Raw genomic sequence first — 254654 nt, 5'->3', positions numbered from 1 at the left:
CGGGAGATCGCAACTGAGCGGAGCAGCTCTGAAAGGGATTCATTTAGAGCACTCAGTGCAGCCCTCCGTAGGAGACAACAGTCCTCTGGAAACCAGACATTTATTTCTGAAAATTCTCTATTGTTCAAACGACTCAAAACTCACGTCAAAATAATTGCCTTCCCTGTTTTCAAATCAAGCCCTTGCCCATTTAATTTCCAGTACTTGCATCTTTAAGCCTTAATGCTTTCCTTTGTGTTCTCTTTTAAGTGTGTTTTTATTATCTCCTTCTAGACATTTTAAAGAGCACTTCAACTTCCTCTGTTTTCACCCTAAACCCCTTTATTTTTCTATTCTGCTACTTTAACAGAAACTAGCAGAGTTTAAAGCTCTTCTATTTGCTGGTGGGGAGGTAGGTTGTAACTTTAAGCTTTTGGGTGCTTGTTATTTTCTGCAAGTGTTGGATTGTATCTGCGGCACTTTCTCTTTTTTTAAGGACTGAAGGCTCTTTTTTAGTGGTAGTGTTAGTCACAAGCTTGTGAGTTAAACTCTTAGAAGTTCAAATAGATGCTGGCACAATTTAATAATGCTATTTAACCATGCTGTGTGAATGTATTAATTGTACAAGTTCAGATATCATAAGTTAGATGGCCGTTAATGAAAAACATCCTTATCTCTACACTACCCAAACATTACACTGTACATATTTTATAAATTTCTGTTATATGAGGAAGTTTAGTCCTGAGTTAACTGTTATAAACTGGAAACAGATACAGGAAAGGAGGTATTTTTCAAAACTAATAATTTGGGTTGTTCAGCGTGGAAGAATCATGGGGCAATTTCCTGAAATTATGAATATTCACAATAAGCACAGACTTTAATTAGGTACCAAATCCGCAACTATTCTGCACACTCTGTTCTACAAGGCTGCAGTTGAGGAAGCACAATTAGGGAGTCACAATTCAGAGGAAGAACATGAACATTCATTACTGCTTTTATGTAAGGTATTTAAAAACTTGGATTTAAATGTATTTAGGAAATAACAATTTAAATGTATTTAGGAAATAACAGAGAATTATTTAGGAATTCCAGAGAATTACCACCTGAAAACACAGAACGGGGTATTGCAGGAGTCAGATGAGCAAGCTGAGAGCATTACTCTGTGTGTTGCTAAGGTTATCTCTTAGTGCTGCCTGTGCTTCCAAAAGAACAAAGGTTCTCATACAGTCTATTAAGAAATAATGATAATGTATCTGCCAAGAGCAAGACTAAAACTTGTGTGTATGCACCGATGCTTTATGTGAGTGGATACATGATTTATGAATCAGTGAGTTCAGTTCAGTGCTAGCTCTGTGGTGGGGCTGTTCCTACCTGCTGAAGCCCAGATGTTGGTAATCTGAATTAACCTGCTGTGCAGATGTGCCCCAAACAGCCAGCAATGAAAGTTGCCATTTGGCAAAGCATGACCAAGTAACAGTGGCACCCTCAGCTACCTCAGTCATGTCTTGATGCATTTCTTGATGACAGCAGATGTACAGACTACTCTATTATCCTGTTTGACCAAGGCTTAGTGTTGTCTTTCAGCAGTTGTAGATAGAAAAGACACAGATAGGGGAGAGATGGAAATTCTGGAAGTTTTTGCAGGATAGTCCTATGGAGAAGTCAACTTCTTCCCAGTAAATTCTTACCAGTTCTTTATATATTGTTGATAACAGTAGTGAGTGACATAGGTTATTTTCTACTACATGCATATGCCATCTTACATCTTTGCCACCAAATATAAAATTTATGTTTATTTGATTACATCTGCTATCAAGTCTGCTCTCTGTCCTAACCAGCATTGCAGTATGTCCTGAGTTCCCCTGTTGTTTATATGCATTTGTTTTCTCTTATCTGATACTTCTGCATCTCTGTCTGTTTGCATTAACTTGTTTTCTTTTTTCTTATGTAATTATTTCCTTTGGAAGGAGCTCTCAATTTTGTTTATGTTGATGCTACATCTAACACTGTATTATTCTGGTACAGAACTAGGAATCCCACAGTCCTATGGTAATACAAACAGTGTATTAAATGTGCCACTATACCACCTACTGCTTTATTTAAAAGCTGGTTTAGACTGCAGTCTGAACTGATACTGAGTATCCACATTCCCCACCACCACCATGTCATTTTCAAATGTCTTTCATGTTACTATCTGCTCTTCTTGTCTTTGATTTAAAATCCTATTTTTAGAGTAACATATTCATTAGCCTTTTTCAAGTAGAAAATGAGAATATTGACTGGATTATTTATGTTGTATTCATGTTCAATTTTTACTAGATGAGTTAGTCTGCATTATTGATGCAGATAATAATACAAAATTTTTTAAAAATAATATTTTCCTTCTGAAAACAAGATAAATGAAAGCAAGAATGGACCTTTATTTCATTATAGCTATTTTTAATCTAGGCTTTTATTGTGGATATTTGTTTTTCATGCGGTAACGTACAAAATAGATGTATAAATGGAACAAATATTTTGTGATTATAAAAATATGCAGTAATTAAGTATTATTCTTGTATATTTTTTAAAGTTTATGAAGAATTTAAAATGAATGATTATTTAATCTGCTTTAACTCCTGTAATTTTCATTAAGAAGCAGACGCTCGCTGCCACAAGATGGCAGCACGGAATAGATACAAAATAGCAGTTCGAGAGTTTGAACTTGCTCAACCTACAACAAAACTAACAAAACCCACACCTTTTTGTCCATGAAATAGGAAAATTAACAAAAGTTGAACTCTCCCAAAGAAAATTTATTAGTTAGCCATCAAGTGTTTAGTTCAACTCCCAGATTTATTCTATCCTTCCCCAGGATTGCTTGGAAAAAATTTGCAATTGTAATTTTTTTCCATCTATTATTAAAAAGGGGCCCCAATTAATTTTCATGTCATTGTACCTAAGAAGTTAAATTATCTGTCGGAGAAAATCTAGTTAGGTTTTTTTTTCTTTTTTTTTTTCCAAAAAAAATTGCTGAAAAAATATTCTGCAACATTATTGACAAGCAAAATTGTGTATTTAGAACTTGCATTTAGAGATCAATGAGCTGCCAAGACTTTATGATTCAGTTACTGGGCCTAAATGATTCTACTTAGGGGAATTTTCAGACACTAAACTGCTTTAAATATGAGGTATCAAAATACTAAAAGATTTTGGAGCTTTTGTGTGTTCAGTTACAAGGTTGTAAATCCTTTCTGTTCAGTAAGTGCATCAGATGCCAATGGCTCAGGTACTTGCTATGGGCTGGGTGAACCAGATACAACAATTTCCCAACAAACAAGCAACCTGGCATATAAGAGGTTTCAGTGTTCCTATTTATCATATTGTTTATCTAAGCATTTGGGGAAAGAATGCAAAAAGCTTCTAAAGAAGCTGTTAGGTGGCTTTATTTTCTGAATTGTTAAAAATGGAGTCCTGGCTGAGACATCATCTGACTGGGTTTGAGTTAATTACTGGGATTGTGCTTTCAGGTTTAATTTGAATATGAAACTACCCCTGAAATCTACTCTAGTAAATAAGCTGCTTTGTAGTTTTCATGCTTTAGGTTATATGCACAAAATTCCAAAGCTAGCACAAGTTAGGGAAACGTGGTGACACAGCTGAGGACATGGAACTGTTCAAACATCATCACTTACCCCTGCTGGTGGAAATGAGAGAGAGAGGGAGAGAGCCATGAGAGGATGCTGCACACAAGGGAAGGGAAGCTGCAGGTTCCAAGGAAGTTCTGTTACATCTACCAGGTCATGAGCTGGGAATATATTTGCTTATAGTACCGGCAGTGAACCAAACAATCTTATTCTAAAAGTCTCTCCTTCCCTTTTGATTCAGAAATTATGCAATTGTTTTCAGAAAGTTGTTCAAGTCCCTTTTTAGCAGTGCCTTGTTATAAAAGGCTCATAGACCATGTGCACCACTGTACAATCATTTTTTAAAATCATAGTGAAATAATTCTTTCATGGAGATGCCACAACACAGTGAAAAGACACTGCTCAATACCTCGAGTCCTTTGTCCAGTTCTGGGCCTGCCACTTCAAGAAAGACATTGAGGTGCTGGAGCGTGTCTGGAGAAGGGGAATGAAGCTGGTGAAGTGTACAGAAAATGTCATATGAGGATGCAGCTGGGGCAGCTGGGGTGTTTGACTTTGAGGAGTCTTAGGGGAGACCTTATTTCTCTCTACAACTCCTTGAAAGGAGATTGTAGCCAGGTGGGGGTCAACCTCTTTTCCCAGGCAACCAGACAGGAGGAGAGGAAGTGGCCTCGAGCTGTGATTGGAGATGTTCAGGCTGGACATTTGGAAGAATTTCTTCACTGGAAGGGTTGTCAGCCATTGGAATGGGCTGCCCAGGGAGGTGGTGCAATCAAGAAACAACTGGATGTGGCCCTTAGTGCTGCGGTTTATTTGACAAGGGGGTGTTCAGCCACAGGTTGGACTCCATCACCTTGGAGGACTTTTCCAACCTCAATGATTTTATAATCCTATGATTTAATGAGCAGATACTGTGAAAGGAAGGCAGCTGCTAGGCACAATGTTTTGAAGAAAATAGTCATATAAATCTTGAGTGGTTCTACCACCATACTAAAAATGGTAGCATACAGCTCTATGGCATCTGTGTGCAGTACATATATATATATATACACACAGATGGAAGAAAAACACCTGAACTTGGTGACTGCAGAACCCCTAGTGATGATGACTCTTAGGCAACATAACTTAATGTTGAGACAAGGTTGAATTTGCAGAGCTGTTATTTCCAGAAAAAGAAAAAAAGGAAAAAGAACAAATGTATCTGTCTCTACTAAAATGTGATAAATGGGACATGTCTAGTGTCCATTTCTAACATGTCATTTTCCAAATTAAACTTGGCATCATTCCATTTCCTTGGGTTTTCTTGAGAAATTATTTTATAAAAGTATTTCTATTTGTCTTTCAAATGATCCAGTAAAAAGCATATTTCATACTTAATGGAGATGGAAACCTCCTGTAATGTGCAAAAGTACTAGACAGATAGAATGACAAAAAAAAGCTCATAAATAAACCAGCTGGCAAAATAGCATCATCAAAGAGATAAATTAGTTGAGCTAGCATTGATGAAAGATATATCCTTTTCAGAAAAATATGGTTTTTTAGCCATTTATCTGCATCACTGGTAGATTAAGAACTAACAATTCTTGACATGAAAGAAATACAGAAGCTCTCTCACATAAACACATTGCAAATAGCCTGACAATCTTCTGTTATACAGAATACTCTTCCATTTAGTTATTTTTCACTTGTACCTCTTCCCTTTATAGCTCCCAGACACCTTTACCTTGCTCCATTTATTCAGCAGCTTTTGCTTTTTATTTTATATTCTTCATTCTTGCTCTTCACTGTCATTTACAACCATTTACCACCACCAAAACAATCTGCTCCCCCATCAAAAACAACCTACAGTTGCTAGAAAATCTAGTCTACAGCCATTGTGTTAACTAAATGCAAATGCTTTTTTAATATATATTTTCATTGAATATATTTAATTAATATGAACTCTTTGTATGTGTTTAGCTTTTACTGCATTATCTGAATGTTTGATGTCATTCACCTTTGTGTGAGGTAGTTCCTCAATGTCCTATTAGTGCTGGCCACATTCCTGCACTGCCTTACTGTGCCTTTCAGGATACATCTTTTCCAAGGTACAAGTGTATGCCAACTGTTTGGGATATCCACATTCCTGTGGCACAATGTATTCACATTCAACTGCAAACTGTGCTTCTTTGAACACAGCCTGTTCAGAAAACTTTTAATAGTAAAGTTTTATGTATTGCAGCTATGTAAGCAGTTATTTGGAAATTTAATATGCTATAAGTACAAAATAATGCTTTATACAAATCTGGTACTTTTCACCTGAAAAGTCAAAGATCTCTACAAACAGCAATAAATTGTAAATGGTTATGAATACTGTGAACTACATGTTATATTCATGTTATGAGGAAGGTGTTGTATAAGTAAAGTTCATTGTTCAGCACAGGAAATGAAAATTTCATGTAGTAGATCTAAGTTACCTTTTTTTTTTTTTCTGCTGCAACAGAAATATTGTTATGTGTATGTCTTGAAGTCACCAGTCAATTCTTTTAACATTTCAGATGCCTTACATTGTTTCCTAGTCAGAATATTATTTTCCCATTATAATAATTTCTCTCATGAAATGAATGTACAACAAATCAGTATGCAGAAATTTATACAATGCCAAGTTATTTGTCAGCCTATAGGTTTCTCCATTGTTTTGTTTGTTCTGGCTCTAGCACTGGGGAGACAACAGTGCTGGAGACCTGACCTAGGACCAGTAGATTAGGAAACAGTCTGAATCCTGTCAGTTCTCCTCATGACTTACAAACACCATGCCAGGTATCTAACTACACATTCACAAATCATTTTAGCCATTTGTGTGGTTGTTCAAGCAGTGATTAATAAAGTGATCACAGTTTAGCTGCTAGTGTACTCTGATTTGCTTTGCTATGTTTTGGTGCTTCAGTAAGGAACTCCTTTCAAACTGCAGTTCATACCAGACAGTAGCATATGACTTGGGATACCTGTTTTGTATTTATAAATTTCAATTTCTTATTACAAATCCTAAAAAAGTAAAAAAAAAAAAAAATCAAACAAAATGAACCAAACAAACCACATTACAACATTGTATTTCATCTTTGGAGTGTAAAATATTGTAACATTACTGCAACTTATTATCCAAAATCAAATCATTACAAACCCAAGAAAATGAAAGTAATAATAATTTTAAAAATGGACCTAGAATAGAACTTGATACCCCCTTCACCAACAATAACATCCAACCCTTCCAAATAAAGAAAGCCTATTGTTTACATGACACAAGGCCAAGTAGAGCTAGCTGAGGTACTGCAAAGCCTCACAGCTGTTAGGCCAGGCTTCTCACTAAGCCAGACCTGGGACTCCTCAAGGCTATTCCTTCCTGTGCTTCTGGCTTATGCAACCCACAAAAGTCAAGGTGGTGCCGTAGCACAGCACTAATTTAGACAGTATTGATTTTCAGATGTTTCAGTGATGGCAGTAGAAAATAATAAGAATAAAAAGGATCATCAATTTGCTCCTGTACTACTCATACTACTCAGTTTTATTTCCAACTTGACACAGTTTAGAGAAGGAGAGATCACAAAATATTAATAATATTTCAAATGTGTAACTATTAAAAAAAAACTATCTACATTAAAAAATATTTACAAAGATTTTACCTTTTACAATATTCTTCAATGTTTGCCTTTCTAAGGGTGTGCCATTTCTGTTTCTATTTGTGAGCCAATGGAAATTCATATTTTTCTTGCATTGCTAGGAATTTAGAAAAGAATAGGTAAAAAAAATATTAGTCTTATATTTTATATTCATTAAAGTGTACCTCTTGCCTAATCTGTTCTCTGTTTCAGACTGATCAGGATTCTGTTGCAGCATGCAGATATTGGCTACTTCTGACTTTCATCAAATTCACAAAAGAAATTGTGAAAACAGTGGCTGTGTGTTGACTGCACGTTCCTGTGACCACACTCTAAGTTCTGCACTTGTCCCTCTATTTCCTTGCAGGCAATGAAAGAGCAGAGGTAGGGTTATTCAACAATCAGCTGAAATTGGAGTGGTCCATGAGGAGGCCTATAGTGAAATTATTAATCAGTAAGTATCACTATTATTTCCAATAGGATACCAGTCTATTTTTCTGTCAGTTATACCTGTATTATCTTCAGATGTCTGGATTCTAATTAAAGAGAAATTGACAACTAAGCTAGGTAGCATATCCATTTTGCTGTCATTGCTTATGCCAAGACAAACCATGAATTTTTACAAGAAAACTAAATAGGTGTTTCATAAGACTAGAACTGAAATGCTCAAAATTCTTTCAATCCCCTTAAAAAGTTGATTTAAAAGATAGCTGTGAGATCCATATGTAGAATCAGTTGTCTGAAAATTGCACAGATAGCACTCCTACTGATGTAATGTGCATTGGTGAAATATTTAAGTTCTCTGCAAAGAGCACCGTGTTTCTTTTTGGTGCCAAATCAAGTTTCTCCAACTCCCTTTTCATCTATTACCCTCCCTGGTTAAGGTTGTACTTCTCTCTGTGTGATGGTGCAGTGGATCAGACTTAAGAATTGATCCAGGTTGAAAGAAACTTAAAAAAAAAAATGGACATTTTGAGATAGAAAGAAAAGGTGACTCAGGCAGTCATTCTGACAGCAGCAAAGAGCCTGGATTTCAAGTTTACGTTCTTCCATAAATGATGAAAATCACAACAAATCCTGGCTTGTGTGGCTTTCTTATGGATTGCTTTTGGTCTCAGCATTTGAAATTAAATGGGTTCACATCAGGCATTGATCCCAATTTAAAGAGAACTGTTTTTAGCCAAAGTGAGCACTGTTGTGGCACAGGTTGGTCTGGCCTTAGGTACCCCAGCCCTGCTGCAGTAAGAACAAAACACAAGGCCCTTGTCATTCCCTTCCCCTTCTAGCCCCCCAGCTTCAGACAGCTGCATCAAGAGCCAAATTTGGTTAGTCATCTTTGTATCACCAAGGTCTAAGGCCCTCTGGCTCTTATGCCTCTGATACACTTCATTACAAGAGAAGTGGTATAAATACTAATAAATTCTTAGTTAAACATTTCAAAGCATTTATGGCTTACTTGAAAACTAATAAAAAATAACTGTTTGTCCAAATCCAGGCCCTAAGAGTTCATGGAAATTGTCAGTTTGTTTACAGGTAACTCACTCCAGTGGTTTCCATTATTTAACACTCTCATTTGAAATTTCTTCCTGTTTGTACTAAGACTTCTACCTTCAAAAATATTTTTGAGGTGCTGCTAATATCCTAAGAACCATTTTTGTCTTTTTGAGTATACAAGGCAAAACTGGAATTTCTTCCAAAGGTTTCAGCAGAGTAATTCTCAGTAGTTTAACACTTGCCTGTTCATTTGATTATGTCACTATTCTAACAAATATTTTTAATTGACAAGAGAAACATATCTTTAATGAATGAGCATAACAACAGTGTACGTAATGGGTGAGATCTTAAAGCAGAATTAATTAAGGGAAGAGAAACTCCTATTTAAAAATCCAGAACAGACACATTATATATATGCAACAAACAAAGGGAGGGAAACAGAACTCAAAACAGGAAGTGAGTGTTCGATATTTCAACAAATGAAATGTAGAATGAAAACAGAAAACTTGCACAAGCAATAGTGATAATTGAAGATTCTGTATTTTTTCCACTAGATTGCAATTTAGATAGCTGTGTGAAGTAAGTCTTGTGAAGCAAATTAAAGAACTAAACGCTTAAAGGCAAAACCTTTGCAAATAAATATGAGTCATCTCTTATGAAGTCAGAGATAAGAGTTATTTGTTTTTTTAAAAAACACAGGAAATCAATACGCAGGTTTTCTCCATGCCATGAATAAGACTGAGTGTTTGACCTGTGTGGACCTATCACCAATCCTGACACACACATCCTCCAATTCTTCAATCACAATGAGTTATGTGAAATTAACTTAGGTTTTTCATGTTTATATAGCACACTGAGTAGATTCTCACAAGAAGAAGAAAAAAATCCTAAACCATAAAAATGGGTAAATACATTACGTAACTTGAGAATGTATGTGTAGTGATGTATACACATCCATTTTAAAATTTACTGCAGTATAATCCCTTATAACATTACTTTGTAAAATACTGAGCAGCAATAAGACACACGATGTTCAAACACCCATAGTAACAAAGTTTATGGCTTAGGCGTTTATTGCATTTTAACATTATTAACCCTGAGCCGACGGGCCCTGCGCTTCCGGCAAAGGACGCGCTCACACCTAGAGCACAAACCCAGCATGACTCAGGATATCTGCACGTAATCCCGTGGAAGCCAGCGGGGAAACAAGCACGTCGCTCCCGCTTGTCACCTCCTAGCAATTTCTGATTTACTTAGCCGAATAAATGTAAAATACTATGTCATACCATGAGTGACTGATGTAAGGAACGTGCTTTTACTAAGCAGAATTACACAACAACCTGCGGGCAGCACCACGGCAGGGCGGCCTCTGGGCAGGTTTCCGCGTCCCTCAGGGCTCCGGCACCGCCCAGGGGACAACCAGGGGTTGTGCCGCGTCCCTTCCCTAGGTCAGTGCGGAGACAGCCGGGGCTGGACCCTGCGGGAGAGCCCAGCCAACCGCCCTTATCGGCGGGGCCCGGCCGGCGCGGCGAGCGGCCGGCACCGCCCCGCTATCGCACGCCCGGAGCGCGGCGTAGGGAGCGCGGCGGCCCCGCGGCCGCCCCGGCTGTTACCGGCCGCGCCCGCCCCCGGCAGCGCGGGGCCGCCCCGCCCGCACCGCGGCGCGTCCCGCCCCGGCCAATGGGCGGCGCCGGCGGGGGCCCGCGGCGGCGGTTGGTCAGCGCCGCGGCCGTTGCGCCCCGCGGCCGCCCGGTACCGCCGCCCGCGCGCGGCTCCGCCTCCCGCCGCGGCCGCTGGCGCTGGGAGGCCCCACAGACGCCATTTCCTCGGCGCCCCCGCGGCGGCGCGGCTGCATCAGCGCTGACGTGAGGACGACGTGCGGCTCCGCCCGACCCGGTCCCCCCCACCCCCTGTGACGGGGGCAGCACGTACAGGGCGGCGGGTGAGTGCGGGAGGGGGCGGGGACACGTGTGCGCGCAGCCCGACCCCCCGCGGGCCGGGAGCGGGGCAGCGCGGAGGGCAGCGGGCGGCGCGGCGGGCACGGCAGGCACGGGCAGGGCAGGCGGGGGGCGCTGTGCTGCGCTTGGCTCAGCCGCGCCGCGGGAGCGCGCGGGAGGCGGCGGGGGCGCGTCCCCGCCGGCGGCCGGGAGCGCGCCGCGCTCAGGGACGGCCGCGCAGAGCCCGCACGGTGCTGTGGGGCGGCCCCGAGGCGGCTGCGCATCCCGGGAATTCCGGAGGGGCTGCGCGGAGCGCCGGCTCCGCTGCCGCCCGGGAGCCACGGCGTTCGCCGGGCTCCGGCAGGCGGTGGCTTCAGCGCTTGCTCGGGCCACCGGCTCGGCTCGCCCGGCGTTGCGGCTCGGAGCGGGGCAGCGCCTGCCCGCTGCGGCAGAGCGCCCCGGACGGCCCGTCCTGGGGTCTCCGCAGGGCTGCCCCGGCCAAGGGGAGCGGGGGTGCCCGGTGGCGTTTGGCCCTCAGTCCGTTACTCCCGGTTATAACCTTGCCCACAGGGCTTTCGGAGCTGGGTCAGAACAAGTGGGGAGGGATCACAGTGCGCTTCGTGGGGCCGAAGTCTTGCTTGAAACTTTTGTCTGCCTCCCCCGCTGGTGTGATAGCATCATTTTTGGTGCTGAGTGCCACCGCGTGTAAATGATTCCGCGGGGACTGATGCTGGACTGATCTCTGGCCTGCCCGGGGCTGGTTCGGCCCCTCTGGAGGGGGCCGTGTGTTCGTCCGCTCACAGCCGGCTCTGCGCTGCACTGTCAGCATGGCTGGGCTGGCGGGTGCCGAGTGGCCTGGTGGCATTGCCTGTGCTCAGAGCAATGGCACGTTGGGGTTTCGGGTTTAGCTGAGGTGTTCGGGGAAGAAAATAGGGAAATAAGAGCGTAGGAGACACGAGAACCTTAGTGATGAAACTTCTGGTGATAATGAAAACTGAAAGTTTACACTTCACAATTGAGTCTGTTTTACTGTTGCACATTTTACTTTACTTCTGTGATCACCTTATCAGCTGGTGTCCTTCATGCCACCAGGGTGGTAAAACAGTTATTACAGAGCTGATACAAAACACGGTGTCTGAAACAAGTGTATTCTGAGAGTTTCCACATTCACTGTGGGGGTCACATCAATAAATGCAAAACAGTGTTTGTAAATTCACATTCTTGCTTTCTAGTAACTCCCCTGTGAATAAAGGCCTTCAAAGAGATTTGGAGCAAGGGCTGAAACATAATTTTAGCTCCTTACGATTTATTTCCTTTGTATCAAACCACATTTGTAAGCGGTCCCTAATGCATAAAGGATGGTTGAAATAAAATGTTGTTTTTAAAAATGCCTCTGGGTATTTATTTGGACAGTCACACACTTCCAGTTATGCAAAATACTGTAGCAGTCTGCTTTTGCAGTATAATTTCACCAATAGATATTAAATATTATGTTGATATGCAGACAAACAGCAGTACTGGAGGAGTTAAAGGATTTCTTGTGCTCTTTATTGCAAAAGAATGTGTCTTCCAGGGATGCTATCCTTCATCTCTTATCTATGAGCAAAAATATAAAGAATTCACACCTTTAGCTGTAAATTGCTTCAAATTTTCTAGGAAAAACTTTCTGTTTTCCTCTACCTGCTTCCATCTGTCAGATTTCTCCTGTCAGGGGTTATTAATCTGATCGCAGTTGAAGAAGCTTTTGATGTACACTGTATCCATCATCCTAATCAGTGTTTATCTGATTAGTAATCAGTATTCTTAATCAGTATCTATCAGTACTACTGACCACTCACCTGCTGTCCATTAGTCTCAGTGACTACAGTAAACATGTACTTATATATATTGAAATGTTGCTAGTTTGGTAAGAGTTAAACTTCCTGCCAGATCCTGAAGATGTCTTTGTAATGTTGTAGAAAGAAGCAGGTATCTTTGCTTCATTATGGAAAACCATTTTTGTCCCGTTTTTATGTATGTGCAGAGGTGTAACTTGTTTATTAATTTAAAAATCCAGACTAGTATTTAAAATTATTGTTCAGTCTTTGTAAGTAACTAAGATAAAAATATAAGAAAAAGATGTATTAATAATGAGTATAAGAGTAAAACTTGCATATAGTCATACAATGAAGAAAAACATAATGTAATTTTAAACAGGACCCAAGACCACTTACTTTGAACTATTTGCTTACTTCTCCTTTAAAAACAGAAGGAAGGTTATGTAAACTTTTAAGTGTGATGTGTACTCCTACTGATAGACTTTTATAAAGTATTTTAAGGGCTTGGCGGAAAATTCTGTTTTTCTTTCTTGGAAACGTAATAACAATGAATATGTTGGAATTTGCTTGCAATGCAGACTGATTGAGTGTGATATGTGTGGAAACTGTTTTCTGAATTGGATTAGTAACAGTTTGCCACAGTCTGCATTGCTGATGTTTTAGAAAAGCATAATTTATCGTATTGCCCAGTATTTTTTCTTTGTATGTATTAAAAAGTTTGATGTATTCATGTAGTACAGGAAATAAAAACCCATTACAATTCAGGTTATAAGAGTGCTCTGAAGACTGTGACATCCTGAAATCCAGGAGTTCCTTGGCGTGCCGGGTCTCGAGCTGTGTACAAGCGCACGTGAAGTGGCAGAGCTCAGTGTGACTGTGCCACCGCTGACCCTGTGGGCTCAAATGACTGCAGCTGACCTGCTCCTGCCAGCTCAGTGACCCCATGGTTGTGTCTCTCACTCCTCATCTTGTAACATGTCTGAATTGTGATACTAATGTGCTAGTTTGTCTTAAGTCATTGTTCTCACTGAAGTTTTATGCCGAGATAGCTCGTGTATCTTTTAAAATTACTCATATACTTCATTCTTTTTGTTTTGTTTTGTTTTGTTTTTTTTTTTAGGCTGTGAGTGGATCTTTATATTTGGAGGTTGTTTTAAATCAAGTCACTATTTGGTCACAGAGATTGTCAAAAGCAGGTTTGAGCTTATCTAGGAAAAGTATTTTACTGTGTTTCAGAGTAGTGATTGCATTTTATGGCAGTCAAATTTTCAGACTTTACTTCACCCTACTAAATATTTCAATTAAGCAATCATTTATATTGAGAGTCAGAATATACACAATTATAGATGGAAAATCTATATAAATTCTAGAGTTTTCCAAGTAAATAAAAATAGTAAATAAATCTTAATTATGTTTGTCACTCCACTGACACGTATCTTTTTTGCTGTTGTTTTTCTAATTAAAGATAAATAATCAAAAAATACACCCATTTCTCTGTACTGCATTTTGCAAAATATAAGGAATAACTTTGTTAGATTTCCTGCTGCACTGATGCTCTTTTTGCTAACATAGTGCAGCACTGCAAATGAAAGGTCCTGGGGAGAAAAATCCTGATAAAGTAGTAGAAGTAAATACATTTTTATACTGTTCTGCAATCAGTGAGAAATTAAGCTAAAAATCAGGAAGTAAATTTTTTCCAAGATGAAAAATTACACTTTCTGGGTAAAATTTCTATGAAATGCATTCAGTGGGAATAAAACTACTTGGATTTTTTGTTGTTTGGTTTTGGTTTTTTGTGGTTTTTTTCAACAGTAGTTTTTCTGTGACAGATGGCTCTGGATACAAAAATACTTCAGGGCCTTCATAAAGTGAATTAATTCTGACTATATTCCCATCTTTAGGAAGGGATTACAATGAGTATGTTGCCAGTACCTCGGCATTATCTATTCTTCCTTGGTGTGTGAGCTATTCTGAAGCTTATTCTTACATGAACCACGTAAACCTTTAATATTTGAGACTTTATGGGTGGCCCTAGTTTACAAAGGAAGAACTTCTTTCCCTGCTTTATTATTATTATTATATTGCACATATATAAAACCAGAATATTTTAATTCGGTAACATCTTCTTATAGAAAATTATGGTGACAAGTTTGGTGAAAATATTTTCCCCAGAGTTGTTAGACTTTGGTAAATTTCAGTAGGTATTTAATTAGATTGTATCTAAACAAAAAGATAATTAGTTGTAACTAGCAAGAGAAAAATGTAGAAATATTTTAGTTGTAAAATAGCTTCCTATGATTCTAATCTGAATTGATACTGGCATAGGATATGTAACTTCTCTGAGCAAAAATACTCATATTAACCCATAAAATGTTAAATTGTTTTGCAGCTTCACTACCATTAGCTGTAGTACTGTTAAATCTGGTCAGTAGAGTACCATTTGAGGCATATGAGCAAGAAATATGCTTCTCTGCGTCATTTGACTGGGTATCTTTTCATATTTTCATGCCTTTATTTTGGGCAAAATTTTGATTTTTAAAAAGCTAATAAAAATTATTCTCTTCAAAGATGATGGAATGTTCTGTAAAATAGTGCCACAAAAGGAGTTTGGTTTACATTTAATTTGATTTAATGTAACAGGGACTAAATTCCAGAGTCTCAGAGTCAGGTGGGTAGCAGTCCTTGCCTGCCTCTTGCATCTCTCAGTCTAAGTCCTGAGAAGAAACCAAAGTAACTATCAGAAATAATTGAACTTTGGCCTCAGGCTTGTCATCCCCTAGTCAGAGAAACTGAACCTGGGGAACCGAGATTTGCTGCCTCTTAAATCTCTCACCTAATATCATGTCTTCCTTTTGAGGCTGTCCGTGGTTGTGTAAGTAGGCTGTAGGTGGGAGCGTGCCTGCAGGGCGCCCTGCCTGCCTCTGCCTGACCCTATCCTGTCTCTGTTCTGTTTGTAAACTGACCTGTTGCCATGGCAATGTTTGACATCACCTGTTCAATGTTGCACCTTCAGTGCAGGGTTTGGTAGGAGAGAAAGGGAGCCGAAGAGATCCAAGCTCTTGTTTTAAAACTCACACCTTCCGTTATGACTAAGTGTGCCAAGAAATATCGAAAAGGAGCTGTCAGGTAATTGCATTTTTATATAGCAGATATGTAGCAGACTTGGAGGTTTTCTCTACAAAGGTTAAACTTAGTTTAAATTGAGGGTCAGCAAGTTCTTAGTTTTCAATAAAATCTATCCTACTTTTAAGTCTGAAAAGTGAGAAGAATTGTTGTGGCTTCTGAGCCATGAGTAGTTTACAGACAATTCAAGTGTAGATGCCAGCAGGGAATAGGTTCAAGAGGGCTGTAGCAGCCCATGAGGCTGAAGGGACCTTCTGTGGGCAGCACTGCCAGCCCTGCATGGGACCCTGGCACTCTGCTTGTCCCTCCATCTCCAGAACTGCCTCTCCCTGCAACTTTCCAAAACACTTGTTTTAGAGCTCCTGGCTATATTAGTGAATATTTTAATATGGGGGAATGAAGAAAGGATTTCATTTTGACAGAAATATATTTATTTTCTGTCTGCTCCACATATAAAATAGTTTGGAATTATTCTCCCTAGCTGCCTGATATACCTCCCTGTATTGAGTTATTTAAATATGTATGTACTTACTTTTAGACTGATGACCATGGAAATGGTTGAACAGGATGACAATGCAGTGGATTCTCTGACAGAGAGAAGTGCTGGTCACCTTCAGAATCAGCCAGGCCAGAATCAGATTTCCTCAGGATCTGAGGTAAGCTGAAGTGTGGAAAGATGAGAAGAATCAATGAGGTGATATTCAGAGCTGCTACGATTTTTAAACAATCAATTTTTATGGTATTCTCATGTTTTATGTGTCTTGGTATTAGATAGGAAAAATATAGCAAAGATATACTGGAAAATATGCCTTCAGTAGTTAACAAAGGATTAATATAACATCAGGTCTGTTAAAAGGTGGCATTTTTGGAAGCCCTTTCAGACAAGAGTGATCAGTAGACAAAGAAGTTTTTTTCTTTCACTTTCACAAGGTGATTGTCATAGAGATGGGATACAGTCTTAAGGAATTGAGGTGGCTACAAGATCAAACATATCTAGACCATTGGTGTATCTTGAAGATGTGTTGTATAACAAAAATGGAAACATGAATAAAAATAGCCATGGTTCTCTCCTAGTTCCAGTTTTTGTACAGAATGTATTTAATCTAATTACAAGTACATTTTTAATGTGTGCTTGTTTTGTTTCATCCCTGTCTATCCAATGACAGTGTCTGGACTTTTAAAGCATACATTACATGTTTTCTATGGATTATTGTTTGGTTGTTAATGGATAGAAGATTATATAGTAACAATTCTCAAACATTAAAAATCTGTACTGTAATATTCAATACTTGAGAGAAATAGTGTTCCTGACAATACTAAGATTTATAGCTTCAGAAAAGTGTATAGATCACTTAAAAGGATTTTAAAAAGCCCTTTGTTAAATAAAAGAACTGATTTTTAAAAAAGTCTTACCGAATTTTTTCATCATTGGAAGTTTGAAGTTATTTGCTAAGATTTGATGCCACGTGTTTGTCATGTTAGATACTTGATTTATATTATAGATACATTTTTAAAACTGAAAGCAGCTGCTTTTTTTGTCAGATCTCCAGGCACAAACTAGACTGCAAAATATTTATCAACCTTTTTTTGTTGGTTTTGATGCATGTAGCATTGGGAATATTGCTTGTTCAGTTTTTTCTTTTTTTTCTTTAAGAATTTTATTTGGTTTGCTCTGTTGATGTCATCCCCTCATTTCTTCTTTAGTAGTTCTGTTCAAATTTTCATAGGATGGTTGATATGTAAAATTAATTGGCTGGTGCAGTAGTCTCTGGAGAAGACAGCTGTGAATTCTGTCACTTGGGATTTTTAGTGTTGATCCAAAGGTATCACTAATGCTGTAGGAGAGAGGAGAATCTTTGCACTCCTATATTGTGCAACATATAACACTTTTTATATTTGTCTGCACTTAATGCTTGAGGACTGTATGTGAAGGTTCACCTGTATGGGGTACATGTCTCATACCTTCCAGTTAAAATGAGTAACTCTGAAATATTGATGAATCTCCTTCAATTAACACTGAACCAAAATTTATACCTCAGTTTGAAGGCTGGGTGTAACAGTCTGGAGTGGAGTCCCTGGTTTTGGTCGGATGGCTCAGAGGGCTGTCCTGGAGCTGGCAGAGCTGCTTGGCACAGGTGGCTGGTGCTGCTGTCCCTCTGCTGGGTTTGGGCTCCCAGACAAGCAGGGCTGGTGCTGCTGCTGTCCCTCTCGGGCTCCCAGACAAGCAGGGTTGGTGCTGCTGTCCCTGTCAGGCTCCCAGACAGGCAGGGTTGGTGCTGCTGCTGTCCTCTCAGGCTCCCAGACAAGCAGGGTTGGTGCTGCTGTCCCTCTCAGGCTCTCAGACAGGCAGGGTTGGTGCTGCTGCTGTCCCTCTCGGGCTCCCAGACAAGCAGGGTTGGTGCTGCTGTCCCTGTCAGGCTCCCAGACAAGCAGGGTTGGTGCTGCTGTCCCTCTTGGGCTCCCAGACAGGCAGGGTTGGTGCTGCTGTCCCTCTCAGGCTCTCAGACAGGCAGGGTTGGTGCTGCTGCTGTCCCTCTCGGGCTCCCAGACAAGCAGGGTTGCTGCTGCTGTCCCTCTCAGGCTCCCAGACAAGCGGGGTTGGTGCTGCTGTCCCTCTTGGGCTCCCAGACAGGCAGGGTTGGTGCTGCTGTCCCTCTCAGGCTCCCAGACAGGCAGGGTTGGTGCTGCTGTCCCTCTCGGGCTCCCAGACAAGCAGGGTTGGTGCTGCTGTCCCTGTCAGGCTCCCAGACAGGCAGGGTTGGTGCTGCTGTCCCTCTCGGGCTCCCAGACAAGCAGGGTTGGTGCTGCTGTCCCTGTCAGGCTCCCAGACAGGCAGGGTTGGTGCTGCTGTCCCTCTCGGGCTCCCAGACAAGCAGGGTTGGTGCTGCTGTCCCTGTCAGGCTCCCAGACAGGCAGGGTTGGTGCTGCTGTCCCTCTCAGGCTCCCAGACAGGCAGGGCTGGTGCTGCTGTCCCTCTTGGGCTCCCAGACAGGCAGGGTTGGTGCTGCTGCTGTCCCTCTCGGGCTCCCAGACAAGCAGGGTTGCTGCTGCTGTCCCTCTCGGGCTCCCAGACAAGCAGGGTTGGTGCTGCTGTCCCTGTCAGGCTCCCAGACAGGCAGGGTTGGTGCTGCTGTCCCTCTCGGGCTCCCAGACAAGCAGGGCTGGTGCTGCTGCTGTCCCTCTCGGGCTCCCAGACAAGCAGGGTTGGTGCTGCTGTCCCTCTTGGGCTCCCAGACAGGCAGGGTTGGTGCTGCCATCCCTCTCCGAGGGCCCTGGGCCTGTGCCCATCTCCTCAGCCGCTGGCTCCTGGGGCCTGCAGCCCTCACATGCCCTCAGTGCCTTCAGGCTGCTGTGCCCCAGCATTTGTTGTGGTGAAGCTGCCCAGACAGAGCACTTATTGCTGCCAGGCCTTTTGAGGCGCTCCTTTGGCTTAAGATGAGTAGGATTTTCTTAGCCTGTGTTCCTACCTGGCTGGCTTGGAAGGTGAGGCGCTTTGCCATGGAGAGCTGGGCCTGGGTGTTGAGGGGTAAAAGCCCACTGGAGGCCCCTGTATGAGACTGGTTTTGTGCTGGTCCAGATGGGAAATTTGTGTGTTTCTGAGGAATTCATAGCTGTGCCTGTGTATTTTGACTATTACAGAGGAGCACAGACCTCTTCTCCCTCTTTGGCCTGTGTAGGAATGTTGTTAAGAGATGTCAGCTACTGCAGGTGACTGAAGCATCTTGTGGCCAACTTCAGTCATCCCTCCTACTAATTTTTGTTGCAAATATGCAGAAATAGTAGAAAAGAATGACTTGATTTTTGCTGAGAGTGAAAATGCCTGGTCACTGAAACTGAGGGCTCCTTTTCAAATATCTCGAAGAGAGTAAGGAGATGGCAGCTTTGTTTGTGTTTTTTTTTACAAAATATTTCTTCAACCTTGGTTTTGGTCAGTCAGAAGTAAAACATTTTAATACACTGTCTTTTAATTTGTGGTTTTCTGTGTATTATCAAAGAATTAATTGTAGAAGGGTCAAGCTTGGGAGGAACCTTTTAAGATTATCTAGTCTGACCTGCCTGTGCAAGTAGTGTCAGCTAGAACTGTGTCTGCCTGGGATGTAAATGTCTCCAAGGATGGAGTCTCTAGAACCCCTCTGGGCAGCTGTCCCAGTAGGTGACTGCCCTTCCAGTAAAACAGGTGGAGTTTTTATGTACAGATGGAATGTAATGGTTTTTAATGTGCTTGATATTTAATTGAATTATGGCTTTGGCCAGGGAGTGACTTGTAAAGTGCTGAGGGATACAACTACATAGGAGGTGAACACCTTTTTTTTTCTTCTTCTTGGGGGGGCAGCTGACTTATTTTCCCCTCCTCTATAGGCTTTTTAAAGAAATACCTGCCATTTAGTTTTAAAAGGATGGACCAGGTACTTCAGAAGATGATAATCTTTAGAGGACAGAGATTGTTTTGTGCTGAAGCATTTTTAATGTCTCCCCTGTTGGGAGAGAGAGGAGACATTAAGAATGTGGGGGCTGGAGCACTATGGTGTGATGGGATGGCCTCCAATGCTACAAAGGACCTACTATACATTATTTGTAGAGGAAAAAATAGTGTTTGCATTTTTTTTTCACTTGTGTCATAGTTACTGCTGTATTCTCCTGCGATTTTTTGCTGCTGAAAGTAAAGTTACTTTTTCTACTAAAGCAAAAATGAATAAATTTGAAACTAACAAAGATGAGATACACTTTTTGTCCATTAAATGATTGTTTTCAAAATAAAATGTTGTACTGTAGAATCAGTTTATAGTTGCATTTTTTGCATCTGTCACTTTTAGCCAGTTGATTAATTGACATGGTAATATTTTTCTGATCCAGCTACCAGAATTAATAGGTAAGAAAGTAAAATTATTGGTGGCTGTCTTTAGAAGCTGTTGACGATGTGCCGCACACCTGTACAAAAGCTTGATGTCTTTGAGGGAAGAGCAGAGGTGTGAGATGGAAAATTTCTCAACCTGTTTTGAGATGAGCTCCATGGGTGTCTCACATGCACAGATCATCTGTTGCTATATATAGAGCTGTACTTACAAGGAAGTAAACTTGTATTGGAATATTCTGATAGTGTTGATGGTAGTCAAAATTACATCTTGGAAGATTTAAATCTGCAATGGTGTTCAAAGAGAAATTAGATGTTCCCTTTGCAGGATTTCTAGAAGCCATTCTGTGTTGCTATGTGCTCAGCTACACTAAATATAACTATAACAATGTAAGGTCAATGTACTTTAGCCCTTTTCAGGTTTGATAAAAACACTTTCAGTTGTGGGGTTTTTTTTTCTTTAATCCTACATATTGATGGGTTCCTCTTTGATTCACTTTTTGTTAACCTTGTCATGTTGTCTATCAGTAGAGCTGTCTTCTGACCTTGTCTGAGATACCATCTGTTGACCTCTTGGTGCTGGCCCTGAATTAGACATATGTCAGGATTTACAATGTGAGAGCTGCTGTCAGTGAGCATAGGGAGAGTTTCAGGGAGGTTTTCAGAGCCTGGAGTGAGTAACTATTGCAGGCTGGGACCGTTCAAGTTCAGCGCTTTGGGGGGTTGTCCTCGTGGGCTCTTTACACATCAAACAGTGTTAAATTTTACTCCCTAGAGATTGAGACCTATGGGAGTTTGCTAGGCTGTTGTAAGTAAGGCTATGAAACCAGCCTGCCAAATGCAAATGCGGGCCATTTAGCAAAGCTGATGTTAGAGGATTATAAACATGCAGCTATTTCACCATTTTGTGCTTCCTTGAAGCATATGGTGACCAAATGTCTGGAGTCACCCTAACCTTATTTTCCTTAAAAGTAGGTGCTGCTGTTTTGGCAGTAGTTTTGGAATTGATCAAAACATCTGTCTCCAGCTTTTCCTCATAGACGGTACTTGGTGCCCAAATGTGGCAGGTCCTTTGTTCTTTTGTTAAATCCAGTGTGGATTTGCCTTGGCTTTTCCTTTTCCAGAATTGCTTTTCACTTTACTTCTAAAGTCCTTGTAGTACTTGGAGTCTGCAGCAGGGGCAGAAATCAGATGGGCCTGTGTCCTGAGTTCTACATTTGGCAGTGTTGAAGGTATGAGGGGTTGAATGTGAAGGTAACCTCTCCAATACTTAGCAGGGAAAGGATATCTGACATTCACAGGATATCCAGGATAACTGTTCAGATGGACCATGTATCTTGAAGTGAGATAAATGATGGGCAGCCTCTTTGTCTGCAAGAGTGTGTGCCTCAGTAGGAAGGTAGTACCTGGTCATTCTTGCTGGCTACTTTTCTCTCCTCACGTAGAAGAGGGAGCACTTACATTTCCAAATACATGAAATATGGGACCATACTGCTATTATGGGTTGCATGGTTGATGTTTATTGAAGCTATTGGACATGAGTATTTCATGCCTGGGAGCACAGAACCCATAGAATGTGTTAAGCTGCCCCTCAGCCTCTGTGTCCCTGACTTGCCTCTGTGGATTGTTTTCAGTTGCTGTGCCAGACAGTCCTTGAAGTAATGATGTTAAAGGTAGCATTGCTCATCACTGATGTCAGAAAGAAATTTCTTTGCCAAGTCTGTTTCAGTCAGGATTTACACATGACAGCATGAAAATGTTCTAGTATGTCAGTGGACGCAGGAATATTCAGCTTGAAAAACTGTAAAGGGAAATCTGAATCAAAATTCTAATAATAATTTCCAATATCTATAAAAGAGATGCAGAATATGAACCTTGAAAATTTTATAATACTACCATCTCCTCTTCCCTTAGCACTTAAACACTTTCATTTAATCTCTTATCTGAATTAATGGAAACAAAACAATTTCTCCTTTAAACTTTAGTCCAAAAGAGTATTAGCTGAATGAAGTTGTCTTTTTTTTTTCCCCTGTGGGGTTATACTGAATAAGGAGCTTTAAAATGAATGTAGTTTCTTAATCTCAAGTACTGGATTATTTCCTGATTATGTGTGACAGACCCATTGTGTACCAAAAAGAAACTTTTAAACTGTTCACCTTTTACTGTTTTATGGCTGTACTCAGAAAGTTCTTTCTGATCCACTGAGCATTGTATCAAATGACAATTCTCACAAAGAGAACAGTAAATGGAAAGGTTTGGTGAAATAGCTTTTATAATGGTTTGAAAAGTTAGCATGCTGTGTAAACATTCAGACTACTCTGTGATGGCTGCTTGAAGCTTGGCTTTAGGATGTAAGCTTTGCCACAAAATAGATCATAGTTTTCAGATCTTTGAGACTTTCTGGAGCTTATTCTCAGATATCTATTTCTGATAAATTTCTCGTAATATTAATATTCGTTGAATAGGTTGGGAAGACGGTTTGTATGTCCTATTTCCCTGTTACTATTTCATGCCATTTAAGGAATGATTTAAGGAACCCATTTCAGGGTTAAAAATGCCCTCAATTGTTCTGTTTTCTGAAAAGTGCTTCAGTTTCCTACAACATTGAACAATTGCATAGTGAATGTTGACAAAATCCTGTCTTTGTTTCCTAGAAACATTATTTCTTCAAAGTAATTTGAACCAACATCAGGACTTTTTGATAGCAGTGCATCTTAATAGCAGTTAAATTTTTTTACTTTATTCAAGAAGGGGATTATTTCCTAGACAAGCAGTATCTTATGGATCAGAAATGAAAACTGCTTTTATATTTGGATTAAAAAAACACCTCAGTGTAAATATGTAAAAATTACAAAAGTTTCTTTAACTGTTTTTTTTTAATATTCAGAATTCTTCATATTTTTCTTCTTACTCTCATCTCATTTTATGTTTACTGCTCATAGCAGATACCTTTGGAGCTGTGAACAAAGCTAGGAAGGGAATAATAACAGTTTTATATTTGAGTCTGATTTTATTGTTGAATATACAGAATATAGAAATAAGACTTTTCAGTGCAGTTTAATTGAAAAACACAGCATTTCTTTTTCTTATATAGTTTATGTTTGGCATTGTTTTCCTTTTCCGAGTTTAGAGATGTTTCATCACATAAAATAGAGATCAATCACAGTATTTTCCCTTTGCATCACTGCTTGTTTCTTTAATAGATTTAACAGTAACAGCACAAATATTGAACTATTTCTTAGTCCATAGGTGTTAAGCTGTTTCTCAGCCCATTAGTCCTCAGCACTGAGGGCTGAGAGTCACAGGCTGGGGAAAGCTGTTCTATGGCTCTGCTAGGCCTAGAGAAGATTCAGCTGTTCTTTATTTTTGCTGTTGTTTGAAGCACTGATGCACTCCAGCTCTCTTTTTCTTGATACATAAAATTATATATATAACAGGAGTCTGTTAAACTAAATGAGTTTACAAATCCTTGTATGGCTTTATTTAACAGGGTGGTTTTTCACTATCTGAAGAATTCTCATGTCTCCTGAGACATCCATCCAAAAGGCACAACTTCTTACCTAATAAGCAAAGCAAAACTAAAGCAGTTCTAAATAGTTTTTTTCCTAAGTCTGCCCTTTATGTTATTGCAGTGACATTCCACTCCAGTGAATATGCGTGGGTTTTGTTACATTTCTGGAGGTTCTTCCTAACCTTCATGCTGGCAACAGCAGATCTGGTGTGTGATGGCTGAGGATTGGGGTTTTTTGATTGAAAGGAAAATACAAAGTCTCTGGAGAAAAAAACCCAAATAATTGCAGTTTCTTAGAGTACAGTTTTAAGCTTTCCAGACCATTTGGAAAGATACATGCCTTTGGTACTTTTACTAGTAAAATAATTTATTTTTGTGTGTGATAATTATATACATCTGAGATTTTTTAGATGTGGCAACAAAATCAGTCTGTTTTAGCTATCACTGCTAAAAGCATTTACTGAAGTCTTAAGGCATCTTACTTAAACATGATGATTGTAATTTTTGCAGGTTTCTGTAGCTGCTTCCAGTGCTGGAAGAGGATCTCCAGCTGTAACTCTAGTGCAGTTGCCTTCTGGTCAAACTGTTCATGTCCAGGGTGTCATTCAAGCCACACAGCCCTCAGTCATTCAGTCACCACACATGCAAGCTGTTCAGGTTAGCTTTTTTATTGTTACATTTTCATGAATATTTGGTACCTCATAATTCTTTTCCCAGCCCATCTTCAGTTTCTCTTCATTCCAACCAGTGCTGCAAGATTTACTCAGATGGCACAGGAAACAGCAGGGGAAAAGGTGGCAAACATCCAACCAGGAGCAGCTCTACAAGCATTGTGTAGCAATTCCTTAATGCTTCCTGTTTATCTTATAAGAAATTGTCTTGGAACTTGGGTCTGAACTTACGCAATAGCAAATTTGTGTCATAACACGGCCTTACTTCAGCGTACCCTGCAGTTTTTAATTTCTGTTAAATTCTATGAACATAGTGTTTCTAATGAGACTATGAACTCATAAATATTGAAGTATCTCCTATTTTATTATTGGAAAGGGTCTGGGCATATTGTATCAAGTGGTTCCTTGTTTGGAGCCCCTATCAGACCCTCATAGAGCATCTTGTATTGCTTTTTGTGGATGTGGATACCAAAAATACCAGCAGCCTCAAAACACACATTTATGTGGCAAATGTTCATGTGTTGAAAGTTGCAGGAACTAGAAAACAGGAATTGGTGCAAAACGTGTAAGACTTTTCAGAGTTTTTAAAAAGTAGAAAAGGCAAGAGTGAATGAATTTGCAGTGTTTTGAAAGTTTCTTGGCCTCCCATTGGTGGTTTTTTTGTAGCTGGGAAGGCTTCTGCTCTAGTTTTATTAAAATCTGTTCGAGAAATGTCAGCTGAATTGCTTTTTGCAGATACAGTTGCTATTTCTGGTAAGAAAGGTGATACACCTCTCCCTATTAGGAGGGAAGGGTTTTGCCTGTGGCCATAGCAACTTTTTTTAAGGAAAAGCCATGTGTTGTCGATCTTGAGAAGCCATCTTTAATTTTAAAGGCTTCTTAATAAATTTCCAGTATAATAAACAAAAAGACATGTATAAGTAGGATTTATATTTGAGAAAAATAATAAAACTGTGATCAGATAATGAATATTTTATTGTTTAGCAGTAGGTGTAGATGATGGGACCTCAAGGTTTTGAAATCCTAGATCACTATGGAAAGAGGTGTGGTAGGTGCCAATATTTGATCAAACTTGAAGTCAGAACAGAGTATTCAAAGTAAATACTTTTTTTCCATTGGAATTCTTTCTAACCGTAATTTTACTGAGTAACCTTTATTCAATAAGTAATTCCCAGTTTCTGTTCCTTTAGTCAGTGTAGTCAGGACATGCATGCAAAGATAGAGGACTTTTTTCAAAGCTCAGAAGGAGAAATTTCTCAGGAATCTCTTCCAGCTGCTGCTGTGTCATTTTAGGGGAGTGGAAGTCAACTATTTGTTGTAGTGAACTCTGGCTGTCTGCTCTTTCCCAAAGGAGTAGAAACAAGAAAGTTTTGTCCCAATTAATGCTGACTAGTTAGTTCCAGGATTTTGCTTTGGTTTCATCTGGATAAGAAAGGGCCTTGAAGATGCTGTAGAAGAATCCATTATAGAGGGTGTTCAGCCCTTCTGTGATCCTTTCCAGTACACTATCCTGCCACCTGGAATTTCCTCCAGATCATTTGGCTTTAACTTCTACCTTGTCTCTGCCAGACAGTGGGGAACTTGGGAAATTATATCAGTTTAAAAAAGAAAGAAGTATGCTGAAGGTTGGTGTTGAAGCTTGCATGACCTCTCCCTCAAACATCTGCCTTTTCAACTGAAAGTGCTCAGAAGTTTTTCTCATAATGCTGTTGTTTTTTAGATGAAAAAAATATGTTTATAGCATTCCTTATTGTTTTGTTAAATGTTGTTTTATTTATAGGAAGATTTAAATTGTTATTTGACTTATTGCTTGCTCCCCCTTGTAGTGTATCAGGTCTTGGAAAGACTTAACATGAGTTTGAAGTTAAATTTGTTCAAATGCAGATGAAGCTGAAGTAGGTGAAGTCGAAATCTGAACAATGTCCAGGAAAAAATTACAATGGTTTGTTTATTAACAGTATGCACATGGTTGTTTGCCGTTAGAGTGATTCTGAAGTGTTCATTTCTCTCTTTGTCATGATGAAAATTAAAGCTTTTGAAATTTCTTCTAGAAAATGTCCTCTTCTACATTGTGGTGGTTTGACACTGGCCAAAATTCCAGGCCCTCATTAAAGTTGTTCACTCACCTCCCCTGCTACAGCTGGGCAGAGGAGAGAAAATTTAACAAAGGGTTTCATGAGTTGAGATAAGGACCAGGAGAGAACATTCCAATGGCAAAACAGGCTCAACCTAAAGATACAAAGTGAAGTTATAACTAACAAAATCAGAGCAGGATAATGCGAAGTAAAAGAAGCGCTTTTTCCTTCCTTCCTAAAATAAGACACCTTTTTTCTTCCAGCCCCTGCCTCCTTCCCACTGACAGTGCAGGGAGACAAAGTGTGGGGGTTTTGGCCAGTTTGTCACCCAAGGTTTTCCTCTGCTACACAGGGAGAGAAGTTGTTCCCCAGTGAAACAGTCTGGTCTCTCCCATGGGAGACAATTCTCCATTCACTTCTCCAGCATGGCTCCAATCTCTTGAGCAGCAGTCCTCCCAAAACTGCTGCAATGTGAGTCCCTCCCACGGGCAAACCATGCTCCCAGAACTACTGTGGCATGGGTCTCTCTTCCATGGGGTGCAGTCCTCCAAGGACAGGCTGGTCCAACTTGGGAGCAAGACCTGTCTCTCCATGGGTTTACTGCTGGACCACAACCTCCTCCAGGCATCCACCTGCTCTGGTGTGGGCACCTCCCCCACGGGCTTTGGGGGATCTCTGCATCCCCCATGGATCCCCGTGGGCTGTGGAGGGATCTCTGCATCTCCCATGGATCCCCGTGGGCTGTGGAGGGATCTCTGCATCTCCCATGGATCCCCATGGGCTGTGGAGGGATCTCTGCATCTCCCATGGATCCCCATGGGCTGTGGAGGGATCTCTGCATCTCCCATGGATCCCCATAGGCTGTGGAGGGAATCTCTGCATCTCCCATGGATCCCCATGGGCTGTGGGTGAAGAACAGCTGCTTCACCATGGTCTCACCACAGCCTGCAGAGGAATCCCAGCTCCAGCATCTAGAGGACCTCCTCCTCCACTGACCTTGGTGTCTCCATGTTGTTTCCCTCACATATTCTTACCTCCTCCTCTTTTCTGGCTAGAATTGAAACTGTGCCCCCAACCTTTGTTTTCATTTCTTCCTAGATGTGTTAACACAGAGGTGTTATCACCATCCCTAACTGGCCCGGGCTTGGCCAGTGGTACATCCATCTGCAGAGCCGTCAGGGATTGGCTCTGCTGGACATCATGGAAGCTTCTAGCAGCTTCTCACAGAAGCCACCTGTGCATCCCCTCTGCTACCAAAAACTATGCTCTGCAAAACCAATACACACATGACTGCTCCCAACTTCTTCAGCCATCTTCACAAACTAGGGGGCCTAGTTGGTAGCTGTTAGGGCAATGTGGCAATTTAAAGACAATTGAGGTCTTGTTTTGACCTATTTGTCCTGGGACAAATAGATAATTTATTAACCCCCAGGCCCCAGCAGAATGAAAATTCTGTTTTGAGTTAGGATGCCCAGGCTCTTTCTTGGCTGAGCAATACAATCTTACTTCTGAAAGATTATGCCAGAGGCTTGAAGGTTGATCCTTGAGGAGATTGCTGAAGGCACATTGGGAGAGAAGTGTCTTTCAGGATCTCTCTCTGCTGCTCAGCATTGGTCTCTCCTGCAGAAGGAGGAATACAGATTTCTTGAAGCACCTGTATCTCTGCAGTCAGCTCTGATGTCTGGTTTGGAGCTGTGCATCTGTACACATGCAGAAGTAACTCGCACTGCCTAGGTGGCTGACATAGAGTTCTAATGATGTTTGTTACATATTACCCAGCCAAATGAGGCTACATTAAATATTTTTACACGGAAATGTAATGTAATAAAATTAACAAGCGAAGAGATAATTTTGTTCTGCAATTACCTGCAGTTCCTTCAAGGGGGAGTTCTAAAGGTTTGAGTTGAGGTGACCTAGGCCTATAAATTTCCAGAACCTTCCAGACAGTCGTTTTCTATTGAGGTCAGGCTTTGTTTCAAGTGCCAAACATTGAGGACTGGCAGATGCATTAATTCCAGAGCTCTTCCTTGTATTCCCTGAGCTTCCACTGCAGCTGGTTCAAACACTTGACGTCTTCTAGTCCCTTACATCATGTTTGTTCAGTGTTAGTTTAACAAAGTGCTTAATCTGAAACTGCAGTCTGGTCTGTCTTCATGTGAAAAGATTTTCACACTACTTTAATTTGGAGATCTCAGCACAGCAATAGTTCTGAGTAGTTAAAAGAATCCAAGAAAATAAAGCCTTTTCCTTGTTCAATAATGACTTTCCGTTCTGTGAGGTAAGATAGATGCTGGTCAAGAGTGTGATTCAGCCCAAGGCCTTAATGTTGTCTAGAGTAATTTTAAGAGAAAAAGAATATATGAAAATATTAAAGGTCTGAGAAAGTGAGATATTGTGAATTTCTCAGGCACTTCCAAAACTCATACAGCATTGCTAAACAATGCCTTTGCATTTATGAATATGTTAGTAAGTCTAATAAATGCATATATTTAAATAAAGTTATTTTTAAAATAGCTTTGGTGTGGCATGAAGACACTCTTAATATTCTGTACTATTATTTAAGGCACATTAGTGCAGGATTCTGTATTTTAGATGTTTGACTTCACTTTAAGAGCTAATGAAATTGTATAATATTTTTATATTTAAAGAAATCTGTTTCCAGTACTTTTTCTAAGTGTCATTCACAAAAAAGTAACCTGGACTTTATTGACTTTTTCCTTTTTCAAATGGAAAATGTTATCTGAGTGGCTGTGTCTGGGTAACTTCAGAATTTGCAATTTGCATTGGAAAAAGTAGTCCAAAATCACATGATTAGTGATAAATAAGTCAACAAACTTCCCATATGTAAACATGGAAGGAATTTAAAAAAAATTACTCTGCTGCTAATTTTTTTAATGAAGTTATGAATTTCAGGAACTTTGCTATTACAGGTAGCATCGATTGCAGATGAAGCTGCACAATCAGAAGTGATAATTGATTCTCAAAAACGTAGGGAAATACTTTCAAGAAGGCCTTCATACCGGTAAGGACTTTTAATTTTGGTTTTGCTGGTTTTAAAGGCAGCTTATTCATTACAGCAAAACTGTCTGATAAAAGTCAGTTCTTTGATTTTCTTATGGGTATGGTTCTTCAAGTACATAAAATGACTTACATTCTCTTTTTAGAAAAATTTTGAATGAGCTCTCCTCAGATGCACCTGCAATAGCGAAGATTGAAGAAGAAGAGAAGTCAGAAGATGAAGGAACGCCTTCTGGTATTTCTGCAGTGGCCATGCCAACCAGCCTGTATCATACTAACACAGGGCAATACCGTATGTGTGCAATGTACTATGTGATGATGCAGAGCATAGCATAGCTTTGTCTCTAGGAGTTAACTAATGCAGTAGGCATGTTTGATTTTCATGAAGAAGAATAAGAGATTCTGTATTTTTAAGTAATTATTATTAATTTTTTCTAACATGGGGATTATAGACTTTTAGTCTTGTAGTATTTGTTGGCTGCTAAATTTAATCATTCTAGAGCTTCTGTGCATTAAAATGTGGAAGTGAGGCTCAGCTGAAAGGAAAAACTTGACACTTTTATGTGAATGTTTAATGATACAAATCATTGCAGTTTCAAATTCTTGTGATTTGTTATGTATTAGTGCTATTCATTGTATGAAATGGCAAGTAGAGTTTTTTGAAATGTAAGTTTGGACTATGAAATTACTTGATAAGTTCCAATTTCCTTTCTTAAAAGAATTATGTCTTTTTGTCACCAGTTTTTAAGTATCTACACTTTCACCACAGAACTAATGTAAATCATGGTTTCCAGCATTTGATACATCATCCAAATGCAAGTTAAAAGTTATGTTCACAGTTCTGTTCTATAGATTTGCTTTTGGATATTTTTATTCCTGTATTTATCGTAGCAGTGTTGCATAACTTGCACTCTGTGGCTTCTTTGGACATAATCAGTTATCAGTTTGGATAACTTTGTAATAACAACTCTTTTTAAAATCATGTATTTTATAAAGCTACACTCCTACAGTTTGTAGGGGTTTTTCATGTCTTTTCATAAGTAGACACGCTAAAGTGCAGGTGTTTTTCCTGTGATATAATGACAGGAAGATTGCATAAGAAATGTTGTGGAGTTTATTTCCTGAAATGAGAAAACAGAGGAAGTCTATTAAAACACTGCAGTGGCATATAAAAGAGGATAGAATGGCTCTAGTAGTGTTCTACTCACCCATAGAATTCTTCAGTTATTTTTAATTTAGGCAACTAACTAATTATTAATGATGTGAATACAGAATTTGCCTATGCGATCTGTCTTTTCAGCATAGAAAGTAATTTTGCTTGTGCCCCTAGGCTGCTTTTCTTACCCTTTCTGTAAGCTTTAGACATAAATAAATGTTTGCTGTGTGATGTCCAGCATCTGAAGTGTTCTTTTCTGTGGAAAAGAATACCATCATCCTAAATTACAACTATTCAGTGCAGAATCCAGCATGTATTAATATATTCTTGTATTCTAAGAAAAATTAAATATTTTTCTTCCATTTTTGAATTGTATTTTTGATTTTGCTTAGATTTGATTAAGATTATATATATTTGCCATTTCAAGGCTTAAAAAAAAGTGTAATAATGTCTGTGTATTACTTAGTGAGCCTGTAAACCTGTAGGATTTCTAAGAAATTTTAGAGCTTAGGTTTAATCGTGCCTTTCTCTGGGAAGCCAAAGTTGTACTTTGACCATAATGTCTTGCAGGAGGTGATTCTTAGGGGAATATATTTTCATTTAAACACACCTATAAACAATAGTGACAGGGGAGTGTTTCACTGAATAACAAAATTCACAGGTTTTTGTTTCTTGTTCAATCAGACATTTACTTCTGAAAATTAAGCAACAGGGAGCATCACTGACAATGTGAGAACAGAATCCACAAAAATTTAATTAAATCTCATGTGTTTTAATTTAAACTTGGCTATAAGCCAAGCTTGGGAGATTTCTCTTCTTTGCTGCTTTTTCTTTGACTAAGTTATAGTTGTAGCATAAAACATGTGCTGTAAAATTAAGGTTCTCATTATAATGGAGCATTGCTTCAAAATGCAATGTCAGCCTTCATGGACTCTCTTGGTTTTGGCTCAAAAACTTTATTTTGAGAGCTTTTTCTTTTTGGAAATAGTTTTTTTTTTTTTCTGAATTTAAGAGTTCATTAATTAGATTTTTTTTTTTAAGTTCACTTTTGTAAGTTAAAATACACTTTTGTAAGTTAAAATACTTTGCCTCAGCAAAGTCTGTGTATTTTAATTAGGCCAGGTGGTAGCAGGGATGGTCATTGCCCTGTAATAAAAGGGGTCTTAATTTGGAACCTGCTGAAGAGAGCTTGACTGTTGATCCCTAGTATTTACATATATGAAGCATGGATCTGAAGCATCTCTGAGCCATCCTGTTGGTTGCCTGTAATCCTCAGGAACTAAAACCAGGAACACTGGGTGGGAATGTAGCAAATCCAGTGTTGATTTTAGACTGGATGTGATGCAGAGGGTCACTCCATGTACCTCCCTCATCTTTGTGCCTCCTGTCAGTAGCTCTGTGCTTCTGCCTGTTGTTCCTGTGCCTGAGGACTCCTCTGTCCCTGGCCAGCATGGGCTGCCCAGGTTCTGCTGTGCAGGCACCCAGGAGTTTGTGCATTAATTTTGTGCAGTGTCCGTGGCGGTGAAGAGCTGGCCTTGTGGTGTCATCATCTGTACTGTGCCCTGCTTTAAAAGAGGTGTTATGTTATTACATTTGCTGGTTCCTTTTTTTCTCTGCTGTTCTCTCTATTCCTGTAAAGGAAGGGCAATTTGAAAAGATCATTTTGACTGTGTGTTTATGTCTGGATGTCTGGGATGACTCTTTTTGGAAGAACTTCATAAGTAAATAGTTCTGGAAAACAAATGTATTTTTGTCTAATAACAGCATTGGTGGCTGTTCTCTACTTACTTTTCACCAGGCAAAATGATATGTTGCCATGGTTTCCCAATACCTTTTTCCTTGGAGCTTCTTGGCTTTGGCTTTGGAAGCAGACAGACTGACATGACAGGATAAAATGTAATCTTTACCAGCTACCTCCATCAACATACATGTGATCTTTTTGCCAGGCAAATGGGTAGTTTTGCACAAGGTGCTCTCTTGTGTAGGAGCGTTGTATTCTTATCTGACTACACACCTACTCTGTTGGCTGTAGTTCTGTCATGTTGGTTATTTAATACTGAAAAAAATTACCTCCCTCACCTGTGGTAGTGGTCTAATGTGTAAGAGTTGTTTGTTCAGTTGGAGTGTGTGAATCAGTCTCCCCATCCCCCTGCCTGCTTGTGAATATCATGATCTGCATGAAAAAAGGCAGGGGGAATGAAAATTATTAAATCTTAATCTGTTTGAGTTACTTGCTGTCTTAGAACAAACTTTTAACAACTGGAGAATTAAGAAATCTTTTGGGAAAGACTTCAGTTCCATTTCCAGTTTTGGAAGGGAAAAAGATCTGGGTTTTTTTTCTGGATTAGAGCTGGTGATCATACTCAGAGGGTGGTATTAGTACTGTCCTCACTCCTAGTTGGAAGAGAAGATGCCGGTTGCATCCATCCACCTGCATGACATTCAGCTACAGGGTCTGTCCAGGAAAGTCCTGTACTCACCATAAAAGTCTCAGTTTTCAGTAGAGCTCCAGCACAACAAATGTGTGCAGTGGTTGAGATCAGGACAGTGGATGGGGGACAGGCAGTATGTTGTTCTGGGAATGTGGCAGGAATCAGTCCTGTAAGGGAGGCAGCTACTGGAGTTAATTCACTTTTGTTTATTAAGTACTGGGTTGGGATCTGAATGAATAATTGCTGGACAGCTGTGATATAATTGCTTACCCAGTTTCACTGTGGAGCTAAGAGCTTTTTATCAATCTGTGCTGATGTTTTACTGCTTAGGAAGCCAAACTGTCTGGGTTTTATGTGGTAGGGTTCTGTGGGGGTGTAGATGCACCACCATTCCTGGTGCTAACTCTGAGAGGCAGAATTTGGCTCTTTTTAACTTGTCTGGAAGGTAGAGTTGAAACAAAACAAAAATCTTGTTGCTATTGTCCTGGACTTTGTGAAGAGTAGGGGATACAATGCTTTACTTTTGTTGCTTCTCTCTGTTTTGTCTTGCCTTAAAATGGGGCACTTTCTGCTTTGGAGGCCAGACTGAAACATCTTGCACTCTACCCCTTGCCACACTCTTCCCCTTCTCCTCAATGCCTTATGGAGCCTGCGTGCAGCACCCAACCTACTGTTGCCAAAACAGAACATTTGAACTCAGCAATCTCTAAAATTCATATAGATATCTAACAAATCCTGTATTGAGATAAGCAGAGCTGAACCTTCAAGAATGGCATCAAATACTGTAATCTGACAGTGAATTCAGAGAAGTTGGCAAGTCTCTATCTTTTTTTACGTCTGACTTTTATAGCATAGTTTAAATATCTTCTAGGGGAGAAAAGATTTTTTACTCTTTGGGCATTGGGTTCTCAGCTGAAAGTTTCAGGATTGCTTTAATTAACACAGGAGATGTGGATTTGGCTGGTGAATCACTTGGTAGATAAGGAGTTGGCTCCAAGAGCTCCAGTCAATAGCTTGATGCTCAGGTGGAGGCCAGCGATGAGTGGTGTCCTTCAGAGATCTGGGACCAGTATTATTTTGTATCTTTGGTTGGAGATGTAGAATCTTTGTGGAGATGCACCTTCAGAAAGTTTGCAGGTGACAGCAGGCTGAATGATGCAGTTGATACTCAAAGCTCAGTAGAGAGAGGGGATCCCATCCAAAGGGACTGTGACAGAGTAGAGAGGTGAACCCATGCAAACTTCATGATAAGGCCAATGCCCATCATCAATACACAGCATCCTGTGTATGGGTTTTGGCAATCCTAAATGTGGATATAGGCTGGGCAATGAGTGGATTGAGGACCTGGATGTGCTGGTGGCTGAAACACTGACTATGAGCTGGCAATGTGTGCTTGCAGCCTAGAAAGCCCAGCCAGATCTTAGGCTGCATCCAAAGCAGGGTGGGCAGCAGATCAAGGGATGCAATTCTGCCCCTCCACTCTGGTGAGACCCCACCTGGAGTGCTGCATCCAGCTCTGAGTTTCCAGCACGAGACAGACATGGACGTGCTTGAACAGATCCAGAGTTAGAGTTAGATGATCTTGAAGGTCCTTTCCAACTCAAGCCATTCTGTGATTCAATGATATTTCTGTGTTTAACAAAGGCAATGCTAATTTCAAAAGGAATATACAATTAATGATGTCTCTAGGGAATTGCATTTTGATAAATACTTGATTATGGCAAGAAGGCAGTATGATTTTTATTAATGGGGAAAGTATATATATTTTTTTTTTATATTGCTATTACATTGAGGGAAGAACCCTACTTTGTTCTGTTTCATTTTTTACATGAGTATTGGGCTCTGTACAACTGTGTACAACCTGGTTAAAAGTTGTGCTAAACTTTTTCTTACACTAAGGAAAAGATTATTAGTGTTAGATATCTTTCTTTTCCTTTGTCTTGATGTCCTGGATTTTGTTTTCTGAGAGTCAATAAATGGCTTTTTTAAGATTTTTTTTTTAAATAACTCCTATGTTAGTATTTAAAACATCACTTTTATATGGCTAGGAGCTATGATTTTTCCCCACATATTTAAACGATTTTAGTAGAGTTACTATTTCTGGAAACATAGACATAAAATGTGTCGAACACGGCTTTTTATCTGTTATATGTATGGTATATACTACACAACAGACTTTATATTTGTGGAAATCAGTATTAATATTATCTAAGTTTTGTCATACAATTGATCCTTAAGCAAGGAGAGGACCAGGAGTCCGTAAGACAGTGTTTATTGCATGTTTTTTAGCATGTGTTATGTCTTTCTGTTGCCTAACTTCTCTTTTTTTTTTTTCCTGTTTAGTTACCATATCTCAAGGTGGTACAATTCAGACTGTGACAAATTCGGGAGCTCCTCAGCCAGGTGCTACCATTGTGCAATATGCAGCGCAGTCATCTGATGGCACACAACAGTTTTTTCTTCCTGGAAGCCAAGTTGTTGTTCAAGGTATATTTTAACAGTCTAGTTTGTTTTCATTTTTTCATATTAAACAATTTTTCTTAAAGCTTTTCTTATTTTGTGTTGACATTATTGCACCATTAAGTAAAATAGTCATAGCAAGATAGAAGAGTCTTAGGAAGGGATTCAGGTTCTCTGCTTAGTAAGGCTGCTACTGTGTTTGGTTAAAAAGAGTGAAATAGCAGTATAACATCACTTTCTGCTTTGGATTGTCCTTTGCAGATTTTGAGACATGTTTAATTGGAATAAAGGTACTCCTACAGATTGAAGTGAGATGCTGAAGGTGCACATCATTTAATATATGAAACTAATTTGTTTTTTTCAGCAGTTAATGTTAATAAAACACAAATTCTGAAGATTCTGGGATATGTTTAGGGCAGAATTTCCTTTCAACTTATGGCTCTTGCAGTTACTAGAAAGCAGATCCTTTAATGAAGCTAGTTTTCTCATAGAGGAATGCTTTGAAGGTCCTATAAAGTGCACACATGACGTGATGAAAACCTTTGAAAATGGGAGATAGATTTCTCTATGGAGACACTAAATTAATAGCTATGGAGAAAATACAGATTTAAAAAAAATATTTTATTGACAGAGAGAAGTAGCGGGGAGGGCTGTATGAATACTTTCTTAAGCCAAAACAGCTATCTGAAATAAGCCATGAGAAGAGCTAGGAAGGATTTAGGTATGTATTCATGGAGTGGATGAGGATCATCAAATAAATGTCAAAATACATTGTTGTCCCAAGACTTTTCCAGAAGCATTTCAAGTGCTTTAAGACTATAAAATGAAAACACCTTAGCCAAATGTTAAGTTTTTTTTGTTCAGAGAGTATTGTTACAACTTCCCAAAATGTTATTATGAATACATACTTAACAAAGCCTTAAGACCCAAATTTGGCTGTCCCCCAAACCAATTTCCCACTCTAGTACTGCATGTTGTTCTGAGTATGAGTCTAATATGTTTTCTGTGTGTGTGCCTATACATCCCTTAAATAATCAGAGGCCGCCTCCATCTCTCCAGGTTCACTGTAGTATTTTATAGGTACTGCTTTGATTCTTCAGAGCTTTGGTGTCAGGGCAGAAAGAATAACTCCTCAGCTGCTTCTTAAACTTCCCATCTGTGAAGAAGCACAGCATTTGAGGATTTTGTCTGGCAGCATTTCAGTCCTTGGGAATTCCATTTGACTGACTTTTCCTTTACAGACTCTCCATTACAGAGCTGTTCTCTGACAGGGCTGCTCAGTCTCAGCAAAGGGCTCCACAAGATGGAATTGCCCTTTAAGTGTTTTGCCTGTGATGGAAACTTTCAAAATGGATTCAGAGACAGTAACTGAATACCTTCTACATCATGTTTCTGGAAACATCTTGATACTTTTAACTAAATTGATTTATTCTCTGTCCATGCTCAGAGAACTTTATTTCCTGGAATTCTCTATTCCTTTGATTCAAAGTCCAGTGCTTTACTGAGCCTCATAGCTCGGTAAAAAATGTGACATAACATACAGGGAAAAGTACAAAGCAAACAGTAAATGAGCATGAACTTGGAGATGATGAGAAGATAAAAGGCTTCAACTTATTCTACATGCTATTGATATTGGAAAATCTTTAGGAAAAAACAAAACATCTACAGTAAAATAAAAAGATGTATAAAAACATTGTGAAAATGTTTACAGTAATACAATTGTATGAAGGCAGCAAACCTGAGTTAATTACAATGGAGTGGGACAATGGAATAAGTTGAATATACAAGTGTCTGAAATGTCCTTATTACAGCTCATCTTGCCTATGCCAGAAAGTCTGTTGGCATACAGGTTATGAACATTTGTCATTTATGTACACTTTGTAGTTGACTGTTCACCTAATATTGTGATAACATAGATTATAATAGAAAAATTATTCTGCTTAATACTCCTACCACTTACATATGTATTTTTATAATAATTTTGGGTAGGCAGCATATAATATATTTTCTTTATCATAGTAGAAGAAAAGACTATAACAAATAGCTGGAAACAGAAAAGATCTGTTTCAGATTCTGTTTCAGAATCTTTCAGATAGCATATGTATTGATTTTTTTTCTAAAGTACTTGTTAATGAATCTCATGTAATAATGGATAAGATCACATAAACCCTGTGTTTGGTATTTTCTGATAACCTGTGGTGTGGAAAAATACTAGGATAAAAGTGCCAAATATATTGATCTGATTGAGTGACATGGTATTTGCTACAAGTTTACATTTGTAGGCAAAAGAAGAGGGAGTTCTAGTGTCTGGGCAGTTTCCTAACACATTAAGGGTTAAGGATTTTTTTGCTAGCTGAAGAAGGAAGTGTTTTGATTATTAGTGAAAGTGAGTGTAGAAAAATTATATAAAAATAATTCTGTTGGGATCTATTTGTATTTATGTTACATTGTTAGTGATATTTGAAATCTGTGGCTTGAACTTCTTGTGCTTTAGTTCTGATCTTCTGTACATACGATCCTGAAGTGCTCCTGTAATCACAGAACACTCCTGTAAACACAGGATGTAAAACACAGAACATCAATGCAAACATTGATGCTTCCATTGCTGCCATCCAGCACAGTTTCACAGTTGATAAATTACCACTCTGAATTAGTTTAGTACAAAGACCTTAGAAGTTTGCTGTGCACTACATACAAACCAGTGCTTGGACTCTTTGTCTGAAACTATTTCATTTGTATTGAAATGAATGTATTTCATTTGTATTGAAATGTATTTGTAAATAAGGAGTAACCCTCTTACAGCTGAGTTGTTGTTCTTTTTAATTTATATTTTAAAGCAGAGTGAAACAGATCTCTTGGACATATTTTGAAAAAGGAGGGAAGGGGGAAGAGGTAGCCTTTACCCAGAGTTACTGTTCTGCTTGTTACAGCATCTGAAACCACTGGCTTTAGGTTGACTTACTTCATTGGAGTGTTCCTTAATAATTTCTGAAGCTTTTAACTGAAATTAAATGAGTGGGTTGTGGGTTTTCCTGCAAAGCAAGGAGCTCTAGCCTTTCATTTACCTATTTGTTACAGCTTATTAAGCTTTCCTGTCTTGCATGCCTGTCCAACAGAGTTCTCTGCCTTTTAGTGGAACTGTTCCAATGAAAACAACTGCATGTCTGTTTTAAATTTCCTTATTTTCTATCCAGTCATGACTTTATCATTTGGATTCATTCATGAATGCTAGAGCCACGTTTTCATTTCTGTCAGTCAGTGCTGTGAATTTTCAGGTCTTTCTTAACAGCCTGCTTTGTGGTGAGTGCTTTCTGTAGCTTTATGAATAATTCAGGGGAAAAGAACAAAGCTAGGATTATAGCAATATGGAAGAGGAAAAAAAAAAACAGGTTTACTGGAAAAGGAATTCTTTGGGCTGCAGTTTCAGTGAGCTGTTCCAGTGATGGAGCACGTTAATGACAGCGGTAAGCAAGTGAGGTCATTGTGATGTCAGTGCTCTTGCTTGTAATCCTGCACATGCTTGGTAGTTTGGAACAGTTCATGCTGAGCTCTGGTAGAGGAGCAGCAGAATCGTGTGTGCAGAAGTTGATCATGGCTGTAACAGGAGATGAAACAGGTAAAAATTTTGTTAGCCTTTGACATCGTATTTTTGTATGTCTGTGCAGTGTTTAGTTAATATTTGTGGCATTTTCTTTTGAACCTGTTGCTGTAATTCTTTCATCTCTCTAAAGTCATGCAGATAGCTTCTAATTCTCTCTACTTAGTGTAGGACTCCAGGGCAATTTTAACAGTTTTGTTTGTGGGGGAAAAACTAAAAATTACTGTTAGTGCATGAGTTTTTGCACAGATTGATTCAGTAACTGTTCTTTATTACTTGATGCAAGATTTTGCTGAAAACAATCCACCACTCTACTTTTGCATTTTTCTTTATTGTGGTGATAGTCATATATGTTGCTGTGTTTATAATTGCTTTTGGTTTTGTAAAAATGACAACTGCCTTTTTTATTGAGCAATAGATGCTACAAATTTGATAGCCATGGGCTTCAACCTAGCGTGTAAATCAACCCTATGCTCCGAGTATTAAAAAACACTGAATGGAAACAGATTTGAGGGCAATAATTGAAGTACTGTAACGCCTGCTTGTTTTCTCCTCCACTGTTAAAATGGTCTGTTCCTCAGCTAATTGAGTTCAAAAGGCTGACGTCATTAGATTTCCTGGAATCGTGTTGCAGTAGGGAACTGGAAAAGTTAAACTCCAAACAAGATACACATTGACGTCAGCTCCAAGTCATGCTGCGATTTAGTCAGTTCCTTTCTGCCTCGTCAATTGCCTCCGGCAGCTCGGTAACATTAACTGCTTCCCTGCCGGCTGCTACGTGCTGCTGCTCACTGCTGCCGCACGTTGTTTCATTAATCCAAAGATAAATATCTTCTCAGGGTCGATGTATTTAATGCTCAAAGGGATAATGATTCATGCCTTGTGTAGCCAGTTTAGTGGTGAAGTTAAAAACCCCTTGATAATCAAGTCCCACCATTATGACTCACAGAGGGGGAGAATAGGCATCCAAATACATGGGGCGTTTTTTCTCCTGGATAGTCACTGAAAGAACTGAGTGCAGGGATGCTCTCTAGTGTTCAGCAAGTTACTTTTTCCAAGAGGTGATTGCTTTTTTATTTTAATTTTTTTTTTAATGCATGTTTGGTTTTTTTCACTAGTTGTCTTTTGGCTTTCTTAATTTCCTTTATGTAAGTCTCAACTAAAAGCTTCAGGTTTTCATTGACTTTTAATCCCTTGCATTTTAAGGGGTAAAAAAAAAAAAAATTACCCAGGGCAATGCATTAGGGAAATGCACCAACTTGAGGTTTGTTGCTTTGTTAACACTCTCAGTTCTGTTTCTGGTACCTTAGGAATTACATTAGACCTTGGTGAAGTGTCATTAGAAACAGCCAAAGAAGTTTGGCAGTCTGGATGAAGTGTGTGAGACATTTGTCTCAGATGCTGAAATGGAAGGTATTCTTCACTGTAATATAGATACCTAATTAGGCTTAAAATAACTTTGAAAAAAATTAAATTTATCCCACTATGTTTAGAACCTGTTTCATCTTTCCAAAGGTCTTTTTCTGGGGAAGTCAGTTACATTGTAATTTCTTGAGCTAATACACAAAACATTTTTCAATCTTCAAAATGTATTTTTGCAATGATATGTCAGAAAATATATATTATTGCACAGCTAAAAGATACTTTGTCAGGGCTATGCTATGCTTTTTTCTTGTTTCTAAACAGTGGTGTCTGGATTGGCAAGGTTAGTACCACCAGAATAGTTATTTATCTGTGTTCCTGTGCTGGCAGGTTTCTAATTGAGACAACTCTCAGGCAGAGACTGCCACTACTGGGACCTGCTCAGACTAGAACATTTACCAGTGGTGTTTGCTGATCCCAGCTGAGATAGGGACTTGCTTTTGTTAAGTCTTGCTGAAGGTACATGATCACTCTGAGTCCTCTGCACAAAAGCTGCAGTAAGTTCTGTTTGCTGCCATCTGAGCTTAAGTCAAACACAGACAACAAATTAGTTGGTCTTGCCAGGCTGAGGTGGTCTGGGTTGTGGAGCTTTCCCACCATGACTTCATCTACAGAATGGTTTGCTTGGATTTCTAATTCATTGTAGCTAAGGCAAATTAAGGTAACATCTCTTTAATAATACCTAGTGATGAGATAGGAAAAGATAGTTCTTACCATAGAGTCTGTAAGATGTATGTAATGTGGGCAGCATAAAGGTGAGCCTGAAGAGTTGCTAAAATTCCACTTTTATAGTTAGTGAGCTGAGGTACCATTCCATTGACATGACTGGGACTGCTAAGAAATGTGGAGGATTTGAAGGGTTAAGCAATTCCCCTGTAGATGTACAAGATGACCAAGCCCTGTGCTCAGAGCAGCTGCCTGTCATTGCTCACAGGGCTGTTCTGAGCTGATTTCCCCCTCCCTCTCTCCCTCCCACATCCCCGGGGGATTATCCAGGTCAGTTCACTGGTCCAGTTCATCTTGTAATTCCACAAACACTTTTACCCACAGGACTGAGGAGGGGGGGAGGTGCATGGGGTTTAAGCTGATAATGATTTCAGGACATGGCTGTGGAATTGTAATCTAAGCACAACTTGATTCTGTTTTTTTGTTTGTTTTGAACTAGTGAAGCACTTACATTAATATAGTAAGAATAATCGTATATTTTTATTAGATTTATTTTCCCCCCTATAGTTAACTGCTCAATCTGTCAGCCTCCCCAAGATGTTTTTGTCTACCTTTTATTTTTCCAAGTTGACCTGGTGTCAGTTGGGATAGAGTTAATTTTCTTCCAATTAGCTGGTACAGTGCTGTTTTTTGGTTTTAGGATGAGAGAGGTGTTGATAGCTCACTCATGGTTTGGTTGTTGCTCAGCAGTAGTTGCACTAAGTCAGGGACTTTCCAGCCTCTCATAGTCTGTCAGTGAGTAGGCTGGGGGTGCACTCAGAGCTGTGGGGGATCACATCCAGAGCAGCTGACCCCAGATAGCCAGAGGGATATTCCATACCTAAGGCATCATGCTCAGCATATAAACTGGAGGGAAAGCTGGCCTGGGGCCTGCTGCTCAGCAACAGGCTGGCCATCAGTTGGTGAGTGGTAAACAATTGCTTCTAATTTGCATTAATTATTTTTCTTGGGTTTATTTCTCTTTCTTTTTGTTATTTTCCTTTTCATTTTATTTTATTTCCATCAAACTGTTCCCTTCTCAACCTATGAGTTTGCTCTACCTCATCCAGCTGGGGAGCTGTGTGGGTGGAGTGAACAAGTGACTGACTGTGTGGTGCTTAGTTGCAGGCTGGGGTTAAACTGTGAGACATGTTTTTCCATTAGTTGAATAATGCTTTGGAGAATTAAAGTATAAAATAAGTGTAACAATAGCCTCTGAAACATCAACTATATACAGTTGCTTTAATGACAAAATTTGAATTTTTGTTCTATCATAATATAAAATATTTATGGAAGGAAATAGGTAAATACTTGCTCAGAATGTAAAGTGGAGTATGTTTTTTGTTTGGTTTTGTTTTCTGTCAGACAAGACACAAGTACTTAGGACTTCCCCAGTGTTTTTAAGTTGAGGTACATCACGTAGGGACAAGTACATCTGAAACAAAGAAATGACGTGAGACTGTAAGAAAGGTGTTGGTTTCCAGTCATATCAGATCAGCATTTGGCTTGGGGAGGGCACAAAACTGCTAAGCTGGAGCTGAATCTGAACTTTTGCCCTCTGATTTACTGTGCAGCTACACTCCTTTCTGTGCAACTGCCACTGCTTCCTATTGCTGCTAATGCTGCAGCATCCCATGTGTGGTCCTCTTGCCCAGGGAACAAATGCCTGAATATCCTGAGCACTTGTCTGTTTCTTTTCATTGTAGCAACAGCAGCTCTCACTCCTTATCCAAGGGTTGCCAAACTATTTTGTAAGAAGAGGAGAGGCTGTAAAGCTGGTACTGTTGCTATCACAAGGAAGGACGAGAAAGTTGTCTTCTGAAGCAAATTGAATCCTGTGCAGGGAGAACAGGGTAGCATATAAACCTCAGTTTAGATGCAGGGCCTTCTTTTTGTGGGATTGTGCAAACAGGAAGTGTCACTGCCAGAACTGTTTCTCAGACTGCTTTCCCCTTGTTGTAGGAAGAGAGCCATGTGGAAGCATGTCCAGCTGGCTACTGGGGCCACGTGCTAGAGCAATTCAGACACTTGACAGTATGGAAATAAATGCTATTAAGATAAAAAATACAGTTGTGTCATGACAGACGTGTGAAATAATTTATGTATCTGGGATCCTGGATAAATCATGTCAGAAATCTGTTATTTTCAGATATACTTCTTTTTTTTGCCATAGATTTTAAAATATGTTTCTTTTATACAGCTGCCACTGGAGACATGCCAGCTTACCAGATCCGAACTCCCACTACTACCTTACCTCAGGGAGTGGTTATGGCAGCCTCGCCAGGGACTCTGCACAGCCCTCAGCAAATGGCAGAAGAGGCCACACGCAAGAGAGAGCTGAGACTTTTGAAAAATAGGTAAGACTATACAATAATTCATGGTCAGTGTTGGAAACTACCTCCCCCACCCCCCCAAACATTATAACAAAGTGTTCTTCTTAAGGTCATAAGCACTGCCTGTAATTGATGAAGGGAAGGCAGGAAATTCTTTTCAGTCATCCCATGTCCTTCTAGCATAGAGTATTGGTTGTTAACTCTGTCCTTATAGCCATGGATTTTTAGTTTGAAAATATTAGGTGATTCAGAAATCAATATCAGATAATTTTTGTGATGATCCAGAGTTACACTTTTTGTTGCATTTTACTTCCTGTCCTCTCCCACTACTGACAGTAAAATGACCAGTAGGGCCTCTTTCATTTTAAAGCATCCCCACAAAGAATTGTTTAGGAAAATAGCTGAGGATCTCATTAGCAGCTGTCCATTAATGATGCTGTGAAGAGGACTTATTCAAAGATGGAATGATAATTATAGACTTTGCCAAATACTTGGCTGCTGGGATGAGATACTTGGCAGTGCCCCTGTCATTTTGTGAGGCCCATTGTGTGAAGTTGCTGTATATTTTTTAATTAGTTGTCATGGACTTGACTGAGTGTTGTAAATGTCAGTCTTTCTCTGTGCAGTCTTCTTGCTATTCCTTGGGGAGTCTGTCTTTTTAAAATGTGTAGCCACCTCTGTCATTGGCAGATTAATAGTAGAAATAGTCTGCTCTGCAGATCTCTAATACACTGCTTAGCCACTTGTCTTATAATTGAATTAATGGTATTGCTTTGCTCTCATGCCTGTCCTTTATTTTAAATTACTTACAAGAATCACTGCATTGTTGTGCCTCCTTTTTGTTTCTTCTTCCTTCAGTTTTAAAACTAATGCCTATGCTATAGCTTGTAACTTGCTGGAATGTTAGCCTCTCACAATTTGGTAGTTTGTCATGTTCCAAGGTAGTAAAGGAGGACTCCCAGTACTTCTAATATTTCTTCTGGAATTGAATGCTTGTTTAGTCACTTGCTTCTGAGCACACTAGCCAAAGCGTTTAGCTCAAATATTAGAGACTTTTGAGCAGAACTACAAAAATGGCTTCAGGCTATCATTTGCCAGCAACAAAAACTACAGACTCGTGTGGCTGTAATGTGCTCAGGCAGCCAGTTCTGAAATGCTAATAAATTGTATTTGTTTGGATTAAATTGTATTGTACATTGTTACAACATGCTGTGAGTTTTTATCTACATGTAAGCTTGGCATCTAGTTTTTATCTGAAGAGAGTAGTGTTATGTTTGTGTTTTTCTGAAAGTATATTCTCTGGGTTTGGTTTTAAGATTTTGATGGCAGAAGACAATGCTCCCGATAAACAGACAAAATAGAATGTGGCTGGAAGAAGAAATGCTGCTTTCCATCCTAATGTTTAGTGCAACTCAAGTCAATACATGATCAATTACTCCCTGTTTTTCTCGATTCTTCTGTGTATTGGTTCCATCTTTGTATTTGGTGATGCTGGATGCGTTTCAAGTTCTAGATGCTTTGGATTATATTTTAACTATGTTACTGCTTTTGGATGTTATCCGATGTTCTGTTTGTGCAATCCAGCAGTTGGTGGTGGTGGTTGTTGTTATTGTGGAACCACAGGGTTTGCAGGTAATTGCATTTATCCAGTCTTTGCCATATTGTGGCTGTTCCTGTAGTCATTTGCCTTGTATTGGTTCCAGGGAAGCTGCCAGAGAATGTCGCAGAAAGAAGAAAGAATATGTCAAATGTCTTGAAAATCGTGTGGCTGTGCTTGAAAACCAAAACAAGACTCTCATTGAGGAACTCAAGGCCCTCAAAGATCTTTATTGTCATAAAGCAGAATAACTGTCTTTCATTTGGACCTCCTTTATTATGAACTTTAATCAAGGCATGAGAGGAAGCAATTCTACAGATTGCCATATGAACTTGAGAAAGAGACACTTGAGGCCCTTGTGGAACCCAGTTTTGCTTAGTGTTTTCAGACTGATTTGGGAGATATTCCAAAATTTGGAATTCTGTCATAGTCTCCATACTCTGCTGAGCTTTCTAATGGCATGCAAATGGCTTTTTTGTTTGCACTTTTTACTTCTGCTTTTTGCAGGGAAGCTGCTAAAGAATGTCGACGTCGGAAGAAAGAATACATAAAATGTCTGGAGAGTCGTGTTGCAGTGCTAGAAGTTCAGAACAAGAAACTTATACAGGAGCTTGAAACCCTAAAAGACATTTGCTCTTCCAAAACAGATTAGTAAAAATATTTATTATACTGTGAACTAAGATATGTCCAGTTGCTTTGTAAGACAATACATAGCCAACATGACTTACGGCTTTCTCTTTGTGTCATTTATAATATATTCCAACTCCTAACATTCCTGAATGCTTTCCTGCTTTTTATCAATTCATAGCTCTAATTTCAGGTTTTTCATGCACCATCCTTCTGTCTCCCAAGGAGCCAAATGTTAAAAAATATAACAAAGTAAAAAAGTGCATAATTTCTAAGAGCTGTTTCTTTGCCATGTATTTACAAATTACTTTTACATGTTACTGAGTGTCCTGCACATTCAAAATATTTTGCAATTGTTTTAGATGAATCATAAAGATAATGCATCCAGTAATACAAGAAAATCAAACAACCCAAGGTATCTCAGGAAAGAGTTTATAAAAGAATGTTATGATTATATGTATGTACTAGCATACTAGTCTACAGATGATTTTATGGCATATTTTTATATTAGTTGCTTTGTGGAAAAAAGTATTGTATTGCTGTCACTGAGTGCCATGGTTAAAGATAGTTTTTAATAGAACCATGTTGTTTAACCTGTGTAGTGTCTGATTTCCTTTAAAAACCTGGTTGAGATGCTTTAAAATCCATGAGTATTTGAAAGAAGACAAAGGGAAAAAAGCACACCTAAGCTCATGACATGATGCTAAATATATTGTAAATACCTGTAAGATGCTCTCTGTTTTATGGCTGCTATTTACTTAAATTTTCTGTATTCTGCAGAATATTTGATTCACTGGAGGTCTATATATTAAAATTTAAATGTTCATCCTGAATACTTCACATTCTAGATCCTGAACACCTGTAGATAGTTGCCTGTAGTGAAGATTGATGGTGCAGTTCTTTTCACAATTTCAGCAAACTACTGAATGGTGGTCAAGGTGTCCTAAGGAAGAGAGCTTTCCAATAAGTAACTATTTGCTGATTCACTGAGTTCTGGAGTAGCTTACAGATGAGAGCTGAAGATTTTTAAAATAAACCCATGTTTAAACCAGATTACAGCTCTCGTAAATGCAGTATGTGCCAACTTTTCCATTGTGCTTTGAAAAAACTAGTGTATATGCAAAGCTGCTTCTGGGTACTTTTTAAATTCAGGAGTGATCTAATTGCTTGGCCAGTACAGTCTATGAGCAGAGTATTTGGGAACTTTGCTGGAACTAATGGCCTTACTGATGTGGTAGGAGGAGAGGCCTGTTTCCTACTTAATTGGCTTTACTGAGGGTGTGTGTGTGTGAGAGAGTGTGAGTGTATGGAAGGGGAGGAGGGGTGGAATCATACTGAAGTCATTGAGACTTCCTAATTTAATTTAAACTCAATTTGCATTTAACCCTCTTCACTCTGACCCTGTTGGGGTGGGTTGGTTTATGTATATGATTTTTTTATTCCTTCCTAAATTACTTGAAATACACAGGATAATTTTCTTGACTATTTTGAAAATCCCGCTAGGTACCTAAGTTGACACCATTTGTAAGAAGAGGTATTCTCTCTCACTTCCTGCAGCCACATCAGTTGGTTTAAGGAGGTAACAAGATACCTCTGACCTCTAAGGCTCTGATGCAGGTTTGGAACAAAAGTAAAGTAAACTTTGAAATATCTTCTTTGCTGTGAAAATACATCTGAAGTGCTAAGGTCAGCAAAAGTCAAAGGTTCTGTTCAGGTTGGACAGGATGAATGCAACCTGCAGATCCATTTTGCAGCCTCTGTAGTGCTACAAGTGAGTTGTTTGTTGTGGCTCTGTCTGTTTTCTCTTACAGGTAGGCATTGCTCCTGACTCACAAGGGATTTGGAAACTTAAATAGAGAAAAACTTGTGTGTGTGGTAGATATGTCTCCAGTAAAAATTCCCCTTTATCTTCACGATAGTGTCTGGTTCTAACTACAGTCTGGTACTAAACTACAGTTAGAAATTTGATGGGAGGAATCCTTGTCTATTCCACATCTGTGTACTTGGTACTCATTTCTTTACTAGTAGAATCATAGAATGGTTTGGGTTGGAAGGAACCTTAAAGATCATTTAGTTCTAAACCCCCATGCCATGGGCAGGGATGCCACTCACTGCTAAATCACGTTGCTTAGAGCTCCATCCAGCCTGGCCTTGAACACTTCCAGAGATGGGGCAACCACATCTTTACTGAGACTCTTGTTGAGTGCTAATCTCTGAGTAAAGAATTCATTCCTAATATCTAATGTGAATCTCTCCTCTTTTCTTTATAACCACTGCCCCTTGTCCTGTCATTGTCTACCTGTGTAAAAAATTCTCTTGCTCTCTCCTGTAAGCCTCCTGTAAGTACTGAAAGGCTCAGTGAGGTCTCTCTGGAGCTTTCTTTCTCCAGGATGAAATAGCCCAGTCATCTCAGGCAATTTCCATTGGAGAGCTGCTCCTACCCTGTGATTGTTTGTGGTGCTCCCCCAAACTGGCTCTAACAGGTCCATGGCTTTCCTGTGCTGGGGCCCCCAGAGCTGGAGCAGAGTGAAGGGGCAGAATCCTCTCCCTCACCTGCTGCCCACCCTGCTGTGGGTGCAGCCAGGATGGGCTCAGCCTTTGGGACAGCAGGCACACACTGAAGCACCAATGGATGTGGTGCAGGAAAAAGGCCTTTTCAATACAATAGTATTCTTTATATAGAAACATCAAGTGAATCTGAGTTGGTTTATTAAAAGAGAATTTGAGCACTGCCCAAGCTTTGATTTGGCAGAGCCAAGAATTTTGTTTTTTCATTATCATGAAAAAAGGCCAAACAAATTGTGGTTTTTTCCTTCCCGTTAGAAAACTGCATTTCTATGGTCTGAAACTCCTTTCTTGCTGAAACCACACACAACTGCAAATTTCTTTAAGAGAGACAGCTAGAGGATTGGCCTTTGAGGGAATGTGTGTGTACACAAGCCTGCATGGATTTTCTTTTTTTTTTTTCAAAATAGATTTTCATGTAGCTCAGGTAACATAATCTCTTGTAAAATGTCTTGAGCTTCCTAGACTTGTGGGTGATGAGGAATGTAATAGTCAGCTTACTCTTAAGGTACAGATTTGAGTCATAACTGTTTCCCTCTTTAAGCAGATGTGCAAAGAGAAATCTCTATAGACTATCCAGACAGATCTCTCTTGACTCTCTAAAACAGCCTCAGCTGTTTTGGCCAGTGAAGAAAGGGATTAAAATAAGTATATTATGTGAGTACGTGTGGATTTTGTTTCTTTGGGAGGACTTTTTGATTGTTATTCCCACAGATTTTGCTGTTTGCAAGAATAATTGCAGATATTTTTTTTGGCTGCACTGATACAGTCCTGAGGAGTGCAAGTTGTCTCCTGCTTGGTTTTCCTTCTGTTCTTGTCACATGTAATTGCTGATCTGTACTGCTACCCTGCAGACATCAGTGTAATAGCTAAATTCAGTGTGATCTTTTTCTGAATTAAATATCACTTCAAAGAAAACTAAGGGGTCTGCTCAGATTCTGGTTTGGATTGACTCATTTTGCCCACAGTTTTTTCCTGTTTCATCCCTTGGTATTTAGTGTGTGGGTGTGTACAAGGCAAGACTGTATTGAGTGCTGAGCTGTTAAGCAGCTGACAGAAGTAACTGCCTTTTGCTTGTCAGCCTTTCTGTAGAAAATATTGTCATGTGGGGAGGGGGTCTAGTTTTTTTGGAGACTTTTTTAAGGCACTATGAGGCCCTTGTGGATGAGAATAACAGTGATCTCATTATTCCAGCAAAAGTGTTCTAGTATTTGCTTGATTTAATAACTGAGGAAAATAATTTAGGTAAATTCTAGAGCAATTTGATAGTCTGTCATGCCAACTGGAAATGGTGGGTAGCAAAAATCAATTTATTCTTCTTTGTCTAATTAATTTTTAGTCTATTTTCACAGGTTTCTCTTTTTTTTTAATTCTGAGTTAGAACTTCCTTCTTGCAACAGGCTTGTTCAATAGAGTATGGAGCAAAAGCTGTGTATATGCACAAAGTCTGAGAATGAGTAGGGTGTGAGTTGAGTGTGCTGCATGTAGACTAAGGAAAAAAAACTTCATTGTATTCTGTGTGACTTGAATGGAAAAAACTGTGAAGGAAGTGTCTTTGTTATGGTAACTGCTGAGCTTTTTCCTCTCTTTTAAGAGCCTTTGTCAGTGAAATCAGGTGTGATTAATCCATCTTGTGAATGGAATTATGGCTATAAAAATGTCACAATTCAGAAATCTGGTTATCTAGCCAAGTCATTGTTTTTGTTTTGCGGCTTCAAAAATACGATTTCCAAACAACCTTGAATGAGGCTGTTAATATTCTCACTTTTCATGCTTCTCCCCTCCAGCCCTTCCCAATATAGTTCTACTCACACCAGGTAAAAGCTGCTGCGGAGTTCTTTAACAAGCTCAGTCTGGACCAAGGATCTTGTTTTTTCTAAAATAGTTCTCTTAAGGATTTTTTTCCCCCTAAGCAAAGTATTTATCCCATTTCTAGCTTCCATTAATTCTTACAGAACTGCAAAACCTGCAAACACATTTTTAAGTTTAATGCATACTGAGGTGTTTTGCTTGATGAAGTTGATTCTGAAGAACTAGGTTCTCCAAGATCCTGGTTGTGTGACCTAAAAGCTTTCTGAAGTTTGTCAGCTGGCAAACAAACAAAAGAATACTGAAATCCTTGACACCCCTGCATTTTTACCAGTGAAGTTGTCAGTTACTTCAAAGATCCAGACATGGGCCTGGAGCTGCAGCTTTCATGACAACTGAGTGGCCCAGATCTGTTGAGATCTTCAAAGCAGACATTGTTCTTTTTCTCTCATTTGAGGCCTGATCTAATTAGCTTTTCTGAAGTGTACCTATTGGAAATGGTCCTAAATAAAATACAGCCACAGAAAACCAGGAAAAGTTAGGTAGATTGAACACAGTGTTTGAAAACAGTGCTGTTACAGGGTATAACACAAGCAGGTATGGTAAGTTTGGATGTGAGACTGTTTATTTTTTAATTTCTGTATTTTTTGTGCAAAAGCCCCATTGGTCTCTGTAGGGATCAGAACTCTGCAGTATTGAGCACAGCATGGAAAGTGTCAACGTTTCAAAATCTGTTCCACTTTCTTTTGTTGTATCTTATGTAAATTTTTACCTTCAGCTCCTTCCCTCACATTATCAGACCTGTTCCATACATTCTTTGTTCTTTTTCATTGATGATTTTCATTTTCCTGAAATACTAATGTTGTTTCCTGTGAAATGACAGTTGCTCATGTTTGTATTGCATTTCTTCTAGTGTGTTTTGAACCTGGTGGTCTACAGCAATTAAAGTTCATAGATGTGTCAAAGATCTCTCAAAAGTTCATGGAAAGAGGTAGTTAGCAATGAAGGAATGGACTTACTACAGGAGAAGTTGGAATGTAGGTTTTTTTAGATTCAAGAAAACTTTCTGGGAATTCTCTCTATTAGATTCCAGAGGATTCATTCACTGATTGCCCACAAACCATAGAAAGTGAGGTTTTGTTGCTGACAAGTATTTGTATTTTTTTGGAGGATATTTGAATGTCTATAGATCATAATATATTTGTTTAAAATGATAATTTGTTTATAGACAAAATGTATTTTATTAAAAAGCTTGGATACCTTGCAGACCTAAGCTGTTGGGTCTGATGTTGTTTTCTGTGTCTTCAACAAGCCAGTGGTAGTTGAATAAAGGACAGTGCAATGTATCCTGATAAAATACTTGCTGGATGCTCCCCCAAACTGAAACAGTTACTGATACTGACACACTTTCTTTTTTTCTTTTCTTTTTCCCACACTTCAACTAGGCAAATATGTTTAAAAGAGACTAGTTTTGAAATACACTATTTACCAGAAAAATACCCACTGCCTATACTCTTACATTGTAGTAGCTCTGAGTAGAATCTCATAATTCAGGCTTAAATTTGAAATGCTGGTAATTTCTGACCTTCTGGGTAAAGTTCAGAGCAAAAAAGACACCTTTTTTTTCCAGCTGTTTTAGAGTGACACCTTGTGGAGTATAAATGTCTGCACTTTATTTTCAAACTGGTAAAGCAGCCAAAGGACGTTCCAAAAGTAGGCAATTTCTTGTATCCTATGGGGGAGATTTGGGGGATGGGGTGTTCTGTGGGTGTTGAGGACAGAAACTCATTTTTCCTGCTGTTCTTGTGTTAATATGTATTTAGAAATAAATTATTTTAAATTTTATAGCCTTTCAAGAGGAAAAAATTATATTGACAGTGTTTCAATTTATAGTCTTTCTTACCAATAGTTCCATTTAATGAAAGACAAAATGGGAATTATTTAATTTTGATTTATAATAATAATATTTATCTAAATGCTATTTTAAATACTGCTATTGAAGCACAGCCATTGTTAGTTCTAGATCACTGAAATTAAATACAATGAAAAACTTAAGTATCTTCTGAGATCTAAGGATGTGAAGGGAAAATGAAATAATGTGGCTTTAATCCTGGCAAATGGAAATACCATTCTGGAAATGGAAGGGGGAGGTAAAAAGGGGGAATGCAGAACAAAGGAAAAGGTAAAGACAAAATCATGAAGAAAAGCATTCTTCAGGATAGGTAGATTCCACTTTTCTAATAAATTGCACAGTTCTGCATTACAGCCATGACTATATAGCGTTCTGTCCCCCACAGATGCTCTGCAAGTGACCATGTGGATAGTTCATACGTGTGTTTTTCCACAGCACCTGTGAAGTGGGTGAACTGAGCACCTAAACAGAATTTTTTTTACTCTTTCTCAGAGAATTAGCCAAATACATGAGATGTGATGTCAAGATCTAGAGCAACAAATGCATTTGCATATGGTAAGTTTATAGGCCTATTCTATGAAAAATGAAATATATGTGGTTTGGGAACTGTTGTTATTAAGAGATTAAATTAAGTATTTATATAATTTGACAATTAAACCAGTTACAAATGCCATGCAAAATTTTTCCCAGTCCAGAATATTAACTTGGTCACAGTTAAGCTTGTGTTGTAACAGAGACAGTCTGAAGAGGGTCAGTATCCACTTTCATTGTAGTGTATGACTGCAAAGCTGATTTGCTGTCCCAGCTGGTTCAGTATAGCTGTTTTGGCCAGTGTTAGATCTGGTTGTGTGTCTCTTCCCCAGACTAGAGCATCCCTGAGGTGACAAACATTATGCTCAAACAATACGTAATATTAGCTCATGCTGTTGGAGTAGATCAGTTGGTTTCACAAAGTCCTTCTGCTTCCAGTTTATACACACCCTCACACCACCCCACTTTCAAGAATGAGACCAATAAATGTTACATTTCTTTAGCCAGTATTTTAGCCCTGGAAATCCTTAGGTGTTCTGTTTGGTCTCCCACTTTGCCATTAGCTCCCTAAGGATCAGAAATGGATTTGCTCTCATAACCCAGCTGCACATTTGTATGAACAGCAGAGGTCTCATTGAGCATTGGAAAGGTGTGAGATGAGAACAGAAACAACTCATGCAAGTGTGCACAGCAGCAAACATGCACTCGTGCAGATGTGCACACCTGCAGGCCTCAGGTCAGGAGGCATCTCTGGAGATACATTTCTACCAGATCTCCTTTGTAAATGACTGACAACAGAACTCTGCTTTCTGCTGCTCATTTGCCCAAAGCCCAAAAGAGAACTTGCCCAAGTTATTAGTATTTCTGGAAGTATTACTTTTTATTGGCTCCTTTTAGTTTGTTTTTCAAAGTTTTTTTTTCTCAGACTGATGACTCTTCTAGCAGAGCCTAGCTGCCTCTGGGTAACAAAATTCAAGTTTGAATTTTTCTCTAGCAAGATGGTCAGCTTCCACCTGTGGCAAGGGAACTTGTTATTCTTTTTAATGCAACTTAACATGAAGGGAACAGCTACAGCAATGTCCAAGAGCTTTTTCAAGTGTACCAAGGAAAAATAAAGGCATATGCTCAAACTTGAAGGAAGGAAAAGCTTCCTTCAAGCATGAAGAGGGCACTCGCACAATAAAATTATCAAAGCTCTACTCTGAAGTTTCATAACAAATTTTAGGCATTTCCTCACATACTCCTCTGCCCCCTGCAAAGGTTTTGAAAATACAAAGTATAGCTGTCCAGCCAGTCTAAAGAATCTGAAAGAATCAGTTTACAGCAGATTATGTAACAAATCTGATTCTGATGTCTGCCTCTGCTGAAATTGTAAGTAAATAAACCTAGTGCTTTCATGGCTTCATTGTGCACTGCAGAAAGACTATATTTAGGACAAAGGAAAGCATGATTAACAATGTCCACATAAATTTTGATTAGGATATGGGGTAGTCTTGTCTGTCTGAATTACTCTTGGAAAAATCTGCATAAATAAAAAAAAATTACTAAAGTACAAGGATTTATGCAATTGCATGAGAGACATTGTGTATAGATCAAACAGAAAATATGAGTCTATTAGTGTCACTTATGAACGGGACAATGGTTAAGTATGTAGGTCACTTTTTAGAGATTAGTTATCTGGGATCTTGGACAGATGCCCAACAAAATGAAGCACACAAAATGGAATTCCTGATATAAAATAATCCTATTAAAATATAACATTAACTTTGCAATAATGTCGAGAAGTGGTGTCAGGACAGCAGCTTTGTTTTAAAATACAGACTTGATAAGGAAATGAGCCTGTCAAATGAATAGAATCATAAGCACAGTGGCTAAATAGATGATAAATGTAGTTAAAGATTTTATTCCTAATGAATTCATCGGCTTTGTTGCTTTAGCAACATAAAGTAGGATGCAAGATATCAAAAATACAGAGAATGTAGCTGATATGCCATCAGGTATGAACTTTAGGCCAAATCAGCAGGTTTTGTTTGCTCAAGTCAGTCAATAATTGTAGCAGAAAGCATAGCTAGACCTTGTAGCATATAAGCTGAAAAAAAAAACCAACAAACCACCAAAAACCAAAACAAAACAAAAAAACAACACCCAAAACCAAAAACCCAAAAAAACCCAACCATCCCAGCAGAAAACAGGCAAAATTAAGAAAATTAAGGAATATACTGCCAGAAGGGGGCTGGAAAAAATAGTTGTGCCTACTGTCTTAGCTCAGTACTCAGTAGGAGTGGTACAAAATGAGTTGGTTCTCCTTCAGCATTTGTGAAGCTGAGTATGTCCAGTGATGAGAGAGGCAGACCTGCCTGAAGGGCAGAGCTGGTGCACAGCCAGAACTTGGCCTGCAGATTTACTTGTGCCTCATCACTGCAGAAGTGGTGAAAGGGTGAAAACCTTGAAGAGCATCCCACACTGATGGTACCCAGGAGAACTGCAATGGCATTTGTGAACCTGCTATGGGAAATAGCCCTATCTTAAGGTCCAGATACTAAATGATCCAGTAAATTGTTGCATGTCTAAACTTCAGATATCTGGTCCCAAATCTGGTAATTGGATCTCTCAGTGTGTACAAACTCTTTACATAATACATGACTGCTTACATTAAAGTTCAGAGAAGTTCATAGGAGTAGGTATAGAAAGTCCATCTCCTTTCTTCTGATTCCTGGATAAATTAACTCTTAATTGCTTGAAGTGATACTTGTCTTACCTAACAATGAAAATCTAAACTCTAGGTATTTCTCTGTAGACTAGTTCTGTATTTCAGTGAGATGGCAGGCAGTGTTTCTGTAGTGCAGTCCATAACTCTGAGGGTGGGGTTATTTGCTCTTGCTGAAGTCCCTCTCCTTCTACTAAACAAACAAATGGTTCAGAGGGGAGCTAGGAACAGACAGCTGGTTCTTTTGATTGCAGTTAAGCAAGATACACCCAACCCCAATGTTACAAATTCCTGATCCTTCCCAAGACAGATTAACTTTAATCTTGAAGAAAAAGTCCTCCGATAAGCAGCTGTGGTAAGGAAGGGGAGATGGCATTATCAGAATAATGGTGTACAGGCAGCAGACCTGACCAGCATGGTAGCTGAAGACTTGCCAAGAGAGGTGAGATAGAAAGTTCTTTGGCAAGGGAGGAATTGGATACATCCTACACATCTGGGACAGTGATCCTGATTCTGTGCCATAGAAGATGTGCCATGAACATCCCAGGCATGGATTATGTAATTTTAAAGGGTAGTAATAGTTTTGTTGGCTTCATATGTCAAGCTTGATCTGAAGGTATGAAGTAGGTTTTGCAACTTTGAGGCTAAGTGAAAACCCTGATGGTATCAGGTTGTGTTAGACATTCAGGTTGGGTTGAGTGTAAGCAGCAGCCCTGTCAGCACTGAAAAAATTGTAGCTGTTAACAGTAGCAAAATTGTAGCCATTGTAGTCAGGAGCTCTTAAGACCAAGATATCCAAGTTCATTCACATCCCATTTTAAACAGCAAAACCTTGACTTTGGCAAAATCTGGCCTTGTTGCAGTATGCTTAGGCAAATATCATGTTCTCCTTAATATTTCTGTTTTGGTGAATTTGGATATAATTAAGCTTGAAGTACAGAGATATCCATGACCATGAAATACTAGATAAGGATTTTTTAGTTTCTCTTTACTCTTCCTTATCAGCTAGCATATTTTAACTTATTTAGCATTAAGTAAAAAATTATTTCTGAATAGTTCCTAACCTTTTGAATGTATTGTAGAAATATTTTATGGATATTTACAGAGCTGAACAATTGCATAAGAATACAAGAAGGGCTTAAGCTAATATGTGCCTCTGCATCTCTTGGGAATGAGTCAGCTATTCATTTGGAATTGAAAATACACAATCCCAGGAGGACATTATAAAGTGTTGTGGAGCTATTTCGTTAAAATTTGTTGGATTTTTGTCAATAGCTAATTTTCAGCATTGTTATGTAAATGAGAATTCACTGTTACCTGTGAAACAGTCTCAGATTAAAAACTCGAAATTCTTCACAAGACTTGTTTTTCTCTTTTCTTTGTTAGGGAGGTTTAAATTTGAACATTGTACAAATTGTATATTGCAATAAAGTTCCCTGACCCAAATTTCTAGTCTAACCTAGATAGTTATTTAGTTTATGTGGGTTCCCGATGTCAACTTCAAAAGTTGTGTTATTCAGATGAACAACATAAATTAATAATCAGTGCATATCTGAAAATGTTTGAAGATATTTTTGTCTTCAATTGCAGCTCCATGTGTCACTGGTGCTGACAGCTTTAGGACATGTGTGATTAGTTCTCTGTGCAGACAGAAACCTATTTTTTGTCCTGTATTTATGCTTTCAGTCTTACCAGCACTTCACCAAAAAATCCTGATTTACAGAATTGTTATGGATCTTCCTTCTCTAGTTCTCTCTACCTGACCCATTCAATCCCATCTGGAAACCAGTGTTTGCCTTAAGCTCTTGCAGTTTCTGTGCACCTCACCTTCTCTTTATGTAATTTGATTTGCATTATGAGGTAGGATAGCAAAGGCTTTTAATTTTAATTCAACAGCTCAGTTTGTTGAAATAGGGCTGTTAAAATAGTTATCCCTAAAAATGCGTGGGTTTTTTGGTCCATATAGTTAAATTGCATATGTAATAGGGTTCCAACGCATATGTGCAGTAACTATAGACTTCAGGATACTCAGATCAATGGTGAATATAACATGGCATAAAGAGTTGCAAAACTGAGATCCTTATTTGCCAAAAAAAAGATGGAGATGTATATTCCTTTCTCAGAAAATCTCACAGATACTGAGTTAGTCTCTTCTGGCAACCCATCAGGACCTCAATACTTTCTTTAGCAGTGTTTTTCCCTTTATTATAAAAAGGAAATTGATTAGTGATGAAGGCACTTGCCTCCTGCTATGGCTGGCTAAAAAGACTTGGTTTGCACTGGAGTAATGTTTCATATCTTTTCTCATAGTAAAAAAAACCAAAACAACCCTAAACTCAAATCAAACATAAAAGGTCAGTGAAGGCTTCTTTCTTCACAGCCCAGGAGTGTGAAACCCCAGAAGGAGAGAAAAACATTGAAGTTCCCTGTGATATGTTCCACTGTGGGATCTCAGCACATCGTTCCCAATGTCCAGAGTTGCCAGGAGAACCCTTGGGGGTCTCGGAAATCCTGGAATGTTGCCAAGAGTGTTTGGTGGCTTGATTTTGATCCATCCACAGAAGTAACAAGAGTTTGAGGACATGAGAATCACTTTAGAGTGAAGGGTGTAAAAGGGACACATTTAGAGGGTGAAATATAAACTTTAAGGTTTTTGGTACAGGGGGGTTATGGAGACAAGATGGAGGGATCAGGGCGTGTCTCATCCTTCTTCTTTCTTATTCTTGTCTTCCATCTCCTGTGGTGATGTTGGCACTTGGGGATTGGTTTATGGTGAAGGTGCACTTGCTAACATGGGTGAAAAGTATTGGAAAATAAAGGTAAATATCATGTACGTAAATTTTAGTATAAAAAGACATGACCGCCTCGTGGGTGGTCAGAGTGCCTTTGGCTGCCTTGCAGATCAGACCTCTGTTGGGCAGACAGAAAATTTTGTAGATAAGAAACAATAAACAATCTGAAGACCGAAAAGCTGAAGAGTCCAGACTCGTCCTTTGAAACGCGTGCCACCCAAGAACCACACTACCCGTGTCGGGGCAGAGACAGACAGCCGGACCCGACATTCCACTGATCTCTTCTGATCTGAACAGACCAGTGGGTGTGATGAAAATGCCATCTGTTTATGGCTTTTCATAAAATGAGCTCTGGAAAGTAGGAAATGAGGTGAGCATGATACCCTTTTGTTGGAACCTGCTCTGATACCACAAATATCATTTAACTTATATCCATGATGCCCATAATGCAAGAGAAGGTGCTCCTGTGTGGTAATTCCTATACTCCCCATGGATATGTGATGAAGGAACAGGACTTAGCAATTAAAATGGATTTCAAAATAAGAGAATGAGCAGAACAGAATATCTCATGTGCACTTCTCTGTGCAACATACATTAAATGCTGGGAGCTTAGAGTAAATGTGTATTTGGTAATGCTTAGTTAATGGCATAATGCATCTCTCATTGTGATGTTTACTTCTGTGACTTCAGAATCTCAAATCTTTGAACCTGTGACCTAATTCCTATTTCTACTACAGCCAACAAGGAATAAGGATAAGGAAGAAGGTCTAACTACTACACCAGTAATAAAATCCTGATACTTCAGTCTGTTGCCTAAGCTTCCTGTCCAGTGCTTGCGGATGATAGTCTTGCAAAGGAAACTCTGTAAATCACATTGGAGTTCTGCTGAGTTGGGTGGTTATTGAAGATAGCACAGCTTTATTGTGCAGATGTTCGAACTGAAAACAGCATTAGTTCCAGATCTTGTGTAGAGATACAATCTGAAAAAATGAAATCCCAGTTGTGCAACGTTTCTGTTTCAAGCCTCATTGGAGAACGGGGTTTTGTGTTTATTCAGGCTTAGTGTTTTAATCCACTTGTTCTACAGTCAGATAAGGTCTTGTACCACTGGGGCCTGAAGGTTTGCATTCTATTTGTTATTTGTAAAAAATGCATTTTTACTTTGTAGGAGTGACTTACTTTCTTTGACTTTGTGCTGGTTTTGGCTGGGGTAGAGTTAATTTTCTTCACAGTAACTGGTATGTGGCTGTGCCTCAGGCTTGTGCTGAGAGCAGTGCTGATAACACAGAGATGTTTGGGCTATTGCTGAGCAGTGCTGATACAGCATTGAGGCCTTTTCTGCTTCTTGTGAGGAGGCTGGGGTGGCACAAGAGGCTGACCCCAGCTGACTGAAGGCATTTCCACATGCTGATACCATGACTCCACAGGGTGCCATTCTCTGCATATAAAGCTGGGGGAAGAAGGAAGGGGTTCAGAGCAATGGTGTTTGTCTTTCCAAGTCACCATCACGTGTGATGGAGCCCTGCTGTCCTGGGGATGGCTGAAAAGCTGCCTCCCCATGGGAAGTGATGAATGAATTCCTTGGCTGCTTTGCTTACATGCACAGCTTTGGCTTTACCTGTTAAACTGTATTTATCTCAACCCATGAGGTTTTTTCACTTTTACTCTTCCAATTTGTCCTGTATCCCAACATGAGGAGAGTGAGGCTGCATGGAGCTGAGCTGCTGGTTGGGCTGAAACCATGGCAGGCTTGTTAGCTAAGTACAGAAATGAGGCAAAGTTCACTTTAAGTGTGTATTCCCCAGAGAACTGCCCTAAAAACAGGATGAAGACTGGAGATACTGGACTCCCATGCATACAAGAAAGGATTGGGATATGCCTGAGTTGGGATTTATGCCCCAGGATTTATGCCAAACCTTTGCCTTATGCAGATTCCAAGTTCTGCAGCAGAAGCTTGACAGTGGAGGTAGGAATTGTTTCTCTATTAAGTTACATTTATAGACACTCCAAAATTACACTTGCAAATGAACAGTTTTTTTTCTTGAGTATACAGGGTACAATAACCAAGACAGCCACTACTCATCACCGTATGTATTGCTTCAAAGATGTAAATGATGCTCAAATGCATAAAATAGAGGTACTAAAAAGGACCTGTGACCCTCCTTTGAATGAAAAGAGTCCCTGAAATGCCTTGACAGAGAAAAGAAAGTAGGATTTCCTAGATTTCAGGGGCAAGAAAAAGCAAGAATACTTGGTATACACAGCTGTGAATATACAATGCTGTAAACTTTTCAGGAAATGTGAAAAATCAATGTACATAGGTGACAGCCAGATGATATGGCCAATGCATTAGTCCAATAAGAACATATCTGGGTCTAGAAATCGCGGACACAATCTGAAAAACTTTGGCCTCTGCCTATAAAAATATTTCTAGCTCAAGTCCCAGATGTGTACAGTAAAAGGTAAAAGAAATATTTTTGTAAATAAAAGTATTAATGAGATACGTGGAACAATACACAAGTACCTTTATCTCAAGAATGCTCAGAACTAAAGCTGTCCATTCTTAACCTAGACTTCAAGAATGAAGGAATAATTTTTCTCTTATTTCAGGTAGAATTCAGTAAACTTTGAGAGAGTCACAGGGAAGCTAAGATTTAATTCTTCCAGGCTATGCTTGTTCTCCAAACGTGTGAAAATAAGTTTTCTAGGAGTCTCATGCCAGTGCTTCACATACAAATAGTACTCTATAATCACAAAGGAAGTTAGGAACAACTGAGAGAGCCTTGCATTTGTAGGTCCCTCCTCAAAGGGTAAATCACCCAAATTTATTATAATTTGCTAGATTCTGATGTAACATACTTTTGTTGGTTTTGTGAAGGTAACAGCCAGATAAAATCCTTCTCAATCTTCTCTATTAGCTCCTCTTATTTTAAAGTAAATTGCTAGAAGTTAAGATTAGCATGACATTACAACTTTGGAAGTAGAATCAGGTAGCTTGCAATTTCCACGTCTCACTAATAGTAAGTTGGAATGGGTGAGTGTTTGTGCAATAGCTGTTAATTTTTTTTTGAGAAGTGACATGAAGAGAGATTAAATTTCACTTGGCTATATAGCATCTTATTTCCATGAACATTGCAATTCTAATTTTCCTTTGGTATAGCAGAAAACTTTGCATCAAGTTCAAGTATTGCACCAGCAGAGATCCAGCAACTTGTGCTTGTGAAACGACGTAATTCAAAATTATTATTTCCAACATGATAGATAAATATGACAGAGTAATAAAAAGCCAGTGCTGGTTTTAGCATCTGTATTACATATTTCTGGTTCTTGGTCTGTGCTCAGCAATGCTGTCTGATGTTCTAGGCTCTTGAAGTGGAAGCAAATGATATAACCAAAACAAAGAGCGCAGCACAGTGGAAGATTTCAGATAAACTGCTGAAGCTACAGTTGTCTGGCACTAGTCAAATTCACATGATTAAAAATCCTCTCCTGCTTTTATTTCAGCATCTTAGAAAAAACATTGACATGTCCTGCAAAAGCAACTGGCAATATAGGAGTAGTGATAGGGAGGATTCATGAGAATACATTTGCTCTTGGAGCCGATTCCCAAATTTAGGCTGCTGTCTCAGTCACTTAAGCCCCTTGAGTGAGACTGTGACCCAGAAAAACAGCCCTATCTTTCCCCAGTCACGTATTGCCACTGCTTCTCCTGAGCCAGTAATAATGTTAGCACAATTCCATGGTAAGCTGGGTTAGAGACTAGCTGAAAACTTTGCCTAATTTACCTTCAAGCAGAACAGACTGATTGAGCTTCCTGTATGGCCATACAAATAATAATGTGGGCAAGGGAGAACAGACATGATCCTGCATGTGGGAGATCAGGACAGCTGGTTTTATAAGAGTGAACACATGATTTAGAGTGAGTGTCAGTATATCTTGTGTTTTTGAGGAGATGAATATAAAAATTGGGAAACTATCATCAGGGGCAGCAAAAGTTCCCAACTCATGTGCATAGAGAAGGAATTGCAGACAAGGATTTTCCTTTCTCTGGTTATGTCCTGGTCCCATGGAAAGGAAAGGGGGACAGTTTTGTGTCTTTCAGTGTTGGCCGTTTTGAAATACTTTGTGTACCATTAGTAGGATCTGGAAGACATTCTGCATATTGGATGCATCTGTAGTAAACTGAGATTTTCAGTGGTGTAAGTGAAAATTAGGCTGCTGGATCTTGCTTACTTTCACTGGAAAGGGGACCTTTACCTCCAAAGCTCAGAGTTGCAAGAATCCCTTCTGAAATGATCCTCATACATTTGTTCAAGTGTTGCAGCCATTGGGCCAGGGTGATTTGACTCTTCTAGGGACAGACTCTACTATGCAGTTTTTAGTGATGCACTATTCTACAAGGGCCCCTTGACACATTTACTTCTTTGATGGCACCTGTAAAATTGTACATTAAGTTTAAGCACATCTAAAAGCAGGATGGATATCTTGGAGAGTGAACACTTGCAGTGAGACAGTTAACTCAGTGGTTGTATTTCTGCTTCTCCCAGTCAATGTTCTGGGAAGTTTTGCTCTGCAAAGCTGGTTTAGGTTTTTTGTTTTGTTTTTGGAACTTTTAAAAATTCTTATCAATGGGATTATGCATGATTAAGGGTATAGATCTTACTCAAAGAGTCTGTCAGCCCTAATGCTCTAGATGAATGATAAAAAAATTATTTTGCATGACATAATGTATAATTTTTTCTCCTTTTGTTTGCTGCACTGTGGCCAGCAGCATGATTTATCCTGAACCTAAACGCTTTGCCAACACATATTTGATTAGAAATATTAGCCATTACCAAGACACATATTTTAGCTATGTGGGCAATCCCATACCAGCTGTGAATTCTTAAAATAACTCAGTCTGAACAACTGGGAAAATCATGAAACCAATTAACAAACTCAGACAAAATACCGTTTTATGCTTATGAATAATCCACCATATTAAACAGTGAAATGTATCTTTGGCAACTTTATTTTAGACAAAGACAACTAAGGTTGAGGTTAGAGACTTTGTAAGCTTGAATATATAATTTAGAGTCCAAAGATTTGAACTCTAAATTTCACTGGTCTCCAGACTTTAAGGGACAGCTGCAAATATCTGACCTGAATTGCCTAAGAACTCCAAAAGAAGGGAGTTTGCTTTGCAATCTTGTACCAAATTTTATAGTTCATGTAACTCACCCAGTATTTGAAATTATTTTAACTGAGAGATTACAGAAACAAACAAGTATTTTTTGATGTGTTTTTGCTATTTATTGGAAAGATCGTTCTGCAATTTTAGGAGTTTTACTACAAAATTTGAAGAAAATGGGCATATGCTTATAGACAGATATTCTGTCCTGTGTTACACAAGATATTTTTCTGGTTTTCAAAATGAATTTGAGGAGGCCTTTCTTTTCTGTTTGGAGCTAAGCTTATCTAGAGGGCTACAACTTATAGTCATATCTTGTTATATGCTTTTATATATTCTTTAGACCTTAATTGTCAAATTATGTGACAGTTCAAAGTTCCTGGAATGTAAAAATCTGGTGTCTCTAAATCATTTCTAGTTAAGTAGCTTTAAAGTAAAGAGACACTCATCACTGAATTAATTGGTGTTACAGAAGCGTCACATGCATGAGCACAACAGAAGTATGGTGCAATAAACCTGGGGATGCACTGAGCTGGACCTAAGAAAATCCCTGTTTCAATGCACTCATTTTATTTCCTGAATAAATTTCCTTAGCACTCCCTAAGGGGCATTTTTTGAGTGACAGCAGAGGACACTTGGGTGAAGTGTTAGCTGAAGAGTTCCAGCAGTGAAGGGTAGCATTAACTTTGAATGAAAAACAGCAAGCTAGTTCCTCACTTGAGATAAAAATGTCTTCATTAATTATGTTCTCTTTAATTTGCAGTATAATTCAAATTGACTAGATTCTTCCCAATGTTAGTCAGCAGTTTCCTACAGAAATGGCTGTGCTGAGTTCCCTGTTTAACCACACATTGCCAGATGCAACTGCAGGTCATGGGGCCTGCTGGCTGGTCAGCTGCTGAAATTCCAGAGCTGCCACAAGGACTGCAGGACACTGAAACATATTATAATTATTTCCTCATTAAGAGTTTAAACAGTATGGCTCATTTTGCCTTTTGATTATTTACAATACTTGCACAATAGTATAATTGTATTTTTATTAGTTGCACTTGGTTTTATTTTCATGTTTGTTAGGACACTTTATTTCACCATAAAGTCCTGCTTCTTAGCTACTTTAATTCTTGTCACTTTTAACTGTGTGAAATGGATTCCCAGACAGCCAACAGGAAGTGTTTTTGGGTCAGCAGCTAATTTTCCCAGGCCCATTTTGCAGACTCTTGTGATTTATACCAACTCTATTTATGGAGGAAAGACTTTTTTTAACCTATGAACTTGCTATCCTCATGTTGGCATTTTTTCTATCAGCTGATGTATCTGCTTGTTGAGTGATGGTGACAGCAAAGTTAATAAGCTACACAAGTGGAAAAATGTATTGCAACAGACAAGCATTTAATAATTTAATGATGGTCTAGGCACTGCCTGCATCCTGCAGTGTTGGTGTGCATGTCAGAAGCACCATGGGAGGACAGCACATCTGTGATTACAGAGTATTCTCTCCATTTTATTTACTTGGTCCCCTTTCCTGTAACACATGAACAACTTTCTGTTTTAAAGATTTTAGTCTTAAAAAACCCCTTTCATATAGTGAGGTTCTATGATTCCCATTCACTGAAAGGGATACGAGATATGGGGGTTAAGTGGTTTTCAAAATTCTTGCAGAGTCTGCAATAGAGCAGAAAAATGAATTTGGGTTCCTTGACTGTGGGCAAATCTCTGGGTGGTTATTCTCAAAAATAAAACAATCATTAGTCCTGTCTCTGTGGGTTTGTAGTTTAAAATGTGATAACAAAAACCCATGAGTTTCACCTGACTAAAGGAGAAAAATTTCTTCTTCCCCCCCTTTCCCCAACAGAAACTTAATCTAAGGATCATGCCAGGTTTTGCTGTATTTGAGGGGAAATTTTTAAATGTTGACATGGAAGCCTCAATTTCATTTCTGTAGGCTTGCTTATGTCCTGGACACTTTTTCATTGAGAGGGAAAGAACTCTGGAATACAAAGAAATAATGTTTTTATTACTTTTATTGATTTTGTAGCCTTTCTACTCAAAGAACATTGATATCAATGACCACTGATGGTGGACAGAATTCACAAGAAAAGCTTTTGGCCTTTTTTCATGTATCATTTTCAGTCTTATATTGTTTTTCAAAGGAAAATGTCCTGCCTAATCCCACATAGGACCTGAGGAAGTGGAACAAAATCTGTAAGAAGTACACACTCAAAATTACATATCTGTTGATCATTCATTAAGTACATGAATTAATTTTTGGTTCTTTACCTTTAAGATACATATTTCCATTTTCTGTATTTTCTAGACATATACATGGAGGTTTTTGGCCTCTCTACAGTTCCAATTGAGTTCCTACAGATATTCACTCACAATTGTAGTACCCTGCTAAAAATCAAAAAGGCTCATGCCTGGACACTTTTCTGTTGAAAACTTGGATGCTTCAATTTAATTTTCATACTGAGAATTTTCTCACTTTTTAATTTCACCTCTTGATTTGAAAATTAACTGATGAAAGTCTCTTTTCACTCAAGACAGATGTTAATACTTAGGGGAACTTAGCTTGAGAATGTGTTTCACAGGAATAATTCTTGAGATTCATCTGTACAGCTCACCATATTTAGCTTGATTCCCTGTCTTTGAAACCTATAACTTTTCTTCAGATCTATCCTTCAAACAAGACACTTTTTTTATTCTACTTTAAAAGGATGGTCTTCTGGGGAGCTGTAAGATAAAGCAATAAATTTCCCTCATATTCTTCATACAGAGAGTTCAGCCTGACACATGATAGACACATGATCTTCTGGTGAGCCATGTTTCAAAAGACTTCAATCATTTGCATATTACCCTTTATTAGCTCATATTACAGGACTTTTAAGCTCATACTACACAAAAATGTTTTTAACTGTGAGCTGCCATAACTGATACTCAAAATTACGAGGTATTGACAGTTGGTAAAAGTAGGGGATGTTATTTTCTCAAGATGAATCTGACAGAAGATGGCTTTGTATGAACGTGCTGTCCCAAACTGCTGGGCCTGGTTCAGTACTCATTCTTGGTGGAGATTAGGCACAGCTTCATTGAAACGAAAGATGTATTTGCCTAGACTTGTATGAAATAAGAGACTAACACATACCCCTTTATAGAATGGGATCATTCACAGGCAAGACAGACTAAAACACAGTAGGCTCTTATTCATACTCCATGTAGACTCTCTAGCTAGCAAAGTGCTTTGTGGCAGCACTGCCTGGTTTTACACATTTTGTTTTGTTTAGTTAGGCTTTTCTCTACAAGGGGTTTTATTGTTCAAGAGGGGGCACTCCCACCCTTGCTCATAGTCAAGTCATGGAGTAATTACTGCTCTTTACATGCCAAGATCTCAGACCAAGAAAAGGCAGCCAATCCTGATACAGGAAGACACACACTGGCACAAAAAAACTAACTAGGGAGACAATGAAGAGAGGAAAACACAGAGTGAGCCTGTATGGGATTGTGCTCTATCGGCCTGTGACAGTAGCATCAGGGGCAATGTTGTTTTTCCCCAGTAGCTTTCCAATATAGTTACTCCATTCACTGATGAATTGAGAGTATGTGAAACTGTGCCAAAGCTAATCAAATCAAATTCCACCCAGCTGGTTAAATCCAATTGCCTGTGCCTTCCTCCACAATGCAAGGGCATCCATGGTACACTGTGCTGACCTGCCTCCTCCCTCCCAAAGCTCACTGCACGTCTGTGCACTGTGGGTGATCTTCCCCCATAAGCGTAACGCGTGGGTTTCTGGCTTCTTCTGAGTGCAGATCTTATCTTGTTCAATCCCTGGAGAAACAATAAAATAAAAAAGAACAGTTACATATATATATGTGTGTGTGTGCGTGTGTGTGTGTGTGTGTGTACATATATATATATATATATATATATATATAAAATAATTTAGCACAGTTGCTCTTCAAGTGTTTCCCCTAAAACAATGAACAGTCATCCCTGACTTGTGGGGAAACTGCCTCTTTCTGCATTGATTTCAAGCTGGTGAGAAACATGGCATTAATAAAGAAGATTGTAATATAAGATAATGTGCACTTACCTGGGCTATGTATGTTTCAGGCAGTACTCCAACACTCGCTCTCTGGTGTATCACCTTCCTTCTTGAAGCAACTGTTTCCTCCTGTACAGTAAGTGGCAATAGGCAGAGTCCTCTGGTTGCCACACTTCAGAGTAGGAGTGTGACTTAGGGCTTTGCATTGTTGCCTAGAACAGTACCCCTTCATGGGCTAGCATGAGACTAATAGCCCAATTTATGCACTCAAGTTGAATACATTAATCAAATAGCCCCAGTTTCTGCCTTGATCTTCAAAAGAAATCTTTATTTACTCTTTCTCCATTTCTCACTGATTCCAGTAGGGCACTTGATTCCTGAGAAACAAACGTGCTATTGACCAGAGGAATAACGCCACTGATAACATTTGTGTGTTTTTAAACCAGGTCCCATCTCTTACATACTCCTTGTTAGGTCTGGGTGTCTCTCCTGTGGACAGTAGCTGCAGCTATCTGCCATGTATAGAACCCTCCACCTCTCTCTGGTGATGGCTCAGGGGTTGGGGCTGGCAGATAACTTGTGTCAGGCTGATAGGATGTCTTTGGGCAGGCACTGGATTTCTACCTCCAAGAAAGAGAATACTGTCTTAGCCCTGGAAGAATCAACACCTTCAGCAAAGGGGAAATCTGCCATAGGAACAGTTATGCAAATACTTGTGGGAGGGAATCTAAGACATGATCCATGAATGCATTCCCTTGAGGAGCAGCACAGTAAAAGGCTTTGCCAGACAGCCTGGGTCAGAATCAAGAGTCATGCATTCTGAACTTGCCTTCAGGAAGGAAGTCTGCTAATACTACTGAATTCAGACTTGTAACAATAAATGCAAATATTAACAATAACAAAAATTAACAATTGTCAGAGGGATAATAACATTCCTCAGGTGTGTTCATAACTGGTTTTAACTGATTTGGAATTTATTACTATCGTCAAAAAAATTTAGCTATTATAATCAACAAAGTCTAGGGTATGATTCAGTTGACCAGGCTGAACATTTGGACACGGGAATGTTAATTTTAAGCTTTTGGTTAAACTCCAGACAATGATTAGCTCTGTGAGAAAACTGACACAATGGCATTTGAGAGTGGTTGTACGCCCAGCCTGCGAGTACAACTCCAACTAAACATCAGATGGCAGTGTGGGGAAGGCATTGTGTGACGTGAATTTCTCAGGCTCTATTTGAAAGATGAGCAGAACCAAAAGATCTGGTTATCACCACTCATCTATCTTAAGGTTTTGGGTTTGTTTGTTGGTTTGTTGTTTTTTTTTTAACTGTGCTTCACAAGTCATTTGGTTTGTGAGCAGGAAATACTTTTGGATTAAATAATACTTCTAATTTTAATCTGCTCAAAATAGATAAAAAGCTTATATAAGCAAAACACTGACCTATATCTGCTGGTTTGAAACACACTTTTGGGCAACATTCCAGGAAGATTTCAAGCACAAAATTTAATGGGTCACATAATTAATTTTAGCCTATTAAAATCCATTGTCTTTTCTACACTGGAGTGTCTTCTGTGCAGTGGAGATGCTACAGATTTAAAATATTTTTTGTGCAGGAATAGGCACTTTTTAAACAAAGGTATGTCAGCACTGACCAATCGTGAAAGCCTTGGCCTTAATTTAGGGAGCTTTATGGTGTTCCTCAGCTGATGCAGTTGCTCCAGAGGGCAAACTCATTAAAATACATAAATCATAAATCTCAAGAACAGAATAATCTCTAATCAAAGAAGGACATACACTGATTTCTAAGCATGTCAGTAAGGTACAGTGAGCTGTTGCTGCTTTACTGGATGAATATTTATCAAATAATGCAGTTATATTTGCATCATGCACTTCAGATAGCTGAAATAAATAATCATAATCAAACCCCAAATATATTTTCATGGTATATATTTCACCTTTTCTCAGCTCTTACATACCAGCAGGAGACCATTACCCTAGAGCAGCATCCCTTTTCTTTGATTTGAAATATGTATTGTAGCACCTTTGTCATTATAATGTACTTTAGCAAGCTCCTAGAGTGAAAAGAGGAGGAATAAAGGTAAAAATTTAGAATGAAAGACTGTGAGTAAGAAAATAGGTAGCTATACAGAATAATAGAACTATGGATAGAATATAGAATGGTTTGGGTTGGAAGGGACCTTAAAGGGCATCCACCTAGTGACCACATAGTCACATCTAGTGATTACATCTAGTGACTACATGGTCACAGCCAGTGATCACAAATTTTAAATACATTAAATTACAATGTTTAGTTTTATAATATTAGTTTTAAATAAAACACAAAGTTTAAATCAATCCTTTCTAATAAAGAAAACATGTCTTTTTAAGCTCTACTTAAACATTTAGAGAAGCAAACTTCATAACCCATCTCCATCATTATGTGGCCTGTTTTGTTTCAAAGCTTGTGAAAATTGCAGAATAAGTATAAACTGCAAGTTTTGTCTAAGATTTTACTACAATAAATTTACAATTGTTACAAGTTTCTAAATAAGTAGGGGTTATGAAATGTTTATGAAAAAATGTGGTGGGATTGATAGTGCAAGGCAACAGTTGCCCAGTTAGCATTACCCAAAGAGTACTTCAAAGACAATGGCACTGGTGGCCTAGGAGCAGTCACACAGGTTGAAAAGGCCACAAATGAGCACATGTCCCTGATTGCTACAGGAAGGTGGAATTTAACAGGGCAGCTCAGGCAAGTCTTCTGCAGAGATCTCACTAGCTTGAGGTCCTTTTGTAAGATGTGGGAAGCCAAGTGCTTCAGTAACATCTGACTGTTCTGTTGTGTATATACTGAGATGATTGGATTGTTTAAAAATTGTGTTGAGATTTTCTGATTGTTGCTTACACGCGTTTCACATTTAACCTCCCCTGCTGCCAGGTTAAGGTCAGGCCTGCTCTGAGCAGGCTCAGGCTCAGCTGGAGAGCAGGTGAGCTCCAGTGGAGGGGCTGAGGTGCCCTCAGCAAGTGATGACACGGTGCTGGAAGGCACTAGCTAGCATGACATCCTCCTAGACAGCATTTCTAAACCAGAGCTCAGCTAAGACTTTCCTTTTGTCTGGATGCAAACTACTGAATACACTAATACAAAAAGATGCTAAACCTATCCTTAATTTATCTTGACTTACTCAAACACATAGGGACGATGCAACTCCAAACACATCTACTGATGTAACTCCAAATCTACTGCCCATCCATGTTTGGGGAGGGGGGGAGTGTCCCAAAACTAGTTACAGAAGACATCCCCAAAACAGTTTGATTTTGAAAAAAACTCACATTATTTTTCTTTCTTCTTGATTCTTTATATCCCACTGGAGTACATTTGCATCAATAAACATTCAAAAGGCTGTTGAAAATTAAAAATTTGATTTTCTTTGCAATGTGTGATCTGAAAAAAAAATAGGATAAGAACTTAGAAGTCTTTCATGTAATCATCTGACTTGAGCAGATCTTGTGAAAACATCAGATATCATGGGATGCCTGATAGATTAAGTCATGGCTCCCTGGACACCGGGCTGTAAGTCAAAGCATCTTTTATAAACATAGAAAAGTGCTTTTCTCTTGTCAAATCATCAGTGTATCCATTCAACTACCATGACTCAGACCTCCAGCAGTCAAAAGATTTGCTTAGATTACAACGATTTAAAGAAGAAAAAAAAAAACACAACAAAAAAGACTAATGAAAGCCATGCACCATCCCCATCTTTTACATTACTTTGAATAGGGCAAAAGTGGATTTTTGACTGGGAAAGCCCTAAACACAGGGAAGGTGGTACAAAGGGGCACTTAACACCCTCTCATTTCTCTGTGGCCTGTTATCTTTGGAACAGTCAGTACACAGGAGAGTTTAACAAGTTCTCAAAGAATTCGTGCAGTCCCTACAAATCTCTGGGACAACCAGTGACTCTGGTTGGATGCGGGTCCTCACGGCCGGGCAGGCTCGGGGCCAGCCGGGCTCAGGCTCCGGCCTGGATCCGGGCAGTCGCGGGGTCCCCGCTGTGGACAGGAGCTCGGGGGGTTCCCTCGGAGCCCTCGGGCCAGCGGGGCGGCCTCGGCCCGGCCGGGCCCCTGAGGGGAGGGGAGGGGAGCGACGGGCACCGGCGGGCAGCGCCTGCCGCGCCCGCTCCCTCCGGCAGCAGCGCGCGGAGCCCCGGGCTGTGGGTTAGGGTCCGCGCCCGTGTGCGGGACGCTCGAGTGAGGAGGGCCGGGGACCCAAGAGCCAGCGCGCCGGGAGCCCCGCGGCCGCGGCTCGGGGGAGCTCCGTCGGTGGCTGCCGGGGCGGCCCTTCGGCCGAGCCGGGCTCCGCCGCCGCCTCTCTCGCAGCCCGCCCGGCGGGAGGCGTCTCCGCCCGCTTGAACCGGAACCGGTTCGCGGGGGCCGCCCGGGGCGGCTGCTGCTGCTGCCGCCGCCGCTGCTGCTGCGGTGTCGCTGCCGCGGAGGCTGCGACGCTGCCGCGTGGGTGCGTGCGCGGAGCGGGCCCGGCGGCTGCGCGGGGGCGGGGGAGGATGGGGCTGTGCCCCGGCGGGCCCCGCGCTGCCCGCCCGCGGAGGAGGGCGGCTTAGCTGCCGCAGCCCACGCCGGCGGGCCGCGCTGCGGGGCCGCCTCCGCGGATGAGCCGCCGGGGGGAACCGCCGGCGAGTGCAGCCGCAGGGCACCGCAGCCGCCGCCTCCTCCCCCGCCGCCGCTCCCTCTTGTCGCCGCTGCCGCCCATGGCTTCCCGCCACCCCCGCTGACCGGCCGCCCCTCGCCTCCTCCCGAGCCGGGCCGGGCCGGGGCCGGGTAGAGAAGATGGGGAACACCACGTCCTGCTGCGTCTCCTCCAGCCCCAAGCTGCGGCGGAATGCCCACTCTCGGCTGGAGTCCTACCGCCCCGAGGCCGAGCTGAGCCGGGAGGACACGGGCTGCAACCTGCAGCACATCAGCGACCGGGAGAACATCGACGGTGAGCGCGGGCGGGCGCCCGGGGAGCCCCCGCAGCCCTTCCCCTCCCCTCCGCTCCCTGCGGCGGGCTCGGCTCTGCCCCGGCCGCTCCCCCGCGGGTGGGGCCGGGCCGGGCGGTCCCGCTGCCCCGGCACCGTGTCCCTCCGGTGCTGGTCCCCGCGCCCGCGGGGCTCACGGGGATGCCGCGGTGCATTCCGCCTCCAGAGCTGCTCCTGTCCCCGGGGAGAGCTGTGCGGGACCCTTCCAGCGGGGGCTGGGAGCATCCTCGCACCGCGCCGCATCCTCTGGCAGGGTGCAGTTCTGCAGCCCCGGGTCTGCGCTGCCGAGACCCTTCGCCCTTCAGAGGATCGTGAGGTGACATTACGGGCAATCCCGGCGGGCTCGGGCACCGGGGCTCGGCTGTGGCCCAGGGGAGCGTCCCTCGCCCTTGGCAGGGCTGGCTGTGCCGAGCTCACGTCACCTGCCGGGATGTCACCTGCCAGGCCTCTGCAGGGGTGAGCGTTTAAAGGACAAACCCTGCCAGAGATAAAAGTGGGAGAAATGTTTCCCATGACAACCTTCTCTTCCAGTGACTTTTTCTTCCGTTGCTGTCATGATGAGGCGCAGTGCTCATCATGAATACTGCCTTGCCCTCTCTTTCTCTGCAGAGATATTAAAAAAGCCATGTTCCTGTTGGTTTAGTCGTGACTGAATGTGGTGCCATTCGTGCTGGCCAGAATATAGCTTTATTTTAAAGATGTGGGCTGAGTTAATATATACATGTAATTTAGTTTTTGATTAGCTGAAGTATTTAGTACTAAAACTTTACTTGCTAAAAGGTCAGCTATCTCATGGGTTTGTTCACTGAACAAACCCATGAGGCTTTTGGTAGAAAGCCAGAAAGAAGGACTTTGGTGCCCTTCAGTTTGCCGTCCACATTTTTTTCACAGCTTATTACATTGTGATTTTAGTGCAGAATTCAATGTTCTGTCACTTCTTGGTCCTGGTAAAGTTGTGAATCCCGTGGAAGCATATAGGTACCCTCACTGGTTTCTTTCAGTGAGGTACATTCTAGAAATAGGAATGAGGAATGTTTTTCAGATGTCTTTGCTACATGCAGCTGAAAATGGAGTGTAACAGGATCAGTAGGTGGAAAAAAATACATAATGGTCTGATCTGAGAAAGCCAGGGAGATGAAAGAACCAATTGTTGATCTGTGAATGATTAATTCTTCCAGCATCAGTGGTGTGCAGTGTAGCAGGATGCAGCTCTCTCTGATGGTACGGATTTCTCCATCTATAACAACACAGGCTGCAGTAAACTTTTTGGTCAGAGATGTGTGGGTTTTATGCCTTGTTCTCAGTGTGCTTTTTTTTTTTAATGGATGGGAAGAAAGACTTTGATGGAAATAGTAAGTGCATGTGTACTTGTTAAAATGTGCATACAATGCAGATGAGTTCCTGCATCTGAGCAGATATTTGCAAAAAACCCCAGGAGATCTTTATTGGTTGGTGCTTTCATTTGTTGCGTCAAGGTGCATATGTGTTGTCTTTCTCTTCTCCTTTAAAGTGTGGCATGTGTCAAGTGTAGAGTTGTAACCTGTTGTTAGAACACAGAAAACACCTCATGCATTATTTATATTTACATTTTGTTGGTTTTCATCTGGGGCCATTGTCAGTGCAACGCGACAGTTTCAAATGGGCACGCTGTCTTCAAATTTGTGAACAGTTATGGGTTTTCTTTTTATGCTTTACTCTGCTCTTGGCCCTTTTTATGGATAGAGCCTGAGAAGTAAGTTTTCACTGGGGAGGCTGATGGGTAATAGATGTCTATGCATTCAAAACAACTGGACAGACTGGGATAAAACAACTTTCTGAAGTGTGCTTTGTTGCAGATCTGTTACACTGGAGTCATGCTCATTGACGGTCTCTTGGCTAAAGATGATGACTGAGTATTAAATGTAATAGGGTGATTCTTTGTTTCTGAAATTTTATTTTGTATTAGACTAGCTATTATGTTTTTGTTGTTAGATTGTTTGAAGTTGTATGGCATAGAGACATTTATGGATGTGACATTGGGGTGAGAAAAACCCTTCACAACAGAGACCTCTGATGATATTTTTGCCATTTTAGAATGAAAGAACAATAGTCTGGTTATCTGTGTTGTGAAGAGAGAATGCTGGATGTTTATTCCTTAGTGTTCCTGCAAGTCATAAGGGTTCTCAAATTACTAGTGTTGCCAAATGTGCGTTTTTTTAATTAAATGAATGATGACAAAGACTAATGCACTGAAAGGAAACTTTTTTGACACTTTCCAGTAGGAATTAGTTTTATAACAAAATACTTTTACATCACTGGTACTTGGCCAGAAAAATCTCAATTTCTGTAATATTTTACAACTGTTTATAAATTGGTATCTGAAGGAGAAGGGGAATTTGGAAATAGTTTTGATGAGGAGGAATTTATCAAGAGACATATTCTGGAGAATAGCAAAGTTGAATTTACCTCTCTTCCTCTTTTTTCTTCCCCTCAAATTTCTAAGAAGGTAGTGGACTTCTACAAAAATCCACACATGCAAAATTGCCTCTCTGAATATTGTAGAGTACCCAGAATGCTTTGGTTTTGTTTGTTTCTGAATGCTTTTTTGTTTATTTTATTGTTAGTTTCTACAGGCCCATGATCATGAAGGACACTTAACAGAATTTTAATGTTTTTCTCTTTTGAGGAAGGGCAAGAAGGTAACTGTAACATACAGAGATGACCTTCTGTTTTTGATGATTTACTGCTTAGGGTGAGCTTCCACATTTTTCAGCGCTTCACTTTTAGAAGTTTACTTTAAAAAAAATTGTGGCAGTGGATTCAAACTCGTAGATTCCTACATCTGTTTGCCATCAAGACCTTTTTTTACAGCAGTTAATGGCAGCCATAAGTAAAAATGGTTGAGACCTTTGTGTGCCAGATTCTGTATCTCTTAGGATGCAAACTCTGGCCTGTGCAAGCAGCTTGGTGTGTGCACGGTGTCAGTCCTCGCTGCCTGGGCTGGCCAGAGCCCAGACTCCACCTGCTCTGTGCATCATCAAGGCACAATGGGAGCCAGTGGTGCTTTAACTTGGGAAAAGGCAGCATGTGCTCAGGTGTGATTGCTCTGTTTGGAGCATGATTTCTACAGTCAGCTTGTCAAGTATGGAGCTGTAGTGAGGGAGTGAAAGGAAATGTCTTACTACAAATACAATGGTGTGAAGCAAAGCTGATACTGTACAATGAAACTGGCCAAAAGGCTGTTCTTGAAACAGAGACTAGATGGAGAATTCATAGGCTATTTCAGGAAAAGATGGTTCTTAATGTTCAGCTTCTCCCCTTTTTCTCCCTTCACCCCACAAAATCAGATTTATTTTTTTCCCTTCTTGGTAAACTTCTGCTAATGTCAGTAGGTCATGCATTGCTAGTTCACATAATGCCTTGTGCAACTGTGCATCACTGATAAACCTTTGCAGCCCTTTTCATGATGGGTCAATCATGTTAATTTTTTTGCTGCATAATGTACAGGCTCCTAAGAATGGACTGCTTTTTAAAAAACTATTTATTTGTTCATTTATGTTTTTTTTCCTTCCTCCAGCTTCTTGGAACTGGCATAAGAGAGTCTCTGACATGGGATTAGTTACTATTTGTGTATTTCTTATCTGCTGCGTTTTATAAGAGTTACAAGATTTTAGCAAAATAGAAGGAAGTTCTAAAATGTCTGCCCCATATACCTAATGGAATTTTGCTGAAAGGAATACTGGTGTTTTCAAGAGCTAGGGCATGATGGGTTGCACATTGTGAAGGAACTGACCTACTTCACAAAAGTCAAGACATAAGCATTTCAGAAGCAAATTAAACATCCAGTGTGCTGCACACAGACATTCCTGCTAAAACATGGATTGTAAAAGGATAGCTCTTCTTTAAAAACAAAGCCTATTTGGTTTACAGAAAATTCTCTTTCAAAAAATGTTCATGTTTAGCCAGAACTCCAGCACAGAGGTGATCTGTGTGTTTTTCAGTACTACTGTTTAGGTATTTGGTGTTATCTACCTAAGCATTTGTCAGAAGTCATGTATCAAGGTACCCCTGTATTCTGATGCATGAAAAAATTAAAAATGCAGCTTGCTGTGGCCAACATTGGTGAACCTAGGCCTAAACTGCATCTTGCTAATGATGCCTCCTGCACAGCTTTCTTTTTTCTTTTGTTACCAGTCTCATCTGGTTGTTCTGTCTGTGCCCTGCTTCTCCTCAGAGACACCATCGTGTCATACAGGGCCTTCCTAAAACCTCATTTTTGCACTGTTCACATCAAAACAATAAATTTACACCCTGTATTTTCATATTTAGCTGCAGAAGCTTTCAGAGGTACACATACTAAGGCTAGTCATTTCTGAACTTCTAAGAAATTTTTTTAGTGCACTGCCATCTGATTAGTATTTTCTTGGAAAGTGAGTTATACAGTCTTGGCTGGGTAAATTGGTACTTGAAACAGAAGGAAAAAACTTAAAATTATAGGTGTCTGAAAATGGAAGGACTACTGTATTTTGAGATGTTTTGGACCAGTCCTGGTGGGACACCATACTTAAAGGCAGCTTACTGATATTTTGAATGCCTTTTTCCAGCTGCTCTTGTATCCTGGGGCTGGAAGGGGAATAAGGGAGCAGTGTCTGGCACTACCTGATGGCTGTCCTTGGCCTTGTCCTGCCAGACAGCTGCACATCAGACACAGTCTAAATATCTTCCTTGCTTAACATCTTTGCAAGAATATGAAATACACTTTGCAAACTGAAAGCATATATACAGCCTATCTCTGAGCTTTCCATGTAGAAATGAATCAACATTACTTTTGCTTCTTTCCATTCCTTTGGGCTTGGATAAATAGAACTTCTAGAATTTATTAATTTTCTATGTGCATTCTGACATATGGAGCGATCTTTTTCACTTCATCCTGCAGAATATTTAATATATGTGCCATACCTCTCTGAAATGTATGTGAAGAGCTGGTAAGCATTAATAAATCTTTTAAATCTAGAACTATGGATGGACTGTTCCAAGCAGTGTGCATAGGTGGTGCCTTCACTGAAGTAGTTACTACTTCCTGTATCTTCTGTAAGGAGAACAAGCAGTTTGTAAGGAGTTTTATTCCTTACAAATCAACTTTAAAAGCAAACATTCCAGAATTGCTGAAATGGACTGTTGGGATGTTAATTTCCTTAGCTGAAACTTTTTGCAAAATTGGCCAAAGTTCAGAGATGGTTTTACTGAGCTCAACTTAAACTAGCTTTTGTTGCTGATTTTGTAGGCCCCTGTAGGAGCATCACCAACTCTTGTGCTGCTTCTGGGAGGACTGGTTTTAAATTTGGAGGGCTCAGTAGCCTGAACTGGGTTGAGAAAGAGCTTGGTCTTCAGGCCAAAGCTCCTGCTTCTAATCCTTAGCTAGTATAGAAGCTGGCTAAAGAGCCATGGTTGGAATTAATGGAGAATTACTAATGAAAACTGGTTTGAGAATTTGCACAGAATTCTGGTTTCCCCCCCTTTTGTTTTAATTTGTTTGTTTCCTTTCTCTTCATGCTTATAACATTTTGGGCCTGCAAATTGGAAAGGATTTTTTAGATCATTCAGCTAAGACTAGATTCTCAGATAATCAAGATTCACATTTTCCATGAACTGGTGTTAGAATCATAGAACATTCTGAGTTGGAAGGGACCCACAAGGATCATTCAAGTCCAGCTCCTATTTATTTACTTCTCTCTCTTTATTTCTTTGGAAATGAATGCTGTTTCTTTTAAGTCAGGGTAATGCTGTGACCATGTTGCTGAAATACCTTTGATATGCCATCAATAGGTGCAGTTTGCACTGCAAAACTGTGTCCTTCCTGTAGCTTATGGTGGTTTGAACAAAATGTATCAATAAAGTCAACGTTTTTGGTGCTGTGAGTGGCACTTTATTACTGTCTTTGTTTGCATGAAAATGTTGCAGAAGACTGAAAATGCTGAATGCTCAGACAAGGTTATGGAATAGAGCTAATCCCAAGATTAAAAGCGAATTTTCATCCACCTTGTGTGACATTTCCCATGCTCTTTTCTACTGTGATTCTTAGAGGGAGAATCTGCGCTGTAATATCCTTCTCTCTGCAATCAGAAGAGTCAGCTTTCAACTACTGACTCCTAATTTTCTTTTCAATAAAAATCCACCCAGCCTTAGTTAAAAAAGTTGTATCTCAAACTTTTGGCTTGCTTATCTTTTTTTGTCCGCAAAATGATTCTTAGCTGGGGCTGAGATCCAGAAGATGTCAGATGGGAAGTGAAAGTATTTACTTTCAACAGTATTGAAACCAATATGAGAATGTGTTGAAATTTTAAGAGATTGTTTTCTTTGCTGTGTTGGTATTTCATTAAGAGTGGTAATTGATGAGTTGTTCCTTCATCTGAATGTTGGATTGTAAGGAGACAAAATTTACCAAAGATACAGAGTACTCCAGGGCTTTGTAAAGTCAGGCTGCACAAAGTGATGTGATAAAGATGCAGTTTTACTAAGTGAAGATGCAAGACTTAATGATATAAGGGTTCTTTTCTAGATTCAGAATTGCATCCAGAATTTAGAATTACTGGCATGCTTAAAATTGTTTCTGTTCTGCATTTTATCCCTGCACATCAGTATTCTGGGAAGTGGTACCTTTTTGTTGCCATGTTGTTATTTGGTTTATGACATCTTAAGGGACACTTCCAACTGAAAAAGATACTTATTACCATCTTTGTTCCTGGAAAAAATACATTCATTTCAGATATTGAAAGTAGTACTGCATGGGAAAGAAGCCGTGCTTGGTCAGCAAAGATATTTCACATTGCTATCCTACACTTTTTCACCACTGTGCAAGCTCTCTGTGGAGGGGGTAATTGAGGAATTGTCAGTAGATGAGGCTGTGTATGTGAAATGACTGGCAGCAGTTACACCTTTGTGCTATTTATCAATAGTTTCATTTTACAGCTAAATATATGGTTTCTTTATCCTCCTTCCTGACCTTCCCATGGAAGAACACTGCATTTAATTAGAAGATCCAAAGTTTGGGGCTTGTAGCTGATCCTGAACACAACAGACCATGCTTCCCTGCTTTGACTAAAAGAAGCTTTCAGGCTGTGGTCAGTGAACTTTACAAGCAGTAATTATATCTGTGAAATACTTGGTGAGCTGTGTTGTGGTGTAAAGTAATGCAAGTGATCTAAAGACCTTGAAGAAGGTCTTTCAACATTTGAAATTAATTAGATCTGTTCATTCCTAGGCTCATATTAGGAGTTTTAGATCTCATCTGTTTTTATCTAGCTTGGAAAAAGTTGCCTCTGTGGTATACATGCAGTTTTCATTCAGTAAACTGTAGTCTCTCCTAATTTGGTGTGGGTCACCCCACACTTGCTCCTCTTCAAAGAATGCTGTTAGAATAACCAGTGTGAAATACAGGTTGGAAAAAGAAGAGGTTACAATTAACCCTAAAAGAAATTTTGATTTCCAGACAGTTGGGTTGCTTATTATAGAACGGCAGTTTTGCATGTGTTTGGGAGGTAGAACCACAGCTATTAGGAATTGGGATCTTTAAAATCTCTTTTTATTCCTGTTTGCTTTGTTTTCTCTTTATTTTGGAGAACTTTGAAAGACTCATTTTGTTTTTATTAATTAAGTTTATGAAGTACAGAACTAAAATCAACAGAGTTAAAATTAATAAGTCCAGTGGCAAAATATTTTGCCTAACAATTCATAGCATCATTCTGCTTTGTTTGTAATTAGGGAAAAAAAAAACAGTTTCAGATTTTATTAGAAAGAATTTTATTTCTAGTTGCTGGCAAAGTTTCAACTGCTGCTATAGGCAGAATCTTAAATCCGTTGGATCTCCAAACGCAGTAAAATCTGTTGAGGATGACCTTTAATGTGAAATTCTCTGCCCTCTTCACTATTACTTTTAAAATTAGCATTGTAATTAACCACTTGACACAGTTGTTTATACATGTGTTTCAAAATCCTAGTATTTCCATTTTAGAATAGTAATCAGTGATTGATTTATTTGCATCTGGAGTGAACAGTTCCTGAAAAGGGATTCTGAAATTAAGATACATGAGCTTTTTTCCAGTTAGTATCATGATATTTCTTGTTAAAATCATACGCAGAAGATTTCAAAGTTCAGATAGTACAAAAAACATCAAGGTAAAATGCAGTTTCACAAGTGAACAGCAAGATCCTTTGCATGTGCCTGTGCTGTGAGCTGTGTGTCAGTCCCACCTGATGCTCCCTGTGAATGCTCAGCTCTCAGTGGCACCTCCTTGGAGCTGGTTGTTCTGACTGTTCCTGGCTGGCAGAAATCCACGTGCATTTATTCAGTCAGCCAGTGGAGGCTGAAAGTGTGTGAAGAGTTTGGAAGTGCAATTGTGTTTTAAGCTTTCAAATCACACTTCTGCAGCTAAATGTCCTCCTTTCTTCTAGGATAATTCACTTGGGGTAAGTGTCTAGAATGCTGCATTCATAATATTCAGTTACTGCCTCTGTGTCAGACGTAGAAATTTGAATTGTAATTGTATGGAGGATTTTCTGTACTTTTTCATGGGATTAGGGACAGGAAGGATTCCTGTAACTGAGATGGTTTTAGAGATCAAGCCTGTGATAAAAAGAATAAGAAGTAGGAGAGATTTAACTGTTTGTTTCATGGAGAAAAAGAAAACAATGCCACCTTTGAAAGCTAAAGGAAACAAAGAAATAATTCAAAATTCCACATATAAGCAGTGATGCAAATTCTGAATCTAGAAAGTTGTTTCCCCTGGGCAAAAATGGATACTAAAGTGAAGGGGACAGTGCCAAGTTAAATTGGACTGGAAATTAATGTTTTGTGAAAAGTAAGCTCTCAACATTAAATCACATTTCTTTAAAAAATATTATGGTAAAGAATTATTTTTGTAATAAGTATTTGAGTCACAGTTCATGCAATCCAAATGATAAGGTTTTATATTACTGCATGAGAACCTGAACTCATACAACTGCTCTCATACTTTCACATATTTGGTTCTATGTGGGGGAATAGACTGTAAGAAAATAAAGATAGTGCAGAAAGTAATCTCACCCCTGAGGAGTTGCAGCTGTACTAATTACCAGAGATTAGGAACAGGCCTGCCCTTTACAGGCCACAGCTGTGTCCACTAAGGGTGAGTGCTATAAAAGAGTGGGTTAGCTGGGTGAGGAGAGTTGGAGTTTGTTGGCTGTGCTGTGAGGAGGAAGAAGGAGAAGGAGAAGTCAGTGCTGTGAGGAGTTGCCCATGAGAAATCACCAAGAAGGTATGGGGACTTTGGCAATAAGATGGCAACAGTTGTGGTGGGGTTTTTTTTTTTTGGGGTTTTTTTTTTTTTTTTTTTTTTGCTTTTGGTTTTGTTCTCCTTACTGCATGTTTTGATTTTGAATATAAATTTGTAGTTCAGCAGCAGTGAAATTAGGTATGATTGTGGGTAGAAAAGGAGAAGAGAACTTAAGGAACCACTTCTGTAGTTCTTTTGTCTCTGATTTTGTGTTGGTTATCTCAGAATGGGTTCCCATGGATGTACCAATGTCTTTGTTAATGTAGGGGAAAAACAAGTGTACTCATGCTGACTGTACAGGGTGGTTATTCGAGTGAGGAATGGTGCTGGTGGCTGCTGCCAGGCCCTGGTGCTGCAGAGCAGGAGCTGGCAGTGGGATCCCTGCACCAAGGAAGGGTTTGTGCAGCATGGCCTGGCCATGGCCCCTGTGTCCTCCTGTCCCTGGTGGCTGGGGTCAGCTCAGGGTCTGCTCTGGTGCTGGGTAACTGATGCAAACCCAGTGTGCTGTTTGTCCTTGGGTATCTGTGAGCTGCAGGAAGCTCTGGGCTTTGGCAGAAGAGCAGGCTACAGTTAAGTAGCAGTTTCTGCCCCCAGTTATTTTATTGTTGTGTGTGTGGTCTCGAATGGGAATTTGTTCTTAAGGTCTTATGTTTAACAAATGTCTTGGAATATCATCTTTTGAAAGTAAGAAGTTAGCTTGTGTCTTTTTGGTGTGTTTCTAGTAAAATGGTAAAAGCAGCTTTGAGCTGAAAGATCAATATATTTCTTTTTGATCATTCTTCCAATGATTTTTGATGATTCCTCCATCCTTATTGCTTTACCAAGACTTTCTGATTTTTATCTCCTTTTCCCTCTTCCCCTTTGTTTTGTGTCACTCTGTCATAATCTGCCTTACTTGCCTCCTGCCTGTGCTCAGCCCAGCCTTCTTCTACCCACACCACACAGACGTCCTGTCCCTGGTCTCATCTCCTCCTACTTGACCCCTTCTGTTTTGCAGTTCTTTTTGAGTGATGAGGAGTGCACAACAATTACAGTTTGTTCTAGAGCAGGGTCAGTGAATATTCCAGGCTGGCAGCATAGCTGTCAACACTGAATTCAGAGCCCTGTATTATCTTGCATCATGATTTCATTTCAACATTTGCTGCACATTCCTACTTTCCTCCCTCTCCTACATGTTTTACAGACAAGCAAATAGTCCTTGTTCTCTTGGATCTGTGTGATGGTTATCCACAAATTGGTAAGATTTCTGTGTTTCTGCATTGTGTCTTTGTACTTCCAAGTGCATTTTAATATCTATAGTTTTCTTAATATTTTTTGGAGATTTGTGGTTTTTTTATACTGAATGTATGCCCTGAAATACAGTTTGGGATAACAAATAAGCCATGGTGCATGAGCTGCAATTCTTAAACAGGCTGTGAAGCTGTGTAGGTTTTTTTCTTTTTAAGGAGTATGGAATGCATATACACTGCTTTCTCTGAATAACAAGCTGAAAAGAGAATTAGTCGGTAGGAGTCTAAGATCTGCATTTCATGGAAGAAATTTCCTGGTAATTACCATCTTTGTAATTGATACTCTGCCCATTATTCAATGTGTCCAGCTGTATGTAAATCCTCTCTAACCATGTGTTTTTGCATTTCTTTCCTCATGCAAATGAAGAACCTTCTTGGTTTCTATCAGGGGACTCAAATCTGACTGATTTGGTGTGCCCTAAGTGAAAGACAGGGTCTCTTGCTGGAAGAGGTTTTTTTCTATTGAAGGAATGGGAATGTGCTCGAGCTCACCATTGTCCAAACCAGTGGGATTGGTGGCTCTTGGTGGCCTCTTCTGGCCAGGGATACCTGGCAGACCAGGTGGCACCCTGAGGGGCTGGCAGGGCAGGAAGGGCAGTTGTGCTGTCACTGTGCCTTCCTGGGGTCCAGCCGAGTCCTGTCCTGCCAGGTAGTGGTGGGACCATGACTGGTGCTCCTCCTTCCCTTGGTTTTGTTAGTCTGGGCTCTTGGCCATATGAAGGTTTTTGTTTGTAGGTCAGAAGAGATCTCTATCCCTCTGTTTACTTCTAGAAAGTGTTTTGCAGAAGGCTGCTGACATGGTCGTGTGTGCTTGCCGTGCTCCCCTTGCTGGCTGTGCTGTCACCTCCACCAGCAGTTCCTTCACTCTGGTGATGCTGTGCTAATCAAAGCTGGGGGGAATGTCACATGCTGAGTCAGCACACTGTCAAATGTGGCTGTAGCTGTATAACTGGTCTTATTTATGCCGTAGGAATTATATTTTATTGCAGCTAGATTTCATGAGAGTGTGCTGACTTACTTGAGCCATTGCCAGTTCTTACACAGAGGTTTTAATCCTGGCTTTCATTGAGGTAAAATAGCTTTGATGCAGGTATACCAGAAATAAGCTGTTACAGGTAACTATCAAATGGAGGGTGGTATAATTAATGATGAAAATGCTTTGGCAGGGGTGCAGCAGTATATAATTAAGTGTCAAGTGTCAGTTCAGCTGTGCATATAAACTGTATACTCAAGTGCATTGCTGGCTGTAAAACACATTTGCAATGGTACTAAAGCATCCAAGCTTGTTGCTATCAAACAGTTAACTCCTATGATAAGTTTTCTAACCAGGGCCCATGTGAGAATGTTCTGTTGAAGTAATTCAGAACATGGAGCTTGCTCTTGCAAGACTCTTAGTATTCAGCAAGGCACTTGTTGAAAGAGGATATTGCATCTAATTTCTAAATAGTCCTATGAGCTTCCTATTGCTTGCTGCAGATCGCTTTCCTCAAGTAACTAAGGTACTTTTTTCTTTGTATCTGATTAAAGTAATAGGGCAAGTATGCACTGCGAAAACTTAATTATTGATGTCTTCTAGAGAGTTGATAATCTCTACTTGGAACCTGGAAAATAAATTTTACCCAGGAGCCTGACTGATATCTGGAAAGATCTCTGTGGAATCTTTCAAGTAAGATTTGACAATATTTACTTATTGTTTGGGGAGAAACCCAAGACTTGGTTCAAAAAACCAGTTTTATGCCACTGTGAAGTGGCATTACTTCCTGCCTTGCTGTTTGGGTCTGGTGGTTTTTTTTCATACTCTAAATTTTTCTTGTATCTTTTTCTTTTGTCTTCCGTTTATCCCTTTTTGGCAGGGTTTATTGTTTTGCCACAAGTAAGCTTTCTTACCTATTCTTATAGCAAACTGAAGGTATTATCCAGGACTCGGCCATGATAGCGTTTTTTGGTGCCATAACTAAACTTAGGGTGTATTTTCTCAATGCAATTTCAAATAGATGGGGGGAAAAAGGCTGAGTTTCCTTCTGATAATATACAGCAGCTATGTCCAGGCACATGCCTTTGTGTTTTAAATAAATAGCTAGTATATTGGTAGTTAGCATTAATTATTTCCATTAGCTTCATTCCTTTGATTAAAAGGGGTCATTGTCATCTCTGTGGTGGTACACTGACCTAGTAAACAATGGAGAATCAGGGATTACTTGCAAATGGAGGTTGTTGTTGTGATGAAAAACACTTTATGTGCTCATGCTTGTGCTTATTAGTATAATATATTAATAATGGGTAACTTATGTGTTTTCAAGCTGAGACAACAGTAAGAAATGTTCTTGGCTCTCTATTTATCAGAAATATGAAATTAACAAAAACCCAAAAGGATTTGAGTTATGAACAAAGAAAGCTGAAAACTACTTGAACATTAAATAGTTGGCAAATACTATGCCTGACTCTTGGGAACAGAATTTATTTTTAAGTTAATATATGTCCTCTTCCCCTTAATGGATTTTTTTTTTTCCCCTGGTACTAAATATTTTTAGAGACAAGATCTTGATGCTGCAAACTAGAATTAAAAATATCAGTTGGCATCTTTCAAGCAAAGGAATTTCCATGTCCACAAGTAATATTTGTGAGAGAATGAAAAGCCCTTAAAGCATGTAGAAGACTTACAGTAGGTGGGGAAATAATTGTTTTATTCACTGGAACTGCAGACTGTAGTACAAGTTGCAGCGTCCCTAATTTGCTTGTTCCAATACCCTTCTCAGGGAATTTAGTAGAATTACATTTAGGAAAATCTGTCTCTCTATTTTCCAAGGTGATGTATCTTGAAGTGAGATCTGAGGTTTGGCAGTTTCTTCAGGGTGTGGAATTTTTCAGAAGCCTGCAAGAAAAGAAATGGAGATGTTTTCTGCCAGTTTAGACCAAAGAAAAAGTTAATCTAGTCCTTGTGGTAAAAAGAATTTAATTCTTTGCTTCCTTAAAATAAAATAATGCTGGAAGATTTGAAATAGATTTTGTTTTAGTTATGGGGTTATTTGGTTTTTTTGTGTACATGTACATATGTATACATGTGTTTATGTAAATTTATTTAAAACCCCTCACAACTACAACACTTTGGTAAAGAAAATTCAGGGTTCTGGGTGACTGTAGAAAGTCTTGGGACATGGATTCCTACCAGCAACGTGTAAATTAAATAAAACTGGTAACAGCCAAAGACTGATATTGCTAATTCCTTTACAACTCCATACACTGTACAATTGCTCTTCTTGACTTCTATTGCTAATTCTCAAAAAAAAAAAAAAAAAACCAAAAAGATGAGAAACCACCTTCTTGTTTGCAGCAGTCAAAACCAAGGTACCCTTTTGGGGTTTGGTGCTTGGTTCCTGGCTCATATAGGAGTCCTTCATTCTCACCAGTCCTGGCTGAAAATACTTTATTCTGTGCTGACTGCTGAGATGGGAAGGACACACACTGGGAGGTGCGAGGTGAACAGCATGTGGTGGGCTCACTTGGCTGGGATGTATCCAAGACAAGGCCACCAACTTTGGTCTTCCTTTGAAGATTAAGTTGGCATTGAATTATACATTTGACTTGCTGTTTTCTTTTAGAGTGAAGTTCAGCAGAGTCTCTACTTGGAGTTTAATTTATAGCTGTTTTGATATTAGCTACAACCTTGAGCTGTGGAAAAAATCCTTTCTACCTTTTCAACCACCTGGGTTTTTGCAAAGGACAATTTTTTTTACTGTCTCAAATATTCTCTGTGAAAGTGTATTTAAAAGGTAACTGACCAACTGGTCTCCTGTCTCCCTCCCTGCCTTCAGACTAAAGGTCCATTCCTGCCTCTGTCCTTTTCAGATGAGTATTTGCAATGTGTATATTATGCTAAGAGACTCACTAAATGAGACTGACTTTTAGAAAGCCAAACCTCTTGATTACTCAATAAAGTTAAAAAGCAAATGCAGAATAAGCCTTCACTAAGTTTTATTTCCTTCCATGAAGTGCCTTACATACTTGTCTTCAAGTGTTGTGTTTGCATATAGCAGAGAATTTGAGAAATCCCAGTTGGCCCAGGCAATGTCTCTGGGCCAGCAGCAGCTGCTCAGATAAAGTGCACAGGACCATCTGCACTGTGCTGTGCTAGAAGAGCTTTACAGAACTGGAGAATACCTGTAAACAAGTATTTAAGAGGCAAGAATTACAACTGGTTTTAGAAGTGATTGCTTTTTAAAGGGAAGATAGCAATAGTCTTAAAAAAAAGAAATTCCTTGTTTATAAACCTCTGTATTAGGTTTGGGTTGCTTCTGGTACAGGAAAGTAAGTTTGTCTGTGGGATTGTTTTGGAGTGCCTGTATTCCCAGGCAGAAGGGCATGTGCTGGAGTCCTACAGAGCTGTGCTGGTGTGTGAGCAGCAGGCATCCTTATATATTTGATACTTTAATTTTGTAAGGCCTAGGCTACATTGATGGTCTAGGAGCACACAGTGACAAGTTTTCAGAGTTGACTAGAATGCTAAAACATACTAATTATTTTTTGGTTACTTAATTTTGTTCTTAAAAAAATTGTGTTTTCGAAGGACATCCAAATCCAGTGGAGTTTTCAGTGTGAAATATGATTTTAGTGCTTGTACTGCACAGTTGCACGCCCATAAAGGCTCATGTTTGATTTGAACTTCAAGGGAGGAGCAAGGGGGTATCTTTCTCAGTCAGCTATAGAAATAGGATAGGCTTTCTAAAACTCAGTAATTAGTATAGTTTAGCCTTGGCCTCCTGATTTCTGAAGGAGCTGTATAGAGTCTTATGGTTTCTTTAGGTCTCTTTTTTTTTTTTTTTTGCATAGAATACTGGGAGTGATTTGAGTTTTGCATGTCCTATAGTTACACTTTGGTAGGAATGCTCTGGGGTCATCAGCTGTGCTTTATGGTCTGGGCTTTCCTTGCCTAAGCAGTGTGTGAAGGGGAAAAGAAACTGGAAACTTGAAACTCCTGTTAACAGTTACAGTTTTGCTGCCCTGTGTATTGGGGAGCATTGTTAGCATATACTGAAAAGAAAACTCGATTTATATTGGGAAATACATTGCTAGTGGATAAAAGGAAGTGTTTTCTTCTAGAAAAGGTGCTTTCCAGAATATACTGCACTTGATTTTATGGGCATCTCTAGTAATTGCAAGAGTTGTGTACTGGAAAGGTAAGTAAAAGTCATAGGTTAAACTAAAGTTGAGGACTAGCCACCAAGTTGTGTATATCAAGTCTGATGTTGCCTTAAACAACAGATTAAGGGGAAAAAAATTCTACCCCCCCCCCCCCCCCCAAATTCCATACTGCACTTTTTCATAGGACAGATATTCAAGGAGGAAGCAATATTGCAATTTGAAACCACAGTCAAGTGCTCATGCATTTGTGGTGTTACTGTTTCAGTTCCCCTTCATTTCCAATGAATAGAAAAAACTCCTGAAAGATTGCATTTCACAGAAGATTAGTGTTCAGAATATTCACTTTACAATAGTCAACAGGTGACGTTCTACACCATAATTTTTATGGATTTTATCTAAAGCTTATCCAGAACACTGATTAAGAAAATAATTTTACCTTGGCAATTTTGGTTCAGTTAAATAGAAAATATTTAGTTTTTGTACATGTCTGTTTGTATATCTTGATTTGAAGCCCAATGAGAAACCCATCAGATAAAACCTGTAAAATGTAGGTATCAGTGTTTCTAAACTGCCCCATACCCAGCTCATTTTCTGAGGTTTGAAGTCTTGTCCATTTTTAATCTGTTCTTTCATCGTTTTCAAGCTGTTTCCAGTCATTACTGGAATTCCAAGAAAGTCTCTACATTGTCTGATGCTTGAAGAGTCTGTCTATAAAAGTAAATAGACAGAAGGTGATATTATTCTGTGATCTCTATTATTGCCTGCTGTTATCTATTTGTAGTCACTGCCTGTGACTTCACTGATGTCTCAGATGCTCACTTCTGTTTGTTTCCTAAATGTGAATGTTTTTAAACGTGTAATCATCAACTGTTTGGCTTTTTACCATTTCTTGTATCTAAAGAGAGAACCAGCTGATCAGTACCTCCAGTGCAGGTGTGCTGTGTGACATGGGGTTTTATTTGGAAAATGGGCATTTTAGCAGTGTCCCTGCCCAGGGCTATTCTCTGGGGTGGATTCTCTATCTTGCTTTCATTAGATGTGTGCAGCACTGGCAGCTGTGTCAGGGACAAGGTACAGCAGCACATGCTGTGTTTCTGCCTGGAAGTGGCTATATTTAATTGATGGATGAACAGCCAGAGTCCACTATTGGCAGTAGTCCTGTTATTGTTTTTTTAACTAGAAATTGTTCAGTGATGGGCATTGAAATTCCAATGAGGCAGATGGAAAGGCAGCAGAAGGCTTTTAGTTTTAACAAAATTGAAGTCTGCTTTGGCAAGAATCTCAGTTCTTCTTTCTGTTTTAAGTTTGTCATTAGGGAGGGGAAGAAGGTTGCTCTAGTTAAAGAAATAAAGTGCAAGCAGGCGCTAGTATTGTTAATTCTGGTTTGTGTTGATCCTTTCAGCTGTATCTGCTAACAAAGCTATATAAGCATTTTGTCTGTGAGGCTGCTCTTCTGTCATTTTGATGAGATAACTTCATCTCTTTGACTATTAGTATGTAATGCTGGTTTTATTTGCGTTGCCCTTGAAATATTATTGATGTTTTCATCATGGATTTTCATGCTTAAAAGAAAAAGCTCTGTTACTCATGAACAGTGCTTGTTTTCTTGTTTAGCTGGACTGCCTTACCAGTTCTGACTGCTGTGTAGAAAGCCCTATAGACTACTAAAGAATTGTCAGCTTTCTGGATGACTGTTCTTATTTCTACCTTGCTCTGAATAGTTAAAATATTCTGGTTTTGAAATGAATATATTATCAGAAGCTGCTTGTTGCAATTGAAATACTATTAATTTACTTCCAGTATTTTCCATGTCAAGTCATCTTTTATAGTCCTCTTGATTATGTATTTTCAGTTTGTCTTTTCCCTGTTGTGAGCAAAATGCCCTTATGCATAGAGTAATTACACTGTGATGCTGTGCTCATTCTTACTTGTTTTTAAAAATTGCATAATCCTTCTAGTAACAATGACAACCCCTACATATTCCTACTTGTGTATTAATGTGAATTTTCTTAAACTAATGGAGAAGGGTTTGGGAGTTTTGGTCACTTATACACTGCAGGATTTTGAGAACTAAAGGATACATGTAAATACAGCAAGAGGCCAGAGCTATTCTTGTAGGGATTGTAAGCAGATGCAGTGTCTCTGTCCCTCCCTCTCTGTCTGTATTACCATTGCTTGATATAGGAAGTTAACATGGATGAATATTTAGAAAATGGATGCATCACCTTGAAATGTAAATGTGCTAGGAAGTGAGACCAACAATGTTTAATTAATGTTTTAATGTTTCTTTAACTGATCCAAACCAAGAAATAGATATTTTATTGTAATTTGGATTTAGGATTTGATGCTTACTCAATTGATGCCTCATCATGCAAATTAACTTTTTTCACAAATATGCATCTGCTGGTTTTCTTTACTATAAATGCGATGTGATAAATTATTTATAGATGTTTTAGTTTCAGATAATTATGTTTCCAAAATCTCCCTGGAAGGAGTGCAACTCAGATTGCCAGCAAGAGCAATGACAGTCAGAATTGTGTACCAAAGTTAGAGAGGACCTGCTGTGCTTATTATTCTGTTTAAGTAACTTGCTGGGACAGCACTGTGAAATCAAGATAAAGGAACCCCATCTTTAAAACCCTGTTTACAGTGTTTAAGTGTGTGAAAGATTTGACTGGGTTATGATCTTGTCCCCTTTGAAGAAGGCAAATGATTCAGTAGACTTCAAGCATATGATTGAATGGCCTTTTTTTCCCCAGGGATTTTGAGATACTTTATTTTTAGGGAAATGCTAAATCACATCTGTATGCCTTAGTATTTAAATTTTTAAAATACCACTTTTGTATTGGTTAACAAAATTGCTGGAAACTGCTTTTTTATCACAAAGGAGTGGAGCTTCTCTTTTTAAGGTTGCTGTAGCCTGTTGCTGGATGCTGTAAGGCAGAGGTTGTTCCTTTTCTAGCTAAACTGAAGTCAGAGCAGAATTGCAGTATGCTGAGAGCAAAACAGCTTCAGGGTTAACCCTGGTCTCTGTGGGCACATTGATCCCTTGGAAAGGAGTGTCTGTGTGTGCTTTGTCTAGTTCTAATTTTTTCTTCAGAGAACTTAGAATGTTTTAAATCTGTAAATAAATTAATCCAGAGAAGGAAAACAATCTGTCAAAAAATAATTACCTGGCAGTTATATTTCTCCACTGAAGTCCCAAATTCTGATGCTAATTCCAGCTAAACGTGTGACACCTGTGCTCATTTATCTCAACCATGCAATCCCTTTTAAGGGCTTGAATTTTCCTTTCTAATCTGCCAGCTCAGATCACAGTGTCTCCTTTCAAAGCCACTCATGTCTGCTCTGAAGTTGAACACTGATATCACCTGGGGCTGTGGCAGGCTGGAGCCCCATGGGTTTTATCTCTGTCTGCCATTATGTGCCTATAGTAGGCAAAACTTCTGGTATGATCATATTTTGTTTGCATTCTGAAAAGACTGTGTCAGTTGGTTTTTTTTCTGTAACCCTGTTAACCAACAGGTAACCAATACAAAACTACAATTTTAAAATGTTTCTTGAGTAGTTAGTACAAAGCTGCTATGTAAATACTGGACTTCAGAAATGTGTGAAGGACTTCAAATTTTATAACATTTGGGAAATGACTGTGCTGTTTATCAAGCAGTGGTACTCTGGGACATAAAATATACTGCATGCTTTGGTTTTATCTTGGGGGAGTGCTTGCAAATTGTATATTTGTTTCCAAAGTTTTATGGTATGAATGAGGCAGTGGGCTTGAAGTTTGCAGCTCCATAAAGAATTCCATGCCCCAAAGCAGAAATGCAGCAAATTTGCATCCTCTGTGTTAGTCCTGCTTGTTGGAGATTTAATTTTTAAGTCCCTAGAAATATTAATTATCAGAGCTGGCTTTGAGATCTTGGTATAATTATATGGGGATTCTGGCATGCTTCAAGAGAGTAATTGGTCAGTCTTTGCTTACTTTGCAGTTGAAAGCTCCTTTATGTTTTGTCTGTGAAGTCACTGTGTCACTGTTGAAGGAAAGGGCAATTAGGCTGGGTTTTCTAACACTACAAATTGAGTTATTGCTTCTTCCCAGTGGGAATCAGTTTGGGATGAGCTTGAAATGAAGGTACTGTAAAGCTCCAACTTTAGGGCTTCCCGTATCTGAGTCTTTATCATAAGAGGATTGGGTAGGTTCTCAAGTTCCTGTAAAGCAAGAACAAATCCTAACCCAGTTATGTCTCTTCAGAAAGGTGAATGGATAACTACTAGAGGCTGTATTTAATTTTGTATAACAACAGTCTTGACAGGCAGAGGGTGAATAAGTTGTTTGAAACAGACCTACAGCTTTCAGATAGCAAGGAATTGCAGTATTCTGTCTAGAGGCAAAAGTAGATATTAACCATTAAAATATACAGCAGATAGAATACCCAATGTATTAAAAACTCTTAAAACATTATGTTGGGTTTGAGTCTCTTAACCTTTTTTTGTTTGTTTGTGGTTTTTTGTTGTGGGAGTTGTGAAAACAGAAGAATTCCAAAACTTTATGTATGTGCCCCTGAATCAGCAGCAGCTTATGCCTTTTCTGAAGAGATTTGGTTTGCATTTCTTTATATAGTTTTGTCTTGAATGTGTTAGAAATATTTTCAGAGGCCTTTCCCAAAGCTATATAACACCTGCAATTTTTTCACCCAGAACAATCAATACATTGTTAAACATAAGCAGCCAGCTGAGTTTGTCGTTCCTGTGATCTCCCATCTGATTTGTGGGGCTAGCTTGTTTCATACATACTTGTTCAGTTCTGAGATATTTCAGGAACAGATCCCCATTAGTGTTTCAGTCTCAACATCAATCAAATTTTTAATGGCTTGATTGACCACTCATATAACGTTGTCACATGCTGAGAGGACTGAAGTATTAATAATAGTAATTATGTATTTTCCCTCATTCTGTCTTCTGAAAACAGGAGTGCTCTGTAATTGGACTTCAGGAGTCATCTGGTGGAGGACTCTGCATAGCTTATTCTTTAAATTTGACAAGGTTGTTGTACTTTTTAAGAATGAGAATTTGCATCTAGGAACTGTTTCCCAGTGGATGGGAGGAAATGGATCCAAATTTGGACTTTCTGTTGAATTTGTTTTCTACGTGTTTTTATGACTGGGGAAGATTAATTTTAACTTACTTACTCTTTGCAGAAATGCTTATCTTCTTTCTGTAAACTAGTTTAGCATTTTACTAGGTGACTTTGAATAGGCTTCCTCCTTCTCTTCCTGTCCTCAAATAACCTCTCTTTCAAGTTTGGTGCATTTTAGCTTCATTTTTGCTATCAACACTTGTAAATAATATTATTAATTTCAGTGCTAAAGGGACAGTGCTGTTATATTTTGACTTACTAGTCATGCTTCCCCTTGGCTGAACACTGTGATGGGCAAGAAAACTGTCTGTGCCTGGCTGATCCAATGTAGAGCCATGGCCTGAGCAAATCAATATTCTCCTTTTTCTTAGAGATGTAACTTGTTTTTTTACAAGTTACAAGTTTTCATTTTCATTGCTTGCTGCTCAGTGCTGATGCAAACCTTGGAGGCTTCTATTATGGGCTAACATTTGGTGACATCATAAGGATGTATGGCTGGCCAGTGGCGTGTTACAGACACGTGGGAGGTTGTCAATTAATTGTGTGTTTGTTGGGGAAAGTGTCTTGTAAGAGAGAAGATATTTTCTGAAGAAGTGTTTGTCTGGAGAGCTCCCTTGCTCTTGCAGATTTATTCAGATGTCTGACCATTTTTGCAAATGGTCACCCTTCCCAGTGTTTGCTCTTCCATGCGTAGAAGTTTGTTGTTCTTTTGGGTTGAAATAAACCAAATGTTGATTTGGTTCTGGCTGTCTTTTCATTACAAGTTTTTTTGAGTTTGTTCTCTCCTCCGTTTTCTGTATAAGATTTCAGCAATAGTGTGATGTTGGAGGAAAAAGACAAAAATATAACATTGCTTGTATTTTTTGTCTCTTGTCATTTAGTTCTATGGTTGAATTCACTGTTGATGGTGGACCAAGAACTTTTTCCTTCTTTGTCAGAGTAACGTGACAAAACAGAGGAAGAGAAATGAGTGAACTAAGATTTACCATTTTCTAGTATGGTTAAGTTGAAAACAAAGGAGGAATACATTTGTACTAGGAGGTGGAAGTGAAGGACTTAACCTTACATCATCTCTAAGGATGTATTTTACTGATAAGCAATGAGGTATGCCTGTAGCTTGAGGGCTGTATATAATATGATTCAACATACATACATATTTCAGTGGATTCCAACTAGTGGAAACCTCTGTCAGACAAGATCAGATGTAGAATGCTGAATGCACTGTGTAATACATTAAACAGAAACTTTTGTTTCTTCTTGGTCATAGCTAAACCAGTCTTAGGTATAGTTTGGTTCAAGCCTGGCTCCCACTGCATACAGACATTCTCCCATGAGCCAACTACCTTTTATTTTTTGTGGTTAAACCTCAAAGTGTGTGGTCAAGTGAACTATTTATCTTGGTTTCCTTCATACTTATGGAAATGTACCATGAGGATTTTACTATGTAAAAAGGAGATTGCAAATTAAGAGGTGTGTGATTCCCCAAACCTTTCCTGTTCCCCTCAAATGGGGAGTATTTTGTTAGGGTTATGTTTAAATCTTGTCTGAAAAGTAAAGATTTCTATTAATCCGTGCAAATGTCAATGTCTCCTGCCCTATCTTGAGTGGGAAAACCGAACAAATTTGAAGTCTTGTGGTTTATCATCTGTCTGAGATTGAATGAAGGACTGTTAAGAGGGAGTCACAGCCCAGTAAATACAGTCACAGAGATAATTACAAGTTTTCATAGCTAGTTGAAAATAATTTTCCATTTGACAGGAATTTTGGTATTTACTCTTAATTCCTGCTGCTTTCCCATATGCAGTTTAACTGAAGTGGTGTTAATTATGATGCTGGATAATGAACATCCTGCAGGCAATGGGGTGGTTGTTCTGTTCCTTAAACTAGCACAAATGGAGACGGCTCCAGCTTTCAGCTGTGCTGTGAAGTTGTCAGTGCTTTGATTTTCCTACTGCCAGTCTTGTTCAGAGAAACACAGTTTCTTCTCCCATGTCCTACTGGGAAGTCAGCTGGTCCAGATTAAATGAGATGAGTTTTGGTCATATGTGGACTTTGGCTTTTGACTTGCACCGAGACCACACTCAGTTTATTTTACACTTCAAAGTAAACTCTCAAATATCTTCCAACCCACACAGCTCCCACCATATGGATCAATACCATTGTGGTTTTTGATTATCAGGTTAATTCAGAGAAGCTACTTCCAATAATTTTTCTCTTTCGAATGACTGAGCCACTGTATTTCTGTATTTAGGGTTGCAAACTGAGTACTCACATACTTTAATATCACAAACTGTTCTTCAAGCTTGAAGGTACTTTCCTAACATTTACTTCAGTAATCTTAGTATTTGGGGTTAATAACTTGAGGTTATATCAGGGGTAGATGCTCCTTAGTGACATCTTTCTTTTTATTCATCAGTGGCAAATACAGTGTGTTAGTACCCTAGAAGAAAGTAGAAAACATGTTACATATATATGATGAATGGTTTGATTTTGTTTTTTCCACCAGTCTTCCATCTCTTCCTCCTGGTTTCATTCCTTCTTTTCTGCAGCTTCTGTTGTTGTCAGATCCTATATTTGCTTTTAGTAGTGCTTTTGCTTGTGTATGAGGGAAGCCAGTTTGGTATTTTTTTATAAAAACAGAGATTCGTGCTTTCAAGGCCAGGTGCTTGAAATTAATCGTTTAAATTAAAGGAGCCCAATTCTTAATGTCTGTGTTGAGTGCATATAATTTCTGTGAAAATTGTACGTGACCAGTATTCTATCCCTCTTTGTTTTAGGATACTCATCTTAGGGAAATGTTAGACTTTGAAGCAACTTGTTATGTTTATGTTTTAATAATATTGAGTGGCAAACACATTTTTGTTCTTATTTTTAAAAGGCATGAATATGACAAAAGCTAAGCTTTTTCACTCTGTGATGAGGCTTTCAGTCACTTTGCTCACTTTACCTAGATTTGATAACTAATCTCTAGGTTGTTTGGTAGAATTTGCTTAAATGTTAGTGTGCAGCAGGAGCAATGTGCGTAAACTGTTAAAAATGATAATTTGCAGGCTAAGTCAGGAAAGCACAGACCAGCTTCTGCTGAATGGGACCAGGATGTCACCTTCTGTTCCAAGTCTGCCCTTTTTATGTGTCAGGCAGGTGGCTGGCAATGTCTTTGGTAAGTGGTCTGCCCTCAAGATTGCAACATAAATAACTCCATTAAGACAAAAGGAGGAATAGAATTACAGCATCTTCCGTCTATTCACAGTAACGTAATTTGGCTGTTACAGTTCTCTCTTAATGTACAGTCAGCTAGGAAAGTCTGCTAATGCCCTCTGCAGCCTGGGAATTTTATCTCCTGTCCTTTCTCATAGATTAATGGAAATGGGCTTTCCAAGAGCTGTAAAACAGATGTCAAAATTGCAGCAGAGAGCGGTGACAAACTCTGCCTTCTGTGTCGCTTGTTATTGTTGGATCTCAGCGTGGTTTCAAACCAGGATGAAAGGAGCCACATCAATATAGCAATTCCTTTTGCTTGTGGTAGATGTTTATTTTAAGTGTTGGCTTCAGAATATTTTTGGTACATTCAGAAATCTGTCTGTTGGAAGAGGAGGAGAGAATTGGTTTGGGTGTGTAGCTGCAGTGTGTTAGGGAGTCTTGTGCCTTACAATGGCTAACGTGGATGGTGGTGTGTAGGAAATCAAAATGCTGCCTGCAGTTCCCCAGCTTTCTGTTCTCCTTGGCTCTGGATATTAAAAAAAAAAAGTTTTGGAGACATTTAAAAAGAACTTAGTTCTTAATTAGCTTTCATTTTTAACATTCATTAAAAGCTGTCATATAATTCCTCCCCTCAAAGATGTAGAGCTCAGATCTTAAGGAATTTGTTAGTCTGGGAGTTTGCAGTTTGGAAAATGTGCAGAGGTAAAGTATGGTGCCAGTTTTCTTACTGTTAGTGTTTTTTCCCTAGAATTTCTGCAGTCTAGTCTATTCTTCACATATTATTCTGAAGCTGATGTTTTTAGGGCTTGGGTAAGAGGAAGATACCACCATAGAAAGATGGTGAAATAAAAACAGGCTTAGAAAGTATTCATAAGGAGTGTTCTGTTGTGAGTAGCCTGAATGTGAGTGCCTTGGTTCATAGGACATCTACACATATGGGGCAGTTAGGGACTAGGTTAATAAGAGGTATTTTTATCCTCAGTGTCAATATTCAGTGTCTTGTTTCTCTTAACAGTATCAAAAAGAGTGAGTTGTTACACTGAAGGTGTACCTAAATCGAGCATTCCTGCAGCTGCTCAGTTGTTTCATTATGTTCTACCTAAAGGCAATTCCATTGCAATTTCATTTCCATGCAAAGTCATTTCCATTACTTTGTCCATGCTTAAAATTTTTTCCATTCTTTTAAATTAAGATGCAAGGTTTTCTGAGCCTATATGGCTTATTTTTATTGCTATTTGTATCAGTCTGAGCAGGCAAGGGCTCTTAAGGAGTGTTATGTTCCATGGAGATTAGATTGACGTTAATTTACCAGGAAGAAAGAAAAAATACTGAGAAGAATTTACCACCCATGCTTGCTCTTTTGGCCTTTAACTGAAACAGAACCATGCTACTAATATGTTTGCAAAAGTTTTCAGCCAGCCTGCAGATAAATACTGGATGATTAAACAGGTTGTTACTTGTGTCAGGGATCTCGGTGGCTGTGCCTCTTTATTGGCAGTGAGGCATGTGCCCTGTTTCTACAAATAAAATGAAACATCAATTTGAATTTACAGTATCAAGGATTGTTTATACCCATTACTTGATTTTTTTAAAATTAGTTTCTAAATTGCTGCCTTAAGAAATACCCATGTGGAACATTGAAATAGGTCAGTGGCAAATGCATGGGAAGAAAACTAAAAATGTCCCATGCTGTCTTGCTGTTGTATTTCTGAATTTTTGAAGCCACCCTTGCATAGTCTTTCCTCCAAGGGGATTGACATGGAGATGCTTCAATGATTCACCAATGCTGTGGAAATGGTTCAAGTATTTTGAGGCACTTTTCCTTCAGGCATCCCATGCTGTGCAGCAGGTTCAGATGTTTTGAGACTGTAGGAAGTCTCCCCATCAGTTGAGAGGTCAAAAAAAAAAAATCTCTGTTGTCCCCAAGTATACTTCTCCAGTCTGCAGTTCAAATTATGGTACAGGAAAGTATTTCTAAATTCACACTATTGGATGGAGGAAGATTTTGTGGAAACACTGTTTCAAGTGAGTCCAGAGAATTTTATATTGTTCAGATAAAATGATTTATTTCAGTACTGGGCAAATCCAAGCATGTGTTCTCATATATTCCTTTTTTTTTTTTTTGTTCTTATAGCCAACTTAAATTGATGAAAGTGTTTACTCTTAAAGTATAAGGGCATTCAACTTCAATTTGAAGAGTGTAGTGAGTTGACCCTGGCTGGATGCCAGACACCCACCAAAGCCTCTCTGTCACTCCCCTCTGCAGCTGGACTGGGGAGAGAAAATATAACAAAGGGTTCATTGGTTGAGATAAGGACAGAGAGGGGTCACTCACTAAGTACTGTCATGGGCAAAACAGGCTAGAATTAGAGATATTAATTGAATTTACTATTAACAAAATCATAGCAGGATAATGAGAAGTAAAGACAGACCTTAAGAACACTTTCCCCCTTCCCCTCCCTCCTTCCCAGCTCTGCTGTCTCCCCAGTGGCACAGGGAGATGGGAATGGGGGCTGTGGTCAGCTCATCACACATTTCTCAGGGTGCTCAGGGAGAGGAGCCCTTCCCCTGCTCCAGCCTGGGCTCCCTCCCAGAGGAGAGAGCTCCTCATGAACTTTTCCAGCGTGAGTCCAGCGCAGGGGCAGCAGTTCTCAACGAACCGCAGCAATGCAGGTCGCTCTTGCGCAGGGTGCAGTCCTTCAAGGACAGGCTGGGGACACAAGTCCCACCAGGACACCTGCTCCAGTGTGGCTGTGCTCTCCATGTTCTGCAGGTCCCTGCCAGGAGCCTCCCCTGCCCTGGCCTGGGTCTCCTCTGTGGGCTGCAGGTGGATCCCTGTGGCCTTGTCCAGCACCACATCCATGTTGGAGCCAACTGGGATTTGCTCTCTTGGACATGAGGAAGCTTCTAGCAACTTGTCACAGAATCCACCCTTGTTGCCACTCCTGCTGCCAAAACCCAGCCATACAGACCCAATACAAACACTTAGAAGAATTACCACAACAAATAAAATGTTGAAGATCCTCACAGGTGAATGTAAGTTTTATCTAAATGTATTTATTGCTGTTTCCAACTATTAGGTTTTATTATGGCTTTAATAATACCTTCTATTGTATCTACTACATAATAATGCATCTGTGCAATTTTCACCTAAATTTATGTTCTTAAGAATTTAATGCTCATCAAAATACTGCTGTTAGTGGTTCTTGGGCTCTGAGCTTTCTCACATACTCCTCTGACTGGTTAACTTAATGATTGCCAGAGTGGTAAATTATGTTTTTATTTATTGTCTTTTATTCCACTACATAATCAATGATCAATTTGGAACCTAATCAGTAGTCTTCTCCATTTAGCCCTTTTATTCAATCACTGTTTTTCCCCACTTTTCCAGAGGAGCTGGCTGTGTTCTGCTCTTTTTCTGTCCTCTTTTTTGCTGCTCTGATGACAATAGATGGGAAGTTGTGCATCATACAGCCTCTGGGACATAATTTAGCCATAGTAGGGCTCGTCTGTACTATAGCTTGTGACAGCCTGCCCTTGGTGTTGGTGCATTATGTCTGCCAGGTGTGCCATCAACCAGCAGAACCTGGGAGAGCTGTGACACCAAGAAACCCCTCTGTTACTTTCCAGTTTGTAAACTAAAGTGAGCTGAAGTCAGTTTTCTAGAAGGTGGCTTGCAAATGGGTTTGGAGGGATTCTGGAGGTTGTGTGTGTGGCACAGATGTGGGCAGGCAGCTGGAGTGAGCAGCCTGTGGGCTGCCTGCTGGGCATGGCTCCTGCCCAGCCTGGCTGGGAGGGCTGGCACCGTGCTTTGGGCTCCTGTTGGTCACCTGCAGAGCTCTGATCTCCCAGGAGATGCCTGGTCATGGGCAGCACTGCACACCTGGTGAGCCCTCAGCAGCAGGGCCCTGCCTGGGGCACAGCGGGGAAGGGAGGAGTTGTGCCTCTGCCCTTGGGGAGCCGTCAGCTCCGTTCAAGCCATAAACGCCAACCTTTGAGGTGACTTGTCAGGGCGAGCTGCCAAAGACAAGCCAGGCTGGTTCCACCCCTCAAGGGCCTGCAGGCATCCCCGAAGTGTCCCTTTGTCCCCTTGCAGCAGCACTCAGGCTGTGCAGTGGGTGGGTGGGGATGCTGCCCAGCACGTCCCACCTGTCCTGTGTGCGTGCTGCCGTCTGTCACTGACTGTTACATGAAAATCCTGTTGCTAGGATTTGTTCTCCTAAGAAGCCGAGAGGCTTCAGAAAGGAAATGTAAACAATAACTATCTGATGGCTGTGGAATGTGGTCTGGAGATGGTTTACCAACCATCAAGGTTGCATTGTTGATTTGTCTCATGTGGTTGTTTTTAATTAATGACCAATCACAGGTGCAGCTGTTTTGAGGCTGTGAGCAGTCACAATATTTTATTATTCATTCCTTTCTTTGCTAGCTTCATGATGCTTCCTTTCTCTTTCTTTTAGTTTTAGTAGATAATTTTCTTTTAATATAATATAGATCATAAAATAATAAATCAGCTTTCTGAAACATGGAGTCAAGATTCTCATCTCTTCCCTCATCCTGGAGACCCACAAACAACGCTCCAGCTGTCCTGTGGGGCAGTCACAGGCAGCGGCTCTTCCTCTGGGGTTAGGCATCCACACAGTCAGGAGGAAATCCAAGCACTTGGATCGGTTTACTGGCAAGCTGCCCTGCAGGGAAGTTTGGTATTTTAATGGTGTTTCTGCCTTAATTTGGAGGGAGGTTATATTTTTATCTACTTTACTGATCAGGTGGGAATTGTTGTACAGTTAAATGCAGCAATATTGAGATGACATGGCTTTTTTAAAATAAAGTTAAAAAAACTAGAAGACATGCAGTGCTAATTTAACTTCTATTTTCTTGGGTGTGAGGCTTTTTCCTTGTTAGCCTTTCATTCCATTTTTTTTTCTAATGAACTTTGGTATATGAAGAGCATGCAGCATAGGCAAACTCAAAGCTTCTTGCTTTTCCTAACCCTGTACAGGCTTCTATGCCTTGATAGACCTTTGGGATTAATTAGTTTTCTTCAAAAAAAATTAGCTATGCTTATTACACTAGGTTTGAATTTTGCACTGAGGTTTAATTTTAATGAGGTGACTGAGGTGTAGGAAGAAAACATCTGTGACGTCTGACCTAGCTATGTTTTCTGTAAATATAGTTTTTATAGGACTAAGCTGTAGATCAATGCAATATGCAAGTTGAATCTGCTGTATTAGCCGTATTGTTTTTAAAAAAATAATTTAAACAAAAGCTATGTTTTTCTTAAAATTTGAAGCAAACTTCTGCATTCTGAACATGCTTTTATTTTTCTGTTTAATTTTGGTTTTTTTTATAATGTCTTCCTTGGTTGTGGATTGATTTTGGAAGATCATGATATATAAACAAATGATACTTTACTATTATGTGATCTCTTTAATATGGTGCTAGTCTGGGCCTGTGATGTTGATGTTTTTAAGATGTACATTAACTGTGAATGGTGGTTGGTAATTGTGGTTTCTCTTACTTGCCTTGGAAATGTCTCCTGAATTGCAATTTTTCCTTGTGATTTCTTAGTGTCACTGCTGTTGCACTGCAGGTGACAAGAGTGAGGAGTGCTATTCTCTAGCACAGCAAATTTCTGTCCTACTTTATTGACAGCATGCCTGAGACTAAGGAAGTACTGAAACTTTGAAAAAGGTTTGCTCTTCTGAAAATATTAGGACTCTAGTACATAATGTTCTCTCAGCAGTTGCCTTTCTGATAAATAAAAATAAGCAGTGATTCCTGAGGAGGACAAAAGCTATCATAAATTCCATTAAGATCTGAACAAATGCTTCTAAGTGTTCTTGGAAGTAATAATGCAAAAGCAAGTCCCCTGTTACTTACCATATGGCACTGCTTTAGATCTTGCTGGGAGGTCTTGACTGGTTTGTTGTAATGATTGCATAACCTCTCACTTCAGAAGCTTGTTCACATTAATAGCTGGCTGAGGGAAGCCTGGACCTTTATCTTCTTTAGGACTTCAGTTTTTAGCTTTAAGGGGATTCACTGCAGGAACTCAAACTAGCTTTCCTTCTCAGCTTTGTTGTTGGAAGCAGGAGGACTCTTCATCTGACTGAGCAATAATTGATTTGGTTTCTTTCTCCTCCTTAATCAATGGTGGATATATTTTTAAGAAAAATTTAGGGTCTGAGACTGCAATTTGGGTTTTTTTCTTAAAAGGTGGGATGGTTTGCATGGGGAACAGCTGGTATAAGGAATGGTTGACTGCCTCTGAGGGCTGAATTTTATTGATTAGGATGAGAGATCAGAATGACATTTTTAGCAAATATTACCTGCTAGTTTTCTACCTTGCATGTTTTTGGATTATATGATATACAGCCTAATTACTACTGTTTTGACAAGAACTGCTAATAAAGGGGGGTTTTGGTGTTGGGTTTTTCTTCCCAAACTTCTCCTCCAGTTCAGGTTTTTAAACCTCTCAGGCAGTGGTATGCTCCCTTTTCCTTGGGGGTTTCTTGTAATTTTGAAGCATAATCAGTATTGTTTCTTTAAAGATTCCCCCCAACATCTTTTCTCCAGCTTTTCCTTTACATACGTCTGTCTTCTCTAATTTAAACAGTGTTAGGAGTTGCCTTCAAGATTTTTTGTGTGCAGTGTAGGAGGAAATGGACTCCAGCAAATTATTGCATCTCTATGTGCTCTTAATTGTACTGGAAGGACTGTGAGATGTGATTTCAAAGTCTGACAAGACACCACACTAATTGTGTTTTTTGCTTTCAGACTGATTGGTGCAGTCAAATGCAGACAAGGCGATTGGGAGTGGGGCATTATGGGCTGCTGTCTGTGTGCTTTGTTCTTGGGTGACATTTAGGATCATTTCTTTTTGTTCAAGGATGAATCCTTTGCTTCCATAACACAGATGCACATCAAAGCAGTGTCATCAGAAGTACCCTTACTTTATCTTAATTTTTTGTTGGATTTTTTTTTGTGTTAAAATAGATAGCAGAGTAGGTATGTAATACATTTTTACTTGGCGAGGTTGGTAAATCTGCCTCTCTGACTCTTGTTGAATAATTAACTTTCTCACTAAGGGTAACTTTTTTATTTATCTTAGACAGTTTATTTGATAGAAATACTTGCACTTTAAAAGACTTTCTGACATAATTAAACTTGCAGAAAATAAATAAACTGTTAGATGCACTCTTTCTTATATGGGGAAGATACTTCCTGCAGTTGCTCTCCTACTGTCACACCTGCTTTTATTATTGTAATTTATCCATTTCTGTAATGCCATTTCATGATTGAATTTGTTGTGGAATTACGCATTATGTCAGTAGGGATCTCCACCTCAATTACTGCCAGCTACTACAAGCCTTTTCCCAGATGAAAAGCACTAGCCATGGCACAAACACCATTAACCAAGCAGTTTAAAGATTTGGGTGGATGTACCATGGGCTTCTAAGGTTGTGTGACTGGAGTTTTTAGCCCAGCACTAAATCTATGCTTCCTTTCATGTCCAGTAACAAAATTTTATCTAGTAACAAATTATATTATAGTCTTCTTTGGCCACCACCTTAGACCTAGATTTAATGCAGGAGCATGTGTAGATGGAAGATGGATTTTGAAATTAACGTGTTGAGCTTCTCCACTACAAAGTGAGACCAAGTAAACATGTAGTACTTGCTCATTGCTGGTTTTTAGCCCTGGGACTAAAATCTGCTTCCCCAGGAAGCTTCATGTTTCCCGCGTCTTCAGGCATGAGTTATTTGAGCTTCTGGTGTACATACTGTTAATGTGCCATTTTTTGTGTCTTATGTCTCCAGAAACTATTTGCCCTGCCTGCTGTGTGTGGAGGAGTTGTAGCCTTGTACAGCAGCTTTGTGCTGGACCTTACTATCTGCTGACAAAGTCTCACTGTGAATATTGCCATTGTGTTTGTCCTAGGCCTCCAAGTATATAGAGTCACCTAAGTACTCCTGGTGTGAAGATCCATCTATTTTAGCTGAATTACACAACATCTCCAGTAAGTCTTCAGTCTAAGTAGGATGGTTTTATTTTAAAATGCTGGATTGTGAAGAAAAATCAACGTGAGGCAACCAGTGTGCCAGCATCCCATCTTGTAGATCCAGGGGGATTCTTCAAAACATTTGGTGTTCTTCTTTGAATTTTCAAATACCTTTAATGATACTTTGTGGCTTCCTGTGCTTCAGCATGAAGTGCAGGTAGGTATATAAACATTGTATTTGTTTTGTATATAAACATGATATTTGTTCTTGTAAGACAAACCTTAATTCTGTGTTTTGCGATCCAATTCTTTTCCCCTTCTGTAAGGGTTATTCAGGTAACTAATCCTTCTTTCTTCCTCTGTGTTCAAAAATGAGTTTATGCTGGGTGAAATAGGCTGTGTAATGGGCTGCCTGTGCATCCTGAGGCTTACTTGAACTCACTCTTCTCATAAAGTATTTATTATTATTATTATTTTAAAGAAAGAACAAGGATTGGGGAAATATATACCATATTTGGGTATGGAATCTACTACTCTAAAGAAAATGGACTTAATAGCAAGATAATGATATTAAATTCTTGATATTTAGAAATAGTAAATTACAGTGAAAACAATCAAAATAATCATTTTTTTTCTCATATCTTTTTGGATAGTTAAAAATAGCTAGAAATAAATGAATAGCTTTGAACTTATGTTTAGTTTAGTTTTCCCTGACTAAATCACTTTGTCAAGTACTGCTTTCCCCAAAAGAAATGTTTTTTTCCTGATATCTATAAATAAATATTTTATATATTAAATAAGTAGATAGTCCCATTGGCTTTTGTGCATTAGTGGTAATTGGGCTGTAGAGATGTCTGGGTAGTGTCAGTGCACTGCCAAAAGTGCACCTGGGGAGGTTCTGAACTTGTGTAAGTTTTCCTGTGAATTGTTGTTTTCTGTCCTTTAATACAAGTATTTATATTGCATAGAATGTCTAGCAAAAGAAACAAGTGTGAGGACTCACCAGGCTTCCCAGATGTTTATTTCTGTCACTCTTTTCAAAAAAAACTCACCTTGTTAATGGTGAAGGAGTGAGCTGCAGCAAATGCGTCCGTGTGCGCGCGGGTCACGGCTGTGTCAGAGCCAGTGGGGGCTGGCACAAACTGCTTTCTGCATCTGCCTTGGCAGCAGTGAGCAAGGAGCAGTGTTCAGTCTCCAGTAATGCACTTTGGGGTTTTGGGTGTGGGGTTTTGGTTTTTTAATAGACTCCAGCTCCTTCCTGGATACAGGTGTGCCTGTTGTACGTTTCTAGCAATTGTTTCCTATAAATACTTATAAAATGTTGTGTGCTAACAGTGCCCTTTTGATACCTACTCTTCATTCTTGGTCTGTGGCAAAAACCTGCTAATCTGTTTTGCCTCTGGTTTGTTATTTGTCCCCATATCTTCTGAGTCATCTTGAGAAATGAATTAAGTGGTGTTGATAGAATTGGGTAGGCTGTGCCTTGGGGCTATGAATTTGGGGTGCTAGAGATGCTATTTATATTTCTCTTTGCGTGGATTCCTTGCCGAAGTGTTTCTAGGGAGTTTTCCCCCCGAGGGACTGTGTTTGGGCACTGCTGCAGGAGGCACTCACCTTCAGGGAGAGGTGAATATATACCAGTATAATATCAATATACAATTTGGTAACTGACCATGCTGCTGGAATGAGCACAAAGCACTCAGGTTCCTTATTGTGGCCGGTTATTTGAAAATTTTTAAACAAACAAACAAACCCCAGACTAACTACACCACCCACAGTGTTTTTGCCGTTGTTTTGAAATCTTTGAGTGTATTCATGGTCATTTCCAGCAGCAGAAGACCCCATATGGAAGTGTTCCTTCAGGGCAGCAAAAAGCCTCTGGAACATCAGGCTCCAGTTGACCATCTGTGCAGGCACCTCCCAGCAGCTTCAGAAGGGGCTTCCATGTTCCAGTCTTTATTTTTATTTTTCTGACTGCTTTTTCCTTATATCTGTATGGCTGGGCAGTTCTTTTTGTCTCCTATTCTCTATTTTTCCATGGGTGCTCCCTGTTCTGTGGAGGGGAGGGCTCAGCAGAGCCTGCTGGGGAGAGCAGTGTGGGTGTTGGCTCTCTGCAGCTTATTGCCACGAACACTTTGAAACGTTTGCTTTCCTCTGCATTCTGGGTTTGATTCCCTTGGGCATTTTTCCATTATTAGAATGGTAATGGAAAATAGTTTCTGTCCTCTCCTGGTGAAATTGGTCTATCTTGAAGCAGCTATTAATGTCTTTGCTTCTTTAGGGTTTAGTAATTAAAGGTTTAAAGTCTTACATTGTGCTGCTCAATAAAATTTTTTGTGCTGCCTTTCTCTGATTTTCTTTAGATTTCCCTTGGTACCATTCACTCCTTTGTTTTGGTAAGGTACCTCCATTTTATGTGGAAAATGATCTCTCCTACCTATAGCCCCAGATGTTTTAATCTACATTTATTGTTGTGAGAAAGGAGCCTTGATTCTTGTGTGAAGGTTATGTGTAAAAAACACCATTTCTTTGGATGGATTTGTTTGAGTTCTTGCTTTTGGCAGTTAATTCTACTTGAATAAAATGAGGAACATTTTATGTTTTAGTGTTATTCTCTTTTGTTATAATTTCAGTTGTGCAAGGCTCAATATTTTACTCTGAAAACCTATCCAACAAACATTGCATATTTTTTCTGTCCTATATTTATATTCAAGGATGCTTCTTATTCTGAGTCTTTTAGCTAGAGAAACATTACCTTACTTAGATATTTGTGACAAAGATCTGTTTGGTTTATGCCAAGTGTGGTGTCCTATGGAATGGGCCATGGTGCTTGTCAGGTGGCAGAGATGCCTAGGAGTTAGTGGTTCTTAAGATGGAAAATATGTAAAAAATATTCAAATACCGAATTTTAAAAAATAAATGCTTCTGCTCCTAGAAGGGAAAATGCTAGAACTAGAACAAGAGGGATTGCTGGTGGGGATAATAGGTCTTTTCCCTTATCCTGCCTTATTTAAACAAGGGCTATTCCCTGGAGTTTGTGTCTGGTGTATAAAGTGCCTGGAATGTCTTGATTTGATTTTTGCCTTTTCTTTGGTCAGTATAGGTCTCATTTAAGTTATGGCATCCTTCTGAAGTACTGCAGAGGGACAAGCTGGGTTGACTTTAGGTATTCAGAATTTGTCATCCCCTTTTTTGTGTGTGGTATGAAATGTTTCTTTCCTGTCTTTTAAATTTAACATAATTTAATTATATTAAATAAATAAGTAAAATAAATTATAAGAAATTAATAATACTAATAATTATTATGATTAATTATTATGATTAATTATTATGATTAATTATTATGATTAATTATTATGATTAATTATTATGATTAATTATTATGATTAATTATTATGATTAATTATTATGATGTAATTTCTGTGTAAATGTATTCCATTTTCATCTGGAAAAATTTCACAGTCCTTTTGGGCATCATGAAACAACTGAGCTCAATAAATTTCATTCAACTTTAGAGGCACTCTTAGCTCATCAGGGATGTTTTTCAGGGGTTTCACATAAGTGGTTAATTTTGTTGCCTTGCTCTGTTTTAAGCAGCCAGTATATGGAGTTTGCATTTAGAGTAACATTAGTTCTTACCTTTTAGAATATAATGTTTTGTGGTTCAATAGTTCATCTCCACAGATGGGCAAATTTGCCATTTCTAAGCTAAGTGAAGCTTAGTATAAGGACAAAGTTAAAGGAGTAGATTAAAAGAGAGAAAACCAGGTTGTTTTCTCTTGTTCAATGATGCAATAGAAGTGATTTTGAAAAAATGCTTCAGGAAGGACTTGGCTGAACTTCAGTGCACTGAAAGCTCGAGTCTTTAAAGATAGCTCTCTGAAGCAGTAAATTTGTCCTCTGTCCATGCATTTCACTACTTGGTCAGCCCTGAGAGCAGGCAGCCTGGCTTTTGTAAGGAAAACTAAAGATTAAAGATTGGTGACGTGCAAAGTAGTAACAGATGATGGAAAGAATTAAGTCAGAACAGATCAAACAAGATATTAATAGAAACTTTTTTTTTCAAAATATGGTCTGCAAAATGCCTACTTTTAAGGCTTCTGTTTTTTGTGTTTATTTTAACTGTCTTCTTGAAGTTGGTTTTGTGAGATGAAGTTTTTAGCTCAGTTTATGGGGCACAGCTGTCACTAAAGTCTTCTGCCACCCCCAGCAGAGAGGTAACATTCTTTAATCTTAGCATGTTGAATTGCTGCTCTGAAAGGTAAAAAGTTGCATTGAAATTGTTGAAAAATGTATTTGATGCTAGAAGGTAGTATTCTGTGTCAGGTGGAAGTCCTTGCACAACCAGATAACAATTGAGCAATTTATTAAAATGTCATTGGCTGCTGTTCAAGGCAAGCTACAACAATAACTGAGCTTATTACAGTAGTGATACTGGCTTACAGCACTGCATTTTTGTTTTCTTAAGGTACACTGCTGCCTTTATCTAGCATTTCCTCTCATATTATGACCTTCATTTGCCCTGTGGAAGGTTTTCCTTGCTTTTTTCCCCCCTTAATTTGTTTTTTGTGCCAATTCCCAGCTGTGGATAGGCACCCCTGCTTGCCCATCTGCAGTGTGTGGGGTGGTGAAGAGTCCTTGGTCAGTCTGTGGGATGTTTTTATGTGTTTGTAGGGGTGCCAGTTTCTGGTTTATAGACCTTGCTAAACAGGCATGTTCTGACCCTAACCATTGTGTGTTTCTGTGAAATGTCTGATTTGATTTCACTGCACAGGCCCTGGGTGTTGTCCTGTAGCTGGCAGGAGTTGGTCATGGTGCCATCACTGCCATCAGGACCAGCCCTCATGGCTGGGGGGCAGAGCTGTGTCTGAACTTGCCTGTGTGCCTTCAGTCTTCTGCTAAACTTCCTCACTGTTGTGGGGAGTATATGCTGCAGGCCAAGTCTGCATGTATACTGACCCCTATTTAAGGGAAAGTGAAATTTGGAATTTCCTTGAGTCTTTTTTGCTGGATTGTGACTACCTCCAGAAGCAGAGACTGAGTGTCTCATGGAAGGGTCTCCTGGTGCTCTTGAAGGTAACAATTAAAACCACATTGTTAAATGTGAAGAGAAGGACAGGGACATTGTCTTTTTCCTTATGATAACCTGTTAATGCATTTACTTTATTTGCCAACAAGCTGTTACGTGACACTTCCATTTTCTTAATTTCTTGAGCAATGTGTTATGCATAAACCTGGTCCAGGTTTACTGTGCCTTGAACTACTTTGGGTCATTTGGGTCTGAGGTTTCCAACTAATGTTTTCTTTTTGCAGTTTTCCAGCAGTGCTGCTGTCCAGGTGAGGTCAAGTGGTGAAGGCTGTTTTGGGAAGGCATTGTGTGTCCTGATGCACTGTTCATGTGCCTGTCAAGGGCAGTTATATAAAACCCCTAAATAAGCAGGCATGGCTTCTGACACAGCCTTTTGCAGCCCAGGAGGAAGAATGTAGAATAAGGCTGATCTTAGGCTTCTGGAAGTATGTTATAAACTGCAGAAATAGACCTCTAGCAAAAAAACAGCAGAGGGACTCTGGAGCTGTCAGCTCTTCATCACAGCCTCAGGGTCACTTGGGGCTTGCTCTGCATTTTTCCCACTGACCCATGGTGGGTTCTGCTTCTCAGTGTGGGAGAATACCTGTGGGACAGTCCTGTCTCTCACTTGCCACCTCTGTCAGTAAACTGCTAACAGAGAAGCCACCTGGAGATTTTCAATTGGTGATTTTTCCCTAGGGATACTTTATTCTTGAAATTCCTTGGATTGCTTCATTTTAACCCACTGGCTGAGTAAACAGCCTCCTTTGCAATATGTATGGCATAACATGGAAGTGGTCCTGCTGCTGTGGATGCTTTAGTTTCATCAGGACTGCTGACCAGCTGCTGCACAGTTGATAATTGGGATTGAATGGGAATAAAAGCCATAAAAGTATTTATTTCCCTCATAATTGGGTAAAACAAAAAAATTTTATTTTAGAAGAATATCTGTGAAGGCTGGATTTTTTTGGGTGTTTGGTTTGTTTTCCATGTAGCTGAAGTTGTGCCCTGTTTAGTGGAAAAATGCAGTTGACACTTAGGTGCTTGTAAATATGTTTTTTAAACATATTATTTTGAAATGAATGGCAGGTAAATTTTCAGCTTTTATGCTTTTATCTACCCTGCATAATGTGCAACATTTCTGTTCTGTGGTCAGCAACTTTTGTCATAGGCTAAAAATGGTATAAAACAGTAATTCCTTTTGCAGATCTTAAGCATGCCTCTTTTAATACAGAGTTAAACGTTGTAAGAAAGCTCTTGTTATATTGCATTGAGATAAAAGTTCATTACTGTCTGCTTAAAATAAATTGTGGAAAATATCCTTGCAGAGATAAGTCCTGAATTCATCCACCCTGATGAGGTTGCACAAGGGCCTCCATCATCCACAGCATTATTTATTTTTAAATACACATCTGTCTTATTCAGAGTCTTTCTCACCTCTCTTCATTATGGCAAGCAGCTGTTTCAGTCTGCAGAACCTTTGCTGTTTTTATAAATAGCAAACAATTACGTAGCTTCTACACACGTCCTTAAAAATTTAACTACTGGTTTAATAATGAATATTGCCTTAGGAAGATATGTACCTTTTCTGATAAAGGTGTTGTGACCCATTTTAGTAATTTGGAAGAGTGTCAGTGTAGTTTTAAAGAGAAAATAAAATTTGAACAACTTATTTCTTACGTATTACATTACAATTTCTACGTATTACATAAGTTATTTCCTTAGGGATAGTAGGGTCACTCAGGTGCTTGTTTTCCTGTCTTTCAAGTGGTGTTTAATAAACTCCTGTAAATGCTTCATTTTTTTTGCCCACTAGCCAACACATTACAGAGTGGTTCATAGGTGGCACATGTGATGCTTAATCCCTCATGTAAAGCCTGGTTAATACATGTGTAGCATACAGAAGTGATAGCAAAGGCTTCTCCTCAACACTTGGGTTTCTTCATTTGTTCTTCTGATTAAAGCTTTTGGCCTGAAGTCTTCTGCCCAAGCTTAAGATTTCATTCTGTATGTGTTCTGTGGTAGAGAACAGGAGAGTTTCTGGAGCTTTGTAATAAACCTAGGCCTGTTGTAAATCAGGGCTGAGGGTTGCTTGCTCTACAATTAGCTTAGAACCCTTTTAGGTGTAAACCTCTGTACTGTTTTCTTTCCCAAAGCAATTAGTTGTTGAGTGCATGCCTTTTGATTGTGCCCCTGATGAGTTCACAGGCTGTATGCATGTGATTCTGTCTTGTTTGTACCAGTCGTTTGTGCCCAGGGCAAAGAAGACATCAGTAGCTTCATGTGGGACTTGAAGGATTTTTCTATGCCTACATTTATGTGGCAATTTATTTTTTTGCACCTTCTGTTCAGTTTGTTCCAGCACTGAAAATGGAAGTCTTTGGGGACTGAAATAGAATGAAGCTTTTTTGTCAGAACATCCTACAGTGATAAATGCCTTAGAAATGTTGATAGGTATTCTGAAAAACTGCCTACCACTCAAAAAACCATTTAGTTCTGCTCATTCAGGGGTGTGTAAACACCCCTAATTTAGCCTGATATTTACACACATGCCTTGAATATAGGATGCTGGGAAATACTATTGCTCCAACTTAGTGCTAAGAAAATTGGGGAGGTAGTTCTAATAAGATGACCAAGTTGCAGTGAGTTGAAAATGGACAGAATTTTTGACAGGAATATTGTTTTGCTGTGTGACATAATTTTCAACTTGAGTGATGTCTGTGGAGGTGAGAACCTACATGAGCCTAGTCTTTTATTTATTTTTTCTCTCTTTTGTCTGCCTCTTTTCAGCTTCTCTGAAATTTTTAGTACTAGTGTCTCCAAGATCCAAGTCTTGGTGGAAGTGGGAGTGTATCTGATGGTATAAAGCAGCTACCATCCTTAGGCTCAGATGCATAGGGGGGAACAAGCACCTGAAGTGTTTCCAAAACCATCTGTGTGAAGTGCTTGCCAAGACAGGAGACAGATAATACAATTTATATCATCAGTTCATAGTAATTTTGATACCTCCATTTATGTGAGATGTATGAATTATATAAAGAATACATGCATAACAGATGCACTGTTGAATCAGATTTGCAGTGTGCCATCCTAATGAAATAGCCTTCTATCTCTTTTTTACATGTGCTTCTGTTTGAGGTGTTGTGCAGAACATGTGAAGGAGATGCACACGTTTGGTGGGTGTGTGCTGGCTTGCCAGGTATCCATGGTAGGAGTGCAGGCAGTGTGGGAAGACTGGGAGCTTGCTAGAGAAATCAGAGATGTCTGGAGGAGGCAAGGATCAGTCAGATCTGCTGGGAATAAAAATGCAAGTGCTGCCAGCTGTCCAGGGGGAATTCAGCCATGTGAAGGGCAGTGAGCATGGGGAGGTCAGAGAAGCTGCAGATCATGTGTGAGAGAGAACAGAGAGAAAGACTGGAGAGCAAATCCCATGTACAGCCTGTAGCTGGAATTTTTTTTCCTCACCAAAAATTCAATTAAGGCAAACCCAGGGCACAGCCACATCCTATCAGAGTTTTCCATGTGCTTTTGCAAATCTACTCACCATCTTTCTGCTGTTTTTTTTATGAGGACATCAAAATAATGTAGTTGTTAATTCCCTGTTAGTGATTTTTTTTTTTGGTGTTAGCTTGGGTTTTTTGAGGTACTCTTCTCCAAATTGAGTAGATTTCCCTATTTCATGTTGAAATATCCCCAGAATAATACATAGGCAATAAATTAATCTCTGTTAATTGTGACAGGAGCCTGAGGTGACTGGCCCATAATTTAAGCTTTATTTAGCAAGATGGGTTGACTGTGAGCCTAGAAAAATGATCTTGTTCTTTTTTTGGGGGGGAAATCACTATTTATAAACTATTTATGTACTATAAATTTAGTATTATAGTCTGTTCTCTGGTCTTGTGTAAGTTCTTACTGTTCTCATGCAAACCCCTTGAATCCTAGGCCATATCCCTCCTTTAAGCTGCTTTATTCTACAGCACACTTACCCTACATAGCAGTTTTCTGTTTTAGCAACTGAATTTCTTGTATTGAAAACATCAACCTAGTGTGTCCTTTCCATGTGGGGAAATTGCTGACTCTTCCCTTGTCCCAGCTGCAGCATCTCTGTGGCTCTCCAAAGTTCCAAATGCTGCTGGTTTTCAGTAACTCATGGATCCTGGGTCGTCTCCTTTGCTTCACACTGAACCCTTTTGGCTGCCTGAAGCCACGTGGGCGCTGCACTGGAGCATTGCCTGTGGGCTGAGTGAGCACATGGGTGCCTCAGCAGTCATTGCCACCCCACCTCTTCGTACTGCAACTCTTTGTCTGTTTTCCTCAGTGCTGGAGCCCTTGAGTGAGCCCTGCCAGTTGATTTCAGACTCTGATTTTGGTACTGGAGATCCAGGTAGCTCGGCTGCTATAGAGTGGGCAGCCACTGGTGCAGCTGCTTTGACTTTGTTTGGTGCTGCATTTGTTTCTGGATGGGTGGAAGTGGGTAAAGAAAATATAGGAAGTAAGTGAACCTAGTGAAGAAATAGCTGAGTGCTCAGTATTGATGTCAGGGGAGTAGAGAGAAGTAAAGTTGTCTTCATTTCTCTTCTGCTAAGGAAGAGAAAAGGAAATGTAGTAAACATAAAAACCAAAGCCCAAGGGGAAGAGAAGTAAATCCAAAAGAGGGAGAAGATAAATTATATAACTTTGAAAAATATATACCTTGGGAAGAAAAAATTGAGCTCTGGGGTCATGGAGTGGAAAAACCTAGGTTCAGAAAAAGAGATGTACAAATAGATAATGCTGTTTTTTACTCTAGCATTGCAATTGTTTCTGAAAAAGAACATCTGCAAAGTGTAGGCAAATTCACTTTTCTAATTGGTAGCACCAAGAACAGGTTAATGGGCATGGGGTGGTGTGATATCCTGTCCTGGTTGGTGATACAAAAGTCATTTATCTTGTACCAGCAGTAGGGCACTGACACAGAGGAAAACCAGATGCTATTAGTTATGATCTCCCATGTCTTTGCTTCTCATTGCATTGCAGGTTTTGTTAAACACAGATCACCTTTATGTCCTTGTTCCTACAGGATATGAGAATAACCATGAAATTGCTGTTCAGAAGGAACATTTGTATGAAATAGCCTAATGCAATTTGCCTCAATTTTTCTAATTTGATTGGAACATAATTTAGCTTTCATCATAAAATTATTAGTGCCAGGGGACATATTTTAAAGATTGTGGGGAGCACTTAGGATCATTTTAATCAGATATGGATAAGTCCCATTAAACAATTGAGCTAATCTTCCTGCCAAGACAGAGCATAGTATGCTATATGCAGATGTATGTAGTGTTTTATGAGCAGCAAGTCCAATGAAGTTTCTTTGTTAAATTTAATTTCTTTTTTTCTTAATAGTTGCTTTTAACTTGTGTGCTGTACTGCTCTGCCCCACTTCCCCCCATTTTCCTGTCTTTGAATGCACACAAGTGCTGGAAATGGCAAGTTGCTGGCCAGCCACCACCATGTCTTGGGATGAACCATCCCTACCTCCTTCCTTTTAACAAGGTCTTTGGTGCACTGCCTTCCCTACCCCAGCCTGCCAGCTTTCCCCAAAGGCAGGCAGGTTGTTCCTTTGAGGTACTGAGCCTTTTACAAAATTTGTCAAAGTAGGTTTTGTGCTCAGAAAATTTCAGGGCAGAGGGCTGAGTGCTAGCACAGTTAGATATGCCTGATTTCCTTAGGAAGTTAGCTAAAAATAGTGTTATGCTTGGATATTTATCTACAAGCCAAAACACTGACATCATCTATTGTCTGCGAGCCCTGTTTGTGAACAACAGAAATAAGCCAGTATGGCACTTCTGTAGGTGTCACTTTAGAAGAGAGCTGAAATTTCCTAACCTAGGTAGCAAGATTCTCAGTACTTTACTACTTAATTTTTTAGCAACATGCATCCTATATTTTCATTTTTTTCCCTTTTTTTTTTTTTACTTTTTACCTTTTTCCTCTTCTTTTTCCCCCTTTAATTTTCTTTTTTTTTTTTGAAATACATGACAACTGTTTTGATTCAGTCAAATACATAGGCAAATTGTTGCATCTATAAATACCCTGTAATCACTATTTCATTTTTTGGTAGACTTCTTGAGCCTTTGGGCAAGTTAGTGTGTTCTGTGTGCCAAGAAATACTTTGCTAAGTGACCTGAGTTCCACTGAGTTTTAATCAAAGTATCTGTTTGGAAGCCAGTTTTAGAATGATGATAATAACAATAACAATAGTGCTTAACAATAATAATGATGATGAAAACTGTCTGCAGACAGTTCATACCTCTCCCTGTTTGCTTTGCCCAAATCCAGAGCCCCTTTGTCTATGCACCTACTCTATTGCCAAGATGGATGAAGACAGTTGCTGTTTGAGCAACCGTACTTGTACAAATGCTTAGATTTCCATGTAATTAGACTTTTTATCCAATATCTTCTTTGAAATACCTGCTGGTTAACAAACAATTGAAAAAAATTTCTCTTCAAGGGCATTTGTGTGAAATGTAGCACTTAGTGGAATAAGCACTAATGAAATACTGTGTCAGACAGATGATTTGGGTGGTTATTTTTATGCCCTGAATATTAACTTCATTTGTTGTTCCAATTTTCTTGGTTTTTCTTCTTTCTATTTCTATGTGGATAAGCATGATTTTCAGTGGAAAAAACCTCACAGGGAAATGAGTACTGATTGCTATTTAATGAAGAACTGGAGATTAACTTGACTAACAGCTAAGCTACTTTATTTACTTGGTAAATGCACCATGGTGTAAGAGAGCACACATTAATGAATTTGAAGAGGCAGCATAAAAACTGTTCTGGCAGCATCATATGTTTTGTTCTTAATGCAGACCAAATGACACTGGTCAAACACTTCCCAATCTCAATGGATGCTGACTTAAGTGGTGTTTATTCAGAATTGGAGTCTGTGCAGTTATGTACTAGCATAGTATGTTTTCCCATTTACAAGCAATTTGCAACTGTTTTAAAGGACTGTGTATTTTATTTTATTTTTGGGAAGCTGTCAACCAAGTAACTTTTGCTGTGATGTGTTCTACACTTGAATTGTAAAGCAGAACCACTCATTCTCTTGAACACCTTACTGCCCCTGACAGTAAAAATGTATATTTATTGGTTCTTGCCTTCTGGAGACAATGAATAGATTATCTAGAAAGAAATTAGGTTTTAGAAGTTCTTACTTACAGGGCTGCACTTGTAGTGAAGAATTTCAAATTCAGAGTAGTTATTTAAAAAGCTATTTAATTTGTTAATAGTACATGCTTCATTTTTCCTTGTAGTGCAGTGGGGATTTATTTATTTATTTGTTTGTTTGTTTCCATTTTTGGCGAAGAATCTTTTACTTCAGGTTACTACTTCAACAGAAGAAGTTTGTTAAACTGGAAAACCAAAAGAGAAGAATCTAATTTTAAAATTATATAGTGGTCAGCTGTGAAGCACAGTTCCTGTTCCTTTAATTTTTTTCTGTAAAGGAAGTTCAATATAACATTTCTTGAACATGTTGTGAAGCTGATGGGCAGTTGACATCCCATGTATGAAGTGTATTATAAAGAATGCGTTCAAAAAGTATGAAGAGCCAATAATTGAACACTTGAAAAATAGTGAATATCAAAAGTTCAAGTTGCCTTTCAAGTTTAATTCATCTTGTTATTCCCCTCTTGTTATGCACAATCCCCAATTGTGGACACTTTCTTGCCTTATTCAGTAGCATTGGTCACCTAATGGACTGTTTTTCAGCATCTTTCTCATTTGTTTGTCACAGACCCAGGTCTCCTACTAATCAAATCTTGTTCCAAGGAAAGTTACACAGTAGTGCTTGTGGACACAAACATTTTTACTTGTCTTCCAGGAGTTTTATCAGATTTATCCTTATACTGCAGATGGAGAGCTGAAATACAGAGTAATTTTGGAAAGGCCTGCTAATTCAGTGTTGTTTCTAAATGCCCAGGAACTCATTTACAGCTTCTGTGCATTATGTTGCAGTTCACGCTCTTAGCAAACATGCTGTTGTTGCTGGTTGAGAGTTTTTACTTAGAGTTGGAATCCTTTTAATCCTTTCCTTCTTAATGGAACTGAGGAATCCTTTAGGTTGTACTAGACCTCTAAGATCATCGATTCCAACTGTTAACCTGATTTTGCTAAGTCCAGGCATGCAGCACATGAGAAACTTGCAGCTGTGGATTGCCTCTGTAAAGTTTGAGGTTTGACTGGCAGCAACAAGCTCTGTCTGGAGGCAGAGGAACCTTTATTTCTGTCATCACTAGAGACTGCTTTCTTTTTACACAGTCCACTGCACACCTTGTTTTCTGTGATGAGAGGAAGAGATGCTTCAGCTCACTGCTGTCTTCATTTGGTGCTGCAGGTTTGTTCCTACAGCTGCCTCTTGTGTGTGTAGTGCTCTAGGGGCATAGAATATAAGAAAATCAAGATAGTGTAGAAAGAAATCTTAACCCTAAGGAGTTGCAGCTGGCCCAATTAGCCAAGATTAGGAACAGGCCTGACTTTAACAGGCCACAGCTGTAAGCAATGAGAAGAGTGCTGTAAAAGAGTGGGGTGGCTGGTTGAGAAGGGAACTGGAGTCAGTTGGCTATTTTGTGAAGGAGTCAGTGCTCTGAGGAGCTGCCCACAAGAAACACCAAGAGGGTGTGAAACTTTTATGATAAGGAGACAACAGTGTGGAACTCCTGCAATAAGATGATAACATAGTGCCTCTGTAACCATGGGGGAAGTGTGCACCTGGGGTAAGTGAAGGAAGCCTGACAAAGGCTGCCCTCAGACCAGACTCCTTTGGCTGAACTTCCCAAAGTCTTGGAACTATGCTGAAAGGTTTCTGGTCACTTTTCCCAAAGTTTTCCAAAGTTGTAAGTAATAGGGCAAAATCTGCATATTGGAAACAAGCTTATCAGCTGAAGTGCTGAAGACTATTAGCCTTGCCAAGTACAACCCTTTTTTTGGAATACAGTTCAATGAAATATATGTTAGCATTGCCTTGTGTATTTGTTTCAGTTGTGGATTGGCACCTTGAACAAGTGATAAGACTTTGCTTATTCTGGCAAATAGGAGATAGGATATCTCAGGATATTTACAGGAATAATTAGGTAATGATTCAGGTTATTTCAGAGTAATAGAAAGTGGCTGCACTTAGAGTCCTCTGTCCAGTTCTGGGCCCCTCAGTTCAGGAAGGACATGGACATACAGGAGCAAATCCAGAGAAAGGCGACAGAGCTGGTGAAGGGTCTGGAGAATAAGTGATATGAGAGGCAGCTGAGGGGGCTGGGAGTGTTTATCCTGGAGAAGAGAAGGCTCATGGATGAGCTTATCACTCTCTATCACTCCCTGCAAGGAGGTTGTAGCCTGCAGTTGTGGGTCAGCCTCTTCTCCCAGGCAATCAGTGACAGCATGAGAGGATAGTTTTAAGCTGCACTGGGGCAGGTTTAGATTGGAAATTAGGAGGAATTTATTTGCAGGAGGGTTGATTAGATGGACTATCTGGAGAGGTGGTGGAGTCATCATCCATGGAGGTGTTTGGGGAAAGACTGGATGTGGCACTCAGTGATACTGTCTGGATGATATGTGGTGTTCAGACAAAGGTTGGACTCAGTCTCAGAGCTCTATCCCAGCCTGTTTGATTCTGTGATTCTTTGGTGTGTATTTAACACCTTTCAGTGTAAATTGCATGAAAATTGTATTTTCACATGGAAGTTATTTCTAATGGCATTGCTTTAGGTTTTCTTGGCTGCTTTCAGAGAGAGGAGACTGGTGTGCCATGTGTTCTGATAGGCAAGCACAGAAGAACCACATGAGCAAAGTCTCAAATAGGTAATTGATGTGCAAGGGGCAGGCACTGATCTCTGCTCTGTGGGGAGCAGTGACAGGGCCCAAGGGAATGGCATGCAGCTGTGCCAGGGAAGGTTTAAGACTGTCATTAGGAAAAGGTTCTTCACCCTTTTGACGAGGGTGGTTGGGCACTGGAACAGGCTCCCCAGGGAAGTGATCACAGCTGAGCCAGCCGGAGTTCAAGAAGCGTTTGGACAGCATTCTCAGACACATAGTTTGATTCTTGGGATTGACTTGTGACTTCATTAAGTCTATCACTGGCACTCTGATGGCCACATCTGTGAGCAAAATTTTCTGTACTCCATCATATCATCATTCTGCCAGCTTGGGAACTCTTCTTTTGCAGTGTCCACTTGGTGCTTTGGGGTTCAGAGCAGAATAATGACATGGTCTCCGTGGTAGAATATCTGACAAGTCAAGGGAAGTGCTCTCCTGGATTCATATCCTGTACTGAGGTGCTGACATTTCCAGCATAACATTCCTAACCATAAATGTTACTAGCCTTCAAGGTATTATATCTACCTGAGTTGTGTGTTGAATTTATTTAAGTAGAAAATATGACCATGTAGTGACTATGTCATACATTAGGATAAATGGTGTTACAAGTTTTGTTACAGAAGCAAGTATTAAATGTGATTGTAAAATGACCCTGATGGGCTGAATAAAATGACAGACAAGCTTGCTTTTTTGGTTTTTACAAGGGAAATTGAAATTGGTTTAATATACTTAGAAACATCACAAAATATATCTGGGGAACTCTCAGATAATACTGTAGGTATTTCTGCTTCTAAAGACAAAAAGGATACAGGTTCTCTCTATATAAAAGTGGAGAAAAAATGGAATAATTTCCTTCAACATATCAACTGTATCTCTCATTTCAGAACAGAATTTTATTTTTAATTACAGATATAATGCAAAATAGAACAGGTGTAATCTGGGAGAAATGCAGATGGTTTGATTGAGTCTGGTGTGCTCTACCAGTAACATTTGTTTTACTATGGAGTACAAAAACATGCAGTTTGCCCTGCTTCATGCTAAGCATCTCAAGGTATTAAAATTATTATTAATAAATAATTTATATTGCCTTACAACATTTTAGGGATAAGGAAAACAAAAAAATTTAAAATTGTGAGTTGATATTCAAAATATTCTTAGGTTAAGCTGTTAAACTTTTATGTCTCTTATGGAGTTCAGAATTATTTAGACAATAGTGATGTACTGTATCTCTGTGTAATCTAGAAAGTTGTTTTAGCCTGTGTATTTAAGAACTATTTTCCTGGTTTGGCAGGAAGGAAAAAGTGTTGCTGTCTGCCTTACAGTTGAAAGTAGGAGGGTAGCAGCTAAAAGAAACAAAAGAACCAAGCTGCTTTTCAAGGAGCCAAGCCAGCTGACTGTTTATTAATTATTCATGACTAATATGTTCATGTGAAGTCCTTCATTGTCTGAAGTGTCAGGCTTTCTGATGAAATATAATAAACCTCTTGGTGAAAGGTTTCTGTTTGTACACCTTCAAGCTCCAGAAGGGGTGATTGTGGTAAATAAGGCCTTGCATATTTTTGAATGCCTGATTTGTTTTTGGTTTTTTTTTCTGAAATCTGTTTTGTAACTGTTTTCCTTGATGTTTTTTTAGGCTTTTGATCTTGCAGCTAATCAACCAAATCTGTATAAATGTAGAATGACTGATAGATAAAATTCTTTAGTGTAATGTTTTTTCCTAATGGCTGAAAGTTTTTTCTTCTTTTTCTTAAAAACAATCAACCCCACTCTAAGAGTGTGAAATAATATTTCAGGTTTTTAGTGCAATGTCCATTAGAGTGTTCATTTTTTAGTATTTTTTTCTCTCACTTTTGTCATATTTTATTTACTAGCATCTTCAACACTTTGTTTCTTTTAACATTAAAAATAATTAGGTCAAATCAGTTCTGTTATAGCTATCTATCACTGTGTCATATAAAAATAAGATCAAGGAAGAGGATTAAGAAGGATGAGAAGGGAATGATTATGGGCTTTCAAGTTGACTCCTTTCCTGAGTGGCTGACTGCCCCAATTGCTGAGTTACCTCAAAATTCTGCCTCCTTTTCCCCTTCTCCTTCATGTGCTTCAGTCAGTCTCTGCTCCCTGTTGCTTTTGTTCCTCCTGCTGTTTCTGTACATTGCAGGCATCTGTCATAATTTTCCTCTTGAGCTGTCTTTGGGGAAAGCTAGACTCCTGGGAATTCAAGCAAGATGAGAAAGAGAAGATCTACAGGAGGGCTATGTTGTTTTTAATTAAAAATCTTCTTGAATTAACTCCGAGGTCTAAGGACAATCCTGTTTAAAAAAGAAAAGCTATCTCTTTTGCAAGCACTTCAAGTGTCTGAAACATTTTGGCAAGGGTAAAAATGAAAATAGATCAAGGTATCAAAGCTGGAAATGGAGAGAGCATGAGATACATATTCACTTTCACTAATGGTTGGTGACATCTCCCTTTGAAGTAATAAGCATCAATTTGCTTGTGAAATAAGCAGCATATGTTTTTGTGGTTTAAAACTAGATCTGTTTGCCAGTCTGCTGACATAGTCATTCGTGCCATTGATCATGGTAGCTTAAAACCAACAGTTCTACTCCAGCCAGTGCTGTAGTATGGCAGGATGATGGTAGGACATCCATTTATTTCATGCACAGCAGGGAATTTAACTGTGTAGTACCAGCTGTATTTCATGATAAATTCTAAGGTGCGGTACAAGAAATACGATCCTAAATGGAAGGCCTTACTTTATATTTTCAACTATTAGTAGAAACTTGATTTTGGAGCAGTTTGGCAGCAAGATGTCCATTCCAGCAGCAGTTGTAGAAGAGGCTGAATCTGTTTTGTGTAGTGTGGCAGTGGTCACAGGGAAGAGACGAAGATCTGACTCCGTGTTTCAGAAGGCTCGATTTATTATTTTATGATATATATTACATTAAAACTATACTAAAAGAATAGAAGGTTTCATCAGAAGGCTAGCTAAGACTAGAATAGCAAAGAATGGTAACAAATGTTTGTGGCTGAGGCTCTGTGTCTGAGCCAGCTGGGCTGTGATTGGCCATTAATTACCAACATCTAACATGGACCAATCACAGATCCACCTGTTGCATTCCACAGCAGCAGATAATCAATGTTTACATTTTGTTCTCGAGGCCTCAGCTTCTCAGGAGGAAAAATCCTAAGGAAAGGATTTTCTGTAAAAGATGTCTGTGACAGTATAGGAATGTTTTTTATTAACCAGATAAGAAACATCTATGGGTTAGATGAGCAACTCTATTCAATTAAAGATTAAACTGTATACAGACCCATCTTTATATTTCTGTTAGAAGATGCTAAATGGTACCTTTTATATTTACATGATGATGAGGGTCCTCAATGCATGTCACCACTAACAATATGCAAACTGTTTCAGAATAATAAGCTGTGTGATATATAACAAGGGCAGCTTCTAGTGGCATTTTGTGCTGCCTTTCAAAGGTGTCAGTAATGATAGTTGTACTTGATAAAAGTATACACTTGAAACTGTGCTAACACATAGCTCACTTTAGATGTGATATATGTCAAGCTCTCGTTGCTGGCATGTAGCTGCTAGTGTAAAGTACACTGAATTTGTTCCAAATACAGTCATCTACTGTTGTTTGGTACCCTCTGGCTGTCTGGAAAATGTTTTATACCAACTTGCTAACTGGTTTATTTTTCTCAAGGTTTTGCCCTAGACATTGATGCCTGAAGTTGAGGCCTGGGGACTTCTAAAGTGCACATGTTCCACTTTTGAGAGAGTAGTAACTTCTGGCTAAGATTTTGTAGCCTATTGTGGTCTACAGAGTGTTTAGAGAGATATTATCCAAACGTTTTATTAGCCAAGATGTGATCAGAAGAACATTGAAAGGCTGGCAGCATTGGAAATTGTTGTGGAAGGATGTACTAGAGCACATGCTTGGATGGAATGGGACATGCATAAGAGGGGGGGAACAGTCAAATAAATGATGGACAATCATCACCTGCTACTAATTACACAGACTTAATTATCCCTGGAGATGGGGAAATTGTCATATCTATTGTAGAAGAGGTTACTTTTGATGACCTGGCTAAGATCATTCTATTTCAATTTTTTGTTTGATTTACTGAAGACTAAGGAAGGAATGAAATCTAGTTTTAAGGGTAATTTATCCAGAACATGTTGCAAAGTTCAATTCTATGCTTCTGAGAGCAGAAGAGTTAGTTTTCCCAGCAGTGTAATAATATTTTTAGTTCCCAAAGTAATGTGTATATAGAAATGACTCAAGAGACTAATAATGTCCTCAAGAGAACAGAGCAGACCCTCAGACGGAAGATAACAGCTGGGTGGACACCAGGCTGCACCCAGGGAGGTGATGAAGGGAACAATTTTCCACTTCATTGTAGGTGTGTAGTGTTGAGAATGTAAATATTTGCAGGAGATATTGGAGTGACTAGAAGGAAGGTATTCCATAGCAAGATATTTCTTCAACCTCTGCTTTAGGTCTGAGTAGAAATCAAATAATAATGGCACAATAGGTTCCTCTTTTAATTTAGGTTTCATCAAGGACCTTTACCAATAAACTGTATGAATCTTCATCTGCCCACAAATAACAAAGGCTTGAGATAACTGATCACAGTGGAATTCCATTCTCTGTGCACTGGTCTATTTTTTCTTAGGCCTTTTCTACTCTTCCCTTCATGAATAGAAGATGAATGAAGCTTGGGAGTTGCCAATGTAGAAATGAGAAAGTTAGCCATTGAGTGAGCCAATGAGAAATAGGGGTTAGATCCTGTGAGTACACTAGAGACTAGGGCAGCCTGGGTTGCTGTGGAGTGTCATATACATAAATTGACAGTACTAACTGCCTTATGGCCTCTGCAATGCATTTGCTCATGTGTTAATTTGTAAGTTTTTTAAATTTCTGTTGAGAGTTTTGTTCAGCAGAAAAGCATATGTCATAAGGAAAGTTAACACTGACTCAACCATCTGCCTGTAAATGATGAAATCTGTGATAATGCAGAGGTTCTACATAGCTGGAAAAACTTGCATTCATGTGCTTTTTTTGATTTCAGGCAATATGAAGGTGGCTTTAAAAATGTTCTTGGTGCTGTTAATTTTCTTTGAGAAATCCAAAAAGGAAAAAAAGATGTTGGTAGAAGGAAGGGAGGAAAATAAACATATTTTGCAAACTGTTCTAGTAATTTTATTTTTTATTGTTTATTGGTTTCAGTGAGGGATTGAAGGGAACAATTTTCTACTTGATTTTATGTATGTTACTTTATGACAGTTGCAGATGTACTAATTCATTACAGAATGGCTATGAATTTTTTCTAGTGATGAGAAGTGGGAGAGAGGGCAGAAAGAAATATTTTTCTTATGACAGTTAAAAATAATGAGACAAATTTTCTTTTGGAAAAAGCATTTAAACAAATTTCTTGCAGTTATTTGGAGTCCAGCTTCTCTTTGGTTCAGTCATCTTGGAGTCAGGAGTGAACAAAGCTGTGTTTTTGATAGGATGTCCTCTGTAAAAATATGCTTCTTCTGACACCAGCGTGACCAACTTGGAACAAAAAGTGAGAAAACAAGCTTATGGCTTACCAGAAGAAAAAGGTGTAATCCTATCCAATTTTCTGGGAAATGCATGATAGTTTTCTGCTGTTTGCTGGTTTTTCAGGTTTAAAAAACATGGGAGTGGGCCAACATGGATTGCCTGTATAGTGTCCTAAAGCTCAAGAGTAGCTCTTAGCATGTTTGCTTTTTGCAGTATCAGTAAGTGGAAACTTAATCAGGAATGATGGATTCACCCAGTGGCAGAAATGCAGGAATTTTGATTTGCAGTGTGTTGTCTTTTCCAGAGTTGATTTGTTTGGTCAGATTGGTGGAACTTACACTAATGGATTTGAACACTTCTCAGTCTCGGATTTTGGCAGTGCTGGGACATCTGCTGTGGTTTCTGTATCTTAGGAAGCGTTGGTATTGTTTGTTTCTTGGCACATCTGAAAGATTTCCTGGTTTTAGGCCTGGTGTTACCCTGTCACAAAATAGGGTGACACCCCAACTGCCTTCAGCTCTCAGATCTGTGCTAACTTCCAGGATATGTGGAACCTAAATGCAACAGTGTACCAGATCTCCATCCATACTGATTTTCTGAGACACCCCATGCATGTATAGGAGTGTGTTATGTGTCACCCTAAACTTTTTAACCATTTTAAGACTTCATTGCTTTTTAGTTACTAGTATAAATTACACACAGATTAGGCCAAAATCTATACCCTCTGGTCTACTTCCACTTCTGGAACTCTGCTTTGGCTCAGGAGGAAGATCCACCATTCTTTTTTAAGTGCACCGATATTCTCCCCTTCCCCATCTCAAACTTGTCCACAGCCTGCCTGTGCTAGCTCTGTCCTCTTGGCTCGTTTGGTATTCTCCAGTCCCCAGACTCATTTTTCTTAGCTAAGAAAAGCTTTTCAACAATTCTCATTAGTTCTTCAAATATTTGGTTCAAGTTTGGATGTTTTAGTCAGTCCTCCTAGTTTGGTGGGTACATAATAAGGTCTGCTCTTTAAAGAGAGCAGAGCCTTTCTTTTCTAAATCAAGGATAGAGCAGACCATGCCAGGATATGGCAGCTCAGTAGCAACTTCTGAAAATCTGAGTTGTCATAAGCTCTGTGTAAGCTCTTCCTCTGAATCATTGCACATGGCTATTGATTTGAAATTATCTTGTGTTGCTTTAGTGCAGACAGTGCTTTGCTGACTGCTGTGTGAACCTTGAGAAGCTAAATGGCATTCTTAGAACAAGAAACAGCTGTTCTTCTGAAAGGCTTGAAAGTGTCAGTCAAGCCATTAGGAATCCATGACAGAGTTGAATGCTTGCCCTGAAACTCAGGACTCCCAGCCTTTTGCCTCCACTGCAGTGCCAACCTTCCTGTTGCTGTGCTGAAGAAAAGACAGCACTGGAAATGCTGGTAGCTGATGGCCTGTGGGCCTGGAACACTGTTATGTGCCTCAAGCATGAGGCACATGGCAGATGGATTTTGAGATGGATGTCTCATAAATTGCTCCTGTCTCTTCAGTCATCCTGGTATTTTGAAGAACTGAAGTACTGTGAACTTTCAGAATATGTTATCATATTCAGTTGATCAGAGTAACTTATGGCATCTCTTGTCATTGTTGGTGAAAAGTGACTGAGATCTTGAAAATATTTCAGAAATATCAGCTGTTTTCCACTTACTTATGTGGAAGCAAATTGGTAACCAGTTGTGGAAGTTTCATTTGCATATATTAAAGAAGAGATGTAAGGTAAAAAAAGGTCAAAATGAAAACATTCATCTAGTGTTTTTCAGTATGCAGGTATGAGGATATCCTCTTATTGAGGACAAATAGTTTTCTGCTTTTGAAGTCATACAGATTGGAGACAGCCTCAAGTTTTAAAGCCTGAGAAAGAGAACACAAAGATGATGCTAATGATTTTTCAAAGGCTGATACATTTCAGATTCAGCTTGGTAGTGCTTCTACTGTAAAAATATGTCGAGTTGAACCTTGTCGCTTTTCTATGCTTTTCTTCAATTCTGTGAGTCTTCAAACAGAATAATTGGAGCTTTTCTTTAGACTGCAAATTGAATGTTATAACTACTTCTATGGTATTTTTCAAAATCTTAGCCTATCAATGAAAACCTACTGATTTTATTGAGAACTGAAAAGCTGTCATTTGCCTGAAGACCAGGGTACACAGAAGAGTGATAGATAAAGGGAACAGAAGACCTGACTAACATTTGTCACTGGGACTGCTGGTATGGTACATGCCTGAGTGTTTATTGACAAAAGGCTAAGGTTCAGCTGGCCCACAGATTTCAGAAGAAGCTGCCAGCAACAGTGACGTCAATCTCAGTTCTGGTGACTGTATTTTACAGTGGCTGATCTGCTGGTATTTGGACTGAAACCACTGAAGTTATTGCATAGTATAAATTGGTGTAAATCCATTAACCTTTTCTTTGCATTGTTCTTATTCATGGCGGGACCAAGCTCAGACTGTTGTATAATGTCATGCGTGTTGTATTTTTTTTTTTTGAAATCTTACCCTCCTGCCTTTTTGGCCTTTGGTTTTTTGGTAGCTTTTTTGATGATACAGGGTGAAGGAAGTCAATTGTCATTTCACCTACATGGATGTGTACTTTGGAGAAACATGCTATTGAGCTTTTGAATGCATAAGAAGTGGCAAGTTTTCAGGCAAGCCTCCAAATCCCTCCCACATAATCTGGAGATTATATAATCAAATTGTGTGTGTGTGTTTCATGTTGCTAGGACAAAGTAGAAACAGCAAATTGAAATTCTCATTTTGTATAAGGAGGCTGTGAGGTGCCAAATTTTGCAGCATTATTACAGCAAAAGTAGCAGGGATTTTTTTGAGGGGATGGCAAGGATGAAGTATAGATTGGATCCAGACTGGTCATAGGCAGTAGCCTGGTCAGTCAAGCCAGTGTTCTTCTGTGCTCAGATGTGAATGAGGGGCAGGCAGAGAAAGACAACTGTTGCCTTCTAGACAAGAGAGTTTTCTTATGTGGCTTCTCAGAGCCCAGTTGTGTCATTCAAATCATAATACAGCACTGTAAGGCAGTGAGGGAACATTTAAACATCAGGGTTTGAGGATTTTTTATTTGTTTTGTTATGTTCCATTTCTAGTTGGCAATGATCATGATTTACAAAGTCCGACACACATCTTTTTAAAAATGTGTGTCGGACTTGAAACCTTACATTGAACATTTTTCTGTATCTAGCTTTTAGAAACGTGAACTTGTGCTATTTTGAAAAACATTGACAGAAATTATTTCACCAGGGTCTTGGGATGTTGGAAAAACATAGCAGTTTTGATCTGCATTTACTGGAGTGTTAAAAGTTTCTGTGTCTCACTGAGCAGTTTTGTTCTTTAGGTGTATCAGGCAGCCTGGTGTAGGCACCTGGTGAAGTCAGGATCCAGTCCCTCCATACAGCCAAAGCTTTGTTGGAACTTCACTTTGTTGTACAGATGCATTATAAGCTGTACATTGAATAACACGTGAAATAAATATCAGTAAAAGTGTTCACCAAGGGCTTCTAGATACTAACTTGAATTAGCCTGTGGTTTGGCACCTCCCCTGGCCACTGCTGGGTAGGCTTTCACATGATAATAACCCAGATGGAATCTGAAATCTTGTTTCTTGTGTTCTTTAATGGAAGTGCCTGCAAAATGCTGTGCATTTAATCCATTTTCAAGAAGAAAAAAGAAAGCAACTCCAAATAGACAGGGTAACACCCCAAACCTAAAGCCTCCCTTCCTCTCTATCCAAAAGTAATTTTTTCTGCAGAATTTAGAAAATCTTGTCATTGTTTTACAAATGTTTAATCTATGGCTTTAGGGTAGACCTATACCAGTAGGCAAAAGAAGGTTCATTAATTCCTCTTGGGCTTGTCCAGATCCTTAGGCAATTTGCAGTGGATGAACAAGTATTTAGTGAGAAGTGGTACGTAAGCATTGTTCCAACCAGAAAATCTGCAGCATGGCAGTGCACTGACCTCAGAGGTAACTGGGGCAGGAACATGGCCTGTAGCAGATCAATAATTGAGCCTTTACTGAACATTTGGTTTGGACTTGTTTCACTTCTGACTACTGTTTTGATTCCTGCAGCTCATGTACAAGGCATGCAGTACTTCCTTTTTCTGCTGCTTTCCATAACTACCAGAAGGACAAATGCTTCTGAGGATGAAGAGCACAAAGGTGCTCTCTGAGGGTGGAAGTCCATATGCTGTCATAAATCTGATGCTGGCTGGACAAGCAGTCGAATTCAGTGGAGACAAGTTAATTAATGTTCAACTGCAAGGCAGTGACAGCTTTGCTCCTTACTTAAAAAGTACACGCTTGCCTAGTAAATTCCCAGCTTTGGGTTTAGGTAATTTAGATGTTCTGGTAGCTCTCAACAATCAAGGAACTATTTGGTTTAATTAGAGATGTTTATTTTACTGGTTTATCAGATTGCAATGTACGAAAAATTTCATGTGACTGGTGCCTGAAGTTCTGCCTGGCCTTCTCACCTGTCTCCTCTGTGAGCCAGTGGCAGAATAATAAAACAGGAACATAACAATATTTGCCTTAAGGCTCTGCCCTGGGAATTCCCTGAGCTGTTACTATGCACTTTCCAAATAATAGTGAATTTGTCTTCTAGGAACCTCTCGAGTCCCTTTTGAACCCATTGGTACTGGAAGAACTCCCATCATGTGTGGAAAGTTGTTAGACAGCATTCATGTTGCTGAGGAGCCTCCTCCTTTTGTGTGATTTGAGTATGCCCATATCTGATTGCATTTTTTCCCAATTCCTACAGCACATTTCCTCAGAAGGAATATTCAAAGCTCATAATATTGAAGAGCAATTTTGAACGGTTTTCCTGTCTGCCCCAATTTTTGCATTTATCTACATCTACCATTTTGTCAACCAGTAACTAAGATATTTTTCACAGTTGATGCCATTTGTGATATTATGTCCTGTCATCTGCAGACTTTGCCATCGTATTAAAATCACCTCATGGTTTTGAATGTGTTGAAAAATGACAGAGAACAGTTGTTGATAAGTGACCATTTCATCCTGTGCTTCCTTTCCCATCATTTTTGCGGTTTGTGCCTGGCCTTCCTGAGTTTTAGAAGCAAGTGGCCTTGTTAAAGCCTTTTGGTAGTCTTAAGCTGCATCAGAGAGGTTTAGGTTGGACATTACAAAGAGTATTTTTGCAGAAAGGATGATGAGACATTGTAATGGACTGCCCAGGGATAGGTGCAGTATTTAAGGAAAGAATAGACATGGCACTCAGTGCTGTGGTCTAGACGTGGTGGTGGTCGGTCATGGCTTGGACTAGATGACCTCAGAGGTCTTTTCCAACCTAATTGGTTCTGTGATTCTGTATATCTGCCAGATCTCCATTATGCAAGTATTTTTTATCCTGTTAAGGATAGGACTTAAGAAAGTCTGAGAGATGTAACCTTCCATTACAAAGGCCTGCTCAATTTTCCCACTTTGTATCTGGATGCATTCAGTATCAGGACACCATTCTTAGAGATAGGCTCTTCAGAAGAGTAGGACCTCGAGGTAAATATCACATGTTAATTTTTCAACTGACTCCTGAATGTATGAAATTGTATTTTTTTTCACTTTTAAAGGGCAGTTAGAGTTGGATTTGGTACCTGCTTCTGTACATACAACACATGCCAGTACAACCTCTCCTATGATGTGAACTGACCCATTTTAATGGAAAAACCTATGATAATATTTGAGATGAGGAATTGCTGTCCTGAGTAAAATGGCTCACTGTCTTTAATTTTCTTATTGGCAGATTAGACATAAGCCTTTGACTTGCTAAAATTTCATGTCTGCTTAGCAATTGCTTAAACATTTAATCTGTAGTGTGACTAGATGCATTCCTGGCAGCTATACAAATCACTAATGATGTGGTTTTTCTTCCCTGTCAGTAGATTCCCTCAGTAGATTGTCTTGGAGGAGACTTGATGAAATCAGTCTGATTAGCATGCTGCATTAGGTATTCTCTTTTCTGATTTACTACATTGTCTTTCTGATTCTCTTTTCTCATAGCAACTCTTAAAGCAGTGTTCTAGGCTCACGTGTAGTGGTTTGAGCTGCTCAGTGGTAGCAATTCACTGTTGCTCCTTTCAGTGTGTCCAGTGGGTTGAGCACAGGTCTGAATTTGGCAATGAACATTTGAACACATTGAGCTATTTAAGGCAAAAAAAAAAAGGCTCAGAAGAATTGAACTTGGTGAATTAGCATTTCCCTGGTAGGCAATAATAGGAAGTGTTTGTTCAAAAATGTTGCATTGCATATGGCCTGACATTTGGATGTATCTTTCTAGTAGCCTTGGTAGCTGGAACAGTTCCCCTAATCTGGGAATAAGATACTGCCTAGTAAGTAAGCAACACATACTGTCAATGTGACTAGTTAGAAGCATGACTGGGTCAGTGTAGTGCATTTTTTTATATATATTAATTAATTTCCTGGTAAGTTTCTCGATAAATGTATCAGGAAAGATAAGGGAGGTCTGACTATGTTGGTCTCTGTGCCTGAAGGAGAACAGAGAGCAAATAGTTTGATGATATTACTTGACATTTTAGTCAGTCCTCTCCTGAATCTGGAAGGCTTCTTGGGGCAGCAGGTTTTCTAAAAAAATGGATCCAGATGTACAAGCAAACTTAATGTATACTCATGGCTTTGAGGAAAGGCTTAAAAGATTAATGAAGAGAAACTGATTCTGGAACTTTCAAGATTAAACAGAATCAAAGAAATTTCTTCTGTCTTTCTCAGAGTTTTTATATGTCCATATGTTGTTTTTCAACAGGATTCCTGTCCTGCTTCATCCTGTGCTGAGAATGGACTGTAAGTAATGTATCAGTCAGTGCAGAGAAGGAGAGCTTGTCTGTAGGAATCCAGTGTGATTTGTTGGTGAAATAAAGATTGTATATGGAGGACATCAAGAGAGAGTGGGATGTGAAGACAAAGAGTCCAGCTTCGTTCATAATTCATAGTGAGCTGTGAGCAGCCTGTCCTGGGTCATTCAGTCAAAGCAGAAATCTCTGGGTTTATAACCAAGAGAAGAGTAATTTATGTCAACCTTAGCTGACTGCATCTTGTTTTAGACTGAGTTTGTCACCACTGATTCCATGTTTAGACAGTGGAAAATGGTCCGTTTGTCTGGAGTATGATGTGTCTCTTCTATCCCAAACATTTGTTATAGGATTTTGTGAAATAGCTGCTAAACAAATGCACTTCTAGAAGTACTTACTTTTTTATTGAGGGGCAACTGGATGACTAGCTCTGAGTTCAACATCTAAAAAATAACTATCAAGTTTGAACAAGATAGTCCCGTGATGCCCTAGGTGCTCTTCTTTTTCTGGCTGCCTAGATTGGTGCTTGGAGTCACTTCTACAGAGCTATGGGCTAAGTGCAGAATGGCACTGGGATTTTAATGGGCCATTGCCTTTATTCCTTCACCTCAGTTCCTCATCTGTAATGGAAGTAGCAGTACCCCCTTCACCTTTTTTGCCCATGCTGCACATAGTTTAACCTTGCTCTGTGGCTTTTCCTTGGAGTTCTGTTTCACAGTGCCTCTCCCCCTTCTTACCAATGGCATAGGTATCCCTGTTCTGGGTTTGGTCTGCAAGGTTTTATCTCCTGGATTTAGAATGGCTGCATGACTTGATCAGGTCAGCCTCAAGACTTGAGTACTACATGTGATGATGCTTGACTTGGGGAGAAAAAAAACCAAAAAAACAAACAGAAAATTGCTTTTATCCTGTTTTCAGTGGTCCAGGGCTTTTATCAAGAACTGAAATTCAAGGTATTGAATCTGTAACTAGTTGCTGCACTGTGACTGGGTGTTACTAGTCCTGGGCATTGAGCCAGTGTAATCTCAGAAGTAACTTCATGTTTGGGACCAGGACAGAGCATTTCTGTAGGATTTTGACTTAATTTAAGACTTTTCTGTCATTGTTCAGAGCTATTTGGATATTCAGATTAATATGTTAAATCATAATGAAGATAGATGTCACTATTTGAGATTGTTACAAATTTCCAGCAAATAACAAAATATCAATATACTGCTTTTTATCTCACTAGAAATGGTAGCTCCTACAGTGACAATTCATAACATATTCAATTGTTGTGAGGTGCTTCCTCAAGTTCAGCACTTAATGGCTCTGAGCTGACTCTTGTGAGAGCAGATGTTTATTAAAGAACTGAAAGACTTAAAATAAATGTCAATTAAAGATCTGTATCTCTTTTCTCCAGAATTCAATTATCAATTACCTTCTTTTTGTGGTTTTTTTTTTTTTTTTTTTTGTGTGCCTGATGTATGGCATGCATGAGTGTGGAAGTTGCAGGGTTCAGGTTTTGGAGGGTGTAGTGTCTGGAGTCTGGGTAATAATGACATGGCTGCATCTGAAGTGGATGCATGTTCAGGAATGAGGGTGGTAGCTGTTCTGCCATCAGCCTTCAATGGGACTGAGCCTTCTGGGCACACACAGGGCAGCATGAGAGCTGAGTAATGCACTTGTGCATGGGCTTTAACTGGGTATGTTGATGGGCTTTTGCATACATTGACAGATGTAGAGATTCACTGATAAGAGAGGTTTGTAATATCAGTTGACTTTGAGTTTTAGGTGGTAATTTGTATGTATGATTTTGACACTGTATCTTGGTAGCTTGGTGATTTGGTTGCCATGTGAATACAAATCTGCAGGGGAAAAATTGAAAGCCTGTTATTGTAGTTTGCCAAATATCCTCCTCAGAAAAGATTGCAAGTTATATTTTTGCATATTAAAAAAGCAGCTCCTGTCCTTGAGGTCAGAAATGTACCTTTGCAAATGTAGTATAATACACTTGCACTAAATTTTCTGAGAAACCAGGGTCGATATGTTTCTCTTTGTATTTCACGGATTACCAACTTACTTTAACTTTGGGTCACACAGCTCAGTAGGGAAACAAAAGAAGAGAAGAGAGCCTGGAAAGATGCTATTTCACTGGCACTTTTAAAAATGATTTCTGTAGGGGAACGAGGAAGGGTCAACTTGTCCTACCCTGCTGGGCTGGTGTGAGAGCTCCTCAGAGCTTCAATCAGTATGGTGAGATGCCTTTTTCCAGATGTAGAGTTGAGCTGCAGCTCAGGCTCCTGTGCCCTGGTTTGCAGAATATAATGACCCTTAAGTCATGCATGTTTTTACTGATTTGTATGGCAATAATGTTTTGAGGAATGGTGAAATGCATGAACCGTGGTGCAAAGCTGCAGGTAATGCTTCAATCTAAGATTCAGACTCATAATGTCAGCTGTGAATGATGATGATTATGCTGCTAACTTTGTATTGATCTGTGTCTACAAGTAAAATTGCTTCACTTTACTGTAGGTTAACCCAACACTTCTGCTGACTGGTGTTGTGTGTTTGGCTCAGTGACAAACATCCCTTACCAGCTGCTAACCTCTAGGTTAAATTTGTGGCAAGAGCAGCTGGGTTTGCAGCCAGCCTCTCTTGGGGCATGGATGGCTTAATGTCTCTTGGTGGGAGAGCATGGTAATACTGTTTCAAACAAGTGAATTAATTTGGTGTGACATCAGCTGGTGTAATTTGTTTAGGTCTGTAATGATACTGTGTCAAGTAAAGTAGGTATCATAATGAATGGTAACTGAGTCATAATGTAGTTTTTTTCTGATACATTTATGTGAAAAAAAACTTTTTTTTTTAAATTATTTTTTTAAAAAGTCTTTCACAATGCTTTATGTTCCCTTCTGTTAGGAAGGGAACATAACAGGGCAGAATAAATTAATTTTCAAGTAGTGTATAAGTTAAGTGAAAGTGTGTTAGGGAGAAAGCATTTTATAGTGCTCGGTGTAACAGGGACACTGGAGAAATGCCTAAGTTTCATTTTGGGGTTAATAGGACAGTGGCTTAGTTCCTTTTGTTGCCACATTTGCCTGAGTGGAGCAGAAGTGATGTTGACAAAGCAGGCAATAGTTAAGGTGTTGATTAAATCCTGCTGGAAATGGGTGATGGAGCAGTTCAGGTGGTGACATTCTGCTGCTTTATGTAGAAATGCACTTGGGGACACCTGCCTCTGTTCCTGAAGGTGGGCACAGGGATAGGATCACATCCAGTGTGCTCTGGCTGGCATTTAATCAAGGAAGGTTCGTAAGAGAGAAGGCAGAACTGAGAACTTGAGTGCTGTGCTCTCAAGTGCCCACAAGTGTGGTCTAGTAACAAAATGGAAAGGTTATCAGTGAGAAAATGGGCAGTGATGGGCAATGTGCAGCAAAGCCCAGGAATGCAAAGCAAGATGCTGGTACAATGGGCACTGGAGTTTCTCTCCCCAGCCTACATTACTTGAAGGCAACTCTATCATATATCATTACTATGGGAAAAAAAGGTTTTGTGGAAGTCTTCTTAACTATATTACTTGTAATATTTAGAGTGGACCATGCTCCTGAAAAAATGAGAGCAAGCCTTACCCTGTGTTTGTATTCTAACAGCAGAACTGAAATGCCACACACATTCCTTGCCTTGTGGTGACAAGTGTTTAGAGCAGTTTTGCTTGGCTTCAGCTGTGTGTCCATGGCCATGTGCTCACCCAGATGAATTGGGGCAGGTGGCTGTGTGCAGTTCTGAGACCTTTGAGGGAGGCTGCTGCACCTGCTGGGTCTGGCTCAGGCCACCCATATCTGCTGGGCTGAAACCTGCTCTGTGCTCAGTGCCAAGGAGTCAGAAGCTATGGGAGCTCTTGTGTGAGATGGACTTGCAGGACTCCACTTGCTGTCCCAGTGTAAGCTTTTCATTGCAAAAATCACGTTACACAATCTCAGAATTATGAAAGTGTTGTTTCAGAGTGAATTTTTGTCCATGAAAACCTGGAATGTCCTAGGGAATGTTTTTCCTCAGCTCTGGAGTCAGTTTGTGTGTATTTCAGTGTGTCTGCTTGATATCCCTGCACATTGTGCATATGAACAAGTTTTGGGCCCAGTTGTGATTCTTGGGCTAGGTTCTGTTGAACTCTTCTTAAAAAAAAGACAAACCCACCAAAATTTCATTATTTTTACAAGACTGGTGGGAGGCTTTCTGTGAGGACAGCTTTCAACTAAAGGGTTATCAGTGTCCTTTATCCTGTAGCATGCCTTGGGCCTGCTGTCAGGAAGGAAGGTGGACATAGTCACACACGTGCTTGTCACCATTCTTACTGATTTTAACAGGAAACTGAAAATTTTCAAGGTGCCATATTTGAGAAGTTGTTTCACTTTGCTGGCCTTAGATTTTCAGTCAGATAAGCAAAGAGAAAGTGATCTTCTTGTATGTCAAGATATTTTGATCTAAAGAAGTGCCTTTTAGAAGAGACATTGTTCTACATTCCATTATTGTATTTTATTTTTCTTACACTTCAGATGTTTTAGGGTAATGTAAAATGAATCATGCTTCATGACACTGAGGTGCTGGAGTGTGTCCAAAGGACGGTGAAGCTTCTGAAAGGACTAGAATCTAAATGTTAGGGGCTGAGGGAGCTGGAGGTGTTTGTCCTGGAGGAAAGGAGGCTCAGGGGAACACCCTTATTGCTCCCTGCAACTGCCTGAAAGGAGGCTGTAGCCACATGGGAATTGGCCTCTTCTCCAAGGCAAACGGTGATAAGACAAGAAGAAATGGCCTCAAGTTGCATCAGGGGAGGTTTAGGTTGGGTATTAAAAACCAATTCTTTACTGAGAGGGTTGTCAGGCATTGGCACAGGCTGCCCAGGGAAGTGGTGGTGTCACTGTAGAATCACGGAGTGTTCAGAGTTGGGAAGGACCCTAAAGATCATCCAAAACCAGTCCCCCAGGGACATCTTGCACGAGAGCAGTTTCCTTAAGTCCTGACCTGGCCCGACCTTCAACACTGCCAGGGCTGGGGCATGCACACCCTCCCTGGGCAGTCGGTTGGGTGCTCCTTTGAGCTACAGACTTGAAGAAAAGGTCAACCTGTTAGCCTGACTCCAGCCTGCTTCATGTCCTCAGTTATCCTCATGTGGAGGTCCTAGAAGGCAATGACCCTCACTGGGATAGGTCTTTAATTTCTGCTGTGTGCACACCTTGAAACATGTTCCAAAGACTTTGGAACAGTGCAAAAGGAAAAACTTGAACACTTTGAACATTTTTTTTCCCCTTTCAGTCCTTGGTTCTCTAGGGCTGCTTAAATATTTGCGTTCCATTGTTCATATAAGTTCCGTTTTAAAATAACTGAATAAATTTCAGTGGTTTTTAAGTCTGTTTTGACTATCAGTTCTTCTTTGGTACAATAAGAAGAAAAAAAGGACTGAGTAGTGCACTTAAATTTCTCTTTTGACTTTTCATCACTAATTTCTACAGTTACCCAGTCTAAATTTATCTTGACCAAATTTACTGCTAGGATATTAGTGCAGGCTGAAAGACTTTAAAAATTTAACTTCAAAAGCATACTTAGAAATCTTACAAAGCAGGAGCATATATTCTTCCAGCTGGTATTTGTGTTCACATTAGTATTAATCTCAGAATACTTTTTACTTAGGTTTTCTCTATGATTTTAACTTCAACAAGAAATAGTATTTAATGTCTCCATCTTAAGACTTTGCCATTCAAGAAGTTTTTATTCTCTTGGGTCTTTGCTATGGAACTTAGGTTGCCTGAAGGTCATGCAGCTGTACTTGAAGCCCTGTCTTTGTGAGCTTCATTGAACTGTGTAGCCTGTCAGTGACAATACTGTCCCTGGAGGGATCTTAAAGACTGTGCTTGTGGCACCTGGGGACATGGCTGGCCATCCAAGTGGTGGACTTGGCAGTGCTGGGTTGATAATCTTTCAAGTTTTTTCCAACCTAAATAATTCTGTGATTCAGTGATTCTATGTTGTACTCAAAAGCCAGAGGAATAGTATTTGAGTATGATGGAAATACATGTATGCACAGTCATATGTGCTGTCTTAAGCACTTTTTACACTGGACAGTTGTATTTAAATAAAGGGGGATGCTCCTAATTTAATAATAGCACAGAATTGTTGCTCTCTTCAGTCCATGTTGAATTCTGCATGAGATGGGGAGAAATAGTCTTTTCCTCTCTATTTTTCTGTGGGGAAGGCAATGAACAAGTGTTTGCATTAGTAGTTTTTTTTTTTCCTTGTCTTCTTTTATCTTTACATACCAATAAATCTTCTAAAATTAATTTTGGTCTCAGTTAAAGCAAAAACGAATAAGTGCAGTACTGGAATGTCTGAAAAACTTCCATGAGATGAGCTTGAGAGGGAAAAGATGTATTTATTGCTGTTGTTTATGTTCTAAATGTAAGGAGACATTAAACAAGAGGCTTATGTATCATGTGATGTCAGATCATTTAATTTGCTCTTGAAATGTATCTAGTTAGTTGGGAGAGACAGCTGTGTAAGGGAAAGCAAATCCGGATAAGTGGTACAAAACTAAAACTCCTGGATACAAACCTTGTGTTTCACCCTGTGGAAAGTTATATCTGTGATTTGCTTCTAGAAGAGAAAATAAATATATCTGTGCCCAAAAGAACTGCTCTGGGTTGTCACTTGGCTGACTGGTCAGGCATAACTGTACAGAAATGAGCATTATTTGCCACAGAGGGTTTCTTTTATTGATGAACTCTCTCTGCCTCCCTCAAAAACTGAGATCAGAGCAGAGCCTGGAACAGAGTCACCATGTAATTGGAACTTGCTGAGAAATGTCATGCCCCTTGTTTGCTTGGAATGGTAGACAGAGAATGCCATAGCTCCAGGGTAGCAAAGATCACATCCTAGTTTTTCCAGCAATCTAGCCAAAGCTGAAGGAGTTTATGCTTCCAGCCAATTGGCTCTTGAAAGCCTTCCAAATTCCAACTTTCTTTTCTTTTAATAATCCGTGTTAAAGTGTACTGGAACATGATCACAAACATTTGTTCTTGCGAGAATACTGCATGCAGCTGAGAGGCATCTTCATTTGTGGTAGGTCAGTTGCTGCTTAGATTAAAATTCAAGTATTGTAAAAAGTTGCTGCTGGATCTTGTGGTCTGATACTGCTGAATCTTTGTGCTTTGATAGTGTCATGTGTCAATGACGTGAGCTGAAACTTCTAGAAATGGATCTCACATCTTGGAAATTTTAGTGTAATAGCAGGTGCAGTTACTGTAACTGGACAGTGAAATCAGCCTATACAATTCAGTCTTGTTTTGGCTTGAAAGTTTTGTAAACCTCTGAACAGAAAGCACCCCAGTACTTTATTTATTAATCCCAGTGAATTATTTTAGTCACAGTGTTTGGTGCATCCCACATTTTGGAGACATTGATGTACAGAAATCTCAAATGGAAACTTTACTGCTAGATTTAGTCATAGGGCTTTCCACATGTTAAGTCATATCATACCTCTTTTGCATAAATTATGGTGCTTTAAAATAAAATCTAAGAATATGGATAATAATGGTGAGAGATAGCCTTTTTCAGGAAAATCTTGTTTCTTTGCTCTCTGATCTATTTCAGTCTTTGTTTTTAGTTTCATTTAACTAGAGACAGATGAGGGAGATCCTCTTAGCTGAGGTGTCCTTTTACCTCTTACCAGCTCCTCAGGGAATGCTAATAACATAATAATGTTTAAGGGCATATTTTCATTATTGTTCTCATGGCTAATGGCTGTTAATAGAGGAGAGCAGCCCACTAGAGTAAGAAAGTAGCAGAAAGGAAAAAGGTGTAATGAGACTTTTGGAATTTATTTCAGCATTTTTTTCTAGGTTCGGTGTTGGGGAGGCTTCTCTCCCTGTCTGTGCCTAGAGAATACAGTTTCTGTTTCTCTTCTGGAGACGGCATCAACTCATTCCTATGGGCTGGTATAGTGAGAGTAGGAGCACCAACCTCCCTCTTTCTGCCAGCTGGACCAATTTCCCCTCAGGTGCTGCTGGTGCAGAGGTGGGCCATGGGCTGGGGAGTCAGAGCTGTGCTGGTTCCCACCCACGTCAGGGCACATGGAAGGCTCTGCCTTGGACATCCCTGTGAACATTGTCCCCTTAGCACAGGTCACCTGTGCTTCCCTTTCCCTTTGCCTCTGTGGTGATTGTTTCTCTTCTGTTCTGACACACTTCCTTCCTGGAAGAGTGTAGGGCTTAGATATTACTCATGGATTGCGTTCCTGTAATGGCTCAATAAGAAACTCTGTGGTGTTTTTGTTGTTTTCCACCCACCCACTGCAGGCAGTCACTGTAGTGTCAGGCTGTGGGTGGAGAAAAGATGTCAAAGAAGTAATTTGTGTAGTGTCTGGTCAGCTCCATTTCCTCTGCAGCATGCCCTGGGCAGGTCTGTTCTTACCTTAAGTGCCTTTAAATAATTTTAAGAAACAAAGCATATGATAAGCCATTAATATGGGACACTATGTCTTTGCCAAATGGTATTGGTGGATGTGCAGGGCGGTGATAGCCTCTGGTCCCAGGGGCAAAGGGAAGGAAGGAGAGGATTTCACCAGGTTATTTCAGAATTGAGTAAGACTAAAACCAGTGATTTACTTAGCTTGGACTTTATCCTGTTATCAAACCAGCATCAGAGCTTTGGTGGTGCAAACTTACCTGACTTTCATTGTTCAAAAGGAAGGAAATAGCATCTTATTTTTCTAACAGAATAAACACATTTTCAGACCTGCTCCCTGTGCTGCAGCCCACGTGCACTGTTAGAAAAGCAGCGCCTGTGTTGGTTTTTCCTGTTTGTGTCCCGCAGGAGCTTTGATGTGAATTGCTCAGAAGTTAGTTGCTACAGCACCCATCCTTCATTCTCTTGTCATGCCCTCTCCTATCATGGTAAGACTCATGAGGTGAAGAAGCAGTTGGGTTTTTTTGTTAAAGTTTTGCCACAAAAGATTGAGTCTCATCCTTTACTGTTTTTTTTATCTTGTGTAATATATTCTAACCACAAGTTTGAAAATGTACCTCTTTCTGAAGAACTGCAGCAGAGCTTGGTGCAGTTTTAGAGAGTTTACAGATGTGCCACTGGGATTTGCTGAGCTGTTGTGCTTAATAATTTAAATATTGCTATTTCTGAAGATTTCATAGACCTTAGGCTTGAGGCCCCTGGGATCATCTGATCTGACCTGCATATGAATCATAAGAAAGTAACTTGCATAAGTTATTCTTAAATTGAGCCCAAATACTCATGCTGGACTAAAGCCCAAAGATGTTTGGCTGAAGCAATCTTCTCAAAAAGGAAAACATCAAGATAAGTTGAGTGCATGTTCCTTGGGTGTGGAGCTTCACTGCCTAATTGTTTTTTCTTTTTTATCATCCAAGGTCATAATTAAGATCTTTCTTTCTGCTTTCATTTTCCACTCTTTTTGTGTTATTGTGTGCTAGATTGGAGAGAGCATTCAGTAGTTATCAAGTTTTATGTGAAAAGCAGACACCTCATAGTTTTCCTTTTTCTTCAGCTACAGTATCAAGACTTTCAATTGAAGACATTTTCAGCAGTCTGTCACTCTTGTAGCTCACCTCTACCCTCATCTAAATTTTATTCTTACTCTTTGCTCTTTAAAAAGTGGAAGCTCAGGCTGTGTTCAGTTGGTGTTTTTTGGTTTTTTTTTTGGTCTCAGTAATGTGTTTTAAGATCTTGTTTTGAGATTTAAAATCTTGCCTGGGCTTTAGCCCAAGTCTGAAGCCAAACTGTTTCACAGTTCTCTTCTTTTTATGGCCATATTTGAATGCAGCTGCTGTAGCTTTAGGAATTAAGTTGTTCATAGTGTACAGGATCAATCTTCTTGAGGTCTTCTGGTGGTTGTCTTTAACTTCAGCACAGTTATGTACTAAATTAAGTTATATGCACTATCCTTTTTTTTCTCACAGTGGTTTTATTTTGATGTGATGCATCAAAATGGCCATTACAAAAATTGTCAATATGGCTGCTGCTAAGCAAATAAGAGAATGCAGTCTGAAGTATTTTTGCTGTGTTTGTAACTGGTTTTGTCCAAATCCTTCAAAATTGTGTGAATTCTGTTAGACGCGTGATCTCTTATTTGAAGTGTGCGTGAGTCTGACTTTCCCTTGGTTAACCAAAAATTAGGCTTCATTTAAATATGCAACTATCAGCCAATCTATAGATATAGATATGTGCCTGTGTACGTGTATTTAAGGACACAAACCTTTGGTTCATAATCTTCAGAAGACAAAAGCCTTGAAATTTTCATGGGGTACAAGACTGTTGAGCTGTTTACAGGATGTGCATAATTTAACAGTCCTTTAGTAATGAAAAAAAAAAACAAACCAAAACCAACTTGGAAAAGATATAGAAAAACATTCCAATTCTTTTTTTCAGAAAACAAAGCTACAGTGAAAGATTTGGACTATCTGTGAGACCATGGCTTTTTGTATTTTGCAATGCTGGATAACTGTTGGAAGAAGTACCCACTGTTATTCTTTCATTTGAAGGCTGTGATGAGTTGCAGAGTAATGAAGAACATTTTTGTGCAGGTTTTGAGACTTAAAATTCTGGCTCTCATTTTCCTCTTTTCTGATTAGTAGACTATTGCTTGTCTGAGTTTAAATCTCTTTTTTATCTTTTACTGTTTCATAACAAAATGGGTAAACCTTTCCTATTATGACTGGTTTTCATGGTGCTTTTCAATTACTAAAGAAAGAACTAGTAATAACTAAATAACTAAAGAAAGAACTAGTAATAACACAAAAGCAATATGAATATCCTATTTTCTTTAGGATGGAGTTGACCTTTTTACAGATAATGCTCTTTGTGATGAGTTACTAGCTTTAGATATTTGTGTATCATTTGATCTTTCTCCTTTTGTAGTGACGAATCTGTCAGGATTTGTTGTCATATTCAGAAAGACATTTGTTTTCAAGTTGCACAATGAATTAAGTCATCTAAGAACCACCAGAGACTGAAATCTTACATGTTGTGAATCCATTCTAATGCTCCAGGGTGCCAGCAGTGGTGCTCTGGAGTGATGCGGTGCCACAAGTGGGATGCTTGGATTTGCCTAACCCTTTTTCCTGGAGGAAATGGGATTGGCCCAGTTGCAGGTGCACACCAAGCAGTGCTTGCTTCTGCCTGCAGGACCTGTGCTGTTCATCAGAGGGGTGTGGGGAGCCAGCCCCTCTCAGCAGCATCTATCCCCTTCTGCCACGTTGTGCAGGTAAATCAGGCTTTGCCTTTGCCCATACCCATGTTCTCCTCCTCTGAGTTCTGTGCAGGCAGTTTGAGAAGGACAGATGGATGTGTTTGGTCGTTGCTGTTGCTGGGGAGGATGTGAGAGAAGGGATGTGGAGAGAGGAGGCTGTGTGCTGCTCTCTGGGGTTCAGTGGTGGGAAGGAGCCACAGTTGCTCCCTGGCTGTGGACCATTGGCTCTGCCAAGATAATTAAAAATGTCTGGACTGTTCTCTGCAGCTGCTGAGATGGGGTTTTGCTGGCCTTCTTTCAGCTCCTGTCAGAAGAATAACAGTTTATCTAAGAGACAGTGCTTTTTGGTAGTTCATGCTTTTTCCAGACAGACTTTTAAGTCCTCTGTTGGTTTACTGCTTCTGCAAAATAGCACCTTGTAACACAGGCATTTTTGGGAGATGCAACTTGACTGTAAGATGTGGCAATTGGTTTTTCTTTCTTTCAGCCCTGCAAACAAACTGTGAGCCTGTACCAGGTTGTTATTTTTGCTCAAGCAGATGATTTTTTAGGCTTGAAGGAAAGAGTTGCTTTTTCTGTATTTTGCAAGCTGGATTCAGTTTTGTGTTCCTGATCCTATTTTTTTTGACTGAATTTGCACTTCTGTACTTTGAAATGGTTGCAGAAAAAAATATCTGTAGTGCTTTAAACAAGAAAGGGCTCTTTTTTTTTTCTGGTGGTGTATTGTGCTGATGAAAGATGAAGAGGTTGACAAAAGATAATATTGCATTTTTGATATTTTGGGTTTTTAAGTGCTGATTACTTTTCATGTAAGGAAAAGCATCTTGAATTCAGCTTAACAGAAAAACCATCCTGAAATGGAAAACAGTCTATACCAGCATTGTCCATGTCAGTGGATGATTATTTTTTTCTTCTATATGTCTAAAGATGATGCATAGAGTAACATGAAAACATTCTGGTTCATAGTCCCTTGAAGTCAGAACTCCTAACATAAGATGACATTCTTAGGATTTTCTCCAAACTTGTCTGTGATTTCTGGGACAATCAAAATAGCTTTCCCTTGAAATCCCTAGATTCCCTTTCCTTTGTGGCATGGATGATAATGATAATAGTAATGAGAAGACCATTTGCAACTGAGAAGTTGCACTTCTGCCTTCTCAGGTCTTTCTTGTCGAAAGATCAAATATTTTCCAGAAGTTGTGCTCAGGTTTCCAGCAGCATGTCAGGCTGCTCATCTCATGGGCTACAGAGTGCAGGGAGGTGAAAAGGAAACCAAGAGAGCATAAAATGGAAAAATACAAATAGAAGGTACATTTGTAAAGAGGTGTGTGGTAAGGAGAAAAATGCAGGGAAGTGCAAGACCTAGTAAATTATTAAATAGAAGGGCAAGGAGAGCAGGGAAAGGAAAAGCTACAGGGAAAGCTGTAGACAGAAGAACTTGACCCTGGAGCAAAATGACTTTGTTTTCTTTTCCTAAGACCTGGGGCTTAATTTCCAGTTTTACTGAGCTTTCACAAGGATATGAAAGGGGAATGAGAGAATTGTAGAAATGCTGGGATAATCACAGAAGATAATATCAGTGCTCCTATGTAGTCTCACATAAATGCCTGTTTAAAATGCAAGACAAGGTGCATTTGGAGATAGAGACAATCTAAGAGAGCTTGGGTTGAGAAAGCCACCCTGGGGGAGCAAGGAAATGCTAAAAAATTCTGTACTATTTTAGTAGCATGTTTTCCAGTGGATACAGGTGTGTAAGCTTTAGCAAATGTGTAGTAGAGTGGAATTTGGGGGTAAATAAATTGAATTGAGTTTAACGTTGATAAGGAAAATCATTCATAGAAGTTTCTATAATGTATTATAGATTTGAATTTGTAACTGGTAAATATCTTTCAGGACTAGTTTGGGTTTTTTGGGGGGTTTTTGAGTTCTTTATTGTAGTTGTGGGGGTTTTTTGGTTTTTTTGTTTTTTTTTTTTTTAATTGTTACAGCAAAGAGTGTTAATCTGTGCAAGTGCCATGTTTTTCTAATCTTGATCACATAAAACACTCTGGCCTAGATTTTACTTGTTTACATTCAGTATCAATAACTACTTTTTTTTTAATCACGTCCAATCTTGGAAACCTGTCTATATGTAGAGGGGTTGTGCATTTGTTTGTAGTACTTAATTCTTCAATAATTGCATATAACACGCTGTGTTCCTGTGCCAAGCTGTGGCTTTGGGGCATGGTAGGAAGAAAGGGATGGTAAATAGGAAATTCCTGACTTCTTGTATACCAGCTACTTTATCTGTTTTAATCCAAAAGCAGCCCTTAGAATTGAAGTCTAATCCCAAAGCTGTATTGATGTAAATGATTTGTGTGCCAAAAAGAACCACTTGTGCAAAGAAGGATAAAAAAGTGGGCCTCAAGATGGATTCTGTTTTACAGTAGCTGCTTAAGTATGTAAACTTGGTGTTACTAAAAAGAATGAGAAGATCTGTGTCTGCCATTGAATAATCAGAAATGGTTTTTGTGCTGTTCTTTCTTTCCAGATTTGAACATGGAATTCAACCCATCAGATCATCCACGGGCCAGTACAATATTTCTCAGTAAATCACAAACAGATGGTAGGTTACTGAATTTATTACAGTAGTTATCTCTAAACCCTCTGTTAGAATGCATGTGATAGTCCTTTAATATGCAATGGCCCCCTTTCCCCCAAAAAGAGGCATTTAGAGGCATCCTGTTAGAGTTTTAAGTAGTCACATCTTCAGTTAATGGTCTTGTCAGATCAGTAGTACAAATATGGATGAAGCTTAATGTAATTATATTGTTGAAAAGTTTTCTCTAAATCCAAAATATTCTGTGTAACTTTTAAAATTTTTTAACTCTGAACATTAGGCTTCTGAAAAATGTGTAGAAAATATTTTTTTAGCGAATGCCAGTTTGTATTAGCTAAGACATTCCAGGGTTTTTCTGATATAGGTTATACTGTAAATAAGTTCAGTACTAGATTTTCTTAATCAAATAACTCCCATCCTACCCAATCATTCTGTCTTCTCCTCTTGTTATGGATTTTATATAATCATGTTTGTCTGGAGTTTTTTTTTAATACATAGACAAAATGATCTCTAAAATTAATATTGGTTAAACAAGCCTCCTGACAGAGTTAGTAGAATAGAAGCCATTTACTGTGGCTCTTTTGTTCCCTGTTGGACATGTATGATATGTTGGTTTAGAAATAAATGAATAATGGATACAAAACACATTATTTTCTAGCAGGACTTTCAAAGCAGGTCCTGCATTTCAATTCTGACTGTTCAGCATGAATTCTTTGTCCTCTTTTTTGCTGCCTATAAATGCTGCTTTTCATTTACATAGTAAATTGCAGTGTCAAACACATCACTTGAAAAATAATGTAGTTTTCACTTACTGTATATTTTTTGCTAGTTTTTGAGCATGACTAGAACAAAGAGGGATATACATTTAGACCCTAATTGAAGAGTTGATTATGTGAGTACCTCCTTTGACCTTGAGACTCTCCTTCTGAATTCAGCCCTGGTTCTTTCAATGCCTCATTATTTGGGTTTGGATCCCATTTACCATACTAATCTGGTTTGGTAGTCTGGCAAATGAATATGGCAATATTTCCATAGTTGTATTATGAGGATTGATGTCTGTTTTATGGTGAATTTGCTGTGTTTTGAAACTGTCTAATCCCATATGGATGCTACTTGTTTCTTGTTACAGCTTGTTGAAAGAGGACGAAATAAACCCAAGTTCAACAACTAAAATTTTGACCTAACCGGATGATTATTCTTATTTGTAATAGGAGCAGTTAATTTATAGCAATATGGAGTTAATTTTAAGTATTTTATAAAAATCTTTATATCCATTTTAGAGTTGGTCTATGAAGCTTTGTTCTAGTTTAAGTAATGTCAAGAACATATTTTTGAGTAAGAGCAATGAATTTGGTGAAATGTTACAGAAGTTTTATCAATGGGAGTGTAAGATCTGTTGAGCTGTCCTTGATACATTGGAAAAAATACAAAGGCTGTTTTGTTTGTATAGAAATAAAAGGATTCTGCAAACATTTATCTACTGATGTGTTGCCAAGAACTATTGTGTTCTGGTGGGACAGCTTCCAGTACTAAGGATTTTGCTTGGCTGTGCTTTGGGCCCCTTGTTGAACCAAGTGGACCGTAGGAGTTACCACATTGTTCAAGGGTGCTGCCTAACCAAAATGCAATCAAGTGCTTGGTAAGAGGAAAATCAAGGGATTTTTCAGGGCATGTGGGATTGTAATCTGACAGGTTGCTGTGGAATCTAGGGGACCCCCAAGACTTCTTCAGATGATGTAGAAGAGGAGAGCTGAGCTAGCTGTGTTGAAAACATCTAACTTGGGCGAATAACTACTCCATTACTTGAATAGTATTGGGCTGGTAAACCTTCCTGTTGACTGTAAGCTCAAATATTTCTATAGATAAGACCTGTGGACATTTAAAATGCACATTTTACAATACACAGGAAGTCAAGTGACATCTGGATTCAGGGTTTCATCCAGGATCTGGTTCTGGCTGGGAGTGTCCATCTCATGGTTTTACAAAGGGAAATGGCCAAGTCCATCGCTAGGTGCTAGAGTGACTTGCCGGGGTTAGCTTAGACAATTCCATGTTTGGCTCTCTAGTAGCCCTGTGCTCTTTGAGCCTCACTGGTAGTCTTATAGCATTCTTCTGGCAAAGCTGTGCTTGACCTGCTTGTGATCAACATGTGGGCAAAGAGCAACAAATAGAATGAGACAGGATGTGGCATCTGGGTTTATTACGTGGTCTCTAATTGTCTTTGTTCTGTGAAGCCTGGATGCTGTGCTAAGCATGTAAATTGTCCTGCCCCTCTTAGTCACTAGTCTGAATGAATCCTTAATTACCTGAACATTCAATGAATCTGCAGAAAAGTTAGTCACAATAAGTATTAATATGATTCCTAGCTAGATGAGCTTTTCTAAGTGTTTCCATCGCTTTTATGGATTTTCTAGGTACTCAATCATATGTGTGGAATTCTTCCTATTTAGGGAGCTGGTACAGAATATTGCCTGTTATGTTTATAACTTCTGTGAGTGCTTTATGCATGTTCTGCCTCATCTGCTAAGCTTGGCCAGTGAGCTGTGGGTGACTGCAAACCCATTATTTAGTGGGTTTTATTATTTAGTACTGTTTAGTGTGTGGGTGTGATTAACCCAGGGTTTCCAAACAGCACTCCAACAATGGAACTGCCTTTTCATGCAAGAAGGCAATGTTTGCTCCTCCAGGGTGCTGGTAGTGGTGTTTCCTGTCAGTGGGCTCCAGCTGCACCCCTCTAACTAACATTGGGCTTTACACGTTCAATATACTGGCTAAATTTTGCAGTATCAGTGCAACAATGGGCTTCAGGCAAAAATATTTTCAAATTGTGTTTATATAGGCAGGTAGAAGTGGAGTAAGCTGCTTTTAGTTTTTAATGTTAGCTGGGACCAGTCTTCTAAATTAAAACAGAATTGGATGAGTTGCCAACAATTATTGGGAATTCCACTTCCAAAACACAAGATGTTCCTATAATTGTAATCATCAAGAATTTTGGTTTGGATCCTGATATGATTGACATTAAAATCAGTCTATAGGAAGTCTATAAGTCTATGGCACAGTGAGAGTTCTTATTACAGCACAATGAAAAATACATATATACATGCATGTACATGCAAGATGCCTCTGTGTATATTTCCTCATTCCCTTTTAATTTCAGGGTACATTCCTCCTATTGCAAAAGCTCAACGATAACAGTTGAAAGTTTCTGTAGCAACAGGAATAGGTCATCAACTGCAGATTGAGGAAAACTGAGATAATTTGGCACAATCTCAGGCTCCACTTTGAGAGTATAACTTTGAAATTTTGTATTGTTTAAACTGCAACTCCAAATCTGTTTGGCTTCACGTCATCAAAACCCCATGCCTGAAACCCAAAATCCTGGAGTTGCAGTTAGGAGTTTATGATGCAAAATGCTGGTTCATTCTAACATGATGGTCTGGCCTGCTGCAGACCACACTGAGTTGTGTGAGCAGCAAAGCATTTTATAACTGACTGAAGGCAAGTGATGGAATTGCCTCTTTACAGTCATCTTGCCTTGTGCAATAATTGGCTTCCCCTTGTTGAAAATGGGGATTGTGATTATAAAAGAATGGTTGGGACAGAATGGGTGTCTGCTCTGCCTGACTCCCCACTGGCACGTGTTCTGGAGAGAGTTGAGCCTTACACTATGCAGAGTGAGCCAGAAGCACAGAAAGAAGCAGCTGCCTTCCTGTAATGCCTCACCTGAGAGGCCAGGCTAACTGAATTTCTGTTATATTTCTGTTATATGGGGAGGCAGGGAAAGGAGGTCAGCATGGTGCTTGCAAAGATGTGCACAAGAAGTGCTTGAGCAGGCAAAAGGGAAGGGTTTGTATAAATATGTTAACATATTCTTCTGGAGACTGGAAATAGCAAATGGGATTGAGCTGTGAGTTTATATTCTTGCTTTGGATAGTAGAGGGTTGTACCTTTATGGGGAATTGAATAAGGGATACAAATACAGAAGAAAAAATCTAAAGGGAATAAAAATCATTAAAATGGAATTTGGAGAATATGTGCCTGCTGTCTTTGTAGGATTTGAAGAACTTTGAATGAGGTATAATTATTTGTGATTAAAACTGTTAAATACTGAACTGTATTCAAAATTTCACTGTTAATAGGTGTTAACTTGGAGTTAAGCACTCTATTAGGTTTGCACACAGCTTATCAGAATTGTTTACTGCCTGTACATTGCAATATGTGATACTTTAGCTGTTCTTAGAAGTACCTACCATCATTTTATGTTCCCCTGTGTAGATGTCTTATGTGTTTTGCTGGTGATAAATGCAGTGTGTGGAACTTAAGTGTAGTGCAGTGTTTTAGCAGGAGTTCAAGCAGTTTAACAATTTACTAGATCATCAGAATTTTTCTGCTGTTCCTGTTTAATTCTATTTCTTATACAATGTCCGTAATTGTGGATTTGAGCATATTCTAAGTGACATGGCTAACATCTGTCATGTGTGATTCTCCTTTCTGCTCCCTGGGAGGAAAATTATGTAAGGATTTTTCAAAGTTTTTTCTTATTTTTTTTATTTTCATTTTATGTCTGCATTAAACACAATTATTTCACAGTATTCACACATACAGCCTTGTTTATGTGAGATTGCTTGCTTATAATAAATCACAGATTATGGCTTCTCATCCAGCAGGGAATGGACAGGCTATCCCACCATTGTGAACACTCTTATTTTGCTAAGTGCATTGGTTTGCATAGCTTTCAAATCATGATGCACCAAAGTGCATTTAATCACCTAAAGCATGAAACCATTATTATTTTAATCCTGCAGCTTGATTTATGTGGTAGTTGCCTCCAGAGTTGTATCCTAAATGCTGTGGTATTTTCACTGGAACAGAGCTCCGCAGGCTCTCTATGGGGTGAGTTAATTGGGGAAGTGCTTTAAAAAAAATGAAATAGAGTATGTATAATCAGCTGTAACAAGCATTTTCCTGACAATTAAGACTTTATATATCTATCTCCTTTTTTGTTGCTATTTACTTTCTGACTGTTTTGGCTAATTGTGGCTTTGACTTGCAACCATTGCTTGTGGTGACTGGTTCATACTCACCAAGGAAATAGATTTTCATTGTTACATCCAACATGAGTAATAGTTTCAGGCTTGTGCCTGATCATTATAGAGGGCAGTGGTGTAATCCATACGGTTTCAAGGCTTCTCTGTGGGAGTTAGTGCACAGTAAGCTGTGATGAGAATTTGCTAACTCCGTGGTGTAGCTGTTTAGGTGCTTTCATACCTGCGAAGTAGTGTAGGCCATTTTGCATCAAGGTACCTTGGATGAAGGCACTGGTGGCTCAGGAGTACCCACACAGAGAACTGGGGAAGAATGGCCAAGCCACTGCTACCTTGGACTGCAGCTTACTGCATATTAGCTTGCCCATGTGGACCAGCACCTGGTGAAGTATCCAAATGGATGAGAATTTTAACCCATCACCACGCTAGTGAGCCTAAATGCCTTTATGCATACAGATATGTTTCTTCTATGTTTGCTATATAAATATACTTGGTTAGTGCAAAAGCAATTATAATGTTGCACATAGATAGCCTCCTGTTCTTTTTATTATAAATGGTGTATAAGAAGCTTAATTGGGAAAAATAGTCATGTAATATTTCTATCATATTTTGTGTTTTTGCAGTGAGAGAAAAACGCAAGAGTCTCTATATAAACCACGTAAGTGAAAATGTCTCGCTATGCAGCTTTCTCCTTGTTGTCTATATTATAAATGAGAGTTATCAACGTGATTTCCACATTGCTGAGAGGGTGCTCTGATGCTTCACATGTTTGTTCTGCATCAGGATCCTGAAGTATAGGCCTTGACTATTGAGTTAGTGGAACAAATCTGTTGGTTTCAAGACAGTATGATGCTCACAACCAGTGTACATAGGTAACTGGTATCTGAGAAAAAGAGCTGCACACATTGGTATGATTTTTTAAATTACTACAGAAGCTCTTGAAACTTTAGATTACATTTGTATCTGAGTTTGCATTGGCAGAGAACTAAAGCATTAGATTTTACACAGTTGTTCTAAGTGTTGATGCAAGGTAAATGTGAATTGACATGTGCTACATGCTGAGTACGAAGATGGGGGTTTGATATGCTTATGTACCCTGGGCATTTTTCAATTTGGTTCTCTTCTGTTTGAATCCAATTCGCAGTGAAGCTGAGAGCAAATACCCTGTAGCCTGCTTTGGGTACAGGAGAAGGTTCTTCACCTCAGTTAGCATTGTTTGTACTGCTGAAGCACCTGGAACCAGTGTGGTTCCAAGTGTGTGAAGCCTTGTGCTGAAATATGTGGAGACATGCTTCAGTGAAATTGAGAAGGGGAAGAACTAATTTTCTACCAAATGCTGTTTGCCTTTAAGGTGAATGGGGAGAAGCTCTCAAGTTTTTCTCTATTTCATCTTTGACACTACAGCTGCTGAAATAGATATGGTTTATACCCACTTAATCTCTTTGTGCTGAAGTTGACACTTGTCTAGCTCCAGATAAACTGGATCAGGGCACAAATGCAGGTGGACTCAGCTGAATGCTAAAGTGGAGCTCCTAATTGTGATTCACTCCGGGGCTCACACCTGCAGAAAGGGAGGGAGCCATGAGGGCAGGAATGAATTGCTGTGTGGGGTGAGAGGGCAGGACTGCTGCACTTTTTTGATAGAATTGGTTGGTGTTGAGTATTTCTGAAACTACTGCATGGCTGTCAAAGTAAACTGAGATTTTCAGTTTCCCAAAAGTTAAGATTCGGAGAAGTCATGGGATACTGTGCGGCTTACAAGACCCTTAAAGCTGCCCTCACTAGGTTAGCAGATGTTCTTGGTCCTCATCTTCTATTCCCCTATAAAGCATTCCCATTTTTTATAGTGCATGTGAGAGTAGTTTGCAGAGCAGTTGTCCTGTTATAAAATTACTTGGCAAGCCAGTGTACTGGGTTCCTGTAAACTTTATCATGTCTACTCAGTACCAACCATTTCATATGTAAAAATTGTGTTGTGAGTTCTGATTCCTCCAGCAGATTAACAAAGATGACTATTACAGATGCTGCTGGAAGCATCCTAGTGCAAACTCTGGTTCAAGTGTTTTTAGATTAAGCTGGACATACCACAAAAAAGAGAAGGGCGATCATGTCACTGAGGAGTCGTGTTGTTGGGAGCTCAGTGTAGCAGCATATGCAGTTGATGTGCCAAGTGCTCTGCCTCTTCTTAATTTGTTTTGTTTTTCCCCTCACAAGTACCATTCAAAATATTGGCTGAGGTTGCAGTAGTGTAAACTTCCCTCAGTGGTTTACTGCTACCTTAAGTCTTTGTGCTTATAAAGTACTTCTGAATTACAAAGCTAAAAATAACCTTTATGAGGCTGGAGTCCTTACCATGTCTGTGTCTTTACAGGTCAGTTAAGCTTTTTAGGCAATACTCATAGATAAAAACTGTTTTTTCAGACATGTCCTGTAATACTTGAAGTTGTACATTCAGCACATCTGTAATTATTCATTCAGCACCTCCTAAGTCTTCAGTGTGTTAAACCTGATGTACAAACTGAGTGATCATTTTTGAAGGGGTAGCTGTGACTTGTTACTGGAAACTGTGTTTAGATTTTCAGACTGCAGGGAACCATCATGGTTTTTCTGGACCACCTTGTTGGAAGAAATTGAAGGAATTAGATTTAACAGTTGTATGTGACAAATGATCGTTTCTATTTACATGGTGCAATGGTTTATGATGTACTCTGTAGATTGATCAATTCTTTTCCACTGTTTCTCAGTGTGTGCTAATAGGAGTTATTGCTGCTCATCTGTTTCCCTGTTGATGTGAAGTGCTGGGTCCCCACATCTTCTCTGGAGGAAACATTTCAGAGGACAAATTCTGTAGTGTTATTGTCTTTTTTTAAGAGAACTCCTCACCATTTTGCAGCACTTTATTTTGTGGTTTTTCAATGATGTCATCTTTTTTGTTGTTGTTTTTCATGCTTATTCTCTTTTTGTGATAAATAACCAAGATGAGCAACAAAAAATTTTTATCTTTTTTGCACTATCTGCATAACTGGTTATTTTGCAGGCAGAATTGGATTTCTCCCAAGTGATATGGGGGGCTGGTTAGAAAGAGAAGTGTCAAGAAAAGCTGGGTGGTGTTTTTTTAACTGCTTGCCAAATTCTGTGTAGTAACAGATGAGAATAGTAATTTATACAAGTGTAGTTTTGAAATACTACTTATGAAAAAAAATTAGTATTGACTCTTCCTCATTTAAAAATGGACTTTCTTAGCATGATCACACCACTGTTCTTTTCCTTTCTCACTTGCTTTTGTTTGTAGGATATTTTATTTGCCTGAATAGTTTCCTGTGATCCCCAAACACAAATGGTGGGCTCCTGCTTTGATTTGTTACACTTTGTCAAGAGCTGAGAGCTGCCATGTTTCAGATTCAACTTGTCAGTAGGTGTGATGGAAGAAGCCAGCAGCTGCTCTTTTTTTTTTTTGGGGTGGAGAAAGAATGAAAGGAGGGAGTGACAGAATGCTATGGAGGAGCTGCCATCTCTCAGTCTTTCCACAGAGCCCAGGGAGACACATGACAGGCTGGGAATGATGCTGGAAGTTCCCTACCTCCCATGTACCTGACCTGTTTGCTTTCTTCCAGCCTGTTTTAATTCCTAAGCAGTTGCAGCAGACTCTGCTTCTCTTTCCTTTCTCTTTCCTTCTCTTCCTGCCTGCACTGGCAGTCACTGTTTTTTATTATTTTATGGGGTTTTTTATGCTGCCTTGGTGTGCACATGTCTTTTCATCTGCTTAGTCAAGCTGCTGAGAGGGATAAAGATGCAGACTGAGATTAGGGATGTTTCCTTTGTCAGAGAAGAGAGATTGCATCAGTGTCTCTGCCTGTACAAGGAAAGCAAGCAGGAAGACAGACATGTTTTGTGTTTTTAGAGGAGGTGGTGGAGAAAGAGTGAATCTTCTATTATTGTTGCAGTAGGTAGTTCTTTTTTTACTGTGTTTTTTGTAAAGGAAAGGAGCAGGGTGAGGGGAGAAAAAAGATTTTTCTCTTTCAAGTTTTTCTAGAAATGTTCCCTTTCAGACAAGGAGAAAATGCTTTGTTAGCCCAAGTAATTACTTCTCTTCTAGGTGACAGACACTCTTAAAATGAAGCTGTTTATGAGCAGTTTATATCCCTTATGAGCAAATAAGGGCTATTTTTCACATATGTTTCTGTAGGAAGATAAAGGGTAGGAAAAGGGAAAGAAAATAAAAGGAAATCATGTCTCACTTTGGCATATTTTTTATTCTAGCGACTCCTTGCCAGCCTTGTATCTGCATCATCCTTTCATCATTGTCTTTTTTGGGGATCTGGACATGGCTTCTGCTGCTACCTGGCAACTGGATGTTAAATTCCAGCAACCTAATACTATTTTTATCATTCCAAGTAGAAAGTTAACATCTATGTATAGACCAGAATTTTTTTTTGTCATCTTGGGGAAAAGTTACTGGGCAACCCTCCTGTCACAGCCCTGGTCTTTTTAAGTGACCCTGTAGTGATTCACATCAGGGGAAGCTTCTCCCCAGACACAGTACTGGGGACTTGCAGAGAACAGTTGGGTCTTTTGCTCTACATGTTGAGGCAAGAACAATATCCATGAGCCTTTTTGCCTGCTTCCTATGTAGCTCCCAAATGTTCTTGTCAGATTGAATAAAGAGGCTGCTCTGCTTCTCTGTTGTAAAACTACTGGACATGGGACTGATAATCAAACACTCTCAACTAGTGATTAATGGGTAAATAAGATCCATGCTGAAATGGGAATATAGTCTGAAAAGTAGTTTAATCTGTGAAAGCAAAGCACAACATAAACCATGAAATGTTGTTTTCAAGTGGACTACCTGAGGCTGGCTGTTGTAAAGGCTTATAATTGCTGTCCAAATTCTTCAAGATATTTAAATTGATGTTCCTTACTTGAAGAGAAGAACAAAATAAACTGAGAGATAGATTAGAGACTTCTCAGGTGCTCTTGAAGTTCTCCTAGAGATTGCTTAATGTGGCCTTTACTCCTCTCCATTACACAGTCACACAAAAAGCAGGTCTGGAGGGGGCCTTTATAGGCCACCTGGTCCATTTAGCAGATTTTCTACACTGATGCCATTCCTAATAGATGCAGCTTAAGATTCTTTCCAGGCATCTAGTAAGTTAAAATTAACAGGCTTTTTTTAATGGCTTACCTAAATTTACTGTTTGAAATGTGTTTTTCTAAAGTCTTCTAGTTAGCTTCTTTTCCTGTCTTCTAGGGTGAAGAATTTTACTTCTCCTGTCAGCCTCAAAGCACTAGGTTATGTGAAGTGATAAACTTTTTAATGGGGAGAAACAAAAGCTAACTTTGGAGTTAGAATGAGAACATGCAGGACAGCTCTTTTACAAGGAGCTGTGTAATACTTGCTTTGCTGGGGATGTAATAAAGTCCTTCTGAAATTGCACAACAGTAGCAATTACACACTTTGTAAATATAAGCCTTTGAGCTGATTCTAACAGTCAAGGAAATATTTAATCTTTCATGTTTGTAAAGCAGGGTGCTTTATCAGTGGTTAAATAGGGCCTGCATGTGCTGCAGAGGAGTTTACTGGTGGTTGCTGAGCCCCTCAGGAGCTCAGTGGTCTGCTGACATCATTTTCTATAGTTGACACGAGTAAGGACGAGCTTTGAGAGCCCAGAACTTGCAAGTACAGATCTAGTCTAAGCTAGGCTGGTTTTGGACATTATAAAACATTGCTGAAACATCAGCTGAGGACAAAATTGAATCATGAGGAGCAAGGGGTATTACTTAAGAGTAGTTGGACTGGATTTTTTTTTTAAATTGTACTTGTTGGCAGAGGAAGATGAACATACAATGGTGCAGTTTCCTTTTACTTTTGTTCTGGTGAATGCACCAAAAGTAGACAATTTTGCTGTATTGGCATTATGCAAGATGAAAATAAGTGCAGAGCCATGCAGAGAATTGTGTTGCATGGTTTGCTTGATTTGGGAAGTAATTTGTTGACCTGTAAAATCATGTTTCTTCTGTGAAAAATGTTGTCAAAACAAAATCATGTCCTGAAGCAACAGAAGATCCTCAAGATAGGAACCTCCCTTTTCCAAGTCAGAAGCAGTCCTGGTATTTTTGCTTACTGTTGTAATTTGGCTTTATGTGCACTTTCATGTGCCAGTTTTGCCTTTTAGCATCTTGGCCAGCCTCTACTGCCTGGAAGCTAATGGGCATGTCTGCACAGACAGGTGCAAGCAAGCCTCAGTTTTTCCAGGGGGAAAGGATTATTTAATAGGGCCTTTTAAAATCATGCACCAACTTACACCTGGTTTGTAGAAAGCAGAGAAACTACTGTCATTATGTAGTACAGAAAAACTCCAAATTGTCTTGTAATGGACAAGTGCAAAAGAACACTGGAAAAGGCTGAAGCTGCTTTGCCAAACTGGAAGCTGACTGGCTGAGGGCCAGCGCTTGTACAAAAGCTGTGTAACTTCATTAGGGGAGTGTTGTGCCCAAACAAATGAATCCTGCTGAGCATCAGGGCAGAGAGCCACCCTAGTGCTGCTGAAGAGGCCAGAGCTGGCCCTTCAGGTCAATTCTGAGTGTGGGTTTTGGGCCGTGTCCACCATCCATTCGATGTTTCTACACAAAACCCCTCTGAAGTGCCTATTTTAACAAAAGAAATAGTAACATTTCTTCTTTGCCCACAAACTTAGATTTAATTTCTAAGTCATGCTTCCTGAGAGAGATTAACTCCTTTGTTCATTCTCATTGTGAAAGAGTTAGGAATTCATTGTGATCCCTTTCAAAGCAGGTACCTAGAAGCAATTCTGCAGTGTTTGTATGATTTTGATGGCAAACCAAACCATTAGATTTCTGATAAAATGTTTTTATGTAAACTTCAAGTAAAAACCTATAGTTCAAATATCTTAAAACACTCAGGATCTGGAAGGTTGGAAAGTGTCAGGATGAAGCTGGAAGAAAATAAAGTGGTGATATTTGCTTAGTACTTTCTGTGCAAAGGAAAAACAACTGCTAGTCTCAAGAGCTAGGAGCACCTGCATTATTGGAAACTGAATCTTGATCTGTTAGGGCTTTTTCTGTAACACAGTCAAAGACTTAACAAGTTAAAAAGCAGAGTTTTCTGTTCTATATCTTTTCCTGTTAAGAAATTCCACAAAACACCTATTTCATATTCATTGTGAATAATGACTGTCAGCATTTCCTAGTGGATGTCTTGGTTGAAATGAGGAAAATAGCAGCTGCTTCTGGAGTAAAGAGCTACAAAGCCTCTCCACCAAATGTTAAAAGATTGGTCCAGAATTCATCTCAGGAGCTTGTTCAGTCTGGCTTCTTGTCTAGAAGCAGAAGCCTGTGTCTAAGCTATTCCTGGCCTATGTTTGTTTTATCTCTTCTTTACCACTTTCAGTGATGGAGATTCTATCACTGCTCAAGTTATTTGAAGTATCCCTGCTATTAGAAAAAGGTGATGACTTGGGTGTTTCTACCATTGCCTCTTCTCACACTTTCATGTACACTCTTAATTTTCCATAGTTTAACATAAAGCTACTTGTTCTTATCCCATCTACAAGGGCCATGGAGAACAACATCCTCTTCTTTGTAACTCCCTTCAACATGAATAAAGGCCATTATTTTTGCTCTGTTCCTGGAGAAAACCTTTCCAGCCTGCCAGCTGTCCCTTGTAAATCAGGTTTTCCAAATCTGACTGATGTTGCTTCTCCATCCTCCAGACTCTGAAATAAATTTATTCTTGAAATACAATGTCAAAAACTGGATGTAAAATTCCAGAAGCAGAGTGGATGGGTGCTCTACTCTGTTGTATACATGGTAACTCTATCAATTCTATTGATGTATTGCATTTTTTAAAGAAAAAAGTCCTCTGCAGGTTAATGTCAGCTGCAAATTCAATAATAAATACTTTGGTACTGTGATCCAAGTTTTTGGTCAGTATTTTATGTGGAGTTGACTGGTACCTCTGTGGAATGTCCCTTACTTCAACCTTCAAATTTCAAGTGTTCCCTAGCTGACCAGAATATAACTTTCCAAGTAGTTTCTATCTGCCATGTTTTCCTTGGTTTGCCCTTTGGGAATTTTATGTGAGATGAAGTTGGAAGTCTTGCTGAAGTTGAGAGGCATGACATCTAAAGTGTATCTTGGCTACAGCAATAGTACTGTAGCTACTGAAAATACATATCAAGTGAGTCCCACTTCATATCAGTGAGTGCTTTGAATTAGTAAATATTTGTAATAGCAGAGGTTGTCAAGGCTTCACACGTGTCCTATGCTCATTTTTACATATGAAGATTTGCAAAAGGAGGTGTCCCAGTCTGTCCTTTTCCCTGTGCCAGCCTTATGGTGGGATAGAACCATAGAAGGATCTCATTAGATAATTTGGCTAATTTCTCCAAAAGTTCTATAGTTGTTCTCAGCTCTTTTGTTTGTTTTTTTTTTTTCTTAATTGGAGTCTCTCTGACATGTCTAAATGGGAGTATTTTTGTGTTGAGCTGTGATGGATTTGAAATACAAAGGTGTGAAGCTCCTGTACAATTTTGGTCATGGACCTATCCCGTTGCAATGGCCACAGAAGGGAGTTTGTCTGTAGGACAGTACTGAATGCTGAGCTGATGCTCAGTAACCCCTTTTGTCCTGTGCAAGGATGGAGAAGGTTCCTGTGCAGCATTTTATGGGGGCTCGGAAAAGTCTGTTTGACTGAACTGTGGGACTTCAGATATCTCCCAGCTTAGTCAAGATGGAATATGAAACTGAGGGTGTTTTCCAGCAATTTGAAAGGGCAGAAAATCTGCTACCTGCTACATCATATGGCTGCAGCTGGACATCAGAGTAGGAGCTGGGGATGCTGATCTCCTGACAGGTCAGTTATTCACATGGCACAGGTGTGTGTATATTTACCCAAGGGTGTATAATTTATAATTGGCTTTATAATTGGCACCATTCTTCTGACTAGGAGAGGGGCTTCTTCCTGCCAAGTTGTTGTGAACAGAAAGTGAGGCATGAGACACCACATATTTTCCTGAGGTGTGAAAAGTTCCAAGCCTAAACAAGTGTGATGTGGGCTGAAAATCCAAGAAGAATTCTGTGATGTGCTAGTTTCAGAAATAAGGTGCATTGCCCTAATTATTGATGTGTGTCAAATGTTAGAGTGCTGTTTACATAGGAAAATTTAAATCTGATAGTGGTGTTGCTATGTAGTTTTCTGTTTTTTGATTGTGTTTGCCTTGAATGAATCCAGTATATTTATCTAAAATTTTATCTAAACCTTTAAAGCGTGTTGTCACTTGTTATGCAGAAAGAAAACTTTCCATGTGTTTTTTTTCTAACAATGCTGAGATGTGTGTACATCACCTTTTTTTCTCCAGCCACTAGAGTCTCTTTTTTCTTGTTTTTAAGTAGCTTTGCCTTTATCATGCTTGTGCAAGGTACTCAACAGACTAATGCAGACATTTAAACTCAACTGTGGTAGAATAAGAGCTATGAATCACCAGTCCCCTAGTAATTCTCTCTGTGTGCATCAATGCTAGATAATAAATTTTATGGTATTAATATTCACAGTACTCCTAGTTTTTCTCTTTCTTGCCTAACATACAATAGCTTGCAAGGTAGATGGATTGTCAGCTTTCAAAGTATTACAAAGTACCTTTCCAAAGTCCTGAAGGATTTTTGAAAAGGGGTGTTTTTCATTTTCTTGGTACACTTTTTTGCTTCCAAGAAAAGCAGTTCAGCCAACAATTTTATTGGTCAAGTGAAGGACCTTGATAGAATTTGTTGGTAAGCTTTCAGGTAACTTGAACATAATGTTTCTACTGTTGTGGCAGCTTCAGAAAATGTTGGGGTTTTTTTCAATTAACAGGAGACTGTGTGGTTTTTCACTCATAGCTGTGAAGTACAGAAATATGACTTAGCTGTGTGTAGGTTTTACCAGGAGTCTGTCTGGGTAGTGAATGCTGTTAAGAAGTCAGCTGCCTATGGAAAGTGGAGCATTGGTGAGCTGATGGATGCTGGCACTTGTAATAATATCTGTTTTGGAAAGTGGGCAGGGGAAGATGTACTGAGGTAGGAGTCACAGGACTGTATCCTGGATTCTCAGTTCTCTGAGCTGGGAAATACCTGTGAATTCTGCTGATGGGATTGATATTGGTCCCTCCACTGAAACACTGGAAACTACATTAATTGTAAGATGAATTCAAATTTCCATGTTGATATGCTAACTGAATTTTAAACTAATTCTGTTGTGAGTTAAGTGTGTAATTTGACTGATCTTCACTTTGCTGACATAGGTTCTTGGTCAAGTTATTTGCTAGTGTAGATGGAATAAGCAAAGAAAGAATCAAAGAGGATTAAGAACTGAGAACACTATGAGCTGATGTGATTGAAACTGTTCTCTTTAGCCTGGTGGAGTCCTGGCTACTCTAAACAGCTGATGGAGAAGCTCTCAGCAAAAAATATTTAGAAATAGAGTTCTCAAATGCCAGTTTTTTGGCTTAATTTTCCAGTGTTTTTCTATGGTAGTGCAGGAAAAGGATTGAAATGTATTGAAAACCTTTTTTGTTAAGATATGGGGGTTTTTTCATTTGCTTATACTCTTCTGTTCTTTGATCAGTTTTCTTCCGTTCTTATAACAATCTATTATTGATAAATTATTTTTAATGAATTCTCCTTATTAATTTTGTAGTTCTACTGTAAAGACCTCTTTCCCTTCATTTTGTTAGGAGCTTTTTTAGGGTTTTAAATTTTTTTTTCTGCAAGCATGGTTTTATATCTGTTGCTAAACTAGTCTTCATTGCTAACACAATTTCTTTTTCACTCTTCCATTTACTCTTTTGGAATGAGGACAAAAATATAGGTCTTATTCATCTTTGCTTTCCAAGTGTATGTGTGTATTTGAGTAAGCCTGCAGAAAAATTTTTGCATGGTTTTGGGGAAGGAGGGACACAGGGGATTTGGGACTTGAAAGCATTAGCAAGTCTCAGGCAGGGGTTTTTGTGACTTTTGCACTGTTAATTATTTCTCAACTTTCTGAACTGCTTCCAAACGTGATCACATTACTGTGTGCATCATTGTGAGAGACAGAAATTTGTCTTTTTCAAATTCTTACATTTCCTCTAAAAAATGCTTTGGTGTTACATAATTGCCATTGTTCTTTTGCATGTTTTTCATAGCATCCTCCTGGGCAGTTGAGAAGGAAGTACAGTTCCTGCTCCACTATTTTCCTGGATGACAGCACGGTCAGTCAACCAAACCTCAAGTATACCATCAAATGGTGGGTTTTACTATTTATTTGTTTCTGGAAGCACTTGCATTTTATGTGTGTATTTATGTATATATATTTCTGAACCACTACTAAGCAAGCTTCAAAGGCTTTCGTTTTTGAAGTAGTAAATTTATTTCATCAGTCATGCTTGAGAGTTACTGGGGGATGTCTCAGATGAGCATTTTAAGTTTCACTGGTGCCTTTTTACTTTTGGAGAGAAATGAAGTTGATATTTGTAGAGTATTGTTCTTTCCATTTTGTACAGTAAGGGGAAAATAGAGACCAAATGCTGGGGCATTTTGTGCTCTTTGTTAATGGTTGCTGATAGCCTCTCTTGAGTTGGCTGTAGGTTGGTTACCTTGGTGTACACAAATGCAAAAATTTATTAAGACAGTGTCTCTGCTGCAGAGGTGTTAGATGAGAGACAAATCTATTTAGACTAACACATCCAAAGGAGTTTGTAATGTGGTCACTTAGACAGTCCTTAATTTTTCTGTTAAAGGAAAAAGAGAGGAGAGGAGAAAGGTTTTGTAGTTAAACTGATGCCTGATTTCCTCGTCAGCTCTTTCTGCCTGGAATATAGTCTTGCTTTTCTTCAGATTTCTGTCACTAGTAACTTAAAAATAGTTCTGATTAACACTTGAAAAAGGTCTTCCATTTCTGAGGTGTTTGGGCTTTTTTCCTTCTTGAATCTCATACTCTTCTGCTCTAAAATCCTTTGTATGCAGAATAAGTGCGGCCTTTTTGGGTGGGTTTTGGGTGTCTTCTTGCATTAGACCTGGTATGGCTCATGGGAAGAAGAGATGGGTTCAGGTGCAGCAGCCAAGAAACATTTTCAGGACACAGAAGGACGAGCTGGTAGTGAGGAAAAGGGTGGATTGTCTGGGAGAGACTCAGGTGCGTTGAGGGGAGCAGAAGGGCTGGAAGAGCCCGTGCTGGGATGGGGCAGGGGTCGTGCAGGGCTCAGGCCAGGCTGCCAGCATGGGGAGGGTTGGAAGCTGCAAGGGCTCAGAGGGCTTGAAAAGAGTCTACAGAGGGTGAGAAACTGAACTCTGGCACAAAAGTCTTTGCATCTTCTGTCCCAGCTGCACATTGGGCAGGTTGAAGGGTGAGGAGACAGTAGGATTATTGCTTTTGTAGGGCAACTTCATTTTTTCCCCCACACCTTGCATTCTCTACAGGAAAATTACTGTTGCACATAGATAAATCTAAGAGGGAGGCATTTTGCTCATCTCTTCTAGGTCATGTTAAGCACTGGTGTGTTTAAAATATTACTGTATCCACTGCAGCATCTGCAGCAGTCAGGGTGACTGGGGTAGGGTGATGGAAAGCTCCATAATCATCATTTCAGCACTCTTAGTGCCAGCTGAACCAGTGTATGAAAGGTAGAATGAAACTTGGGTGAGTTACTGTCTTGCAGCCCCGAGAGACTTTCAGATTCTGATACAGATTTCTAAATAGTCAATATTTTCTAAACTTAATTTGACATTTTGTTACAAAGGCAACCATATGGGCACCAAGCAGAGCTGTGCACACAGTTTCTTTCATCTGCTTTCATTAAGTGAACTTGGAGCTGCAAGTGTGTTCCTAGGGGCATAATTTAAAATTAAATTTTCGGATTAATTCATTTTGTGAATATCTTTCTGTCAAATCAAATTCATTCATAAATGTGGGCTTTTCTTGTGTTGAGTAACAGCTGTGATCTTTAAATGTCTGTGGTATACCCTATCTCTTGAGTCCTTAAATATGTGTTTGTAGAAAAAAGCCAAATTTAGAAAGCATGATCTAAGAACTTCTACTACAGGTAGGTAAAAGCTCATAAAAATTTAGTAAACTATATTTTCTTTTAATGATAAAAATGTTTTCTACTGTATGGCTGTTCAAAAAAAAACGCAATCAAACCTGAAATAGTTTAAAATTCTGCTAGCGTTTTAGCTCAAACGTATTCTTTTCCTAACATGCAGTATCTCAGTTTTCATGTAAAAATTCTGAAATAAAATCAGAGAGCATCTACTTGACTCTGAAAGGTGTTTTAAGGAAAAAAGGGGCAATTTTCCATCAGTGTAAGACATAAGTATCTAACGGTGAATCACTGATGAAACAAACTGTCCACAAAGAGAATCAGTGAATTCCCTCCTCCATCTTTTCCCCTTTAGCTTAGATTGGTTTTATGCTGCTGCAGTAAGTAGGGAGAGTGCTGGCTCAGCTTCATTCTTCAATAAAAATATATTGTGAGTAAAGCATGAGCTGGGAGTTAGAAACTGTAGGATAATAAGAATCCATGTTTTAATTTTGTTCCATCTCATGAGAACAAAATGAGATCAGTTAGTTGTGTATGTAATCAAAATCTTAACTTTCCGTGAATATAAGGACCCTTTTTGTCTGTGTGCAGAATATAAACAGGGGTGCTTGGGTGTGTGGTTGAGAGTAGGGGAAATGCATAATGCAGTTAGTTATTCAGGGAGTTGTCTTTCCTGAGTTAAAATAAGTAACTTGATGCCATAAAACTGTAGGAGTGGTATTTGAGTCTGCTCTTTGAGCAGCTATATAAAGACAGACACAAGCAATGGGTTTAAATATACAATCATAAGCCAATGGTGGTATAAACATCTTGTGTTAACCTGGCAGCAAAACTAAAGAGAATGTCCAATGCCTGTGGTGCTTTGTCTTCAGCCTTGGAAGTCAGTAGGGGTTTAACCATTGGGTTTAGTGGAATAGGGCATTAAATGCAAAGCATGTGCAACTTGATACATGAAGTAAGAAGATAATATAAATATGATGATAATATGAAGTAAATTACTTAATTACTAGTAAAAAGGATGTAGTTGAAATGTACAAAACAAATATTATTAAATTGTCTGTTTACAGCAATTTTCCTGATATCTAAGAGCCAACAAAAGAAAATTGGCTGTTGACCGTATACTGTTTGTCATGCTTTGTGCTAGGCTTGAAATTTGCATGCAATATGACAGAAAATATAATATGGCAGTCCTGAGATATTAACTCTGTATTTTTCTTTACAGTGTAGCTCTTGCAATATATTACCACATCAAAAACAGGTATGTGAATAGTGGAATCTTGTACTGAAAATATCTTTTTATTGAAACAAGTGAACTGCTCAAACCCTAAAAAATCCATGCTTTATTTCTTTCAAGACGTTTTTGGATACTCGTTTTCTTAACTTACAGGCTAGCAATAAGAAACACATGCATTTTATATAGGTATTATTTCACATAGAAAAATAAAAATTGGAGGATTAGGTACTGTAAAAAGTGGAACTACAGCTCAACATTGAAAAGTTGTGATGATTTAATGTTTGATTTTATATGCATTGAGCACTTCTGCATTGTTGTATATGTTGCTTTTACATGTAGAGAAATCTGAATAATATCTTTCAGTTTTGTATTTTTAGCTGCACCTTTGTAAAGTTAACGGTGTATGTCAGAGATCAGTTAGGATTTTGAAATAAAACCCATGAATTATACAGTAAGAGTGGCATTGTGAATAGATGTCATTCAAGATGCCTCAGAAAAAGAGCAGGTCCTGGCTTATCTCTCCTGGTGTAGTATGTTTTAGATCTCTGCTCAGTCAAGTTGATTGAAATTGAATAGAAAAAAGGTTCTCTAAAAAGTGACTTGGCACATACATGAGTTTTCTTCATGTTGAATTGTGTTTTTGTATCTTAAATTCCCTGTCCTCATGATACGTCACAGTATCCTAAAATAATATTTCCTGACATTTCTAAGGAGAGGTTGTATAAATAATTCAAGTTACTTTTGTGTCCATGGTTTTTCAATTGGCCTTTTCAGACAACTTGGCTTAGATCTTGATTTATCAAGCCACTTAGATGTTTTTTCTTCTGCACTATCAGAAGTCCAACTAGAACAAAAGGAATTACTCATGAGTTTAAAGTTCAGCTGGTACGTCATTCAGGACCATGGTTCAGGTCACTGGAACCCATCACACTTCTTGAAACAAGGCTGACATCCCAAGAGAAACCTTTACATGTGCACAAGGGCAGAAGGGCTTAGGGCTTGATTCCCTCTGAAAGCTCTTAGAAGACTTTGTGAGACATCAGTGGGCCTTGGACTGAAACATGACAGTATATAAAGCAAAAGTTGGAGTGAAATCTTCTCTTGAACTTTTAATCTCATTTACCAGGAAATAAGGCATGAGTGGTCATGCTTGGATTATTTGTTTATCCATCTGTGGTTCCTTTCCCCTCTTTTTTCCATGGTCCCTGGATTAGTTTGGTTAGCTAGTCAGTTTTTGCTATGCTTGAAAAAATAATAGAGATCTCAAAGATAATTAGACTCCAAAGTTTTGTGGAAATCAATTATTAAGTGTTCTCCTAAGTACCATGGCAGCTGAGTAAAAGGCTTGAGAGAATTGGGCACATTAGAGACTGCAAGAGGTAAGAAACCTCAGTAAGAATTCTCAAGTGAGCAGGAAGAACCCAGAGCCAGGGGCATCCAGAGCCACAGTGTGCCAGATGTGGCTATCTATGGTGATTGCCATGGAGCTGATCCCTGTCTGCAGGAAATTATGCCCATTTGTTGGCTTGCAGAGCCTGATGCAAATGTGACCTACAGCTGGTAGACAGAGAGACCAGACCTTTATAAAATAAAGAGTACTGTGTCAGCATCTTGAAAACAAATGCATTCTGACTGTTACTTTGTTGGGAAAGTTGCTATCTGTCCTTTCACTTTTGGGATGGAGAGGTGATTGATTCAGCAAACTGCTTGCTGCTGCTTTCCCTGGAATGTGCCTGGGGTGGGGAGGAGCTGTGCCTGCACTTGGGACAGTCCCAGCAGTGATGCTGGAGCCAGGCTCATGTGTGTCAGTTAGAAACTTGGGAATGAGGGATGTGAAACAACTGTTTGGTCTTGGGTTCGCTCTGATTTGGGAATGGTGGGACAATGTGATAACAGCACTCAGTTGTGCTTGCTGCTGAAACAGCAAGAGCAAAACATATGTTCTGTTTCCTGCTGTTATAGGAGAAAAGGAAGTTGTTGACGTATATGGGAGATTGTGGTTCATTAAGGGGGATGGGGAGTATGAAACCACTGTGACTCTTTGACTCAAGGTTCATTTTGACAGAAAATGAGTCAAGCATCTCCTTTTCCAGAGAATAATTCATTTTAGACAGTATTTAGTTGGTCCTCTTCTCCTGTATAGGAGACTTAAGCCAAAATTACTTCCTAATGTTTCAAACCCTCACCAGTCTAATTTTTTTGAGAAGCTATGCATGAAATATAATATTTCTTCACATGTTTCTCACATTTCATTTGATTGTAGCATTCTAGTTATCATTCCTCCCTTTCCCAGTGTCTTCTATCATGGTTATACTGATCAGTTTTCTTAATGTTTTTTTGTCTTAGCTACTCAACAGGTAATTAAAAAACTATGCCCATCTTGTTTTTGGAGGAATGCACAAGCATTGGTGAATTTGCTAAAGAAATAAAATAAACCCCAGCAAACTGACCATAAAGAATGCTTGAGTAATCACTAGATGGTCCATTTTTGAAAGAGTACAATGTGAGTTGCAATGAAGACAAAAACCTCTCAAGTTTTTTTAAATAGATTTTTGAGGACAGTCAGGTGTGACTTCATAGCATACAGCAGCTACAACCTGAAGAAATAAAACCAGAAATTATTTACATTGTGAAGTGCCATAGTTTACTGTAGCACGCCAATCATTTCAGGGAGACTACTTCTGCATTAAGATACTGGTTTTTTAGGTAGGGTTAAGAGTCTGGCCTAGACTCCTTGCTGATGGGAATTTTCTAGTAATTACCCCAGTCACCTCAGTCCAGGATTTGGTTTTATTTAATTTTTCATTTTGTTGTTTTCTTTTGTTGGTTGTTGGTTTTAATTTAGATGTTCTGTTTTATATTAAAAGTGTGTTTCTTTCCAGTGTTAGCCTCCATTTTAGTAGAAAAAATGTCACCTTCGAATGTTGAGTTAATAAATGTATTTTCCAGACATAACTCCACTGTAAAACTTGTGGTTTGTATGCTCTGAGAGACACGTGCTGCTAAGTAAAGATAGAAAATGTATTCAGTGGTTTGTTTGTTAAGAACTGTATGATCAGAGTACCAGGGATGCTAAAAATAAAGATGGGACTGTAATAAGTAGGTCACAGGGATGCATTTGTCCAGAAAGTGCCAGTTCTGGTACAGTGTTACTTCTTGGTTTTGTGTTTGTTAGTGTCCTTGCCAAAGTTACATACAGCAAAAATCTTATATTGCATCCTGGATGTTAGGCTTGTGAAGTTGCATCAATGTGCATGCTGATATTGAGCTGCAGGCATTTCAGAGAAACATCTTATAAAACAATGAATAGGAATATTATTTTGTCTGAATTTTTGTTTGTATGTGCTGCTTTTGGCTTTTAGAATTCATTAGTACAATAGGGTTTTTCAGATAAATGAAAAGTGAACTATGTATGTATTAACTAAAAGATTACTGTAAAAATAGCATTGCATATTAGTGAGCTATTGTAAATGCAGGTCCACAGATGAGGGGAGAGAATGATGCATCTGACTCCATCTTATCAGAAGGCTAACTTATTACTTTATTATACTATGTTATAGTAAAGAATACTATACTATACTAAAGAATACAGGAAGGATACTTACTGAATGCTACAAAGATAATAATGAAAACTTGTGACTCTTCCCAGAGTTCCGACACAGTTTGGCCAAAGAGTCAAAACAACTCACACTGGAGTCCAATCAAGCAATCACCTGTGGGTAAACAATCTCCAAACACATTCCACATGAGCACAACACAGGAGAAGCAAATGAGATAAGAATTGTTTTCTTTTTCTCTGAGGCCTCTCTTGCTGCCTTTCAGCTTTCCTGGAGATAAACCCTGGGTGAAGGAATTTTTTCAGAGAATGTGAATGCCACAGTAAACATTTACAATGTTGGTAATGAAGGAGGAAGAGGAATTGAGAGATTGCAGGGGTGGACATGAATAAGTTAAAAAAAGGAGAAAAGGAGAGTAAGCTGGCCTGATTTTATCAAGTTTGTAGTAGTGCTTTTTAAGCCTCATAGTAAAGAGCACAGCAGTTTTGTATCTTGGGCACTGAAAGCTGAGTGTTTTAGTGTGTTTTGTAATATGAATTTCATGTTACACGAGGGCCTTATGGCAGAGTAGGTCTAACCTGTATTTGAAAATCATGTTTCATCCGTGTTTCTAAGCACCCCACAGCATGGGGAGTGTTGGAGTTTGAATGGTGCACTTGTGTCTGTGAGGGTTGTGTGCTGTTGTGTTCAGATAATGACAGTGCTTTGGTTTTAATACTTTTAGGGACACAGACGGAAGAATGCTCTTAGATATTTTTGATGAAAACCTTCATCCCCTTTCGGTAAGTTCATCTGCCTCTCCTTCCCTTTCATGTGAACTGTCTTTTTTTTTCTGTCTGCTTCGTTTTGTTTCAGTCACCTATTTGGAAGTATTTCTTCCTTAGAAATCCGAAGTGCCACCAGACTATGACAAACATGACCCGGAGCAGAAACAGATTTACCGCTTTGTCCGGACGTTGTTCAGTGCTGCTCAACTGACTGCTGAATGTGCCATTGTCACCCTGGTGAGTGTCTGAAGGATGACATCAGCCATCTGACAGACCCAGTTTTGTTCTCAAAAGTTGTGTTTGCATGATTTCATACATCTAGGTGCTGCCAGGGAATTTTTTCTCACTATGGAGACTGAGGAAGTTTCTTGATGGGAGGAGATGGCACAGTTCATTTCATGGGTAGAGTAAGTGAGGAAGAAGAGATTGGGTAATGTGACACAAAACCTGGGGTCCTGCCTTCACAGAGTGTTACAGGCCACCAAGGTGACTTATAGAAAATGTAGGTGGCATAGGTGGTCTGAACATGAGGGAATGTTAAAAGCAGAAAGTCTTCAACTTTCAGGGAGTTTGCTGTGCCTCACTGTAGCTCCCAGGAGAGACTTGGGAACAGCTGTGGGTGATTTGATAGCACTAATAGGAGTTGACTGGCACATGAAGGATTCAGTGAGTGACTGGGACACGTTGGCTCTCTTCTGCTTCCACTATGCTTGTCGTGGGATTGAACAATTGTACTCAAGTCTGACGTTTAGCTGCTTAAAAATAGCACTACACAAAAGAAGGGTCGAATTTTCAGCTGGTGTGGATCAGCATAGCAATGTGGATTAAAAGAGCTAAAGTGATCTCTACCAGCTGGGAGTTTCTTAATTTTCTTGAAATTTATATCCTGCCAATTCTGACAAGTCTGTTCAGCTTTCAGTCACAATTTTGGCCATGTTCTTCTCACAGGGATTTTAAAATAACAAAATGGTTTTTTACTACTACAACATGTGGTTTCATGACAGCTTAGTTGTGCATTTTAGATGGAGGAAGGAGAAATTGGAGAAGGTGAATTTTGAAGTCCAGGCCTACTCATTTCCTCTGTTAATCTATTTCCCTTGGCTTCTAAGATTAGTTGGCAGGCTTTTCTCCTTCAGACAGTCAGAATGAGTTGTACTAGCCAGTAAAGAGCAGGAATACAAGAGAAATAGGGCAAGAAACACCCACCAGTGCTCCACCCTTCCATGTTGTGGTTTTACTCTACCTGGTCGCTTGACAGCCAATATTTGTTTTCTGAAATGACATTTTGCCTGTCTCTTGTACATAATTGTACTAAGTGCTTGTCCTTTTTCCTTCATAAGTGTTTTCTGCTGGAGACAAGATATGTTGTATGAATCAGTATGTTCTTCTGTAATTTAATTAACCCACTGTCAAATACCTTGTATTTGTCTGTTATTCAATCTTAAGTTATTTGATCAGTGAGGGCACTGTTTAGTAGAAGACAGGGGGCTTTTTTCCCCCCTTTTTTTACAGCATTATCTTTCTGTTACTGCAATGCATGGGAAGTTCTTTGCCACAAGTCTTATATAACTACTTCCTTGCCTCTTCTGATTCTTGTGTGGTCCCCTTGCAAGTAACTCTTCTGAAGTATAAATGTTTTTAGTTAATTTGTTATATTGCAGAAGCTGTTTCCATAGTTGTTAGTGCTTGAAAACTTAGGTGACTTGGGTTTTTTTTTTTTACCCAGTGCAATGGTAATAGGAAAATGTATTCTAGCCTAGTTCTCAGAACAGCCATGCAGATGCCTATGGGTAGATTTGGTGCAGGTGATCAGTGTTTACCATTCTGCTGTTCTTGCCTGTGTTGTCAGGATAATAGCACCTGCCTGACCCCCCTTTCCAGAAACCTTCAGAGGGTTATACATAGTGTTTTACAAGTGTGAAATTCTGCTGCTGCTGTTCTCAGTTTTCTCTGTACTTCTAGATCCCATTTCTTTATTTGTTTGTGTCATCAGGAGGGGCCCCAGACACAGATTGTGTTGTTGTTGAAATACTCATGTGTGGAAACTAATCTGTGAAAAAGCAAGCGGCCCTTTCCCCCTTCCCACACTCCTGAAATCTTAATAATGTTGATCCTGCTGTTTATGAGCCTTGCAAGTGCTTTCAGTTTTGATATCCTGTCTGGAGAAGGAGAGATCAGCATTCCCTGCTGTGTTTTGCCATAGTCTGGCTGTCCATCAGAGAGCAATCTGATAGCCCTGTCTGCCACTTGTTCCTCCTGGGAGGGCTGCCAGAAGGCAAGAGGTGTGGGGATCAAGGACATTTTGAATAAGATGCTACAGCTTTCTTTCTTTCACTCACTGTATTTATTTTTAAACAGTTCTAAGGACCCTTTTTTACTGCTCACATTATTAACATGGTCTGATGTGCGTGCTTGAATGCACCCACTGTTTGTCTTGGTACGTGCATTAACCAGGTAAAAGCAGCAGCAGTAACAATTAGTTCTGCAGCAGCCTGTGTTCAGTGCAGGAGCTGAGTAAATGTGAAACTCCAGACTCTGAGATAAGCTACTCTGCAGCAGAAATCCTGCATTGTGTGGCTTCAAGCACTTAATTAAAATATTTCAATTAAAGCCTCCTTTATTACAGCAAAACCGATTTATAATTAAACTAAAAATTTAATTTTCACATAGCCTCCAGAGCTGCCAAGAGATTTTCCATACTGATAGGTGGAAAATTAAAACCTCAGGTTGAAACAATTAAATACTAATTCACATTATTTATTTATAAAATAATACCATAAGAATAAAATTCGTTCTAAGAATTGTTTTGCTAATTTAAAGCTTGTGACTAGTGGTTCTAACCCCAGTGATCAGCATAACTGTATTCTGTGACCTGACTTATTGAAAAAAGTCTCTCACCCCAGAGTATTCCCACCTTTGCTAAAACTGAGGAATGCCTGTCTCCTCTTTAACATCTCCCTCAGTGCAGAGGTGGGAAGTTGTACTTGTGTTAATGTACTAATTGGATGGCAAATAAAAATGTGAACAGGAGTGTTACTCATACGAACATGAAAACAATGCAGTGTTTGCATGTCAGGAGAATTAAATATTTATGCTTTGTTCTTTTGTTCTGTGAAAACAATCCTATGAACTAGACCTGAAGAGCAGAATGGTCCAAGTTTTCTGCTTTGCCTTGGCACGACTTCCTTGAGTTTTTTGCAAATAGGCCAAATTTAAGGCACTTTTAATATACATCTGTGTCCCTAGTGGTTTCATTTTGCATTTGCAAGTGTGCTGGGTCTGCATGCTGTAGATAGATCAGATACAGTGATATGTAAATACATACAGTACACAAGCTGAATTATTCTGAGAAGTTCAGAGGAGCATGCTTTTGGAATACCTTAAAGAGTTCATACTGTGACTGAGGGGATTTGATATTAGCAAATTTGAAATTTGAAGTATGTAGGAATAAATTCTCCTTATGAAAAATAGGGATTTAATTAATCCAGCCAGATGTTCGAGTTCTTACTGTACTCTTCGGTCACATTTTCAGCACTTAGGTAAAGAGAGAATACTGCTGAGCTGTATTGTGAAAATTATTGTATTTGCAGAGAATTTTATTTTGTTTTCTGTGTATTTGGAGGAATTGTGCAAGTTTACTGGTTTCCTTTTCACTAGGATGTTTTTACTGGTTTTGAATGTTGATAAAACTTTTTTTATCAACATTCAACAACTTTTGAATGTTGATAAAATACTTTATTTAAAAAGTATATTTCAATTGAGGTATAAAAAAAATTGATACTCATTTAAAAGGAAAGGAAAACACAAAAGGGTGTCCAGAGTCCATAGAGGCACTTGATCTGCCGAGGTCCTTTTCTGCTGGAGTGTAACCTCCAGCCTTTCTACAGCTGATGGAAGATGCAGGTTTCCCTGAAGACCTTGGAGTGCCATCCAAAGCAGTGCTTGTTGCAGTGCTGTGAGGCAGCCTGAGTGTGGCTGGGTGTGAGCCAGGCCAGGCAGTGAACCTGGGCTCTGTCTTGCCGTAGGAGGAGAGTTGTGTGCATCCACTGGTGTTGGGGATCTTCAAGCATTCCTGGTGAGGTGCCAAAGCCCAGCACTTGGTCACATCAGAAGAAGGTCTTCAAGGTGTAGAGAGAAGTCCTTTGACCTGTGCTGTTGATCCTGAGCTCCCTGGCAGCTGGATGTGGCTCAGGGTACTTCTGGAGGAGGGCAGGAGGAACCTGTGCTCTGGATACTGGTGGGATAAGAGATTCTGGCCCCTGGCTTTAGGGCTGTTCTTATCTTTTCATTATGGTCCAATGTACAGCACATGAGTGATTACCAGTTAATACTTACACGTCTACTTAGTCAATTCTTGCCTTAGTGTTGCTGGGATATGCACTTAATGCAAAGAGGACAGTTGAGGTGGGCATTGAGGGAGAGTTCTTTTTAAATCGCAAGGGAAGAGGACATTCTAAGAGTTGATGCCTCTTGGGCCTCTGTGTGGGCAAAGAATGAATGCTGATTCCAGTTTTAGATGGGAAAGTCAATGTTGCCTAACACTTGGAGTGCATTTGACATGGATTATAGGTATTTCTCTTAAAAAGAGTAATTTTGGGGGCAAACCTGGAGATGTGTGACTTTTCTCTCAGTTCCATTCGTGCTTTCTATAAATATCTGTAATGGTACTTTGCAGTTCACCTTTTTTCATAGTTTTGTGACTGCTCTTGTTACTTCTTTTCACCATTTGGTCTCAGAAATAAAAATGGGGATGAATTTGCAAGGACCACAATGAGATGATGTCCTTTTCCACCAAATAGGTGGCACCAAACCTTTGTAGAATATTTTAAATGCCCAGCTGGGCAATTGCAAACCACGGTTATTTCTGGAGAGTCGTGGTGGGGAACTGGCTGATGGCTTAGAACAGAGCATATGGCAGTTTAGTGATTGGATTAGAGCCTGATTTGGCTGTGTGAGACCCGCTACCAATTATAATCTTTTCCATAAAGATATCATTTCAGTTTCAAGGCTTTGTGACACACTGAAGTTTTCTCATTAGAGAGATGAGTCTGTATTTTTCCATAATATGTTGGGATGGAAATGTCTTTATTAGTTACTCTGTGCTCCTGCAATTTACAGTGTGGGTTACCTGATAAGGGGGAATGAGGTGTTTGCAAATAAAGGTTAATTTGTAGATTCTCAATTATAGTAATTAAAATAGCAAAGCCATTGTCTCCTTTTTGTCAATGTTAATCAAGTGAGAAATAATTTAAGCCACTAGAGTTTTATTGGCAAAATAGAGGTAGAATTTTACATAAAGCCCTATAAAAACCACGTGGGAGAAGATAATGTTTTGCTCTTGCTGCTGCCTCAAAATTCAGAATTATTCTAGTCATGACAGTGACATTCCTCGGAGATTGCCCATTGCTGAGTGTCCTGAGACTCCCAGTCAGTTCCTTGGGGGCAACACACAGTTCCTGACCTCTTAGTGTGGCACCACAGGAAATTCTAGTAGTGCATACAAATATAATTGCATAATAATTTCAGTTGCAAGGGACTTCTAGAGGTTATGTCTGGTTTGGCCTTTTCTCAAAGCACAACCAGGCTGATCAGGGCCTGACCAGTTGAGTTCTGAGTTTCTCTGAGGATGAAAATTTCATAACTTCCACAGAAAACCTTCTCCATTGCTTTAGGGAAGCCTAAAAAAAGAACTACTGTATTTTTAGTGTTTAGACTGCAACTCCAATGTGATAAGAGGTATCAGTGCAGTATTGGAAGTTAATGTTGAACAGCTTCAAGATGAAGTTACAAAAAGAAGCAAAACTTCTCTAAGAGCCCCATTGTATTTTAAAAAATGAGTGGTTTTTGTGATTGTGAAATACTGAAATGAAATTATTTGACATTTTCATATTTGGTATATATCCTCCTGAAGAGGGGAAAAAAGGGAAAGACATATTCTCCCAGTATTTTAACTTTTCTTTTTACTTGAATGTATTATATAATGTCCAAAGCCTGCTATATTTCTCTGAAATGGGAAACATGAGATGCTGTTTCTCACTAATTAAAAATCAACTCTTCAATGCTATCTTTAGTTTTCAGTTTCTTCAAATGATTTATGTTCTGTTGATTGGGATGTTGTGTAACCAACACTCTGCTATCCAGGATCATGGGGAGCCTGACATCTTAGATAACTGGGACAACACAGGATGCTGTGGATAGCTACTGTTAAACACTTGGGGAGAGCAGGATGGATTCACCCACCTGCAAACAACCACCCTGGGGATTAGTTCAAGCTCAGCAGTGGCCCTGCTGGAGCAGCCCTGCTGGGCCTTGGATGCTGATGCTGATAGTTTGTGCCATGTTACAGTTCTGTGTTTGGATGAAAAAAGCCCCCTAGGACTAGTGGTTATAGTGGATGGCCTAATGCTGTTTAGCATGCCACTGCAAGTCCAGGTCCTGGGAGTCAAGATCAGAGGCATCCAAACTAGGTCAGCATGGAGCTGTTTCAGTCTGGCAGATTTAAGAGCTGAAGATATGTGCTGAAACAAATCAGTTCTGTACTTCTGCTAGACCTGAAATGGCTTTGCAAGCCATTTAACTACATTCCTGTGGTGTTACATCTAAGCTAATGAACCTCTCCAGAGTTCATTGAACTTCCAGCCAATTTGGGATTATCTATACACATGGAGTGGTAATTTTATTTAATTAGTATAAATAAAGTCTCTTTCATTCAGATAAATGAATTTTTAAAAGAGGCAAATCACCAAATTGGTTTCACTTATGATTAAATAATAATTTGCTAATACTCCAAGTATAAAGGTCAGTCATTGTGAAAGCTTGGTGTTAGTCTGTGGGAAAAGATGGAAAATAATGCAATATTGTTCCTTTGAAATCTGAACTCTGTGCAGTGTGCATTCTGACCTGTGCTTAGTTGTTAAAACATCCCCAGTGAGGTGCAGCTCAATTGTCCATTGAAGCTTGTTAGACTGACACATGTGAAATCATGTGATTCATTCCCAAATGCAGGATGTAGAGTAATAATGAAGGTACCAGACTCTGAGGTATTGAGTCTGTAAATAAAAATGTATGGACAGACCAATGGCCACTGGCCTTTTCCCAATCAGAATTGTCTTTTCATTTCAGCTAGGATGTGAATTATGGTACAAGTGAGTTTTCAATATTGTAGTGTTGTTGTTACTAACACGGAGTTGTATTTGTTCTTTGCAATCTGGAAAGAATTCAGAAGTGTGTATTGTTTGACTGAAACCACTGAAAGTTTTTGCTCATGTCACATCAGTAACTTTAATCTGTATAAGTAGTCTTGTTATAGTTATCTAAAAAATATCTCTACATACAGTCATAGAACTAAGTGGGCAATGAAAAATGTGATGAAGATGGCTCTTGGATGCCATGAAATTGCTTGACCAGAACTAGTTGTTAAATTAAAGCAGAATATATTTGAGTCTTTTGAGAATTCGGCTTTTGAATGTTTAATAGAGAAGTACGGAAAAGTTCTGCCTCAAAAGCTTACATTTGGGCACTGCAAAGGATGAAGCAAATTTGGAAAAAAGTAACAATGGTGCAACAGCTTCAATTTGTTTTAAGTTTTAGCTCCATTCTTGAGCATGGATACAGCTGTTAAAAGTTGGTGGAAGCAAATGATATTTTAACGTCTAGACACTAAAAGCTCTTTAGTTCTGTTTCCATGGAGGAACACCTGTCAAAATAATCAAAAAAGACAGATAGTTCTTACACGTATGTTGTAAAAAAAAAAAAGGGAGAAAGAAAAATAGCATTTCTTACATTGTTTCTTTTGTATTTTTTTAATTTTTGCCATATAAACCAATTTATTCCAGCATTCTGAGATGGAAAATGTAATATTCTTTTCTAGTGTGACCTTTTAAAATTCAATTTTATTATATTACTTCATAGCAGCTAGTTCTAAAGTAGATGTTGAAAGTGTTTTGCTTTTGAAAATTAGGCCAGTGAAATTCATTACAAGAGCAAAGAGAAAAGTACACTGAACCACATAGTACACTCATAATCCCAGTCTGTTTGATAAAAACCCCATATTTAGGAAAATGACCCTTGTGTTTAAGACACTGTTTAATGTTTAGACATAATTGCACACAAATTCCATATTTCCATATCTCACGTTTACCATTACAGGGCCAACATTTCCAGTGATTTTTTTTTTTTTTTTTTAAATGAGGTGGAGCATGCCTCCCTGTGTGTGTGGGAAGACTCACTGGCTTTTGCCAGCAGAAGCAGGTGGTATTCTCCCACCAGCAATGAGTTTGTTTGGGATGAATAGTGTAGTGATTAACCACCCCACCAGCCTTCCTCTTCAAACAGGCTGAGAGCCACCTGGCCATTCTCCAAAAGTCCCTCCTGATTCAGCACATCTTTGCAGCAGCCAGAAGCACCCCCTGCAGTAGTGAGAGCATGGCAGACTCTGCCTGTCCTACTCTGATGTCCCATCATGGGCTGGTACTGTGTCCCACTAGGGCATTGTATATTGAAATGCTCTGGAGTGAAACCAGCTCCATTTATCAGAAATAATTAACTTGGGACACATTTACATTGGAAACTGCTCACTTGGCTCTGTGTGTGCTGCTGTTATGAGGTTGCTCTACATCAGCAGGGCAAGAGCTCAAGTATGTACCAGCCTGAATTTCCCAGTCTGCAGTCAGTGGATTCTCTCTGGGAGAGAGACACAGGGAGAGTTAGAAGAAAGACTGTGTGTGCCTGGGTGAGCTTGATTAAAAGTTGAACATCTACACTAATGTCTCCCAAAGGTGCACTGATGATGTCACAAATCCTGGATTACAGCGAGTTCTCGCACTGACTGAGGACCTTATTAAACTTTAACAAGTGTTTGCTGCAAGCAGTCTTGTTCTTTTTCTGTCTTCTCTTACTTGAATCTATACTTAAAACCCAAGACTGAGTTATGGAGGCCACAGCAAGTGAACAAAATAAATGCTCATTTATGGCATTTTCAAGAAAGGAGTTGAAAGCTACACTAAGTGCCTTTCTAATGGAGAGCTGTTTATCATCCTCAGTTTTACTGGAGTATGATAAAGAGACTTGTTCCAGCAAGCAGTATATCTGGAGTCATGCCCAAGTTATCACCAAGGAAGCAAGAGTGATTTTTCACAGCCCTCAACATGCTATTGGAAGATGCATCAATATGGTAATGAAGTAGGTGTAGGAATAGAGTCTCATCAAACTCCTATTGAGTTTTTTATTCTGATTTCTCAAGTATGTGCTGGTGGGAAAATAGTGGCAAGTTTATGCTGCCTTTTTAGTGAGGTGTAATTTCATCTGCTGTGCGGATGGACCTTGACAGGCTTGAGAGGCTGTGCAATACTCATGAAGTTCACCAAGGCCAGCTGAAAGGTCCTGCACGAGGGTCAGGGCACTCCCAAGCACAAAATGCAGGCTTGAGAGCAGCCCTGCCAAGAAGAACTTGGATGTGTTGGCTGGGAAGGAGCTGGATGTGTTCAGTGTGCTCTCGCAGCCCAGAGAGCCAAACGTGTCCTGGGCTGCATCCAAAGCACCGTGGGCAGCAGGTGGAGGGAGCCTGTCCTTCTGCTCTGTTCATCTGAGTGCTGCATCCAGCTTTGGGCTCTCTGACATTAGAGGGGCATGGATCAGCTGGAGCAAGTCCAGAGGAGGGTGATGAAGCTGATCAGAGGCTGGAGCACCTCTTCCATGACAGGCTGAGAGAGTTGGGGCTGTTCAGCCTGAAGGAAGAGAAGGCTCTGGGGATGCCTTGCAGCAGCCTTCCAGTACTTGAAGAAGGCTTACAGGACAGCTGGAGAGGAACATTTTATGAGAGTTTTTAGTGATAGAGCAAGGGCTATAAATGGCTTTAACCTGAAGGAGGTTAGATTACACATTAGGAAGAAATTCTTTATAAGAAGGTTGTGAGATATTGGAACAGGTTGCCCAGAGGAGTGGATGCCCCATCCCTGGAAATGTTCAAGGCCAGGCTGGATGGGACTCTGAGCAACCTGTCTAGTGAAAGATGCTCCTGCCCATGACAGCAGGGTTGAAACTACATGGCTTTTCAAGGTCCTTCCAAGCCAAACTGTTCTATGATTCTATGTCTTTCCTTGCAATATAATTCTTACCTGTTTATGTTTTCTCTAAGTGCCTTTGAATTTCAGCCCCCACAAAATCCTTACTTAGTTGTTTTTCTCTCTGTCTTTCTAAGCCAGAAAGTTCTCTCTCTTTCTGAGCTAGAGCTGTACCTTAGAAAAGATATATTTTCTGATTTTTGTATGATTTATCTCATATAAATGTGGAGTATTCATTCTAAGTCTGCCAAAACTGGATGTGAAAAGTTGGGATTTAAAAGGTTTGCATTAACAGAGAGTCAAATTCTGCATTGATGTGAAGAAAGTTAAATTATCTGCTAATTTGAGTGGCATAATATTACAACTTCCACATGCTCTCTGCTTATGAAGCTCCCAGTGCTAGTGTATTGCTTTAAAGAAGTTTTCAGCTTCCCAGGGATGACTCCAGGGAATGCTGTATTTTCATTATTTGAGGAGCAGTTTTGCTTGCAAAGTTGACAAATTGCCTTATGTGATATAGACTGTAAGGAGCTTGTTTACACAGGCTGTCTGGAAAGCAAAAGACAGTGTTTTGCACAGAACCCCCAGGTAGTGCAGACATCAGGGAGATCCATGTGCCACCTTCTTACTGAGCTTTGTTTCTGCAGTCTCACCATTAACAGATTTTGTACATGGAAGTCTTTTCACAATGATCTGTTAAGGCAAAAGTCAAACTTCCATCTTCACTAATGAGCTTGACATATAATTTGGAATTTTGTTCTTAAATAATAGTAGTTTGCTTTCCTTGAAGTAAAATAATTTTTTTAACAATTAGTGGTATTTTGTTTTACAGTACTATAAGATAGAGTTAAGGTTTTCTTCAGCTTTAGCATGGCAGGCAGGGGAAAATGACAGCTAAAGAAGAAATGGTGTATTTAGCAGTCTGGTCTTTGACCTCTTGAAATGGGTAATCGGACCAGAAGGCAAAGACCAACTAAAGTGGTTTTATCACATCCAGTTTTGAGCCTGGCATTAACATGCCATGTATTTGAAACTACAACTTTTATAATAAAATAATCTTCTTGAAAGCTTTTTTAACAGCATACTGTTTTAGAATTGCTGGAATGGGAATCATTTTCTTTTTCGTTTCTATTTAGTAGCAAAATAGATCAAATCTTGATTTTGATGTGTTTCCACAGGTATATCTTGAAAGACTCTTAACTTATGCAGAGATAGATATTTGTCCAGCAAACTGGAAGCGAATAGTACTGGGGGCGATTCTACTGGCATCTAAAGTGTGGGATGACCAGGCAGTGTGGAACGTGGATTACTGCCAGATCCTGAAGGATATCACGGTGGAAGACATGTGAGTGAAGGTTGTTTATCTTTGTCAATGAATGCCAACATCTGTGTCTGAGAGGGGGATGGGAAGTTCTTTCATAAATTATATGAAGTTTGTGTATTTGTGTTGTATCTAAACATGGTGAATGCTGATAGATGGCATGAGGTCAGCTTGACAGCTGCTTACATAGAAGACATGAATTATTTTTCTTTTCTGGTTGAAGTATATTTTACCACTGGATACTCAGGCATAATAATGAGAACAGATCTACAGAATATTTAAATGTATGGTTTGATAAAGTTCCCCACCTCCAGTGAGCCTGCATGTATTCACTTCAGCATCATTTACTGTCATGATATAATTCTCCATGCAGAGAATGGACATATAAGGCAGGAAAGGAAGTTATCTTAATGACCTTTAGATGATCACCCAGTTATTTATTGCCATTATTTAAAATGGATGCTTTTGGGTTTTGACCTTTTTTCCCCTCGTATCCTGCTGTATTAGTTTTCAAGATGTTAAAAATCTAGACAGAATGAGATTTCCAAAATAGAAGAGGGAGAGAAGATGGACAAGAACCAAAATCAGGCCCTTCACATTTCTGTGTGTAATATTCCATGCAGAAGAATTTGCTAATGGTTCCTTAACTGATTGAGTGGAATCTGAGTGATTTTACAAATTTAGTTTTCCCCTTGATCCTTTTCTCATGCTTTTTGAGTATTCAGTAGCAGTGGGGGTCTCCTTCCACTCCCTTCTCCTCCAAAGCAAATCTGGGTGCTTTTCAAGTGTTCCTAAGCTGGGACATGAGCTGAAGTGCTGAACAGCTTGAAGCAGAGTCACAGGTTTGACTGTGCCATATGACGGTATTAATCAGGAATGGTTACAAATGTGAGGTTTGAAATGGATAATTCTCAGGGCTTTTCTTGAAGGCGGTGTGAAAGGAAACAAAAAAAGAAGTTATTGTTTCTGACAAGCACATGTGATGGTGCTACTGTTAGAAGCTGCACTTGAGCTATGTAACACCAATACTCACATGGCAGACCTGTGCTCACATCAGCCATTTTCTGCACTGCACATTCCCTAAGCCAAACTGTGATGAGTCCTTGTCCTCAAGGATTTTTAGCTTCTTACCCTTTCCTGGAAAGATTTTAGGGTTCTCACAAACTGGAAACCCAGAAGCCTCTGGGGGAGCCCAAGTTCTCTATATGTACTTGGTGATCTCCATGGGCTTTGTGTTTAGGGCTCTGTGTGAATCCCCCAGCAAAGATTCTGGTGCTTTTATTCCTGCTGTCAGTTTTTCTAAATTTTGTTTTCCTCCTATCTGCAATGGATTTTTTGGTGGATTTTTTTTCTGTTTTATTTTTCAGCTGGGACAGTACAGTATGATGATTTTGAAGTCTCTGGCTCTAAGCAAGACAGGGCCTTTCATTGTATTAGTAAGGCAGAAGATCTAGGTCAAAATCTTCAATTTGTGTGAATCATTCAGCATAAGTGGATCTTGCAAAACATCAAGCAGACCTTTCAGGGTTTTATAAGTCAGCATCAGTGCAGCGAACTGTGCCTAAAAGTGGAGAGTGGAGAACTTGGGAGTACTGAAGTGGAGTGGGTACCTGTAGTCTTGTATGTGGCATTACTTTGAATTTCTGAGGAGTGGCCTAGGAAAGCACATGCTAAAGCAGTCTGAAGGAGATGTATGGGGAAAGAAGGGTGTGGTGGTTAGTTAAATTATGTAAGTTCAGTAAGAAATACTTGTGTGCTTTTGTCCTTTCTGATCTGTAGCTAGTCTACTGATCCAACTTGAGATCCTGGAGATAGGGGATAATAAGAAACTGAGGCTGTGTATTTGAGATTTTTGAGGGTACCCTTCAGAGAGGGTTCAGCCAATGTCTTCTGTCAGTAAAATAGGCTTTATATTATCAATTAACATAGAGCTTAGCTTGCAGAATGCACAACCTTGCCAGTATAAAAGGACATGTAAGGGTAATATTTTGTTTCTATTTATAGACATTTTTACTTGGATTTTTAAGTTGGATTCTTCAACAATGTGAATTTAAGCCCATGACTCCATATCCAGCTTTTAGTTAGTCTTGTAGTATTAATTAGTACTTATTATGTAAACATAGAATTTTGGCACAGAGAGTGAGGATAAGGAAGGACAATTCTTATAATGTAAGAATTATATAAGGGTAAAGAGTGAAAAGGAGAAAAATAATTCAGTGTTAAAAAAATACTGCACCAGTACTTTTTATCTTCAGATCCTTCCTCTTCTACTGCCAACTGTGCAATTTCTGTTTCATATTCCTTGCACATTTGCACAGCAGTCAAAATGTAACTTAAAGACAATATAATCAGTCAATGCCCACTGGTAACACAGCAGTGCAGTCTCTGGGCTTTCCAGCAAACACTGATAGCCTTCACCACTCATTTATTTTTTTTTATTTCTCATATCTTGAAATCATTGCTTTGAATGTATCATATACCCCTGCATAAGTATTAAGTAGGATATCAAAACAATTTATGAAAATATCCAGTCTTTAATTTTGTTAGTTGGCTTATTTCTCAGTGTACTTTTTAATGTATTGGTGTAGGTAATCATGTATTTGTACACCCAAGTTTTACAGGGTGGGAGCTCAAACAGGAGCTCTGTTCCTATCAGGTGTTTTGACAAACATGTTTTGTTTAGATGCTGGAAAACACGGTGATCACCACTGTGAATTTTGGTTGCATGTCTAAGGGAAAAATTGCTTTATTCTGTTCATAAAGAGAGTATGATGAAAAATTCAGGTTTCCCATGACTAATTCTAAATGATTGATTATGAAGAGCTGCAGGGAGTAAATATCTTCTTCAGTAATTTATGTGCTAGAGTAATTTGCAGCATTTATGAGAGGAGCCTGACAAATTTAGGACAAATTTGTGTGTGTGTTGTTGTGGCATAGCTGTGTGTGCAGACCCACCTAGTGGAGGTAAGGCAGAAACTACGAGAAATTTTTTTCCCTGCTAGGTTTCTTTCCAAAACCGTGTTAGCTAAACTGAGAAAGGTGCCCTTGCCCTAGCAGAACTTTGTGTCTGGATTTGATTGCCATTGCAGTAGCAGCTGCGAGGTGCAGCATCTCTCATATTTCTCATTGGTGTGATGGAACTTGGTAGAGGAGGTCAAACCTTAGGCTGGGATAATTGCATATGGCAAGAATAAAAAATGAACTTGAACCATTTGCAATTTAAAGTAAAACTACATTCAGAATGCACAGTCTGAAGCACGTTTCCATGTTTATCTTCTTTCTGCAGGAATGAGCTGGAACGCCAGTTTCTTGAGCTGTTACAGTTCAATATCAATGTTCCCTCCAGTGTTTATGCCAAGTATTATTTTGATTTGCGTTCCCTGGCAGAAGCCAATAACCTGAGTTTTCCCTTGGAGCCCCTCAGCAGGGACAGGGCATATAAACTTGAGGTAAGACTCTTTTTAGGTTGCTCGTGTTAAATGTATAGGGGGATTGGGAATTTCTGTGCTTTTTCTCTCTTCTCCCATCTCTTCCCAGATACTCCCATGAGGTATTAGAATATCATAAGCCTGATTTTTATAGTGGTTTTGTTTATGTTTTGAGTATTCATGTTTGTGGGGACAGCTTTTTGACCCTGTTTGCTTCATACCTTACCTTGCTTTCCATTTCTTTTCAGTTGCAGTTGTCTATATTGGCCTTGTGAAAGTACCCCCAAGTTTTATAATTATTATATTCACAATCTAGTGGTGTTTGTTCATTTGGTTTCTTAAAACTGATTATCCACCTTAAATGACAGAATATTAACAAACATTGCTGATAATAGCTATTCAGTGTTCTTCTTCTGCAAGTGCTCAGTTTCATATGGATCCGAGTTTATCTCCCATTATGTTTTTCTCAGTAAAGGGAGAACAGAAATGAGCACATGCCTTCAGTGAATAAGTCATGAGTGCTTATGAGATGTGGGTATACAATATGCCAGAAGCACTGTTGGATGGTCTGTACCTGTGAAATACTGGGCACTGTGAATACCACAGACACAGGAGGAATTTAAATTATCAGCTAATTGTGGGCCCTTTGCAAGACTGCAACATATTTTTCCTCATTTTTTGGATATGTTTTTCAAATATGGGCATTATTGCACTGGATATGCATTTTGTTACTAATTTTGAAAATTTTTATTAGATGCTGGCTGCTTTTAACAGTACACATCTTTAATTACATAACAACTTTGCACTGGAGGTTGTTTGCCTGTGGGTTAGACTGAGCTTTGCATGTTCTGAAATTCCTAGTGTTCCTGTGGAACAGGCAGGCAGTTCTATGCGCGTTTTTGTGGGGGGAAATGGTGTGTGGGAAGGTTAATTGACTTGTTTGTGACTCTAATGGGAGCTAAAAGTGGTGGAGAAAGAAACAAAGAAAATTTCACTTAAGTTTTATTTCCCATTCTTTCTAAATATTCTTCCTAAATTGCACAGGTAGCTCCAATAAGAATGTCATTCTTTGTATGGAGTGTGATCTAAATTTGCATCAGATTTTGTTTCTATTAAAGAGAATATTAAAAAAAATCATTTGGATTGTAATCTTACTTGAAAAGAGGTGTTTTACTGAGTTATGGGAGTCTTGATAATAAGTGCTATTACATATATCAAAATTAAATGAATTGCTTTTTGATTTAGCCCACAGTTTCTTGAAATGGTTTATCTATATCACACACAATGTATAACAGTGTGTTACAAATGAAAGCAACAATGATAGCTCCTAAAACCTTAGAAGAAAAGGAAAATGGGAAATGATGGTAAATAGACAGAGAATACTGGTAATTCTTCTGTACTAGCTAAAGAAAGGGCATATTTAAAAAGAACTAATGGAATATTTTTTCAATAAATCTGTATTATTAAAAACTTCCCCACTGGGCATGCTTTGAGCTGCCAACAGAAGTTGGCAGTAAATAACCCTGTTAGCCAGGGGATGTCTTCAGGGTAGAAGAGGAGTATCTGCTGTGAACCAGCTTGGTCTGCCACCTCCTTGCCTCTCTGTTCTGTGGCCAGAAGGAAGGGAACTGCCTTGTTCCCTGGCAGTACGTGGTTGTCATTAGTGTGCCCTTGAAACTACTTGACAGCATAATTTATAGCCCAGTTCCCTGAGCACAGTGAAGCATTTCGCTTGCCAAGAGTCATCAAAATGCATTTGCAGCACTTGTGTAGTCTCTCGTGTGCTGTTCAGACCAGAGTTCTCTGTTTTAAAACAGTTGCCTGGATTGTCAAGTGGAGTAGATGTAGTACCACACAGGCTGTGATATTTTTGATACTGAGAGAAGAGCTGCAGTCTGTGATGAAAGACAACAGCCTCACAGCAAATCTATTCATGCAGTGGAAGGATTTGCCTTGTGTGATAAACTCAAGAGAACTTCCTCAGTCCTAAGATTAAAACAACTTATGGCATTTGAGATCATAAAAGGTGTTATGTAGAGAAATAGCTATATTATAAAATATTTTTGCTATTTTTGCATTTTAAATTTATTTTTCATATCTAAAGCAGAAGCATTAGATCTGACATGGCAGAATCTGCCTTGTGATTTCTGCAAATATAATGAAGTTGAAATACCCATGATGATGAAAAAAGACCCTAAAATGACCTAAAAGTATGAGGCTAGTAAGAAATGTACCTCATCACAGGGAAATGCTGGACAAGATCCATCAGCTTAGAGGTGTTACAAGAGATTGCAGTACTTGTTAAACATTACATCACTTTCTCAAGCATCTGCAGTGGATGTTTTCTCTTATTTAAAGTTCTCAGAATTGAAACTTAGAAAGCAGATTTGTCTTTTAAATGACGAAATGAAAGTATTTTTTTTTAACCTTTTAATTACCTGTGGACTCAAGTCCAGTCCTGGATTTGTTAGTCTACCTACTAGCCAGAAACCATTTTTATGAATCCTCTTGGTTTTTTTTTCTCTCCTGTTCTATGGAATCAGGCAGGTTAAAAATGGTAAATAAACTTTCATTAGATCATCCACTCTGTCCACCTGCCAATGCTGTTTGTTCCAAACAGCATATGTTATAGTGTGTTTTGTTCTTCCTTTTAGTTATGTCAAATGTCAAGGCTTCCTTTGCTTTTCCTGAGACCTGTTTTCTAATATGGGAGAATTTTTTCTGCCAAGAAGGTTGTTAGGTGTCCAGCCTTAATCCACTATTTTGTCATTTCCTACTCTTGCACCTGGTTTTTCTCCCATGTCCTGAGCTAAATATGAGTCAGATTCTCCTCTTTGGGTTAAGTAGACAAAATGTGTCTGTCCTGTTGCTGCTTGTGATCTTAGCACTGCGCTTGTTCCAAGGTTCGATTTTCTGAGAGCGTTCATTAGCACTCTGTTTAACTGGTGTTGTCTGAGGTCTTTATTGTTGGGATGGTACTTGAGCACATACTTCAAACCCTTTGAAATACATGCTGTTTTATTGACCCTAAAGAGAGTCCCATAGATCAAATAGACAAAACCAGGAGAAAAATATCTAAGTTAGAAACAGAGAAGTGTCCTTATATCTCTTTGGCTTTCCACTGTCACAGTGACTTGATTGCAGTTCTATGTTTGTGTGTTCAGAACCCTCAGAGCCAGGAAGAAAAGGAAGAGCAAAACAGAGCAAAACTCACCTTTTTGGGTCTCAGGATAACCAGTTATGCTTTGGTCATGCTTTATAAATTAAGGAGAGCTACTTGATGTTTGTCCCTGCTCAGTTTCCTCTGGTTTGTCAGTTTTTGGAGTGTGTGCAACACTCCTTTGTGCATTCCTGAGAATGAGCCCATAACCAGCTGTGCTGCTTTCCTGACCTGCACAAATGTGCATGCAGCCAAAATTTGTACTGCTGCTTCTACTATTGCTACTACTACTGCTGCTGCTACTACAGCCATTCTCCAGCCTTTTTTCTCCTTACTTGTCCCTTCTTCCAGTGATGGAATCTCTAGGAGCATCATATAACTCAGCAGAGGAACTGACTTTCATTCTGTATGCATGGTATAATGGAAGAATAGATATGTGTATACATTCTAGCTGAATACATACATTACAGCCAAGTCCAAAAAAATTCACATGATGAATTAGTGTTGCTGGTTTTTAAGAATGTTTTGATTTGAGTCGAAAAATTGTTCCTTGCAACCGTCAGAAATTGGTTTCTTTTTCTAGCAATAAAAGCAACAGAATTATCAGATGATAGAAAGGTGATTATAGCTATTTTGTTTTATTTTAACTGAAGGACAAGAATAAATATGTACCATTTTCTGCTTTTCTTGTTCCCCCATATGTTATACTAAAGTTGACTAACTACCTTGCCAAGTATGCTCCAAATGTTGATTTGATAACTTACTTGCAGATGAAGAGGAATCTTTAGATACTGAGCTGCTTTAAATGGCAGTGTGTTTCTTACCCATATGATTCATCAGCATAGCCTAGAGATGCCAAATATTAAGTGCCACTTCCAAGCAACATTTCATTTTGTCTGACCAAGTGCCAGAACAGAAATTTTCCTGTGTCACACAGGCAATTTTGAAGTGATTACCTTCTCTGACTGTTTGATGCCTAAGGTAATAGTCTGATTTGGCAGCTGGAAGAAGCTGAGCTCACCTAAGTACACCCCTTTGTCATGCCATGCCTTGGCACATTATTTCATGGATAAACATTTTTAACCCATTTAATTTTAAATCTGATTGAATTGCATAAAGCCTCTTAGTCCACCAAGTTCCTGGTTAAATTAAATAAGATTTTATTTAGCTGTTTTAAGTGAATGAAGTTACGGTCTAAGAAGCAATATGAATACTTGCAGTTTTCAGCTAAAAAGTAGCAACTGTTCCCTTGGTGGTGGTAGGTTTTATGTTGTTCTGGGGTTTGAGTTTGTTTTGTTTTGTTTTCTAATTTAATGATGTTTTGTGGCTGGCTTGACCAGAGCATTAGGTGAACATACTCTCAGATAAATCAGTTGTGTACTTCTGCCATACCTGCCCCTGGTCTTTGCAGGACTATTCAAATTCAAGACTCTTCACTGCTACAACTTGCTGTGTTATAGGAGTAAAGATCAAGAGAGAAAATGATGATCCATGGAGTCAGGAGGTTTAATTATTTGTAATGCCTTGTGTTATAATCAAACACTTCTACTGGGTTTGTTTGTACAGTACTCTTTATTAAACATCTTATCTTAAGGCATAACTTGAAAGCATTCCTGAGTAAATAAAAAAATGCTGCTTCAGTTTGTCGTATTTTTGAATTTGACCTTGAGTACTCCTTGCAGTGAGCTTTCTCTGCAGCTCTACAGTTTGATTGCCAGAGTTAACATCTCTACTGATGCCAACCACAGCCTGTCCTAGCCATATGAACTCTAATAGGCTATTTTAGGGAACAGTAAATTCATGCATGTGAGGTCCATAATAAATACTATTTTTAAACTTGGCTAATAACAGTAGAAGAAATATCAAACATTAACTCCAGTATAGCATAAAAGGAGTTGACACTTGAATAATGTTTGTCTCTCTCTTCAAAAGGTTTAAAAATGACTATGTATTTATAACATGAATTAAATTATTCTGAATAGAAGTTTCATTTCTCTATATATAAGGAATTATATAAGATAGCCTGGTCACATAAAAATGATCATCTGCTTCTGAAAGGTGAGTTAACATCAGCTCAGGAGGCAAACCAGGGTGAGTGTTCTGCAAGACCATTTCTCAAAAGAGAAAAATATGATACAAGATTTTTAGGAAATGAAAAATTTAAGAGCCACCCAGTTTTTAAATTCTCCAAATACACTTTCAGTTTCTATAGTTGTTTTATTAAGTTTTCCACGATTTTTGATGTATGAAGGATGCTACATCAGTTACTTTGTAGAAATGGATAAGCATTGTCAGCTCCCTCAGTGAGGTTTGTGATGGTTCCCCTGCAAAGACAAGGCTTGGGGTATGCTGGCTCCTTCTGAAGCTGCCATGTGGGGCAATGCAAGCCTTCCTTCCAAGATGAAATGAAAACTAGGATTTGAGGAGAATGTCTTCCTGTGTTTTGATTAATGAAGTGACTTTTTTAATTTCACCTGTATGTAGAAATTTGTATTTTAGTCTTGCTTTACCTGGACAGCTGTGGGCAATGCCATTGAGGGTTTTTCATCTTGTCTCTTGCAGGCCATTTCTCGCCTGTGTGAAGATAAGTACAAGGACTTCAGGAAAGCTGCAAAGAAGCGGTCGGTCAGTGCTGACAATCTGACTGTGGTTAGATGGTCCCCTGCAATTATCTCCTAACAGAGGAGACTGGAATATTCCTACGGACCTACTGTTTCATCCATCCATTTTTTCAGAGTGGGCTGGGGGCGGGGGGATAAAGAAAAAAAGACTTTTAATTTTTTTATTTTTAAATCTGTCAAGCTGCCTTTACAGTGCCTCCCCATTGTGTAGCACACGAGTGAAATGCCTAACGGAAGGAGAAATGCAGAAATTGGTGTTCGGGAGAGAAGATCAGCAACAATTATTTTCTCACTTCCACTAACAGCTTTACACTTTTATGAGGAAACAGCAAATCAGGTGCTTGGAATAAGAAACAAAAAAAAAATGAAGTAGAGGCAGAAAAATATTTAAGAACTCTGCCATTTTCTATCATATTGTACTCATGAAGGGAAATGGCAGCATGAAAAAAAAACGTGTAGTCAGATGACTGTGCACTAGAGGAATGACATTGGGAGAGTTCCATCTTAAAGGTTTCTCTTAATATCTTTTTTGTTGTTGTTGTTGTTTTTTTTGCATTCCTCATTGCTGCTTCCCAGGATAAATTCTTCCCCTTGCACAGCAGGAAATGCAAAATCTGTATTTACAGTAGCACAAGCCCCTGAATAAATAGCGTTGGGTTTTTTCACTGCACTTTTCTCTGTAACCTGTCTTATTAGCATTATTCTTCTTAATTATTATGCATATGTTACATTTCTTGTATGCCTTTTATTGTATTTCAAAAGAGAGAACTTGACCATAGTGCTGAACCAAAAGTGTGTACAGGGATCAGAAGATCTTCGTAATTTCATGATGTGTTTTATTTATAGTATACTTGGGTGCGTGTGCCTTCCTGAGTTCTTGGAATCATTTATTTTTCCTTAATATAAAGATACAGTTGTTAAAGTCTTGAGATGATGATGATGATAAGACTTGGGCCAAATCTCTGAAATTTGCAACAGATCTTGTGATCCTTTTTGCAGATTTTCATAGCATTAGAAGTTTAGCAGAATTCATCCATTTTGAAGGAGATTTTTTTTTTTTGTGGCCTGACAAGTTCATTCCTTCACCTCCAGGTCCATTGTTGCAAGCAATATTCTCAATTTTTATATGTTTACTTTAAATCAAAGTGAGTCTGTTTGTATAAAATAAAAAATAATAAAAAAATTGTTCCAATGAGAAGGCCTCTAGAAGAGCAGAATGGAAATCTTAATAAGGTATCTGTCACAAGGAGATTTGATTTGGAAGCTGAAATACAAACCCTCATGTTTTTCAGTGTAGGTACTTATAGAAATTAAAAGTAACTGAACTGTGAATATAATTTCCAACTCGGATTATTGAACTCCTCTGTTGTTATTATTTCGCTCTTACTGTGGCTGTTCCCCCTTGGCAATTGTAAGAACCTTTTATACAAAATAACTTGTCAGTATAAGCATATTTGCTTCATAACCCCACAGGGTGATTTTTTCCCCCCAGTTGTTTTTTTTGTTTGTTTGGTTGGTTTTTTTTGGGGTTTTTTTGCACAGTTTAGAAAGATACAGCTGAAAGCTCTCAGTTCCCTGAAATCTGTCCTTGTGACTGTCACTGAAGGGAATGGCAGCAGATGTCCCTGATTTGTGCACTACTGTTGTAACCCACGAAGATTCCATGTTTGTTTTGTTAAGCCCTATGGGCTTGTAGCTTCCTGGGGGCCAGAGATGCACACCTGGCTCCCAGAGCGATGCTGATCCGGGGCCTCTGGGCCAGGAGGCACCCACAGGATCACAGCAGAGAAACCAGACAGTTTCCTGTCAGCTTTCCAATTGGATTTGTTTAGTTTGAGACATGAAGGCTTTGTCCATAAATTCTCCTGATGTTCTTTGGGCCTTTAAAATAATCTAATTCTCATCACTTCTTGTTGTGCCAATGCATCAGAACTGTGAGTATCGAAGTCCATTTTTCCCTTGAACATGGAATGTAAGGCAAGTGTTTATAACAAATTACAGCATTTGAAACCTCTTTACAGATAGTATCAAAAGGAACATTTTCAGAGCATTTGAAATTCATCCTTTATAAGCATAAATTTAGGCTTTAAAATATGTAAAATATTTTGATTTATCAACACTTTGCTAAACTATTTTCCATTTAACTTGATATCAGGAATATTGGTTTTATCCATTTCTGGGTGATAGAGATATGAACTTTGGATTATGTAAAGATATCAATGCATCTACTATAATTTTTGTGAAGTTTATTAAACTACTTTAAAGATTGTATAGTCTATTTATTGTATGTATGTACATACAGTCTGATACTTTAAAAAGTGGATTCCGTAAAACCTGGCTCAGTCTTGTTTAGACTATTGAATATCGTTTTAGCCTTGTGCACTGGACTCTACCTCTGTATAGGAGAATTTTCCATATTCTTAATTAGTATTGATTCTGTGATTAACTTGGTTATGTTTCTTGCACTAAGAATTAAAAAAAAATCTGCTGTAAGTGTGGATTTTTTCTTTAGTTTTACCATATGAATCCTCTACGTTTAGATGGATGTTTCTTTCCCTCATGGTTATAGAATAATTCTTTGCTTTTTCTTCTGGTTTGTTCCAGGGTTGCCAAAAAAATACAGTACCTGTCAGTAAATCTGAAAAGTGTCTTTTGTTTGCAAGGTATTCTATACCAGGTAATTAAAATTAATTATTATTTAGGCTTATGTTGTGTTTAGTGTAGTTTTTTCAGCATTACTATATGGAAAATACCATTGCAAAGTTAGAGAATCACCGGAGATGTAAGAAGGGAGGAGAACCATATAGCATTTTAATTAACAGCACAAAGACATTGTGTTTTGCTGTAAATGTTTTCTGGATGAAGGTTTTCATTATTGCTTTGGTCACCGGCTCAGAACTGAAAAGGTGTAGGAGATATAATAAACCTGTCCCTTCAAGTATCATTGTCTTAATGAATTATTTTTATTTGTTGAGCCAGTGGGCCACTTGTTTGGTCGTTCATGTGTTGATAATTGGATCAATATTTGAAAAAGGCATCTTGTAGGGGTTTTAGTCATTCATCCGTATGCAGCCCAGAGTTGTTGCCATAATTGTTCTTTCCACCTGCAGACCTCTTTATATTTGATTTGCTGTTTGTATTTCATTGTTTGTCAGTGACATATATCATTCTGACAGACACTGTCATGTGGGACTGAGAGCACTGGAGTCATGGGATGAAGTGCAAAACCAAAATGGTCAAATCACCTTTTTCCACCTTCCACAAACCCAGTCAGCTCTTCAAAAGATGCATGTTTTCTATTGCTAAAAATATACAAAATCCTATCCTATAACAGGGTAATGGTTTTGTTTTGTTAAGGATTTGGGGGTTTTTCTTAAAGAGAGAAATTAGCATATATTGCATAATTGCTGTTTACATTTGTGGAGTCTGAATTAAGACTTGGTGTTTTAACACCTTTCTCTCCAGCTCCCCTAATGCCAGAAAGCTTAGCTGTAATATAAAGATTAGAAGTAACAAAAATCTCATCAGAACAAGGCAATGGTGTAATGGTGGCAGATGACAAAATGACATCTGGTAGTGTTGGCTATATATAAAAATAGCAGTATGTGGGAGAGGAAAGAGGAACTGAAAGAGCAGAAAAAAAACCCCAAAATCTTAACACCTGAAGCAACAAATTATTTACAGTTGTTGTTAGCTGGTAATGAGCATTTCATTTCCCAGTGCCTGTTTGAACTCCTAATTGAAGTGCTGCACATCCACTGCAGGCTCGTGTTGCTCTCTGCTTGTTCTTGGTATTCATGTGGAATACACTCAGCCTAGCTTGTAGCACTTTCCTCACTTCTGTGTAAAACACATTTTTCTGTAATCAGAACTTTTTTTTTACTTGAATTGGCAGTTCTTGACAACATTTGCCTACTCTGCAGTGAAGTTCCCACTTAGTGTCTCTAATGGGTTCTGAGAAATCAGCTCAACTATAAACCCAAACAAACCTGTGCGAGTTCACCTAGATGTACGTGGGAATGTACTACACCCAAAGTCTAGTATGTGTATTTCTGCTGTTTTTGTCTTTCTTCTCATCAACTGAATTCCATCTTGAGGAAACCACAGAACTGGTGAGACTGAGCTGCATGAACTGAAGGTAATGATGGCAGATGTGTAGTGACCACTGCTCTGTGAAAATGCTTTAAAAAGGGAAAAAAGATTTAGAAGAAAAGCTGCTGCTTATAAGAATAACAATAGTGATATCAGATGTAGATTATGATGTTGAAAAGGATTGTTTCACAGTGTGTGAACCTGCTTTTCTGGATCTTATGAGAATCAACAAAAAGTAACTGCTGAGTTGCAGAACCACAGCTTGAAAAGGACTGAATGCATTGAGGCACTGGAACAGGTTGCTGAGACAAGCTGGAGATGCCCCATCCCTGGAAGGGTTCATGGCTGGAGAATTTGAACTTCTTTTAGTTAATAATTTATCTTCAAGGTCCCTTCCTAATCAAGCTTTTCTATTATTACAGCCAGGAAAGCCGGGCTCAAGCTTATTTCTTGCCTGGCCTGGATCACTGCACTCTTCCCACTGAAGAAAGGAGCAGCAGGATGGCAAATTGAAGAAAGGCAGGTGACAGAGCAGGACAAATAGACTGTACTTCTTGTGTTCCTTTGAGAATAGTTGGCCTGATGCAATTTGATGTGAAAAAAGAGTTCTTTCATGCCCTTTACACCATATGGAATGTATTTCAGTATTATCAGCAGAGGCTTTCAGCTGTTACACCTGGAGATATTGTTTGGTGAAGATATGCTAAGCAAGCTTCTTGGTGTGGTGAAATGGGGCTGTATACCAATGAGTTGTCCAGAACCTCTACTGAGAGTTTGTAAAGGTGAAGATGTCGATGGTCACTACAGATGGAGAACAGCAAATAACAAAATATCAGAAATTGTATTTTGTAAACTACAATTTCCCCAATGTACTTAGATCATTTACCTAATGTTCCTGATTTAGTTTCAGACCTTTTTTCCTTCCATCTCTTACCCATAGACTGGGATGCTGTGGTAACTAATGCAGTAAAACTTTGAAGCTGAAAAATCTCTGGAACTAGCACTGCCCCCCCTTTGAATTCACTGGCAGTGAAGTGAATCCTCAAAAAGCAGATGAAGACTTACTCATGTGACATGAGGGCTTCTCTAAACAGGCATTAAGAGTAAGACATCACCTTCATGGAAGAGATTTCACAGCATACTTAAGTATAGAGCTAATTCTTCTCTTAGCTGTAGGTTTCCTTACTTCACTGCTCTGGGTTTTCATGCCCCTGTAGTTTAGATGTTAATATAAATTATTCTCCATGGAAACAGTATCTTGGGAACTGGCAGCTGTGATAACCTTGCTGTCTTATATTTAAACAATACAGATCATCCTGTGGCCACATACTTCTCTTTGATGTATTTCAGGCAAATGAAGCATTCTGCTGTAGAAAAAGGAGAGGCCAAAAAGATGGGGATTGGTGTGCTAGAAGGGCTGTGAGGCACAATTCAGTGTGTATATTTTAAAAATAATCCAGGAAATAAAGATGGAGAAAGGTATTTGTACTTTCTATGCTGTCAATACCAAAAAGCATTGATGATACTTTGAGAGGTGTGATGGTGTTAAAGCTCTTGGGCAAAGAGTTTAAGGGATTATTCAATGGGACAGGATGTGCAGAGTGTTTTTCATTGATCTGGGGAGGAGGAAGACCAGGCTGTACTGAGCAAAATGGTACAGAAGAACATGTAAAATACATACACCAAATAATCTTGAACATGAAGGGTTAGAAAGGCAGAACTAGCTTGATGTTGGTACGTTATTTCAATGTTTGGAAAGTATTGGTGGTCCCCTTACTTTCACAGTAACATCCTTTTTCTTTTATGGCATTTTAGTACAAGGTGGTCCTTTTGTAGGCAAAAGATTAGTACACATTGTTAATTATTAGAATATAATCAGTAATACGTGCAAGTAGACTTTACAAAAAAAGTTAAAATAAAAAAAGTAGTAAGAGTTCCTGTTAAGAACAAAAGGTGCAGAGGGTAACCTGATGTTGCTGTGGGGCTTCATCAGTATGAGCATTAAATAATGAGAGTCTCCTGCTTGTGACAACTGACAGTCCCAATTCTGAAGTCACAGGTTGGGAAGGTGAGAAGAATTGTGGAGAACAACCTCCCACCCCCGTCCCCTGGTAATAACAAGTCCTTTGTACTTACAGTAGTTTTGCACAGCAGAGTTTTGAACAGAGATGGAAAATTATCTTCCAACTTGCATCATTGCTTTTTACAAAAGTAAGAATGGTTTAAATGTGTAAATCACCACCAGCATTTGTAATATTAAATATTTAACTTATTACTGCCAGCAGGTACGTACCTTACACTCTGCCATGGGAATGAGTCCACAGTCTGAATGTGTTCTCTGCCAGTGCTTTGTAGGGCACCTGTTCTAAATCTGTCCTCTGGAGGAATGATTCTTTTAACCCAGGAAAATAGTTGGGTGTATCTTGATAATTTTGAATGTCAGGTAAGGTGATCTTCCAGATCTGCCTGATTCAAGGCTTTGGATCAATGGTTCCTTCAGCTGAACAGAAATAAATGCTTCAAAGCATAAACTGACAGTACTGACTTCGAGAGAAATTGTGGTCATGTCACCCTGACACCGAGCTCCAGTGATCGAAGGACTGGCCTGATTCTTCTGCTTGCCCATTTAATCATGAATCTCAGTGAGAACATTGTCGGTGTTTCTGACCTGGGAGAAATGTAGACTATGAAATTGTTGCTTTTCTGTGGTGGCCTGTCATTGTGGTACATCAGAAAGGCTTTTTTGTTCTGCTCTGTTTTGCTGGCATGTGGCAGAACAAAGTTGTTCTGCCCCTTAAAGTGTCCAATAGCTGAACCATGTGTTAGCTGAAATTGTTTGCTCAGACATCTGATTCCCAGCTGTGACATTTTCCCTTAACCTTTTCTAAAATAATTTTCTCTTAGAAAAAAGAACCAGGGCAAGCAATAAGTTTTCTCCAAAATATCTTAAGCATCTTAATTTTTCTATTTCAGATTTTTCTTTATAATTTCAGATTTGAGCTTTTCCTTGACAACTCAGTACATGTATGCATGTGAACATTTATTTTTGGTTCTAATTGCATTAGATAAATAATTTCTATGGCAGTTGCTAATAGAAAAAGGCAATTATTTAAAATGTTATTTGAACCTGTTGTTTTCCCCCTGAGGAATGCATTTATCTTTGACTTACTAAGAATCGGTAAATCCAGTGATACAAGATTGCAGATTTTTGCCCTGTCCACTTCATCCTATTACATGAACAATACATTATATATATTATATTAACTATATATTATATATATTAATATATATAATATAATAATAATATAATAATGAAATAATATATAATATTATATAATATATAATATATAGTATGTATTATAACATATAATATATATGTTATAATATATTACATATATTATATAATGTATATTATATAATAATATATAATATATAGTATAAGGATATATAATATATATTATTATATATTAACAATGTATATTTTATTAACAATACATTTTTCAGTATTTGTAAGAAATTTTACAGATTTCTAATACTTTCAGTATAAACTGAGAGCTTCAGAGGACCAGAAGTACAGAGAACAAAAGAAATCCGTAGCTTTGATTTCTAACAAATTGAGAAAAAAAATAGAGCAGACTCTAGTATCTATCTCCCTCAGCTTTATTTCTTAATAAAGTGTCCCTAGAAACAGCTTCAGCATCTGTTGCCAAATGCCCTGTGTTCTCCTGATTTTCTCAGGATTTGAACAGAAAGTCACAACCCCCTCAACCCTTTAAAACCTGAGGTGCATTTCTGGGGAAATCAGGCTGAAATGCAGCATAAAATGGTGGGTGATACAGGAGGGTGGGGGAAGAGGATCTCTTGGGGCAGTGGAAAAGTGCCCTTAAGCTGAGTCAGCACCAGTCTGAGGTGCTGAGATGAGCAGCTCAGGCTTCCCAGCTCACAGGTTCCTTATCCTCATCCATGCAGCCACAAGCCTGAGCTGCCACTCTGGGCTTTGAAATTATTGAATTCTGTGGGTCTGCACTAGTTTGTGCTGTTAAGTGTGTGTGTTTGGGACACAGGGAAGTGAAATTGGGTCAGTATGACTGGGCAGCCCCAGTGCATCTCACCTAACACAGATTTGCAGCTGTTTTTCCCTGCATGGATCTCATGCATCAGCCTCTGCATCTTCCTGGCCTCCCCCTGTGCTGTCCCTGTCACTGTGGGCTGTGCCAGTGTCTGGCACCTGCCTGTTGGCAGAGCTCCTGGCAGTTTTAAACTCACCTGGCTGGGCCTCCTCCCTGCTCCAATATGTGATATTTACATGAGCAGCAATGCCTCTCTTAGTGTCAGGTTACACAGATGATTGGTGGCCATCCTGGAATGATTTGGGTTAAAGGGAACCTCAAAGATCACCTCGCTCCAACCCCCTGCCATGGGCAGGGACATCTTCCACCAGCCCAGGGTCCCTTCCAGTCTGACCTGGTTTTGTTGGTTTATCTGCACATTCTTCAGCACTGTCTTTAGTGCCATCAGTGGCCAGGCAAGATGGAAACCTCATCATTTGTGTAACAACACCTGCCCTGAGAGCAGGGCACTCAGCTGAGTGACTTTGGGTTACTTTATCAACATTAGAAGAGCTGAAACCTCTAAACCTGAGGGATGAATCATATAATTGCTGAGGGCAGGAAGGAATGCTAGGGGACCACATTACTTGAACTGAAAATTGCTTTTGCCTATCTGAGCATCACAACCTGGGACAGGAATCCCTGCAGATTAGAAACAGGGGTCTGGGGGTTTCTGACACAAACCTCTAAGGAGAGAATTAGTCCATACACAAGTAGCTGTAATATTAAAGTGAAAAACTTTGTCCTTCTGATTCTTTCTATATGAGAAACCACATTATTACTGTGGGGGAATGCATTTTAAGCATGTCCTGAAGCACTCATGATAAATTTCAAAGATGTAAGACCTTCTAAAGTCTATTTTTTGCATATAAATGAATGTTACCATTGAAAGAAAGGCTAATCATCTTATATATACATAAATACCAAATAACTTCCTTTATCATGTACATAAAATAATACAATTTATTCAGGAATGCAGATATATATATCATCTACCATGATTCTGTTTGGCAATTTATTGGGTTGATTCTCCAGAAATGAAAACATCATTGGCAAATTTGTGTGGGTTAATGTACTTAACTTCTCTTTGAGATTCTTCCTATGAGCTTTTTGATGGCCTAAATATTTTTTCCTCAGGAAGGGAAGTGAAGGTAGTCAAAAGAGAAAGCAGCAAAATGTAAAAAATGCAGGGGGAAAAAAGAGGAAAAATTGAAATAGTAACAGCAGTTAGGAGGCACAATACAGCTCACAGGGGAATATATCCATAAATATCTGTGGCCAGTTGTCCTGGGTTTGCCAGTGCTCAGCCCACACCAGTGGGCTTGCAGTCTACTGTTTATTATTATTCAAAGAACTAATGCAGTTTTTAATAGTGTCAGGAACACAGTAATTGGTAGCAATTTTGTCAATTCAATTGAAATGGGAAAGTATCTGTCATAATGCAGAGGAGGCAGAAAGATTGAGCTAATGGCCCTGTTTTGTCTTCTTGTGCTGTGTTTGTGCTTTGCTGTAGTAATAAAATTTCATTTCTTTTACTGGTACTGCAAGAATTTTCAGTGGAAGCTATTTGATATCTTGGAGTGACAAAGTCACTTTGCTCAGGTGCTCTGAAAGGTTTTGCTGAGGCAAAGGAGGTTGGCTGGAAATATTTCTCAGTTCTGAGGGGGAACCACCTTTGGAAAAAAGCTTAGGAAGAGCGAATGTAGAAATGGGAGGTGGCTTATTCTGTGTTTGTGCAGGGCACAGTAAACTGAGAGGCTGAGTTGCTGTGCAAAGGATGGGTAAGTAAATGGGGCATAAGCAGTAATCCCTGCTCCTTCATGGAAAATAGACTGTCAGACTATAATTTAAAAACAGACAGGACATAAATTGGTGTTCTTCCCTCTAGGCACACAGTTTGTGGTGGGTAGGGCTGCAGCTGAGCCCCATCCCCAATGGGCACAGCTGTGAGCAGCAGCAGGTGAGCAGCACTGACAGCAAGGAGCCATGGGGTGACCAGGGGCACTGACCAACCACCAAAGGAACAGGGGGCACACAGGTGCAAGGCATCAACATGGGGGGTGGAAAAGATTGGGATAAAGAACAAGAAGAGCAGACACCTGAAGCCCTCTGAAGAGGTAAGGTGTTACTGTGTGTGGGTTGGAGGTTTCTGGAGTTGTATGGTGACACTCTGTGCATTGTGGCTGCCTTGTTTGGGACATGTGCTGTGGCTTGTGCTGTGACACTTCCCCATTTCTGCTGTGTTTTACCTTCCTAGCAAAATCTTGTTGCTCTCTGCTTTGGCCCCAGCAGGCTGTTTGCCAGTGCACTTATTTATCCATCATGTGAGATTTCCCTGCTTCTGGACAACACTGGGAGCTGCGCCAAGGTAGGGAGCAGTGCTGTCTGTTCCCAGCCTGCCTTGGGCATGGGTCCTGTGGGGAAATCCACTCTTGATCATTCCTGTCTGTTTTCCTTTGCTCTCTAAGACATTGGAATAAATCCTTCAGGGTCCTTGTTACCCTTTTGATGTTGTGGTAGGAATTTTCAAAGGAAGCATGACAGTTGAATATTGAACTCCTATCAATGGACTGAGCCATCGAGCTGAATTTTATGATGCTTTTCTCTTTAAAACAAAAAATCCTGGTTGATAGAATACATAGAATGTAAATACTATTGCAGTTTAATGAGGAAATTCCTTGTGTACTGCCCAGTATGTGTTGAGTACACTAGCAATGATTATTAAAATGGCCCTTGGAAGAAAACAAAAAGCAGAAACCATGGAAACTGTAGGCAACTGGCATGGTAGGGCTGTATTGTAAAGCAAAGGTTTGGGGCGGAGGGCAAATTCAAATCCTGAAATAAAAATTAGGGGTAATTTTTCCAAATGTTGTGGAGGTTGACCTATCTGAGTTTTGTTTAAATGAATTTTTACAAGGCCACACTAGACTTAAACTTACAGACTATTAGCAGGTCACAGTTTAAGGTCAAAACAAACCTCATAAAACCATAAGGTGATGTGCATGTCATAAAGGTGAAGTGCAAAAATTGAGTTTCTTGTTGTCCTTTAAATGGCCAGATGTACATACATAAATTGTACATCCTGATATTGATGCAAGAAATCTAATAATTCTTTTGTCTAGTAAGGTGTGAGTAGCAACTATGAGGAGTATTAGATTTTTTCCCTTCATTTTTCATTAAACACAGTTGAATATCAAAATTTCTCATTCTGAAGCAGTATGATAGATGTACACATTCTTTTTAGACAGAAGTACTCTTCTGGATAAGGATTTTATTATGCACAGGATACAGCTTTTATTTATTTCAAGCCATATTTTCAAGACAAAGATGAGATTTAATACAATGTACTTTTTGACTTCTGCATAAGAATGAATTTGACTTCAAAATGACATTTCTTCATGTGTTAGAAAAAATCCACAGTTGGTACTGCCTGCAGCAATTCCTGAAGTTTAAGTTGTATGTGAGTTAGAGGGGGAAAATCTCTTTTCTCCTTTCAGCTTCCTCCTTTCATTCAGCCTTTTCCCCTGTGCTTGGTTTAATGACCACAGGGTTCCAGTGCATCTGTCCATGGTGAAAGAAAAAGCAGTGTCAGTGTTCAATAACAGACACAACAGTAAAGGGTTTGTTTCTTAAAGTGATCAGCCATGAAATACAAGAAGGTGTAAAGAACTCTTATTTTAAATGCACAGTGGCTGCCTGTATGTTAAATCTAAGATGACAGATTTATTTACTGAAATCCAGAGCCAGCACAGTAACCTCTTTTGTTGTGCATGGTGCAAACAGGGATATTTGCCTTTCACAGCTCTAGCAATATTCACACTTAGAAACCAAGTATTAAATTTAAAACATGGTGACCCAAAGATTTCTTGCAGTCTTCTGTTTATTATGAAATCTGTTTTTCAATTACCTAGGGCCTTTTCCTTATTTAAATTTCCATGGTATCAGCTCACCATGCTTTTGCCTGCCTGACCCTTGCTAGGTGTGGAACTGCTTGAGGGAAGAACTCCTTAGTAGTGCTGGATGTTGGGCACTAATAAAACATGAAATCACCTGCTTCATCATAAAATACAGGATCCTTAAGCATTCCAAACCTTCAGTTCTGTATTTGGTACCGTAAAGAAAGGAAACTGTAAAACTCAGTGTTAAATGTGAAGTGCAAAACTTAAAAAGGAGCTAGAATCTCTCTTATACAAGATTTTTTTTTGTGTTACAGCAGAGCAAATTTCAGTAATAATGTCATGTGCTCATGTAGCTACCAATTTCAGTGGGAGTAAAGCAGGTACTAATAATGTGCTTTTGAAAATGCAGTGTACTCATTTTGTACTTTTACTACTTAGTAAATTAAATACTTTTGCAGAAATTGGCCCTGAGCTCCTGAATGAGAATATATTTTCCATTACTTAATTTTCCTTCATCTCTGTCTTGAAGTGTTCAAAATTCTTGGCTGAGTAGCTGCAAAGTTTCTGAAGCAAAGTCTGAAGAAGAGCTGCTTTTTCCATTTGTCATCCTCTTAGAAGCAGGTTCCCTTTAGAAATACTAATTCTGAATATTCAAGCATTTAGAATAAGGGACTCTGAGACAATGTGGGAGAATGGTCTAAATCCTCAAGAGCATGCAGTAGAACAGACTCTTCTTTTAGGTTTACTAAATTAGTAGAGGAACAGTGAGATAAAACAACACATGCAAGGAACTGAGGCACCAGGCTTAGGTGTCCAAGAGGACAGAGCTGGTGTGGAAGTCAGCAAGGTTGAATCCAATGAATATGAGCTGAACTTCACAGTTCTGGGTGTCCTTCTGGGCTGTTTTAGACACACATGCATTGGCATTTATGTACATTTGAACACGTGTGCATGCAGCTCCTCCCTGGGAATGGAAGGCAGGAAGGGATGGGGAAGAGGGAGGAGCATTTGTGGGAAGTTTCCTTTCTTTGCACTCAACTCTGCTGCTTCTGGGGGCTGATGAGTTACAGGCTGAGCAGTGGGGAACAGGAGCACATTGTTTAAGCTCCCCATGGAATACTTAATGATGGAAAACATTGACTGCTCCCCTACCTCAGTGTGTGTAGGCTCTGTAGCCCAAAAGCTGGAGCTGTGGTTGCCTTGCCTTCTCCATGTCTGAGTAGCTATGGTGGCTGTTCTGGGCACAGGCTCCTTTCAAACAGCAGCAGCAACACCCAGGAAATGCAAAGTGTGCAGTGCTGGTTGTGCCTGTGTAAAGCAAAGGGCTCTCCCTGCTGTGCTGGCTCCTGGCTCTGTGAGTGCTGTGAAGGTTTACATACATGTGTGTACCTATGTCTTAAATAGAGCATTTGTTCAGGACAGCTTTTCCTACTAATTTGCTATTGTTCTTCATGGCTAGCTTGTTTCTTTCTCTCCCCCTTCTGCTGAATTTCACAATTTTTAAAATGAGGCCATCAAGATAAATTGTCTTTTATTGTTTACTGTCCCTTCCAAATAGATTCCTCTTCTCCCTCCATTCACAAATCACCTTCAAAAGAGCCAGATTTCCTGCAAGAATAATCACTAACACATAAATTTTGCTAACTAAAAAATTCTAAGTAATTTTTTTACTTAGACTTTAAAATAGGCAACTGTGTTTTTCCTTTCTTAAATTGTGATATACCAAAGGCCCTGGACTAAAATGCTAGATCACTTTGGCATTTACTCTATTAGGGAAGCAGCTATGCTGACCTATTTTGCCTTAACATTAATTAAATTGGTAGAAGGATGTTTCTTCATTGCCAGGTGTGGGGTAGGGTGCAGTCTCCCTTAGTAACTCTCACTTCAGTGTCATTTGTATAGGTCTTGACTGGGTAAGACAGATGGGTTTGGGATTTGCTGGGCCACAGGAAGGCCTTTATTTTCTGGGAACTTTTTTGATGTGTGATGTAGATTGTGGCACAATTCCGGTGACAGATTTGATCCTGAAGTGGCTTCAAGCGAACTCAGTTTTACCTCTGGATGTCATTCTGAGCCAAGGACCAGCTGCAGTGTTTTGCTCTGTGAAGTAACCCAGGTCTAAGCCTGGGATGTGGCACAGGTCCACACTGCAGTGAGATGCAGTTCCAGTACTTCAAAATGTTTCAGTGGGTCTCTCACAGTGATGGAATCTGTGTGGTTTTGCAGGATCAAGCCCTAGACCTATGATAAGGGGTTATAAATGTGGACAACAGTTGTAAATTTTAAAATAGATAAAGTGTGTCTTCTTATGTTTCACTGTTTGTCTCTGAAAGCTTTCCAGTGGCTTTTAGGGCCCTTCCTAAAACAAGATGTGATGAGGTACTGCTGGGTTTCCAAGTTTAACTTTACCCAATATCATGTCAGTTTTTTCTACCTGCCTTTCTTTTTGACTAGAATGCAGTGCTAGTGCACAGATTTGAGAGTTTTTTTACGTTTAGGAAGAGTTGTTTTGGTATTCTAGAGCGGGAGTGTGTGCCCATCCTCTGGTGTGGGAAATAGTGCCAAACCCACTGGTGGCACTGCAGAGCTGGGGCCCTGTCTATAATCTGCTCTCCCTACTTCTCTGTAGTCCTTACAGGCCAACAGGCAATACAGGGAACAGCTAAAGATAATGAATAAATGAGGGGGATTGTGTGGTGAATATCTCCAGCTGTGATGTGGAAAATCTTCAGGTGGGAACCCTGCCCTGAAAGATGGGCTTTAGTTTCCTCATCCCTTTGCTCAGCACTGTGGGTCTGTGGAGACCAAACATTTTATAACAACCACCACAGACTGGAGCCAATGGGGATTGATGGCAGAGGCTTGGGAAGAGAACACACCACAGAAAGGAGAAGCACTGGATTCAAGTGAGATATGAGCTGTCTAGAAAAGCTAAAATTAAAAAAACTAAAGTTGTCTGAAAAAGCTAAAATGTAATTCAAGCTTTCTGACCTAAGCTAAGCTGCACTGTGACAGGAGGGTGCCTGCTTTCTTTTAGAAAAAAATGGGCCATCCTATCTCAGTGCATCCATGCTGTGGGATCAGATGTTGTTGCCTGGTATAGTTCCTCAGGCAACAATCTGGGGGCTTAAATTCCTAGCTGTTATCCCTCTTCCACAAATGGTAGAGGTCTCACAGCAACCACAAGCAAGGATATTTTAACCAACAATATTGACAGAGACAATTTATAGCCTATTGTGTGGATGCAGCTGCTGAGCATTCATATCCTGCCACCGTCTTGGCATTCCTGACTTTATTTTTGACAAAGGGTGTTTAACCAGGAATACCTTCAGACCTCAGCATAATTCATATCTTGGCTGTTTGCATCTTTTCTCTATTGACTTTCTCCAGCTTTCCTTCCTTCCCTTACTTCTCACACACACTCATCTCTGGTTGAAAATTTGTGTGTAAGTAAATGAAGCTAAAACCATCATCACAAACCATGACTAAAACTTGATAACAGAAGTGGCAGTTTGGAAAATATTTTACCTAACTAAATTCTGGAACCAATAAAAGTTCTGTATTTACCACTGCAATTAAAAATCTTTTTGCACAGATAACAGACAAAGGGTTTTGAAGGGGGCCATCTTTTCAAACCTCACTTTTAGGGTTTCCTTAGGACGGTGCTTACTGGAGAGAGGATGCTCAGCGTGTTCTGCCAAGGCATTGCAAAACCTGTGAGCAGAGAGCTGGGGAGAAAGTCTTTGAGCAGGTATATTTTACTTGATGAAACTATCAGTTTTACCTTTTACCGAGGTAAGATGTGCTCAGATGTGTAGCTCAGCCCCCAAGTCATGGAGTATCTCCATGCAGCTCCCTCTGAGCTCCCCCAGAGCAGTCCTGGGCCGAAGCACACAAGCAGGGCTGCAGTGCCCAGCTGTGCCTGGGCTGTTGGCACCCCACAGGTGTCAGGAAATCACTTTTCTCCCTTGCTATATCACACACAGACTCCTCCTTCAGCTGCAGGGATTTGTTACTGTTTCCTGACTAAGATTTTACAATATGTTCATCCTTACCACAGCCCAGGTTAAAAGGGACAGAGCAACATCCCAAATCTGGTGGAAGAGTGGCTGGAATATGGTGGTAGATTATTTTCCCCAAGGTAACCAGGGTGAAAAGTGAGGCAAGGAACAAAAAGCTGAGAGTCTGATTTTCACCCCTGCTTTTTCCTGGGGTGCAGGGCAGTGTCACAATGTCCAGGACATGCTGTGCAGTTGCTTCTTGCTGAGCCCACAGGCGTTCTGCTCCAAGTAGGAGCTCCCTCCACCACTGCTGAGGGGCTGCTGGGTGTGAGAATGATGGTCAATCACCTTTTGAGTTATCTCCAAGCAGTTTGAGTGAAGTACCAAGCCGTTTCAGCTGAAAGGACTGATATAAATTAAAAATAAGTGACTTGCGGCATCTTGAAAATCAGCCCCACCATTAGGATTTTTATTTTTTAAAGCTTCCCCTGTTTTTCCTCTTGCCTGCAGGGAGGCTCAGCCTGCTGGCTGGCTCAGCACACAGAGGAGAGTTTGGTATGGCTGTGATTGACAGGGCCATGGTGTTCTGTCAAGGAGGTTTTGATTTAAAAACCAAGTGGTTTTGGGAAATTTCAATGGAATGGCTTCCAGTGACCTGAACTGAAGTTGCCTTTCAAACACAGAGATGCTCATCCTTTTCTATCCCCTTTCCTTCTCTAATTCATCTGCAATTCTTGTGGGGAGACAGAGGTCTCTGTTATTTCCTGGTCTATGCTATTTTTTCCTCTCCCCCTGTCCTTCAGCACTGAAGTATCTCAGCAATGCCAGGAGGCTGGTATGCCCCGGGAGGGTAAGAATAGTCTACAATGGCAGAGATCACCGCTGTTGTTGCTTGTCCACTTGCAGTTGCCTGGACAGAGGATCCACATGGAGGTAGGAGCAATTGGATCTGACAAGCTAGAGCTTTTGTAAGACAATGTGTTAAAGCCTGAAGAAGATCAACATTCAAAACTAACATTCCTGTTCAAATCATCAAAATAATCCTTTATCAACCCATTATTTTGGCTGAGTTCCTGATTTCTGTCCTTGACCCTCAGCAAAAATTCCTTCCTTTTTTATTTTTCTTCCCTTTTTTTACCCCCCTCTTCCCTGTCCAGGTCTAATCTCCTTTGGAAGTGACAAAACCGTTTGGACATCAGGAGCTGGAAGTGTTTTGAGCCTGTTCAAACATGGAGCACTGGGACTCACTGGGATTTTTGATAGTCACACTCAACTATAATGTGACTATTGTAGGTAAGTACTTTAAAAGAGCTCTCCTCTTTCTTTGGCTGCTTCATATCCTGACGCCACCCAACTGCCCTACTGACAATCAACTTTAATTTCAGGCTGTGGTTCTGTGACCTGTACAGTAAGTTGTTTCCTTGATACCTGATAGAATAGATTAATGTATTTATTTTCTTGTTAAACAGATTACTTTTTCTTTGATAGTTTTTTCCTGAACATTGCATAAAATATTCTGGCAAGGTTTTCACATTTGGGTCTTGATGACAGGGCTCCTTGTCAGCTGAGAGAAGGGATCATGGTAAAAAAACACAGAAGTAATGCTGAACTTATACTGCCTAAAGTGGATGGTAGAATGTATGCAGTAGCTTTAGTAACAAATTAAAAAAGTTAAAGAAGAGGACAGAAGACCCACTCTCTTTTACAGGAGGAAGTTTGTGTTTACTACCATTGTGGTTAATTATTGCTTTTCATTCTTTATTTTTGTAAACAAATAAGGATTATATGCATTTAAAAAAAAGTCAAACCCAAACAAAATGCCATTGTCTTTTCCTTAGCTAGCTGTTTGCTGTGGTTTTTTTTCACCTATGTAATTTAAAGAAGATTCTGTTCCTCTTTCATGGGCTACTTTGAACAAAGTGTGAGCCAGAGGAAAACTTTCAGGCGCCCTTTAAAGACTCTTTGCCTGCAGCAGTTGCTGTAGTTTATGCTGTGCACTGCAGGGAGCATCCAGCTGAGCCCCAGCAGGGCTGCTGGAGAGGTTTGTTCTTGTGTGTTAAATCAAGATTGGGTCTTTAGGGACAGGGATGCATGGAGGGGTTATCTCTCAAATGTATGTCACACTAAACTACTTCCTAAGGAGCCATTGATTTTTCTTAAGCAGTACTCCCCGTTGTACATGTTCAAATTAAAAATTGATAGTGAAATAGCATGTAGTATTTTGAGCCTAATTAACTAATGAGCTTCAAACACTTTGAGGTCCTCGCAGGGAAAAAAATGTTACCAAGGGATGAAACGTGGTTTGCTAAAGATGACAGATTCTGTAGAGCTTGTGTTTCCTATTGACCCACTGTCAAAAAGTGAGTAACAGTACAGGCTGCCAGCAAACACAGGCAGCTGGAAACACAGCAAAACCACCACTACAACCCAGGTGATTAAAGATAAAATGGAAAGGCTTCAATTTATTTATGGTTGGATAATATATTATTTTGCCAGAAGCAGCAGTTTCTCTGATGATCTCTCACCAACCTTAGATATTCTTCACATTTTTTCACTACAGAGTGCAGTTTTACTGTTCTAGCCCATAATCAGTCTAGTGGCCACAAATGGTTTTTAGAGGGCACTTGAGCTGTATGTTCAGTACAGTAACAGGTATCACACAATGTTGTGGAAATATTTGAATATTTTAAATTCACACCAACTACTGGGAAATAGTCTTATGAGAAATATAGAAGAAAATGCTCCAAGGCAACACCCATAAATATTTTTATAGTTTATAGAAAAATGCTTTGTGACATGTTTTTTTAAAAGCCTTTATTGTGTGTATTGGTGCTATTTTACAGATTGCACACAAAACCTTATGTGCATGTGAGATGTGCATTCACTATTAATGACTTGAGCTTTTCAGTATGTTTCTCAGCCATTAAATCTGTATAATATACTTCTTTAGTCACTGAGTCTTGCTCTTTCTCTACTTGTGTTTATAATTCATGTCTTAGAAATACTTTAAAGCAGAATTAATCTTATAATTCTTTAATTCTGTTTTTTCCCCCTCTTTTTGTTTTCAAAGAGGTTTTTTCCTCTTTTTTTTGTAGGGGATTATTAAATTACTTTTTCAAAACTATATAGGGAATTGGTGATGGGATTCAAAAGGCAATGTGAGAAGTTCAAATGCTAAACTGAACTCCAGATGCTGAATATGTGTTTGTACAGAATGCATTTTCAACTTTTGACAACAGAATGGTTATATCTTTAAGCCTTCCCATCCTGACCAGAAAAAGGTTTTAGAATTTCATAGAATCATAGAGTAGTTTGAGAGAAGGGAACTTTATGTTGGAGAAAACTGCTCACAGAGGCGAACAAAGGTCAGAAATCATGGCCAAGATGGGGCAACCAGAGAAGCAACAGAGAGAAATGTCTGGGGTGCATAAATGTACATTTGTAGAACACTTTGCATAAATTTGCTAATAATAAAAATAATAACTAATTGATAGCTTGCTAGTAAATACCATTCTAAACACGACAAAGATTTTGTTGGCCAAAGTAAACTTTACATACAAGGTCATGGCCCAGACCAAGAACAAATACTATGTCATGGAGCAATCTTTTCTGTCTAGATGAGTCTCATACTGTGTTACCTGAACTTGAATTTTGTCCTGTTGTTGAAATAGGACAATATTCAGGTGCAGGAACTCAACAACAAGGAAAAATTGTGAGTGAGGTGGATTATTTAGTCAGTTTTGATCTCTTTTTATCAGAGTGTTTTCATTAGGTTTCTGTTGGCATTGCTTATTCTGTGTTTGGCTCCTACATTGTTGAGTCTAGATGAAGATTATGGAATATGTAAGCTACACATTTTCACTGGATTTTCAGTCACAGTCAAGAAAAAAAAAAAAAAGGAGCTAGTAAATGGGGAGATTATTTCTTCAAATGCCTCATGTATAGAAAGAGCATCAGTGCATGACCTGCCTTCCTTCTCAGGATCTGACTCTCTGACCTTTCCTTCTCTTTAGGGAAGCTCTGGCTGGTGCTGATGATCCTGCTGCGCCTGGCAGTGGTGGTGTTAGCAGGGTACCCCCTGTACCAGGATGAGCAGGAGCGCTTTGTGTGCAACACCCTGCAGCCAGGGTGCTCCAACGTTTGCTATGACTTGTTCTCCCCCGTGTCTCACTTTAGGTTCTGGCTCATTCAGACTGTGTCTATCCTGCTGCCCTATGCTGCATTCAGCATTTATGTTTTGCACAAGGTGGCTGTGCACATTGTCAGAATGCGCTGTCTGGTGCACGGGTGCAAGACGAACAAGGGTTTATCAAGCCCCGAAGATGTGAAGCAGCTCTGTAGAAGTGCAGTTGTCAATAGAGTAGATTGTGGTACAGACAACCTAAGTGTCCTTAATTTTTCAGGGGCATATACCATTCATCTTTTTGTTAGGACCCTACTTGAGGTTGCCTTTGCAGCTGTGCAATACTTTCTTTTTGGATTTTTTGTTCCTGACCGCTTTTCGTGCTACCACTCACCCTGCACAAGCACTGTTGACTGCTACATCTCCAGGCCCACTGAGAAATCCATCATGATGATTTTCATCTGGGGGGTCAGCAGTCTGTCCTTCCTGCTCAGCCTTGCTGATCTTGTCTGTGCTCTTCGGAGAACGACAGCAAGGAACCAAAAGAACAAGCAGCTGGCAAACCTCTGCACAGACAAGGAGTGCAGGATACACCTTCCCCCAGTCCAGCACAGTAGCTCCTCTCCACCTCAAAATGAGGATGGCCCAGCAGCCAACAGCTGTCAGATCAGTGATGGCTCCTGCTCACTGCTCCCTGGCGAGGAAGAAGAGGCTGTTCTTCATCCTGGAGGTGTCTCCCAGCAAAGTGCCAGCACTAACCTCAGCAGCAGCAGCAATAATTGCTGTGTGCCAGGAGACCTTGCTGTTAAGCAGCAGAGCACTGAAGAGCCCTGGTGTGCCAGCGACCACCAAGGAACTCCCTGCACCCAAGTGAGACCCAGACTTCAGCAAGACTTCATTAAAGATACTGCCCTGGCTTTGAGATCTCAGATGGAGTCTCCCCTTGGAGTTTCTTCCTCTGTTGTTCAGAGCAAGCTTTTAGGGTTCTACCCTTCAGCTGAGCTAAAAAGCCCTGATGAACAATCAAATTATAGCAGCTCTAGCTGCCTGAGGTCAAAAAAGTCCGAATGGGTATAGAAGCCAGAGTGAGCACTGTATTGTGACCTTGGCAGGGCAAATCATTGCATCACTGAAGAGGCTTCAGGGAGTTTCAGCTGAATCCCTTGGCTGTGGTCATGCTGCAGAGACACTCAACTCCATTGGAGAAGAAGCAAAAACTTGGGATAAGACTTTCAAGGTTATTACATTAAGGGACATGTTCTTTAGAAAATGTGACATCTTTATGGTTTTCTGCATGTAGATGGTTTAAAAAGGCTGTGGACTGTCACTGATGTGATCAACTTGTTTACTCTAACCTAGTTTTATTGCACAAGATTGAGCTTAGCAAAGATAGGTTGTCTACTCTCAGAAGCCTAATTTATCTCCTCATACAAAATTCTCAAAGCCCACTCTAAGACAGGATATCCAAGAAGAAGACTAGACAGTGAATAAAATGAAAACACTTGTTTTGTAGCAAAGTGTTAATTAAAAACCCCTGGATCTCATTACTTGAAGGCAATACCCCTCTCCCAGCTAGCAGTGCCAGGGCAGTTCCTTTCTCTGACACTGATGCCAGCTGCAATCTGATCACACCTGAGATATTCAACTGTAACACCTTCCACTACCTAGAGAGGCCTAAAGGAAAGCCAGAGAGGGACTTTCTACAAGGGCATGTAGTGATAGGACAAGGAGAAATTGCTTCAAACTGAAACAGGGTAGGTTTAGACTAGATGCAAAGAAAAAATTTATTTGATAGTGGCAAGTCAGTGGAAGAGTTTGCCCAGAGAAGCTGTGGATGTCCTGGATGTCCCACAACAGGAGGTGTTCAAGGTCAGGTTGGATGCATCTTTGAGCACCCTGGTTTCATGGAAAGTGTCTCTGCATATGGCAGAGATGGTGGAACTAAATGATCTTTAATGTCCCTTCCAACCTAAACCATTCTATGAACTACAACAACCTCCAAAACAGAGTGGCTGCATCCACATCAGCTGTTGGGCATGGTCCTGTGCTTGGGAATTTCCCAGGAGACAGCAAGGAGGTGTGAGCCAGAAGAGTGTCAGGGAGTGCTCCAGCAGCTTGACAGGGAGTGAGCAGCAATGCTCGTGCTCTGCTGCACTGACACCTCCACGGGGTGTTACTTCTCAGCCTTAAATAGTCACACAGGGCTCTCAGGAGTTGGGAATGAGTTTCAGGAGCTGGGAATGAGTCACCTGACCTGCTCTGGGGGTCTCTAAAGGTAAGATGAGTCACTTTCTAGATACACCTATTTCTCCCACAATATGATTATCTCAGACCTGGGTTTAGGGAAAATGGTTTCTACCCTGAAAGAAGGATATAGTGGCAATGTCTATATCAAAGTGCTCACCCTCTTTGTCTGACAGACTTATAATGCTAATAATTTGAAAACATGTCTAAATTGAGTGAATCACAGAAGCTTTTATTACAATTACACTTTGTGCCTTCCCTCAGTGTTAATTCTGTCACATTTGCATAAGCGTGGTCCAGCACCAGAGCACAGCAGTGCGTGAGATGAATTTTCTTTTAGCTACAAGTCAGTGGGGTTTGAAGGTTGCACATATCTGCAGATCACCAGTGGGAGTGGATGTGGAGGATCAGGTACCCAGAGAAATGTGCTGGTGGTAGTGTCTTATAAAACAAATTATCCTGGGGGTGTCAAGAACTGGTGTTTGTAGATCCTGCTTGGTGCTATGATGCAGTTTAGAGCAGGCACAGAACAAGGTTCTGGAATAACTCAAGGGCTGGCTCCCATGGGCAGGGCATGTAGGGACAACAGCTTTCACAGTTTACCTTTTCTCTCCTGTGGGTGCAGGAGTCTGCAAGACAGGCTCATCTCACCTGTGTATTATTTCTCACATGTATAAGGTAAAGATTAGCGATTATCCCTTCCCTTCTGCATTCTCCCAAAATTAGGTGGCTTAATAGGTAGACAGAACTGCTCTTTGGGTCAGGAACCAGAGTACTTTGGGATCCTGAGGTAGGCTGTGGGCATTTTTAATTACTACCTTCTAAGTAAGGTTTTCCTCTCCATTAGATCTGTTTGTTTCTTTTATTGTGCATGCTTGTTGTGTGATTTGTCATTTCCAGGGTAGAAGCAGCATTAATTATTAAACTTATCATAGGCAGAAAAACATTAAATATTTAAACTTCTCGTCCTCCAAAGCCTCTTTAATGGGGTCTGTGCTGATTACACATGCCATGACAAAACATTGCAACAATGAAACCTTTTATGATTCATCGCATCTTCTCAAATGTGAGAAGGAATGCAAGGAGCAAATGTGGATTCAGCCTATTGCACACATCCCAGAGCATGAGATACAAATAGGGTAGGAAAAATAATAAATGCCTTCTGGCTGGACACAGTTTCATTTTTTCTCTCTGGTTAGACATTTTTTAATGGCTGAAGAGTCTCGTTTGAAATTGGAAAGATCCTCTTGGTGTTTGAAATGGAAAGGGAAATTAGTGGATGTCTTCGTTCGTCTGCAGAGACCGTGGCCTTTGACTTGTGCTGCATCTCTGCAAACCTGGCTGATTTTGGGACTTGTGGCTCAATTGGAGCATAATTCACAGTCAGTGTAACAAGCACTTGATGTCTTTATAAAAACTGCATATTAAAAGAGAAAAATTTGGTATGGAATTTTCCCTGGGGAGTGAATAGAAACCTCTGGCATCAACAACCTGCTCCTAGGGCAATGACTCAGAGTCCTTTACTGCTATTTCTCCAAGTCACATTTATTAATTACAAAGATGCAGCAAAGTCAGCTGATTTGTCAGCAAGAGAATACCAAGGAAAGAAGTGTAAAGGAAGTTTGAACTGCTGTGAACTTCCAGAGCTCAATGAAATTAAAAGTGATGGTTGGGAGTGGGGAAGAGAAAGTAGCAAAATCCACAGTGGGGAGGAGAAAATAGCAAAAAAAGATCTGCTTGAAAAAAAAAAATCAGCTCAAATTTCTCCTTGTATTCAATATCACTGAATGTGGAGGTGCTGTAGACATGTCTAGATGTCTTAGAGTAAGAGAAGAACTGATAGATGTGAAGCAAAGAAGCAGCAAGGCTTTCTACTCTTAAAACAAAAATTTAATATTTTAAACTCATGTATTGGTTTTGTAAGTCCTTACAGAAATTATTGCATATTAAGAAAAATGTTACAAAAGGTTCTTATTATGTTTAAATAATTTCTTAACCTATCTACTTCAGAAAAGCATTTCAAAGATGGGTTGAAAGCACAATTCTCCTCAAACTGCCCTCAGGGAGCTTTGTCTTGTGCTCAAAGTGCAGGTGTCACTTGCACCCTGAGGTGGCTTTATGGAACAATACAGAAGATATATATATATATATATATATATGATATATATAGATAGATATATATATATACACACACATATATATACATTTCTCATCCGGCCTCATGTGGAGCTGACCATGAGATTATACAGAAAGAGCTGAGCTCCCTGGAAATAAAAGAGTTGGAACAGATCACAAAATCTAGGATAAAATAGTTTTCACATAAGGAGTGAAATTTTTATTGGAAAATTATAAAATATCTTTAAAATAGTTTTTTTTCTTAGTATCTTCAATTGCAATTCAATAGGAATTCTCTTGCTAAATAAGTATCTAGTAGGCTGCTGGAGGCACAGAATTTTCATGTTTTCTATGCAGCAAAATCAAGTATCACTGGAAGTTTCTGCAGTATGAACATGATTGAAAGAAAAAAACCATCAATTTTGTTGCCTCTAACTAAAATATATTTACGTTTTTCTCTAAACAAATATTTTTCACTTTTTTGTTTTGTTTTGTAATATATTTTAAAATACCAAAGTTAAAGCCAAACTAGTTTAGAAGCCAAGTTTCAGTCAGTTATAATCACTTTATCCTCTTCTTGCACTTTTTAGGTTGGGTCACTTTGATTTACTCTCAGCAGCATAACAGAAAGCTGTGACTCTCTCTTCTCTTGTGAAAGACATTGTAGATAGGTGTCTAGGGAATGTATAATTTCCTGTCAGCAGCACTTGTTCTCCATGAATATCTCAGTTCAGCCCAGAATAAGTATTAAATCTGAAGTTAGCAGTGTAGAGACATCCTCAATGTATTCTTTCAAGTTATTATCTGCCCTTACATGATACATCATTATTTCAATTAGCTTTCTGAAATAAATCCTTAAAGAGCATATTAATTGGGCATTATATTATTGTAATGTCCTGATTACAATGGAGAACAGATAAATTGTTACTGCTTGTAGTATTTTAGGACAATAAAGAAATACATCTCAAAAAATAGGACAGTGGAATAGTTCAAAAGGCTGTTCTTTAATTTCTGTCTTTTGATCTGCTTTTAATAGCCTGATGTACTCCACTGACAGAGAAGTAATTTTACAGCATAATGTCTTACATTGTAATTGAGTTGTTAAAATGTTCTGCACATTAGATGGTCACTGCTCACTCCTAGCATGAACTCTTGGCCTGTGGTACCCAGCAATGCCAGCTCTGAAAGATGATTTCACCAAGGCAGAAATCTGATCAGAATGTTCAAATTATCCAGTGTCCATGTAGATAGATTGCAATCACAATCTGCTTCACTAGCTTCTGATTTCTCCCACTTTACTGTCTGTTTCCTTCCATTTGGTTTGGCAGGCAGGAGGTCCCAGGCATCTCCACAGCTGGAATTTATTCACGGGAGTGCACACCCAGTGCTAAGTCTGAGAACATTTTTATAACCCTGTGCTGGTCCCACTGCAGTGGGAATGCCAGGAGGTGGAGAGCTGTCTCCAATTCAGTGTCTGCAGGTAACACTTTATGCTGTTTGTGGCTCCCTGTTATGCTGAGTGCTGGATTAGCTCTGAAAAGCTTTCACTGATGGACAATTTACTGAGTGAGGATGATGGGGCCTTTTGAGCCTGTTGTTAGAAACTGAGGTTTATATGTGGTGCTCTCAAGAACGATGGGGGATTTGGGCTCAGCAATCAGAGGTAATTTCCTTCATTTCTGGCTTTCCTATGTGAGTAACATCTATTTTGCCAGTGAGACTTTAGGCACCACAGCATTATCTGGCACTGAAAATGTTACTTTTAGAAAAGAAATAACAATAATGGAAATAAACAGGAGATTTTGACCTAGCAGAATAAAATTTTGAATTTTCCCCTGTGATGACTTGCCTTTTCCTTGCACTGAAGATAGGATTTTTTTTTTAAGAGAAGCCAGGATAAGATGCTTTCAGAGCCCCACTTGTCCTGACAAATTAAACACCCCCTTAGACACCCACTCCTTCTGCTCATTTCTCTGAGTCAGTGTGAGTGATTCTTGCTTCTGACAGACAATATACAGTGCAATGAGCTCTTTCTTTCTTGCACAAACTTTAAAGCTCTGTGCTATCTTTGGAGGTCTAGTGGAGATATTCAAAGGTAGGCAGATGAACAACTTGTGTGCACTGGCTAACAAATCCAAGCTTTTTTCTTCTTCAGCAAGCCTCTTTCTGAAGCATTTCTCTAAAACATAAATTAGGAATATCTGTAACACAGTTTACCAGTTGTGATGCATTGACAGATACCTGTTTGTCCAGGTTCACCAGAGACTTTCACATCCAGCTTGGTGACTTGATGGGACCTAATCTTGGAGTGACTGGAGAAAAGCACAGGATTTGCATTGCAGCCCCACTTTGGTCTCCCAGCAGTCACTCAGAACTGATCCATGGACTACCAACCTCTATGAAATTCACAAGGTGACTCAATATTAAGGAATGGTACAAACACAGACTTTTTGTTTTTTGTAATATAGATAGACAGATATGGTAACAATCCACGTCATGGGCTGAAGTTACATGAAACACAGAGCTACTTCAATTTAGAATAAATCAATCCTGATTTTCAGAGCTTATAGCAGTAGATTTTAGAATGTGCAGATAAATAGGAAATATTTTATTCAAATTACCCATATCTGAAAAATATATTCCATGACTTTTACATAGAAATATTGACAACCCCTTAGAACAGCAGTCTTACGTTCCCTATTTACTTAGCCCTTTGTACTTCAGCAAAAATCCTAAAAATAGTATGGTGGGGGAGAAGGAGTCAGGGGTTGATTAAAACATCCAAACAGTTGCTTTATTTATATACATGAAGTTCCTGAAATATTCCTACAAGGCTCATTTCCAGAAACAACTGGGTTCAGCACACTTTATCTCCTGAGAAGTTTTGCTACAAATTGAAAGCAAAGGCTTAAGCAAAACATTTAGGGTGTTTATTTCTGTTTACATGCTCATTGGTATCCATCGGTAATATTCTTGTTGTGTAGAACCTGGGATTCAGCCCACTAGAGCCTGGACACCAGGTCAGCTGAAACATAGTCCCACACTGCTTCTGACACCAAATTCTATACAATTCTGCCCTGATTTTGGAGTATGTGCAGATATTATAAGAATAGTCCAGCAGGGACACCAAAATACAACTTTCATGTCTCTCCAGTCCCTACAGAGCTGCCCTCTGCATCCCTCAGGCAGCCTGCAGGCCCTGCCAATACAGACTGAACACCTTGAACTCCAAGGACTTCTGCTGATAAATGAGAATTTAGTAGATCACTTGAAGCTGATCCCATCCTAGAGGGCTGCATTGAGAAACTGTGGCAAAGCTAAGGCCAGACAGGGCAGCTGTTTATTATGGTTGTGAGCACAAGTCTGTGACTGCGAAGTTAACTGCAGATAAATTTATTTGGACTGGAGAATCATCAGGATCTTCCTCAAAAATGGACTGTACAAAACATATCATGAGGGTGTGGGTGCCTCAGTCAGCACCTGACAAGAGCTCACCCACCATCTCAGGGAGCACTGAGCTCTCCTGGTGGAGTGTTCCCTGGAATTTCCATGTTAGTGTCCATGTTAGTGTTGGCAGGAATTAGTTTGTAAAAAGGAAGTGCTGGTGCCAGCTACTTCCCATTTTGCCAGTGCCTTTATATTCTCTCTACCTTGATGCCAGACTGGCTCTCATGGTGCAGAAGGCTGTGTTTGTCCAATGCACCAGCTGCACCCTGTGTCAGGCTGCCCCAGCTGCCAGCACACACCTCAAAAAGCAGCAAGGTGCAGTCTCCACCATCCACCCAGGAGCACCTTTTCCATAGTTTCCAAGATCTTTGGCAGTGTGTTTCCAAAAAATGAGGTGAGACTTGGTTGGCAGATTGTCTGCATCGCTGTATCTGACTGATCCAGCCCACCAGCAGCAGCCATGCAGCTACTGAAGAGGCAGGATCCTGGTATGAAGGGTGACACAGGAAAGGGGAAAATGGGATAAACATCATCTTCAGCTGCATGCAAAGCATTCCTTGCTGTTTCCCCCTCTTTGCCTGACTGGATCCATCTCCTTCTCCATGTTATGCTGGTATGCTGGGACAAGCTGAGCATCCTTGAGGCAAGGGAAGATGCCAACTGATGGCAAATCCACTTTGCAGAAAGGATTCCCTTGCTTCATCATGGCCTTGGCAGTCACTCTTACACTGGTGATGGTTTCTGTCTGTCCAGAATTGTCTCCTAGCATTCTTCATGTCTAACAGAGGTCAGGTGGTGACTTTGGGGAAGGTGGTTCCCATTTGTACCTGGGTACCTGGCAATTTAAAGGGAATGCCACCAGCACAGGTGGTAGTGGTGACATGTAATGCAGGTCACAGGAACTGAGGAAAAGCTGCTGTGCTTGCAGCCATGGGCTTTTTGCAGCTCTGAGGCTGGCTTAATTGACCAGACTTTTAACTGAGAGAAAAACCTTTGCAAAAGCTGCTTTAGACAGTCAATACAGACCTGTAGCCATGATATTTTGTGGAAAATCCTTTCCTTAGGATTTTTTCTCCTGAGAAGCTGAGAGGCCTCAGGAACAAAATGTAAACAATGGTTATCTGCTTCTGTGGAATGCAACAGGTGGATCTGGGATTGGTCTCATGTGGTTGTTTCTAATTAATGGCCAATCACAGTCAGCTGGCTCGGACTCTCTGTCCAAGACACAAGCCTTTGTTATTCATTCCTTTTCTATTCCTAGCTAGCCTTCTGATGAAATCCTTTCTTCTATTCTTTTAGTATAGTTTTAATATAATATATATCATAAAATAATAAATCAAGCCTTCTGAAACATGGAGTCAGATCCTCGTCTCTTCCCTCATCCTAAGACCCCTGCAAACACAATCACACAGAACAAGAAGCTTTACTGGCAGAAAACCTTACCAGAGAGAGGTCTGTGAACATGAGCATGTTTTTGGAAGCTCTGTTATATTGGTTTCCCCATTAGAATGGGTTTGCATTGTTAGGACTGTGCCAGCTGTGTGAGCTCTGGGGCAGGCAGCTGTCAGTTGTGCTTGGAGACTGCTCTCAAAGAACAGAGGGACCTTTGTCCTTCTCTTGAAGATTTATGTAGCATTTAGGTCCAAACTCCTGGTGGCATTAGTCTGAAGAGGTCTGTAGCTAGGAAGGCTTCACATTACCTTGGCTATTTTTCTTAACAAATACAAGAATTGTGGCTCCCTGTCAGTTCCCCCAAGCCCCAGTTAGTGCACACCAGGAGCCAGAGTCCCATCTGTCAAACGCCCACTGATGGACATGAGGATGGAGAACTTGTGGGTGTTTTTCTGAGAGTGAGTGCTTCCTCTTGGCTGCCAGTGCTGTGTAAAGATGGAAGATTTACAGCCCACAGATCTGGTGTGCATCCAAGTCTGGTCCCTGGCCCAGGCTGAACCCCTGCTGCCTTCCTTCTCCCCTCTGCCATAAGATATAGGAGAGCTGGTGTTGGCTTTTGGAGAGGGTAGGAGGCTTCCACACTAAATACCAGGGCTAGGACAGTTCTCAGACAATGCCTGAAAATGCCAGGCTCAGGTATAAGACCTTCATTCCTCATATTTTTTTGCTCTTTAGCAGTACTTAGCAAGCTGAGTTACCGAAGATTTTGTTTCAGGAAACATTAGGTTGAAGCCTGCTACAATTTTATTGGAACATATTTGCTGCTCTCTAGAGGAGCTCATGGAACTTGCATGATTTAAGGATATGTGGTCATGTACTTTAAGTGGTCCTAAAATTTGGATAAATGAAGAAAATTTCAAAAAAGAGGAAAACCGAAGTAAAAAATAGCCTCTCTAAAATGAAGCAACAGCAAAATAAAACTTAAAGTAAAGAATAGAGACGTTAACATACCACAAAGAGGTAGATGAAAGCACGTGAGGGGACTGCCAAAAGAGGTGATACTAAAATAACACCTTTTCAATAAATTTTGATGATACTGAACAAATTATTATTATACCAATCAAAGAATGTCAAGAATAACACCCCTCCCTCCAAATCCTTAGCAGACAAGGAGCAGAGTGCTTTTAAGGGGTCAAAGAGGTCAGAGCAATGAAATGGTTAAGAAGAAACCTCTCTACACAACAGTCAAAACTATACATTGTGCCAGCTTGTACAAAGACATGAGAGAGCCCAGCAAATAATGTTAAACTTGAGCAAACAGCAATTAAAGAACCCATCAGCAAGAAAATACTGAAATCTTGCAACAGAGATGATAGAAATAATCAGCAGCCTCTCTTGGGAGGGTTCAGCTCAAGGTTAAGACACCTACACTTTGTCACAGAGATGTGAGGTCGGGGTCAATAGTCCCACTACTCTTTGAGGAGATCTGGTCAAATCCAGGTCTGGGCTGCAATAAGTTGCCCACAAAAGTATCCCATGTTATTAGAGCTGCCAGAGGGTAACTGAGATAGTCACCTGTGTCTTTCAGACATGACAGAAAATTACAGGAGACCCATGTCTCCTGTTTGGAGAGGCAAGGAGAGATTGGATAGGAATCTCCAGGATCACCTGGAGCCCCTGTCTGAGCAGCTGAGCCGAGGCCCACAAGTAACTTAGAGTCCAGATTCTGCTTCCATGACCTACTGATGACATTTCTAATGCTCTATTGACTTCAATAAGAGTTCATACAATGTCTTACCTTAAAAAAACCCCCTCTACTGAGATATCTACCTGCATTTACACGTCCTAGTCTTGAGCTGAACCTCAGCCTAAACATGGCACTTGGAAGGAGGGGTGTGGAGGGAGAAGGAGAAAAAAAATGTATGAAAATGTTGAGAAATATTTAGGCAGTGATAACAGGTAGAGGATGTTACCTTTCAACAATTATGATGCTGGTTTTTATTCAACAAAAGAGACACAGAAAGCTAAGTTGGGAGAACAGTATTGCTGCTGACCTGGAATAGCATATGATGCCAAACATTTTCACAGTATAATTATTTAGAAAGAGAGCACAAAAGGCAAAAATCACACTGAAATATATAAATGGTATGTGTGTATATATATATATAAAAATATAAATATACCATTTATATATTTCAAAAAGACATCTTGCAAGGCACCACCGCAACATCCCAAAATCTTCTAAAATGCAAAAAGAAAAATTGACACTAGAGTCTGACTTCCACAAGTACAGTCAATATGGCCACATGGTCACACACTGAGCTCTTTGAATTCTCATGTTTGCTGTAGCTAAAGACTTGGTTGAGAAAAGTGCATAAAAGAAGTGTTGCATTTCCAGAGGAATATGGTAGGAAATGTAAATACACAGCTGGAGCAATGCTTCTATGGAAACAAAAAAATTATCCAGTGTTGACAGAGACAGATGATCTCTTAGTATCAGAAAAACACAGTTGCATCAGAATCTGCCACTTCAGCCATTACTTCAAAAGACAAGACATTTAGAGGTAGACACATTTTATTTTAGGAGATTTTACATTAAAAATTTGTTCTGCCCAATGTTAGTGACCACTGACTGGAAACAAAAAATAGCAGGTGTTTCTTAAAAGCAGTGCTCTTACTTTTCTTGAAGACCAAATATAATATCACTTAATGTAAAACAACTTATCACTTTCCTTCCAAATTATCTATGTAACCTTATATTCACAAACTTCCATAATTTAGTTGAGATGAAGCCAACAGACAGTCTATAAAAGTTGCTGTATGTACATTATTTTCTTTCAGCTTTCACAGATTGTTCACTGTTCATTTTGGACCTTACAGAAAATTCTATCCAGAATAATTTTCCATTAACTTCTTCTAAGACAAGCAGAAATATAGAATTTTAAAAATATTCTTGTCTACTTTATTTTCCCAGAAGGAATTATATTTAAAAGCACTGTGTAAATTCATGGGTTAAACCCTAATTCAGAAAAGCACTCTTGCTCAGGAAAACATTTATGCATATGCTTACTTTAAGTATCTTATAAAATCTCACTGAAATCAATGGGACTTTGGCATGCACTTAAATAGCCCTTACCACCCTACATGCTTATGATCCACTTCTATTCAAGAAAGCAATCAAGCACAAGTTTCTAAATCAGGATCTAAAGGTATTCTGTGAAAACCATTTCTATTCCAAGCTCTACTAATAAATTAGGTTTTTTGTGATTTTGCTTTTTTTTTTCCATTAAGAATGTATAACGTGAATGTGCTTTGCTTCATTTTAAGCTGCAAAGGCCCATTTTATGTACTGCTTGTTAAATCAGATTCTAATGATTCTTTCCCTCATGCAAATCTTTCCTCTCATTCATGGATTGTATTTAAATTCTGCTCAGCTTGTATTCATGATGCCTTGTCAGTGATTTGCATTGCTCTGATGCATTTGCCCTGGTTGCACCCCTCACTCACTTTGGCTTGAGAACATAGAAGCCATAAATAACTCTTTAGCTGCTAAAAACAACACACACAATTCTTGTACACTAATGAGCTCGAGGATGGCAGCAATGAAGCTCCGTGTGGGTCTCCGTGGTTTCCTGATCTGGCTATTCCAAATGCCCTGCTCTGTGTCCTGGAAACTAAGATTTTACAACTTGTTATAGCAAAAATATTCCTTCCCTAGAGTTTTGCGAAAAAGTAACTTCAGTTTAAAACCCACAATGATAAATGTGCTTTCCACCCCACAGGTTTGGAGAGAGAAAGTCGTGCAGCTCCCTGCAGAGAGGCTGCAGCTCCGGATGGCAGCGATGTACAGAACACACAGTGCCCAAAGCTGCACGGTCTGCACGGGAAACATTGCCCCTTCCTTTCCTAAAATGTTTCATTCTGTTCCCTCCCTACATCTGGACAGAAAGCCAAAGCAAGTAATTTGTTTCCTAAGCCAGATGGCTACATTTTCTGATTTACATTGAAAGAGATCATTTAGATTTCAACCACTGAGAAATGATGAAGGTATCATGTCTCAAACACATTTTGAATAAATCTCTTCATAGCACGAAAACTATTATTTTTTTTATTTCAGAAGATGTGAAAATGGGACATTCTGGTAGTAAGTTTATTTTTGGAAAAAATCAAGTAGAAAAAAAAAATTGAGACTTCAAACTGAGACTTGAGATTTAATGCTTCTTTGTGAAGAATGTCACGTATAATTATCAATGACAGAAGTCTGGAGGAAAGAACTTCTAACTAATGCATTTAAAGCATACCTGAAAGCATCTAACAAGTCACACATAAGGCAAAACTAACGGGATAAGAACCCCTTTTTAATGCAACATATTAAAGAAGTTAGATAGTGTTCAAGAGAAATAACCCAGCTTTCTCCTTTATAATATATTAGGCATCTACAGGAACGTGGCCACATTTTTTCCAGCTAAATTTCTCTTTTCTTGCAAAGCTGGATTTTAGGAAAGAGCATCTTAGTTCTGCGCTCTCCCCTGTTCGTCGCAGGATGCTGAGCCCTGTCCCGAGGGTGCCCGCGGCGATGTGCGGGGCCAGGCAGCAGCGGCGCTCCCGTTTCCCCGCCGCGCTCCGCGGACAGGAGAGGCTGCGGGAAGGGCGGCAAAGCGGGAATCCCGCGGGAGCAGGAGCGGCGGAAGGCGCTGGAATTCCCGCTGTCCCCAGCGGAAGGCGCTGGAATTCCCGCTGTCCCCAGCGGAGGGCACTGCGGGATGGCGAGCGCTGGAGCCCCGGGCCCGCTGCTGCCGCTGCGCCCGCACGCCTCTGCCACCGCAGCCCCTGCCCCGTGCAGCTCCAGAATTGCTGTAAACCTTCTTTTCCCTACCTGCCTGCCGTAGGGAGTGGGAGGAATGAGGAATTTTGCTCCAGTACGAGCCAATTCAGCCCCAGCCCTGCGGCAGCCAGGGCCCGGTGGGGTCGGGAGCGCGGCGGGCAGAGCCGGGCTCGGGGCTGCGGCCGCGGGGGCTCTGCGGGACCCTGTGGGAGAAACTGCTCTGAAAATGGAGCTGGACTGAGCACACAGCAGAGTCAGGAAATCCAGGTTTTCCTCCTAGACCTGCATTGAGGTTTCATTAGCCTGGGTATTATTACTGCAATTTCTGCCTCGCAAGAAGAAATTTGACTATTAATTCACGAGTGAATGTAAAGTGTTTTGAGATGACAGATAAGAGACTAGTAGGAGTGAAGAAGTGTTATCTCAGCCTTCAAAAAGCTTGGTTCAGCATTTGACCTTAGGTACTAGTTTCTGGGGTGATTTGACTATCCTTAGTCACCTCAGATTATTGCTCCACATTTTCATACCAGACACTAGTTATTTCCATACCACCACAGCATTTATTATGTGTGATCCTTTCTGCTGAACTAGTGAAACTCATATACCTGATTACAGTAATGATGGGCAGTTGTAAAATTTAAATAAATACAGGTGTCTGAAGATTTCTAATTGAGTTCTCTTAAAGGGTGCCTAGAGCTCATCCTGACCACATGCAGGGAGCCTGCCTTGTTTAATGTTTTTTCTTTGGACTGACATTTCCAGATCTCTTTATTCTTCTTAGTCTCATCCTATTGTTTCCAGGGTGACCTTTGTTGCCCAGCCTCTTTAATTCTAGGCACAGATGTGCTGTCCTTCCATACCATGCAGTTTTGGTATGCAGGACAAAAAAAGAGGGAACATGGCCAGGAAGGAGAGAGATTGCTCTTCACTTCCTTCCCTGTTGGGCCAGAAGCTGCATTGGCCATGGTGTGTGGGAGTGGAAGTGTGTGCCTGGAGAAGCACAGGCTGTGTGGCTCTGGAATGGGGTGCAGGAGCAGGGCATGCTCCAGGCAGGTTGTAACAGGCACTCTGGAGACTGGCTGGGATTCCACAAGCTGGTTTGACTGGTCCACACTGAGCTTTCCTCCAGCATGATCTTGGCTGCAGGTGAGTTTTCACTCCAGGAGCATCTTTTGTAATTTTTCAATGTACATTATCACTAGGTCTCTCTCTTCCCTCACATTAGGTGACCTGTCTGTCCCAGGTAAAATGTCATGTTTTTATTGCTTAAGATGGTTACCTTACTGTGCAGGCTAGGTTTGGCTTTTGCACTGCATGTAGTGCTTGTGATGTAAGTGTGTTATGGGATCAAGAAGTGGTCTTGTACTGAATTTTCTATTTCAAAGTAGAGCTGGGGTTCTCCCAATGCCTTTCTTTCTCAGCTAGTGATTCCTTTTTAAATTTGGGCATTCTGCCTTATCTCCCAGTGCCAGTTTTCCTCCTTTTTTTGTAGAAAACTGTCATTGCTTTTTTCTACAAGCCACTTTCAGGTGTCTAGAGATGTGTCCTCCTGAGGGAACCTGGAAAAAGCCCAGGCTCTGAAGCTGGGGTGAAAACACTGTGGGTAGGGTGTGCACAGAGGCACCTCTGCCTCTAGATTTCCCACCCCACCTGGGACAGCTTTGAGCATTTTACAATGGTTTAAATATTGTGTAAGAAAGGAGGCTTAGACTGGCACACACGTTCTTTGTGTGCCAGTCTAAGCCTTCCCAGAAAGCCTGATCACATTTGTATTATTAAAATATACAAGAATTTCCTAATTCCTCCTTTTCTTGAAGCCCTTTTCCAACCAAAAGATTGATTACCAAAGTTTCAGGGACTTCCCCTGCTCAGGGAAAGCTTTGGAGCCCACTTCCAGCTAGCTCCCAGGGCTGTGCAGCAGGGCCCAGGGGATGTACTGTGTCCCTGCTGAGGCTCTGCAGCTCACCTGCTCTGCTGTGCCTCCTTTTAAGAGGCACACCAGAAGCTAGGCCAGCTCTCTGGGAGGCTGCAGGGTTTTTTTAGTTTTTGCAGCAGGATAAGAAATATCTGTAAGATTTCCTTTCTGAAGGAGGAGCATGTAAAGTAAGGAGGGGTCCTGGGAAAAAAAAAAAAAGGCAGGATTGGGAATAAAAATGTAAGAGAGCTCTTCAAAGGTATCTTGCTTATTAGAAAAGAAAAAAATCCCAAACCATGTTTTTGTGCTAACATGGTCACTCACCTGAGCAGAGCAGTTTGGCCTTTCTGTGGGAGGCTCTCAGTTGCCTTTATCCAGCCCCCCAAATGCTGCCATGCAAGTTGTGCCATGGGCCATATCAGTGACAGCAAAACTTCCCCTTACCTCTCCAGAACCAGTGGGTGCTGGCCTGCCCATGGATGAGCCTCTGCCAGCAGGGATGCTGTTGGCACTCCTGCTCTGCAGGCCAGGGCATGGGCCATGGGTCACCTTGGGCTGTTTTCAGTAGCTCTCTGGCAGATTTGCAGAGAAGGCAGTTTATCATCAGATCTTGAAAATTACCATGTCATTTCTATCACCTTACCAATACTTTTTGGATCTTCATAGAAAATTTAAAGTTTGATAAAGGGCATCCTAATAACGTGAAGTTCATTGTAGCTGTGGATTTTTATTTTTCATGCACTTAAATTTCTTGCTGGTGGTGTTTCTGATTGTTTTTCTTTATCTACAAATTTTATGCTGATTCACAAAAACCTGTACTTCTAAGTTAGCTTCTTTAGCTCCATTTCCCCAGGTTTGTGTTTCTAGTGGTTTTAATTTTACCTGATTTTCATTTGTTTAACCTTTGCATTATTACTCAGTCACTTCCAAAGCAGGCATCTTGTTTACCTGGCTAGCTCTGAGACCCCTCTGTTTTAGTTCACCTGTAGCCCCTCTTGGCTCATTCTGGAGGAGGTTAAGCCAAAGCACTACTTCTTTCTTTTACTAGAAATGCTTTTATCTCAGTGTGAGCAACCTGCACCAGCAGCCTGTGAGAGACCTATCTAAACAAATTCTCAGAGAGGAGTTGAGGCTGTACCTCTCCTCTGTCTTCCTTGCTGGAACCTGGTGGAGGAGAAGGAACTCAGATTTTTATCTGCAGAACTGATTGTGCTAGGTGGGTCTTCCCCAGCAGGAAAGGAAAGCTGACAGCTGGGAAAAGTGCCACGTTGATTTAACAACCTTGAAAAGAATGTTTCCAGTAATATAGAAAAATAGTATGGCCTTTTCAACTTACTGCTATGTCAATGTTCTGATGCTGGTCAGTTGGTGCATAAATAAGTACCATGTGTAAATCCCAGGGGAATTTCCTTTGCATTTAAGAAGTTAAAATTATTTTTCCCATCAAGTAGTTAGTTAGCATTTTAAATTACTCCTTTTCATGTTCCTGGCAACTTTGTAGAAGTGGGGTCTATTAAGTCAGGAGATCTTTGAAAGGGACACCAATAATCAAGTCAGTGCTCAATGAAACAAGGTTTTTCCCACAAATCATGACTGATATCTGTGTCATTAGGAGGGTAGCTGCCCATCTCTTATCATGATTGGCAGGTTAATAAGGGACCTGGGGCTATCTTTTCACTGCTAGCACACAACCTAACCAATTGCTTTTAAATGACTGCTAATTTGACAGAATATAAGCAGAATATGTAAAAATATCTGGAGTAATGTCTAATGCAGATTTTACTCCTGGTATTCTGAGATCTCTCATTTTAGAAAACAGATTAGAAAGTTAATAGATTTTAAAATTTTTTTGGACACTCAGTTTTTAAAGAAAATCTTGTAGTTGTTCTTTGGTTCAATTAGGACCAAAAGAGAAGGGAGTTTTGTAATGCAATTGTCCTGTAAAGGAAAATGTTTTAAATTGGGGAGATTATGTGAGCAGACCACCTGTAGGGCATTCATAGCTCTTTTCTATAATGCTCCAAGCCATGCCTTGCTGCCTGCAGTCTGGCTAACAATGCAGGGAAAAGCTGTTTAAAAGGCTGTTCTCCCTTTTCCCTCTGGTGTTCACTAACTGTTACAAGTCTTCCTCTTAAAATAAAAAAAAAAAAAGTCCCATGTCCCTTTAATTGAAGAACTTTAAGGCTCCATGGTGGCCAATTGGTCTGCAACAAGAGGAACCAGGCAGCAGGGAAAGAAACTTCAGACTATACATCACGTTTGGTGAAGAGAAAAGATCAAAGTTTTCCCAAACTCAAAAGAAACCAAGTTCCCTACAGATTAACCCTATTCATTTAGCTCCTCTTAAAGGAATGATGTTCTGAGCCACTGGGCAGACAGGTAAAAAGTTCAACAATTGCCAAAGCATTCTTCTGTTAATTCAACAGCCTTCTGCTCAAATAAATTAGCTTACTCCTGACAGAAGAACAATACCTTTTCTCTTGAAAAAGGACCATATTTGATATACAAAAGTTAAGATGTTAGTTTAATCTGTTAAGAAGAGATTGATCTAACAAATTTCAACTCACTGTTCCACCACAGTACATGAGCTATGAATTTAAAACATTAACCTTTTACACTTCAGTATGCATCCCAGGAAAGGCAGGTGCTTACAGAAGTGTAGACAACAGATATGAGAGGCGGGTGTGCACATTCCTAAAATAACACCCGTTTTAAAAGGATACTTAACATGCCACGGGAGATGACTCTTTTGTAAAGGCTCAAAGACATCATCATCTTTAAAAAAAGGAAAGAAGTATGGTAAAGCACCTCCCAGTTTTGGCAAACACTTTTTCAGAACAACTTGTTGAATGACTTGTTTTCTTGTGTCTACATATCTCACTTCTTTAACAGGTAATGACTGGAGAATGAATGTAGTTCATAGTTTATGGAACTACCTAAAGATACAGCAGCTGGAATAACCAGGGCAGGAGGAGAGGAAAAGCTTGAAAAAGTCATTTATCAAAAGTCATTTTATTGACAAAATAGAATACTCATATTTGCTCTTACAGGGGTAGCCTCTAAATTTTTACAAAAAAATTTACAGACTGTATAGCTTTGGATATATACATATTTTACACATCTGTACAAGGTAACAAATAATTATATAAATACATCCTTTAATGTAGGAAACCCGTATTTAGCTGGGGTGTATAATTAAGACATTTTTTGATTCAGTCAATATTGTAAGGCATTTGCCTGGTCATCCACATCCCAAAAACCTGCAGTCCCCAGCAGACTCCCACCTCAGGACAGGGTAGGGGGGGAGGAAGACCCTCTCTCCCATGAGTAAAGAGCTGCTGTTAGTCCAGAGTGATTCAGAAGCTGCTGTGCCTTGCCCTCTGCAAGACACGAGTGAGCCTCTACCCTCCTCTGCCAGCAAAATAATAAGCTGGCTCCTTGAAGTACATGCTCCCTGCATTTGAATGGAGGGGAAGGAGGAGGGGGTTGGAGCCTGGGGCCTCTGCCAGCTGCATTGTTCTATACAAGCTGTGGCTAATAAGGACCATTAGGGGTTCATTAATGGCACCAAACAGTGAGGAGGCATTTTAGGCAGGCCAGTGTCCCTCATTCCCTAACCTTTGGCCTCTTTCCCCCTCCTCACACTTGAGACAGGGGCATCTGCTTGGGATAGGAGACGGAGCTGGCGGTGCCTGATCTCCACGTCAGGCCGGTGCTGACATCGCTGTAGAGTGAGCCACCACCTCCGGCCCCGAGTCCTCCTGCCGTGGTGATGACTGCCTGTCCACCTGCCCCTGCCCCTGCGCCCCCAGCCACGGCAGCGCCTTTGCTGGCCCAGCAGCAGCGAGTGCAGAGGGCCCTCCAGGATTCCAGGGTCTTGCCGGACCAGACCCAGACACCAGAAGTGATGCCCACCACCAGGCACATGAAGTACTTGAGCATGAAGACGGCATAGTCGGGGCGGCGGGCCTGGTCGGGCTGCTGGTCTCGCAGGCAGGGGCAGTTGTGCGTGGCCTCCCAGCGGGGCCGGTTGTGCTGCTCGTAGAAGAGGCAGGCGACCACGCTGGCAGCCGGCACGGTGTAGAGCACGGTGAAGAGGCCCAGGCGGATCATCAGCTTCTCCAGCTTGTGGGTCTTGGTGGGGCCACCCTGCTGCTTGATGACGCTGCGGATACGGAAGAGCGAGACGAAGCCGGCGAGCAGGAACATGGAACCGATGGCCAAGTAGATGAGCAGAGGTGCCAGCACGAAGCCCCGTAAGTTCTCCAGGCTCTGGTTGCCCACGTAGCAGATGCCGGCCACGGGGTCCCCGTCCACAGAACTGAGGGCCAGCACAGCGATGGACTTGACGCTGGGGAGCAGCCAGGCGGCCAGGTGGAAATACTGCGCGTAGCCGGCGATGGCCTCGTTGCCCCACTTCATGCCTGCCGCCAGGAACCAGGTGAGGGAGAGGATGACCCACCAGATGGAGCTGGCCATGCCGAAGAAGTAGACGAGCAGGAAGACCACGGTGCACAGCGCCGGGCCAGTGCTCTCGTACCGCACGTGCTCGGCCACCGCCAGCTCCGGCTGCAGCTCGGCCGCGCCGCCCGCCGCGCCGCGCCCCCCCGCCCCCGCCGCCGCGCCGCCGCCGGCCCCCGCCGCCCCGGCCCCCGCGCCGCCCGCGCCCGCCCCGCCGCTGCACGCCACCTTCTCGTGCCCCGCCACCAGCCGCACCAGGTAGCCGAGGGACACGAAGAGGTAGCAGGCGGCCAGGAAGATGATGGGGCGCTCGGGGTACTTGAAGCGCTCCATGTCGATGAGGAAGGTGGAGACGGTGGCGAAGGTGGAGAGGAAGCAGAGCACGGACCAGAGCCCGATCCAGAAGGCGGTGAAGGCGCGCTCGTCGGGGCTGAAGTAGGGGTTGTGGCAGGGCAGGGCGCAGTTGGCGATCTGCCCCGTCTTGACGCGGTTGTAGAGCGGGTGCCGCTCGCTGGACACCGACACCATGGGTGCCCGGCACTGGCAGCCCGGCTCGCAGGGAGGCGGCGGCCGCGGCTTGCGCGGAGCCTCGGCCGGCGGGGCGACGGCGGCGGGGGGCGCCTTGGCGGGGGTGCCGGGCTTGGAGCCGCGGAGCGGGGGCTTGGCGGGCGGCGGCGCGGCCGTGGTGAGGTCCGTGCGGTTGTAGTCCATACAGAGCGTGTCCGGGCTGCCCTGCTCGGGGAGGCGGTCGCAGCGCATCCTGTCGGGCCAGGCGAAGCCGTACTGGCGCATGAGCGGGGCGCAGCCGGCCTTGGCCCGCTCGCAGACGCTGCGGCAGGGCGGCAGCGGCTTCTTGTAGTCCTCCAGGCAGATGGGGGTGTACATGCTGCAGAGGAAGAAGCGCAGGTCGCTGGAGCACTGGATCTCCACCAGCGGCCAGAACTGGTGCACCTCCAGCCCGGCCTCGTCCTGCGTGTCGTGGTTGAACTGGTTGGGCATGTAGGTGTAGTTGTAGCCGATGCCCTTGCAGAGGGGCACGGTGATCTCCTGGCACGACAGCTCCTTCGCCGAGGAGGAGGAGGAGGACGACGCGGCGGCTGCGGCCGAGGCGGCGGCGCAGCCGGCGCGCTGCAGTAGGGACAGGGCGGCGAGCAGCGAGGTGATTTCCAACAGGTAACTCCACTCCATGCTCGGCGACGCGCGGGCGGCGGCCCCGGCTCCTCTCCCGTCCCGCTCAGCAGCCGCGGGGAGCGCGGCGCCACAGCACCCCCCCGCCCCGGCTACCCCCGGGGGGGCGGAGGGCGGCCCCCTCCGTGCCGGTCGCAGGTGAGCGGTCTCGCAGCTCCCGCCGGACTCCGTCGTCCGCGGGCACCCGGTGACGGGGAGCCCCCGCTCGGCGCCGGAGGATGGGGGTCGGCTCACGGGAGGCCCCTCAGCCGCCGTCGCATCGCTCCCCGCGGGGTCGGTTTCGCAGGGGGAGGCGCGGCTCCTCTCGCCGCTGCTCCAGCACCGGCCGGGCACGGGGCGGCGGCGGCAGAGAAGTTTCGCCGTCAGCCCCCGGGCGGCGCGGTGAAGAAGGCTGAGGCGTCCCGGGAACCAGGCGGTGCCGGGCTCCCACCGCCCCGAGCGAACGGGCAGCGACAGGGCCGGAGATGGGGCGGCTGGAGCGGCTCCTTCTGCCGCCCGCCCGGGCGCAGGGCTCCGCGGGTGACTGCCAGCCAGCTGGTCCTCGCCCTGCGCTGGGTCCCTCTCCGGCTCCCGGGCGCCCTGGCCGCGATCGCACCACCTGAGCCGCGGGTCGAGCGCGGCAGCACCTCCGCCAACTTCTCGCTCTCCGGCCCCGGCAGCGGCGCTCCGGCCACCGCGCTCTCATGAATATTTATAGCGAGCGCCGCCAGACCCCGCCCCCGCCGCCTCGTCCGCCTATCAGCCGCGCTCGGGCGGGACGCGGGGGGCGGGCCTCGGGGCTCCTTAAGGTGGCGCCGGTGCCGGACTGTGGCCGCGGTGGGTGTTGCTGGGTCGCAGTGGCTGCGGGGACGTGGCGGTGTTTGCTCGGCCCCCGCCCGTGCGGAGACGCGCGGCTCTGCACCGCGGTGCGTGGGCTGTGGCAGCTGGGCTATGCAGGGATCTCCATCCGCCTGCACGGGCTCCCGGGCAAGTCACAGTCACCGCAGCCGCAGTTTAAGTAGCGCTCGGGGTTGTCTCGGAAGGGGTTTTCTATCACCTCGTTCTGCTCGCGGGATCGCCGCCCGTGCCGGTGTGCGCGCTGCCCCATCCTCTTGCACGTGTTGGTTAAGGGGATCACGGCACCACCGCAGCCGCCACCCGGCCCCGCCGCCCAGGCTGCCCGCGCCTCCGGCCCTAGTGCCGAGCTCCGAACAACGCGCGGTGCAAGCGCAGCGCTGGAGGCTCTGCCCGGGGTCGGGGTCGCGGCGTGTGACGGGTGACACGGGGACCCCCGAGGCGCGGGCAGCCGCGGGTCACGGCGCTCGCCGGGGCGCGTTCAGGCGGTGCCGTGTGTGCGCCCCGGCCGGCGCCGGGAGCTCCCGGTGGGACGGCGGGGAGCAGCCCCGCGCCCCGGCAGGTGGACGCTCGGTGCCCAGCCGGGCAAAGACACGCGGTAGCTCTGAGCGCACACTGCCCACGGGACATGGGCCCGCACCGCGGCCGCCGCCGGCCACTGCCCCGCAGCCCAGGGGCAGCGCCGGGAGCCGGTCCTGGCATAGCTGCGGCTCCCGAGCGCCCGCGCCAGCCCGGCGCCGCGGCGGTGACTCGCCGAGGAGCCGCCTGCAGGCTCCCAGGGCGGCGTGTCCCGCCCGGGCCGGCAGAGCAGCCATCCGCGGCTGGATGGCCCCGCGCCGGGGAGCACCCCCGCCCTCCGCTCACGGGGGCCGCGAGAGGAGTCGCTGCCTTCCTCCGCCCGCGGCGGGGAGGGGGCGGGCGGGAATTCCGGCGGCCCCGCGGTAGCCAGACCACCTTAAGGGGAGAGGCGGCGGCGGGCGCGGGCTGCGAGCGCGGCGGGGCCGTCCCGGGGGGTTGTCGCGCTCCCGGGACGCGGCGTTTGTTTGTTAATTGAGGCGCTGCTGCGCCTGGCGCTCGCGCGGCGCTCCCGCTGCGGCCCTAATGACTGGAACCGCGGGAACGCGGCGGGGCCCGTCTGCCGGCGGCGGGAATCGTGTGATTCGCGGGGAGTCACACGGAGAGAAGCGGGGCCGGGGGGGAGCGAGCCCGCCCCGGGGGGCGGTGCGGGGCGCCCGGGGAGGAAATGGAACGCGTGAGGCCAAACAAGGAACAATCCCCGGGTTGTTGGCTGAGCCAACAAGCTGCTGGTCGCCGTGTGAGCGAACGCGCGGATTACCCCGTTAGGAGGAAATGGGCGATGATGGGGCGATAAACGCGCCCGCTGTGTGACCACAATTGATTTGCAATTGACCGAGCGCCGCTCCCGACCCCGCGCCCGCCCCGGGTCTCACGGGGCTGGGAAGCTCCCGGAGGCCGTGGCCGCGCTCCTCCGCCTGCTCGGACTGCGCGGTCGGTCCCGCTATTACACGCGCGGTGATGTTTGTGACCACAATCAGAACTTTCCCAAAAGTAGCAGGTGGTTATTTTAGCGCTAATTTAGTTAACAGCATTGTGAAAAGTGTTACGAGCTCGAACAATGACCGGTGAAGAAAACGTCTGGCACAGGACTCAGTGACGGATGGAGGTTTAAAAAGTGTCCAGTCCTGGATGCGATGCTCCATTTTAAGGAGTGACTTTTTTTTGTGTGGTGGCTGCTTGAAGGGCACCTTATTTAAAAATCTCTACGGAACGTAAAACTCAGTGAGTCTATTCGGGGGAGCCAGGCGAGTCTGTAAATTACCGCTCTGTCAGGATTCCTCTTGCCTGTTACAAAGTACCTTTTTATGCTGAACTTAAACTTTACACTACAGAGACAGCAGATGTGAGGTGATGGCTTCCAAAAGCAACACAGATGCTGTAAAATTTCCATTGCTATATTTTAGCGAGGAAGCTCAGGAGACATGCTGAATGCTGCAGTTTAGAATTACACTGTAACTCTCCTAGAAATAAGAGAATACTAAGTTTCTCAACAGTACATTTGGCTTCATTTTGGCTGTCATTCATATGCTCTTGTTTTCTTACAGCGAGAAGAAGAGATGCAGCACAAAGATACTGTGTGTCTTGAAGCTGTTCAGTAATGACAGAATTGGTAATATGGAACTTTATGGTAATTTAGTAATGACTGCATATCCAAATTCCCTAGTAAGACCATGATAATTTTCAAAATTGTCTTTCAGGTATATAAAACAGCACAGCTGTGAGGAGGCTGCTTTGCTTTATGTGAACTGAAAAGCAGCCTGGTTAGCTCAACACTGTGGAATCAGAGCCCATTGTGTGTTCCTCATACTTGGAGACTTCCCTGAAGTCCCTAGAAGTCCTGTGATGAAGGACTCAAGGGTCAAGTCTTTAAAATGGTTTGTGTGTTTATTCCAGAACATTCAGCAGCTGCTTTTTCTGAAAAGCTGAACTTTGCTATAGCAATGCAGAATACTTTGGAGCACTTTTTCCCCCCGGGATTTCAAAACAGATGTCCAGTCATCAAATCCTGCAGAAATATAAAGCTGGCAAGAATGTAACAGATATTATAACTTTTTACAAAGTTACAGATTTGACTTCTTGTCAAGTCTAGTCACTTTCTGACTGGTCTTTGTCACAACAGGTCTTTGCTGCCACAGATACTCACGCCTCTTTTAGTCAAACGATTAGGTTTGGCACTGGCCCCTCTAACATAAGCTTAATTTTTCTGTGCATCTGAGGCTTTGCATTTAGGATTATAGGGATCCCACCAAACCAGGTAATGGTAACTACAGGACGTTTTAGTTCAAAATAAGTAAATTTGCTGGGTTTTTTTGTTTGTTTGTTGTTGTTTTTTTTAACTGGAAGTAAAAGCCACATGAAATCTTGGATTTAACATGCTATTTTGTTTATGTAAAAATAGAGATGTTTAGTTTATAAGATTGAAGAAAAATTGCTTTTTAATTCCCACTGAATGTTCTCCAGTAAATTTTAGTGTGGCATTGTCTGCATTGGATAGGTTACTGAATGGTGCTTTTATAAAAGTGTTTGAAAAGAAGAACTTGGCCCATGGAAATTGTTCAAATAATCTTGTTAGAATGAAGCCTTGACTGAAGGCAGTAATTTCATGGATTAAACCCAGAAGGGCTGGCTGGGCTGATCTCCTTCCTATCACATGCCACAGAGCTTTGTGCAGAGACTGTCTAAGCAAATGCTGGTTAGCTGCAAGACATGGGGGATTTTGCATGGACAATACATTGAACAACACCATGAAACTGGCAACTGGAACTTTTTGAGGACAGGATAAATAGGAGCTGGAAGAAAGAGTATTTTTACAGGCCATTTAGTAAACACAGTGAGGTAGAGTTGTTGCATCTATGTTCAGATTTCCCCTAAAAAGTTCCAATTAAAATTGAGAGACTGTTATTTTCCCCAGTCTGTCCTTTTCTCTCACACGCCATATGTGGTCCAGAACTGAGCAACATGATGACACATCCAAGTATGGGAAGGAATTGCCTGGTTTGTACTTCTGTGAGCCCAAAAAGCACAAATTATGAGCAAAAATCCAGTGCTGTGAAACCTGAAGAGAAATAGGGATAGGAGAATACAGTGTGCATATCTGTCTTACAGTCTGATATTTTTCCTTTTATAAAAATAAATAAATAAATGGCATTCATACATCTTCTGAGTCAGCCTGTACTTTATTGTGATTCATGAGAACTTTTTGTAGGCAAGGACAATGTTCTGCTTACATTTCTTCAGGCATGTCAGATCTGATTGGGGATGGGCACAGTACCATGGTGGTGCTACTGTTGTTCAGTGAGATAGAGACTTCAGGAAACAAGAAAACAGGCTGAACACACTGTGCTGCCATGGCTACTCCTGGAGTGCAGTGAGCAGGTGCCTGAGGAGGAGGAGGAGAAACTTCTGGAAGAGTATTTTGCTGTTGCTTTGTCATAAAGGACGATCACAAAGGGATTGATCAGTGCTGTGGTGTGAGTATTGCTCTGACACAGAAGCTGCAAGTTGTGGCCCTGAATGTGGCTGGAGGATTTTCTGCTGACCATGTTCAAATTTCTTCCTGAGGCTGCTTTGAGTGCATGGGCTTCACTAGAGTATGAGCTGCAGAATGAGTGTTAGGACTTTGGGAACAGCAGTTTGGCATGAGGGCAGTATAAGATGAGCTCCTGTTGAAGGGCTTTAGCCCTGTTCTCCCACACTGTGCAGTTGATGTTGGGCTGCAAAGTATTGGCTCTCTCAGTGTAATTGTATGTTGCTTCAATTCTCATTAGTGAAACAATGCAGGAGAAAGGAATGCAAGAAAATACTGATTATAAAGATTGTGAAGGAAAATAAGTGTTCTTGAGGGGTTTTTCCATAATATTATTTTTTCTTTTCCCAGCACTAGTTAGCAAGCTGCAATTATAATCCACCTGTGCTACAGACTGTAATACCTCATGGTGTGGTGTTTCACACATGATAAATCATGTGACTTTTGAAGAAAAATTGCACTGAATTAAACAGTGTGTTGATCCACTGTCACTGTATTTGGAGAGCAACACAAACTCCATGCAGTCGAATTGCTGACCATAATATATGTGAGGTTATATGGACAGAGTGAGTAGTGTTGTCTTCCTCTGATTACCCAGGTAACCATGAGTTTACTCTTGGGCTACTGCTAGAAGATTAGTATGTAAATGGACTCCTGAATCTCAGGAAGGTGATGTGGATTCAGCTTGGTAAGGTATTAACCCCCAGTCTGGTTTCTGGGGGTTAATATGAGAATATAAACATGCACCCCTGAGTATAAACTTGCACCACTCTCTTCTCCAAGTGAAAGCATGTCCAGGCCTCTGGCACACCAGTGACTCCTGCAGTCATGTTTGTGGTTCTGTCTCCATGCTCCACCAAAATGTGATTAGTGCTCATATATGCTGGAATGGCACATTCCCCATCACTACTCCCAGCATGAGCTGGGAAGTCCATTTGGTCATTCTTCAGTTTTGGAGACCTCACTTTTAACAACTTGGGTATGAACCCCTGCAAAGTTTCTGGTAAATATCCACTGCTGCTGCATTGACTCCTGCCTTGCCTGTCTGGGATGTGGCCCTCTGGAATGGGCAGCTTCCAAATTCCAGCTCCCACCTGGCCTTAAGATGGCATGACCTGCAGATACCTGGACTTTGATGTCACAGCTTTGGGGGAATTAAGGGGACTCCATCATTAACTTGACCTCCTTGACTTTGTTACTTAGTCCATGTTTGGGTGATAGCAGGTGGGTGTGTAGCACATTTAACTCTTACCAGCTCTGAGTATTGGTACTGACAGGGTGAAAGGAAGAGCCACAGCAGAGGGGGTGGGGAGTGCAGGTTGTCTCTCATGTAGGGTAAGTCACATTTGGGATGGCTCAGTTGCCACACTCACACAGCTGTGGTGGCACTCCTGGCAAGAAATCCAGCCCAGCCTGTGTGCAGCTCGTCCAGCCTGGTGGGAGAAGGTTGGTGCAGAGACAAGATTAAGCAGTGTAGTGCACTTTGAGCTAGGAACTTCTGCATAAGCTACATGGAGACATTAGCTTGCACATATACCCTCTCACATGCTGTAAATTAAATGAGAAACTAAAGAGGTGATGTGCTTATGAGTAAGAAGTGAACTGAAAGACAAAATGACACTTTATTCTAAAAGGCATGGATAAGACTAAAACCCAGATATAAGAAAGCAGAACTTTGTATAACTGATTTGAAGAGAAACATGTCATTAAATCCTTGAACAATATGAAGTTGGTCATTAATTCTGATACTACTTTTTGCACCTTGGAGGTCAGTGAAACTATAAGTTAAGGGAATAATATTTTGCATATGTTTGAAATAGACATTTTTAAAGTTCCACTGTTTCCAATCCAAATTTTTGATGGATGCCCAGTAGTAATTTTTAAAATACTGAATGATAAAATCACATTTTATCCAGGAGATTGAAATTGAAATAACAGATGTACCTTTCATCACGGATTTTGAATATTTATTATTTGTATTTCATTTATTCCAAACATTTTTTTTTATTTCTACAGTTAGACCCTGACTAATTCTCCAGTGTACTAGTTTTTTTGGGACAACAGTGCTTGGTAATTCCAAATACGAGTAAGGACAGCAAGCTTGGGCTTGTACTAATTTTGATGAATAAATTTGCCTTGAGAATGACAAATTGTGTTAGTACTTTTCACTTGATAGCATTAGACAGTCAAAGATGTTAACACTTCGTAGGGAATTAGCATTAGGCAGTGTTTGGAACTTATAGGGAGCTTTCAGGTGCCTGGTCTCAGCAGAAACTGCTAAAAACCTTTCTCTATTTTTTATTTTAGTAAAAGAATGGTGTGATTGAAAAGCAAGGTGTTGAAAGGAATTTCACTGTAATAGCAAAATGTCCTTCCTTTCATTTTACTCCCCGAGTTCTAAAATAAGGATATTTCTTTGCCAGTTCCTTTGAATTTTCTTGATTCTGGGTTGGCATAATGATGGCAAGAATAGTCCATAGAGGAATGATCCTCTCTGTGTATGGTGAGGGAAAAGAAAGAAGTACTCCACTGCCATGAGATTTGCTGCAGTTGTCTTTTGTAGGTTCACAACAGTGTTACAAAAGGTGCAGGCTTGATTGATTTCTTGTCTTTTATTTATTTTCTTTATACATTTATTTTGCAGTTGGGGTGAGGGGATGCAATTGTATGTCAGGAAACAGCCACAAGGGGAGAGAAAATACTAGAAATTTAGTTGTAACATTTTTCCTGGTAGTATTAATTGAGTGTTTCTCTGTCTTGGTCTGATCAGGGCCTGGTTTTGGGTGAAAGGCTTTCAGTTCTTCCAGGGGATTGTGGGGTTCCAAGAAAAGGGATGATAATAGCCATGTTGGGATAGCTGATACTTTTTATTGTATTAGTCTTATTGGATTTATTCCTTCTAGTTTACTTTACTGAAAAGAGAACCTTGAAAGGGAATAATAACTGGAGTATCTTATCTTCTTGCCACTTTGCTAATTTTGCTATACATATTTTTGTATTATAGATTTCTTACTTAGTAAGTGTAGCCATTGTATGAATCTTATCTTCATCCTTTGCTTTTGTAAGGTAGGCTGGTTGGTCTTTTATAAGTTAGGGCTCATACGTGAAGTTGTCACATCCATTCAACTGTTGGTTTTTGTTTGGGCTCAGCTCCTTGGCTTTTGAACAGTCCTGCTAACAGAACTGTGATGGAAAACTTGAACCATTTTACTGCTGTTTAATTTTTTTCTGATTTGTGGGTGGGTGGGTCCAGGTGATATGTTTGAATCTGCAGGTTAGTGAGAAAGAAAGACCTTTCTTGACCCATGAAATTTCCCGCATGAATTTTTGATAAAAAAATAAAAAGCTTTTTCTGTTTCTTTTTTGTCTTAATTTTCCAGGAAACACAACATGCTTTGACAGAATTCAGAGGACTTTGGAAGACTTTGTCTGGAATCAAAAACTTCTGGATTTGAAATATGTTACTGTAGTCCTCCTCTGACATTACAGCCTGGATGCCTGCTGGCCCTGCTCTGCAAGGCTGGGGCTGCCTTCCACCTTTGACATTTTGCCATGACCTTTCCTCCTTGAAGGGACTGCTGTAAATGGGGAATCCCTCAAAGTGATCTGTCCTCAGAATTCTCATTTAAATGGTAAGTCTGGTTGATAGAAATCTGCCACATAAAGCAGGTAAACTGGAGCTACAATGAAATGCTACACTAGCATTTCTTACTAACATACTATGTTTTCAATCAAAATATTTTTGTTGATAAGTTTGGCTTTTTGGTAAGGAAAGTATACTTGCAGAAGCACATATTTAGACATGCCAAAAACCCCCAAACAATCCAACCAGAAAGTGTTTAGCTGAAAGCCTCATTTCCCATCAAAAATAGATGCAGTGGAAAATTTTCAAGCAGCCCTATATTTAACCTCCTTGGATCAGAATTTGGTTGTTGGACTGAGGGAGGCTTACAGAGTTTTTTGGCTGCTTTTGTTAGGGTGTCTGTTTTTTCACTCATGACATCTGCCTGCTTTTCAAACTATATTCAACCTTGTTATAACTCTTGCTATTGCAGCATTTTACTGTGTTCAGAATGCTAATTCCCACTGGACTCCACTCACTTGAGTATGTGCAAACTCAGTTTCTTTTAAGGGGTGCATCAATCTTGCTCTTTTTTTTATATACTTATTTTTTAAATTTTGGCTGTGTTTTACTAAGAAAATATGAGTGCTGTGTACTGACTGTGCACAAACAGTTATCACTACAATGCAGCTCCTAGTTCTTTGCCCAAGGTAGCCTTGCTTTGGCACGTTGTGGATGCAAAAGTTTATGTAATTTTAAGGTATAATTGGATAAGTGAAAGAGTAGGTCCATTGGGCAAAATAAATAGATAAATCACATCAGTCTCAGGAATTCTTGAGTGGAATATAGTTGAAATGCTAGAGAGTTATTCTGGGAAAAAAGTATTTGATTTCTTTGCTCATGCTCTCTTCTCTCCACTCTGACTTATGACTGCTTTTGGAAGCAGGATACTGACCTAAATGGACCTTTGATCTGAATTGTCATAGCTATCCTTGGATGAGGAGAAGTACACTAACAAATGAGTAAGTGTGGGCTTTGGCCATCTGGAATTCAGCAAAATTTATCATTTTTTTTTTTTTTCACCAAGAAAAGTACAAGTGAATAACTAAATATATGAGCATGGGAATAGAGAATTTTATCTGAATAGATTGTGATTCTGGAGTCTCAAGCATTCTGTTGATTTCTTTTTTTTTTAAGTAGGTTTTGCAGCTTCATTTCTTCTTTGTTGCTTTTTGTAGAAGTAAAAATATGCAACAACTATGTCTCATACAACTATGGACCTTTTTGTGTGTTTTTCCAAAGCTGGTGGGTAGAACATTAGTGTGAGAATCCTGCAAAATCCATTGGACATTGCATTATGACAAGAAGAGAAAGCAAAGCAGATATTTAAAATCAGGGAGGAACATTGTTAGTATGATCTGCATTAGTTTCAGTATGAGTTATGTTCTGTCATTAGTTCAGTGTCAGAATGCAGTTTGTAGCCAGAAGCTACCACCAACTGGCAACACGAGGCATTTCTTAAGCAAAAATTGATTGTTATTCTTTATTGCTTGTTTTGTATTCTAACAGCTTTACAGAAATATCTTTCCAGATATTCTGAACTTTGTTTTCATGGTAGTTTAACTTAGTTCATGATTGCTAAGTAATACTTTGCTGTTTAAGTCTTCACAGGCATTAATGGTAAAATCTGTAAAGGAGCATACTCTTGGTAAAACAGCAGTTTGGGTTTTTTTCCTATATTTTAATAAACTCTTCAGAATTTGTATGATTTCCTGAAAATAGATATATTTAGTTTTACTCCTATGTGCTTAAATTTACCTGGGTGTTATATTGGCCAAAATAGGTGGGGCCTCTATTATTTCTTTTCCTGACACTTTTTATTCAGATTTCTGTCAGCACAATTTTACTATAATACATTGTTAATACTAGAAGCTCCCTTTTATTATTTTAGAACTATTAAAAAAAATATTTGCAAGAAAATATAACAGCAAGACAACATTTAAAAGAAAGAAAGGGTTTGAGTATTGTTGAGAAATAGATTCATCAACCCAAAGTGTGGCAGGAAGGACAACAGAGAAAGGAAAGCACAATATTGAAGCATAAGAGTGAGCTCATATGGTGCCAGCTGCTCATGTGTGGAATCTAAATACTTTCTGAAGCATAGTGCTCCACAGTCAATTAGCATTAATTCAAATAATCATTGTACAAGGAAGAAATTTTAGTCCATTAGAATTCATGAGTTGGAAAAAGTAGAAAAAAATGTTCATGCTTTCCCCCAAAAAAAAGCCAGTAAAAATATGTAAATTCTATTAAAATTAATTTGGAAATTCTGTGAAGTGAAAGAAGATATTGTAATCCTGTCTCTATAGTGTGTCAAGAATGGCAGAATAGTGCAACTTCTCTCACATAATTTGTATGGTTTAATCAGAATTTTTATGATAATGTCAAGAACTGAGAATAAAGTAGAGTTGCAAAATCTGTCCACTCTTGAAACTGAAGAATTGAGGGGAGTAATTGGGTGCAAAATAAACATGTGTTCACAAGTAATTGGACTGACACTATTAAATTTCTTTCATTTCAGTACTAGGTAGTAATTACTTTAACTTCAAGGAAAAGAGAAGATTACATCCTGTAAACTTTGTCATGCAAAAAAATCTGTCCTCCTGTCAGTGAAGCTGGTTACTGTAAAATGTCTGTTTGCTTGAGAAAAGGTTTGTCAAACCAGGTGGTTAAAATGGAGATGGGATTAGGAAACAAAAAATCTGGTTTTTAGTGGGAGTTAACTTTTGGAGAAGTGGGGCAGAGAATGGACAATGAATATCACCATCTTTTAGGTGTTCAGTACTATTAAAACTGGTTTCCTTATGGAGAATCCTTCATTGGCAGAAAATTTGTGAACTAGACAGTGAAGGCAAATGCTGTGGTAAAATATATGTAAAGAATCTAATGTCAAAACCTAGAGTTAAGGCATACATCTACAGATATAGGAAATTATGAGGATAAACTGAAAAAGTGTTTCTGTGCTTAAAAAGCCTAATTGTCATTGTATATATCAATCTCTTGTCTGTTTTGTTGACATGTTTGTGCTACCTAACTGGCATTTTTGAAGCAAAGAATATTTTTACAAGAGCCACTAATTTAGTTTGGGATATAAGAAATAGCTGTTAGCTTTATGGGTGTTGTTAGTTTTATGGGTAGTAAATATGAATGTCATAATTTTCACTTTTAAATAAGCTGCTTCATTCTGTATGTAAAACAAAATAGCTTCAAGGTGCTTGGTTTTGTAATTAACAAATGTCTAGTTGATCAAAATATCCTCTCTAGTATGAGGCATAGAGATTAGGCTAGACTGTCTTACAGAATAATGTGATTATAATGATTTCCTTAAGAGAGCACAAAGCAGCATCTAAGTTTCAGCTGACGTTTATTGACACACAGCATCTGTTGGGAGCCCCATCAAACTTTCTATTCTTTTCTGTTTACCACCTCCTGCTTTTATTTACAGGCAGCATATCTGTTAATTAGCCTCTGGTAGAGCCAGTTCTTCTAAGAAGATCTCTTGTCTTCCTGGTGATGGCCCCATGAGGTGACCATGTACACACAGTCTGTGAGTGAATTCATCTTTAACTCCTTCATTTCAGTGCCTGATTCTGCAATGCTTAACTGCTGGCTTGGGCTCCTGCTCAGCGATTTGTATTTGGAGAATTGTGATCCTTGACTTCTGCCGACCTCAATGGCATGAACACATCCCAGTGAGCTCTCAGCTTCTCATGGGTGACCTCACTGAAAGTCCTATCTTCCTGTAGTTTTTTGGTTTCCTGTGGTTGGAAATGCAGAATGCACAGACTTCCTCTGTGTCACTGAGGTTATTGACCTAGTTTTTATTGCACATTTGCAGAATAAAATTATTCCTGCACTTCCTCAGCTCTCTCTGTCCCACCATATTTGAATGCAGCATTTTGCACAAAAAATCTGAAGTAATGTTGCAGCACGTGGATCTCACAAGAGGGTGCTCTGGAAGGTGCCATGCTGTTTAACAGAGCTTTGTGATGATGTGAAGCTGTTTATAGCCACAGGCTGGGTGCTAGAGGTGCCTCTTGGGGTGCACTTCTCTCCCAGCTCGGCTTGTTGGCTAGAAAAGAAGAACGTGTGGCTGTACTTGAAGGAAGAATTCAGGAGAGGACACAGGGATCCCCTGCCAGGCCTGCAGTGTTGCTAGAAGTGCTTTGAGAGGTGAGAGCTGATCTGTGCATCTCACCGGGGTGGTAATGGCTGTTTGTTTCACCTGAAACCTAAGAAAAGAGTGACTGGGCCACTTATTTGCACAGTCAGCTGAAGGTAATGCCTTAAGCGATGACCAAGCTCCTCACTTTTGCCCTCTCACTCCTCCAGCTGAGGAGCAGGCAAACTCTGAAGGCTTAAGCAAAGGTTAAAGATGTCCTTGAAATCCTGCCCAGTGCAAGGGCAAGTATTAAAAGCCATAAAGTACATGCTGTGGTAATGTGAACAATTTTTCATAATTTAATGAGAGCTTTACTGATAAAAATTCACAGTTTCAGTTTAAAATAAAGAAAGAAAAAGAAAAAAAACTCCAACAAAACAAACCCAAACCACCCAACCAGCAGCATAATCCCTGGAATACATCCAGCTTTTGTACTGGAAAAGTACCTCAAAGGAGTATGATCTTCTCTCTTTAGTGGGAAAGTTTTTCTTGCTTATCTAAAAGGTTTTATGCTGGCAGAATTGCATTTTATTGTCTACTCTTTGTGGCTAGGCAGATCCAGCTAAAGTAACTTAGTTTTAAAGGAACTAGAAACCTTAATTCCTTTAAATTAAATTCCTAAGACATCCAAATGTCCAGGATGCTGTGAAAAAAGACACAATAATTAAAAATAGAAGCTGGATATTTGCTACTGATAGTTCATAGCTTTGGAGGACTAGTGGTGATGCAGTGTTGTGATAAAAAATCAATGAAAAAGTATCAGTTAAAGTTTCCTTTCACACCTTTAATTGTACCAAGTCAGTGCTGACTGATCTGTTAATGTTTCATGGGGAAAGTTGACACTGAGGGGAAGGGGTGGGTGACATTTCTTCAAAACGTGGTAACTGCATTTACTTGTTTTGTGGTTGAAGGACAGAGAAATAAGAGATGCTGAAAATGTTTTCTAAAATTATGTGGCCTTTCATCAGTGTTTTATAGGTACTGTTTAAGCCATCTTTGCTAAGGAGAAGCTCCTTTACTATTAATATGCTGTCATCTTTCAAATCTCATCAAGGCAGCACCAGGATTTTTTTGCACAGATTTCTTTTGACGTACAGCCTCAATAAATATGGAAATTACAACTTAAATCTCATTTTTTTTTCTTGCAAAGCAGTGCAGTGCCGAAATTCGTTGAATTTCCACTTTTATTTTTTCTTAATGTTGAAAGACATATATGCAAATTTTATTAACAATATGCAAAGTTAAATTTAGCTGTAAATTCCAGTCAGGGATTTTTGCTTTGTTTATTGTCCAAGTTAATATGTCTGTGGAGAAAACCTCCTGCTGTGCAGGAATACATAGTCAGGTACTTGGAAAAATAGAAAGTTTAATTATGAGAGTTTATTCTGGAAAAAGGTAAAGCAAGCAAGCAAGCACTGGTTTTTGGGTTTGTTTTTTTTTATTATGACTTCAGCTAACAGAAATTCAACATACACAGTTTGTTTTGACACTAACTGTTATCAGACAAACCACTTGATTTTTCTTTAGCCTGGTCTTCTGTGTAACTGAGAGGTTCTGAAAAAGTAGAGGTCATGAATAAATGATGCATTTCTTAAACTTGCAAGGTACATTATGACATAAATGAAATAAAATCCAAGTGTGAAGTGAAAAAAGAAGCATAAACACATGTATTGCTGACAATATCTTCATTAAAATATACTTTATCCTATGAAGATATTAGTGTCAGATGCAAATTTCCTTTGTTGCTCTCTCTGAAGTTATTCTGATTTTTTTGTGTGGTAACAGTGAAGTACCTTTATACAAGGCTTCTGAGTGGAAGGGTAAATTATTGCCAGGGAGTGTTATAAATGATATCCAAACATATTCTTGTGTTTGTAACAGAAAGCCCTTCAAGACTGTAGTTACTGGAGTGGTTCCCATGTGTTCAGTTTTTGTAAGTCATTTTCATGGAATACATTTTATCTAGCTATGTAAAAAAACCCATTGCTTTCAAAAAAGGTGTTTTTCCTGTCTACTCAGAGTTTATGTAATAATCTGTATTTCTCCTTGTGGTTCAGTGCATATTTTTCCTTTCTAAACCTGTTCAAATGTAATATGAAGAATGTTTTTATGATAGTACTACTATGGATGATATTAATTAGCTTTAAGGGAATAAAATTTTTTTAAATTTTGTTATGGATACTGTTTTAGTTTCATGACTTGCCTCAGGTGTCTAGGCATGTCCTTTTTTTCTTTGCATCTGTGTAGGACTGATCCATAGCCTGGGCTTACAGGTTCTACAGTGACACACATGGTACATGATAACTGTGCGTGGAGAAAGGCTGGCAGCTTCACAGAGGAAATTTCTGGACCTGTGCATAAGTTCAGAATAAGCAACTGCCTGTAGCTTCCCTTCCCCCAAAAAACTGCTTTTTACTGAGTCTCATTAAATGGTCCTACGCGTGGGACATTAAATGTGTTTATGGTAGAGTGAGAGTTTTGTTCTGAGTCACTGGTGCATCAAGAGTTTCTTCACAATGTTCCTGTGGCTGCCTGACCAGTGAGGCTGGCCCCTGAGAGGCACAGACCCCAATGTCCCGTGGGAGCAGTCCCTGAACCCCACCTGGCAGAGACGTGAAGGTCCCTGATCTCCTCTAGAACTGAGTGGGATTTTATGTTCTTAAATAGGATTCAGCAACCTAAGTACCTTGTAACTCTCCATGTATAAAGCTTAGTTGCAATATAGCCTCCTAATTCCCCACACATCCCTGCATTCTTCCCTACTTGTTTCTCTCATTGGCTGTTAACTCTTATTTAGTAGTTTGGAAGCTTAGTTATGACTTGGTTTTGGGAGATGTTTCTTGCTAATCTTATCCTGTATTTCTTTGGACTTTCTACTCTTACACTTTCTGTACATAATAAACACCCTTAATTTCCAGCAACTGGCTTCCCTCTTACCATGGCAGGTGTGAACCATAGGACTGCTGGTATTTATAGAAGACCTTGTAAAGATGCTACAAAGGGAATCATTAGGGCTCAAATTTGACAGGGATTTGACGATTTTGTCCAATCTACTTTTTGACCAACTGTAGTGGGATAGAATATAAGTAAATAAAGGTAGTATAGAAAGTAATCTTACCCCCTAAAGAGTTGCAGCTGGGTTAATTATTAGAGATTGGGATCAGGCCTGATTTTAACAGGCCACACCTGTAGCCAATAAGAGGAATGTTATAAAAGAGTGGATTGGTTGGTTGAGGGGAACTGGAGTCCATTGGCTCTGCAAGGACAAGGAAGAGTCAGTGCCTGGAGGAGCTGCCTACAAGAAACATCAAGGAGGTATGAAACTCTAGCAATATGGAACCCTTGCAATATAATGACAAAAACCAACCAATATTCAAGTTGCATATTAGCCAAATTCTACTTAATTTGAGTGACAAAAAGGGTAGGGTAGGGGTGTGTGTCACAGGTAGTTAAAGGATGCAGAACCTTGTGCCAGTCTAATGCTTTTGGCTCAGGAACTACTCTCTGCTCTGCTGTTTGCTCTTCTGAAACCAGCAATAGTAAACCAGGGCATAAATCAATGTAATACTTTCTTCCCATGCTAAACTTTATCTTAGTTTTAGGAGTCGGATGCAGTTTGGGTAGGGATTTAAGTGCTTAGATAACGCAGGTTCCTTTTTGTTTCTGAAATATCTTCCTTTTTTCTGGCCAATAAAGTAACATGAATTAATTAATTAACTTGAGAAATTAATGTGATTGACTGTTTCTTGTGGCTTAGGGATTCATGCTGTTTGGCCAATTGATGGCTGTGAGTGTTGCATGTGTAAGTAGTTATAAACACTTTGTTTTATTCATGCTGACTTTTATCACAGAACATCTTAGTTCGTACTGAGGAGCACTCCAGGTGGACCATGGCCTGTGCATTCCAGCCCAGTGAGGGGTGCTTTCAAAGAGCCTTTTGTTGCTCTATCAGTGCAAGGCCAAAACATATTCCATAAACCATCTTATAGGATCAGAGAGTAACTGAATTGGAGCTGGAGAGAATATGGTAAGTTATGTTAGGAACAGGCTGGTGATCCTTGAGGGGCCCTCTGCAACACTGCCTGGGGCAGCATGTCTTCTTCCAAACATCTCTTCAGCTCTGGAGTTCTTGCCATGTGATAGATTTATACATTTAATTGTCTTTTCTTTAAAGCTATCCAGCTGCTTTCAAACCAATATTGTTAACTTTCTACCTAACGAGGCTGATAAAAATGAAAGATATTTGTTCTTGGTTGGCTTCTTCCATGATCTGGGATGCTTCTGGGAATTCAATCTATAGAATCTCTTCTTAGAATTATCTAAATATTTCTGAGTGCCAAAGATAACCAACTGAAATGTCCAGAGATTAGTGAATTTCAAACAATTTTTAGACTAAATCTAAAAATGACAGCAATTTTTAAAAATAGAGCTGTTGGTGCTTCCCATTCACAGGATTTTTTGTGGCGTTAGTGTAAACAGATAATTTTTACATGGAAATGCAGAATATAAATGGTTGGCTACTGATATATTTTCTTCTACTCAATATGTGTTAATACTGTACTGTACCAGTACTATGGTCATGAGAGATTATGCTGGTGGAAAACATGATCATGGGATTTGACCTCCTTGGAAGCAAGGACTTTTCCAGGTCGTGAAAGGCCAAATATTCAGCTCATGACTAGTGTAGAAATCTTTTTCTGTCATAACAGAAATAGTGACACCTGGTTTGCACTTGAAAGTGTTATCAAGGAGGCCTGACAGGGAGGGATATGAATTTTTTGCTGACCTAGCTATCCCAGCAAAAAAACCAGTGCAGAAGCTGCATAAGGAATTCTTTTACCTGAACATTTTACTTCTCTTGAGGGATAGGTGTGGATTGCTTGAGAAGAAGAGTTCTTGTTAGTGTAATTTCTGTATTAACCTTTCTAGTGTAAATCAGCTGTAAGCCTCATCCTGAGGGGACTCATGTGCCAGTTTGTCACTGCACACAGAGATGATGTATCATAGCTTATGCTTACCTTGCTCCCAAGAATGACCTCCAGAGCAACTCTAAGAGTAATGTCGCTATCTCCTGTTCATCTCCTGCCTACAGGCTTGTCTTACAGCTGCAAGTTCCTGACAATGCCTGAATGTTCATGTTTGGCATCTCTCCTGTTGATGGTTCTAGTCTTGAGGATACCTTTGGGGCCAGACTTAGGAGATGGTACAGACAAAACCATTGCTTAACTGAACTACTTTCAGGAAAAAGAGGGCAGGAGGTAGATATTGTAGGGGGATAGAACATAAGTAAATAAAGGTAGTATAGAATGTAATCTTAGCCCCTAAAGAGTTGCAGCTGGGTTAATTATTAGAGATTGGGATCAGGCCTGATGTGAACAGGCCACACCTGTAGCCAATAAGAAGAGTGTTATAAAAGAGTGGATTGGGTGGTTGAAGGGGAATTGGAGTCAGTTGGCTCCTGTGAGGACAAGGAAGAGTCAGTGCCTAGAGGAGCTGCCTATGAGAAACATGAAGGAGGTATGAAACTCTAGCAATATAGAACTCTTGCAATGTAATGACAACAAGATATAACAATGAAAAGGAGGGAAAGAAGCTCCCTAGTAGTGAAGCTTATGATGTGCAACATGCAAACTAAAGGATGAGAAGTACAAAAGTGGAATTTTCCTTAGGTGAATCAGTTCCAGCATAAATAAGCATGTGGGGAACACTTGGTGGATAAGGATTGTCCTTTGCTGGTGCTATATGCACTACCATAAGTAGCAAGTAGCTCTAAAGAAATTGGTAGTGGAACAGGAGAGTAGGTTTGAGTGAGCTCAGGTTAAGACTTGAAACCTTCCCTTGGCTCTTACAACGCTCTTCCTGTATGCCTCTAATAATATTTCATTTAAAAGTGCTCCCTTAGAATTGATGCCCTAAAGTCTGGGCTCATAATGTTTGTTGCAGGAAGGACTCCTTGTTCTTTATGGTGAGAGAGACACCTCAACTAGAAATTGCAGCTAACCTTCAGTGTGTGGATGTTTTGTATTGGTTAAGTTACTTCATAACATCTGAAATGAAGGCTGGACCAGGTACCAGAATACATTATTTGCACTAGTAGAAATAATTTCACATCATACTCTGCAGGAATTCAGACTTGTTCTATTTTTGGGCTTGAAACAGGAACAGCTTGAACAAGCTAGGTGATGTTTTATTTGAGACAAAGGTTTCTTTTTTCCTCAAAGGTTTTTTCAAGACATGAAGAAAGCCCATTTCAAATAATACTGCCAGAGTTAGATCTGCAAATGTAAGCTCTGTGGCCGTGCACTGAGGTTGATTAATCAGTCAAGGTTAATTGAAATTGGTATGTTCATGTGAAGTCCTAGAGACTCACTTTGGAAATACATGAATCTGTAGGTCTGCAGTCTCCCTGACAGATGAATCTAGTCTTGAGGATTGCAAATTCGATCCCTGCTGTTACCAGTCCAGCCACAGGGGCCATTTAACAAAAGATCCCTGAGTTAATGATTGCTGTTCTATGACAGGGATATTGGACTTATTATACACTGAACACAAAGGTCTCTGATCCATATTTGTGCCTTGTTTCCTGCTTGGGATTCAGCACCACATGGTGGTAACTGTCTGCTTCATGCAGGAAAGAGTTCTGCTGTGATATCAGTGAGCGATAATATCAGAAGAACATCCATTTCCCATGAATTTAAACTATTACTGCAGTTAGGTGCAATTATTGAGAATCCCTGTAGAGACGTACAAAAAATGTTGTCTCTGTCCAAAGATGTTGATTCTGGAATGTAGCAGTGCCAGTCTGACATGCTTAGTTTGGGGTCTCAGTGGCTGCTATAAATTGTACCCTGGAAAATGGTTACTAGGGCTATAAAGTATAGTGCTGCATTTCAAGCTCTATTTTAAGTATCAGTGGCTTTGTCAAGCTATACATGTAATTTAAATCGAATTTATATGGTGAAAATAAGTTGAAGAGGAACCAATGGAATAAGATGACTTCATAACAAAGAATATTGACTTTGCATATTAACTTCATTAACTTAATGCAGTCTCTTGTGTATTGGGAAATTGTTCAAGTGAGAATAATAGCTTTTGAACTACTTACAGGCTAATAGGTAGTGATTGTAGTCACTAAGACTTTGAATAGCTGTGGCTGTTGATTACACAGATTAAATGTGAGTGCAGTTTTCAATATGGGTGATTTTCAAAAAACTCATTTTCTGTCCTTCATTTTGACTTTCATGGCTAATGACACTGACTTCTAATGCATATTAAATTCTGAGTGCATATTAAATTCTTCTTCTGTCTCAGAGGCATGACTGCAGAAGCTTCCATATGCTTATTCTAAGTTGTTCAAGATTGAAGCTGTCAAATATAAAGTTGCATTAGTGGTAATTCTCATACAGTGGGACATGCTCTGTTGAAACAGCTGATTGGTTATAGATGATTGTAGTGTTCATAGCACTAATTTTTTATGCAATCCTTCCTTATGTGTTTTTCTCTTCATATCTGAACTGTGTGCTCATCTCTGCATCCGCTGTGATTTCTCACTGAATGCTGGTTCCCAAGTTCTTTCTCTATTCTCCCTTTTTTTTTCTTTTTTTTTCTTTTTTTTTTTTTTTTCTCCAGGGCCTAATTATGAAACAGCTTCAAATAAATACAATTTTTTAACAAAAAACATTCTGCTTCCTGTGAACAATGGGCTGAATTTTTCTCTTTATTCTTGGGGAGTTCTTATTCAGTTGGAGTGCTTTGCAGTTGGCTAGGCCTGAGATTTCTGGGAGCTGTAATTGTGTCTCATTAATTCTTACAGTAATGTAGGGTAACTATAAGGAGCATGCAATTAGTGGTCTGGTCAATGAATAGAGCAGTTAATCAGCAGACAAAGGATGGGGCTCAGGACCTATTAGGCTGAAAGGAAGTGTTACTATTGTCACAGGCAGTAGGAATGCATGCAGACATGCCTTAAAGTTGAACTGTTTAAGGGAACTGTGTATGTGTTTTGATAAACCAGTTTTCCTACCTATTCCACTACTTGAGAGAGATTCATTTAAGCTTGCCTGCTAGAAGTCAGAGACCATAGCAGGGGTTTTCAGCAGGCTGAATGGGCTTAGTGTATTCTCTCACCTCAACAGAGGCAGCCCCAGGGTTTATCAAAAATAAAAAACGGCTGAAGCGATGCAAGTCATCCTTAGCTGTTCCTCCTCCTCCTCCTGCTCAGAAAAATGGTTGGTGAATGTAAAGTTTAAATCAGCCATTGTGTAGATTGTCAGTCAGTCATACTCAGCATGTTTGTCTTCATAATGAACCTTGTTTGTTCTGAATGGCTGTGCTTTCAGTGCATGTAAATGTATGCAAATACTCATAACAGTTTAAAAATGGTGGCTCTTATGGTAACAAATAACCTCTCCTACTTTTATGAAGACCTGACTTTTACTATATCTAGGGTTTAAAATGCAAAAATGACTCCAACATTTGACAGTGCTTCAGGGTTTTTTGTTAGCTTCAGATCCGAACTTCCAATTGTTTCTGCCTTTGAAAAAATATGAACCTCATGAATCCTGTGAAATGTTATGACATATGATGATTATTAAGAAAAAAGCTTTATCAATAAAACACTGCCCTTGAGTAACTCTTATTTCTAGTAGGCAATGCTTCAAATAAAAAGTCATTTCTTCTCCTAAGTTAAGCAGACACTTGGCATAAAAAAGCAGTAATTAAAATAACTTTTTTGGGGGGGGAAAAAGGGAATCGAACTTTAATTATTAAACTTATATTCAGAGCCTAGTGTTTTTCTCAAGACTGAAAGTAATTTTTAACTGTCTTCTTTGTATTAACAGGTCTGTGGTTTTATCTCTTCTCATGGTATTCACATCAGCAGCAAGTAATGTTAGAAGAATAAAGTCTCTCAGGCTTTATATTAAGGATTCAATTATTCTGTATAATTAGCCCTGATTTGTTAAATATTTGAAACATTTTCTACTCTTAGGTATGGAACAGTGTACTGGAGTGATCAAAACCATAAATAACTTGTACCTTTACTCTGAAAATGCTTTTTTATCAAATAATAAGGAAGATTAAGCCTAAGTCTCTCTCTTTTTCTGTTTGGATTTTATTCCTGCAAGAAATATCACTTTTGTCCACAATCTCTTGTGTATTTCTATTCCCTTGAAATACAAAGAGGCAATGAATTCTAGTATAAATTAGGTAGATTTAATGAAATTTATGAGTTGTAACTTATGCCTTGAATATAAAATACTTGAGTGAGGCATAAGGTATTTTTCTGATTCCATTATTGTCACCCTGTCTGGTTTTTTCATTCTTCTGTGCCTGTTTTTTGAAACACTTAGGAGCTGTGGAGTCTTGGGAATAGCAGTTTCTATATGCCATACATAGAAAATCTTTCCAAGGTCGTCTTCTTTTAAAGAAGCAGGGCAGACCTACCCTGAAAAATGAGAAAATGGTATTACTTCCCCACTCAGAAGCTGGCTGTTACCTCATGTGTATGCTACTTTCCCGTTTAATTAGAAAGCGATTTCTCATCTGATGTCAGAGAGCAATAAAATGTTGCTGCTCAGTGTCACTGGTAAGGATTACAGGTTTAGTGGAAGTTACCTCCCCACTGCCTACCCCAGTAAAGTTTTTCTTGTTGAAACACGGATTCAGTCATGAGGGACAATTGATCTAAAAGCTCTTAAACCAAAGTCACTGAATTCTTATTTGGAGAGGTGGGAGATGAATTGTGGTCTTCCATTTGTTATAAATTATGACTGGGATGGACATTGTAATAGAAATTATAAGCACTCCTTAATATGTAAAGATTGATGAAAATCTTTAACCTTTCTGTAATAACAGAATATCCATCTCTGTATCTCTCTTTACATAGACACATGTATATTTTTTACTTAGTAATAAGAGCTAGTGTTACTGTGATAGACAGTGTAGGGTAAGGTAAATTAAACAACTTC

The 254654-nt window shown here is 40.0% G+C and overlaps 4 protein-coding genes across 15 annotated transcripts; 3 read left to right on the top strand and 1 right to left on the bottom strand.

The window, feature by feature from the left end:
- The first annotated feature begins 10556 nt into the window (after positions 1-10556).
- Positions 10557-51715, top strand: CREM (cAMP responsive element modulator). Of its 9 annotated transcripts, none has more exons than XM_066551493.1 (8): positions 10557-10676; positions 16150-16267; positions 24485-24631; positions 29651-29742; positions 29885-30030; positions 35670-35813; positions 43712-43868; positions 45548-46168. In XM_066551493.1, the coding sequence occupies exons 2-8, from the start codon at positions 16154-16156 to the stop codon at positions 45690-45692; spliced, it is 945 nt and encodes a 314-aa protein (XP_066407590.1). In that variant the 5' UTR covers positions 10557-10676; positions 16150-16153; the 3' UTR covers positions 45693-46168. The 9 variants fall into 9 exon arrangements, with proteins under 9 accessions (XP_066407590.1, XP_066407581.1, XP_066407598.1 ...); XM_066551484.1 differs by lacking the exon at positions 10557-10676 and adding an exon at positions 15511-15614 and having other exon boundaries at positions 45949-51715; XM_066551501.1 differs by lacking the exon at positions 10557-10676 and adding an exon at positions 15511-15614 and having other exon boundaries at positions 29885-29973.
- Positions 51716-72308: 20593 nt separating this feature from the next.
- CCNY (cyclin Y) lies at positions 72309-193093 on the top strand. 4 transcript variants are annotated; one of them, XM_066551432.1, is made up of 10 exons: positions 72309-72596; positions 145820-145894; positions 151557-151591; positions 162111-162211; positions 165226-165261; positions 169519-169576; positions 169679-169798; positions 180801-180967; positions 184230-184392; positions 190094-193093. In XM_066551432.1, exons 1-10 carry the CDS (start codon positions 72443-72445, stop codon positions 190208-190210), a joined length of 1026 nt encoding a protein of 341 aa, XP_066407529.1. In that variant the 5' UTR covers positions 72309-72442; the 3' UTR covers positions 190211-193093. The 4 variants fall into 4 exon arrangements, with proteins under 4 accessions (XP_066407529.1, XP_066407557.1, XP_066407546.1 ...); XM_066551449.1 differs by lacking the exons at positions 72309-72596; positions 145820-145894 and adding an exon at positions 147185-150402; XM_066551441.1 differs by lacking the exons at positions 72309-72596; positions 145820-145894 and adding an exon at positions 150616-150781.
- A 14389-nt stretch (positions 193094-207482) lies between these two features.
- Positions 207483-211453, top strand: GJD4 (gap junction protein delta 4). The gene is made up of 2 exons (XM_066559181.1): positions 207483-207546; positions 210267-211453. Exons 1-2 carry the CDS (start codon positions 207483-207485, stop codon positions 211451-211453), a joined length of 1251 nt encoding a protein of 416 aa, XP_066415278.1.
- Positions 211454-229307: 17854 nt separating this feature from the next.
- On the bottom strand, positions 229308-232117 carry FZD8 (frizzled class receptor 8). The gene has a single exon (XM_066551403.1). It carries the CDS (start codon positions 231961-231963, stop codon positions 229954-229956), a length of 2010 nt encoding a protein of 669 aa, XP_066407500.1. The 5' UTR covers positions 231964-232117; the 3' UTR covers positions 229308-229953.
- Between the last annotated feature and the right edge of the window lie 22537 nt (positions 232118-254654).

This window comes from Molothrus aeneus, chromosome 1 (assembly GCF_037042795.1).
Source record: "Molothrus aeneus isolate 106 chromosome 1, BPBGC_Maene_1.0, whole genome shotgun sequence".
NCBI classification, from domain to species: domain Eukaryota; kingdom Metazoa; phylum Chordata; class Aves; order Passeriformes; family Icteridae; genus Molothrus; species Molothrus aeneus.
Note: the sequence above shows the minus strand (reverse complement) of the source record. Positions and strands in the feature narration are given on the sequence as shown.

Coding starts and splice junctions, on each gene's coding strand:
- CREM (XM_066551484.1), top strand. CDS start 15,574: ATGACTAAGTGTGCCAAGAAATATCGAAAAGGAGCTGTCAG. Junction 15,615..16,149: donor TATCGAAAAGGAGCTGTCAG/GTAATTGCATTT, acceptor ACTTACTTTTAG/ACTGATGACCATGGAAATGG. Junction 29,743..29,884: donor TCAAGAAGGCCTTCATACCG/GTAAGGACTTTT, acceptor TTCTCTTTTTAG/AAAAATTTTGAATGAGCTCT.
- CCNY (XM_066551432.1), top strand. CDS start 72,443: ATGGGGAACACCACGTCCTGCTGCGTCTCCTCCAGCCCCAAGCTGCGG. Junction 162,212..165,225: donor CTCAAGTATACCATCAAATG/GTGGGTTTTACT, acceptor TTTTCTTTACAG/TGTAGCTCTTGCAATATATT. Junction 180,968..184,229: donor GATATCACGGTGGAAGACAT/GTGAGTGAAGGT, acceptor TTCTTTCTGCAG/GAATGAGCTGGAACGCCAGT.
- GJD4 (XM_066559181.1), top strand. CDS start 207,483: ATGGAGCACTGGGACTCACTGGGATTTTTGATAGTCACACTCAACTAT. Junction 207,547..210,266: donor CTATAATGTGACTATTGTAG/GTAAGTACTTTA, acceptor CCTTCTCTTTAG/GGAAGCTCTGGCTGGTGCTG.
- FZD8 (XM_066551403.1), bottom strand. CDS start 231,963: ATGGAGTGGAGTTACCTGTTGGAAATCACCTCGCTGCTCGCCGCCCTG.